This window comes from Mustelus asterias, chromosome 3 (genome assembly GCF_964213995.1).
Source record: "Mustelus asterias chromosome 3, sMusAst1.hap1.1, whole genome shotgun sequence".
Lineage (NCBI taxonomy): Eukaryota > Metazoa > Chordata > Chondrichthyes > Carcharhiniformes > Triakidae > Mustelus > Mustelus asterias.
In genome coordinates, this window is record NC_135803.1 from 11,123,160 (window position 1) to 11,411,517 (window position 288,358).

The following is a 288,358-nucleotide window of genomic DNA, read 5'->3' on the forward strand; positions in this document are numbered from 1 at the left end:
GCAGGAGCATCCGACTCGGATTTTCAAGGTTAAGGGTTTGCACAGCAGCGAACCCAGAATTGGAAACTTCCTCTGGGCAGCTGTTCCCCGCTGGGAATCATCTGCAAATGTGATTTGATTCGCAAACTTTGGACGGTTCTGGCTTTGTCACACAAATATCCAGAAAAAGTTAGAAGAATTAAAACTCTTCCAACTTCTGGATTACTATAGTAAAGGCACACCAGTTTCTCCCCAAGGGAGTCCCATCCTCTCTCTCTCTTCCCCCCACACATGCACACATACACACCAGACCACCTGGGGATTCTCTATCCTTTATCAGTGGCGCTTGCCAATGTTGTGGACCTAATTGGCTCGCTTCAGGTTGGTATGTGACATTCCAATCAGGCAACCTGTGGTGTAGTCAACTGCATTCACCACCCCTGAAACCCTCCCCGCTCCCACCCCACAACCCCAGTCTCTCCAGACCCTGCATCAAGTAACAGAGCACCGACCAAAGTAGTTAAATTAGACTCTGAATCTTTCACAAAAAAAGCAAACATATTACTGGATTGTTAACAAAGCGGTATGGAAAAGTAAGAAGTACTTCCTGGTAATTGAGGCAAGTTTTTTAAAAGTTTATTAGTGTCACAAATAAGCTTACATTAACACAGCAATGAAGTTACTGTGAAAATCCCCCAGTTGCCGCACTCGGGCGCCTGTTCGGGTACACTGAGGGAGAATTTAGCATAGCCAATGCACCTAACCAGCACGTCTTTCGGCCTGTGGGAGGAAGCTCACGCTGACACAGACAGCCAGTGACCCAAGCTGGGAATCAAACCTGGGTCCCTGGTGCTGTGAGGCAGCAGTGCTAACCACTGTGCCAGTCTGCCCAAGAGCTTGAAGGAATAGGAGATGATCTTTTTTACACGACAATTTGTGCTCTGGGATGCAAAGGCTTAAAGGGTGTTGGAAGCAGATTCAATAATAACCTTCAAATGTTGGGATAAGTGTGAGGTTATTCACTTTGGAAGGAAAAGTAAGAAAGTTCATTACCTGAATGCTCGTAAATTGGGAGAGGAGTGTGCAGCTGGACCTGGGTGTCCTTGTGCACCAGTCGCTGAAGGAAGCATGCAGGTGCAGCAGGCCATAAGAACATAAGAAATAGGAGCAGGAGTAGGCCATCTAGCCCCTCAAGCCTGCCCCGCCATTCAATAAGATCATGGCTGATCTGATAGTGGGTTCAGTTTCACTTACCCGCCCGCTCCCCATAACCCTTAATTCCCTTAATCGTTAAAAATCTACCTATCTGTGACTTAAACACATTTAACGAGATAGCCTCTACTGCTTCATTGGGCAGAGAATTCCAAAGTTTCACTACCCTCTGGGAGAAGAAGTTCCTCCTCAACTCTGTTCTAAATTGACTCCCCCGTATTTTGAGGCTATGCCCCCTAGTTCTTGTTTCCATTGTAAGTGGAAATAACCTCGCTGCTTCTACCCTGTCTAGCCCCTTCATTATCTTATGTTTCTATAAGATCTCCCCTCAACCTTCTAAACTCCAATGAGTACAGGCCCAGTCTACTCAATCTCTCCTCATAAGCTAACCCCCTCATCTCCGGTATCAACCTGGTGAACCTTCTCTGTACCCCCTCTTAAATAAGGGGACCGAAATTGTACACAGTACTCTAGGTGCGGCCTCACCAGTACCCTGTACAGTTGCAGCAAGACCTCCCTGCTTTTATATTCCATCCCTCTCGCGATAAAGGCCAACATTCCATTTGCCGCCTTGACCACCGAGGTTTTTGTGATTTATGCACAAGGACCCCCAAAAAGGCAAATAGTATGTTGGCCTTCATTGCGAGGGGTTTTGAGTACAGGAGCTGGGATGTGTTGCTACAATTATACAGGCTCTTAGTGAGGCCACACCTAGAGTATTGTGTGCAGTTTTGGTCTCCTTTTCTGAGGGAGGATGTTCTTGCTCTTGAGGGAGTACAGCAAAGGTTGGTGTATGAGGAGAGATTGACTAGGTTAGGATTGTTTCGCTGGAGTTGAGACGAATGAAGGGGGATCTCACTGAGACTTATAAAATTCTAACTGGACTAGACAGGGTCGATGCAGGGAGCACGTTCCCAATGGTAGGGAACCGGGGGTCACAATCTGAGGATTCAGGGTAGACCATTTAGGACGGAGATGAGGAGACATTTCTTCACCCAAAGAGTGGTGGGCCTGTGGAATTAATTACCACAGGAAGTAGTTGACGTCAAACCATTGAATGTATTCAAGAGGCAGCTAGATATAGCATTTAGAGCGAATGGGAGCAAAGGTTATGGGGAGAATGTAAGATGAGGCTATTGAGTTGGATGATCAGCCATGATAGTGATGAATAGTGGAGCAGGCTCGAAGGGCCAAATGGCCTCCTCCTGCCCCTATCTTCTATGATTCTATGTTTGATGGGGAGAGAGTAGCAGAGTGTGACCAATTGGATAGCTCTCTCGAAGAGCCAGAGCAGACATGATGGGCCGAGTGACCATCTCCAGTGCTGCTAATATAAAATAATCAAACATGTCAGTAGGTGGCAGTAACACTACAATAGTGAAATTATTTTCCCGGATCTGACAGGTGGCCTATTTTACCACTGATCCAGAATAATCATGTGAAGAAAAACACAGCAGTGACATATTTGGTGTTGGCGCAGCCTGGGGCACATGTACCTGAAAGAAATATGAGTGAGGTGTGGTCCCAGCGACAGTGGGCGCTGGAGAGACTGCCCTAGATTCATAGCTGCAGTGTTACTGCCACCTAATGGCAAGTTTTATTCCTTCATTTCTTAAAGAATGATGCCAGCCTGGAGGCCGTTCTGTCACTGCCAACTGTTTGAAACATAGGCCATTCGGCCCTTCAAGCCTGCTCTGCCATTCGTTATGATCATGGCTGGTCATCCAACTCAGTAACCGGTTCTCGCCTTCCCCCATATCCTTTGATTCCTTTAGCCCCAAGAGCTATATCTAATTTCTTCTTGAAAACATACAATGTTTTGGCCTTAACTGCTTTCTTTGGTAGAAAATTCCACAGGTTCACCACTCTCTGGGTGAAGAAATTTCTCCACATCTCAGTCCTAAAAGCTTTATCCCATAGTCTTAGAGTGTGAACCCTGCTCCTGGACTCCCCCGCCAATGGGAACATCCTTCCTGCATCCACCCTGTCTAATCCTGTTAGAATTTTATATGTTTCTGAGATCCCACCTCACTCTTCTAATCTCCAGCGAATACAATCCTAACCGACTTGGTCTCTCCTCATACCTGATTCCCGCCATTCCAGGAATCAGCCTGGTAAACCTTCTCTCCAAAACAAGAACATCCTTCCTGAGGTAAGGAGACCAAAACTGCACACAATATTCTAGGTGTGGCCTCACCAAGGCTCTGTATAATTGCAGCAAGATATCCCTGCTCCTGTACTCGAAACCTCTCGCAATGAGGGCCAACATTTGCCTTCTTTACCGCCTGCTGCACCTTTGATTTGATTTGATTTATTATTGTCACATGTATTTACAGTGAAAAGTATTGTTTCTTGCGCGCTATACAGACAAAACATACCGTTCATAGAGAAGGAAAGGAGACAGTGCAGAATGTAGTGTTACAGTCATAGCTAGGATGTAGAGAAAGATCAACTTAATGCAGGGTAGGTCCATTCAAAAGTCTGACAGCAGCAGGGAAGAAGCTTCGGTGAGTCGGTTGGTACGTGACCTCAGACTTTTGTATCTTTTTCCCGAAGGACGAAGGTGGAAGAGAGAATGTCTGGGATGTGTGGGGTCCTTAATTATGCTGGCTGATTTGCTGAAGCAGCGGGAAGTGTAGACAGAGTCAATGGATGGGAGGCTGGTTTGCATGATGGATTGTGCTACATTCACCTGCATGCTTACCATCAATGACTGATGCACGAGGACACCCAGGTCTCGTTGCACATCCCACTCTCTCAATCTATAGCCGTTCAGATAATCTGCCTTCCTGTTTTTGCTACCAAAGTGGATAACCTCACATCTATCCACATTATATTGTATCTGCCACGCATTTGCCCACTCACTCAACTTGTCCAAATCACACTGAAACATCTCTGCATCCTCCTCACAGCTCACCCTCCCACCCAGCTTTATGACATCTGAAAAAAACATTCCATTAACTCTATTCTGATCTTTCCCCATGGACCTGCCATCTTCTCCCCCTCAAGTATTTATGGTTACTGTTGAGTCTGCTTCCCACACCCTGTCAAGCAGCGCATTCCAGCTCACAAATAACATGCTGCGTTCAAATAAAATTCTCAGTCTCTCCTCATAGAAACCCTACAGTACAGAAAGAGGCCATTCGGCCTATCGAGTCTGCACCGACCACAAACCCACCCAGGCCTTACCCCTATATCCCTACATATTTACCCACTAATCCCTCTAACCTATGCATCTCAGAACACTAAGGGCAATTTTTTTTTAGCATGGCCAATCAACCTAACCCGCACATCTTTGGACTGTGGGAGGAAACCGGAGCACCCGGAGGAAACCCACGCAGACACGAGGAGAATGTGCAAACTCCACACAGACAGTGACCCAAGCCGGGAATCGAACCCAGGTCCCTGCAGCTGTGAAGCAGCAGTGCTAACCACTGTGCTACCGTGCCGCCCAAGTTCTTGTTAATTGTGCTACTGTCCTCACAAGTTCTTGTTAATTGTCTGAAAGTGCTTTGTTTCGTAACACACAGTAAAGGGTTGTTGAATGAACACTTTTTCCACAGTGCGGGAAGTGGATAAAATACCAGCAGTGTGAGGACATCTAAAAGGAAGTAATGGTCTAGAATATTTCTGATGGGGGGGTAGAGGTTTCCTTCCCACTATCTCAAGAGTCCTTGGAGAACACATCCCTGCTGATTCGCCAGCCCCAGGGCCAATCCACACTCAAGCGTGCCCTGATTGGCTACACGGGGGGGGCTTTGCCCTCTCACCCGAGAGAAAGTCCCACCTTACAGAGCTGCCAGCCAATCGGATTGGTCGGCACTCTCTACTCCCTACAGTGACAAGAGCAACAGTGGACAGAAGAGGAACTGCATCAAGAAATGGAACCTAAATTCCTGGGACTGGCTGGATGGAGAGGGAAGTGTTCAGCATCCCAGGTTGGGAACGGCCTGCGGTGAGGGATGCTGGGATGGGACAAGGAGGGGATATGGTGGGGTGGGGGCGCAGGTGTGTGGGAGCAAGGTAGATGTTTAGGGTGTGGGAGGAAGAGGCCACGGGGTGGGGAGGGAGGTCCCTAAGCCAATGGACCATAAGGGCTTAAGGGGAGTGTGCCCAAAGTTAGAAGGGGGCTTCTGATGGAGGCGCCCCCAACCTCCCCCAACCCCTTGCCTGCCTGCCCAACGCACAATGCCCAAAGTGATCTAAGGGTACAGGTCCATAGCTCCTTGGAAATGGAGTCACAGGTGGACAGAGTGGTGAAGAAATCATTCGGCATGCTTGGTTTCATTGGTCAGAACATTGAATACAGGAGTTGGCTCGTCTTGTTGAAGTTTTACAAGACATTGGTAAGGCCACACTTGGAACACTGTGTACAGTTCTGGTCACCCTATTATAGAAAGGCTATTATTAAACTAGAAAGAGTGCAGAAAAGATTTACTAGGATGCTACCGGGACTTGATGGTTTGAGTCATCAGGAGAGGCTGGATGGACTGGGACTTTTTTCCCTGGAGCGTAGGAGGCTTAGGGGTGATCTTTTGGAGGTCTATAAAATAATGAGGGGCATAGATCAGCTAGATAGTTGATATCTATTCCCAAAGGTAGGGGAGTCTAAAATTAGAGGCATAGGTTTAAGGTGAGAGGGGAGAGATACAAAAGGGTCCAGAGGGACAGTTTTTTCACACAGAGGGTGGTGAGTGGCTGGAACAAGCTGCCAGAAGTAGTAGTAGAGGCGAGTACAATTTTGTCTTTTATAAAGCGTTTAGACAGCTACATGGGTACGATGGGTATAGAGGGATATGGGCCAAACACAGGCAATTGGTTTAGGGGTTTAAAAAAGGGGCAGCATGGACAAGTTGGGCCGAAGGGCCTGTTTCCATGCTGTAAACCTCTATGACTCTGTAACTCTAAATGCTTCAGGGTGCCCTGACGTCATTAAAGGTGCAAAATCTTTTTTTTAACCAACTAATGAGGAACGTTGTTAAGTTTTATGGATTTCCAGTGTTACTGTCAATTTTAGTTGGAGGCTGTGGTGTGAGCAGCATGTGATGGCAGAGCTATTAGGTGACTGGACCAGTAATATAGACTAACGATCTCAAGATGTGAGATCAAAAATCCCACTGAAATATTTTGTTCAAACGAAGCATTCAAGAGGGCATTAGATGATTATTTGAATAGAAAAATATAGAATTCCTACAGAGCAGAAGGAGGCCATTCAGCCCATCGAGCCTGCATTGACAACAATCCCACCCATTCCCGTAACCCTATGCATTTACCCTGCTAATTCCCCTGACACTAAGGGGCAATTTAGCATGGCTGATCTACCTAACCCACACATCTTTGGAGTGTGGGAGGAAACCCACGCAGACATAGAATCATAGAATCTCTACAGTGCAGAAGAAGGCCATTTGGCCCATTGAGTCTGCACGGACAACATTCCCACCCAGGCCCTATCCTTGTAACCCCACATAATCCCCCTGACACGAAGGAGCAATCCCACCCAGACCAGCTCCCCATAACCCCAAGTATTTACCCCACCAATCCTCCTAACCTACACATCTAGGGACACCAAGGGGCAATTTAGCATGGCCAATTCACCTAACCTGCCCATCTTTGGAGTGTGGGAGGAAACCGGAGCACCCAGAGGAAACCCACGCAGACACGAAGAGAACGTGCAAACTCCATACAGACAGTGACCTGAAGGTGGAATTGAACCCGGGTCCCTGGCGCTGTGAGGTAGCAGTGCTAACCACTGTGCCACCGTGCCACCCAATGTGCAGGGGTATGGAAGAAAAGGGCAGGGGAATGGCACTAAGTCGTGACGCTCGTTTGGAGACCCGGTACAGACATGATGGAAAATGGCCTCCCTCTGCACCCTAGCAATTCTGTGATTCTCTGTTTTCCTACTCACTTAACGCGATCAATGCTGGAAAGCACAGAAACCTGGAGTGCAAGAGAGTGAAGGATTCCTGAAATATATTCAGTGGTTTGAAAACTAATCTCACTCAAATGGCTTTGCTTGGTTAATTACTGACTGTGTTGTGGCAGAAAGCTGACTTGATGTCTGTGCAGTTGAGAATTTTAAATCATTCAACCTTTTATATAGCAAATCTGAGTGACAAAATAATGTAGGGGAATATTAATGAAATTTGAGAATTTCTGTGGGAAAATCTGAATATTATCACTTGGGTTAATTGTATTCTCAAGTATTCTCTTTTTTGAATCTTTTAAATGGCTAATGGAAAATTTGATGTTAGCATTGGAATTAAGTACATTTCTCCTCCCCTTAGATCATTTCAGCGCCATTATATCATTTCCCGGCTTGGGTCACTCTTGTCTGTGCGGAGTCTGCACGTTCTCCCCATGTCTGCGTGGGTTTCCTCCGGGTGCTCCAGTTTCCTCCCAGCGTCTGAAAGACGTGCTGGTTAGGTGCATTGGCCATGCTAAATTCTCCCTCAGTGTACCCGAACAGGCGCCGGAGTGTGGCGACTAGGGGATTTTCACAGTAACTTCACTGCAGTGTTAATGTAAGCCTACTTGTGACACTAATAAATAAACTAATTTGCAAGTTGTTTACCCTGTAACTAACTGCTTCACTGTCCAATGATGCTGCTGTGCATCTTATCACAGGATGGTGGATCTTCGGAATTCTCTATTCTCTACCCCAGAGGGCTATGAAAGCTCATTCATTGAGCGTCTTCAATATGGGTAGCACGGTGGCACAGTGGTTAGCACTGCTACCTCACAGCGCCAGGGACCTGGGTTCAATTCCAGTCTCAGGTCACTGTCTGTGTGGAGTTTGCACATTCTCCCCATGCCTGCATGGGTTTCCTCCCACAATCCAAAGATGTGTGGGTTAGGTTGATTGGCCATGCTAAATTGACCCTTAGTGTCAGGGGGATTAGCAGGGTAAATATGTGGAGTTACGGAGATGGCGCCTGGATGGAATTGGGGTCGGTGCAGACTCAATGGGCCGAATAGCCTCCTTCTGTACTGCAGAGTTTCTATGATTCATTCTATGAGACAGCTAATCGATAGATTTCTAGATACATCAAGGGATATGGGGATGGTGCAGTGCAGGAAAATGACTAAAATCCCATTGAATGATGGAGCAGACTTGATGGGCTGAATGGCCTACTCCTGCTCCTATGTTCCTTATCATTGAAGTGCTGTTACCTGTTCAATTTGATGATTATGCAATAAGCCACGTGTTGTAAAAGGAAAACTCGGTTACATACCAAAGCACTATAGCTGGATTACTTTCCTTTATACAAGCTTGTACTACCCAGTAACTTAGGGAGCCTATCATTCCCTGTTGCTTTCTGCATGGCAGTGCCACAACCAATTCGGGGCAGCACGGTGGCACAGTGGTTAGCACTGCTGCCTCACTGCACCAGGAACCCGGGTTCAATTCCCAACTTGGATTGGCATGGACAAGTTGGGCCAAAGAGACTGTTTCTGTGCTGTAAACCTCTATGACTCTAATCAGAGTCAACTTACCAACCAATTGGCACCCTTTTCTCCAGTAGTAGAAATTGTTTTGATTGTTTGAAATTTGGCATTCTTGTGTTTGTCCTGATGAGTGCAGGATGAAAAGCTTTGACAGCACCTCTCTCTTTTCCGCAAATTACAAGTTCAGTCTTAGCAAGCAAATATTTCTTTCTATCCAGGTTTGTGTTATAATAAACTTGAGTGTGAAGGAAAGAAATCCTGTGTTAGTGTTTTTCTCTCTCAGATATGAGACAAACACCTTTCCTTGCAGCAATAGACGCAAACATGACCTGGAATATACTTCCTGTGAAAAAGCTGGAACTCAGCCTTGCGCAGCTCTTCAGCTCTCGCGTATCTGCTACCCAAGTAGAATCATAGAATCCCTACAGTGCAGAAGGAGGCCATTCAGCCCATTGAGTCTGCACCGACCACAATCCCACCCAGGCCCTATTCCTGTAACCCCACATATTTACCTTGCTAATCCCCCTGACGCTAGGGTCAATTTAGCGTGGCCAATCCACCTAACCCGCACATCTTTGGACTGTGGGAGGAAACCGGAGCACCGGGAGGAAACCCACGCAGACACGAGGAGAATGCGTAAACTCCACACAGACAGTGACCCAAGCCGGGAATCGAACCCAGGTCCCTGACACTGTGAGGCAGCAGTGCTCATAGAAATCATAGAAACCCTACAGTGCAGAAGGAGGCCATTCGGCCCATCGAGTCTGCACCGACCACAATCCCGCCCAGGCCCTACCCCCACATATTTACCCGCTCATCCCTCTAACCTACGCATCTCAGGACTCTCAGGGGCAATTTTTTTTTTTTAACCTGGCCAATCAACCTAACCCGCACATCTTTGGACTGTGGGAGGAAACCGGAGCACCCGGAGGAAACCCATGCTAACCACTGTGCCGCCGTGCCGCCCCGTCAGTCAGGGGAGCTCGGTGCTGTTGCACTCTCTTTGCTGCCTTGTTGCTGTGTGATATGTCCTCACATGGAAATCCAGGACAAAGCAGCCCCGCATGAGTGGCACCCCTTCCTAAAGTGTTCACTCCCTCCATCATCAAGGTACATTGACAAAGATGCACTGCAGGAACCCGCAAAGATTCCTTAGACAGCAGCTTCCAAACCCACGACCAACACCATCTAGAGTGTGATGGAATATTCTCCAGGATCTGGGTTCTGGAGCTAGCAAGGAATAGATTCAGGTTCGCTGGGTCCATTCTGAGCATTGGCTTCGTCACTTGGAGTAAAAAAATTAACAACAGAAAAATATCCTTCATTCAACCTTTACCATCAAGTCAGGGGACCAGCCAGACTGAAATACTCAGCTCATTTCAAAGGATCAGAACCTGAAGCATTGTAACCGGCGACTGACCAGATACTAGTAAGTGGAATTAAAATGAGCGGCTAGTTTCTTCCCATTGGCTGGCGCAGACACATTGGGCTGAAGGGCCTCTTTGTGTGCTGTAACACCTCTATCGGTGGCACAGTGGTTAGCGCTGCTGCCTCACAGCGCCAGTGACCCGGCTTCGATTCCCAATTTGGGTCATCGTCTGTGCGGAGTTTGCACGTTCTCCCCATGTCTGCGTGGGTTTCCTCCAGGTGCTCCGGTTTGGCAACAAGGGGATATTCACAGTAACTTCATTTCAGTGTTATGTTAGCCTACTTGTGACAATAATAAATAAAATAAAAATAATGGTTCTAACCTTGGTTGTACAAGGAGTGTAGAATTGCAGCAGCACCAGGCATACCAAAAACTGAGGGGCCAAACTGCTGAAGCTGTGACACAGGACTGCATCAAAGCTACACATCGATATCCTACATCATCCAATAAACAAGATAAAATCAGGGTGTCAGACACTTAGACTCAGGAGGGGCTGCACTCTGGCAACCAACTCATGGGTCAATGTCTCTCTCCAGTGTCCATAAGACATAGGAGCAGAATTAGGCCACTCAGCCCATCGAGTCTGCTCCGCCTTTCAATCATGGCTGATATTTTTCTCATCCCCATTCTCCTGCTTTTTCCCCATAACCCCTGATCCCCTTATTAATCAAGAACCTATCTATCTCTGTCTTAAAGACACTCAATGACCTGACCTCCACAGCCTTCTGCAGCAAAGAGTTCCACAGATTCACCACTCTCTAGCTGAAGAAATTCCTCCTCATCTCTGTTTTAAAGGATCGTCCCTTTAGCCTGAGGTTGTGTCCCCTGGTTCTGGTTTTTCCCACTAGCGGAAACATCCTCTCCACGTCCACTCTATCCAGGCCTCGCAGTATCCTGTAAGTTTCAATAAGATCCCCCCTCATCCTTCTGAACTCCAAGGAGTACAGACCCAGAGTCCTCAACCGTTCCTCATACGGCAAGCTCTTAATTCCAGGGATCATTCTTGTGAACTTCCTCTGGACCCTTTCCAAGGCCAGCACATCCTTCCTTGGATACGGGGCCCAAAACTGCTCACAATGCAGGCTGACTCAGTGCAGTACAGAGGGAGTGCTGAGCTGCCTTGGGCGCTGTCTTTCAGATGCAAGGTTAGACCCAAGGCCCCCGTCCGGCCTCTCGGGTGAATGCCAAAGATCCCACGTTGCTAATTTGTCGAAGACTTTTCCCTGTCGTCCTGGCCAACGTTTATCCCGCAAACCATTAAAAAAACGACCAGGGAAATATCAATTTGCTGGAGTTTGCTGTGTGCAAATTGGTTGCCACATTTCCGATATCAACAGTGTTGACACTTCACAAGTAATACACTGGAAGTAAAGGGTGCGATCTGACCGCTACACCCTGTTGGCTGACAGTGCAGGTCGGTAAGATCGCGAGAGAGCCATGAAATCAGTTTGCGCCCGATTTCCCCCCTCTCGCAATCTTACCGGCACCAGATATCCGGTGCAATGGCTGAAAGTATTATTTAAATCTATTTAAATGGTGATTTAAGTAGAATTAGTGAGCCTGGGACGCTATCGTCTGAGCTCACTTGTCTCTGGCCACGATGGGAAAGGTTCTCTCTGGCGAGGATCATATATGGTTCCCTCATCACCGGTGACCAGATGTGATGGCGTCGTCGGTAGAACCGGAGGGCATTAAGGCCCCGTTGGGAGGTCTGGGCCAAGGTTGGCGGGCGGTGGGGGGGGGGGGGGGATCGTGATCGGCTGCGGAGCTCTGCGGTAACAGGAGGGGGTGAGGGTGCTAGGCCATGAAGGCCAGCTGATAGCAGCAGAGGCACTGCCAGATCTCTGTGCTCTCAGAGCACGGAAAACCTGCACATGCACAATGGCGTCCTCTGCTACAATGAGCCGGCTTTTGGGCAATTTAGGCCCCACCCACTTCCCCTGCTGGCGAGAAACAGATTGAGGTTTTTTTTTATTGTACAGATTGTCATAAGATTCAAATGGCGGCCTCACCGTAAAAAACAGATCTGAAACTTCCCGTTTTCATGCTCATTCTGGACTTTTTTTTAGTAAAATCGCCCCCAAAGTGTTTTGTCCTGATTGGATCCAAAGTGTTTTGTCCTGAAGTTGCAAAAAAGCAAAGCAAATTTTTCTTTTTGGAATGGATTTTTGAATTATACAACAGAGTTTGAAAAATATAAAACAAGCCAGCGGGAATGAGCCAAAGCACCTGAAAAGGAGGCACCAAATTCCGAGCTGATTACTGGACTGTTGAGAAAATATCAGTAATCTTCCTCCTCCCTCACCCTCCTTAATAAACCGCATCTTTATTCAGTGCATGGTAATCACATTAACATTACTACAGAGCAACTCGCAGTGGGGTCATCCCTGTAGTTGACTTCATGGCTTAGTGTGTGTTTGATAAACGGTCCAGCAGAAACAGTTTAGTTTTCCTTCAAAGACACCTATTATTTACATGAAGAAATTCCAATACCAGTCCAATTGATTGCTGCTTCTTTCAAGAGTAAAACCCTCAAATTCTGGATTTCCATCCAATGTTCTTGAGGGGAGGGCAGTGGGGGGAGGTGGGGCTTTTCCTTATTTGTCCAGTTAAAACAGAACAACCGCTCCCCAATTTATCTCTGGGCAGCGGCAGAGATGATCTTGTCCGGGTCTAAGTGCCATGTTGGACAGGCCACTCAACCTGGGATTTTCTTGACTGCATTACAATTATACAACCCCATCCCCCCCCCGACCCCACCCCTGCCACGCCTCAATTGTCCTGTCAAAGGAGAATTCTCTCGCACAACTGTCTTCTGAGGCTTGACTCGGACGAGGAAGGTGATGCAAAGGCCTGGACACACCCTCTGTGAGGCCAGGAGAACATCGATCCCCTGGGAATGATGAAGGGGAAATGCAGAGCCTTTCCTAATGGCACCTGCTCTCCCTCTCTCTCTCTCCCTTTCTCGCTCACTCGCTCTGTCTCTTAGACATTTGTTTCCAATCCCAGCAGACGGCCCATACGTTGCATGTTCTTGCTGATTGTAGCTTGACAGGTGATGACCTTGGCACACTCCATCGGAAACCAACCTATCTCAGCGTCTCGCAAACGCTCGCCTTCGTACCAGCCTGTAAAAGGTCAAGAGGTATTTTAGTGCCCAGTTTAACCATTTTCATAGCATCATCGAATCCCTACAGTGCAGAAAGAGCCATTTGGCCCATCGAGTCTGCACCGACCACAATCCCACCAGGCCCTATTCCTATAACCCCACATATTTACCTACTAGTTCCCCTGACACTAAGAGGCAATTTAGCATGGCCAATTAACCTAATCTGCACATCTTTGAATTATGAGAGGAAACCAGAGCACCGGAGGAAACCCACGCAGACACGGGGAGTACGTGTAAATTCCACACAGTCACCCGATACCAGAATTGGCACTGTGAGGATGCAGTGCTAACCACTGTGCCACCGTGCGCCCATGAAAGAATTTTAAAAAGAAAGATTTAACGCTTTTTGAGTAAAGACACCTTTTTCTTCATACTGTTTTTGATTTATTTGGCAATCACCTTAAACCTGTGTCTCCTGGTTCTGGATATTTCTGCCACTCTCCTGCTCTCTCACCACGGCCCTCACTATTTCCCTGTGCACAGTGAAGGCAGCATGGTGACACAGTGGTTAGCACTGCTGCCTCACAGCGCCAGGGACCCAGGTTCAATTTCCAGCTTGGGTTACTGTCTGTGTGGACGTGCTGGTTAGGTCTATTGGCCGTGCTAAAGTCTCCCTCAGTGTACCCGAACAGGCGCTGGAGTGTGGCGACTCGGGGGTTTTCATAGTAACTTCATTGCAATGTGAATGTAAGCCTACTTGTGACACTAATAAATAAACTTAAACTGATATATTTTGTGTTTCGGGGACTTGAAAGATATAGGGATATTCTGGAAGGTGTAGCTAAAATATAATGGTCTTGGTCTTGTTGAATTGCAAGGGCGGCATGGTGGCACAGTGATTAGCACTGCTGCCTCAGAGTGCCAGGGACCTCGGTCCAATTCCCAGCTTGGGTCACTGCCTGTGTGGAATCTGCACGTTCTCCCCGTGTCTGCGTGGGTTTCCTCCGGGTGCTCCGGTTTCCTCCCACAGTCCGAAAGACATGCTGGTTAGATGTGTTGGCCATGCTAAATTTTCCCTCAGTGTACCCAAACAGGCGCCGGAGGGTGGTGACTAGGGGATTTTCACAGTAACTTCTTTGCAGTGTTAATATAAGCCTAATTATGATATTAATAAATAAACTTTAAACATCGGATTTCCCCTGGCACATCCCTGTGGAATCTGATTTCATTCCTCTCTCAGAACATGCAGCCTCTGGGAACAAAACTAAATCTACCAGCATTTAACTTCAATCTGTTCAGCAGACAGGCTATTGAAAGCTCTTTACTTCTCATCAACCACAGGCATCTAACCTAAAACCAGCCTCACAAATTCACATAATTCTCAGACACCATCCCAATAGAAGTTTACAATCAGGAAGTAATTATTGCTGAATTACTGTGGCGTAACGGTGTAGCCTCTGTTCTTTATGTCATCAGCTAACTCCATCTAATAATTATTCTGATAGTCAATGTTTAAATTTCAGAGCAGCTAACCATAATTCGATGGTTAGTAAATAATTGTGAGTTTAGAACTTTGTTGTCTGACTTTGCCCTTTGATAACTGATAAGTAAGAGTTAATATGTATTACTGGGTAATTTGTATATTGGGAGGCAAGGGGAGGGACAGAGACTCTAATCTGAACTAGTTGATGTAATGGTAGATCTCCCAGATTTAAGCATTATTAACACCCTGACACAGACTGGGTGGTACGCTGTAGGAGGTTCCTTGGCATGGAGTTAAGGTTATAGAATCCTGCAGTGCAGAAGGAGGCCATTCGGCCCATCAAGTTTGCACCAACCACAATCCCACCCACGCCCTATCACCATAACCCCATGCACTTACCCTAGCTAGTCCCCCTGACACGAAGGGGCAATTTATCATGGCCAATCCCCTTACCCGCACATCTTTGGATGAAAGATGGAAGTTTATGGTTTTCTCTGGTGCCTTTGGTGAATATTCTTGTCAGCGTATCACCCTCAGATGCATTGGCCATGCTGAATACTCCTTCAGTGTACCCAAGCAGGCGTCGGAGTGTGGCGAGTAGGGGATTTTCACAGCAACTTCATTGCAGTGTTAATGTGAGCCTACTTTTGACGCGACTCTAATTTACTACGTTAATGATGCTATAAGAACATAAGAACTAGGAGCAGGAGTAGACCATCTGGCCCCTCGAGCCTGCTCCGCCATTCAATAAGATCATGGCTAATCTTTTTGTGGACTCAGCTCCACTTACCCGCCCGCTCATCATAATCCTTAATTCTTTTACTGTTCAAAAATGTATCTATCCTTGCCTTAAAAACATTCAATGAGGTAGCCTCAACTGCTTCACTGGGCAGGGAATTCCACAGATTCACAACCCATTGGATGAAGAAGTTCCTCCTCAACTCAGTCCTAAATCTGCTCCCCCTTATTTTGAGGCTATGCCCCCTAGTTCTAGATTCACCCACCAGTGGAAACAACTTCCCTGCTTCTATCTTACCTATTCCTTTCATAATCTTATATGTTTCTATAAGATCTCCCCTCATTCTTCTGAATTCCAATGAGTATCGCCCCAGTCTACTCAGTCTCTCCTCATAAGCCAACCCTCTCAACTCCAGAATCAACCTCGTGAATCTCCCTCTACACCCCCTCCAGTGCCAGTATATCCTTTCTCAAGTAAGGAGGCCAAAACTGTACACAGTACTCCAGGTGTGGCCTCACCAGCACCTTATACAGCTGCAACATAACCTCGCTGTTTTTAAACTCCATCCCTCTGGCAATGAAGGACAAAATTCCATTTGCCTTCTTAATTACCTGCTGCACCTGCAAACCAACTCCTTGTGACTCTTGCACAAGGACACCCAGGTCCCTCTGCACAGCAGCATGCTGCAATTTTTTTACCATTTAAATAATAGCCCATTTTGCTGTTAGTCCGACCAAAATGGATGACCTCACATTTACATATACCACAGCTGCACCATGTACCACCCCCGCCCCCCCCCCCCCAATGGTCCTTGGTCATCAGCTGCATAGTTTAATCACTCTCCTGATCTGTACGCACGGAGTGTAAAATACTCACCATCCTCTATACTCTGGTACAGCAGGACCACATCCGCTACCTGGAGGGACAGCTCATCAGGTTGTTTAGCTGGGTAGGTTCTGATGATTTCCACTTGCGTCAAGGCTGTGATGAAGAGAAAGACCATAGTCAGGTATCGCTTGGCCAGTGAACTGACTTGCGGCTTAACTAAGGTTCTATAAATCCCTCGAATACTCGACAGGCGGTTTGGAGGGAACAGAATCTGGTCAGCCGGGTTAGAATTCAAAAGCAGAGAAGTTGTGTGAAACCTTTTGATTGGATTGTGTTGGCGGGCTGTGCGCAGTTCTGATCTCCTTTAACCAAGCAGGATATAGAAACACTACCACATATTTTACAAGGATATTATGGGGGCGGCATGGTGGCACAGTGGTTAGCACTTGCCTCACAGCGCCAGGGACCCGGGTTCGATTCCCGGCCTTGGGTCACTGTCTGTGCGGAGTTTGCACATTCTCCCCGTGTCTGCGTGGGTTTCCTCCGGGTGCTCCGGTTTCCTCCCACTCTCCGAAAGACGTGCTAGTTAGGTGCATTGACCATGTTAAATTCCCCCTCAGTGTATCCGAACAGTCGCTGAAGTGTGGCGACTAGGGGATTTTTCACAGTAACTTCATTGCAGTGTTAATGTAAGCCTACTTGTGACATTAATAAATAAACTTTAAAACTTTAAACTTATTTAAACTGTGAAGATAGAGTAAGACTGTACAGAGTGGAACTCTTTGTCACAAAGAGAACACTGGGAACAACCTTAAGATTTGGTAGGCTGGATATACGCAGGGGTCAAAAACTATATGCCATAAATATAATAAAATAACCCTAAAGCCTACAAGGCATAAGTCAAGAGTGTGATGGAATATTCTGCACTTGCCTGGGTGGATGCAGCTCCAACAGGACTCAAAATATCCGGCACCATCCAGGACAAAGAACAAAGAAAGTTACACACAGAACAGGCCCTTCGGCCCTCCAAGCCTGCATCAACCGTGCTTCCCGACTGAACTAAAACCCCCTACCATTCCGGGGACCATATCCCTCTATTTCCATCCTATTCATGTATTTGTCCAGATGCCCCTTAAAAGTCACTATCGCACCCGCTTCCACTACCTCCCCTGGCAGCGAGTTCCAGGCACCCACCACCCTCTGTGTAAAAAACTTGCCTCGTACATCTCCTTTAAACCTTGCCCCTCGCACCGTAAACCTATGCCCCCTCGTAATTGACTCTTCCACCCTGGGAAAAAGCTTTTGACTATCCACTCTGTGCATGCCCCTCATAATCTTGAAGACTTCTATCAGGTATCTTAACCTCTGTCGTTCCAGTGAGAACAAACCAAGTTTCTCCAACCTCTCTTCACAGCTAATGCCCTCCATACCAGGCAACATCCTGGTAAATCTTTTCTGTACCCTCTCCAAAGACTCCACATCCTTCCGGTCGTGTGGCGACCAGAATTGGACACTATCTTCCAAGTGCGGCTTAACTAAGGTTCTATAAAGCTGCAACACGACTTGCCAATTTTTAAACTCAGTGCCCCGGCCGAGGAAGAAAATCATGCCGTATGCCTTCTTGACTACCTTCTCCATCTGCATTGCCACTTTCAGTGACCTGTGTACCTGTACACCCAGATCTCTCTGCCTATCAATACTCTTAAGGGTTCTGCCATTTACTGTATATTTCCTCTCTGTATTAGACCTTCCAAAATGCATTACCAAAATGCAGTCCGCTTGATTGGCACCCCATCCACCACCTTCAGCATTTACTCCCTGCACCATTGTGCAAAGCAGCAGCAGAGTGCACCATACGCAGGCTACACTGCAGCAAGATTCCACACGAGCTTTACCGTCTGGAAGGACGAGGGTAACGGATAAATGGGAACACCACCACCTGCACATTCCCTCCGCATCACTCGCCATTCTGACATTGAAATATATCCCTGTTCCTTCCCTGCTGCTGGGTCAAAATCCTGGGACCACCTCCCGAACGATGCTGTGGGTGTCCCTACACCACATGGGATTGCAATGGTTCAAGGAGGTGACGCAATAGCACCTTGTCAAGGGTCATCAGAGATGGCCTAGTGCGTGGTCAGTTCAGATAGAGTTGGTCGCAATCCTGCCTCTGAACCACAAAGTTCTGGGTTCAAGTCTCACTCCAGGGATTGGAATGTTGCATCTTGGCTCACACTCCACTGCTGTCCTGAGGGAGTGCTGCACTGTCAGAAGTTCCATCTTTCAGATGAGATGTTAAACTGAGTGCTTGCTCAGGTGGATTTAAAAAATGCGATATGCCTTGAAGAAATGAATTTTCTTGTGCCGGATCTATTTTAGAAGTCAGTTCTATTAACCGGTGCCGCTTTGTCTATAACCGACAACCCCTGTTAATAGTGTAGAAGAATAATTAATCCTAATTGCTGGAATGTTTGTCTTAATCTGGGTTAATACAGTTCTGTTATTTTAGCATTTTCCCCTGGGGTTTTTCAGTGTGGGGCTTGATCAGGTTAATTGCCAGGAAAAATCATGTGTTTGGGTGGGACTAGGCTTATATAGAGAAATAAAATCAGTTAGTGCTTAGAATTGTTCAAGAAAAGCGTTTCCCTTTCTCCCTCGGGATTTCGAGACTGGGATCTGCCAGGAAATAAGTCTCTTTCTCTGAGGTTCTGCTGTTTGGGGATGGATCTTTCTCTGGAGGCTGCTGTATGGGAGTCAGAGGACAAGTGCCTTTCTGTGTTTGTCCAGAGGGTCAAAAGGCTGAAGAAGGCTGAAGAAGGATGTATGTCAGTGGGGATATTGCTTACATTGGGACGATAGAGATAGTAAGAAGTCTCACAACACCAGGTTAAAGTCCAACAGGTTTATTTGGCAGCACAAGCTGAGTGAGGAGTTGTCTCACTCACTCAACTCCTCACTCACCTGAGGAAGGACCGAGACTCCGAAAGCTTGTGCTGCCAAATAAACCTGTTGGACTTTAACCTGGTGTTGTGAGACTTTCTTACTGTGCTTACCCCAGTCCAACGCCGGCATCTCCACACCACGAAAGAGATAGCCAGCTGTTAAGAATTATACCTTGTCACGTTTAAGTATTTTGAGTTGGTAAAAGTTATGCTAATTCTTTTTGTTATATTTTAACTGTTGTTAAATAAAATTTGTTTTAATAAAAGCTTCCGAGTGGGTCACTTGAATCGTACCTGGAGTGAAACATCTTATGTGCACCCTAATGCCAAAATCAATAAAAGTTGGGTCTAGGCTAACTTCATAATAAACCGTGGAGTTTCTGATCTGGTCCCTAACAAATAGCAATATTTCAAAGGAGAGTAGGGAATTTATCCCCAGTGTCCGGGTCCAAATCCATCCCTCAATCAACATCACAATAAAAGCAGATGATCTCGTCATTGTTGCATTGTTACTGACATTCATTAAAGAAGTTGACTGAATATGGGTTTTAATCTGTGATTCCGTTACAAACAAGCAGAAGCAGCAAGTTACACACCCACCCCCAGAAAGAACTTTTAAAACATTGGCCGTTAATAAATCTAATATGGAATTCAGAGGAAACTTCCCTCCACAGAGCAAGCCTGGAAATCTGAAATAAAAGCAGAAAACTCCTGGAGATACTCAGCATCCATGGAGAAAGAAGCAGAGTTAATGGTTGGAATTTTAGCACGGGTTTCGGGAGCTTATGTTGGATGGGGACGGGAGACCAGTGTCAGAATGGGAATCCGATGTCGGAACGGGAGTCCGATGTCGAAACGGGAGTCCGATGTCGGAACAGGAATCTGATGTCAGAATGGGAGTCAACGGGAGTCCGATGTGGGAACGGGAGTCCGATGTGGGAATGGGAGTCCGATGTGGGAACGGGAGTCCGATGTCGGAACGGGAGTTCGATGTCAGAATGGGAGTCCGATGTCGGAACGGGAGTCTGATGTCAGAACAAGTATCCGATGTCGGAACGCGAGTCCGATGTTGGAACGGGAGTCCGATGTCGGAATGGGAGTCTGATGTCGGAACAGGAATCCAGTGTGGAATGGGAGTCAACAGGAGTCCGATGTGGGAACGGGAGTCCGATGTGGGAATGGGAGACCGATGTGGGAACGGGAGTCCAATGTCGGAACAGGAGTCTGATGTTGGAACGGGAGTCCGATGTCGGAACGAGAGTCCGATGTCGGAACGAGAGTCTGATGTCGGAAAGGGAGTCTGATGTCGGAACGGGAGACCGACGTGGGAACGGGAATCCGATGTGGGAACGGAAGTCTGATGTCGGAATGGGAGTCGGCACTTGCCGGCAGCAGGACCTGCTCAGTGAGTTTCCTGGAGTTGGCCTCCTAATCGGCTGTCCAATGAAGGTTTGGCAGATCTGAAGCCTCAACACTGTCACTGGCCGCCGTGGGAGGTGGGAGACCGAGAGGCCTCAGGGGTGTAAGTTAACTACAAACTAGTGAGGAGCTTGGGCAGGAGGCCCATTGTGACCGGGTAAAGTTAGAGACTTAATGGTTTTTAAAAACTGCATTTTTAAAAACTCATTTGTGGGACATGGGCATCGCTGGCTGGCCAGCATTTATTGCCCATCCCTAGTTGACCAGAAGGCAGTTGAGAATCAACCACACTGCTGTGGCTCTGGAGTCACATGTCGGCCAGACCAGGTAAGGATGACAGATTCCCTTCCCTAAAGGACATTAGTGAATTAGTTGGGTTTTTCCGACAATCGACAACGGTTTCATGGTCATCAGTAGATACTTAATTCCGGATGTTATTTATTGAATTCAAATTCCACCATCTGCCGTGACGGGATTCGAACCCGGGTCCCCAGAACATTAGCTGAGTTCCTGGATTAATAGTCTAGCGATAATACCACTGGGCCATCCCACGGGCTGCGAAAGGAATGGGAAACGACAGACACTGGGCATGATCTCCCTGGCCGTTCACGCCACACTCCCGCTGCAGCGAGCTCGGAGAACTTTGCACCAAACCCAAATGGGAAAATCCTGCAGCCGTGAACGGCCGGAAAATTCCGGCCAGCTCTGTGATAGGGTGGAATGCAGGAGAGATTAACTGACTACTGTCCCACCGTGCCACTGCTGCCAATTGGAACTCCCACTGACATCACCCCATGCTGGTGCAAGGTGAAAGGGAGTGGTGATGAGAACAAGTAACAGAGGCGGGAATGGCAAAATAACAAACACTGCTGCTGCAAATCCCCTAGTCGCCACACTCCGGCGCCTGTTCGGGTACACTGAGGGAGAATTTAGCACGGCCAATGCACCTAACCAGCACCTCTTTCAGACTGTGGGAGGAAATCGGAGCATCCGGAGGAAACCCACACAGACACGGGGAGAACATGCAGACTCCACAGAGACAGTGACCCAAGCCGGGAATCGAACCCGGGTCCCTGGCGTTGTTTTTTGCTAGCCTTTTGGCTTGCCCTCCAGTACGGTGTGGGGTCAGATAGTCCCTTGTGTGCTAATTGATTGCATTCGGTTCCGGTGAAGGAATGTCACCCTTTCTCCGACGGTTTGTGGGGAATGGTAGCAATGCCGATGCTGTTTCCTCGCCAAGTGGCCAGCTGGTGGCAGTACAGCAGCAGCAATCGCTGGCTGCTGGGCTATGATCGTCCTCCCACCCACCTTCCCCCCCCCCCCCCCCCCCCCTCCCCTCACCCTCTCCCCCACCCCACTCTGCTGGCCGCACACTTACTTGTTCTGTCTGGGTGTTGCCTCTCAGCACTCTTCTGTCCCAAGGCCGTGAACCAGCGTGCACAGTCACTCCTGCATAAAAACCGACAGAAACTAATGAGATTCCACTCTTTCCCAAGTGACCTTTCAATAGCTGCATTCTGGGACCTTCTTCTGGGCCTTGAACCAAGCTGTACAATTCTCATGGTTAAATGAAGCTCATTTAACATCCCACAGAATATTTAAACGACAGTTTGACTTCCTCACAGAAAGTTGCTGATCCCCCAGTATTTACACCATGAGCAAGATCTGCCCTTTGCCTCAGTTCCTTTTGAATGGAATTGATGGAATTGATTTATTATTCTCACATATATTGGGACACAGTGAAAAATATCCGGCGAGCTTCTCCGGCCTCCCAGCCGCATGTTTCCCACCAGCGGGAGGTGGTGCGTTGTTTGCCAGCAGCGGGATTCTCTGGTCATAGAATCACTACAGTACAGAGGGAGGCCATTCGGCCCATCGAGCCTGCACTGACAACAATCCCACCCTATCCCCTTAACCCCACATTTTTGGCCTGCTAATCCCCCCAAAACTAGGGTCAATTTAGCATGGCCAATCCACCTAACCCACACATTTTTGGACTGTGGGAAGAAACCAGAGCACCTGGTGGAAACCCACGCAGACATGGGGAGAATGTGTTAACTTCTACGTAGATAGTGCCCCAAGCCGGGAATTGAACCCAGGCCCCTGGCGCTGTGAGGAAGCAGTTCTAACTACTGTCCCACCGTGCCACTGCTGCCAATTGGAATTCCCACTGACATCACCCCATGCTGGTGGGAAACCCTGAGATGGGGGTATGCTGCTGGCGGGACCAGAGAATCCCGCCGGCGTGAACGGCTGGAGAATTCTGGCCATTGCTCCTTGAGCGCTTTAGACAGACAAAGCATACTGTTCATAGAGTATATAGGGGAGAAGGAAAGGAGAGGGTGCGGAATGTAGTGTTGCAGTTACCAATAGGGTGAGGAGAAAGATTGGCTTAATGTGTGATAGGACCATTCAGAAGTCTGATGGCAGCTGGGAGGAAGCTGTTTTTGAGTTGTTTGGTACATGTTTTCAGATTTTTGTATCTTTTTCCAGTGATTCTTTTCCCATTATTCTTCATATTCCTTCTCATAGAGTCATCGAGGTTTACAGCATGGAAACAGGCCCTTTGGCCCAACTTGTCCATGCCGCCCTTTTTTTAAAACCCCAATTGCCCGCATTTGGCCCTGCCCTCTGTTCCCAAATGTATGTTTTCATGGGATGTGAGCATCTTTGGGAAGGTCAGTATTTGTTGCCCACTCCTAATTGCATTTGAACTTGATGTAAATTTCGGTAAGAGTTGAAGGTCAACCATGTTGCTGTGGCTCTGGAGTCACATGTAGGCCAGACCAGGGAAGGACGGCAGACTTCCTTCCCTGAAGGGCATTAGTGAACTGGAAGATTTTGTTTTAAATATGACAATCGATGACCATTGTTATGGTCACCACCCGGGATTCTCCCATCTTGCCGGCAGCTGGGATTCTCCAATCCCGCTACAGTGTATGGAGATCTGACTGAGCGCCGAATTCTCCGTTCTCGCTGGCAGCGGGGTGACCAGAGAATTCGACCACGTTTTCAATTCCCGATTCATTCGCTGAGTTTAAATTCCCTCAGCTGCCGTGGTGGAAATGGAACCCACGTCCCCTGAGAATAAGAACAGCAAATGCAGGAAAAACCCAGCAGGTCTGGCAGTATCTGTGGAGGGAGAAACAGAGTTAATGTTTCAAGTCCATTTGACTCTTCTTTATTTTTATTCCCCAGAGAATGCAGTCTGGCCTCTGGAACACTAGTCCAGTGATACTGTCACCAAAGCACTATCTCCCTATCACTCCTGTAGCCATTGGCTTCAGAATGATGAGGCCACACCTGGAGTACTGTGTGCAGTTTTGGTGTCCTTATCCGAGGAAGGATGTCCTTGATATAGAGGGAATATAGCGAAGGTTTACCATAGGATTCATAGAAACCCTACAGCACAGAAAGAGGCCATTCGGCCCATCAAGTCTGCACCGACCACAATCCCACCCAGGCCCTACCCCCATAACCCTACATATTTACCCACTAATCCCTCTAACCTATGCATCTCAGGACACTAAGGGCAATTTTAGCATGGCCAATCAACCTAACCCGCACATCTTTGGACTGTGGGAGAAAACCGGGGCACCTGGAGGGAACCCACGCAGACACGAGGAGAATGTGCAAACTCCGCACAGACAGGGACACAAGCCGGGAATCGAACCCAGGTCCCTGAAGCTGTGAAGCAGCAGTGCTAACCACTGTGCTACCGTGCCGCCCAGGCTGATTCTTGGGATGGTAGGTCTGCCATATGAGGAGAGACTAAGTCGGTTAGAATTATATTCATTGGGGTTTAGAAGAGTGTGAGGGGATCTCATAGGAACTTAAAAAATCCTAACAGGGTTAAACAGAGTAAGTAGTCTCACAACACCAGGTTAAAGTCCAACAGGTTTATTTGGTAGCACGAACTTTCGGAGCGTTGCCCCTTCATCAGGTGAGTGAAGAGTTCAGTTCACAAACAGGGCATATATAGACACAAACTCAATTACAAGATAATGGTTGGAATGCGAGTCTTAACAGGTAATCAAGTCTTTACAGGTGCAGACAACCCGAGGCATGGTACATTGGCGAGACCATGCAGATGGTATGACAACGAATGAATGGACGCCGCTCGACAATCACCAGGCAGGAGTGTTCCCTTCCTGTCGGGGAACACTTCAGCAGTCAAGGGCATTCAGCCTCTGATCTTCCGGTAAGCGTTCTCCAAGGCGGCCTTCACGACATATGACAACGCAGAATCACCGAGCAGAAACTGACAGCCAAGTTCCGCACATGATGACGGCCTCAACCGGGATCTTGGGTTCGTGTCACACTATCTGTAACCCCCACGACTCGCCTGGACTTGCAAAATCTCACTAACTGTCCTGCCTTGAGACAATACACACCTCTTTAACCTGTGCTTAACCCTCTCTCCACTCACATTGTCTGTACCTGTAAAGACTTAGATTACCTGTTAAGACTCGCATTCCAACTATTATCTTGTAATTGAGTTTGTGTCTATATATGCCCTGTTTGTGAACCGAACTCTTCACTCATCTGATGAAGGGGCAGCGCTCCAAAAGCTCGTGCTACCAAATAAACCTGTTGGACTTTAACCTGGTGTGTTGTGAGACTTCTTACTGTGCCCACCCCAGTCCAACACCGGCATCTCGACATCAGGATTAGACAGGGTAAATTCAGAAAGAATGTTCTCAATGGTGGAAGATTCCAGAGCAAGGGGACATTGAGGATAAGGAGTGAATCTTTTAGGACAGAGGTGAAGAGAAATTTCTTCACCCAGAGGGTGGTGAACGTGTGGAATTCACTACCACAGAAAGTAGTTGAGACCAAAACATTGTGTGATTCCAAGAAGAAATTAGATATAGCTCTTGGGGCTAAAGAGATCAAGGGATATGGGGGGAAGGTGGGATCAGGATATTGAATTTGATGATCAGCCATGATCAAAATGAATGACGGTGCAGGCTTGATGGGCCGAATAGCCTCCTTCAGCAGTGTAATGAAATGCTGGGCCCCTACAGTTTGGGGGCAGTTTATGGAAGACTGGTTACATGTCAGACAGACAAATGTGGGAACAGCAGTGTCGTTAGCTCATTGCCCAAGGTCTGGGCTGCAATATACAATCATTAACACAAAAACAAACAGATAGACGCAGACACTCTCTCGACAGTATCTCTACCACTGCCTCGCACCAGGCAACAGGAAAGGCTAATTCAGTGTTAACGTGTGATTTGATCAGAAATACACTGAGAGGGGGTTGAATGTTCACTGCTCAACAACATAAGAGCTGATTGTGATGCCCAGGGATTGTACTCAGATCGCTGAATGAATGATTTGCGCTCCCCTGTTATGTCTGGGCTCTAAGCCATCTTTTTCATTTACTGATTTCTATAGCAGACTCCCCCTGCTGTGGGACTGAGTGAACATTCTGTCACGCTATGCATCAAAAGGAAAGTGCTTGGTGCTTGGAGCTCACTGGGAAGCTTCAGGCTGCCGTGGCACCTTGACTTCTCCATCTATTAATGAATTATTAACAGCACTGTCACGTCGATGCATTATAAAATGGTTAGCGCTGCTCCCTCACAGTGCCAGGGATCCAGGTTTGATTCCCGCCTTGGGTCTTCCAGTCTGTGAGGAGTTTGCATGTTTTTTCCCAAGTTGGCCACAGCACCTAACCCGCACATCTTTGGACTGTGGGAGGAAACGCGGAGCACCCGGAGGAAACCCACGCAGGCATGGGGAGAATGTGCAAACTCTGCACAGTTAGTCACCCGAGGCTGGCATCGAACCCGGGTCCCTGGCGCTGTGAGGCAGCAGTGCTAACCACTGTGCCGCCGTGCCACCTATTCTCCCCTGGGTTGTGGGTGAATTCCTCTTGCCCATCTACGAAACATGGAGTATTTGACGTCTCCCCAAGTGTTCAGATGGTACGCGGACTTCACGTCTCACTGAGAAGACAGCGTTTCCAACGGTGCGGTGCTCCTTCAGTACCACACTGGATCATGAGGTTAGCTTCCACACACAAGTCTGGGGTTTGATATTACAATTCTCTGACTCACAGGTCAGAGTGCTAGCCATTGTGCCAAGAATTGAACTATCATGTATAATTAATAATTCAATGTCCTTTATCACTTTGGCTCGATTGTGGTTGGGACAGAAACTGGAACTGAAGCCAATGTCAACAGAGCAGTAAATATCATGTAGGATTAGGACACAGGCCCCACATTTAGGTAAAATGTTTTGGGCTACACCCTCTCATTGGTTCTCATCCTCTGATTGAGTTGTTTAGCTTAGTTGGCTGGACGGCTGGTTAGTGATGCAGAGAGTGTGGGTTCAATTCCTGTACTGGCTGAAGTCAATCAATCTTCTCAACCTTACCTCTCACCTGAGATGTGGTGACCCTCAGGTTAAATCACCACCAGTCAGCTCTCCTCCCCCACCCCTCAAAGGGACAGTAGCCTGTGGTCATCTGGAACGATGGTGACTTCACCTTTTATATCACACCCAGAGTATTGTGTGCAGTTGTGGTCTCCTTTTCTGAGGAAGGATGTTCTTGCTCTCGAGGGAGTGCAGCAAACGTTTACCAGGCTGATTCAGAGGATTGTGGGACTGATGTATGAGGAGAGACTGACTAGGTTAGGATTGTTTCCCCTGGAGTTAAGACGAATGAGGGGGGGATCTCGTGAGACTTATAAAATCCTAACAGGACTAGACAGAGTAGATGCAGGGAGGATGTTCCCGATGGTGGGGGAGTCCAGAACCAGGGGTCACAGACTGAGGATTCGGGGTAGACCATTTAGGAAGGATGAGGAGACATTTCTTCACCCAAAGAGTGGTGAGCTTGTGGAATTCATTACCACAGGAAGTAGTTGATGCCAAAACATTGAATGTATTCAAGAGGCGGCTGGATATAGCACTTGGGGCGAAAGGGATCAAAGGTTATGGGGAGGAAGCAGGATTAGGCTATTGAGTTGGACAATCAGCCATGATCGTGATGAATGGCAGAGCAGGCTCGAAGGGCTGAATGGCCTCCTCCTGCTCCTATCTTCTATATTTCTATCATCCACATTATCAGTTATGGAGTAAGAAGGATTTTGATTGCATCAGTGAGGAGAAACTTTCTAACGGAAGGAGGGTTGGCAAGCAGGAGATACTGATTTCAGGGAATCGGCAGGTGATGTGCGGGTTAGGTTGATTGGCCATCTTAAATTGCCCCTTGGTGTCAGGGGGGACTAGCAGGACAAATATGTGAGGTTGCAGGGATACGGCCTGGGTGGGATTGTGGTCGGTATAGACTCGATGGGCTAAATGGGCTCCTTGGGCATTGTAGGGATTTGATGGAAACATTCAATAGGTTGGATGTAGAGAAGATGCTTTCATTTTCAGATGGAGACCAAAACCAGGGCTCATAAATATTAAGATAATCATCAGGAAATCCCACAGAGGATTCAGGGGAAATGTCTTTATCAAGAGCGTGGTTATGATTTAGGATTTGCTACCTCATGAAGTGCTTGAGGCGGACAGCAGTTGAATCATTTAATGGGAAGTTAGATATGCAGATTGGGGAAAAAGGAATTAAAAGATATGTCAATGAAGAGGAGCACGATGGGAAGAGGCATCTATGGAGCATGAATATTAACGTACGACAGGATGGGCCAAATGGCTGTAAATCTGATGGTTTCCGAAGAGAGATTGGGCAGTTTGGGCTTATCTCTCTAGAGTTTAGAAGAATGAGGGGAGATCTAATTGTGGTCGATAAGTTGAGGAACAGGATTGACAAGATAGACGTAGAGAGGATGTTTCCTCTTGCAGGCCAATCTAAAGGCCATAGATTTAGGATAAGAAGTAGCAGATTTAAAACAGAGATGAGGAGAAATTAATTCTCTCAAAGAGTGGTGAATCTGCGGAATTCACTACCCTGGAGTGCGGTGGATGCCGGGACATTGAGTAAATTTGAGGAGATTTTTAATTAGTAATGGATTGAAGGGTTATGGAGAACGGACAGGAAAGTGGAATTGAGGCTGAGATGTGATCAGCCATGAATGTATTGAATGGTGGAGCAGGCTCGAGGGGCTGAATGGCCTACTCCTGTTCCTGGTTCTGGTGTGAATTGTTTTGAATGTGGTGGGATAGAAATTTCTCTTTGGAGCCGGACCATCAGAGCTTGGTGAGATTTGTCACAAAACTGACAGGAATTGGCCAATAACTTGATCATTGCTCCACTGAGCCCCAATCAACAAGAGCGCTTCAAGGTCTTCGCGTGCTAAGTCGAGTGTAGCTCTAATAGTTGCACAGATCCCAGCAGCTAACACCAATAAAGCTGACACATTGTTAGCAGGCTTTTTACTCTTATGTGAGGAATAAAAGAATGACCAGGGTGAGGTTAGGGCCGGTCAAGGACAGTAGTGGGAACTTGTGTATGGAGTCAGTAGAGATAGGCGAGGTGATGAATGAATACTTTTCTTCAGTGTTCACCAAGGAGAGGGGCCATGTTTTTGAGGAAGAGAAGGTGTTACAGGCTAATAGGCTGGAGGAAATAGATGTTCGGAGGGAGGACGTCTTGGCAGTTTTGAATAAACTGAAGGTTGATAAGTCCCCTGGGCCTGATGAAATGTATCCTAGGATTCTGTGGGAGGCAAGGGATGAGATTGCAGAGCCTTTGGCGTTGATCTTTGGGTCCTCGCTGTCCACGGGGATGGTGCCAGAGGACTGGAGAATGGCGAATGTTGTTCCTCTGTTTAAGAAAGGGAATAGAAATGACCCTGGTAATTATAGACCGGTTAGTCTTACTTCGGTGGTTGGTAAATTGATGGAAAGGGTCCTTAGGGATGGGATTTACGACCATTTAGAAAGATGCGGATTAATCCGAGATAGTCAGCACGGATTCGTGAAGGGCAAGTCGTGCCTCACAAATTTGATAGAATTTTTTGAGGAGGTAACTAAGTGTGTTGATGAAGGTAGGGCAGTTGATGTCATATACATGGATTTTAGTAAGGCGTTTGATAAGGTCCCCCATGGTCGGCTTATGATGAAAGTGAGGAGGTGTAGGATAGAGGGAAAGTTGGCCGATTGGATAGGTAACTGGCTGTCTGACCGAAGACAGAGGGTGGTGGTCGATGGAAAATTTTCGGATTGGAGGCAGGTTGCTAGCGGTGTGCCGCAGGGATCAGTGCTTGGTCCTCTGCTCTTTGTGATTTTTATTAATGACTTAGAGGAGGGGGCTGAAGGGTGGATCAGTAAATTTGCTGATGACACCAAGATTGGTGGAGTAGTGGATGAGGTGGAGGGCTGTTGTAGGCTGCAAAGAGACATAGATAGGATGCAAAGCTGGGCTGAAAAATGGCAAATGGAGTTTAACCCTGATAAATGTGAGGTGATTCATTTTGGTAGGACAAATTTAAATGTGGATTACAGGGTCAAAGGTAGGGTTCTGAAGAATGTGGAGGAACAGAGAGATCTTGGGGTCCATATCCACAGATCTCTAAAGGTTGCCAGTCAAGTGGATAGAGCTGTGAAGAAGGCCTATAGTGTGTTAGCTTTTATTAACAGGGGGTTGGAGTTTAAGAGCCGTGGGGTTATGCTGCAACTGTACAGGACCTTGGTGAGACCACATTTGGAATATTGTGTGCAGTTCTGGTCACCTCACTATAAGAAGGATGTGGAAGCGCTGGAAAGAGTGCAGAGGAGATTTACCAGGATGCTGCCTGGTTTGGAGGGTAGGTCATATGAGGAAAGGTTGAGGGAGCTAGGGCTGTTCTCTCTGGAGCGGAGGAGGCTGAGGGGAGACTTAATAGAGGTGTATAAAATGATGAAGGGGATAGATAGAGTGAACGTTCAAAGACTATTTCCTCGGGTGGATGGAGCTATTACAAGGGGGCATAACTATAGGGTTCGTGGTGGGAGATACAGGACGGATATCAGAGGTAGGTTCTTTACGCAGAGAGTGGTTGGGGTGTGGAATGGACTGCCTGCAGTGATAGTGGAGTCAGACACTTTAGAAACATTTAAGCGGTTATTGGATAGGCACATGGAGCACACCAGGATGATAGGGAGTGGGATAGCTTGATCTTGGTTTCAGATAAAGCTCGGCACAACATCGTGGGCCGAAGGGCCTGTTCTGTGCTGTACTGTTCTATGTTCTATGTAAAAATTACTTTGCCAAAGTAACTGCCAACAACAACTCCTTCCTGGGATTGCCAAAGCACAGCTCATTAATTACCTCCCCCCCATGTGTTCCAGCCTCCCCCTATCTCAGTCTGCACTAAGTTTTTGAGTTGATTTGATTTATTATTGTCACATGTATTAACATATAGTGAAAAGTATTGTTTCTTGCGTGCTATACAGACAAAGTATACCATTCATAGAGAAGGAAACGAGAGAGTGCAGAATGTAGTGTTACAGTCATAGCTAGGGTGTAGAGAAAGTTCAACTTAATGCAAGGTAAGTCCATTCAAATGTGTGACAGCAACAGGGAAGAAGCTGTTCTTAAGTCGGTTGGTACGTGACTTCAGACTTTTGTATCTTTTTCCCGACGGAAGAAGGTGGAAGATAGAATGTCCGGAGTGCATGGAATCCTTGATTATGCTGGCTGCTTTTCCAAGGCAGCTGGAAGTGTAGAACAGAGTCAATGGATGTGAGGCTGGTTTGCGTGATGGATTGGGCTACATTCACGACCTATTGTAGTTCCTTGCGGTCTTGGGCAGAGCAGGAGCCATACCACGCTGTGATACAACCAGAAAGAATGCTTTCTGTGGTGCATCTGTAAAAGTTGATGGCCTGTGGGTGTTCATTCCCAAGCAAACCCACAGGGCTGAGCAGGTATCAGCGTCACCAGACGTTTCAGCAGGGCTGTCCTAACTCAGAAGCGAGTGATGCCCATGGTGCTATGTCTGGAAGCTCACTATAGCTGGCAGGCTTGTGTAGACTGGGCGATGCAGAATCCCAGGTGAGACTCACATCTTCCGATGAGTCATACAGCAACAAGCCTGATGTAAAAGCATGCTACTGAAACCCAGGACAAACTGGGAACAAATTATTTGTGTTGCACCTGGTTTTCCAGACACAAAACAGGGCCAGTATGTGCCAATTTTTGGGCTGTGAGGTAATTGGCCAATGTGGGTCGCTGGTGTGGCTATCAGCGTATTGGTCTTTGGCTGTTTTTAGGTCTCCCTGGCGGCCACTGGAGGGCGTGGCAAGGAGAATCCTACACCAGATTTGGGTCTTCTCTACAATATCCATCAGAAACTTCGCAGAGAATGTGTGGGCACTGAGTCTTTTGTTAAGAAGTCTAGTCATACAAAGATCTAACCTTAAAGGGATTGCCAGAGGCCAAGGTAACAGGGAAGTAAATGTAGCGGCACGGCAGCACAGTGGTTAACACTGCTGCCTCACAGCACCAGGGACCTAGGTTTGATTCCCGGCCTTGGGTCACTGTCTGTGTGGAGTTTGTACGTTCTCCTCGTGTCTGCGTGGATTTCCTCCGGAGTTTCCTCCCACTCTCCAAAGATGTGCGGGTTAGGTTGATTGGCCACGTTAAATTGCCCTTTAGTGTCAGGGGGATTAGCTAGGGCAAATAAATGGGGTTATGGGTGAGATTGTGGTTGGTGCAGACTCGATGGGCAAAATGGCTTCCTTCTGCATTGTATGCTTGTATTCTATAACTTACAGTCAGCATGGAAGCTGGGAAGGAGAGTGTGTGAGCCTGTTGCACTGGCAAGCTGCCTCTAAAAATGAGGCACTCCCTGACAACCCGCCACACACTCTGATCATTGAAATGTGGCCTGAGGATCAATTTGCGGAGGGTCCTTGGTCTTATCTCTTCAGATGCTACCCAACCTTGACCCTACTGGTTAATACTTGGAGAACCATTACCAGAAAACCATCAGCTGCCATTATACTAACTATTTCTTAATGAGGGAGCTTCGGGTTCATAGAATCCTACAGTGCAGAAGGAGGCCATTCGGCCCATCGAGTCTGTACCGAACACAATCCTATCCAGGCCCTATCACCATAACCCTATGCACTTTACCGAGCTAGTCCCCCTGACACTAAGGGGCAATTTAGCATGGCCAATCCACCTAACCTGCACCTCTTTGGACTGTGGGAAGAAACCGGAGCACCCGGAGGAAACCCACGCAGACACAGGGAGAATGTGTAGACTCAGCACAGACAGTGACTTGAGGTTGGGAATCGAACCCGGGTCCCTGGCGCTGTGAGGCAGCAGTGCTAACCACTGGGTTCCTTGTGTACTAAATCGAGGGAAGCACTAATTTCCGGTTTGGTGGCATCAAAAGTCAGTTGCAGACAGATCGCAACATGCGCTGCACGCTATTAATAATAAAAACTCAGAAAATTGTTCTGCGCACTGTTTAACAAGGTTGTTTTAAAAGAGGGAAATTCATGCAAACTAAAATTCATTACTAATATCGGCAAGGCTCAACTTCACCCCCAAGGACAGAGTCTAAATTCATCCCTTCATTGCCTCGTAAATGAACCGTTTCATCCAGTGATTAAAAATGAAGGGTTTTCTCTTGTGTCTCAATGAGTCTCCTGTCTTCCAGTGAGGAATAATTAAACAGGATGTCTCGGTTCCATGGCGTGGTGTCAAACTGCTGGATACTGTTGCCTGGTGTTGAAGGCCCCTTTCCAAGCCAGCAAATGGCTGCCCTCAGGAAATTGGGAGCATCCACAACTAAATGTTCATTTCCTCTGCAGATGAAATGATAAGACTCTGAGCTGTTGTGGGAACTGAATACTGGAGTACTGTTCTGCTGGGAGACTGGCCGTTCTCACTGAGTGACTTGTCCAAGGCAGTGACCCAGCTCCCATCCTAAGACGTCTAAAGATCACTCAAATCCTTTGTACCCACGCCCATTGGAACACCAATTGGAACCAAAGGCTTCTTCTGTCTTTCACTGGAGAGGGGCCTTCCAGCTCCAACTAATGGGCTGGTTGAGTGAAGTACCTACCATAGCGAGCCAGCCCAGTGACTGGGTGACAGGATTGGTGGCCACCACTAGCTGGGGGCCATGCTTGCACAGGGTGACTGAGCCCATCCGCATTGCTTTTGTAACAACTCCTATTGCGATGACGTCTTTGCCAACAGTAAAACGTGCCCTGGCCCAGGGTGCTTCACAGAACATAGATGAAATTTGGCGGATCATTCAAAGGTCCATTCACCTCGGACGGGATTTTCTGGTCTTGGGGTGCGCCTGGCCGGAAAATCCCACCCCTGATGTTGAGAAGATACGAGATGGAGCCAATTGAGGAACTATGAGGAAAGGTGACCAAAAGCTTAGTCAAAGAGAAAGTTTAAAAAAGCCCCCAGGGACTGAAGGAGGTAGGTTTGGGGGCAGGGATGGGCGCGGCATGCAGGTGCAGCAGGTGGTAAATAAGGCAAATGGCATGTTGGCCTTCATTGCGAGAGGTTTCGAGTACAGGAGCAGGGATGTGTTGTTGCAATTATACACGGCCTTGGTGAGGCCACACCTAGAGTATTGTGTGCAGTTTTGGGCTCCTTTTCTGAGGAAGGATGTTCTTGCTCTCGAGGGAGTGCAGTGAAGGTTTACCAGGCTGATTCCGGGGATGGCAGGACTGATGTATGAGGAGAGATTGACTAGGTTATGATTGTTTTCACTGGAGTTCGGATGAATGAGGGGGGATCTCAGAGAGACTTATAAAATTCTAACAGGACTAGACACAGTAGATGGGATGAATGTATTGAAGAGGCGGCTGGATATAGCACTTGGGGCGAATGGGATCAAAGGTTATGGGGAGAAAGCAGGATTAAGCTGTTGAGTTGGACAATCAGCCATGATCGTGTTAAATGGCGGAGCAGGTTCGAAGGGCCAAATGGCCTCCTCCTGCTCCTATCTTATATGTTTCTATGAACACTGAGGAAGTTGGAAACTGAAAGGAATTTACTCACGGTGACTCTGCTCCGAAGACCATCACCACCTTCTCTCCGGCGTGGTTACTCAGCATGGTGAGCCGGAAGAGGTGGTTGAAGGAGCTCTGCCGGGAATACAACATGCCAGAAGCTGTCTTCATGGGAGATAGGTTTAGTTCCTCAGCCTCACAGGGTTCCACCTGGAGCAGATCCCTCATGGCGTAGTCTGTCACAATGTAGCTGTCCTCGCTGGAACACCAGAAGATATGAAAAAGAATTCATTAGGGACAAAAAGCAACAACTGAACATAACGTACAATTACTCCTGCCCCTGCCGTCCTCACTGCTGCCTCACAATGCCAGGGTTTGATTGTGGGCTCTCTGTGTGGAGTTTGCAATATCTCCCCGTTTTTGTGTGGGTTTCCTCTGGGTGCTCCGGTTTCCTCCCACAGTCCAAAGATGTGTGCAATGAGGTGGAGATGTTGGCATTGGACTGGGGTGAGCACAGTAAGAAGTTTCACAACACCGGGTCACGTAAACCAGCCTCCCATCCATTGACTCTGTCTACACTTCCCACTGCCTTGGCAAAGCAGCCAGCATAATTAAGAACCTCACGCACCCCGGACATTCTCTCTTCCACCTTCTTCCGTCGGGAAAAAGATACAAAAGTCTGAGGACACGTACCAACTGACTCAAAAACAGCTTCTTCCCTGCTGCCATCAGACTTTTGAATGGACCTACCTCACACTAAGTTGATCTTTCTCTACACCCTAGCTATGACTGTAACACTACATTCTGCACTCTCTCGTTTCCTTCTCTATGAACGGCATGCTTTGTCTGTATAGTGCGCAAGAAACAATACTTTTCACTGTATGTTAATACATATGACAATAATAAATCAAATCAAAATCAAATCAACAGGTTTATTTGGAATCACGAGCTTTTGGTGACTCACCTGATGAAGGAGCGGCGCTCCGAAAGCTCGTGATTCCAAATAAATCTGTTGGACTTTAACCTGGTGTTGTGAGACTTCTTACTGTGCCAAAGATGTGTGGGTTAGGTTGAACGGCTATGTTAAATTGCTCCTTAGTGTCAGGGGGATTAGCAGGGTAAATACCTGGTGTTATGGGTATATGGCCTGGGTGAGACTGTTGTCGGTGCAGGTTAGGTGGATTGGCCAAGCTAAATTGCCCCTTAGTGTCCCAAGAAGTGTAGTTTAGGAAGATTAGCGGAGTAAATATGTTGAGTTACGGGGATAGTGCCTGGGTAAGATGATCTGTTGGAGGGTTGGTGAACACTTAATGGGCTGAAAATATTCTTTCATGGGATAGGGGCATCGCTGGCTGGGCCAGCATTTGTTGCACATCCCTAATTGCCCTAGAACCGAGTGGCTTGCTCGGCCATTTCAGAGGGCAGTTAACTGTAAACCATATTGCTGCGGGTCTGGAGGCACATGTAGGCCAGACCAGGCAAGGACGGCAGATTTCCTTCCCTAAAGGACATTAGTGAACCAAAAGGGTTTTTATGACAATCGACAATGCTTTCATGGTCATCATTATTGAAAAGAGCTTACAATTCCGGAAGTATTTGTTGAATTGCACCAGTTGCCATGGTGGGATTTGAACATTAGCCTGGGTGCCTGTATTACTATTCCAGTGACATTACCACCATCTCTCCATAAAGGCTAATGGAGCTGTTTCCAAAAAAACGTTATTCCTTTCTCAGAGTTACAAAGCCAACGTGCAGAGTAGCTTGGGCAAATTTTTAATCCATCTCCATGCTTACTCCAAAAAGAACAATTCAAATTCAAATTGAATCCAATTCATGGTCCCCACAAGAGAGACAAACAAGATCCAAGCTGACAAGATAAGGCACCGCACCCAACCTTGGCCTTAATCCTAGCGGCCCACCATGTAAAAGTACTACTCCTCTCTCCGACTCAGCTCGTTTCACTCCTTACAGATGCTGTCAGACTTGCTGAGATTTTCCAGCATTTTCTCTTTTGGTTAATCCTATGTTTGATCTGAGCCAAAAGGCCGAGAAGTGATTGGTTTTGTGCACCGCATTTGCCTCTGATGTGCAAATCAAACCACACTCATCAGAAAGAAGGGTCCTTTCTCAAACCCACACATTCTACTCTAAGTAAAGGCCGAGCAGTGAAAAGGGCAGCATAGTGACACAGTGGTTTCCTCCCACACGCCAAAGATGTGCGAGTTAGGCTAAATTACCCCTTAGTATCAGGGGGACGAGCAGGGTAAATACGTGGGCATATCGGGATAAACCATCCCTGGGTGGGATTGTTGGCGGTGTAGCCTTGATGGGCCGAATGGCTTCCTTCTGCACTGTAGGGACTCTATGATTCTCTGACGGCTCCCCCATGCCCCTCATCCTCACCATGAGCTGTCATGGACCATTTCGCAAATAGGCCACCACGGTTCTAAAACAAAATGCGACCTTCACTTAGCTATTTGCCATAAAATTCTAACAGGATTAGAGAGGATCGATGCAGGAAGGATGTTCCTGATGGTGGGGGTGTCCGGAATCAAGGGCCACTGTCTGAGAATACAGGGTAAACCATTTAGGACAGAGATGAGGAGAAATTTCTTCACCCAGAGAGTGGTCAGCCTGTGGAATTTGCCACCACAGAAAGTAGTTGAGACCAAAACATTGAATGCTTTCTAGAGGCGGCTAGATATAGCACCTGAGGCAAAGGGTAGTATTCTGAGAGAGTTTCCCCTGATGTGAGTGTGCGTGTCAGTAAAGTAAACCAACACTCGAAGGATGTGGGGGAAGGCGGGATCAGGATATTGCGCTGTTTGATCAGTCATGATGACACCGAATGGCGGAGCAGGCTCGAAGGACCAAATGGCCTCCTCCTGCTCCTATGTTTCCCACCCCTGCAGAAACTCCCCTGTATGCAAACCATCCGAGTTAATGGATCTGTTGAATGCACAGTAAAAGACAAACATTGCCTCAGTGATAACGAGGTCTCAGCAACATCACTGACTCGTTTTCTGCCCTTGATGTCAGACAGCTGTCAGCACCTCCCAGAGACAAAGACAACTTCCTCGAGTACAATGCAGGCAGACTTATCACCCACCACCCACTCCAACCCCCACTGCAAGCTGTTTTCAATCAACGCGAGTCTAAAGTCCTAACATCATTGTCAATTGGTCAAAGGGGCCCAATTTCGGGTGCCCAAGGATCTGGCAAGGCAGCACTCTCAAAACGAGACATGCATTGAATTAGAACAAATTTCACGGCACTGATTGCACTGTCCTGATGTTTATGTTCCACACAAACCAATCTTACTTCCCACTCTTACTTCATCCCACCCTCTTCGCCACCTCAGCATTTGTGACGACCCTTTTTTAAGCCATTAAGGAGGCCTGTGCAGCCACATCCTTGATTTTAGAAACCTTTTCCACTCTTAAAATTATTTGTATTTTGTTGAAAACAAAACTTTAATACATTGAAAATCAGAAATTCCCCACCTATCACCTGACAGAACGGGGTTCAATTCCCCGATGGGAAGCTTAGAAGTTGCGCAAAAGTACACTGGCAGGTGAAGTGCGTTGGAGCGGCACGGTGGCAGAGTGGTTAGCACGGCTGCCTCAGAGTGCCAGGGACCCAGTTCAATTCCGGCCTTGGGTGACTGTCTGTACGTTCTAACCCGTGTCTGCGTGGGTTTCCTCCGGGTGTTCTGGTTTCCTCCCACAGTCCAAAGATGTGCAGGTTAGGGGGATTGGCTATGATAAATTGCCCCTCACTGTCCCAAGTTGTGTAGGTTATGTGGATTAGCCATGCTAAATTGCCCCTTATTATCCAGGGATCATAGAGTTCATAGAATCCCTACAATGCAGAAAGAGGCCATTTGGCCCATTGAGTCTGCACCGACCCTATACCCATAACCTTACTTATTTACCCTACTAACCCCCTGACAGTAAGGGGCAATTTAGCATGGCCAATCAACCTAACATGCACGTCTTTCAGACTGTGGGAGGAAACTGGAGCATCCGGAGGAAACCCGCACAGACACAGGGAGAATGTGCAAACTCCACACAGACAGTGACCCAAGCCGGGAATCAAACCCGGGTCTCTGGCACTGTGAGGCAGAAGTGCTAACCACTGCGCCGTCTATGTAGGTTAGGTGAATTGGCCATGCTAAATTGCCCCTTACTGTCCAGAAATGTGTAAATTAGGTGGATCAGTGGGGTAAATACGTGGATTTTGGGGATAGGGCGGGGTTGGCCTGGATACGATGCTCTGTCAGAGAGTTGGGGCAAATTTGATAGGCTGAAAACGCCTCCATTTACACACCAACTTTCACATACTTGTGATGTCCAAAAGCACTTTACAGCCATTGAAATACTTTTGTATTGCAATCGCTATTGTAATATAGGAAAATATGGCAGCTAATTTGTACACAGCAAGCTCTCACAAACAGCAATATGACACTCACTAGATAATCAGTGATGATGGTTGCGTGATAAGCTTTGGTCAGGACACTGGGTCAAACTCCTTTGCTCTTTGTTAAAATGGTGCTGAAGAATTTGTATGCCACTTCATAAGGCATTCCTGTTATATCTGCCTCACTTCTGATCCAAAAGACGGCCCTTCCAACAGTGCTGCACTCCCACAGAACTACACTGGGAGTGTAAGCCAAGATTTACGGGTGGTACGGTGGCACAGTGGTTAGCACTGCTGCCCCGCAGCGCCAGGGACCCGGGTTCGATTCCCGGCTTGGGTCACAGTCTGTGCAGAGTTTGCACGTCCTCCTCGTGTCTGCGTGGGTTTCCTCCGGGCGCTCTGGATTCCTCCCACAGTCTGAAAGACGTGCTGGTGAGGTGCCATGCTAAATTCTCCCTCAATGTATCCGAACAGGCGCTGTAGTGTGGCAACTGGAGGATTTTCACAGTAACTTAATTGCAGTGTTAATGTAAGCCTACTTGTGACACCAATAAATAAACTTAAAATGCCCATAAAAAGTTCTGGAGTGGAACTCAAAACCCCAACTGCTTGCCTATCGTTGGGATGGTGAACAACATTATTCCAATGTACAGGTCACCTTCTCAGAGAAATCATTTGATTTTGATTTTATTATTGTCACATATTAGTATACAGTAAAAAGTATTGTTTCATGCGCGCTGTACAGAGCATACCATTCATACAGAAGGAAAGGAGAGAGTGCAGAATGTAGTGTCACAGACATAGCTAGGGTGTAGAGAAAGATCAACTTAACGCAAGGTAAGTCCATTCAAAAGTCAGATGGCAGCAGGGTAGAAGCTGTTTTGAGTCGGTTGGTACGTGGTCTCAGACTTTTCTATCTTTTTCCCGATGGAAGAAGGTGGATGAGAGAGTGTCCGGGGTGCGTGGGGTCCTTGATTATGCTGGCTGCTTTTCCGAGGCAGCAGGAAGTGTAGACAGAACATATGAACACGTGTGATATATTTGTCCATATAGCTGGAGCTACAGACCAATTTTTATGGTACTTTGTTCCAGATACCAGAGCAATCTTTTCCAACATTTTGAAATGGCTTGCGAAGTGTAGCTGGAAATCATTACATGCTAACGTGTAGCTCTGATACAGAGTCCAAAAAAAAATCGACAAGATCTTCCATCACCCTGACTCTGGGATTATTTAGTGCACAATGCAGTTTGCAAGTTTAAAATAACAGAGGCACACCATTCCTCAATGAAATTCCTGGCATCAATTTCCATTCAATTAAATTCTTCCTCTCTGCCTTGTTAACCTCTCTTCTCCACTGTGCCTGGTGCAATTGGGGCGGTTTCACAATGCGCATCTGTTTGGCTAGTGTCATGCTGCACGGACTCCATTATTTTATTTCATACGGCTGCGTATAGAGCAACAACTACAACGTTACATCAAAGTGTCAAGGCGGAATATTGCATCAGGTGCGTATCGCTGGAATAGCTCCTTCGTATTTCTGAGTCGGGCATTGACTTGGTTTGTTCTCACTGGAACGACGGAGGTCGAGGGATGACCAGATAGAGGAAATTACAAGATTATGAGCGGCATGGACAGAGTGGATAGTCAGATGCTTTTTCCCAGGATAGAAAAGTCATGTACTAGGGGACATAGGTTTAAGGTGCGTGGGGAAAGGTTTAGAGGAGATGTGCGAGGCGAGTTTTTTACATAGAGGGTGGTGAATGTCTGGAACGTGCTGCCCGGGGAGGTGGTGGGAGCAGGTACGATAGCGGCATTTAAAGGGCAATTAGACGAATACATGGATAGGATGGGAATGGAAGGATACGGACTCCGTAAGTGCATACAGTTTTAGTTTAGGCAGGCATCATGATCGGCACAGGCTTGGAGGGCCGGAGGGCCTGTTCCTGTGCTGTACTGTTCTTTGTTCTTTGTTACACGTTCCACAGTCTGTTCTGGGTGACCACAGTCACACACAGCAGAGTTAGTAATTTTCCATTGGGTACCTGCCTCTGCCAGGGTTTCTGTGGGTGCGGTTTCGGGATGCCAATGGGCTTCATGGGATGTCGAAACCAGGGATCTTCTGCGTCTGGTCTTGTTTGTGATTTCTTGTGAGGACCATGAATTTTTCCCAAACTTCTTCAGGGTTGAAATCACAGAATTGTTACGGCACAAAAAGAGACCATTTGGCCCATCGAGTCTGCACCGACTCTCCAAACAAGCATCGTAATTTAGTGCCATTCCCCTGCCTTTTCCCCGCACCCCTGCACATTGTTTCGATTCCAGTAACCATCTAATGCCTTCTTGATTGCCTCGATTGGACCTACCTCCACCACACTTCCAGCCAGTGCATTCCAGACCCCAACCACTCGCTGTGTGAAAAAGTTTTTCCTCCCATGGACAAGTTGGGCCGAAGGGCCTGTTTTCATGCTCTAAACCTCTGTGACTCTATCACATTTGCAATTAACATCGCCTGAGGTTGTGTGCATGAATCCAAGAAGCTGACATGCCTTCAAGCGGAGGTGAGGGACGTTGATGAGATCTGGGTGGATGGGGAGGCGCTTGTTTTCCCTTAATTCGCTGAGCTTCGTAGAGGGTCGTTGGGGATGGCGGGCTGTGGGGTCGCCATGTGTGCCAGCACGGGTAGCCAGGGTGTTGGGGTCGACTTGAGGGTTCCAGTGATGCAACTCATTGCGGTGTTCCGTTTAACATCAATCAGTCAAATCCAAATGATGGATCCCATTCACCCACCCCAACCGGCTGATCTAGGCTAGAGTCAGGGCAACTTCCTTCTCCCAATTCCTCCCTTCTTCCTGCTTCAGCGATGGTGTCTGGTGGCAGAAAGCTACGAGTCAGCGGTAGCTCTTGTCTTTTGAGTCAGAAATTGTCCCAACGCAGGCACTTAGTCTAGACGCCAGTACAAAACTGAGTACGACAGGTGCCATCTTTCAGATAGGACGTCAAACTGATGCCCCATCTACCCTCCCAAGTGGACGTATGTCCCATGGCACTATTCGAAGATTAGCAGGGGAGTTCCCCCTAGGGTCCTGGCAAATATTTATCCCTCAATCAACAGATCAAAGGAAATGATTTGGTCACATACTACATTACTGTTTCTGGGATCTTGCCATGTGCTAATTGGCTGCCATATTTTCTACATTTTAACAGTGATGGCAATTCAGAAATAAAGTGTTAAGTTTATTTATTAGTGTCACAAGTAGGCTTCTATTAACACTGCAATGAAGTTACTGTGAAAATCCCCTGGTCGCCACACTCCAGCGCCTGTTCGGGTACACTGAGGGAGAATTTAGCATGGCTAATGCACCTAACCAGCACGTCTTTCAGACTGTGGGAGGAAACCGGAGCACCCGGAGGAAACCCACGCAGACACGGGGAAAATGTGCAAACTTAGCACAGACAGTGACCCAAGCCAGGAATCGAACCCGGGTCCCTGGCGCTGTGAGGCAGCAGTGCTAAACACTGTGCCACCATGAGGAGGAATTTCTTCAGCCAGAGGACGGTGAATCTATGGAACTCATTTCCACAGAGGGCTATGGAGGCCAGGTCACTGAGTGTCTTTAAGGCAGAGATGGATGGGTTCTTGGTCAATAAGAGGGATCAAGGGTAATGGGGGTGAAGGCAGGAAAATGGGGATGAGAATCATATCAGCCATGGTTGAATGGTGGAGCAGATTCGATGGGCCGAATGGCCTAATTCTGTTCCTATATCTTATGCCACCCTACTTCGCTGGGATCAGTGCTTTGGAGTGTTTTTAGGTGAAAGGGGCTATAAAAGTGAACATTCTTTGCAGTGTGCTCCCCCTCATTCCAGGCCTTCATTGATCTAGCTGCCCAAGGTTTCAGCTAAAAAACCTTTTGTCCCTGGGGGGAGGGAATCGAAATGAGGGGACTGAGAGCGAGGAGGTTAGCTCACAAATAGATAAGGAATGTAGACAGGGTAAGAGGGAGGTTAGACGAGTGATGGAGAAGGGAAGTGCTCAGGCTGAAGGTCTGAGATGTGTCTATTTTAATGCCAGGAGTGTAGTGAATAAAGTGGATGAGCTTAGAGCGTGGATTGCTGCTTCGAATTGTGATGTGGTGGCCATTACGGAGACTTGGATGTCTCAGGGACAGGACTGGGTGCTTCAGGTGCCGGGTTTTAGATGTTTCAGGAAGGACAGGGAGGGAGGCAAGAGAGGGGGGGGAGTGGCACTGTTGATCAGGGATAGTGTCATGGCTGTAGAGAAGGTGGACGCCGTGGAGGGATTGACTACGGAGTCTCTGTGGGTGGAGGTTAGGAACAGGAAGGGGTCGGTAACTTTGCTGGGTGTTTTCTATAGGCCGCCCAATAGTAACAGAGATGTTGAGGAGCAGATGGGGAAACAGATCCTGGAGAGATGTAGGAATAACAGAGTTGTCGTGATGGGAGATTTTAATTTCCCAAACATAGATTGGAATATCCCTAGGGCTAGGGGTTTGGATGGAGAGGAGTTTGTTAGGTGTGTCCAGGAGAGTTTCCTGACACAGTATGTGGATAAGCCTACTAGAGGAGAGGCTGTACTTGATCTGGTGCTGGCTAATGAACCTGGACAGGTGGAGGATCTCTCGGTGGGTGAGCATCTTGGGGATAGCGATCATAATTCTATCTCCTTCACGATAGCATTGGAAAGAGATAGGATCAGGCAGGCTAGGAAAGTGTTTCTCTGGAGTAAAGGGAAATACAGTGTCATCAGGGAGGAAATTAGACGGGTAAATTGGAAGGAGGCATTCTTGGGGAAAAGTACCGAAGGAAAGTGTTGGATTTTCAAGGTATGTTTGTCTGGAGCTCTGCATGACAACGTTCCGATGAGACAGGGGGGTGTTGGTAGGGTTCGGGAACCGTGGTGCACGAAGGTTGTGATGAACCTGGTGAATAAGAAAAGAGAGGCGTACAGAAGGTTCAGAGAGCTAGGAGGTGTTAAGGATTTAGAGGAGTATACGGGATGTAGGAAGGAGCTTAAGAAGGAAATTAGGAGAGCGAGAAGGGGTCATGAGAAGACCTTGGCGGGTAAGATTAAGGAGAATCCCAAGGCTTTCTACAAATATGTCAAGAGTAAAAGGATGAGATGTGAAGGCATAGGACCCTTAAAAGGTGAAGGGGGAAAAGTTTGTGCGGAACCGTTAGAAATGGCGGAGGTGCTTAATGAATACTTTACCTCGGTATTCACGGTGGAAAGGGATCTGGGTGGTTGTACTGCTGGTTTGCGGTGGACAGAAAGGATCGAGCATGTGGACATAAAGAAAGAGGATGTGTTGGAACTATTGAATGGCATCAAGGTTGGTAAGTCGCCGGGACCGGATGGGATGTACCCCAGGTTACTGTGGGAGGCGAGGGAGGAGATTGCGGAGCCTTTGGCGATGATCTTTGCATCGTCGATGGAGACGGGAGAGGTTTCGGAGGATTGGAGGATTGCAGATGTGGTCCCTATATTCAAGAAAGGGAACAGGGACAGCCCGGGAAATTACCGACTGGTGAGTCTAACCTCAGTGGTTGGTAAGTTGATGGAGAGGATCCTGAGAGACAGGATTTATGATCATCTAGAGAAGTTTAGTATGATCAAAAGTAGTCAGCACGGCTTTGTCTAGGGCAGGTCGTGCCTTACGAGCCTGGTTGAGTTCTTTGAAAATGTGACCAAACACATTGACGAAGGAAGAGCGGTGGATGTGGTCTATATGGACTTCAGCAAGGCGTTCGATAAGGTCCCCCATGCAAGACTTCTTGAGAAAGTGAGAGGGCATGGGATCCAAGGGGCTGTTGCCTTGTGGATCCAGAACTGGCTTGCCTGCAGAAGGCAGAGAGTGGCTGTGGAGGGGTCTTTCTCTGCATGGAGGTCAGTGACCAGTGGAGTGCCCCAGGGATCTGTTCTGGGACCCTTGCTGTTTGTCATTTTCATAAATGACCTGGATGAGGAAGTGGAGGGATGGGTTGGTAAGTTTGCTGACGACACCAAGGTAGGTGGTGTTGTGGATAGTTTGGAGGGATGTCAGAAGTTGCAGCGAGACATAGATAGAATGCAAGACTGGGCGGAGAAGTGGCAGATGGACTTCAACCCGGATAAGTGTGTAGTGTTCCATTTTGGCAGATCCAATGGGATGAAGCAGCAGTATAATATGAAGGGTACCATTCTTAGCAGTGTAGAGGATCAGAAGGACCTTGGGGTCCGGGTCCATAGGACTCTTAAATCGGCCTCGCAGGTGGAGGATGCGGTCAAGAAGGCGTACGGCGTACTAGCCTTCATTAATCGAGGGATTGAGTTTAGGAGTCGGGAGATAATGCTGCAGCTTTATAGGACCCTGGTTAGACCCCACTTGGAGTACTGCGCGCAGTTCTGGTCACCTCATTACAGGAAAGGTGTTGAAGCCATTGAAAGGGTGCAGAGGAGATTTACAAGGATGTTGCCTGGATTGGGGGGCATGCCTTATGAGGATAGGTTGAGGGAGCTTGGTCTCTTCTCCCTGGAGAGACAAAGGATGAGAGGTGACCTGATAGAGGTTTACAAGATGTTGAGAGGTCTGGATAGGGTAGACTCTCAGAGGCTATTTCCAAGGGCTGAAATGGTTGCTACGAGAGGACACAGGTTTAAGGTGCAGGGGGGTAGGTACAGAGGAGATGTCAGGGGTAAGTTTTTCACTCAGAGGGTGGTGGGTGAGTGGAATCGGCTGACGTCGGTGGTGGTGGAGGCAAACTCGTTGGGGTCTTTTAAGAGACTTCTGGATGAGTACATGGGATTTAATGGGATTGAGGGCTATAGATAGGCCTAGAGGTAGGGATATGATCGGCGCAACTTGTGGGCCGAAGGGCCTGTTTGTGCTGTGGCTTTCTATGTTCTATGTTCTTAACTTTGGTTATTATCTGGTTATTCAGCCCTTTGACTTTCCAGTTCCAATGAACTGGAGCTCGTTCTAAACTCTGCAGCCTATGTACTAACCCACTCACATCACCCGTGTAATCGACCATCGACACTGGCTCCACGCCCAGTTAGACAATAAGGCGGAGGAGCAGATGTAGCCCATTTGGCCCATCGAATCTGATCTGCTGTTTACTGAGAACATGATGGATCTGATGATCCTCAACTCCAATTTCCTGCCTTATCCACATAACCACGGGCGGCACAGTGGCTAGCATTGCTGCCTCACAGCGCCAGGGACCCAGGTTTGATTCTGGCCTTGGGTGATTATCTGTGTGGAGTTTGCACATTCTTCCCATGTCTGTGTGGGTTTCCTCCGGGTGCTTTGGTTTCCTCCCACAGTCCAAAGATGTGTAAGTTAGGTGGATTAGACATGGTAAATGCGGGGGTTTACAGGGATAAGACGGAGGAGAGGGTCTGGGTGGGATGCTTTTTTTCGGAGAGTTATTCCACAGTCGATGGGCCAAATGGCTTCTTTCTGCATTGTAGGGACTGTATTGTTCCAACCCTTGATTCCCTTACTGATTAAAAATTAGTCGACCTCAGCCTTGAACATACTTAACGATCCAGCCTCTACAATCCTCTGCAGTAAAGAATTCCGGATTCACTCCCCTCTGAGAGAAGAAATTCCTCCTTATCTCTGTCTTAAATGGGCAACTCTTTATTCTGGTCCTAGATTCTGCCACAAGAGGAAACAACCTCTCAGCCCTATCCTGTCAAGCCCCCTGAGAATTCTATATGTCTCAATAAGGTCATCTCTTCTAAACTCAGTGAGTACAGGCTCTACCTACTCCACCTCAGTTAATGGTAGGGCGTTGGGTAGAGTTACAGAACAAAGAAATCTAGGGGGACAGGTTCATAGCTCCTTGAAAGTGAAGTCACAGGTGGACAGAGTGGTGAAGAAGGCATTCAGCATACTTGGTTTCATCGGTCAGAACATTGAATACAGGAGTTGGAATGTCTTGTTGAACTTGTACAAGACATTGGTAAGGCCACACTTGGAATACTGTGTGCAATTCTGGTCACCCTACTATAGAAAGGATATTATTAAACTAGAAAGAGTGCAGAAAAGATTTACTAGGATGCTACCAGGACTTGATAGATTGAGTTATATTGCTGTTTGTCATATATATAAATGATTTGGAGGAAAATGCAACTGGATTGATTGGTAAGTTTGCGGACGACACAAAGGTTGGTGGATTTGCGGATAACGATGAGGACCATCAGAGGATACAGCAGGATATAGATCAGTTGGAGACTTGGGTGGAGAGATGGCAGATGGGAGTTTAATCCAGACAAATGTGAGGTAATGCATTTTGGAAGGTCTAATACAGATAGGAAATATACAGTAAATGGCAGAACCCTTAGGAGTATTGATAGGCAAAGGGATCTGGGTGTACAGGTACACAGGTCACTGGAAGTGGCAATGCAGGTGGAGAAGGTAGTCACGAAGGCATACGGCATGCTTGCCTTCATCGGCCGGGGTATTGAGTTTAAATATTGGCAAGTCATGTTGACGTTTTATAGAACCTTAGTGAGGCCGCACTTGGAATATAGTGTTCAATTCTGGTCGCCACACTACCAGAAGGATGTGGAGGCTTTGGAGTGGGTACAGAAAAGATTTACCAGAATGTTGCCTGGTATGGAGGGCATTAGCTATGAGGAGAGGTCGGAGAAACTTGGTTTGTTCGCACTGGAGCGACGGAGGTTGAGGGGAGACCTGATAGAAGTCTACAAGATTATGAGAGGCATGGACAGAGTGAATAGTCAGAAGCTTTTTCCCAGGGTGGAAGAGTCAATTACTAGGGGGCATAGGTTTAAGGTGGGAGGGGCAAGTTTTAAAAGAGATGTACGATGCAGATTTTGTACACAGAGAGTGGTGGGTGCCTGGAACTCGTTGCCGGGGGAGGTTGTGGAAGCGGATACGGTAATGGCTTTTAAGGGGCGGCTTGACAAGTACATGAATGAGATGGGAATAGAGGGATATGGTCCCCCGAAGCGTAGAGGGTTTTAGTTAAGTCAGGCAGCATGGTCGGTGCAGGCTTGGAGGGCCGAAGGGCCTGTTCCTGTGCTGTAATTTTCTTTGTTCTTTGTTATAAAGAGAGGTTGGATAGACTGGGACTTTTTTCCCTGGAGCGAAGGAGGCTGAGAGGTGATCTTATAGAGGTCAATAAAATAATGAAGGGCATAGATCAGATAGTCATTATCTTTTCCCAAAGGTAGGGGAGTCTAAAACTCGAGAGCACAGGGTTAAGGTAAGAGGGGAGAGATACAAAAGTGTCCAGAGGGACAATTTTTTCACACAGAGGGTGGTGAGTGTCTGCAACAAGCTGCCAGAGGTAGTAGTAGAGGCGGGTACAATTTTATCTTTTAAAAAAAGCATTTAGATAGTTACATGGGTAAGATGGGTATAGAGGGATATGGGCCAAATGCGGGAAATTGGGATTAGCTTAGAGGTTTAAAAAAAAAAGGGCGGCATGGACAGGTTGGGTTGAAGGGCCTGTTTCCACATTGTAAACCTCTATGACCTCTCATTAAAAAAACCCTCCATACCCGGGATCAGCCTAGTGAATCTTCTCTGGACTGCCTCCAATACCAAATTTAAATTTAAAATTCCCATCCTTGAAATTTCAATTCTTCCATTGCCTCATCCCTCCCTGTGTCTCTGTAATTCCTGACCTAACAGCCTCCAAGAACTCTATGTTCCTCCAATTTTGGTCTTTTGCGTATCGCCAATTTTTTTGCCCCCATTGCTGGCAAGCCCTGGCTTCAGCTGCCTCAGCGACCGAGACTTGAAATGAACTCCTTCAGCCTTTGCAGAGAATAATACAGCACAGGAACAGGCCATTCAGCCCAACCTGTCCATGTTGGCCTTCGTACTCTCGGTGAGTGCAAACAACCAGTTGCTCTGTTCTAAAATGGAAAAGATTCCATACAAAGTTTTGCAGAAGCTGCTAGGATGCTTTCAAACAGTTTTTGAGTTAGATTGCAGATGGGATCCAGTTTCAGCTGGAATCCAATGTTTCATTCCACCAGTTTTCAGTGTCAACCCCGAGTTACTGACCATTGGAACGGTTTTGCCTTAAGTTAAATGCATGTATAGCAGCACTCCATCATCTCACAGCTTTGCTTTATTACCCAGAGTGTCTCATCTATGTTCCCGAAGAAAGACACGCACCAACATCGTTTAGGAGACAATTGTGCACAGCAAGATCCCACAAATAGCAGTGAGATAAATTACCTGATATCCTGTTTTAGTAAAGTTGGTTGAATGAGAAACAACAGACAATGGGGAGAACTCCCTTGCTTGTCTTTGTGAATAATGCCATGGGATCTTTTGCATCTGCTGTTTGGAGAGGGGCGGGGTGCAGGGAAGGGCGGAGAGCTTTGCTCAACTTCTCATCTGAAAAACAGCACCTCTGACAGCGCAGCACACCCTCAGAGCTAGATTTTGTGGTCAAGTTTCCAGATTGAGATGCACAATCTTCTGACCTAGAGATGATTGCACAGCCAAAGGGGAACATTTTTAGACGGTCCTAGTTTGGCTTAGCTCGCTACTCTTTAATCACTGAGTTAGAAGTTAAACCCAGGATGAGAGTACACACCCTTGACTGACTTTTCAGTGCAGCCCTCAGGCTTTGTCTGGATGTTCAGTGGAGACATTAATTTGATTCGATTTGATTTATTGTCACATGTATTTGTATACAGTGAATAGTATTGTTTTTTGCGCGCTATACAGACAAAGTATAGAGGAGGAAAGGAGAGAATGCAGAATGTAGTGTTACAGTCATAGCTAGGGTGTAGAGAAAGATAACTTAGTGCAAGGTAAGTCCATTCAAAAGTCTGATGGCAGCAGGGAAGAAGCTGTTCTTGAGTCGGTTGGTACGTGACCTCAGACTTTTGTATCTTTTTCCCGACGGAAGGTGGAAGAGAGGATGTCCGGGATACGTGGCATCCTTGATTATGCTGCTGCTTTTCGCAGGCAGCGGGAAGTGTAGACAGAGTCAATGGATGGGCCAAGGTCATTAAGCCGAGGCTCTGTCACAGCTTTCTCACAGGTAGACCTAAAGGATAGGCGTGACACCACATGAAGAGAAGGAAACTCTGGCATGTTGGCTAACATTCCTACCACAACCGGCACTGCCAAAAAAAGAACATCTGTTTCTCCAGAAAAGGCTTATTATATAATCAGAAACTCTTCCTGTTTAAAAGTTTCTCTCAAGTTTAACGATTTCTTCGAGGATTATGGCGCAGTGCCACTCTTTAAAGAGGAGACATGGAGTCCAAGTTGACATTGGTTATAACTGCCCATAACCTTTAAGCAGAAACATGCTATCCAGCTAAGCCATGAGGCCTTATTAAGCACCTCAGCCCAACGCAATAAGAAACAGATGCAAAAACATTCAAACTAATTAAAGGCAACTAATGAGAGTAAAATAATGAATGGAAGTTCTTCACCACTGAGCTAGCTCCTTGCAAGAAGACACAGAGGACTGATGAATGGTTATGTCACATTCCAAACTCTCGCTGAACTTCATTCCGAGACCGAGGTCACAAATGTATAAGAATGCTGGCTTGCCCGCTTCCAATGGGAAATACATGGGAAATGTTCAAGACCTCCTTTACAGAAAGAGACTATATCTAACATTTAACACACACTGAAGTCCCGATACATTGTTTTGCACAGTGGCATGATGGCGATTTATTCACCACACGGTAAAGCCAAGTACGCCACTCTAGTGAGACCAGAATGCACAGGGACAGCAGAAGCTTCCTCTCATTCTACCTTCCTTCTCCATTCCATTGGTGGTCTGTATATCCCTGGTTCCTCATCGCTGCACATTGACTTTTGAAGCCGACCCATTCCATCATGTGACTGAATCACATCCTAGACAGACCATCAGTCATAGAGTCATAGAGGTTTGCAGCATGGGAACAGGCCCTTCGGCCCAACTTATCCATGCTGCCCTTTCTTTTAACCATTAAGCTAGTCCCAATTGTCCACGTTTGGCCCATATCCCTCTATACCCATCTTACCCATGTAACTGTCTAAATGCTTTTTAAAAGACAACATTGTACCCGCCTCTACTACTGCCTCTGGCAGCTCGTTCCAGACACTCACCACTCTCTGTGTGAAAAAATTGCTCCTCTGGGCCCTTTTGTATCTCTCCCCTTAAACCTTTGCCCTCTAGTTTTAGACTCCCCTACTTTTGGGAAAAGATATTGACTATCTTATCCATGCCCCTCATTATTTTATAGACCTCTATAAGATTACCCCTCAGCCTCCTACGCTCCAGGGAAAAAAGTCCCAGTCAATCCAGCCTCTCCTTATAACTCAAACCATCAAGTCCCAGTAGCATCCTAGTCAATCTTTTCAGTCTGCAGTGATATCAGCTGTCACGGTTTTTATCCCTCAACTCTTTCAGCAACTATTCGACCAAGAAAATAGTTGTTCTGTTGGGTGACTCAAATCCATAGGGGATGTCATCTGAAGAATCAGATCATTTGGAAGGGGAATCAGGAAGCACCATTTTCACAGCAAGAGCGGTAAATATCTGGAACACTCAGTCCTTAAATTATCTGTGGAAGCGGGAGGACAATTGGAAGTTTTGAGATTGATATTGGTACATTTGTGTTTGGTCAAGGGATATGGAGTGAGAGTGGCTAAGTGGAGTTAAGGTAGAGATCAGCCACGATCCAACTGCAAGGGGTTATTGAGAGGGTCAGTGGCTTTCTGCTGATGATAATACCCTGGAATTTCCCATCTACCACCATTGCTAAAATACTGAGCAGGTCATAGGCTAGGAATCCTGAGGTGAGTAACTCACCTCCTGACCCCACAAAGCCCATCCACCATCTACAAGTCAGGAGTGTGAAGGAATACTCTCCGCTTGCCTGGATGCCATGATGTGAAGTTGCCGGTGAGTGTTCGCTTCCTGTCAGGGAACACTGCAGCAGTCAAGGGCATTCAGCCTCTGATCTTCGGGTAAGCGGTCTTCACGACACACGACAACGCAGAATCGCTGACCAGAAACTGATAGCCAAGTTCTGCACACATGAGGATGGCCTCAACTGGGATCTTGGCTTCATGTCACACTATCGACATAAGAACATAAGAACATAAGAAATAGGAGCAGGAGTAGGCCATCTGGCCCTTCGAGCCTGCCCCGCCATTCAACAAGATCATGGCTGATCTGAAGCGAATCAGTTCCACTTACCCGCTTGCTCCCTATAACCCCTAATTCCCTTATCGATCAGAAAACTATCTACCTGTGATTTAAACATATTCAACGAGGAAGCCTCCACCACTTCAATGGGCAGAGAATTCCAGAGATTCACTACCCTCTGAGAGAAGAAGTTCCCCCTCAACTCTGTTCTGAACCGGCCCCCCCTTATTTTGAGGCTGTGCCCTCTAGTTCTGGTTTCCCTTCTAAGTGGAAAGAATCTCTCCACCTCTACCCTATCCAGCCCCTTCATTATCTTATATGTCTCTATAAGATCACCCCTCATCCTTCTAAACGCCAACGAGTACAGACCCAATCTGTTTAATCTCTCCTCATAAGCTACACCCCTCATCTCCGGTATCAACCTGGTGAACCTTCTCTGCACTCCCTCCAAGGCCAATATATCCTTTCGCAAATAAGGGGACCAAAACTGCACACAGTACTCCAGTTGCGGCCTCACCAGTGCCCTGTACAGTTGCAGCAAGACCTCCCTGCTTTTATATTCTATCCCCCTCGCGATAAAGGCCAACATTCCATTCGCCTTCTTGATCACCTGCTGCACCTGCAGACTGAGTTTTTGCGATTCGTGCACAAGGACCCCCAGGTCCCTCTGCACAGTCGCACGATGTAATTTTTCTCCATTTAAATAATATTCCAATTTACTATTATTTCTTCCAAAGTGGATAACCTCACATTTGCTAACGTTATATTCCATCTGCCAGATCCTCGCCCACTCGCTCAGCCTATCCAAATCTCTCTGCAGACTTTCCGCGTCCTCCACGCAATTCGCTTTCCCACTCACCTTCGTGTCATCAGCAAACTTGAATACCCTACATTCAGTCCCCTCCTCCAGATCATCTATGTAAATGGTAAACAATTGAGGCCCCAGCACCGATCCCTGCGGCACGCCACTGGTCACCAACTGCCAACCAGAAAAGCACCCATTTATCCCAACTCTCTGCTTCCTGTTAGATAGCCTGTAACCTGTAACCCCCATGACTTGCCTGGGCTTGCAAAATCTCACTAACTGTCCTGGCTTGAGACAATTTACACCTCTTTAACCTGTGCATAACCCTCTCTCCACTTGCATTGTCTGTACCTGTAAAGACTTGATTACCTGTTAAGACTCGCATTCCAACCAGTATCTTGTAATTGAGTTTGTGTCTGTATATGCCCTGTTTGTGAAACAAATCCTGCACTCACCTGATGAAGGAGCAGCGCTCCGAAAGCTCATGCTACCAAATAAACCTGTTGGACTTTAGCCTGATGTTGCGAGACCACTTACGTTGCCTGGATGAGTATGGCTCCAACAATTCTCAAGAAGTTCAATACCATCCAGGACAAAGCAGCCAGAATCACACAATACCACAGTGCAGAAGAAGCCCTTCAGCCCATCGAGACTGCACCAATGCATAGCCAGCTTGATTGCGATCCATTACACAAATTTTCACTCTCTCAACCACCGACGCACAGCGGCAGCAATGTCTATCATCCACAAGATGCACTGCAGGAACTGACCAAGGTCCGTTAGGCAGCACCTTCCAAACCCACGACCACTACCATCTAAAAAGACAAGTGCAGCAGATACATGGGAACACCACCAACTGGAGATTCTCCTCCAAGTCACTCACCATCCTGACTTGGAAATATATCAACCGTTCCTTCACTGTCACTTTGTCAAAATCCTGGATCTCCCTCCCTAACAGCACTATGGGTCTACCTACACTACAGGGATTGCAGCAGTCCAAGAAGGCAGCTCACCCCCACCTTCTGAAGGGCAACAAGAGATGAGCAATAAATGCTGGACTGCAGTGGCAACAAGCAGAAGGCTTGCTGTAGTGTAATAGCTATGAATAGCTATAGAATAGCTATGGTAATGAATGAAGTAGACTTTGATCTAACATAGTAATCAGTAGTCATGTGCTGGACATTTGTGGGAGAGGATGGAACAGTATGTACTCATGAGAGTCACACCTACTCTGTAACCTATCATATATAGTAAATAAAGTAGTATAATAAAGCTGTGTGACGGAACGACCTGATTCAGGCTACAATCTCTCGAGATGAGATAGGCCATGCTACCAACATGTGAGATAGTTCAATATCACCTTCTGAAGGCAACTACAGATGGGTCATCATTACAGCCTCATCAGTGTCACAACGACAACATTTCTGAGTAAATATAGAAACCTGACAGTATAGGAGGCTATTCAGCCCATCGAGCCTGCACCGACAACAATCCCACCCAGTTCCTATACACGTAACCCCACGCATTTACCCTGCTTATCCCCCTGACACTAAGGGGCAATTGATCATATTCAATCCACCCGCACATCTCCGGATTGTGTGAGGAAACCAGAGCACCCGGAGGAAACTTCAGACAGATGGATAAATTTTTGAATAGTAAAGGAATTAAGGGTTATGGTGAGTGGGCGGGTAAGTGGAGCTGAGTCCATGAACAGATCAGCCATGATCTTATTGAATGGCGGAGCAGGCTCGAGGGGCCAGATGGCCTACTCCTGCTCCTAGTTCTTTTGTTCTTGAACCCACAAGGGAGAATGTGCAAACTTACACAAACAGTGACCCAAGCTGGGAATCGAACCCGGGTCCCTGGCACTGTGAGGCAGCAGTGCTAACCACTGTGCCCCCGTGCCGTAGTGAGTAGCCAGCTATTACGAAACCCACTTCTCAGCAACCCAAGGCTGCACTTATGTTTGTTACAGTGTGGGAAGCAACAGTATACAGCAACGAGTGACAATCAGGACACATACATCTGTCAACTTGCGAAACATCTGCTTCTGATCTATGCTGGATGTTTACAGCGTTTTCCTGAAAGCAGGCCAGCAAGTTTTGAGCAGTAACAGCTCTTCCCCCTCAGTGTGTTTGGCTATTTAAAGCTAAAGTGACAAAGGCCCTCCCACCTCCCAGCAGCATTCTCCCTTCTCTCAGACAGAGATGAAGACTTCCAGAAACTATGTCAGCTAGTAAACAATTCCCAATAACTTCCTCAAATGATAGGAGGGCCATGTGCTAAATCCAGGGTGGATGGTTCTTATCCTGCAAGTAGCAGCAATTGAGAAATATTTCTGGGAAATCCGAACTCCAATGATTCTGCTGTGTGGAGATAACAAACACTATCCTGTTTAACCCTTTGTTCTGTGTGATGATGAATAGTGCAATTGTGTGAAAGGATTGGTTTCAGCATTCCTCGATAGCTCAGGAAGTGAACAGCTGGGCGGTCCATTAGGTACAACCTTCCCAGAGAGGGAGACAATGTTGTCGTGGTATAACGTCACTGGACTAGTGAGGCCCCAGGCTAATGCTCTGGGGACACGGGTTCAAATTCCAACCCGGCAGCTGGTGGAATTTAAAATTCATAGAATCGTAGAATCCCTACAGTGCAGAAGGAGGCCATTCAGCCCATCGAGTCTGCACTGACCACAATCCAACCCTTCAATTCAATTAATAAAATCTGGAGTTGAAAGCCAGTCTCAGTAATGGTGAACACGTCAATTGTCGTAAAAATGTAAAAAGCCCACCTGGTTCACTAATGTCCTTTAGGGAAGGAAATCTGGCATCCTTACCTGGTCTGCCCTACATGTGACTCCAGAGCCACAGCAATGTGGTTGACTCATAACTACCTCTCTGACGTAGCTGAGCAAATCACTCAGAGAATCATAAAATCCCTACAGTGCAGAAGGAGGCCATTCAGCCCATTGAGCCTGCACTGACAACAGTCCCACCCAGAACCCATCCCTGTAACCCCAAGCATTTACCCTGCTCGTTCCCCTGAAACTAAGGGGCAATTTAGCATGGCCAATCAACCTAACCCACACATCTTTGGAGTGTGAAAGTCCCCTAGTCGCCACACTCCGGCGCCTGTTTGGGTACACTGAGGAAGAATTTAGCATGGCCAATGCACCTAATCAGCATGTCCTTCGGACTGTGGGAGGAAACTAGAGCACCCGGAGGAAACCCGTGCAGACACGGGGAGAATGTGCAAACTCCACACAGTGACCCAAGGCTAGAATTGAACCCGGGGTCCCTGACACTGTGAGGCAGCAGTGCTAACCACTGTGCCACCGTGCTGCCCTGTTAAGGGGCAATTAGGAATAGGCATTAAATGCTGGCCCAGTCAGCAATACCCACACCTTGTGAAAGAATAAAGAAAAAAAATTTCTACTTGTCCAATTTTTGCCTCCTGTGCATCCCTAATTTTAATCACTCACCATTTACAGTCAGGCCTGCAGCTGCCTAGGCCCTAAGCTCTGAGACTCCTTTCTGAAGTTTCCTCCTTCCTTTGGGTCATTTGGTCACATGCCCCAAGAGCTCTTTAAGTGGCTGGGTGTCACAGTTTGTCTGGTAATGCTCCTGTGAAGACCCATGTGATGATTTACTCTACTAAAGGCACTATATAAATGCAACTGTTATGTTGTGGTACATCTCACATCTAATCTCCTTGAACCTCTGCAGCCATGTGGCGATAATGACTTCACGACAGAGGACATGTGTCCAGGTGTGTAACTCAGAGGGTAGCCCCGGAGGCGCTAATGTTGCCCCGATGCTGTTCTCTTGGGACTGTGCCTGGAACTGGACACAGCGCAAGAGGCCTTGATGACACTTTGGGCGGGATTTCTCTACCTTCGCGCGAGTGAGGCCGGAAATTTCCGCCCGAGGTCCACGGACATTCCCATTGTCCGCCCCTCACCCGCTCCAATTCTGTGGCAGGCGGGGTGGTAGAATTCCGGCATTTGTGTTTGAATAGCCTGATCACACTCACTGTGAAAGGTGCTGGAACAGAACTAAATCCAAGTGAGCCACCCGAGAGGTAGAGAAAGGCCCAGAAGCAGGGATGGTGATTGGAGGACAAAAGATGTGGAAGAGTGATCGAAGGCAAGAGAGGGGGAATGTGAGGAGGGCGGGAAGGTGAGATTTGATTTGATTTATTATTGTCACATGTATTAGTATACAGAGAAAAGTATTGTTTCTTGTGCGCTATACAGACAAAGCATACCGTTCATAGAGAAGGAAAGGAGAGAGTGCAGAATGTAGTGTTACAGTCATAGCTAGGGTGCAGAGAAAGATCAACTTAATGCGAGGTAGGTTCATTCAAAAGTCTGATGGCAGCAGGGAAGAAGCTGAGAGGAGAGAGAGTGGGAAGGGGAGAGGGGAAAGGTGAGAGGGGGAAGGTGAGAGGGGGACGGTGAGAGAGTGGGAAGGGAAGGAGGGAAGGTGATAGGGAGAGGGGGAAGGTGAGAGGGAAGGGAAGGGGGGGAAGGTGAGAGGGAAGGGAAGAGGGGGAAGGTGAGAGGGTGAAGGTGAGAGAGTGGGAAGGGAAGGGGGGGGAAGATGAGAGAGGGAAGGTGAGAGGGGGAAGGTGAGAGAGTGGGAAGGGAAGGGGAGAAGGTGAGGGGGGAAGGTGAGAGGGGGAAGGTGGGGGGGGGGAAAGTGAGAGGGGGAAGGTGAGAGAGTGGGAAGGGAAGGGGGGAAGGTGAGGGGGGAAGGTGAGAGGGGGGAAGGTGGGGGGGAAAGTGAGAGGGGGAAGGTGAGAGAGTGGGAAGGGAAGGGGGGGAAGGTGAAGATGGGAAGGTGAGAGGGGGAGGTGAGGAGGAGGTGGAGGTAGGCGGGGGGGGGGGGGTAATGTGAGGGGGTGAAGGCAAAAATGGGGAAAATGCATAAGAGAAAGGGGAGAAGGGCGGGTGGGGTAGGAAATGCTAACTCACCTTTTTTTCTTGGTGACAATAAGGACATCATTGAACAGGAAGAAATACACTTGTTGCTTTGACATGCGTTTGGAAAATATCCCAGTGTCCTCGACAAACCCCATCAGCTCACCTCGCTTGGATAACCATCGAGAGGAAGACACCAGGGGAAATGGCTGGGAAGAGAAAATACCAGACTGTCAGATCGGAGAGGGTGAAAGGACAGGTCACGGCAGCCAGGGACTGATCCCAACCTGGTCTAAAAACAGAATGTATCGCTAAAATGGCCTCGGTCTGAATGTTCACTCAACCGGATGATAGGGTTCAACAGTGTCTCTTGTCAACTTAATTCACTGGGAGGTCCCTGTGATTCCACTCCAGAAAAAACTCATGATCTGTTCCAAGCAACAATCTTCAGGAGAGTTTATTCTTTTAGGTTTGAAATAATTGCCTCTGGCTGGGAACACTCACAAGTTTTCACATAAATCACACTACCATCTAGAAGGACAAGATCAGTAGATACCTGAGAACACCACCACCTGAAGGTTCCCTCCCAAGCCACTCACTATCCTGACTTGGAAATATATCGCCGTTCCTTCACTGTGGCTGGGTCAAAATCCTGAAACTCCCTCCCTAACAGCACCGTGGGTGTACCTACTCCACAGGGGCTGCAGCGGTTCAAGAGGGCAGCTCATCGCCACCTTCTCAAGTGTGATGGCCTAGTGGTATTATTGCCAGAATATTAATCAGGAATCTCAGCGAATGTTCTGGAGACTCAAGTTCAAATCCGGTCACAGCAGATGGTGGAATTTGAATTCAAATAAAAAAATATCTGGAATTAAGAATCTACTGATGATCATGAAACCATTGCCGATTGTCGGAAAAACCCACTTGGTTCACTAATGTCCTTTAGGGAAGGAAATCTGCCGTCCTCACCCAGTCTGGCCTACATGTGACTCCAGAGCTACGGCAATGTGGTTGACTCTCAACTGCCCTCCAAGGACAACCAGAGATGGGCAGTAAATGCTGGCCAGCCAGCGATGCCCATGTCCCACAAATGAATGTAAAAAAAATTAGGGATGGGCAATAAATGCTAGTGCTGCACACATCCCATGAATGAATAAAATAGAAACCTCCAGCAGTTTGCCACATAACAGGGATATTGCTACAAGAAGTCAGGAGTGTGATGGAGTACTCCCCACTTGCCTGGATCGATGCAGCTCCAAAAAGACTCAAGAAGCTTGACACCATCCAGGACAAAGCAGCCCGCTTGATTGGCACCACATCTACAAACATTCACTCCCTCCACCACCGACGCCCAGTAGCAGCAGTGTGTACTATCTACAAGATGCACTGCAGCAGTTCACCAAAGATCCTTAGACAGCACCTTCCAAACCCACGATCACTTCCATCTGGAAGGACAAGGGCAGCAGATACATGGGAACACCACCACCTGCAAGTTCCCCTCCAAGACACTCACCATCCTGACTTGGAAATATATCGCCATTCCTTCGCAGTCGCTGGGTTCAAATCCTGGAATTCCCTCCCTAATGGCATTGTGGGTCAACCCACAGAACATGGACTGCAGCGATTCAAGAAGGCAGCTCACCACCACCTTCTCAAGGGCAACTAGGGATGGGCAATGAATGCTGGCCAGCCAGCGACACCCATGTCCCACGAATGAATAAAAAAAATCAAACAGTTTCCTCATGCATCAATCCAATTAAACTCAGCAGGAATTTGCAGAGCTTTTCATTAACAATGGACAGAGACAAAGCAGTGTATAATAGATTCTTTCAACGTGCCTGCTGAGATGCAAAAAAAACACTCTGCGTGTATCTGTCTCATAATTAATTAACTTTTTATAAAAATTCATTCTTGGGACATGTAGATGTCACTGGCAAGGCCAGCTGTTACTACCCAGCTCGAGCTGCTCTTGAGAAGGTCGCACTGAGTTACCTACTTTGAACCAGAGTCATCTGTTTGATAAAGGGTAACTCCCACAGTGCTGTTTGGGAGGGAGTTACAGGATTTTGACCAGCGACAGTGAAGGAAGGGTGACTGGAATTTTCCAGCTGTTCAGAGTGGCGGGATCTTCCGGCCCCGTCGTGGGTTTCCCGGCAGCGAGGACTGGAGTCAATGGGGCTGCCTCACTCAGTGAGATATACACCGCAGGGAGCCCAGAAAATAGCCCCCCCCCATGATGTATTGCCAAGTCAGGAGATGAGTGGCTGGAGGGGAACTGGCAAGTGGGGGTGTTTCCATGTGTCTTCTGCCCTTGTCCTCTTCACTGGTCAATGAGTTTGCGAGGTGGAAGTCTTACTTTTACAATTGATTAAAAACTGCTTTGTGTTAACGTTACAACAAAACGTTGCTATTTGCACTATCATGACCTTCGAAAATTTGAATTTCAAAGCCCACAGTGACCTTAGTCTATCCAGACTCAACCACAGCGTCAGGGAAATGTTAACAAAGATCAAAGAACAATACAGCACAGGAACAGGCCCTTTGGCCCTCCAAGCCCGTGCCACTCCCTGGTCCAAACTAGACCATTCTTTTGTATCCCTCCATTCCCACTCCGTTCATGTGGCTATCTAGATAAGTCTTAAACGTTCCCAGTGTGTCCGCCTCCACCACCTTGCCCGGCAGCGCATTCCAGGCCCCCACCACCCTCTGTGTAAAATACGTCCTTCTGATATCCGTGTTAAACTTCCCCACCCTCACCTTGAACCTATGACCCCTCGTGAACGTCACCACCGATCTGGGAAAAAGCTTCCCACCGTTCACCCGATCTATGCCTTTCATAATTTTATACACCTCTATTAGGTCACCCCTCATCCTCCGTCTTTCCAGTGAGAACAACCCCAGTTTACCCAATCTCTCCTCATAACTAAGCCCTTCCATACCAGGCAACATCCTGGTAAACCTCCTCTGCACTCTCTCTAAAGCCTCCACGTCCTTCTGGTAGTGTGGCGACCAGAACTGGGCGCAGTATTCCAAATGCGGCCGAACCAACGTTCTATACAACCGCAACATCAGACCCCAACTTTTATACTCTATGCCCCGTCCTATAAAGGCAAGCATGCCATATGCCTTCTTCACTACCTTCTCCACCTGTGCCGTCACCTTCAAGGATCTGTGGACTTGCACACCCAGGTCCCTCTGCGTATCTACACCCTTTATGGTTCTGCTATTTATCGTATAGCTCCCCTCTACGTTAGTTCTACCAAAATGCATCACTTCGCATTTATCTGGATTGAACTCCATCTGCCATTTCTTTGCCCAGATTTCCAGCTTATCTATATCCTTCTGTAGCCTCTGACAATTCTCATGAAAACATTCACTGGTGATGTCCAGCGGGTGGTATTGGAACGATCGATATATTAACTTGTCTGACTTTTCTTTCCAACCACTTCAGATAAATTGTATTTGTAATTAATGAGACCTCAGACAGCTGAGAAGTTAAATCTGGATCGCACATTGACTCAAAAGCAAGATTGAAAGACACAGATAGGGACATGTTTATGACTGACGCATAGAAACTCTTCTTTGCTTGAATAGTACGCAGCATGTGGATTCTTTTGGAGAAAAGGTTAATGAAGACAAGAACCCTGATAAGGTGGAGGGGGGCAGGAGGGTCATTTTGGAAGCATGAGCTTGGATGGGCTAATTAGATTTTCTTAGCCTAAACCCACAGATAAAAGGACAAGGGCAGCAGGTGCAACAGAAACAGCATCTCCAAGATAATACCCCCATCCCCACTCCCCCCTCAAAGTCAATGGCACGGTGGCACAGTGGTTAGCAGTGTTGCCTCACAGTGCCAGGGACCTGGGTTCGATTCCTAGCCTGGGTCACTATCTGTGTGGAGTTTGCATGTTCTACCCGTGTCTGCGTGGGTTTCCATCGGGTCCTCCGGTTTCCTCCCACAGTCTGAAAGGGGTGCTGGTGAGGTGCATTGGCCATGCTAAATTCTCCCTCAGTGTACCCGAACAGGCGCCGGAGTGTGACAACTAGGGGATTTTCACAGTAACTTCATTGCAGTGTTAATGTAAGCCTACTTGTGACTAATAAATTAACTTAACTTTTAAATGCCATCCCAACTTGTAAATTACATTACCATCCCATCATGAGCCAAAAATTCTGGAATTTTCTAACAGCACTGTGGGAACAGTTTTCACCATCTCAAGGGGAATCAGCGATTGGTAATAAGATCATACCCCCAGAATTAATGAAAAAATATGCATCTCATGATTTTGTAACTCAAACTAGCCACTCTCCATCCCAAAACCTCACTAACTGCTGGTGCTGTACAATAAGGTTGGAGCCGTCACATGAAGCTGTAGGGAAAATTAGCAACATTTTTCATACATACAGTGCCATTTGCATAGTAAATCATCACTAAGTGCTTCACTGGTGTATTGTCAAAGTGAAATTGATACTAAGCTACACAAGGAGATGTTAGGACAGGTGAGTAAAAGGGGGAGGTCAAGGAAGTATATTTCATGGAGCGACTTTATTATTCTATTTTTTATTCATTTGTGGGACATGGCAGTCTGGCCAGCATTTATTGCCCATCCCTAGTTGAGTGTCAACCACATTACTGTGTCTCTGGTATCACATGTAGGTCAGACCAGGTAAAGATGGTAGATTTCCTTCCCCAAAGGATATTAGTGAACCAGATGGGTTTTTCCAACAATTGACAATCGGGTTCGAATCCCGTCATGGCAGATGGCGGAATTTGAATTCAATAAAAAATATCAGGAATTAAGAATCTACTGATGACCATGAAACCATTGTCGATCGTCAGAAAAACCCATCTGGTTCACTGATGTCCTTTAGGGAAGGAAATCTGCCGTCCTTACCTGGTCTGGCCTACATGTGACTCCAGAGCCACAGCAATGTGGTTGACTCTCAAATGCCCTCTGAAATGAGGGCAGTTAGGAACGGACAACAAATGTTGACTCAGCCAGTGACATTTAAGTTTTAAGTTTATTTATTAGTGTCACAAACAGGCTTACATTAATACTGCAATGAAGTTACCGTGAAAACCTCCTAGTTGCCATGTTCCAGCACCTGTTTGGGTATATTGAGGGAGAAATTAGCATGGGCAATGCACCTAACCAGCACGTCTTTCAGACTGTGGGAGGAAACCGGAGCACCCGGAGGAAACCCATGCAGACATGGGGAGAACGTGCAAACTCCAAACAGACAGTGACCCAAGCTGGGAGTCGAATCCAGGTCCCTGGCGCTGGGAGGCAGCAGTGCTAATCACTGTGCCACCGTGCCCTATGCTCCCATTTCCTCTCTCATCCCAGGGAACAATCAGTGGTTGCCCAGAACGCCCCGTGAAATTAATATTTAAAAAAGGTAAAGGGGGTTCCGCATCAAGCTGACACATGACAGCTGAAGATCAACAAACATTGGAGATAGTGAGATAGTGTCTCCTGCGTGTGTAGCTTAGAGTAGTGTTCTATCCAGGAGACTATTTGCTTGTTCCTGTCAAGAACCTCCCCCCCTCCCTGCCCCTCCCACCTCCAGGAACAGCGTAGGCGATGGTTGGACCGACTGATTTTTTGATACCATTGTACAGACTGCAAAGGTCACCATTGTCAATCGCGGTTATTATTTCTTCACACAAACTGATCCAATACCTGCACTCACAAACGTACGCAGTCCTGCAGCAAGGACAACAAAAGATTGGCCAACAGAGGCCCAAGCAAAGCTCTTTGCAAAACAGATCCCCGTCTGCCCCTGAGGGTTTCCCTTACCCGCAATGACATCTTTACTGAATCAAATGCACTCCCTGTGCCAAACATTAAAGAGCTGCTTCCCGGGATTGCAGACTGAATAAATGCAGTGGTGGGAGGCTGAATTCCTTCAAAGAAAATCATGGAACAGGTTAACAGAAATTAAAGTGCTGGCCTCCATCACAGTTCCTGATCTGGAAGGGCTGCGGATAATTGGCTAAGATTGGCTTACTGACAGCGATTACCTTGGCTGCCCAATGTCTGCTGTAATGGAATAAATGTAGAAATGGAGAGAGCTAGTGTGCAAGTCAATATTCCAGTAGGATGGGGCCATTTTAATAGAGCCACATGGATGGCAATGAGAAATGTAAGAAAGATACTTTGAGGACCTCTTATATGTTGGGGGTCATAGATCAGCTAGGTAGTCAACATCTTTTTCCAAAGGTAGGGGAGTCTAAAACTAGAGGGCATAGGTTTAAGGTGAGAGGGGAGAGATACAAAAGATCCAGAGGGGCAGTTTTTTCACACAGAGGGTGGTGAGTGTCTGGAACAAGCTGGCAGAGGTAGTAGTAGAGGCGGGTACAATGTTGTCTTTTAAAAAGCATTTAGACAGTTACATGGGTAAGATGGCTACAGAGGGATATGGGCCAAACGCAGGCAATTGGGACTAGCTTAGTCGTAAATAAAGGGCGGCATGGACAAGCTGGGCAGAAGGGCCTAATTCCATGCTGTAAACCTCTGTGACTCTATGACAGGGTGAAGCAGGAAGTAGTCTGCATACAATGACGAGGAAACAAAGGCAATCTGCACTTATATACCACAACAAACAAATACAGAAAATGCTGGAAAATCTCAGCTATGATGAAGAGTCATCCAGACTTGCTGAGATTTTCCAGCATTTTCAGTTTTTGTTTCAGATTCCAGCATCCACAAAGTAAGTTGCTTTTATCTGTGTTTATATAATATCTTCATTTGTAGAGTATGCTTCACAAACTCCAATGATTTTAAAAGTACGTTACAACTAACGGTGTCAGCATGGTTGTAATTTAGAGGAGTCAGTGTCGTAGCGGTATTGTTGCTGGACTAATAACCCAGAGACCCAGCGCAATGTTCTGGGGACTCGGGTTCGAATCCCACCGCGGCAGACAGTAGAATTTGAATTCAATAGAAATCTGGAATTAAAAGTCTAAATGATGACCATGAAACCATTGCTGATTGTCATAAAAACTCATCTGGTTGACTAATGTCCTTTGGGGAAGGAAATCCCCCATCCTTCCCTGCTCTGGCCTACATGTGATTCCTGACCCACAGCTGTGTGGTTGACTCTCAAATGCCCTCTGGAGTGGACAATTAGGGATGGGGGACAAATTCTGGCTTTGCCATGCCTTCCACATCCCACAAAAGAATTGAAAAAAAAACAAGCAATTTGTGCACAGCACGATCCCAAAACAACAGAATAAATGACCCGATAAATGGTTTGGTAGCATTGGTTGAATGTTGAATATTAAATATTGTTCAGGTCATCAAAGGCCTTTAGATAGTAGCACAGAATGTTTAAATTTTCACCAAAGAGCACAGACAGAGCCAGGGTTTAGTACCCAACGTCAGAGTCCCCTTGGACAGTGAAACCTATGTGGAATGTTCAGCTCTGTGCAGTGGGGATGGAATCCATGCCCCCCTGCATTCCGAGCGGTGCTGACAAACAAAGGTTAACACCATCATTGTCTTCTGCACGATTGTGTGACTGAGACAGACACGGGCTTTTTCAGCCACGTTCAAGGTTAAAGTTTATTTATTGTTGTCACAAGTAGGCTGACATTAACAGTGCAATGAAGTTACTGTGAAAATTCCCTCGTCGCCAACACTTCTGTGTTCAAGTACTCGAGGAAGTGACAACATTTTATAACGAAATGTTTGTTCCATCAGGTTCACCTGCCATATAACTCAAGACAATGATTCTACTCATAACATAGAAACATAGAAAATAGAGCAGGAGTAGGCCATTCGGTCCTTCGAGCCTGCTTCACCATTTAATGTGATCATGGTTGATCCTCTATCTTAACGCCATAGTCCTGCGCTCTCCCCATGCCCCTTAATGCCTTTAGAGTCTAGAGATCTATCTATTTCCTTCTTAATTATCATAAGTAGTCTCGCAACACCGGGTTAAAGTCCAACAGGTTTATTTGGTAGCATGAGCTTTCGGAGCGCCGTTCCTTCATCAGGTGCCTACCCCAGTCCAACTCCGCAACTCTACTTCTTAATTATATTCAGTGACATGGCTTCCACGGCCTCCAGTGATAGAGGATTCCACAGATATTCCACCTTCTGAGTGAAGCCGTTTCTCCTCATCTCAGTCCTAAATGTCCCTATAATCCCTTGTTCCAGACACCCCCAGAAAAGGTTATTTGGCAGCACAAGCTTTCAGAGTCTCGCTCCTTCATCAGGTGAGTGAGGACTTGTGTTCACAAACAGGGCATATACAGACACAAACTCAATTTACAAGATAACGGTTGGAATGCGAGTCTTTACAGGCAATCAAGTCTTAAAGGTACAGACAACGTGAATGGAGAGAGAGCCAAGCACAGGTTAAAGAGATGTGTACTGTCTCCAGCCAGGACAGTTAGTGAGATTTTGCAAGCACTGCTGCCTCACGGTGCCAGGGACTCGGGTTCGATTCCCGGCTTGGGTGACTATCAGTGCCCGTTCTCCCATGTCTGCGTGGGTTTCCTCCGGGTGCTCTGGTTTCCTTCCACAGTCTGAAAGACATGCTGGTTAGATGCATTGGCCATGCAAAATTCTCCCTCAGTGTACCCAAACAGGCGCCGGAGTGTGGCGACTGGGGGATTTTCACAGTAACTTCATTGCAGTGTTAATGTGACACTAATAAAATAAACTTTAAAAACAACATCCAGTCTGTCCAGCTCTGTCAGAATTTTATACCTTTCAATAAGATCTCCACTCATTCTTGTAAACTCCAGTGAACAGCGGCCCAGTCGAACCGATCTCTCCTCAGCGATAATCCCGCCATCCCGGGAATCAGCCACTCTCCTCACTCGCTCATTTACTCAGCTGCATTTTGAGGTACAAATACTGCTGCAAAGAAGTCACTTCCTGCCTCATATTTCCTTCTGCAGCGTGTGTTGTCAAATTTAAGTCAGGCTAAAGCATGAAGAAACAAAGGCTGGAGAACAGGGTGCCCTTTGAATTAGCCTTTTTTTCAACCCGTCTTTGGACTGATGTCAGGAATGTGACCACTTCAATTGAAGTTGTTTACACCAGCAGCAAATCTGAACTTGCTGTCCTTTCCTTTCTCACCAGACTGCCAGCAAGCCACACTCTGGATACAGTGGAAACTTCAGGCCCAGTGACATTCTGATGTGGCAAAGGAAAGGCTTCCTTGTGTGAACGGCAATGCAGTTTGCACCTCACCCGAGAAGATCGCACAGCTCAGCGGAGACAGGAAGGAACCGGCGAACCATCTCCTCCCCATTTTAGCCCGACAAACAAATGGCTCATGAAATTCTGGCCCCCAGTTTCAGGTTTGGAACACTGCTGTCCCTGTGTGAAGCTGTCCCTGTGTGAAGCTGTCCCTGTGTGAAGCTGTCCCTGTGTGAAGCTGTCAGCTGAGGCGATGGTGAGGGGACCAAAGTGCAGACTAAAGCAACAGAGGAGAAATGTCATCTTGGAGGTGAAAGCAGTGAGGACATTGAGGAGTAACATGGACAAAGACAAGAAGCATTAGACAAGAAAACACAAATAGGAAAGAGTTTATAAATTGGCATATTACGGAAGTGAGGCGTGTGTGTGTGTGTGGGTGCATGTGTGGGTGTGTGCGTGTATATGTATGTATGTGTGCGTGTGTGTGCGTGCATGTGCGTGTGTATGTGTGGGAGTGAGTGTGTGTATGTATGTGTGCGTGTGTATGTATGTGTGTGTATGTATGTGTGTGTGTGCATGTGTGTGTGTGTGTGTATGTATGTGCGTGTGTGCATGTATTTGTGCGCATGTGTCCGTATGTGTCCATGTGTATGTGTGTAATTGTTTAGCGCAGCGGGCCAGGAGAATTGCGTGTCGGCCGATTCGTGGGATTACTGCGAGCGTTCGCGCCGCGTTTGCGTCTCCCAGACCCGGAATCCCAGTGGTGTCCGCATGGCGCTGGAAATCGGCTGGGAGGCGGGGCTAGCATTTCAATAGTGTTTAACATACTATTTAAATGCTATTAGTGGACCTGGGACTGAATTCTCCAGGCCCGCTAGCATCTCCCAGCCTGTCAGGAGTATTTCACTCCAGCAGGGTTCAGACTAGCTCCCTCCCTTTCAGGGAACTGGAGTGAAGAGAGGGGACATCAGGATCCCCCAGGGTTTGGGCATCTTGGCAATGCCAGCCGGTGCCCCTGGCACTGCCCAAGGGGCAAAGTGCCCATGCCCAACGGGCACCTTGGCACTGCCCATCGTTGGGGCCTGCTGGGGGTGGAGCCTACTGGGGGCGGCGTCTAGGGGGCGATGGGTGGGGGTGTGGGGTCCCGCTGCCACTCTGCATTGGGATCCGGTCGGGGCAGGAGGGAGGTTGGAGGGGCTGGCCTGGGAATGGTTGGGGGGTGGGCCATGATTGTGCTGTGGGTGGGCGGGGGGGGGGGGGGGGGGGGGGTGGTGCGGGGAAGCACTGTGGAGGGTCCCGGGCTGGCCAGCTCAATCGCTGGCCAGCAAAGAGGGAGGCTGACAGTTCAGGGTCACTGCAGAGCTGTCAGACTCTGGTGTGAATAGGTGCCGTCCCCTGCAATCGAATGATATTCTGATGTTAGTGCTGGTGGCCTCTGCATTGCACAGAGTGTGGGAGATTCTAGTGTGAACTCCCACTGTGAAAACAAGCGTGATTTACTCCAATCTTCCTGCGAACTCGACACTTCGAACCTTTTTGGGAGAATCCCGGCCAATACTTTTCACTGTATTCCAATACATGTGGCAATGATAAATGAAATATTAGTTTAGGAAACCTTGATCAGATCAAAAGGTTCTCAGACGAAACATTTGTTTTTAACTATTCGATCCTTAAGCCTCGTTAATCCATCATCAAATATAACCTGTCAACTGCAGAACATCATTTTGTGAAAAATATGTTTCTATTCGATGCATCTTGCGTTGTTCGAATAGATTGAGTTGCCAAACAAACTAAACAGGTGGGCTAGTGGCAGCATCAAGATTTTAGGAAAATTGGCAACTTTGATCTCCAGTTTTATCGCCAGCCTTGAACTAAACAAAACCTCAATCCAAACACAATGGCCGGGGTCTTACCCCCTCCGCCCACCACGGGAATTGGAGCGGGCGAGGGGCGGAACATGGGATGGTCCGTTGACCTCAGGCGGGATTTTATGGTTTCGGGACAATCAAAGCCATAAAATCCCACCCATTGTTGGATCAGTTATGACCCCACTGAATGGCAGAGCAGGCTCGAGGAGCCGATCGGTCCACTGTTCCTGTTTCTTATGGTTTTATGGTCTAACGCCACAGCCTTCATAATCTCAGGACATTTTACAGCCAATGGAAGGTTTCTCCTTGGCACTGATTGCCTGAGAGTTGAATGTTCAGTTCTTTGGTGGGCGCCTCAGTGTGTCCTCTCAGTCCCCCAGCTCAGCCTGTACAGTAGATGCCGGCAGGTCGGTTCTCCCACTGTAGTTGCCGAGGCTCTGGGACTGATGGCACCGCGTGTCTCCGGCGTCACTACGAACGCAGAAGGTGAACTCGGGCGTGGCCGATCAGAGGGCTGCTCCCTGGGAGATTGCCGAGCTGGTGTGTCTGCTGACAAGCGCGATCCCGGGAGTTAGCAATGCACTTAGCATAGCATGACAAAAGACACAGGAGGCCATTCAGTCCATCATATCTGTGTGAGTCATGCTATCCAATTAGTCCGATTTTCCTGCTTTCTCTCCATAGCGCCACATAGAATCCCTACAGTGCAGAAGGAGGCCATTCAAAGAACAAAGAAAATTACAGCACAGGAACAGGCCCTTCGGCCCTCCAAACCTGCACCGACCACACTGCCCGACTTAACTAAAACCCTCTATCCTTCCAGGGACCATATCCCTCTATTCCCATCCTATTCATGTATTTGTCCAGACGACCCTTAAAACTCACTATCGTATCTGCTTCCACTACCTCCCCGGCAGTGAGTTCCAGGCACCCACCATCCTCTGTGTAAAAACCTTGCCTCGTACATCTCCTTTAAACTTTGCCCCTCGCACCTTAAATCTATGCCTCCTAGTAATTGACTCTTCCACCCTGGGAAAAAGCTTCTGACTATCCACTCTGTCCATGCCCCTCATAATCTTGTAGACTTCTATCAGGCTGCCCCTAAACCTCCGTCGTTCCAGTGAGAACAAACCAACTTTCTCCTGCCTCTCCTCATAGCTACTGCCCTCCATATCAGGCAACATCCTGGTAAATCTTTTCTGTACCCCCTCCGAAGCCGCCACATCTTCTGGTAGTGAGGCGACCAGATTTGAACACTATATTCCAAGTGCAGCCTAACTAAGGTTCTATAAAGCTGCAACATGACTTGCCAATTTTTAAACTCAATGCCCTGGCTGATGATGGCAAGCATGCCGTATGCCTTCTTGACTACCTTCTCCAACTGCGTTGCCACTTTCAGTGACCTGTGTACCTGTACACACAGATCCCTCTGCCTATTAATACTCTTAAGGGTTCTGCCATTTACTGTATGTTTCCCATCTGTATTAGACCTTCCAAAATGCATTACCTCACATTTGTCGGAATTAAACTCCAAATGCCATCTCTCCACCCAAGCCTCTAACTGATCTATATCCTGCTGTATCCTCTGACAGTCCTCATCGCTATTCGCAAATCCACCAACCTTTGTTGCAAACTTAATCAAACCAGTTACATTTTTCTTTGAATTATTTATATATATTACAAACAACAAAGGTCTCAGCACTGACCCTTGAGGAACAGTGCTTGTCACAGCCCTCCATTCAGAAACGCTAAGTGTGTCCCCTCATTGCTGACTCTCCCACTATTGGGGATCATTTATCCTCCCTGATTTTGAACTTTTCTCTCCATTCCCCCTAATTGTCTCTGTTCGAAGGTGAACAACACCATCTTCTCCGAGTGAGCAATTTACTTCATGCCATTGTCTTGCCTTCTCCCCATCAACCTGCACATTCTTCCTTTTCAGATCAGAGTCCAGTCCCCTTTTTCAATGTATCAATCGAACCTGCCTCCATCACACTCTCAGGCAGTGCAGTCCACACTGTAACCACTTGCTGTGGGAACAAGATCTTTCTCATGTCGTTTTTTGCTTCTTTTGCAAATTAATTTAACTCTGTGTCCTCTCGTTCTCAATCCTTTTATGAGCGGGAACAGTTTCTCCCTCTCGACTCTGTCCGAACCCTCGTGATTTTGAATACCTCAGTCAAATCACCTCTCAGCTGGCTATGGGCAGCACGGTGGCACAGTGGTTAGCACTGCTGCCTCACAGCACTAGGACCTGGGTTCAATTCCTGGCTTGGGTCACTGACTATGTGGAGTTTGCATGTTCTCCCCATGTCTGCGTGGGTTTCCTCCAGGTGCTCTGATTTCCTCCCAGAGTCCGAAAGACATGCTGGTTGGGTGCTTTGGCCATGCTAAATTCTCCCTCAGTGTACCCGAACAGGTGCTGGAGTGTGGTGACTAAGGGATTTTCACAGTAACTTCACTGCAGTGTTAATGTAAGTCTACTTGTGATACTAATAAATAAACTTAAAGCTTATTTTCTCCAAGGAAAACAGCTCTAACCTCTCGAATCTATCTTCATAATGTAAATTCCTCATCCCTGGAACCATCATGCTCCTATAACAGCCTCCTTAACTTGCTCTCTCGCCTTTAAAGATCTATTCATGTACCCTGCAGATATCTCTATATTAGTGGTGGATGTGTATTTTTAAAACCCTTTTAATTTTTGTGGAACGAGGACATTTAGAAAGAAAAGTATAATTTATTTTCAGGAGACAGGCATCGAGACAGGAGTTAATGAAATGTGTGCACTGCAATATCGAACAGACACAAATATTCAGCCGAACAGGATGTGAAAATAATCTGCTCCTAATTGGCCTCTGGTCTATCCGTCTGAAAATCCCACCCACTCACTTCCCACCATAGGAAGTTTCCTGGTCACGGACCAATTGGCTGGCTGGTGCCAAAAGCCTTCCCTTGCTAGGCCAGAAAAATTCGCCAAGTGTCAACATTTAATATATTTAACCGTACCTGCTTTTAAGCTGATATTTCCTCACATTCATTTCTCTCGTTACCTATTTAATATTGCTAGCTATTGAAGTGCCCAGCTATCTGAGGTAATTTGGCCCCTTTAAGGGGACTATTGCTTGTGGGCCACGTGATCGGGTCGGACCCTATGGGAGAGGCCACACGGGAAGCCAAAATAATGTGGGCGGCACAGTGGCTAACATTGCTGCCTCAACAGCACCAGGAACTCGGGTTCGATTCCCGGCTTGGGTCACTGTCTGTGTGGAGTTTGCACGTTCTCCCTGTGTCTGCGTGGGTTTCCTCCGAGTGCTCCGGTTTCATCCCTTGGTCTGAAAGACATGCTGGTTAGGTGCATTGACCCGAAAAGGTGCCGGACTGTGGTGACTGGGGGAATTTTACAGTAACTTGATTGAAGTGTTAATATAAGCCTTACTTGTGACTAATCAATAAACTTTAATCGGGCACGAGTCCTGGGATGAGGAGGACATTCAGCTGGAGCCAGGGAAGAGGCCTGTGAATATGTTCTGTCAGACCTTTATCTCTTTTTCCTTCATTCGTGTTGTTTAGAAAACTGCACGCCACAAAAATGCCCAATGTTTTCGCAGTTTGCAGTGAGTTTTCAGCAATAGTCGTGACTCTCTGCGATACTGACAGTTACAATGGGCCCTTGTTGTTTAAACTTACGGTCACTCAGGTTTTGTCAAGCTCCCAGACACGTCCTCCCTATCTCCCACATTCACAATGTTTACTTTCCTCTTTTTTCCCCTCGATTGAGGAATGTGACTCTGCAGTTCACTGAATTCCAGGGCTTCCAGTTCCATTTCAACATCTCACCCAGTTGGACTTCCTTCACGGTTGAGACACATGGGAATGGTGTATTTGACCCAACTGGTGTGGGTTGGAGTTTCTACTCCACGTACTCAAATAGACTATGCCACTTCTCCGCACTCAACTTTTAAAAATTTATTCATGGGATGTGGGCGTCGCTGGCTGGCCAGCATTTACTGCCCATCCCTAGTTACCCTTGGAGAGACATTGCTGTGACTCTGGAGTCACATGTAGGCCAGACCGGGTGAGGTCAAATTTCCTTCCCTAAAGGACATTAGTGAACCAGATGGGTTTTTCTGACAATCGACAATGGTTTTATGGTCATCAATAGATTCTTAATTCTAGACATTCTTTATTGAATTAAAATTCCACCCCTGTGGTGGGATTCGAACCCGGGTCCCAAAAACATTAGCTAAGTTCCTAGATTAATAGTCTAGTGATAATACCACTAGGCCATACTGAGTGTGATGGAATACTCCCCACTTGCCTAGGTGGGTGCAGCTCCAACAACACTCAAGAAGCTTGACACCATCCAGGACAAAGCAGCCGCTTTCTCCCTGCTCCTATCCAATCAAATCCTGAATGGTGACATGGTTCCTGCTTCAATCACTATTCCTGGTAATCAATTCCACACTCCTGTATGAGGAACTTTCTCTCACCCCATGCATTCAAGTCTCAGCCATGGCTTGGTTGGTAGCACCCTGGCCTCTGAGCCACCAGATTGTGGGTTCGAGTCCCCATCCTGGACTTGAGCAAAGATTTTTAGCGGATGTTGTAGTGTGGTCCTGAGGGAGTGTTGCAGGGGAAATCGTTTGACTGAAATATTAAACTAAGACCCCATGTGTCCTCTCAGTTCATAACATCATAAGAAGCAGAGTTGCTTCCTTAGCTGAGTTTCTGGATTAATAGTCTGGCGATAATACCACCGGGCCATCACCTCCTTTTATGTTGCATATAGTTATATCAGATTAATAAACCCTTTGCTGTTGCAGCCACATCGAGTTGCCTCCAGTTATTACAGTATCATATTAATTTCTACCATCTATTTAAGCTTCCCTCCATCTCTCTCTCTCTCTAATCTATCTCAAATATGTGGGACCTGTGGCCAAGGATGATATTTTCAAAGTCAGCTGTGCAATGTTTCTGGCCCGTCCCTCAATGAAACCAAGTGACACGAAGGGAACAAAGTTATTCATCTCGAGTTGTTTATAAACCAAACCACAATTCATTTTTTGCTCAATGAACTGGACTTGCCAGAGTTGGTGTCCATTCTGCCCATCTGGTTAATAAAAGATCCATACAGTAGTAGCAGCATTGTCCTGAGATGATCAAGTTATGGCTGTGTGACACATCACAAATTGAAAAGCCTGAAGGACAGGACCATATACCAAAACCGAGGCAACCCAGTCAGAAAACGAGGCAGGTTCGTAATCGAGTAAAACAAGCTCTTGTATCCCAGGGAGAGAACTATGCAGTTAAGCCTTCTCCGAGACTTGAACACAGAATCCTGGCTGCCAACCCAGTGCAGTACTGAGGGAGCCCTGCACTATTGGAGGTGCTTTCTTTCCGATGAGATGTTGAACCAATGTCCCTTCAGGTCCCATGGCACTATATGAATCATAGAGTCCCTACAGCCCATTGAGTCTGCACCGACAACAATCCCACCCAGGCCCTATCCCTGTAACTCCACATATTTACCCCGCTAATCCCTCTAGCCTATACATCCCAGAACACTAAGGGGGAATGTAGCATGGCCAATGCACCTAATCCGCACATCTTTGGACTGTGGGAGGAAGCCGGAGCACCCGGAGGAAACCCACACAGACATGGGGAGAACGTGCAAACTCCACACAGGCAGTGACCCAAGCCGGGAATCGAACCCTGGTCCCGTGAGGCAGCAGTGCTAACCACTGTGCCACTATGCCGTGTAGGTCCCTGGAGCTGTGAGGCAACAGTACTAACCACTGTGCCACTGTGCCGCCCATGAAGGAGAGCAGGGAAATTCTCCCTGACACCCTGACCAACTCGCTTATCGCTCATCTAATATCACTCAGAAGAGGGTATCTGCTTATGTATTTCATTTGTGGGATCCTGCGAAGTTTAAGTTTAATTATTATTGTCACAAGTCGGATTACATTAACCAATTAATGAAGTTACAGTGAAAAATCCCCTAGTCTCCACACTCCGGCTCCTGTAACTCCTGTTCGGTTACACTGAGGGAGAATTTAGCATGGTCAATGCACCTTACCAGCACATGGGAGGAAACTGGAGGAAACCCATGCAGACACGGGGAGAACGTGCATACTCCGCACAGACAGTGACCCAAGCCGGGCATGGAACCCTGGTCCCGTGAGGCAGCAGTGCTAACCACTGTGCCACCATGCCGTGTAAGTTCTCTGTTGTATTCCCCTGCATGGCAATGGTGACTATACATCGGAACTATTTTGTAATGACTTTAACAAGGCCCACGATGTGATGAAGGCAGTAACGGTTTGTCCAATCAGGGATTCCTGTCTGTGTTTATAATGTGGAGTGTCAGGGTTACTGATACTCTGGGTTTATGCTCTGTACGAGGATGTACCTATCTGACTGTTGCTGACAATGTAAATAAATCAAAATTTGGGGAAATTAACACCAGCCTTGGAGGAGTTATTTCATATTTAATTGAGCGTCAATCATTTTGGAACATCTTGAGATCAGGATGGCGTTATTCAAATTTGATTCTTTCTATCCTGCACCTTTAAAATAAAAATATGTCCCAAGGTGCTTCTACTGGAGAGTCAGGGGTTGGTTTAGCTCAGTTGGCTGGACGGCTGGTTCATGATGCAGAGCGATGCCAACAGCGTGGGTTCAAATCCCGTACTAGCCGAGGTTATTCATAAAGACCCTGCTTTCTCAAACCTGGCCCTCACCTGAGGTGTGGTGATCCTCAGGTTAAACCACCACCAGTCAGCCCTCCCACCACCTCAAAGGGGAAAGTAGCTGGGACTATGGCAACTTTGCTATGAAACAAAAAGGCCGGTTAACATTTCAGGCTCAGACCCTTTATCTAAATATAGAAAAAGGTCTAAGGATGTATGTTATCAATTGGCATTCCTCCTAAGGTCCCATAGTGACAGAACTGGACTCCAAAAGAAGTGGAAAGCATGTGTGCCACCCTGACTCCATGCCAGACTATCTGAGAGGCACACCCATCTGCGGGATATTCTACACTAGAGACTATAAAGTTTACTCAATGGCTAATGATTGATAGATTGTTAATCAAATTTGGCTTAAATAAGTGTGTGAATACCTATTTACCCATCAGCCTTGAGAGGGGAACATGCAAGATGACTGAGGAGGAAGTTCCCTGTTGGAAGGTGGTAGGCGTTCCGGTATGTTCTAGTCATGCACTGGCTCATGTGTCCACTCATTAATCAGCCCCTTCCTTTCAATTGTTCGCTTCTCTGAGTGGTTTGAGTGCGGTTATCCTGTTGATTTTGGACAGAGTTCTAGGTTTGTGATCTGACGCCAAGATTTCAGTGGTAAGAAATGTTCTCCGTGACCTAATACCTAATCCCACCTGATAACGTCCTGTGTCTGCGAAAGCCAGGGTTATAAAACTCTCAGGATGTCTTTTAGGGTCAACTTGGTACTTAGCAAAATGGAAATAAGAACTGAACAAGATTTCATTTTTATAAAGGGCGGCACTGTGGCACAGTGGTTCGCACTGCTGCCTCTCAGCGCCAGGGACCCGGGTTCGATTCCCGGCTTGGGTCACTGTCTGTGTGGAGTTTGTATGTTCTTCCTGTGTCTGCCTGGGTTTCCTCCGGGTGCTCCGGTTTCCTCCCACAGTCTGAAAGACCTGCTGGTTAGGGTGCATTGACCCGAACAGGCGCCGGAATGTGGCAAATAGGGGATTTTCACAGTAACTTCATTGCAGTGTTAATGTAAGCCTCACTTGTGACGAATAAATAAATAAACTTCACTTTAAAGAATGCGTTTTGAGAAACGATGTGGCTGGTTTGGGAAAAGCAATGGGGGAAGTCGTTTTGTGGAGGAGGGACAGGGATGGAATCATAGAATCATTCAATCCCTGTGGAGCAGAAGAGGCTATTTGAGTCCGCACCCACGCCCTGGCAGGTTATTTTACCCAGGGCCTCTCCCCTATCCTATCCTCATCCCCATTATCCCACGCATTTCCCATGGCTAATCCCACCTAGCCGACACATTTTCGGACACTATGGGGCAATTTAGCATAGCCAATTCATCAAACCTACACATATTTGGACTGTGGGAGGAAACCGGAGCACGCGGATGAAACCCATGCAGATATAGGCGGAGTGTGCTAACTCCACATAGTCACCCGAGGCCGGAATTGAACACGGGTCCCTGGCGCTGTGAGGCAGCAGTGCTAACCACTGTGCCACCGCGCTGCCCCCAGAGGGATTTACTTCCCATTGACCCCAAGCTGATCTGCCGATGCTTGGTGCTAACACTGGCTGCAGACAATGGGGGCCATCCACTCCCCATCAATGGCCAGTCAGCAGCGAGCATCGGCCTCAATCAAAGAGAAGGACTTTGAATTTGACCCATTGAGAAAATATGTTTGGATCAAATAATACCCCGTTCAGGAGTGAAGGTACTCGAAGCAGATTCAGCTGAACAACAAGACTGGCTGACCCTTTTAAGGACCCTCTTTCAGTCTTAGCTTGGCTCTCACTTGGTGACAAGCTTGCCTCTGAGTGCTAAATACTGAGGACATATTGCACAGATGAGGTTTGTAATCCTGTGAGGTTAAGAGGTGGTCTAATTGCGGTGTTTAAGATGATTAAAGGAGTTAGTAGGGCAGTGAGAGAAAAATGATTTCCCCAGTGGGTGAGTTCAGAACAATGGGGTCGAGACTGAAAAAATTAGAAATAAAAACTGAAAATGCTGGAAAATCTCAGCAGATCCGGCACCATCTGTGGAGAGAGAGACAGTTAAAGTTCCGAGTCTATGTGACTCTTCAGAGCTAAACAGAGAGGTACAACTGTGCTTGCCTTGGAGGGAGTCCAGAGGGGATTCACAAGAATGATCCCAGGAATGAAGGGTTTGTCAAATGAGGGGCAGTTGAGGTTTCTGGGTCTATACTCGATGGAGTTTAGAAGGATGAGGGGGGATCTAATTGAAACTTACAGAATACGATAGAGTGGATACGGAGATGATCAAAGAATCATAGAATCCTACAGTGCAGAGGGAGGCCATTCAGCCCATCGGGTCTGCACTGACCACAATCCCATCCAGGCCCTATCCCCATAATCCCACGCATTCCCCCTGATACTAAAGGCCAATTTAGCATGGCCAATCCACCTAGCCCGCGCATCTTTGGACTGTGGGAGGAAACCGGAGCACCCGGAGGAAACCCACGCAGACATGCAGAGAATGTGCAAACTCCGCACAGTGACCCAAGCCAGGAATCGAACCTGGGTCCCTGGCGCTGTGAGGCACCAGTGCTAACCCACTGTGCCACCATTCCATCCCACTACTTTCCACTAGTTTCCACTAGTGGGAGAGACTAGAACTCGAGGGCAAACCTCCGCGTGAAAACTGAGATGAGGAGGAATTTCTTTAGCCAGAGGGTGGTGAATCTGTGGAACTCATTGCCACAGATGGCGGCCAGCTCATTGAGTGTCTTTAAGACAGAGATAGATAGATCCTTGATCAATAAGGGGATCAGGGGTTATGGGGAGAAGGCAGGAGAATGGGGATGAGAATCATATCAGCCATGATTGAATGGTGGAGCGACTCGATGGGCTGAATGGCCTAATTCTGTTCCTATGTCTTATGGGTTTTATATTATTGAAGAGAGGGAATAGGACAGATGGAGCAAAATAGGTCAGGGTTAGGTGGGAGCTCAGGAGGGATTTGACAGAGATTTCATGGACACAAGACAATAGAACCATAGAAAATTACAGCTCAGAAACAGGCCTTTTGGCCCTTCTTGTCTGTGCCGAACCATTTTTTGCCTAGTCCCACTGACCTGCACTTGGACCATATCCCTCCACACCCCTCTCATCCATGAACCCGTCCAAGTTTTTCTTAAATGTTAAAAGTGACCCCACATTTACCACTTTATCCGGCAGCTCATTCCACACTCCCACCACTCTCTGCGTGAAGAAGCCCCCCTAATATTCCCTTTAAACTTTTCTCCTTTCACCCTTAACCCATGCCCTCTGGTATTTTTCTCCCCTAGCCTCAGCAGAAAAAGCCTGCTCGCATTCACTCTATCAATACCCATCAAAATCTTATACACCTCTATCAAATCTCCCCTCAATCTTCTACTCTCCAGGGAATAAAGTCCCAACCTATTCAATCTCTCTCTGTAACTCAGCTTCTCAAGTCCCGGCAACATCCTTGTGAACCTTCTCTGCACTCTTTCAACCTTATTTACATCCTTCCTGTAACTAGGTGACCAAAACTGTACACAATACTCCAAATTCGGCCTCACTAATGCCTTATATAACCTTACCATAACACTCCAACTTTTATACTCGATACTCCGATTTATAAAGGTCAATGTACCAAAGGCACTCTTTACGACCCTATCCACCTGTGACGTCACTTTTAGGGAATTCTGTACCTGTATTCCCAGATCCCTCTGTTCAACTGCACTCTTCAGAGTCCTACCATTTACCCTGTACGTTCTACTTTGGTTTGTCCTTCCAGTGTGCAATATCTCACACTTGTCTGCGTTAAATTCCATTTGCCATTTTTCAGTAGTAATTATGGTATTAAAGACAAAGGCAGGTGCTAACAGTGACATAAAGGTAAGATAGCAGAATGTGTTCATCGCAGTACTCTCTGAAAGCAAAGTAGAAGAACAAGTTACAAACTGGTCCTCATGGGGGAAGGGGTTTGGTGAAAAATATACATCAAAATAGAGGACAGAGTTCATGGTCTGAAATTGCTGAATTCAATGTTAAGTCCAGAAGGTTGTAAAATGCCTAATCAGAAGGTGAAGTGCTGTTCCCCTACTATGCATTGGGCTTCACTGGAACATTGTAATTGGCTAAGGACATGAGAGTAAGATTGTGAATTGAAATGGATATGAGAGAGTGGGGGATCGTGCTTGTGGACTGAGCATAGTGTTCCGCAAAGCGGTCAGCTAATCTACATTTACTCTCCTCATTGTAGAGGAGGCTGCATTGTGAGCACCAAATGCAGTAAATTAAATTGAAAAGTGAATCACTGCTTCAACTGGAAGTAGTATTTGGGGCTTTGGACGGCAAGGGGAAGGATGTAAAGGGGCAGGTGTTATAGTCATAGAGGTTTACAGCATGGAAACAGGCCCTTCGGCCCAACTTGTCCATGCCGCCTTTCTTTTAAACCCCTAAGCTAATCCCAATTGCCCACATTTGGCCCATATCCCTCTATACCCATTGTACCCATGTAACGATCGAAATGTTTTTTAAAAGACAAAATTGTACCCGCCTCTACTACTACCCCCGGCAGCTTGTTTCAGACACTCACCACCCTCTGTGTGAAAAAACTGCTCCTCTGGACACTTTTGTATCTCTCCCCTCTCACCTTAAATCTATGCCCTCTCGTTTTAGTCTCCCCTATCTTTGGGAGGTGTTACACTTCCTAAAAGCACAGGTGTTGTGAGAAGAGGTTGAAGTGTTGGGTGTGATGGAGGAATGGACCAGGAAGAAACAGTCCCTATGGAATGCTTGAATGCTGACAGGGGAGGTGAGGAGAAGATGTATTTGGTGGTGGCATCATGCTGGAATTGGCAGAAATGACGGAGGGTGATTTCACCCTCAAGAGATTTCAGCATGTCTGTTCAGAAAGATTCTCTGGCACGAATGAAAGAAGAGCAAGGAATCCTTGTAGTCAATATTCCATAAGACCTTAAGACCATAAGACATAGGAGCAGAATTAGGCCACTCGACCCATCAAATCTGCTCCGCCATTCAATCATGGCTGATACTTTTCTCATCCCCATTCTCCTGCCTTTTCCCCATAACCCCTGATCCCCTTATTAATCAAGAGCCTATCAATCTCTGTCTTAAAGACACTCAATGACTTGGCCTCCACAGCCTTCTGCGGTAAAGAGTTCCACAGATTCACCACTCTCTGGCTGAAGAAATTCCTCCTCATCTCTGTTTTAAAGGATCGTCCCTTTAGTCTGAGGTTGTGCCCTCTGGTTCATTCTGCAAATGCCATCAGGTAAAGAGAGGTTAGCTGATCATTCAGCTTGTGTGTTTTTGAACATGTGCAATGACCAGTCTGAAATGCTTTGCGATGTGCAGACACCAGGGGGTGAAACTGGTCATTGGGAACAGTGAATTGGCAGCTCATCTGCAAGACTGAAGAAAACCAGTTTCAGCCCCAATAATTTAACAGTTTGCCATTACTGATGCCAGGGCGGCATGGTGGCACAGTAGTTAGCACTACTGCCTCACAGCGCCAGGGACCCGGGTTCACTGTCTGTGCGGAGTCTGCACTTTCTCCCCGTGTCTGCGTGGGTTTCCTCCGGGTGCTCCAGTTTCCTCCCGCAGCCCAAAGATGTGCAGGTTATGTGGATTGGCCATGCTAAATTGCCACTTAGTATCCCAAGATCTGTAAATTAGGGAGATTAGCAGGGTAAATACATGGAGTTATGGGGATAGGGCCTGGATAAGATGCTGTGTCGGAGAGTTGGTACAGACTCAATGGGCTGAATAGCCTCCTTCTGCACTGGACCGTGTGGGCGGCACGGTAGCACAGTGGTGAGCACTGCTGCTTCACAGCTCCAGGGTCCCGGGTTCGATTCCCGGCTCGGGTCACTGTCTGTGTGGAGTTTGCACATTCTCCTCGTGTCTGCGTGGGTTTCCTCCGGGTGCTCCGGTTTCCTCCCACAGTCCAAAGATGTGCGGGTTAGGTTGATTGGCCAGGTTAAAAATTGTCCCTTAGAGTCTTGGGATGCGTAGGCTAAAGGGATTAGCGGGTAAAATATGTGGGGGTGGGGCCTGGGTGGGATTGTGGTCGGTGCAGACTCGATGGGCCGAATGGCCTTTTTCTGCACTGTAGGGTTTCTATGGAGGTGAATTTTATTCATTTACAGGATGTGGGCTGGCTGGGCCAGCATTTATTGCCCAACCCTAGTTGCCATTAAGAAGGGATGGTGTGCTGCCTTCTTTAACCGCTGCAATTCCTGAAGTTTGGTACCCCCACGGGGCTCTTAAGGAGGGAGTTCCGGGATTTTGACCCAGTGACAGTGAAGGAACAGCGATATATTTCCAAGTCAGGATGGTGAGTGACTTGGAGGGGAATCTCCAGGTGGTGGTGTTCCCCAGTACTTGCTATCCTCGTACTTCTATATCGTAGTGAGCATGGGTTTGCAAGGTGCTGCTAAAGAACCTTGGTGAGTTCCTGCAGTGCATCTTGTAGATGGCACACATGGCTGCCAATGTGCGTCAATGGTGGAGGGACTGAATGTTTGTGGAGGGATTGAATGTTTGTGGAAGTGGCTATCTTTGTCCTGGTTAGTGTTGACCTTCTTGAGTGTTGGAGCTGCACTCATCCAGGCAAGTGGAGAGTATTCCATCACACTCCTGACTTGTGCCTTGTGGGACAACCTTTGGGGAGTCAGGAGCTGGGTTTCTTGGTCAAAGAGGTCATTTCTAAGGAATATCTTAAAGGAGGAGAAAAGCAGAGTTGGGGAGGATATGGGAGGGAATTCAAGGTGTGGCACTGAGGTGGCTGAAGGCACTGCGACCAATCTGTGTTAGTTTCTATCTTGCACACAAAGCAGCCTTAACCTACACTGTTCCCATTTCCCATTATCCCCCATTCCCTTAGCACATATCCAACATGTTCTTAAATGTCAATATGGTCTCTCCTTCCGTGCTGACCTCTGCTGACAGTGAAATCCAAGCCCCACCACCCTTTGTGCGGAAAGGTTTTTCCATCGACAACACTCATATATAATCTGATATCAATGCCCCTATTGCTTGAATAATGGAATCATCTCCCAGCTATTCAATGGTAATTAATTCCAGTTGGTTGAATCACCCAGAAGGGGAATTGGATACCTGTGAATCAGAGAGCCATGGGTTGAAGGAAGGACAAAGGGGAAATAGAACGTAGGGGTGGCACAGTGATTAGCACTGCTGCCTCACAGTGACAGGGACCCGGGTTCAATTTTGGCCTCGGGTCACTGACTGTATGGAGTTTGTACTTTCCCCTCATGCCTGTGTGGGTTTCCTCTGGGTGCTCCGGTTTCCTCCCACAATCCAAACTTGTGTAGGTTAGATTGATTAGCCGTGATAAATTGACCCTAGTGTCAGGGGGATTGGAAGGGTAAATATGAAGCGTTATGGGAATAGGGCCTGGGTGAGATTGTGGACAGAGCAGACTCGATGGGACAAATGGCCTCCTTCTGCACTGTAGGGATTCTATGAGGTGATTGAATGCTGGATGAAATGATTTGAATCAAAGAAGCCATAGGGCAATCCTCTCTCCTCAATCACACCCTAAGAAAATGCAAAACGCCTACCTTGATTTTAAACTCCAGTTGACTGTTGATGGTGTACATCATCTCTGTCCGCTCCATTCTCCTTGCCCCTTCGTTACACTGACGCACCAGCTAACACAAAGCACAGGAAAAAGGATTATTTCCAGGAAAACATGGTTCATACGTGAACCCTGTTCATGCAATGCAAGATGTCAATTCGTCCCTGGGATAACACTTTAAACAGAGCCTCTGTCGGCCCCTCTCAGGTGAATGTAAAAGATCCTGTGGCACTTTAAAAAAATGTTTTAATTCATTCATGGGACATGGGTGTCGCTGGCTGATCAGCATTTTTTGCCCATCCCTAGTTGCCTGAGGGCAGTTGAGAGTCAACCACATTGCTGGGGCTCCGGAGTCAAATGTAGGCCAGACCAGGTAAGGACAGCAGATTTCCTTCCCGAAAGTACATTAGTGAACCAGTTGGGTTTTTCCGACAATCGATGATGGTTTCATGGTCATCAGTAGATTCTTAATTCCAGATTTTTTTTTATTGATTTCAATTTGGATTCGAACCCAGGTCCCCACGAGCTGAGTTTCTGGATTAATAGTTTAGCGATAATACCTCTCGGCCATCGCCTCCCCGATACTATTCCAAAGGAGAGCAGGAGAGTTATTGCCAGTGTCCTGCCCAGTATTTATCCCTCAGCCAAATCCCCCCCCAAAATACTGCTGGTTATTACTGCGTCGCTGTTTATGGAATCTTGCTGTACACAAATTGGTTACCATGTCCCCCTACATTACAGCACTGATGGGTTGACACCGTGGCACAGTGGTTAGCACTGCTGCATCACAGCGCCAGGGACCCGGGTTCGATTCCCACCTTGGGTCACTGTCTGTGCGAAGTCTGCACGTTCTCCCCGTGTCTGTGTGGGTTTCCTCTGGCTGCTCCAGTTTCCTTCCAAGTTAACCGAAAGATGCGCTGGTTAGGTGCATTGGCCATGCTAAATTCTCCCTCAGTGTACCCAAACAGGCACCAGAGTGTGGCAACTAGGGAATTTTCACAGTAACTAATAAGTAAACTTTAAAACTTTTGGTGATGCTTCAAAAGTATGTCCTAGGCTTTAAAGCACTTTGAGGCAGCAGGTCCTCATGACAGTGCTATGTTAGTTCAACTCTCTTCATTCGTAATGTTGACATGTTTAACTGCCATCCACAGTGCCAAGATGCTGGACTTGGCTCCGGGTCAGACCACTGGATCCAAGCTTGACTCCAGAGGCTTGGACACATAAAATTCCCAATGTGGGAGTAGGTGGTGGATGATGACATATTGTCAGGAAGGGTTGTCTTTAGGGAAAATGTTTAAGTTCGTCCCTCAGGTCTCCTGGTCCTACTCGCAGGGGAATTCTTCCTGCTGTTCTGGTCAATATTTATCCCATTATTACCCTCAATAAAACAAAATCACCCTGCCATCTAACGCTTGCTGATTTTACACCACTGGCTGTCATTACTATCCACTAAGTAACAGTGACTACACTTCAAAAATACTTCAATGGCTACTTAGCCTTTCAGAATGTCAATAAATGGCAATATTTAATTGCATCTTGTCGGCAAATGGCCTTTTATTAATAATGCTTTTATTAAAGACAAATTGGCATAATAGGTTTGTAGTCTCAGAGATCAGTCAACCTCTTCAAAAGAAACAGTTTTCTTTGAATAAGAGAGAAGACTTTATTCGGACGATCCTAGGAAGATCCAGGCGGCACGGTGGCACAATGGTTAGCACTGCTGCCTCACAGCGCTAGGGACCTGGGTTCGATTCCTGGCTTGGGTGACTGTCTGTGTGGAGTTTGCACATTCTCCCCGTGTCTGCATGGGTTTCCTCCAGGTGCTCCGGTTTCCTCCCACAGTCCCAAAGATGTGCGGGTTTGGTGGATTGGCCATGCTTAAATTGCGCCTTACTGTCAGGTAGCTAGGGTAAATGTATGGGGTTATGGGAATAGGGCCTGGGTGGGATTGTGGTCAGTGCAGACTCGATGGGCCAAATGGCCTCCTTCTGCACTGTAGGATTCTATGATACTCTGACAAAAATGGATTTTAGCAAGGTCCTTGACAAGGTACCGCATGGTAGGTTATTGCATAAGGTTAAATCTCACAGGATCCAGGGTGAGTTGGCCAACTGAATACAAAGTTGGCTTGACGACAGAGGGTTGTTTTTCAAACTGGAGGCCTGTGACCAGCGGTATGCCTCAGGGATCGGTTCTGGATCCAATGTTATTTGTCATTTATATTAATGATTTGGATGAGAATTTAGGAAGCATGGTTAGTAAGTTTGCAGATGACACCAAGATTGGTGGCAGAGTGGACAGTGAAGAAGGTTATTGAGGATTGCAAAGGGATCTTGATCAATTGGGCCAGTGGGCTGATGAATGGCAGATGGAGTTTAATTTAGATAAATGTGAGCTAATGCATTTGGTAGATCGAATCGGGGCAGGACTTACTCAGTTAATGGTAGGTCGTTGGGGAGAGTTATAGAACAATACGATCTAAGGGTACAGGCTCATAGCTCCTTGAAAGTAGAGTCGCAGGTGGACAGAGTGGTGAATAAGGCATTCGGCATGTTTGGTTTCATTGGTCAGAACATTGAATACAGGAGTTAGGATGTCTTGTTGAAGTTGTAGAAGACATCGGTAAGGCCACACTTGGAATATTGTGTACAGTTCTGGTCACCCTATTATGGAAAGGATATTATTAAACTAGAAAGAGTGCCGAAAATGTTTACCAGGATGCTACCGGGACTTGATGGATTGAGTTATAAGGAGAGGCTGGATAAACTCGGACTTTGTTCTCTGGAGCGTAGGAGGCTGAGGGGTGATCTTATAGAGGTCTATAAAATAATGAGGGGCACAGATCAGCTGGACAGTTAATATCTTTTCCCAAAGATAGGGGAGTCTAAAACTAGAGGGCAGAGGTTTAAGGTGAGAGGGGAGGGATGCAAAAGTGTCCAGAGGGGCAATTGTTTCACACATGCTGTGAACCTCTGTGAGTCTATAAAAATGTAAAGATTGTAGAAATAGGAATGATCAGTCAGCGGGTTGTGTCAGCTCTCAAACACATCCCAACACCGGCCCCCCCCCCCCCAATATAAGGTATTTATTCTCCAATAGGACACTAAGGGCGGGATTTTCCAGCCGTGTTCATCCCAAAACCAAAAAATCCCACCCGAGGTAAACAGACATGATCCATGTCCCGCCCGCTCCGATTCCCGTGGCGGGCAAGACAGGTACATTCTGCCCGATATGTCTCATCAGAGTCGATGAGCAGGATTCTCTGGTCCTTGCTGCTGGCGGGATCATCTGGTTACACTGAATGTGGGCCCCCCAAACTCCCCCCCCATGCTGCCTCACCCCGCACCACCCCCCCCCCCCCCCCCCCCCAAACCCACGCAGCGGTTGGACAGGCCCTTGAGTAACGAAGCTCTGTGCCCACACTGGAGCTTCTTTAGACCAGCCCTAGTTTGTAAATTTATTTCTTCAAGAGATGAAGGGTGTCGCTGGTTGGGCCACGTTTATTGCCCCTTGAGAAGGTGGTGGTGAGCTGCCTTCTTGAATCGCTGCAGTCCATGTGGTGTAGGTACACCCACAGTGCTGTTAGGGTGGGAATTCCAGTATTTCAACTCAGAGACAGTGAAGGAATGGCGATATATTTCCAAGTCAGGATGGTGAGTGACTTGATGGGGAACCTGCACGTGCTGGTGTTCTCAGGTATCTGCTGCACTTGTCTTTTTAAGTGGCAGAGGTCACAGGTTTGGAAGATGCCTAAGGAACCTCGGTGAGTTGCTGTAGTGCTCCTTGTAGGTGGTGCACACGGCTGCTACTGTATTAATGGTGCACGGAATGAATCTTTAAGGTCATGGAGTTCTGGAGTGTTGTTGGGAGCTGCACCCATCCAGGCAAGTGGAGTGTATTCCATCACCACTTATAGATGGTGGACAGGCTTTGGGAAGCTGGGAGGTGGGATCCACTCCATCGAATTCCCACGCTCTGACCTGCTCCTAGTAGCTTAATATGATGCCTACCTTTTGCAGAGAGAGAGGGGGAGAGAGGGAGAGAGAGCAGCAAGGAGAGACAGTGGGAGGGAGAAGGAGAGTGTGAGAGAGAGAGGGAGGGAGAAGGAGGAAGACACAGGGAGAGAGAGAGGGGGAGATAGAGAGGAGAGAGAGAGAGAGAAAGAGAAAGGGAGGGAGAAGGAGAGTGTGAGAGAGAGAGGGAGAAGGAAGAAGGTACAGGGGGAGAGAGAGAGAGGGGGGAGGTAGAGAGGAGAGAGAGAGAGAAAGAGAAAGGAGAGAGAAGTGAGAGAGAGAGGGAGAGACAGGGAGGGAGAAGGAGGGAGATACAGGGAGAGGGAGAGGTAGAGAAGAGAAAGGGAAAGGGAGAGAGACTCCAGTTGTATATAAAAATGCTACTAGTGGGAGGACAGGATCTTGCCTCAAGTATTTATTTATTTGCAAAATCCTATTTCTCCTGCACAACCCTTTCTCTCTTCCTTCTTTGAACGCTCCTCAGAGTGCCACACTGCAGCAAACATCATGCCAACATGGTTAAGCTCTTTCCATGCCAGCCCTAACCCGCTGTACCAGTCTGCCATTTGCTAACAATGTTTGGGAACACCCTTAACTACAAACGTTTCTTTCCATTTCAAGGCTCAGGTGGATTTACCCCTCACCTATCAGACAGTAACATAAAGCAGATACACTGACATTTAAACTGATGGTCAACTCCCTTTAACACAATCTATTTAAAGAATAAATTCACAGGTGACGTATGACAGCCATTCTGGTTTCACCTCCCACTGAAAGTTGTTTCTCCAGTCCTGCCACATCTCAAATTCTTTCCTACCAGGGCATGTAAGAAGAGACCGCAATTCCTTTCAGAGAAATAATTTCAGAGCACTTATCTCAAAATAGCATCATCACCTCTGGGCAATGAGAACCGTGCACTTGGCAAAATGACAAAATGCTCCTGACGACAGCCCTGCCACATTCCACCATAACTCATCCATTCTGGGAGGGTTAATCACACCTCGAGCAGTCCTTTTCCTGGGTGCCACTTGAGAAATCTAAACAGGCCCTTCAACTGACAGTTCCCCATGTGACCAGTATGCCTACATCGAGTGAAAGATCAGAAGGAGCATCCTGGAGGGTCACCAGCGAGGTGTGTGGAGTCCAACTTGACAGTGGCCATAATTGTCCATAATTCCTTGGAGGTCCCACTGACAACAGGTAATCTGCTTAGTGTTGGCTATGGAATAAATATTGGCCAGGACACCAGGAAGACACACTGCCCCTCTTCAAAATGGCGCCATGGGATCTTTGACGTTTTACCTGAGGGGGCGCAGAGGGACTCAGCTCATCAAAAGACGGCCCCCTCCGACAATGCTCCTTCAGTACTGCACTGGAGTGTCAGCACGAGTCTCGTGCCCACAGCTCTCTTGTGGGACTTGAATCCATGACCCCACTGAGCCACAGCTGTTGCTTAAACTGTATACACAGCTATCAAAACAATATTGTAGGCACATTAGCAGCCCACAGAGTAAGGGTGTGGAAACACCTTCAACAGACCGGGCAGGCAACTCTCTCTCTGTGGATGCTTTCATAGAATCATAGAATCCCTCCAGTACAGAGGGAGGCCATTTGGCCCATCGAGTCTCTCCCGACCACAATCCCACCCAAGCCATATTCATAGAATCCTACAATGCAGAAGGAGGCCAGTTGGCCCATCGAGTCTGCACCGACTACAATCCCACCCAAACCCTATCCCCACAACCCTGTATATTTACCCTAGTTACCCCCCTGACACTCAGGGGCAATTTAGCATGGCCAATCCACCTAACCCGCACATCTTTGGACTGTGGGAGGAAACCGGAGCACCCGGAGGAAACCCACACAGAGACGGGGAGGAAGTGCAAACTCCACAAAGATAGTGACCTATGCCGGGAATTGAACCCGGGTCCCTGGTGCTGTTGAGGCAGCAGTGCGAACCACCGTGCCACAGTGCAGCCCTTTCTATTCCGAATGTTAGATAGATCCAAGCCAGATGGCAAAGTATAAAACTAGACACAGATCCTCGTCTCGATGGTCGGTTTATCCACAGAATGCAGCATTACTCATCACTGCCTCCAACCTATCAACACCATGGGTGGGGTTTACTGGCTGCGTTCGTCTCAAGGCTGGAAAATCTGACATGAGGTCAATGGACCTTTGCATGGTCCAAATCCAGCCCCCCTACAATTCCCGTGGTGGGCGGGACAGGAAAATTCCACCCCCCACCACTGTGTGCCAGCGGCCCCTTTTTATATGTACTCAATATACTTAACCAATCAATACCCTCCGGCTGTATATCCTTAACCTTAACACTACAAGTAGCACAACATTACCACTGAACACAGAAAGTATAAAATACATAGGTCCCCGCTTTGTAATGAAATTGCTTATCTTAAGGCAATTGTTCAATAGGTTCACCATAAAAGGATAAAGCTCCTCACCTTACTGACAGCTTGCAACGCTTTCTTTGCACACTCGTACTCTGGAGATTCTTTTGGCGTTTTCTGGCAGATTGTCTGCAAAGACAACATCAGGGTATGACACACGAGGCAGAATGTTCTCTTTCTGAATGATCGTTGTGTTTCAAAAGTTGAATCTTACAGCAGAAAATCAATAAACAACGTATCCTGAGCTCATTCGGTCTTGAACGAAGCCCAGTCCATCACACAAACCAGCCTCCCATCCATTGACTCTGTCTACACTTCCAGCTGCCTCGGAAAAGCAGCCAGCATAATCAACGACCCCATGCACCCCGGACATTCTCTCTTCCACCTTCTTCCGTCGGGAAAAAGATACAAAAGTCTGAGGACAAACCGACTCAAGAATAGCTTCTTCCCTGCTGCTGTCAAACTTTTGAATGACCTTGTACTAAGTTGATCTTTCTTTATACCCTAGCTATGACTTTAACACGACATTCTGCACTCTCTCCTTTCCTTCTCTATGAACAGTATGCTCTGTCTGTATAGCGCGCAAGGAACAATGCTTTTCACTGTATACTAATACATGTGACAATAATAAATCAAATCAAATCAAATGTTATTTGTTTGGAATGCTATTCAGCCCATCAGAGAAAACTATTGTTCCCCCTCCTCCAACCTGGATCTGCTTTTGGAATTATTCCCAGGTTTTGGTCTCCACTGTTGTATTTGGGAGGCCATATCTTTGTTGACCACTTATCTATTATCAGGAAGAGATTCCTTGTGTAAGATAAAAATTTACTAAATTACTTTTTCAAACCTATATCTCTTTGAAATCATAGAATCGTCAGAACACAGGAGATCGTTCAGCCCTGTCTGTGCTGGCCCTCTGCAAGAGCGAATGAGCTAGTTCCTCTTCCCCACTGCAATAATCTCAACGAGGCTCAGGGGGAGATCTATTGATGATCCCCCGTGGACATCATAAGACCCACCCTTCCCGGTATCCCTGCAAACCGGGGTGGCACAGTGGTTAGCATTGCTGCCTCACAGTGTCAGGGACCCGGGTTCAATTCCAAGCTTGGGTCACTGTCTTTGTGGAGTTTGCATGTTCTCCCCGTGTCTGCGTGGGTTTCCTCCGGGTGCTCTGGTTTCCTCCCACAGTGTAGCCGAACAGGCGCCAGAGTGTGGCGACTAGGGGGATTTCACAGTAACTTCATTGCAGTGTTAATGTAAGCCTTACATGTGACACTAATATGTAAACTTTAACTTAAACTCTCTTGAGATAATGATCCAATTCTCTTTTGAAAGCCATGATTGACTCTGCCTGTGTCACACTCGTGGGCAGTGCATTCCAGATTCTAGCCACATGCTGCCTGCAAAGGTTTCTCTCCAAGTTGTTTTAAGTCCCTTGATCTTTCACCTTAAACTCATCTCCCCTGGTCTTGACCCTTCTATCAACATTTCTGTTCATCCACTTTATCCACACCCCTCATGGTTTTGAACTCATGATCTTGTCCTCCTCGCACAGATTTATCTCTTTCATACATTTACTTATATCTAATTGGTGTGGGCACACCTGGAATATTGTGTGCGGTTTTGGTCTCCTTTTCTGAGGAAAGATGTTCTTGCTCTCGAGGGAGTGTAGCGAAGGTTTACCAGGCTGATCCTGGGGATGGCGGGACTGATGTATGAGGAGAGATTGATGAGGTTAGGATTTGTTTTCCCTGGAGTTCAGACAAATGAGGGGGGAATCTCATAGAGATTTATAAAATTCTAACAGGACTAGACAGGGTAGATGCAGGGAGGATGTCCCCGAGAGTGGGGGAGTCCAGAACCAGGGGTCACAGTCTGAAGATTCGGGGTAGACCATTTAGGACGGAGATGAGGAGACATTTCTTCACCCAAAGAGTGGTGCGCCTGTGGAATTCATTACCACAGGAAGTAGTTGCTGCCAAAACATTGAATGTATTCAAGAGGCGGCTGGATATAGCACTTGGGGCGAATGGGATCAAAGGTTATGGGGAGAAAGCAGGATTAGGCTGTTGAGTTGGACGATCAGCCATGATTGTGATGAATGGCGGAGCAGGCTCGAAGGGCTGAATGGCCTCTTGCTGCTCCTGTCTTCTATGTTTCTGTGTATCATACAATCTATATCTCATATATAAAATGTCAAACCGATTTAAAACCCTGAATGAATCACATTTTTGAGCAAAGAATTTTTTTCCCCTAAAAAGCATGAACCCTCAGGATGTGAGCACCATTGTCCATCTCTTAACTACTCTCGAGAAAGTGATGGCGGGCAACCTTCTTGAACTGCTGCAGTCCGTGTGGTCAAGTTAACTGACTGAATATTTTGGAGAATATGGGAGGGACACGACAACAATGAAGCAACGGAATACAGATGTTTTACTTATTATCAGTGTCACAGGTAGGCTTACATTAACACTGCAATGAAGTTACTGTGAAAATCCCCCAGTCACCACACTCCGACACCTGTTTGGGTACACTGAGGGAGAATTTAGCATGGCCAATGCACCTAACCAGCACGTCTTTCGGACTGTCGGGGGAAACTGAAGCACCTGGAGTAAACCCACGCAGACACGGGGAGAATGTGCAAACTCCACACAGACAGTGACCCAAGCCGGGAATTGAAGCTGGGTCCCTGGCGCTGTGAGGCAGCAGTGCTAATCACTGTGCCACCCTGCCGCCTGTTCTTCATGTTGGTTTGTGTGGGCCCTCGTTTGTGTCAATCATAGTTCCACCCGATTTTGCCTGGAGCTTCCTAAATGTGAATCAATCCAGAATGATGATGAAAACACATTCCTGAGGGTTCGGGGTGGAGGAAGGAAGGTGGCTGGGAATAATGGAGTGGTGGAATGGCATGAACAGGTGAGCCTGGATTCAGGAAAGGAGCAAAAACCATCTGCATTTATATAGCACCTTTAACAGAGTAAAACCTCCCAAGGCACTTCATAGGATCAAGTGGCACGGTGACACAGTGGTTAGCGCTGCTGCCTCACAGCGCCAGGGACCCGGGTTCAATTCCGGCCTCGGGTCACTGTCTGTGTGGAGTTTGCACATTCTCCCCGTGTCTGCGTGGGTTTCCTCCGGGTGCTCCTGTTTCCTCCCACAGACCAAAGATGTGCGAGTTAGGTTGATTGGACATGTTAAGTTGACCCTAGTGTCAGGGGGACTAGCAGGGTAAATGTGTGCGGTTACAGGATAGGGCCTGGGTGGGATTGTGGTCGGTGCAGACTCGATGGGCCAAATGGCCTCCTTCTGTACTGTAGGGATTCTATGATTCTATGAAGAGATTTGATAAGGATGTTCAAAATCATGAGGAGGCTAGACAAAGCAGGTAGGGAGAAACTGTTCCCGCTTGGAAAAGGAGAAACTTTTTCACGTAACAAGTTTTTTACACAGTGGGTGGTGGGCGCCTGGAATTCGCTGCTGGGGGAGGTAGTGGAAGCAGATACGATAGTGACTTTTAAGGGACGTCTGGACAAATACATGAATAGGATGGGAAGAGAGGGATATGGTCCCCGGAAGTGTAGGGGGTTTTAGTTCAGTCGGGCAGCATGATTGGTGCAGGCCTGGAGGGCCAAAGGGCCTGTTCCTGTGCTGTAATTTTCTTTGTTCTTTGTTCTTTAGTTCGGGCCTGGATGTGTGGTGGGGACAGGTCCAATTGAAGAACTCAAGAAGACATTAGATGATTATTTAAATAGAAACAATGTGCAGAGGTATGGGGAAAAGGCAGGAGAATGGCACGAAGCCATGATGCTCATTTGGAGAGCCAATACAGACACAATGGGCCAAATGGCCTTCTTCTGTGCCGTAACAATTCTGTGCAACCAGACAAAGACTGGACAAAAGTTTGGTCAAAAGGATTTAAGGAATTTTTCAAGTGTAAAAGTGTGGTAGAGCAACGGAGAGATTGACAGAGGGAATTTCAGAACTTAAGGCCCAGGCAGCTGAAGATACTGCCACCAATGATGGAGTGAGGAAAATTGGGATGTGGAAAGAGGCCAGGATTGGAGGAGTGCAGAGATCTTGGATAGTTTCATGGCTTGAAGAGAGAAGGATGAAATGACAGAGTGATTAGAAATAAAGGATTACGATTTTCAAATCGAGGTGTAGAATGATAGAATGACAGTGCACAAGGAGGCCATTCGGCCCATCAAGTCTGCACCTACAACAATCCCACCCCATGCCCTAACCCCACAACCCCAGACATTTACTCCACTAATCCACCACATTCCAGGACATGAAGGGACAATTTAGCATGGCCAATCAACCTAACCCACACATCTTGGACTGTGGGAGGAAACCAGGGCACCTGGAGGAAACCCACGTAGACATGGGGAGAACGTGCAGACTCCACACAGACAGTGACCCAAGCCGGGAATCAAACCCAGGTCCCTGGAGCTGTGAGGCAGCCGTGCTAACCACTGTGCCAAAGTGCGTACAGAAGTAGTGTAGTTTATTAGAAAGCCAGTGTCGATTAGTGGGTCGGGGGGTGATGGGTAAACAGGGTGTTTGCTGAGGGTTTAGGATTAGGGCAGCAGAATGCTGCATGAGCTGAAGTTTATGGAGGGCGGAAGCTGAGATTCTGAACAGGGGTGGGAGAAATCCATGAGCTCCTCACACATTTACCATCAGAGTGAAGACGGGGAGTGAGGAGAGGAGGCTCCATGGCAGAGGGGTAAAACGTTGCACTGAATGAGTTAGAGGATACCCTGACCGAAACATAAATCAAACCCTGAGGAGACTTTCCCACTTGCCCAAAATATTCAGTCAGCTGACTTCCATCTTTGAAAATGTTCGCAGGAACAGGAGGAAGCAATTCAGCCTCTGGAGCCGGTTCTGTATTCAAGTAGACCCTAGCTGATCTGTACCTTATCTCCAAACATACCCAACATAACAATCTACCCGGTGAAAGGTTGTTGGCTTTAAATGATAAGGTCGTGTTGCGTTGGCAGAGGTGGCATGCTATTGGCCTGCAGTGGGATCTTCCAGTCCTGCCACCATCAACGTGTTTTAGAAACATAGAAACTAGAAACAGGAGGAGGCCATTTGGCCCTCCGAGCCCGCTCCGACATTCATTTTGATCATGGCTGATCATCAAATTCAATATCCTGATTCCCGCCTTCCTCCCATATCCCTTGATCCCTTTAGCTCCAAGAGCTATAGCTAATTTCTTCTTGAAATCACACAACGTTTTGTTTTGGCCTCAACTACTTTCTGTGATGGTGAATTCCACACATTCACCACCCTCTGGGTGAAGAAATTGCTCCTCACCTCACTTCTAAAAGGTTTACCCCTTAACCTTAAACTAAGACCCATTGGGGGCAGCATGGTGGCACAGTGGTTAGCACTACTGCCTCACAGCGCCAGGGACCCGGGTTCAATACCGGCCTCGGGTCACTGTCTCTGTCGAGTTTGCACATTCTCCCCGTGTCTGCGCGGGTTTCGTCCGGGTGCTCCGGTTTCATCCCACAATCCAAAGATGTGCGGGTTAGGTGGACTGGCCATGCTAAATTGACCCTAGTTTCAGGGGGACTCGCAGGGTAAACATATGGGGTTATGGGAATAGGGCCTGGGTGGGATTGTGGATGGTGCAGACTGATGGGCCGAATGGCCTCCTTCTGCACTGTAGTGGTTTTAGGATCCTATGACTCTAGTTCTGGATTCCCCCACCATTGGGAACATTCTTTCTGAATCTCTCCTGTCTAACCCTGTTAGAATTTTATACGTTTCTGTGAGATCCCCTCTCACTCTTCTAAACTCCAGTGAGTACGATCCTAACCGACTTTTCCTGTTGTTCACACCCTCTGCTGCCAGGACTGGAAGATCCCGTCGACGGGAATGGCTGGAAAACGTCAGCCTAAGTTTGCATCTGGCTCCACAGATGCTGCCAGTCCTTCTTGGTATTTCCAGCATTATTTTGTTTTTATTTCAGATTTCCAGTATCGACTAGATTTTGTTGAGAGAAAAAAATCAATCCTCGTTCTGACATTTTACACTTTGATCTTTAGGCAGCTGAGTGGGGAGTTCCAGACTGCCATTCCACACTATGAAAATCCCCTGGTCACCACACTCTGGCGGCTGTTGGGTACACTGAGGGAGAAATTAGCACGGCCAATGCACCTAACCAGCACGTCTTTTGGACTGTGGGAGTGAACCGGAGCACCCGGAGGAAACCCACTCAGACACGGGGGGAACGTGCAGACTCCACACAGACAGTGACCCAAACCAAGAATCGAACCCGGGTTCCTGGCGCTGTGAGGCAGCAGTGCTAACCACTGTGCCACCGTGACGCCCGTCCACTTCAGACATTTCACATGGCGGGGCAAGACGATACAGAGTCACAATCTGTTACCACCCCCCCCCCCCCCCCCACCTCCCCCCGACCCTCGCAGATTTTCCGCTTAATTAAGACAGAGAATATTTCAGCTGCTTCTTACGTCCATCAGTAGGGGAAGCCTCGTGACTCGCTGCATAGGGAGGATCAGAAATGAAATCATGGGCAGGTTCCTGCACTCAGGGTGAGCCTCAATCTTGGTCAGAATTTCTTTGAAGTTCGGATTGGTATTTCTGGAGAGGTGGGGGCGGGAGGGAGGAAGAGGAATTACTGTTGTGAAAAAATCAGTGTGGCAATGGGCATGAAGACACAATTCAAACTTGAAACATAATTACATTTCAACAATAAAACATTGCTCAAAGCTTCTTCATAACCAAACACATTGCTGGAAGGGTAACTTCCTGCTCTGTAATAGGAGAGTGTTTCTGCATCCAGACTTGCAACTGTGCGTTAGCGTTGTAAACAGGACTGTTCACATGAAGATTATGTCAGGAATGAGATTCATTACGCACAGTCTATAGGGCTGTTTCAACACATGCCATTAGAATTCCCTGGGCTGGAAGTCCCCAACCGCCCCCCCCCCCCAACCAGGTGCGGGATGGCAGCCAAGGCGGCCAATTAGTGACCACTTAAAAGATTCTTCCAACTGTCACCGTGATCTTACTTACAGCGGGGAGGTTAGGGACTGGCACCAACGTCCAGTCCACTGGGTAAAACTCAGTGGACTGGCAGCTAAACGAATGGGAAGGGCATCTGCTTTTTGCATCCCCTGTGTCCATTAGATGCTCAACCGCCAAGCCTCCCCAGTGCTGCGTTCCCCACCCCTTGACCTCTCTCCCCCTCACCCCCCAGCCACACTGCCAAAGTCTGTCAGCCTGGCCCCAGCGAGACCCCGGACTCACCTCTCCGCCTGGGCTGCATCACTGAACAGCTTCCTTGGAGACTGCTATAGTCCCAGCAATGGCCACTGTCTCCCAATGGCACTGCTGGGGGACAGATAGTGTCACTGGCCATTTTGGCTGCCAGAATTCTGCAATGCCAGATTTTTTTCCCAGTGGAGGGCAAATATTCCCACCTCAATGGTTTGATCACGGTTAGATGGGGTGAGCTGGCTAAGGGGAGGTGGGATTTATTCAAACTGATCTGGGACCTGGACATTGTCAGATTGCTTGGTCAGTGAAATCAGGACATTTGGGTGGGATGTGCATACTTATCAAGAAACCTAATTCAATGAATGGCCTGAACATCAGATGGGTTCCCTTCGGGCAGTGTGGCCCCTGCAAACAATGTTCCTATCGGAAATTTCCAGGCGATCCACTCTGATCAGAAAACTCAGTCACTTTCCTGAATGACGCACGCCAAATAGACACATTTGCAGCGCAAATTGATTGCATTATTCCTCATGAAAAAAGTTTGAGGATACATGAATACCTAACCACTCCACCCCTGACATCTCTGGCTAAACTCCAATCAATTTCAGAACATCACCTCAGTCCCAATAGTATCAAACTCCCTCACCTCAATCCCAACAGACTCAAACTCCCTCACCTCAACTCAATCCCAACAGAATCAAACTCCCTCACCTCAATCCCAACAGACTCAAACTCCCTCGCCTCAACTCAATCCCAACAGAATCAAACTCCCTCATCTCAATTCCAACAGAATCAAACTCCCTCATCTCAATTCCACCAGAATCAAACTCCCTCATCTCAATTCCACCAGAATCAAACTCCCTCACCTCAACTCAATCCCAACAGACTCAAACTCCCTCACCTCAATTCCAGTAGACTCAAACTCCTTTACCTCGACTCAATCCCAACAGAATCAAACTCCCTCACCTCAACTCAATCCCAACAGACTCAAACTCCCTCATCTCAATCCCAACAGACTCAAGCTCCCTCACCTCAATCCCAACAGACTCAAACTCCCTCACCTTAATCCCAACAGACTCTAACTCCCTCACCTCAATTCTAATAGACTCAAACTCCTTCACCTCAACTTAATCCCAACAGACTCAAACTCCCTCACCTCAATTCCAATGGACTCAAACTCCCTCACCTCAACTCAATCTCAGCAGAATCAAACTCCCTCAACTCAATCCCAACAGAATCAAACTCCCTCAACTCAATCCCAACAGAATCAAACTCCCTCAACACAATCTCAACAGATTCAAACTCCCTCACCTTGATTCAAGTGGATTAGAGTTCCCTCAAATTAATCCCAAACTCAAGCTCCCTCAACTTGATTCAAGTGGATTAGAGTTCCCTCAAATTAATCCCAAACTCAAGCTCCCTCAACTTGATTCGATAAACACAAACTTCCTCCACCCTATCCCAGTGGATGTGAATTTATCACTTCTGATCCAGTACCAGCCCAGTCTACCCAATAGATCTCAACTCTCACCATAAAATCATAACCGATTCCACCTTCCTCCACTCTTACTCAACAGACCGAAGATTCCTCCACTATTTTGCAGCAACTTCAAGCTCCATGCACTAAATGGTAATTACCCAAATAATAGTAATCTCTCAGACCCACCGACGAGGAAGAAATGATGAACAGCTTTTTTCTTTGCACAACACAGAAGGTTTTTGACGTACTCACAGGAGTTTCTGAAGTGTGCGTTGCTGGTAGACCTCATTTGAGCAGTACGTTACATAGGGGTCAAAGGTGGATGTGGCATGCTTCTCCACAATATCACTGATATCAGGTATCAGAGCATTCTGCTGGTACCTGGCTTCAAGTTCCTTGAAGAATCTGTGAAAGCAACACAGAAAAAGAGCTCAAATCCAGGGATCCAATGGCTTTCTTACCTGATGTAAACTCATTAAATAGTCACTCCTGCATCAGTTTAATCACAATCCCCACCAGCCCATCAAACAATGTTCAATATACAATCGCAGAGGGTCCGTTCCCCTTCTGAACTGGGACAATACAAAATCTTTAGTTGTTGATTCTTATTATTAGCGTATCTTTATATCCATGCCATTTTTATCCTTTGAGGAACAATCATAGAATCTGACAGTGCAAAAGGAGGCCATTCGGCCCATCGAGTCAGCACTAACCACAATCCCACCCAGGCCCCAGCCCTACAACCCCAAGCATTCACCCTAGCTAGTCCCCCTGACACTGAGGGGCAATTTAGCAATAATGACAGGGCGCAGAGGGTTCCCAAGCTCATTGCCAGTCTGTTGAACTGCGTTGAATGCTTCTTCCGTGGTCAACACATCCTGGCCTTGGACTTGAACCTGGAGGTTCTGATCCAGCGGTAGGGACACTACCACAGTGTCACAAGATCCCTAGTTACTGATAATATTTCTGGTTTGGTACTAAATAGGGTTCATAGACTGAAGTCCCTGGCAGCAACAGGGAATAAATCTAAAACTGTGCTTCTTCTCCAAGACATCTCCGAACTATGATTGTAACACGATATTCTGCACTCTCGCGTTTCCTTCTCTATGAACGGTATGCTTTGTACGTATAGCACGCAAGAAACAATACTTTTCACTGTATGTTAATACATGTGACGACAATAAATCAAATCAAATCAAATCAAAGACATCATCGGATGGCTGGGACAGGCATTGAGACAAGACTCATTCAAAGTTAAAATAAGTGTCTAAAGAACCAGAGAGGGAGAGATCAGGATTTTATTTTTAATTCAGTGAGTTGCGGACTGGAACAGATTGCCTGAGAGACGGAAGATTCAATTGTAACTTCCAAAAGGAACTGGATTAATACTGTACTTGAAGGGAAAATTGTGCGGGATTATGGGAAGGAATCACGGATTGGGACTGATTGGGAATTCTTGCAAAGAGCCGACACTGCGACCATGAGCCAAATGGCTTCCATCTGTGCTGTAGCATTCCATAGTTCCAATTAACGGTGACCTTTAACCCAAATGGTCAAATTTCCATCACTTTTTGCAAAGTGTTTAGAATCTTCATAGAATCACAGAATCCCTACAGTGCAGAGGGAGACCATTCATCCCATTGAGCCTGTACTGATAACAATCCCACCCAGGCCCTATCCCCATAACCCCACCCATTTACCCTGCTTATCCACCTGACACTATGGGACAATTTAGCATGGCCAATCAACCTAACCCACACATCTTTGGACTGTGGGAGGAAACCGGAGCGCCCGGAGAAAACCAACGTAGACACGGGGAGAATGTGCAAACTCCACACAGACGGTCACTCGAGTTTCCTTCGGTTGCTCCGGTTTCTGCCCACAGTCCGAAAGACATACTGGTGAGGTGCATTGGCCATGCTAAATTCTCCCTCAGTGTACCCGAACAGGCGCCAGAATGTGGCGACTAGGGGATTTTCACAGTAGTTTCATTGCAGTGTTATTGTAAGCTTACTTGTGACACCAATAAATAAACTTTAAAAACTTTAAGAAAAATGGCAGCAGAATCACGCCCATCTCAATGCAATTATTCTTTATCTGTGACTATAGTCTCTCAGCAACACACATTAACATCCACTCATCCGTCTATTCAGCATGGACAGTAAAGGCGGGCCCTGTCAGCAATGTAAGAAGTCTCACAACACCAGGTTAAAGTCCAACAGGTTTATTTGGTAGCACAAGCCACAAGCGTTCGGAGCGCTGCTCCTTCATCAGGTGATATAACAGGGCATATAAACACAACTCCCACTCACCTGATGAAGGAGCAGTGCTCCGAAAGCTTGTGGCTTGTGCTACCAAATAAACCTGTTGGACTTTAACCTGGTGTTGTGAGACTTCTTACTGTGCTTACCCCAGTCCAACGTCAGCATCTCCACATCCTGATAGCAATGGCCAAATCAACAAGAATTGGCTGAAGTCACACCTTGAAACTTCCTGCAGACCACGTCTTAACGCACTAACTTTACTTTTCTGAACTGGTTACAAAGGGTCCCATTAAATCAAAGTCAATCAGTGCTAGGGAATGGTGGAGAAGGACACTCTGTAACTCTGACTGAATAATGAATTGAAGGGGTTGCTTTTCAAAGGTTATTTATTTAATATTCTTTACGCAACAGTGAAGCCAAATGAAACCTCTTGCACACAGGGCCCCTCATCGAAAAAAAACAAACGCTGTGAGATGAGATCGAGACAGTGTTGTGTTAGTCCTGTCAGTATCAGCCCTGGCTCAGATGATAACATTCACACCTCTGAGACAGCAGGAATCATCTATTTACGACCCACTCCAAAGACTTCAGCACAACATCTCAGCGGACACTCCCAGTGCACTGAGGGGGTGCTGCATTGTTGGAGGTGCTGTGTCTTGGATGGGATGCTAAACAGAGAAACCAACATCCCCCCTCGCTCCCCCCCCCCCCCTCCCCCACTCCCCTCTCAGGGAGTAATCTGAAAAAGAATTGTGGGTGCCACAGTGGTTAGCACTGCACCAGGGATCCAGGTTCAATTCCCAGCTTGGCTGACTGTGTGGAGTTTGCACGTTCTCCCCGTGTCTGCGTGGGTTTCCTCCGGGTGCTCCAGTTTCCTCCCACTCTCTGAAAGACATGCTGGTTAAGTGCATTGGCCATGCTAAATTCTCCCTCAGTGCACCCGAACAGGCACCGGAGAGTGGTGACTGGGGGATTTACATAGTAACTTCATTGCAGTGTTAATGTAAGCTTACTTGTGACACTAATAAAAAAAAATTAAAAACTTAAAACTGGGGAGTTTGCCCAATCTCCTGGTCAACAAATGATCCGGTCATTAACACGTCATTGTTTATTGGCCTTTGGTGTGTGCGTTCCCTACAGTGCACCAGGGATGAGTTAAATTACATTTCAGTGCTGAATGGCTTTAAACTAGTTTGGGACATCGATTGGGGGGGGGTGTTTTACCGTCTTTGAAACTTTTCTGCAAGATCGATTGCAATGAGCCTGGCCACCAAAGGAAATAGTTTCCATCGACCCCAACAAAGCCTTTCATCATTTTAAATGCCTCAATTAAGACACCCTTTACTCCCCCCTTACCAATCTGAAATAAGTTTGAGTTCTCTGTCCCTGAAGGTGCTTGCTGTGCAACAGTTCATGGTTCAATAGCCGAGAACAAAGGCAATCTTGCAACTCTGCACCCCCCCTCCCTCCCCCCACATTGTCTGCTAACTGATGATTGTGATTTTATGTCACTAGTGAACCTAGCTTCTTCCCTGCTGCCATCAGACTTTTGAATGGACCCATCTCACATTAAGTTGATCTTTCTCTACACCCTAGCTATGAATGTAGCACTACATTCTGCACTCTCTCCTTTCCTTCTCTATGAACGGTATGCTTTGTCTGTATAGTGTGCAAGAAACAATACTTTTCACTGTATGTTATTATGTGACAATAATAAATCAAATCAAATCTTAAAAGTATGTGGTTAAACTTTGCCGATCAGTGCACATCGTTATCCGCTGCTTATTCTCCAAAAACGGGCTATAACTTGCAAAGTGTCGACTGGATTCCTTTGTTTGAGGAGCACTACAGAAACAGCGGGTGGTGTGAGTGAAGTCAAAAGCACAGGAAGGTTTCAATCTGATATACAAATACAATTCAGCCTCCAATCAAACACTATGAATTCCTCCCCACATTCACAGCAACCGGCAGATTTCAAGACACTTACAATCCAATAAAACAGGACTGGTAATAAAGAGTTTCGTGAAGGCAGTGCCTTCAACACAGAGGGGTGTCACTATTCAATGGAGGGGCCCGTTCAATCATTAATGTCCTGCCGTTTGCAAACTGTAACTATGGGGTTTAAGGGTGGGAAGTCCTGGGAAACCGAGCAACTCGAATTATACCCACTGTTGGGAGTCACAGACATTGTACGGAAAGGTTCGAATACAGAGTTAAATGCGAGAGAATCTGTGATTAAAAATCTTCTGCTGTGTGGAGTGACAAACTGGAATTATTTACCTCAGAACACAGAACAAGGGAAGATTAGCAAAGGCGGTTGGGGGGGGCGGAGTGTAGTTTGGCAACCAGAGGATGCAGGTTGATTATAACTGACACAAGCCTCAGAGAGATGAGGGGAATGGGTTTATTGCAGAAACTTGTATCAATTTGGAACAAATGCTCTTGATTTTTCCAATCTTCAAATCCCTTCATGTCCTCCACTCTCTCGAACCCCCTCCAGCCCAACAACCTCTAGGTGTCACGGTGGCACCTGGTTAGCACAGTGGTTAGCACTGCTGCCTCACCACGCCAGGGACCCGCGTTCGATTCCCGGCTTGGGTCACTGTCTTTGATTTTTTTAAAATTTGATTTATTATTGCCACATGTATTAAAATACAGTGAAAAGTATTGTTTCTTGTGCGCTATGCAGACAAACCATACCATTCATAGAGAAGGAAAGGAGAGAGTGCAGAATGTAGAGGTACAGTCATAGCTAGGGTGTAGAGAAAGATAAACTTAATGCAAGGTAGGTCCATTCAAAAGTCTGACAGCAGCAGGGACAGTAAGAAGTCTCACAACAAAGAACAAACAAAGAACAAAGAACAATACAGCACAGGAACAGGCCCTTCGGCCCTCCAAGCCCGCGCCGCTCCCCGGTCCAGGATTGAATCCTGAATCCAGGATCCCCGCCCAATTTTCCAGCCTATCTACATACTAATATCCTATCCACCGAGCTGTCCCTCACAGCTACGATGCTTTGTTCATCACCAGGTTAAAGACCAACAGGTTTATTTAGTGGCACAAGCCACTAGCTTTCGGAGTGCTGCCCCTTCATCAGGTGAATGGAGAAGCTGTCCTTGAGTCGGTTGGTACGTGACCTCAGACTTTTGTATCTATTTCCTGATGGAAGAAGGTGGAAGACAGAATGTCCGGGGTGCATGGGGTTCTTGATTATGCTGGCTGCTTTGCCGAGGCAGCGGGACATGTAGGCAGAGTCAATGGATGGGAGGCTGGTTTGCGTGATGGATTGGGCTACATTCACGACCCTTTGTAGTTCCTTGCGGTATTGGGTATTGCGGTACATGTCAAATTACCCCTTAGTGTAAGGGCGATTAGGGGGGTAAATATGTGGGAAAATGGGGATAGGGTCTGGGTGGGATTGTTGTCAGTGCAGGCTCGATGGGCTGAATGGCCTCCTTCTGCACTGTAGATTCTATGAGACCTCTGCGCTCCTCCAATTCCGGATTCATGTGCATCCCCGAATTTGATCACTGCGTCATTGGCTGTGCCTTCAGCTGTGGAATTCCCTCACTGAATCTCTCCACCTTGTCACCTCACCTCTGACACAACACACTCTTTACCCTTCCCCTATGACCAAGCTTTTAGTCCTCCTGTCCTAATATCTCCTATGTGGCTGGATGTCGCATCTTCCATACAATCTGATGCCCTCCCTTGTGGCAAGTATGGTGGTGGTGGCTCAGTGGTTAGCACTGCTGCCTCACAGTGCCAGGGACCCGGGTTCGATTCCAGCCTAACATTTGTCAATTCCTGCCTCGGGTTACTGTCGGTGTGGAATCATAGAATCCTTACAGTGCAGAAAGAGGCCATTCAGCCCATCAAGTCCGCACCAATCACAATCTCACCCAGGCCCTATCCCCCATAAGCCCACTTATTTACCCTGCTAACCCTCTGACACTAAGGGGAAATTTAGCATGGCCAATCAGCCTAACCCGCACATCTTTGGACTGTGGGAGGAAACTGGATCACCCGGACGAAACCCACGCAGACACGGGGAGAACGTGCAAACTCCACACAGACAGCAACCCAAGCTAGGAATCGAAGCCGGGTCCCTGGTGCTGTGAGGCAGCAGTGCTAGTCTCTGTGTCGCTCTAAAACCTTGCCTGAGTTAGCACATTCTCCCCATATCTGCACGGGTTTCCTTTGAGTGCTCCAGTTTCCTCCCACAGTCCAAAGGTGTGCGGGTTAGTTGATTGGCCATGCTAAATTGTCCCTTTATGTCAGGGGGGTCAGCAGGGTAAATCCACTGGAATGAAGAGCTGGTCGTATGAGGAACGTTGAGGACGCTGGGTCTGTACTCTTTGGAGTTTAGAAGGATGGGGGGGGATCTTATTGAAACTTACAGGATACTGCGAGGCCTGGATAGAGTGGATGGGGAGAGGATGTTTCCACTAGTAGGAAAAACTAGAACCAGAGGGCACAACCTCAGGCTAAAGGGACGATCCTTTAAAACAGAGATGAGGAGGAATTTCTTCAGCCAGAGAATAAAGAACAAAGAACAAAGAAAATTACAGCACAGGAACAGGCCCTTCGGCCATCCAAGCCTGCACCGACCATGCTGCCCGACTTAACTAAAACCCCCTACCCTTCCGGGGACCATATCCCACTATTCCCATCTCATTCATGTACTTGTCAAAATGCCCCTTTAAAGTCACCACCGTATCCACTTCCTCTACCTCCCCGGCAATGAGTTCCAGGCAACCACCACGTTCTGTGTAAAAAATCTGCCTCGAACATCTCTTTTAAACCTTGCCCCTCGCATCTTAAACCTATGTCCGCTAGTAATTAACTCTTCCACCCTGGGAAAAAGCTTCTGACTATCCACTCTGTCCATGCCTCTCATAATCTTGTAGACTTCTATCAGGTCTCCCCTCAACCTCCGTTGCTCCAGTGAGAACAAACCAAGTTTCTCCAACCTCTCCTCATAGCTAATGCCCTCCATACTAGGCAACATCCTGGTAAACCTTTTCTGTATCCTCTCCAAAGCCTCCACATCCTTCTGGTAGTGTGGCGACCAGAATTGAACACTATATTCCAAGTGCGGCCGAACTAAGGTTCTATAAAGCTGCAACATGACTTGCCAATTTTTAAACTCAATACCCCGGCCAATGATCTTGACTACCTTCTCCACCTGCATTGCCACTTTCAGTGACCTATGTACCTGTACACCCAAATCCCTTTGCCTATCAATACTCTTAAGGGTTCTGCCATTTATTGTATAATGGTGAATCTGTGGAACTCTTTGCCGCACAAGGCTGTGGAGGCCAGGTCATTGAGTGTCTTTAAGAAAGAGATAGATAGGTTCTTGATTAATAAGGGGATTAGGGATTATGGGGAAAAGGCAGGAGAATGGGGAAGAGAAAAATATCAGCCATGATTGAATGGCGGAGCAGACTCGATGGGCCGAGTGGCCTAATTCTGCTCCTATGTCTTATGGTCTAAATGTGTGGGGTTATGGGAATAGGGCCTGGGTGGGATTGTGATCTGTGCAGACTCGATGGGCTGAATGGCCTCCTTCTGCACTATAGAGATTCTATGATCCTATGAGAGTGGTGATCCCACTGCGACCTGATTAGGTTCAAGTTGTGAAGGCTTGTGGACAGCCTGCTGCCCAGATGTTGATTGAGGCCTTTAAATGGGGTCAATAATGTCCGCTTACGGGTCTCACCGTTCCTGGTATTCAACCAGTGGCAGGCGGGGAACTCGCTATGCGGCAGCCTAACATTTGTCAGTCTATGGGGGAAGAGCACAAAACCACTTGCCTGGAGAAGCAGAGACTGACCGACCTTCGAGAGGGGGAGCAGCTGTAAGGGTCGCCCCTTTTACAGCACATGAGTGAAAGATTTGAGCACAGTGGGGGGCAGGAGTTGGAATTTGATGCTTGTGGGCTGCGTCCAGCTGTCCCCACTTATTAAGGTGAACGGCATCCAGTCAGAGCCCAGTTCAAGTATTTTATATACATTTTAAATGTATACACTGAGTTCTCTGTTACAGCGGCAGTCGGAGGCTGTGGCATGTAACACAGCACGAATAAATTCCAAGTCAAAGTCCAAGAATTCTTGAAAAAAGCATGTGGAAAGGGTGGGACATCTTTCGGAGGTAGAGAGAGAGACAAATGACAAAGGAGGGATGTGTCTAAGAGATATAGATAAGATAGGAATTTTTAAATCGGAAGAGATTAAAACAGTGACAGTTCCCCTAATCATAATCACGTTTAGCTTTTAAACTGCCACTGGGGTTTGGCATCTTTTACAATTGAATTTGACGGCGGAGATTTTATTGGTTTCATTTTGCAAGTTGCGAAGTACTGGTAAAAGTGGCTGCCGCAGTATTTCTGACTAATCCTCACCCTGTTCTGCTGGCTGTTTCTGGGACCCAAAGACCCTTCGGCCCTCCAAGCCTGCACCGACCATGCTGCCCCGACTTAACTAAAACCCCCCTACCCTTCCGGGGACCATGTCCCTCTATTCCCATCCTATTCATGTATTTGTCAAGATGCCCCTTAAAAGGCCCAGCTGAAGTAATCTTGTACAAAGACAGTTTTGAAATGTGGAGTTGTAAAGTATGCTCTTCTTTTCTCTCTCGGAAGTGGAGCTGTTTACTGATTAAGCTTCAAATTGAGACAAATCTCGGGGAATTATCTGTCAACCTCCCAGGAAACATGCCTGGAATCTCCCAGAATAAACAGTTAAACTCCAGGCCACAGCTGTGAGAAATCAGCAGGGACTGCAAAATATTTTGTTCCTCTTATTTTCTTGGAATATTTTCAGCTTTTCCATAAAATGATTGGGAATGGAGACAAAATGCTCTTGAGCACATTAGCTGAAGGTGTGGCCTCATGTGATCCAACCTTCTGGAGAACCTCCAACTGGAGTTGCTTATCTGAACTCAGCTGGATCCACAATAGAGTCCGGAGTTCAAAGCAACTGAAACTCCTCTCTGAACTTCTCCACTTCTCAAACACGTTCAATTTCTTCAACCAACCCTTTTTAAGGAGAGGTGACGGCCTAGTGGTAATAATCCAGAAACTCAGCTAATGTTCTGGGGACCCCGGTTTGAATCCCGCCAAAGCAGATGGCGGAATTTGAATTCAATAAAAATATCTGGAATTAAGAATCTACTGATGACTGTGAAACCATTGTCGATTGTTGGAAAAACCTATCTAGTTGACCAATGTCCTCCAGGGAAGGAAATCTGCCGTCCTTACCTGGTCTGGCCTACATGTGATTCCAGAGCCACAGCAATGTGGTTGACTCTCAACTGCCCTCCAAGGGCAGCTAGGGATGCGCAATAAGTGCTGGGCAGCCAGCGACGCCCATGTCCCACAAATGAATACAAATAATCTCTCCAAACCTGGCTTGTTATCCATTTTCCTTCTGGTGATCTGCAAAACATCTTTGGATGTGTTTTTACCTGAAGGCTGCTGTACAAATTTACACTGCTGAAAGATGCCAGACTCAGGGGGCATAACTATAAGGTTCGTGGTGGAAGATATAGGAGGGATGTACGAGGTAGGTTCTTTACTCAGAGAGTGGTTTGGGTGTGGAATGGACTGCCTGCTGTGATAGTGGAGTCGGACACTTTAGGAACTTTCAAGCGGTTATTGGATAGGCACATGGAGCACACCAGGATAGGGAGTGGGATAGCTTGATCTTGGTTTCGAAAAGGTTCTGCACAACATTGTGGGCCGAAGGGCCTGTACTGTGCTCTACTGTTCTATGTTCTATGTTCAAAAGGAGTGGCATGTGAATCTAAAGTTTGTTCAAAGGGTTACATTACTGTACTGTAGAAAATTAACAGCACAAGAATAGGCCGTTCAGCCTAATAGCCACATGCCACTGTTTATGCTTCAGAAGAGCCTCCTCTCACTCCCTCCTTCATATGCCAGCCTATCCTGCTTTCTCCCTCATGTTTCTCCATAAAAGCCTCCGTGATCCACATGGCTCTCGGTGTCACTCACTCTTCCCACCCTCCCAATGCTCCCCCATTCCTTTCTCTCAAAGTCAACATCAGACTGCTACAGTATTCCACAACCACCAGCTGTCTCCCTCATCCCAGCTACTGTTCATGTATCAGCCAGTGTATTGGCAGTGACAGGAAGCCATCCAACAGCAGGGTTTAATCATAGCTAATATACACAGTTACACAGTGAGTTACAAGGTGCTGTCAGCTTTATAGAAAGGATGGTGAGCAACGTTCTTTGTGGATTCGAGAACAAGTGGATCAGGAAGCTGCAAGCTAAATCTGCATTCCGAGCTAAGCAGCGGGATGGTGGTGAGGGAATTCCAATTGGCCTCAGTATCCTGAACTTTCGGAAGGGGATAGGCAACAGACAGGATTCCCTGATCCTGACCCAGTGATTCCTGCTGCTAAGGGTATGATAGAAATATAGAAACTAGAAGCAGGAGTAGGCCATTCGGCCCTACGAGCCTGCTCTGCCATTCACTATGATCATGGCTGATCATCAAATTCAATATCCTGACCCCACCTTCCCCCCATATCCCGTGATCCCTTTAGCCTCAAGAGCTATATCTAATTTCTGCTTGAAATCAGTTAACGTTTTGGCCTCAAATACTTTCTAATTCCACACATTCACCACCCTCTGGGTGAAGAAATTTCTCCTCCCCTCAGTTCTAAAGAGTTTACCTTGTTCAAGGAGAACATGCTTGAGTTTGGCCAGGGCGGCACGGTAGCACAGTGGTTAGCACTGCTGCTTCACAGCTCCAGGGGCCTGGGTTCGATTCCCGGGTTGGGTCACTGTCTGTGTGGAGTTTGCACATTCTCCTCGTGTCTGCGTGGGTTTTTTCCGGGTGCTCCGGTTTCCTCCCACAGTCCAAAGATGTGCGGGTTAGGTTGATTGGCCATGCTAAAATTGCCCGTTAGTGTCCTGAGATGCATAGGTTAGAGGGGTTAGCGGGTAAATATGTAGGGATATGGGGGTAGGGCCTGGGTGGGATTGTGGTCGGTGCAGACTCGATGGGCCAAATGGCCTCTTTCTGCACTGTACGGTTTCTATGATTCTATGATCCCGTCAACGTTCATTATCAGGGCCATCGGCAATGCATTATGGTTACCATAATTTCTGGCTCATTGGATGGGATACTGGAGGGTGATTGGAATCAGTGGCTGGAAGTTTACGGGAATCGGAGCGAGCGAGGGGCAGAAAAATTGGAAAGGTCTGTTGACCTTGGACGGGTTTTAGGGTTTCAGGATGAGCAAGGCTGTAAAATCCTGCCCAATGTCTCCAAGACATGGGTTGGAGAGAAAATTAAAACAGAGGAGGGAAAGAACAAATGCAAAGAGGACGTATACCCAGTGAGTTAAATCCGGATGAGTTCAGCTTTCCAGGCTTGGCTTGGAACTCAAGGCAATGAAAACGCAACAGCTGCCAAAAATATCCCAGGAACTGAGGGGAAGCACCAGTTGATCTCAAGTGTGAAGGAACACGAGCTGCCCGTATCAGCTCAGGGCCAAGTGGATTGTACACTGATCCCTCAAGAATCTCCCAGCTCCACTTAAGTCAATGGGACATTGTTCAACAGATAGGCGGAAAATACCCTGGCAAAGCTCCAAGCCACAACTTGCCACAAGCTGGCACCTTGAACAGCGTGACCCGAGAGCCATCTTTATGAAAGGGACTGATAGGGTTAACATAAACAAGAGGTTTTCACTTATAGAAGGTGCCAGGGGTGCAAAACTAGAGACAATTATTATAAGGTGCTCACTAATAAATCCAATAGGCAAGTCAAGAAAAACTCTTTAACTTAGGGAATATCTAGGATGTGGAACTCGCTACCACACAGAGCAGTTGAGGCAAACAGTACAGATTCATTTAACAGGAAGCCAGATAGGTACATAATGGGGAATGGAATGAGAATATATACTGATTGGGTGAGGTGAAGTAGGAGGGTCATGTGGAGCATGAGCACTGGCATGGACTAGCTGGGTGATTTGATTTGATTTGATTTGGTTTATTATTGTCACATGTATTAGTATACAGTGAAAAGTATTATTTCTTGCGCACTATACAGACAAAGCATACCGTTCATAGAGGAGAATGTAGTGTTACAGTCAGAGCTAGGCTGTGGAGAAAGATCAACTTAGTGAGAGGTAGGTCTATTCAAAAGTCTGATGGCAGCAGGGAAGAAGCTGTTCTTGAGTCGGTTGGTACATGTCCTCAGGCTTTTTCCCGATGGAAGAAGTGGAAAGAGAATGTCCGGGGTGCCTGGGGTCCTTAATTATGCTGGCTGCTTTGTCGAGGCAGCAGGAAGTGTAGACAAGAGTCAATGGCGTTGGTTTGAGTGATGGATTGAGGTTCATTCATGACCTTTTGTACTTTCTTGCGGTCTTGGGCAGAGCAGGAGCCATACCAAGCTGTGATACAATCAGAAAGAATGCTTTCCATGGTGCATCTGTAAAAGTTGGTGAGCGTCGTAGCTGACATGCCAAATTTCCTTAGTCTTCCGAGAAAGTAGAGGTATTGGTGGGCTTTCTTAACGATAGTGTCGGTAATTATAATGTGGAGTGAAGTGAAGTAGGTGATGAGGAGGATCATGTGGAGCACGAACATTGGCGTGGACCAGCTGGGTGAATGGGGTTATGGGGATAGGGCCTGGGTGGGATTGTTGTCGGTGTAGTCTCAATGGGTCAAATGGCCTCCTTCTGCACTGTAGGGATTCTATGATTCCATGTGATGTTCTTTGGATGTTTTACTATGTGAATGACTCTTTATAAATGTTGTTGTCATGATACAGTTGTCTTTGTTAAATCCCAATATCAAATTGCCAGCAAAGCACAGACACTCACACCATGGTTTCATCAACCTGTTGTTTAGAAAACTGCACGCCACAAAAATGCCCAATGTTTTCGCAGTTTGCAGTGAGTTTTCAGCAATAGTCGTGACTCTCTGCGATACTGACAGTTACAATGGGCCCTTGTTATTTAAACTTACGGTCACTCAGGTTTTGTCAAGCTCCCAGATACGTCCTCCCTATTTCCCACATTCACAATGTTTACTTTCCTCTTTTTTCCCCCTCGATTGAGGAATGTGACTCTGCAGTGGACTGAATTCCAGGGCTTCCAGTTCCATTTCAGCATCTCACCCAGTTGGACTTCCTTCACGGTTCAGGCACATTGAAGTTAACACATGGGACTGGTGGATTGAACCCAACTGGTGTGGGTTGAGGTTTCTACTTCATGCACGCAAATAGCCTACGCCACTTCTCCAAACTCAACTTGTTTTTATTTATTCATGGGACATGGTCATCACTAGCTGACCAACATTTATTGCCCATTCCCAGTTACCCTTGAACTGAGCGGCTTGCTTGGATATTTCAGAGGCCAGTTGAGAGTCAATCACATTGCTGTGGCTCCGGTGCCACACCGGGTAAGGACACCAGATTTCCTTCCCTAAAGGTCATTCGTGAACCAGACCAGTTTTTCCAACAATCAACAGGACAAAGCAGCCCACTTTCTCCCTGCTCCTATCCAATCAAATCCTGAATGGTGACATGGTTCCTGCTCCAATCACTATTTCCGGTAATCAATTCCACACTCCTGTATGAGGAACTTCCTCTCACCCCATGCACTCAAGTCTCAGCCATGGCTTGGTTGGTAGCACTCCGGACTCTGAGTCACCAGATTGTGGGTTCAAGTCCCCATCCACGACTTGAGCAAAGAAAATTTAGCGGATGTTGCAGTGTGATCCTGAGGGACTGTTGCGGGGAAATCGTTTCACTGAAATATTAAACTGAGGCCTCATGTGTCTTCCCAGTCCATAGCATCATAAGAAGGAGCAGTTTTGATTTGACTTATTATTGTCACATTTACGTTTTGTTTAACGTTTATTTATTAGTGTCACAAATAGGCTTACATTAACACTGCAATGAAGTTACTGTGAAAATCCCAGAGTTGCCACACTCTGGCGCCTGTTCGGGTACACTGAGGGAGAATTTAGCACGGCCAATGCACCTAACCAGCACATCTTTCGGACTGTGGGAGGAAATTGGAGCACCCGGAGGAAACCCACGCAGACACGGGGAGAACGCGCAGACTCCGCACAAATAGTCATCCGAGGTCAGGAATTGAACCCATGTCCCTGGCGCTGTGGGCGGCATGATAGCACAGTGGTTAGCACTGCTGCCTCACAGTGCCAGGGACCCGGGTTCAATTCGCGGATTGGGTCACTGTCTGTATGGAGTTTGCCCGTGTCTGCGTGGATTTTCTCCGGGTGCTCCGGTTTCCTCTCACATTCAGAAAGATGTGCTGGTTAGATGCATTGACCTGAACAGGCACCAGATTGTGGTGACTAGGGGGATTTCACAGTAACTTCATTGCAGTGTTAATGTAAGCCTAATTTGTGACTAATAAATAAACTTTAACCACCGTGCCATATGTATTGGGATACAGTGAAAAGTATTTTCTTTCACGTTATACAAAGCATACCGTTCATAGAGTACATGGTGGAGAAGGAAAGGAGAGAGTGCAGAATGTAGTGTTACAGCCATAGCTGGGGTGTAGAGAAAGATCAATTTAATGCAAGGTAGGTTCATTCAAAAGTCTGATGGCAGCAGGGAAGAAGCTGTTCTTGAGTCAGTTATTCGGTCCATCAAGCCTGCTCTGCTAGCCAGTAGGTTTATGGCAAACCTGATTGTGGCCTTAACTCCACTGTCCCGCCTGACCCCATAACCCTTTGAATCCCTTGTTGATCAAAGTAATCCGCTGAGCTCAGCCTTGAATATATTCGATGACCCAGCCTCCAATGGCAGGCTAGGGGATGTAAAATTGGGTAGCATATCAGTGTCAGTTGCCTGCTTGCCCGTGGGCCAACTGAAGACTTTAGATGGACAGTTACCAGAGACTTATGGGACTCCTTCCGCCGACACTGGTGTTTTCTCTCTATTTTCTCAGGAGACTAAGGAAATATGGCATGCTCACTACGACTCATCAATTTTTACAGATGCACCATAGACAGCATTCTTTCTGGTTTATGACAGCTGGGTATAGCTCCTGTTCTGCCCAGGACCACAAGAAAGTACAAAAGGTCGTAACTGTAGCCCAATCCATCACGCAAACCAGCCTCCCATCCATTGACTCTGTCTACACTTCCCGCTGCCTTGGAAAAGCAGCCGGCATAATTAAGGACCCCACGCACCCCGGACATTCTCACTTCCACCTTCTTCTGGCAGGAAAAAGATACAAAAGACTGAAGTCACGTACCAACCGACTCAAGAGCAGCTTTGTCCCTGCTGCCATCAGACTTTTGAGTGAACCTACCTTGCATTAAGCTAATCTTTCTCCACACCCTAGCTATGACTGTAACACTGCATTCTGCACTCTTGCTTTTCCTTCGCTATGAACGGTATGCTTTGTCCGTATAGCGTGCGGGAAACAATACTTTTCACTGTATACTAATACATGTGACAATAATGAATCAAATCAAATCAAATCATTTTTCCGGTGACAGGATAGGCCCAGCGTCAATAACAGCTGCCATTCTGATAAAAAGATTGGAGATGCGTCTAGTTCCGAGCCCCTTACAGGACGTGAAATCCCCCTGATATTTCCCTCCAGGGTGAATATGCTCCTCCATTCTGAACACTTGAACATTCTGAATTTTAATCCCTCTACGACTGGCAGCCACGCCTTCAGATGACTGGGCCCAAACTCCAGAGTTACCTCCATCTATCTCTCTACCTTGTTTTTATCCTTTAAGATATCCCTTAAAACCTATTGCTTTGAGCAAGCTTTTGCTCACCTAAGACCTAAGGCACAGTGGTTAGCACTGCTGCCTCACAGCTCCAGGGACCCAGGTTCGATTCCCGGCTTGGGTCACTGCCTGTGTGGAGTTTGCACGTTCTCCCCGTGTCTGCGTGGGTTTCCTCCGGGTGCTCCGTTTCCTCCCACAGTCCAAAGATGTGCAGGTTAGGTTGATTGGCCATGCTAAATTGCTCCTTAGTGGTTCCGGGATATGTGTGTTAGAGGGATTAGCGGGGCATTGTGGCATTGTGGTCGGTGCAGACTCGATGGGCCGAATGGCCTTCTTCTGCACTGTAGGGGTTCTTTGATAACTTTCCATGATAACTCTTTATCTGACTTGGTGTCATACGGTTGTTTCATAATGCTCCAGTGAAGAGCCTCGGGATGTTCCATTACATTAAAGCCCGCTACATAAATATAAGTTGTTGTTATATTACATCATTGACTGCATTTCAAGAAGTACCTCAAAGCTGTAAAGCACTTTGGGAAGTCCTGTAAAAGGTGCCACACGACTTGCAAGTCTTTCTTCACGTGTGTTTGTATTGTTGGTATGAAACAAGTGAATTCTCTGTTGAACTGGCTCAACCTTGAATTTTGTTGAGTAACGTCAAAAAATTACACAAGTTACTGCAGTTAAACAGATTTACATCATCAGCCGCTCTTATTTAAAAATACTTAGCACCAAGGCACGATTCTCCTTTCCTTCAATTCCTCCCATTCCTTTCTGTCGCACTCTGTGATTAGTAACTCATACGCAGGGAACCTGCCCCTCCCCCAACACCAAACAAGACATCAATAGGTTTCTCGGGGCCCCATCTCTCTGTGATGCTAATGAGACTAACACTTGGGAATTTTGCTGTGAAACTGAAACTCTGGGCAGTCCCGTACTGCCCAGGAGAGGGAAAATGTGTGTGATTGCATGTGTGCATGTGAGTATGTGTCTGTGTGTGTGTATGTGTGTGTGTGTGTATGTGTATGTGTGTGCACGTGTGTGTATATGTGTGTGTGTGTATGTATGTGTGTGTGTATGTGTTTGTGTGTGAGTGCACGTGTGTGTGTGTGTGTGTGTGCGCGTGTGTGAACCCAACTTTCATATACAATGTAATCTATTTTGTCTACTCAAAAACTGGCTAAATGAAACTTTCAGATTTTTAGATTGAAATCAAAAAGTAAGCACAATGGAATCGAGGCTGGAGTTACAATGCAGATCAGTATGATCAGATTGGATACGGCCAAATGGTATCCTTCCTGAAGAACATTGTAAATAGCTCCTCTGTGACAGGAGAGATCCTACACAGGAAAGAGTTAATAATGTACCAAAGACACTTTGTGTAGTAAACTGGCCATGTGCCAGGCTCCCCCTTTACCGTAAAATCCTAATAGCTTTTCACCATCTGAACAGGTGGTTCACATAGTCTGGATTCAAGTTTAAACCCAACATGTACAATGCGCTGAAACTGCAGCAACACAATCCAATGTAACCAAAAGATTAAGGTGATCAGGTGTTGCTGAGAGCGTTCCAGTTGATATTTTGATTTGATTTATTATCACATGGATTGGGATACAGTGAAAAGTATTGTTTCTTGCGCGCTACACAGACAAAACATACCGTTCATAGAGTACATAAAGGAGAAGGAAAGTCGAGGGTGCAGAATGTAGTAGAATCATAGAACCCTTATAGTGCAAGAGGTGGCCATTCGACCCATCGAGCCTGCATTGACAACAATCCCACCCAGCCCCTATCCCCGCAACCCCATGTATTTACCCTGCAAGTCACCCTGACGCTAAGGGACAATTTAGCATGGCCAATCCACCCTAACACCTTTGGACTGTGGGAGGAAACCAGAGCACCCGGAGGAAACCCACGCAGACATGGGGAGAACGCGCAAACTCCACACAGACAGTGACCCGAGTCGGGAATTGAACTGGGTCCCTGGCGCTGTGAGGCAACAGTGCTAACCACTGTGCTGCCTTAGTGTTGCATAATGTCCCAGCGTCCAGCTTTCCCCTTTATTCTGCAGGAGTGGAATGAGTCTGAATTGAATTTAGGTTTGCACATGCCCCCTATCTGCGACTTTGCCCAACAGCGCATCCGGATAAAGTGTGGATAGCACTTCCAGGTGAGACGGACAGAAAACGGGCAGCGTGGGGACGCTTGCCTGAGTTCTGTTTACACCTGCAGAAACATGCTTCCCTCGAAACTTGCCGCATCAACTTTAAAAGGTAGAAAAGCATCAATTGATGGCCGCCTGATCTGTTTCCAGCCTGACAATGATTGAAAACGGGAAAGGTGCTACACCTCGGGGGCTGCAAAGGAAAAACAGTTTGTGTTGGGTGGGAACATTGCCTCAGGCGGTTTTGGAAATTTGGTCACCCTAAACGCAAGAGCTCACTGTGTGAAAGCAGCCACTTGGATTCCACATTAATGAAAGGCTCAAGCCACATAGCTTGAAGAGATATACAAATAAAAACACCAAGAGCTTTAAATCACAAATGACCACCCCTCCCTTTTGGGGTACTCCTCCTCTCTTCCACAGCACTAACTGTGGATAGCATGCTCACCTCTCGAGTCAGAAGGTCATGCTTTGAAGTCGAACTCCAGGTACAGCAAGGCAAAATTCAAGGTGGGCTTTCCATTATCGTGCAGCACTGAGTGAGTGCTGCACTGTCAGAGCTGCTGTCATGGAATCATATAAACCCGACCATGCAAAAGCAGGCCATTCAGCCCATCGAGTCTGCACTGACTCTTCAATGGAGCATCCCATCAAGATCCTATCCCCGTAACCCCACGTATTTACCCTGCTGATCTCCCCTAAGGTACACGTCTTTGGACACTAACGGACAATTTATCATGGCCAATCCATTTAACCCGCACATCTTTCGACTGTGGGAGGAAACTGGAGCACCCATGCCACTGTGTCTTTCGGATGAGATGTTAAACTAGGCCCTCGCAGCTCGATGTAAAGAAAAACCCGGGGCACTATTTTGAAGAAGGAAATGTCCTCAGTACCCTGGTCACAACTGATCCCTCAAAACAAACCTCACTAAAAAAAAGAGACTGGTCATTGTCACATTGCTCTTTGTGGGAGCTTACTCTATTACAACACTAATTAAAGCTCAGATACACTTCACTGGCTGTGGTGGGCTTTTCCTGTGGTCATGCTGCTACACTGAGTGGCACGGTGGCACAGTGGTTAGCATTGCTGCCTCACAATGCCAGGGACCTGGGTTTGATTCCCGGCTTGGGTCACTGTCTGTGCAACAATAATCTCTCCCTCAATGTCAACAAAACGAAGGAGATTTAATCAACTTCAGGAAGCGTAAAGGAGAACATGCCCCTGTCTACATCGACGGGGGCGAAGTAGAAAGAGTCGAGAGCTTTAAGTTTTTAGGTGTCCAGATCACCATCAACCTGTCCTGGTCCCCCCATGCCGACACTATAGTTAAGAATGCCCACCAACGCCTCTACTTTCTCAGAAGACTAAGGAAATTTGGCATGTCCGCTACGACTCTCACCAACTTTTACAGATGCACCATAGAAAGCATTCTTTCTGGTTGTATCACAGCTTGGTATGGCTCCTGCTCTGCCCAAGACCACAAGGAACTACAAAAGGTTGTGAATGTAGCCCAATCCATCACGTAAACCATCCATTGACTCTGTCTACACTTCCTGCCGCCTCGGCAAAGCAACCAACATAATCAAGGACCCCACGCACCCCGGACATTCTCTCTTCCACCTTCTTCCGTCGGGAAAAAGATACAAAAGTCTGAGGTCACGTACCAACCGACTCAAGAACAGCTTCTTCCCTATTTACACTATTTCCTCCCAGTTTAAAATTTTTTTATTTATTATTGTCACAAGTAGGCTTACATTAACACTGCAATGAAATAGTGTAAATACTTAAATAATAAAATGTCAGCTGAGGGTTTATTTTCTAGCTCTTATCCAGTGGGGTGATGGTATTATCGCTTGACTATTAATCCAGAAACTCAGCTAATGTTCTGGGGACCCGGGTTCGAATCCTGCCATGGCAGGTGGTGGAATTTGAATTCAATAATAAAATATCTGGAATTGAGAATCTACTGATGAGTATGAAACCATTGTCGATTGTCAGAAAAACCCATGTGGTTCGCTGATGTCCTTTAGGGAAGGAAATCTGCTGTCCTTACCTGGTCTGTCCTACATGTGACCCCAGAGCCACAGCAATGTGGCTGATTCTCAACTGTCCTCAGGCAACTAGGGATGGGCAATAAATGCTGGCCAGCCAGTGACGCCCATGTCCCACAAATGAATAAAAAACAAACTACTGGTTAGCACTGCTGCCTCACAGCGCCAGGGACCCGGGTTCGATTCCCGGCTTGGGTCACTGTTTGTGTGGAGTTTGCACATTCTCCCTGTATCTGCATGGGTTTCCTCTGGGTGCTCAGGGTTCCTCCCACAGTCAGAAAGACGTGCTAGTTAGGTGCATTGTCTATGCTGAATTCTCCCTCAGTGTACCCGAACAGGTGCCGGAGTGTGGTGAACCAGGGGATTTTCACAGTAACTTCATTGCAGTGTTAATGTAAGCCGACTTGTGACAATAATAAATACATTTTTTAAAAACTGTAACCTTTCTGGCACCACTACCTTCTGAGAAGACTGTACCTCCAATTAGGCCTCTTATGCAAGTTCCTCTTCCCTTGCACCATCATTGATGGCCATCTCTTTAGCTGCCCAGGCTCAGAAAGTCCTTCTTGTGTCTTTCTTCCTTTACAATCGTCTCTAAAAATTAATTACTTGGCCGGACACCCATCCTGATGTCTCCCATGGTCTTGGGTTTAATGTTTGTCTGATAATGTTTTCTACTGTAGCTGAAAGGTGGTATGCTGGTGCAAGCTGTTCCATTGGCACAGGTCTTCAGAGTAGGCCATTCAGCCCTTTGTGCTTGCTCTGCCATTTGATAAGATCATAGTTGATCTGACTGTCGTCTCTACACCACCTCCCTGCCGCCCCCTGATAACCCTTGTCGATCAGAATAACTATTGTTCATTCACGCCCTGAGGAAGATGATGTAGGAGGGTGAAATAGAACCAGCCTAAGGACGGGTAAGTGCTCTGAAGCAAATCCTTTCATAAAATATTCAAGTATACCTCTTGGCTGCCAAACTAGTGCAGCCTAGAGTTCAGCCAAACTTGTAAACTGAATGGAACGATGTATTCTGAAACCTTGGCTGACTTTCTTGATTCCTAACAGTTGAATTGAGTCAAATGTAGGCCAGATTGGGCAGGAGCCCGGGATTCAGAGCTCAGGCTGCTTGAATTCTATGCAGGCCTTTGCAGAATTCATATCACAGAGGCAGGAGGCTAATTTTATCATCGAGTCATAGAATCCCTTCAATGCAGAAGGAGGCCATTCAGCCCATAGAGCCCGCACCGACAGTAATCCCACACAGGCTCTATCCCTATCACCACACGTATTTACCCTGCTAATCCCCCTGATGTAAAAGGGGCAATTTAGCGTGGCCAATCAACCTAACCCGCAGATCTTTGGACTGTGAGAGGAAACTGGAGCACCCGGAGGAAACCCACGCAGACATGGGGAGAACGTGCAAACTCCACACAGACAGCGACCTGAGACTGGAATTGAACCCGGGTCCCTGGCGCTGTGAGACAGCAGTGCCAACCACTGTGCCACCATGCTGTTTTGACTGTTTCTTCTCCCCTAGTTATAAAGCCACAAATGTGCACTTATATAGCATCCTGAAAATGCTGAAAGGTCACAAGGTGCTCTACAGCAGTGTTACCCAGCAAACAGTTGGCAGAGCCGTGTCATTAAATATTATGATGTGGAGATGCTGGCGTTGGACTGGGGTGGGCACAGTAAGAAGTCTCACAACACCAGATTAAAGTCCAACGGGTTTATTTGGTAGCACGAGCTTTCGGAGTGCTGCTCCTTCATCAGGTGACTCACCTGATGAAGGAGCAGTGCTCCGAAAGCTCGTGCTACCAAATAAACCCATTGGACTTTAATCTGGTGTTGTGAGACTTCTTACAATGAAATATTATGGTAGATGACCAAACGTTTAGTCAAAGAAGACAGTTTAAAGAACCATCTTATAGAAGGAGAAAGAGAGAATGTGAAAGTTTTGGGAGGGAATTCCAAGGTGGGATCCTCCCCCGGCACATATTAGTATACAGTGAAAAGTTTTGTTTTGTGCTTGCTATACAGACAAAGCATACCACTCATGGAGGAGGGAACGAGAGAGTGCAGAATGTAGTGTTACAGTCATAGCTAGGGTATAGAGAAAGATCAATTTAGAGATAGGTCCATTCAAAAGTCTGATTTGATTTGATTTGATTTATTATTGTCACATGTATTAGCATACAGTGAAAAGTATTGTTTCTTGCGCGCGATACAGAGCATACCGTTCATAGAGAAGGAAAGGAGAGAGTGCAGAATGTAGTGTTACAGTCATAGCTAGGGTGTAGAGAAAGATCAACAGGGGAGAAGCTGTTCTTGAGTCGGTTGGTACGTGACCTCAGACTTTTGTATCTTTTTCCCGGCGGAAGAAGATGGAAGAGAGAATGTCCGAGGTGCGTAGGGTCCTTAATTATGCTGGCTGCTTTTCCGAGGCAGCGAGAAGTGTAGACAGAGTCAATGGATGGGAGGCTGGTTTGCGTGATGGATTGGGCTACATTCACGACCTTTTGTAGGTTCTTGCGGTCTTGGTTGGAGCAGGAGCCATACCAAGCTGTGATACAACCAGAAAGAATGCTTTCTATGGTGCATCTGTAAAAGTTGGAGAGACTCGTCGCAGGCATGTCCAATTCTGACATGCCAATGTTCTGCAGATGGTGTGTTACCCAGAATGCTGTTACTACTGAATTGGAGGAGCGCCGAGATTTTGTAGGGAAGGGTTGGAGGAGCAGGTGCAGTAAGGTTACAGAGGGATTTGAACGGAAGGGCAAGAGTTTTATACTTAGGTATTGTCAGACCTGAGGGTCTGTGTGGGTGTGCGAGGTCAGGGGTAATGGATGAATGGGACTTGGTCAAATTCGGGGAGTAGAACGATCAACACTTGGACTCAGTTGCTGCTCCCCTTCCCCAGTCAGTTGTCCTATTTATCTCTTGATGTTGTGTCATCTTTGTACCATTCCCAAAGTGAAACAACGACCTCTTTGTCCCTGCAGTGATTCACATGATTGACTCCTTCCATGACAACCTGGAAAGGTTACAATGGAAATTACTTTGGCACAACGTCAACACGTCACAGCACTGAGGGCGACTTGTTCACTTCATTGGATCAATCGAGTTCAGGGATAGTGCAGTCGGCGGAGATTAGGTACAAGGGCTGTTCATTCAGGCCTGCAGATATCTTCCACTGTGATACCGTCAAAGAACAAGCACTTTCCACAGAACAACGTGGATGTTGCACTTCACACAGGGAAGTCCCAGTAGCTGTGGTTACATGAATTTTGCCATGCATGTTGCTTGGATAGTGATGATAGAGACTCCAATTTTTTTTCCATGGAACATGCATTGGTCCTAATGGATCAGGAATCTCTCCCACTCCACCTGCCAATGGCGTATGCTGGAAGTAGATACTTAACCTGTTTGACCACATTACAAATGCACCTGCCATGGACATCAAATCCTGGGGTGGGATTTGAACCTGGAGTTCTGGTTCAGAGGCAGGGATGTTACCCATTGTGCCACAACTGGGATAGAGCAGCGGGCATTTATTACCTTGGCCGATATCTGTTTCCAGTTCTGACCTCATCTGGACTATACATTTTCAAGATAGGTAATGTGCCAAAGTAATTTCCATTGTAACCTTTCTGTAAAGGTTTCAGTTGACAGCTCTGATTTAAGCCCTGATTTCACCCCGGGAATCGGAAGGCTGCAGGGGTTGGGGCTGGGATGCACCAGCGGAGTCCCTGTGGTTTTGATCAGGCTCTTGGGAGCGTGAAAGCTACCACTCAATGACAGACAGGAGACCCAAAGTCTGACACTGAGACACAAGGGGAGAGCAGGACTGAAAACCCATGGAAGCAAAGTTTAAGAATTGACTTGAAGGTAGAAAGGGAAAGAGATGGAGGGGTTTAGGGAGGGAATCCCACAACCTTGGCAGCTGAAGGCAAGGCCACCAATGGTGAGAAGAACAAAATCAGGGATGTTGAGGATGAATTGGAGAAATGCGGAGGCCTCGTGTTGTAGGGCTGGAGGAGCTTACAGAAATAAGTTTCTTTATTCGTCATGAGTAGACTTACATTAACACTGCAATGAAGTGACTGCGAAAATCCCCTAGTCACCACACTCCAGCAGCTGTTCGGGTACACTGAGGGAGGATTTAGCATGGCCAATGCACCTAACCAGCACGTCTTTGGACTGTGGGAGGAAACCGGAGCACCCGGTGGAAACCCATGCAGACATGAGGAGAACGTGCAAACTCCACACAGACAGTAACCAAGCCAGGAATTGAACCTGGGTCCCTGGAGCTGTGAGGCAGCAGTGCTAACCACTGTGCCACCGTGCCGGGTATCAAAGATCCATAATGGGGGCTTTTCAGCAGCAGATGAGCTGAGGCACTTGCACACTGAAAGGCCGTGGCCTGATGTACTGCAGCTCCCTCTTCTTGACCTGATTATGAGGTGTGTGAATCATGCACACGCAATTTTGGCTGAGCGCCAAATTCTCTGTTCTCGCTGGCAGTGGGGCGGGCACGGGTGAGATCGGAGAATCCCGCTCAATGTCTCCATGCCACCTCTAACTACTTCCAGGTAAGCCCAGCCTTACCGGGATAGAATGAAAGGACTTTCACTTACATGTTTATTAGTGTCACAAGCAGGCTTTCATTAACATGGAGGGAGAGGAGGAACATTTACAAGAACCTTGCCAACTCTCGCGCTCATTGTTATTTTATTCACGAGAAGAAGGCATTAGCTCCTTTCTCGTCATGCTGTGCAACTCAATATTCCAATACGTCAGCTGTATCTCAGGTACTAACTGGGGGTTTCCAGTGAAATGTGACACACAAACAGGCAGGGATGCTGCCCTGGGCAGCAGCTAAACTTCAAATCAGACTGAGAGATTCCTGGCTCTGACTCCTGTTGTTGTTTGAACAGTGAGATAAAAAGACTGTTACCAAAAAAAATGTCCAGCTCATTTGTTCCAGCAGTTTGACACTGTGCCAAGGTGAATGAACAGTTCTGTACAATGTGATAGAAAAAAGAAACAAAGCATTCATTATCAATTTGTTCTACCGCAAGCAGCAAAAAATAAACTTTGGGTTCGTTCCCCCAGCCATACCAGGATAGAATGAAAGGACTTTCATTTACATAGCACCTTTCAACACCTCCGGACATCCCAAAGGTGGCACGGTGGTACAGTGGTCGGCACTGCTGCCTCACAGCGCCAGGGACCCAGGTTCGATTCCCAGCTTCGGTCACTGACTATGCAGAGTCTGCCCGTTCTCCCCGTCCCTGCGTGGGTATCCTCCGGGTGCTCCGGTTTCCTCCCACAGTCTGAAAGATGTGCTGGTTAGGCGCATTGACCATGCTAAATTCTCCCTCAGTGTTTCCGAACAGGCAGGGAGGGGGGGGGGGAGATTTGCACAGTTACTGCATTGCGGTGTTAATGAAAGCGTGCTTGTGACACTAATAAACAAACAAAGAGTTTTATAGCCAATGAAATACTTTGTGAAGCATGGTCACCATTATGGGATACATTACAATCTCATTACACATATCAAGTTTGCAAAAACAGTAATGCGATCATGACCTGATTTAAGAAGTGATGTTGTTTGAGGCATAAACATTGGCCAGGACACCAGTGAGAATTCCACTGCTCTTTGTCAAATAGTCTCAGGGGATCTTTTAGAATCATAGGATCCCTACAGTGCAGAAGGAGGCCATACAGCCCATTGGGTCTGCACCAAGCACAATTCAACCTAGGCCCTTTCCTAACCTCACGCATTTATCTGCTAATCCCCCTGACACTAAGGGGCAATTTAGCATGGCCAATCACCTAACCCGCACATCTTTGGACTTGAGGGGCTTCGGTTGAAAACCTCAGCCCAAAAGGCAGCACGTTCAACAATGCAGCATTCTCTCAATCTTGCGCGGAAGTTTAGTATAAAGTTTATTTATTAGTGTCACAAATCGACTTACATTGACACTGCAATGAAATTACTGTGAAAATCCCCTAGTTGCCACACTCCGGTGCCTGTTCAGGTACACTGAGGGAGAATTCAGCATGGCCAATCCATCTAACCAGCACACAGAATCAGAGAATTCCTACAGTGCAGAAGGAGGCCATTCGACCCATTGAGTTTGCACCGATCACAATCCCGCCCAGTTCCTATTCCCGTAACCCTACATATTGAACCTGATAGTCCCCCTACACTAAGTGACAATTTAGCATGGCCAATCCACCTAACCTGCACATCTTTCGGATTGTGGGAGGAAATTGGAGCACCCGGAGGAAACCAAAGCAGACACGGGAAGAACATGCAGACTCCACACAGACAGTGACCCAAGCCGGGAATCGAACCCAGGTCCCTGGCGCAGTGAGGCAGCAGTGCTAACCACTGTGCCGCCCCATGTGTCATAGAAATCATAGAAACCCTACAGTGCAGAAGGAGGCCATTCGGCCCATCGAGTCTGCACCGACCACAATCCCACCCAGGCCCTACCCCCACATATATTTTACCCGCTAATCCCTCTAACCTTCACATCCCAGGACTCTAAGGGGCAATTTTTTTAACCTGGCCAATCAACCTAACCCGCACATCTTTGGACTTGTCGGTTTAGAAGCTGCTGGAATTCAACGTGAACCCATGCCCAACTCAGAGGCGAGTGCGCTTAGCACACGGCAGAAGTCACTAAAGCAAGGGGCAGCAGAACAGCCCACATCCGAAATACCACACCCAGAAACCAGGGCACACAACATCCTTTAACAGCAGCCAGGATTGCAGTGCCTCAGTTAGCAGCTTGTGCCAATGCTGCGCACAGCTAATAAACCGAGCTGTCCTGCACTTTGTCATTTGGGTTGATTGAGGATTTAGCCAGAGCTGGAACTCTGCCAACAGCAAACTCAACCATGACAGGAACAGACATTATTCCAGAGACTATCGCTTCCAAAATGCACACGAAGAGTTCCTCAGGGCTGAAAGCCGTACCGTATTCCTGCAACAAGCAGTCAGCTATTGGATGGTTCCTTATTTTGTACTGTCAATTTAATAAGCCAAAAAGCTAAACTTAACAGAGAGCATGCAGAGATCCTACAGAACGCTGGCTGATGGGGCGACTTCTGGTTCACACTCGTGAGACTTGCTGTGAGGAACTTGAGTGCTCACCATTCAGTTGTCGTGGCAACCAAGTGTTTCTCGGGGTGATGAAACCTGCTGTCTCTCCTTCTTCCCCTCCCTCTCCCTTCCCTGCCCTGCCACCTGTGAGGCTCGGGAAGCCCTGTGCATTCTTTAACCTTTTCAATGCTGGAAAGACATCAGCAAACTTGGCCCTGAAGAGTCCTCCTACCTAACGTCTGGGGGATGGTGCCAAAATTGGGAGAGCTGTCTCACAGGCTAGTCAAGCAAGAGCTTGACGTAGTCATATCTACAGGACCATATTGTACAGATGATGGGCTGAATTCTCCAACCCCGCCCGCAGTTGGGGTTCTCCAGTCCCGCTGCAGTGAATGGAGATTTGGCTGAGCGTCAAATTCTCATTTTGCGCTGGCAGCAGCAGTGGGGCGTGAACAGCCAGAGGATTCCGGCCAATGTCCCAAACACCACCATCATTATTCCTTAGGTATGTCCTGTCTCATCAGCACGATAGATCCAGTAGAGGTGGTGGCAGCACAGTGGTATAAAGTTTGGAGGACGTTGCCCTGGGAGTCCTCAACATTGACCCTGTGTGGTGATATAAACAGGGCCTAGTTTTAAGGCTGATAAAATTGGATATCCTAAATTAAAGAATTGGGCATTTTGAAATCAAACACAGTCAAACCTCAGGCAGGCCAATTGTACAATACACAAATGTGTCTGGGCCTGACCCATCAACCACCCATCAAAGGTCGTTACACTCTACTTGAGACTTGGCAGGAGATCATGGCACCTCATTGAAATGCTTCGGCCTATTGTTAGAAGCGCAGATCGAGCCAGACTTTCTGTCACCAAGAGTTCCTGTAGAAACCTTATCTGATAACAAGTTCAACAACATGCAGATGGACACCTGGGGGGCGGACCCTGGTGTCCTGTCAGGCAGACATCAAGAAACCCACTGGGTATTGGAACCCCCTCCTGGGACCTCATTGGCCGGCAGCCAGAGAAGTTTCTGGAAAGGCAAGTAGGCTGGGGGATAAAAGGACACACTTCGAGTCACACAGGAGCGAAGACTCGACGAAGGAGGTGACCTTGACCATTCAGAAGACTGGCCTTTTGGCTGAGATCAAGTGTAGCATGGAGAGGATGCTGCACTTGGTTGAGGTCATTAGGTTACATTGAAGCTTCATATGTTTCATATGAAGCAATTTTTAAAAGCGGCATCTCGGCCTTTTGGCTAAGATGCAAATGAGCCCAAGTCTTGGAGGAGGAACCTCCCCCTTCTCCAATCAGCTTGGCTCATGTAGATCGGGCCCAGGACAGGGTGGTTTGGTCGCTTGCCCTGTCTGTCAGCCTGGATCGGAAATGTCTCAACTTGTTGAGACTCTGAATTGGATTTGATTTGATTGAATTGGAAAAGTATTAAAAAAAAGACTGACCAGAGAAGGAAGGAAGGAAGAAGCTGCCATCGAGACTCGCCTTCGTGACGACAGACCAGAGGGATTCAGAGAATCGGACCTGCAGTTCAACCAAACCATCTTTACGGGTAGTATACTTGAATCTGCTGGGGTATCTTCTTGTTTTATGTGGGTAATTTAAGGGTTAATAGTGTTATTATAAATAAACTTGTTGAACCTTTACTTGTGTTTGTCCTTTGTCCATCTTGCAAATAAGGGCACCGGGGTAAAACCTTGGAGTAAGTAAACTGGTTGAAAGTATCTGAGAATTAACAGGTACAACACCTGAGTCCCATGAAGTCACATGGCGTCAGGTCAAACATGGGCAAGGAAACCAACCGCCTGCCGATTACCATGTACCATCCCCCCTCATAAAAGGTTTAAAGGTTTTAAAGGTTTATTTATTAGTGTCACAAGTAGGCTTATATTAACACTGCAATGAAATTACTGTGAAAATCTCCTAGTCGCCACACTCTGACGCCTGTTTGGGTACACTGAGGGAGAATTTAGCATAGCCAATAGACCTAACCAGCACATCTTTCAGACTGTGGGAGAAAACCAGAGCACCCGCAGGAAACTCATGCAGACACAGGGAGAACATGCAGACACCACACAGACAGTGACCCAAGCCGGAAATCGAACACGAGTCCCTGGTGCTGTGAGGCAGCAATGCTAAACACTGTGGCACCATGTTGTGTGTGTGTACAGTTTTGGTCTCCTTGTTTGAGAAAGGATATTCTGGCACTGGAGGGGGTACAGAGGAGATTCACTAGGTTGATTCCGGAGTTGAGAGGGTTGGCTTATGAGAGTCTGGGGCTATACTCATTGGAATTCAGAAGAATGAGAGGAGATCTTATAGAAACATATAAGATTATGAAAGGAATAGATAAGATAGAAGCAGGGAAGTTGTTTCCACTGGCAGGTGAAACCAGAACTAGGGGGCATGGCCTCAACATAAGGTTTGGACTGAGTTGAGGAGGAACTTCTTCACACAAAGGATTGTGAATCTGTGGAATTCCCTGCCCAGTGAAGCGATTGAGGCTACCTCATTGAATGTTTTTAAGGCAAGAATAGATAAATCTTTGAACAGTAAAGGAATTAAGGGTTATGGGGAGCGGGCGGGTAAGTGGAGCTGAGTCCACAAAAAGATCAGTTGAATGGCGGAGCAGGCTCGAGAGGCCAGACGGCCTACTCCTGCTCCGAGTTCTTATGTTCTTATGTGCCACCCGCAAATTACTGCGGATGCTGGAATCTGAAACCAAAAGTAAAAATGCTGGAAAATCTCAGCAGGTCTGGCAGCATCTGTGAGGAGAGAAAAGAGCTGACGTTTCAAGTCCAGACGGCCCTTTGTCAAAGCTAAAAGGCATAGAAAGTGGGAGATATTTATACTGCAGAGTGAGGGAATGAAAGATGAGTCATAGCCACAAAAACAAGGGAAAAGACTAATGGCAGTCCATAGAGAGAATAAAAAGTGTGAATGGTCAAAGAGGGAGAAAAGGTAAAGAAAGTGGGGATAAAATAGGGGGAAAGAGTGGGGGGTGGGGGGGGGGGAAGAAAATGAAGAAAGACAATAAAGAAATAAAAGATAGAGAACAGTTAAAAACTAAATAAAATAAAAACAAAGGGGGTCGAGGTGGGATGGAGCTAATTATCTGAAGTTGCTGAATTCGATGTTGAGACCGGAAGGCTGTAATGTGCCCAGCCAGAAGATGAGATGCTGTTCCTCCAGTTTGCGTTGAGCTTCACTGGAACATTGCATCAAGCCAAGGGCAGACATGTGGGCATGGGAGCAGGATCATGTGTTAAAATGGCAAGCAATGAGAAGGTCAGGGTCCTAGTTACTGACCCTCCCCCCCGCTCCCCACAGCTGATGAATCGGTGCTCCTCCATGTAGAACACCACTTGGGGAAGCACTGAGGTTGGCAAGGGTGCAGAATGTACTCTGGGTGGGGCACTTCAATCTCCATCACCAAGAGTGGCTCGATGGTATCACCACAGACCAGGCTGGCTAAAGGACACAGCTGCCAGACCGGGACTGCGACAGGTAGTAAGGAAACCAACAAAAGGAAAAACATATTTGACTTCATCTTCACCGTCCTGCCTGCTGCAGATACATCTGTTTCCAGACAAGGTAGTTCCACAGCATTCAGAAACTAATTGCCATCTCTGGTGGAGACAATGGTACATAATGGGAGGTGAGTATCACCTCATCCAAGAAATATCCTGTGAGTAATGTCCAGACGGATTTGTGGATTCCATCTTCCAGGAATATACAATGACTGGGATAAGAGCCACCTGAAAAAGCGGAGAAAGGGAAGCTTCTCCGCCGAACTGAAGAATACGGGGATCTCGAAACTGACTATTCGCCTGTTGAAGTCAGCATGGCTGGAATCTCAAATTGCAATGACCGCAATACTCAATCATCTACTCTTCACACGTTCTGGACTTTCTTGTCTACCCTTTTTTCAATTTACTTACTTTGGACTCAGTTCTCACTTGTACTCTGTATGAATGTATATACACGTGTTTCATCATTTCCTTCCCTGTAGTATTTAATAATTTCACTCTATCTTTAACTCAAGAAAGCCTGGTTAAATTGCCTCCTCTGAAACATGGCCAGACCGGGTAAGGACGGCAAATTTTATTCTCTAAAGCACATTCGTGAACCAGATGGGTTTTTACAGCAGTTGACAATGGTTTCATGGTCATCATTAGACTTTTACTGAATTCAAATTTCACCATCTGCTGTGGTGGGATTAGAATCCAGTTCATTCAAACCTAGAGCATTGGCACGGTGGCATGGTGGTGAGCACTGCTGCCTCACAGTGCCACGGACCTGGGTTCAATTCCCGGCTTGGGTCACTATTTGTGCAGAGTCTGCATGTTGTCTGCATGGGTTTCCTCCGGGTGCCCCGGTTTTCCCCCACAGTCCGAAAGACATGCTGGTTAGGTGCATTGGCCGTGCTGAATTCTCCCTCAGTGTACCCGAACAGGCGCCGGAGTTTGGCAACTAGGGGGTTTTCACAGTAACTTCATTGCAATATTAATGTAAGCCTACTTGTGACACTAATAAATAAACTTATAAATAAACCCTGGGTCCCTGGATTAATAGTCCAGTGATGATGCCACTATGCCACCGCTTCCACTTAAAGTATCGAGATACCAGAGGGAATTTGGAATAAGGAACTGGAGCCAAACTATCATTTGTTAAGCCTGTTGGCCTCTGTGGGTCTGATGGACTGGCAGCTGTTTTACTGCAGGCAGGATAGAGGACGTAATTCCTTACAGCAGGCAGTTGTGTTAGAGATCTTTTGTCACCTGTTCTGTAAGTCCCTAACTAATTTCAAGATTAAATTTTTTCCCTTACTTTACAACATGCTTCAGCCCCCCACCTCCAGACCCAGGGGAGGAGGCTTTTCCAGAAAGAGTCATATCCGAGAAGATTCGGGACTTCAATCAGAGACAAACAAAGCGTTCAACAAGTCAATGCTAAAGTTTAGTATTTTTGATTAACTGCTGCAAATGAACATTTCTGCGCTCCAACCGTGTTCAGGTTCCCGTTCTGCTTATTGGTTTTTACATCATTTTGGGTGATTTTCTGGCCTGGCCGCTCCTGGCACAGATCGGGCAGATCCCAGAAAATTGCGTGGGGGCCTAAAAATCGGTTTCGTGCCCGACGCTAAACAGTTTGCAATCGTCCCGGTCCCTTTCTACTGGCACAAACCAGATCACGCCCAGAAAGGGCGTAAGACCGATTAGCATATTTAAAGTCGTATTTAAATATCCATAGTCCGTTTGTCGCCGGATTCTCCCAGCTCCCAGGACCTTCCAAACTTTGGGCACGGCGTGAGACTGGTGAGAATAAGCCATGAGGGGAGACCGGGTGTGATGGCTATGCCGGAGGGACTCGGAGGCCATTGATGCTCCTGGGTGGTTGGGGACAAAATACAAAAGCAGGGATGCACTGCTGAGGCTTTATAACACTCTGGTGAGACCACATTTCGAACATTGTGAGTAATTTTGGGCCCCGTATCTAAGGAAGGATGTGCTGGCCTTGGAGAGGGTCCAGAGGAGGTTCACAAGAATGATCCCAGGAATGAAGTGTTTGATGCATGAGGAGCATCTGAGGACTCTGGGTCTGCACTCAAGGATGGGGGGGGGGGGATCTCATTGAAACTTACGGAATACTGAAAAGCCGAGATAAAGTGGATGTGGAGAAGAAGTTCCCATTAACAGGGGAGACTAGGATCCGAGGGAACAGCCTCAAAATAAAGGGATGACCCTTTAGAACCAAGATGAGGAGGAATTTCTTCAGCCAAAGGAGGTGCTGAATCTATGGAATTCATTGCCACAGAAGGTTGTGGAGGCTAGGTCATTGAATACATTTAAGACAGAGAGAGACAGTTTCTTGATTGGTACGGGGATCAAGGGTTATGAGGAAAAAGCGGGAGAATGGGATTGAGAAACTTATCAGCCATAATTGAATGGCAGAGCAGACCCAATGGGCTGAATGGCCTAATTCTGCTCCTATGTCTTATGGTCTTATGGACATGGCTGGGCAGTGCCCACCTGGTACACTAGCAGTGTCTACCTGGCATCCACTAAAACCATCAGCGTTGTGCCTCCCAGTTTTGATACTTTTACACAATGTGCGCATGGAAAGAACTCCCCCAGCTCCTTGAAAACGAGACCATTGTATAAAGTGGAGATGGGGAATAGGGAGGTATGCCACGATCCATTATCATAAACTTTCATTCAATGTTTTTCACTGTTCTTCCTCCTCAATGCATTCACTCATCTACCTACTCAAATGCACACACTCAGTCCATTGCCATGTCACTCTTTCTATAGCAAAGAAAGAAAAAGACTGAATATGAAACCTGTTCTCATGATATTGATTGAGGGATAAATATTGTCAAGGACACCAGGGAGAACTCCCTGCTGTTCTTCGAAATGATATGGAGATACCGGCGTTGGACTGGGGTAAGCACAGTAAGAAGTCTCACAACACCAGGCTAAAGTCCAACAGGTTTATTTGGCAGCACAAGCTTTTGGAGCCTCAAGCTCCTTCATCAGGTGAGTGAGGACTTGGGTTCTCAAACAGGCCATATACAGACACAAACTCAATTTACAAGATAATGGTTGGAGTGCGAGTCTTTACAGGTAATCAAGTCTTAAAGGTACAGAAAATGAGTGGAGAGAGGGCCAAGCACAGGTTAAAGAGGTGAGAATTGTCTCCAGCCAGGACAGTTAGTGAGTTTATTCTTCGAAATAGGACATAGAAACATAAGAATTAGGAGCAGAAGCAGGCAAATTCAGCCCTTCGAGCCTGCTCCGCCATTCAATCAGATCATGGCTGATCTCCCCCTGGTCTCAAATCCACCTCCCCATCTGTTCCCCATACCCCCTTACCCCTTTTTTATTAGAAATATGTCTATCTCCTTCTTGAAACCATTCAACGATTCAGACTCCACCGCGCTATGGGGCAGCGAGTTCCACAAACCCACCACCCTCTGCGAGAAGTAGTTCCTCCTCATCTCAGTTTTAAATCTACCGCCTCTCAACCTATTCCCGTGACCTCTTGTTCTAGGTTGTCCCATAAGAGGAAACATCTGGTCTACATTTACTATATCAATCTCTTTTTAAATTTTATATACTTCGATCAGATCCCCTCTCATCTTCTAAACTCCAGCGAGTACAAGCCCAAACTGTTTAAGCTCTCCTCATACGTCAACCCTTTCATCTCCAAAATCAATCTGGCGAACCTCCTCTGAATTGCCTCCAATGCCACCACATCCTTCCTCAAATAAGGAGACTAAAACTGGACACAATACTCCAGATGTGGTCTCACCAACACCTTATACAATTGCAACAACGCTTCTCTACTTTTATGCTCCAGTCCCTTTGCAATAAATGCCAACATCCTTTTTTATTACATGCTGCACCTGCATACCGACTTTCTGCGACTCATGAACAAAGACACCCAGATCCCTCTGCCCGGACACATTTTGAATCTGCCTTCCATTTAGGTAATAATTTGCCTTTCTATTTTTTCTGCCAAAATGGATAACCTCACACTTATCCATATTAAACTCCATCTGCCAAACTTTGATCCAATGCTGAACAGAATCAGCCACCCTCTTTCGCGGCTGGGATTTTCCAATGCCATTGAGAATTTTGGCTGGAAGGCCAAATTCTTGCTCGCAACGGTGTCATAGGTGATACCAGAGAACCAGGGCGGCACGGTGGCACAGTGGTTAGCACTGCTGCCTCACAGCGCCAGGATCCAGGTTCGATTCCCAGCTTGGGTCACAGCCTGTGTGGAGTCTACACGTTCTCCCCGTGTCTGTGTGAGTTTCTCCAGGTGCTCCGGTTTCCTCCCACAATCCAAAGATGTGCAGGTTAGGTGGATTCGCCATGCTAAATTGACGCTCAGTGTGGGTTAGGGGGATTAGTGGAGTACATACATGGGGTTACGGGGATAGGGCCTGGGTTTGATGCTCTGTCGGAGGGTTGGTACAGATGTGATTGGCTGAATGGCCTCCTTCTGCACTGTAACGATTCTATGAAAAATTGGATAGAGATATGCAAGCAAACATAGGGGACTAGCTCATCATTTATTACCCATTCGCGCCTTAGGAATACTAGTCATCAGTAAGAGACAAATTAATTAATTGTTTGAAAGATCATAAGTTGTCCACGATCTCTGGTTTCCAACTGATCAACCCAAAGGTGGAGAGAATAGAGCCAATGTTTCGGGTCTGGATCGAAATGTTGGCTCATTTCTCTCTCCACAGACGCTGTCAGACCTGCTGAGATTTTCCAGCATTTTCTGTTTTTGTTTCAGATTCCAGCATCTGCAGTATTTTGCTTTTAACCCATGTGTGGAGTTGTCCCAAACGAAAAAGCAGCTTAAATCAGAAAATGAATTTTCCAATTGCTATGTTTCAGTGCCCAGAAATCCCTGGAGTGAGTGACAAGAGTTATTTTCCTCACTTACTCCCAGGACATCGGGAAATTTCAATCAAACCAGCCTCCCATCATTGACTCTGTCTAGACTTCTCGCTGCCTCGCAAAAGCAGCCAGCATAATTAAGGATCCCACGCACCCCAGACATTCTCTCTCCTAACTTCCTCCTTTGGGAAAAAGATACAAAAGTCTGAGATCACATACCAACCGACTCAAGAACAGCTTCTTCCCTGCTGCCGTCAGACTTTTGAATGGACCTACCTCGCACTAAGTTGATCTTTCGCTACACCCTAGCTATGACTGTAACGCGACATTCTGACCATTTCCTTTCCTCCTCTATGAATGGTATGCTTTGTCTGTATAGCGCGCAAGAAACAACACTTTTCACTGTATACTAAAAGTTTTTTAAAAGTTTTTTTTATTAGTCACAAGTAGGCTTACATTCACACTGCAGTGAAGTTACTGTTAAAATCCCCTAGTCGCCACACTCGGGCACCTGTTCGGGTACGCTGAGGGAGCATTTAGCATGGCCAATGCACCTAACCAGTACGTCTTTCGGACTGTGGGAGGAAAACGGAGCACCCGGCAGAAACCCACGCAGACGCAGGGAGAACGTGCAGACTCTGCACAGACAGTGACTCAAGCCGGGAATTGAACCCGGGTTCCTGGTACTGTGAAACAGCAGTGCTAACCACTGTGCCACATATGACAATAATAAATCAAATCAAATCAAAATTTCACACGAGAGGATCTAACATTCTGATTATCTAGCATTCTGACGCTCCCAGACAGAGGGACTCTGCATCAGAACTGTGCAGTCGGAGAATTTCCCCTCTGATATTTAAGCACTAAAATGGCAATGTTAATGGTGGCTCTGTCTGAGATGAACCGAGTATTTCTTACGAATGTCGGCTGACCTTCCCCGAGCTAGGACAATGTAACTGGGCAACGCAGCGATCACATTATTCAGATTTCTTTCCATCGCTGACAAGACAGACAATCCTGCTCCTATGTCAATGCCTGGGTGGAATGTGTTTGCCTGAACTCTACACAAGACAGTGGAGGCTTTGTAGGGAATCTGCATAAACGGCCTAAACTGTTTGGAGATGCAACTTCTGACCTTTCTGGGGATATTTCTGAGCACCCCCCTGCTCCCCACTCCCCCCACCCTCCCCACTCCCCCACCTCCAAACAAATAAACTCGCAGTCAAATCCTTACATTAACAGCAGGAGCAAGGCATCAACCAATAGTCAAAGGCCGTCATATTATGACAAATTGCTCACTGCGGATAGCAAAGAGCACTGTCGGGCAATACAGCAGGATATAGATAGGCTGGAAAATTGGGCGGAGAGGTGGCAGATGGAGTTTAATCCGGATAAATGCGAAGTGATGCATTTTGGAAGAAATAATGTAGGGAGGAGTTATACAATAAATGGCAGAGTCATCAGGAGTATAGAAACACAGAGGGACCTAGGTATGCAAGTCCACAAATCCTTGAAGGTGGCAACACAGGTGGAGAAGGTGGTGAAGAAGGCATATGGTATGCTTGCCTTTATACGACGGGGTATAGAGTATAAAAGCTGGAGTCTGATGATGCAGCTGTATAGAACGCTGGTTAGGCCACATTTGGAGTACTGCGTCCAGTTCTGGTCGCCGCACTACCAGAAGGACGTGGAGGCGTTAGAGAGAGTGCAGAGAAGGTTTACCAGGATGTTGCCTGGTATGGAGGGTCTTAGCTATGAGGAGAGATTGGGTAGACTGGGGTTGTTCTCCCTGGAAAGACGGAGAATGAGGGGAGATCTAATAGAGGTGTACAAGATTATGAAGGGTATAGATAGGGTGAACAGTGGGAAGCTTTTTCCCAGGTCGGAGGTGACGATCACGAGGGGTCACGGGCTCAAGGTGAGAGGGGCGAAGTATAACTCAGATATCAGAGGGACACTTTTTACACAGAGGGTGGTGGGGGCCTGGAATGCGCTGCCAAGTAGGGTGGTGGAGGCAGGCACGCTGACATTGTTTAAGACTTACCTGGATAGTCACATGAGCAGCCTGGGAATGGAGGGATACAAACAATTGGTCTAGTTGGACCAAGGAGCGGCACAGGCTTGGAGGGCCGAAGGGCCTGTTTCCTGTGCTGTACTGTTCTTTGTTCTTTGGACCAATGAGTCTTTAGCAAGGGCAATATCTCTTGAGCAAAGGGTTTTTGTAAAGTTTATTTATTAGTGTCACAAGTAGGCTTAAATTAACACTGTAATGAAGTTATTGTGAAAATCCCCTAGTTGCCACACTCCGGCGCCTGTTTGGGTACACTGAGGGAGCATTTAGCATGGACAATCCACCTAGCCTGCACATCTTTGGACTGTGTGAGGAAACCTGAGCACCCGGAGGAAACCCACACAGACACAGGGAGAATGTGCAAACTCCACACAGACAGTGACCCAAGCTGGGAATTGAACCTGGGTCCATGGCACTGTGAGGCAGCAATGCTAAACCTCTGTGTCACCGTGCCGCCCTAAGTCCATTGTTACAACCTCAGCGCGTCCCCAATGCTCTTTGCAGCAGCAATTCCACCTCACTGACTGTAAATGTTGAAAATGCGGCAGCCAATTTGTGCATAACAAATTCCCAGCAGCAGCAATGAAATAATGACTAAGGCCGGAATCTTCTCAAAAATACACAATGCGTTGGCTCAGATGGGAAAACCAATGTGAAGCTCGCAGGCTGCCCAGCCAGGCTTTCTAGCTGGATCGAACAGAATTCTATGCAATTTCAAAGGGGAAGTGAGATTCACACAGCCAACTGGAGGGGCAAGGCCTCAGAAAGCCAGCAATGTCGGGAATCTTGAGACGATGGCGCCAATTTAAATAAAGGCATCACCCAGCCCCACAGACATCGAGACACCCATAGACACAGGGGACCTCCCTGTCCACACGCAGAGCCCCCCCCCCCCAGGATAAGAGGAACCCCAGCAATGGAAGTCCCCAGAGAGCTGCCTGGCAGTGCCCCTGGAAATGCCAGGGTGCAGTTCCATGGAACCATAGAATCCTACAATGCAGAAGGAGGCCATTTGGCCCAATGAGTCTGTGCCAACCATAATCCCACCCAGGCCCTATCCCCATATCCCCATGCATTTTACCCTAGCTAGTCTCCCTGACACTAAGTGGCAATTTAGCATGGCCAATCAACCTAACTCGCACATTGTTGGCATGTGGAAGGAAACCGGAGCATCCGTAGGAAACCCACGCAGACACGGGGAGAAGGTGCACAGACAGTTACCCGAGGCCAGAATTGAACCCAGGTCCCTGGTGCTGTGAGGCAGCAGTGCTAACCTCTGTGCCACCGTGCCAATCCCCAAGGCATGTTCCTCACCACCCAGGAGCTTTACTTACCAATACCCCATCTCTACCCTACCCCAGCATGGTCATCTGAATAGGCTTTCAGTTTGGAAAATCAGTAGTGATTCGCTCCTGGATGGGAAGAAACAATGAGGCTGGATGCTGCATCGTCACACCTGCTAATGAGATGATAATGCATGCAAATCGGCTCACGCCCTTCCATGACTTGAATACCATTGCCACACCTGAGAAGTTCTGTCACTCCTGGAGGGATACAAGAGGAGCTCATTGTCAGGCAGGCAATACTCCTGGTATGCTGCCTCACAAACCCTTCTCTACCACAACTAGACAGCATGGTAGCACAGTGGTTAGCACTGCTGCCTCAAAGCGACAGGGACCGGGTTCAATTTCGGCCTTGGGTCACTTTGTGTGTGGAGTCTGCACGTTCTTCCCATGTCCGCATGGCTTTCCTCTGGGTGCTCGGGTTTACTCCCACAGTCCAACAATGTGCAGGTTAGGTGGATTGGCCATGCTAAGTTGCCCCTTAGTTTCAGCGAGATTAGCAGGGTAAATACGTGGGGTACAGGGATAATGCCTGGTTGGGATTGTTGTTGGTGCAGGCTTGATGGGCCAAATGGTCTCCTTCTGCACTGTATGATTCTATGATTCTATGAACTGTCTTATCTTTCTCTGATACATATACTCGATACAACCAAAAATCCAAAGCCAGGCTATCTTCTGCAAATGTATAAAACGAAAAAGAGTGGCTAAAGTAAATATTGGTCCTTTAGAGGATGAGAAGGGGAATGTAATAACTGGAAATGAGAAAATGGCTGAGGCATTGAACAGGTATTTTGTGTCTCTCTTCACAATGGAAGACACAAATAACAAGCCAAAAATTGATGACGAGAAGGCTATGGCAGGTGAGGACCGAGAAGCTATATTATCACTAAAGAAGTAATGTTGGGCAAGCTAATGGGGCTAAAGGTAGACAAGTCTCCTGGCCCTGATGGAATGCATCCCAGGGTACTAAAAGAGATGGCAGGGGAAATAGCGAATGCACTAGCGGTAATTTACCAAAATTCGCTGGGCTCTGGGGTGGTTCCTGCAGATTGGAAAACAGCAAATGTGATGACACTGTGTAAAAAAGGAGGTAGACAAAAGGCAGGAAAATATAGGCCAGTTAGCTTAACGTCTGTAGTAGGGAAAATGCTTGAATCTATCATCAAGGAAGAAATAGCGAGGACATCTGGAAACAAATTGTCCCATTGAGAAGATGCAGCATGGGTTCATGAAGAGCAGGTCACGTTTGACTAATTTGGTGGAATGCCTTGAGAACATTACATGCGCAGTGGACAATGGGGAACCTGTGGATGTGGTGTATCTGGATTTCCAGAATGCATTTGACAAGGTGCCGCACCAAAGACTGCTACATAAGATAAAGATGCACGGTGTTGCGGGTAATGTATTAGCATGGATAGAGGATTGGTTAACGAACAGAAAGCAAAGAGTCGGGGTAAATAGGTGTTTTTCTGGTTGGTGATCAGTGACTAATGGTGTGCCTCAGGGATCAGTGTTAGGACTGCAGTTGTTTACAATTTATATAGATGATTTGGAGTTGGGGACCAAGTGTAGTGTGTCAAAATTCACAGATGACACTAAGATGAGTGATAGGGCAAAGTGTGCAGAGGACGCTGAAAGTCTGCAAAGGGATATAGATAGTCTAAGAAAGTGGGCGAGGGTCTGGCAGATGGAGTACAATGTTGGCAAATGTGAGGTCATTCATTTTGGTAAGAATAGCAGCAAAATGGACTATTATTTAAATGTAACAAATTGCAGCATGCTGCTGTGCAGAGGGACGTGGGTGTCCTTGTGTATGAATCACAAAAAGTTGGTTTGAAAGTGCAGCAGGTAATTAAGAAGGCAAATGAAATTTTGTCCTTCATTGCGTGAGAGATGGAGTTTTAAGACAGCGAGGTTATGTTGCAGCTGTGTAAAATGCTGGTGAGGCCACACCTGTGTACAGTTTTAGGATATACTGGCACAAGAAGGGGATACAGAGGAGATACACAAGGTTGATTCTGGAGTTGAGAGGGTTGGCTGATGAGGATAGACTGAGTAGACTGGGATTATACTCCTTGGAATTCAGAAGAATGAGGGAGATCTTGTGGAAACATATAAGATTATGAAGGGACTAGATAAGATAGAAGCAGGGAGGTTGTTTCCACTGGCGGGTGAAAGTAGAACTTGGGGGCATGGCCTCAAAATAAGGGGGAGCAGATTTAGGTCTGAGTTGAGGAGGAACTTCTTCATCCAAAGAGTTGTGAATCTGTGGAATTCCCTGCCCAATGAAGCAGTTGAGGCTACCTCAGTAAATGTTTTTAAGGCAGGGATAGATAAATTTTTGAACAGTAAAGGAATTATGGGTTATGGTGAGCGGGCGGGTAAGTGGAGCTCAGTCCATGAAAAGATCAACATGATTTTATTGAATGGCAGATCAGGCTTGAGTGGCAAGGTAGCCTAATCTTGCTCCTCACTCTTATGTTCTTATGTCCTGCCTCTGATATCCTTTGCAATGTTTACTTGTGTAGCACCGATGTAACTCCTTCCTTCATTACATTGTCCCTTCCTGACTGAATGGTCAGCTGTCTATCTGCCTTTTCTCTTCACACTTGGTGATGTTGTGTACACGTTGGCCTTGGCCCTGGATGTTATGTCTTCAGTTGATAAAGAAAAGGTTACAATTTTCAATATCATGGGCATCACATTCACTGAGAATTTATGGGAGAATGGGACTGAGTGCAAGAATCACAAAAGGCCAGTGTGCAGGAGCAGCAAGTAATTAAGAAAAAATAATAGAATGCTATTGTTTATTCGAATAGAATCTCATAGAATCCCTACAGTGCAGAAAGAGGCCATTCGAGTCTGCACCGACCCTCTGAAAGAACATCCCACACAAGCCCTCCGCTCCACCCTATCCCCCTAACACAGTGCACCTTTATCTTATGCAGCAGCCTTTGGTGCGGCACCTTGTCAAATGCCCTCTGGAAATCCAGATACACCACATCCACAGGTTCCCCATTGTCCACCCTACACGTAATGTCCTCAAAGATTTCCACCAAATCAGTCAAACATGATCTGACCTTCATGAACCCGTGCTGCGTCTTCCCAATCGGATAATTTCTGTCCAGATGTCTCGCTATTTCTTCCTTGATGATAGATTCAAGCATTTTCCCCACTGTGGAAGTCAAGCTAACCGGCCTATACTTACCCACCTTTTGTCTACCTCCTTTTTATTTAAACAGTGGCGTCACATTTGCTGTTTTCCAATCTTCGGGAACCACCCCAGAGTCCAGCGAATTTTGGTAAATTACCACTAGTGCATTTGCTGTTTCCCCTGCCATCTCTTTTAGTGCCCTGGGATGCATTCCATCAGGGCCAGGGGCAACTTAGCATGGCCAACCCACCTAACCGGCACATCTTTGGAGTGTGGGAGGAAACCGGAGCACCCGGAGGAAACCCACGGAGACATGGGGAGAACGTGCAAACTTCACAGAGACAGTCACCCAAGGTCGAAATTTTGGATTACAATCGGAGGTAAGTCACACAGTAAGAGCTGAGATTCCACCAACTAGTTGATTCCACAAGGCCTCAAAGAACATAAATGATAAAAATAGGAAATTCTAAATGGGGAGAATGTTAAATCTTCAAACCATAAAACTGTTCTTTTCCATCATTTTCATCGTCAATGGTTCCCGACCCAGAATCAGCTGAGATTCACACTACCAGAGGGAAGAGAATGCAACACACAGTTTCGTCAGTTGCTTAGGTAAAGAATCCACTCTCTTTTTAATAATCAACAAGCGTTCTTCATGTCTAGTGTGAGTGTGTCTTCTTTCTTAATGCTCTCACTCGCTGCACAATCTTCCAAGAGCGAGTGAGGGCAACAGAAATGGGATTTCAGAATCCAGTCAACGAATACTTCAAACAATGCTTCAAACTGACATGTTGAATGCCTGATGTGAGAGACAGCTCCCTGGGCAGTAAGTGAACTTGGCTACTGTCACGCTCAGGAACTGGTGCTGAGCAGCACTCAAAGAGCAAAGAACAAAGAACAGTACAGCACAGGAACAGGCCCCTTGGCCCATTAACCCTGCGCTGAACATGTTGTCCTATCTCGACCAACTGCCTGTATCCCTCTATTCCCCACCTGTTCATGTGTCTATCCAGATAAGTCTTAAATGTCGCTAACGTGTCTGCCTCAACCACCTCACTTGGCACACTGGTTAGCACTGCTGCCTCAAAGCACCAAGGACCCAGTTTCAATTCCCAGCTTGGGTCACTGTCTGTGCAGAGTCCGCGCATTCTCCCTGTGTCTGTGTGGGTTTCCTCCCACAGTCCAAAGATGTGTGAGTTAGGTGGATTGGCCATGCTAAATTGTCCATTAGTATCAGGGGGATTAGCAGGGTAAATATATGGGGTTAAAGGGATAGGGCCTGGGTGGGATTGTTGTCTTGGTGCAGGCTCGATAGGCCGAATGGCCTCCTTCTGCACTATAGGGATTCTATAAAATTTCTATGAAATTCTCAGGGACTATTAGGGATGGGTAATAAATGTTGATTTTAGCAGGGGATAATGAAAACAATGGATTTTTTAATTGGAACATGCCTGAAGGACAGTTAAAAAGAAACATATACAACTTTTCTTCTGATTAAAGGTCACTGGCCCAAAACGTTAACAACATCCTGAATTTATAATTAACTCTGTTTCTTTTACAAATGCTAACTTGCTGATTGGTTCCAACATTTTCGATTTTCATTTCAGCAATTGGAAACTGTTAAGAGAAGGTTGGCAAGGTGGCACAGTGGTTAGCACTGCTGCCTCACAGCGCCAGGGACCCGGGTTCAATTCCCGGCTTGGGTCACTGTCTGTGTGGAGTTTGCATGTTCTCCCCGTGTCTGCGTGAGTTTCCTCCGGGTGCTCCGGTTTCCTCCCACTGTCCGAAAGACGTGCTGGTGAGGTGCATTGGCCATGCTAAATGCTCCCTCAGTGTCCCAAGATGTCCCATCCTCAGCAATGAAACATTCACAACCATCTGAGGAAGAGAATTCCAAAGATATGCAAGCCTTTGAGCGAAGAAATTTCTCCTCATCTCCTTCCTAAATAATGGACGGCACGTTGGCACAGGGACCCGGGTTCAATTCCAGCCACGGGCCACTGTCTGTGTGGAGTTTGCACGTCTCCCCATGTCTGCGTGGGTTTCCTCTGGGTGCTCCGGTTTCCTCCCACAGGTTGGGAGAATTAGTGGGGTAAAAGCGTGGGGCTTTGGGGATAGGGCCTGGGTAGGATGCTCTGTCAAAGAGTCAGTGCAGATGTGATGGGCTGAATGGTCTCTTTCTATACAGGGATTCTCTGACTCTATAATAATTTGTATTTATGAAGCGTCTTGAACATGGTAAATTCTCCCAGGACCGTTCTCAGGAGCATTGTCAAAAATATTGAACACCAAGCCGCAAAAGGAGTTAAGATCAAGATTATTATCTATATTGTTAGTTTATAGGAATAATCTACCAACGCATTTTAGTGGCAGTTTAAAAGTCAATTCCATTCTTGTGAAACTGGAGTCACAGCGTACCAGAGTGGGTAAGGACTGAAGATTCTGTTCCCCAATAGGACAGTCTGGTAGCTACGCGGTTAACCTTACCAATGAATTTATCTATCAACTGAATTTAAATTTCTCTGCCGCCGTGGGATTTGAACACCGTTTCCAGATCATTTAGCCTGAGGCACTGGGTAACAAATCCAGTAACATAACCGCTATGTTGCTGCTCTGCAAACCAGAAATTCAGCCACGTAAGTAGATATTAGGGAGTGCTTCTTAAAATCAGACAACGTTTTGGCCTCAACTACTTTCTGTGGTAGTAAATTCCACACATTCACCATCCTCCGGGTGAAGAAATTTCTCCTCACCTCAGTTCTAAAAGGTTTACCCCTTATTGTCAAACTATGACCCTAATTCTGGACTCCCCCACCATCGGGAACATTCTTTCTGAATCTACCCTGTCTAATCCTGTTAGAATTTTATACATTTTTATGAGATCCCCTCTCACTCTTCTAAACTCCAGTGAATATAATCCTAACCGACTTAGTCTCTCCTCATATGACAGACCTGCCCTCCCAGGAATCAGCCTGATTTGAAAACGGGAGAATTTTAAAATTAAAGTGTCACTGATCTATTTGTTGTACGCAGATCAAATTTCAGTTCCAAATTAATTAACTGATGTCGATGAACACTAAAAAAGATTGGAAACCAATGTCCCATGCTCTATCAAGCCCCAATATCATCATCAGATCAGTGATCAACATCATTCCGATCATCTCTTCAGCCAACTTTAAAACATCCTTTTCCAGTGTACCTCTCTGGGAACATACTTCACAATTCTCATGCCCCTTGATACAAAACAAATTTCCAGATGCCATTGTATTGAACTATATAAGATTCTGAGTGGGCTTGACAGGAGAGAGATGGGGGGGATCTTTCTCCTCGCTGGGAAGTCTAGAATTAAGAGGCACTATTCAAAAATAAGAGGACACACATTTAAGACAGACCTGAGGAGTATTTTCTTTTCTCTCGGAGGGTAGTTGGCCTTTGGAATTCTGTTCCTCCGTGAGTGGAGGCTGAGGTGGACAGATTTTTGATTGCCAAGGGAGTCAATGTTATGGACAGGAAAGTGGAGTTAAGGCCACATTCAGATCAGCCATCATCTTGCTGAATGGTGGAATTGTTTGAGGGGCCAAATGGTCTACTCCTGCTCCTACTTATTATGATCTTATTACATGACACCCTTCCTACCCTTACCTTCCTAAGTTTAATCTACGATTCTTAATTTTAAACCCCATTCATCAGTTCCCTCCCCAGTTTCTATGTATGTGTAGGCTTTCATAGAACAGAATCATAGAATCACTACAGTGCAGAAGTAGGCCATTCAGCCGATCGAGCCTGCATCGACCACAATCCCACATAGGCCCTATCCCCATAACATAGAACATAGAACATAGAAAGCCACAGCACAAACAGGCCCTTCGGCCCACAAGTTGCGCCGATCACATCCCCACCTCTAGGCCTATCTATAGCCCTCAATCCCATTAAATCCCATGTACTCATCCAGAAGTCTCTTAAAAGACCCCAACGAGTTTGCCTCCACCACTTAATAACCCTACTTATTTACCCTACTAACCCCCTGACACTAAGGGGCAATTCAGCATGGCCAGTCCACATAACCCACACATCATTGGACTTTTGTTGGATTAAGTTTGTCTCCACAGCAAGCTTACCCTATCTTCCATTTTGATATAATTCACCAGGATGTTGCCTGGGATGGAGCATCTGAGCTATAAGGAGAGACTGGATAGGCTTGGATTGTTTTCTCAAGAGCAGAGAAGGCTGAGGGGGGACATGATTGAGATTATGAGGGGAATGGACAGGTGAATAGAAAGCAGTCCTTTTTGAAGGGTCAATCGGGAGGGGGCGTAGTTTAGGGTAAGGGACAGGAGATCCAGAGGGGATTTGAGAAAACATTTTTTCACACACAGTGTGGTGGGAATCTGGAATGCACTGCCTGGGAAGGTAATGGAGGCTGGAAACCTTACAACCTTTTAAAAATATTTGGAAAACTCTCTGGAATTTAGAAAAATGAGGGGAGATCAAATTGAGGTATATAAGATGATAAAAGATATGGATAAAGTAGATGTGCAGTGGATGCTTCCTCTTGTGGGGCATTCTAGGACAAGAGGTCACAGTCTGAGGATAAGGGGTAGCAAATTTAAAACAGAGTTGAGGAGAAACTAATTCTCCCAAAGGGTTGTGAATCTGTGGAATTCACTACCCCAAAGTGCAGTGGATGCTGGGACAGTGAGTAAATTTAAGGAGGAGTTAGACAGATTTTTAGTTGGCAATGGGTTGAAGGGTTATGGGGAGAAGGCAGGAAAATGGGGATGAGGAGCATATCAGCCATGATCGAATGGTGGAGCGGAATCGATGGTCTGGATGGCCTAATTCTGTTCCTATATCTTATGAACTTATGATCTTATGAGCACTTGAAATATCATAACCTTCAAGGGTATGGGACAAGTGGTGGAAAATGGGATTAGCGTGACTTTAATGGTAGTTAAATGCAGACTCGATGGGCCAAATGGCCTTTTCCGCTCTGTATGACTCCATGGCTATCAACTCTGACATTCTACTTATCAATCATTAATAAATATCTGTACTTTACTCCCTTCCTAACTCAAAGTTACAGAAACCAAACGTTGTGCCCCAGCTTTCCTGCTGGCCAGATGCCACATTCACCAGGAATGGTATCTTGGGGTCAGTGTGTGGGGGTTCAGAAGAGGTGAGTTGAATTGCATTCCATGTTTTGTTGTCCCTTCCCTGTATGCTGCCCTTCAAACCACAAACATACAAATCACTAAAAGTGATCACAAAAAATAAAAGCAATCAAAGCCCACTGGGGTTTCTGAAAGATAAGAGTTGGAAAAAAAATCAGGGTGGTTACGAGGCAGAGTCCAAAAAAAGGAACCATAAAACTATAACATCGTCACCCATAAATCCAATAAGAAACTTCCTTTTGTGGCTCATTCTCTAGGACATTTATAACCATCTGAATCTCAGAGCTCTGCAATCTCCCACCGTTTAGATAATACGTTTCCTTTATCTTTTTCCTGCCCAAATGGACCGTTGCATGTTTTCCCACATTATTCTCCATTTTCCTGACCTTTGTCCATCCATTTAACTAATCTATGTCCCCTTGTAGCTTCTTTATGACCTGTTCACAATTTACTTTCCTATCTATCTTTGCGTCATCAGCAAATTTTGTAGCTCTACATTCAGTCCCTTCATCCAAGTAATTTCTATAAATTTCAGAAAGCTGAGGTCTCAGTACTGATTCCTGTGGCACACCATTCTTCACATCCAGCCAACCAGAAACAAAACATTTATTCCTATTCTCTGTTTTCTGTTAGTTACAGTAAGAGTTTTAACAACACCAGGTTAAAGTCCAACAGGTTTATTTGGTAGCAAATAAGCTTTGGGGCTACCAAATAAGCTACCTGTTGTTAAAACTCTTACTCTGTTTACCCCAGTCCAACGCCGGCATCTCCACATTCTGTTAGTTAGCCAATCATCTATCTATCTTACCTCCTACACCTTTTATTTTCCACAATAACCTCTGACTTGGCACTTTATCAAATGCCTTCTGCAAATCTAAGTACAATACATCTACCGGTTCTCCTTTATCCACAGCACGTGTGACTCCTGCAAAAAAAACAATGCTAATAAACTGGTTAAACATGATTTCCCTTTCACACAGCCAAGTTGTTTCTGATGGATTGCCTTGAATTTTTTCTAAGTGCCCGGCTAAAACACCTTTAACAATGGAATCTAAAATTTTCCCTGTGATAGGGTGACACTGTGGCACAGTGGTTAGCACTGCGACTTCACAGTGCCAAGGAACCGGGTTCAATTCCAGCCTCAGGTGATTGTCTGTGAGGAGTTTGCACTTTCTCCCTGTGTCTGAGTGGGTTTCCTCCAGGTGCTCCGGTTTCCTCCCACAGTCCAAAGATATGCAGGTTAGTTGGATTGGTAATGCTAAATTGTCCCTGTCACTTTTAGCATTGGGAATGCTAAAGTGACTGGGAGATTTGCAGGGTAAATATATGGGGTTGTGGGGATAGGGTGGGATGGCTGTCAGTGCAGACTTGATGGGCCAAATGACTTCCTTCTGCACTGTAGCGATTCTATGATAGACATTAGGCTAATTGGCTTGTAACTTTTTGCTCTCTATCTCCCTCCCTTTTTGAATAAGGGAGTTACATTTCCTATTTTCCACTGAGTGCAAGGATAATAGGAGAATGGGACACAGTGCGAGTTAATGGCAGCAGAGCTTTGGACTACCTCGAGGTTACGCTGATTGGATGAGCTGAAAGGTGTGGGAGGAGCCTCCAGTAAAAAGAATTGGGCCAAATGGACTATTTCTGGCATGTATGTTCCACCCAGTTCTTCTCTGGAATTAGAAAGAGGAATGGGTTTGGAAACAGGGTCCTGGGAGGGGGAGGGGGAAGGGCGTGGACCAGGCAAGAATGCATAACAGCTGCTTCCAGCTGTCCAATTAGCACATTCCCATTGCTATCTTCCCTCAGTTTTCCATAATCCATGGAGTTTCACCTCACTCGCCCATTTTGGGCTGAAGGTTCTTTCCAAAGCACAACAAGTAAAAACCTTCCAAGATGTGCAGATTAGATGGATTAGCCATTGTATATGGGTCGGCTTATGGGGATAGGGCAGGGGGAGAGGGCCTGTGTAAGATATTCTGTCAGAGAGTCGGCACTAACTGAATGGGCTGAATGGCTTCCTTCTGCACTGTAGAGATTCTATGATTTCCTTCCCTGAAGGACATTAGTGAACCAAAATGGGCTTTTACAACAATTGACAATGGTTTCATAGTTCTGGTGTGATTTGAATGCATGTCCCTGAAGAGTTAGCCATGACCTGTGGCGTTAATGTCTAGTGATATTATCACAATGCCGCTGTCTCACCCAGCTTGCTGTTCACAAATGCTGCTGCATTTGCTATGTTTCAACAGTGACTACACTTGATTGAATGTAAAGTGCTTTGGGATGTCCAGGAGTTGTGAGGTTTACAAATGTAAGTCTTTCTTGACGCAATCAAGATGATTAGACTTTGGACCACTGCACCCAAGCCTGATTATTGTCGTCACGTGAAGTCCAAACACAAACAGTACAGATCTTTCTTCTCGAAATCACTGCCCAAAGGCAGGACTGTGGCAATTATTTGCCCAACTATGGCAAAGGGGTGGCAGTGGTCTAGTGATCTTGTCACTGGACTAGTAATCCAGAAACCCAACGTAATGCTCTGGGGACCTGGGTTCAAATTCCACCACGGCAGATTGTGAAATTTTAATTCAGTAAAATATCTGGAATTAAAAGTCTAATGGAACCATTGTTGATTGTTGTAAAGACCCATCTGGTTCACTAATTTCCCTTTAGGGAAGGAAATCTGTCATCCTGATCTTGGCTGGCCTACAAGTGACTCCAGAGCCACAGCAATGTGGCTGCTGTTAAGGATGAACAATAAATGTTGGCTCAGCCAGCGACGCCCACATCCCATGAACGAATAAAAAAAACTTTTTACTGCGGGTAGAGTGGGGAGACAGGCCTCACGGCTACCTCAGCTGGAAAGGGGGATGAATCCTGCGCTGTTAGTCTTAATCGGAGCCACACGCTAGATGTCTTGCCGACTGAGCAATGTCTTGCCCCTCGAAGGGCACAGCAGAGATCGCCAAGTGGCAAATTAGGTCCAGTAACCATGATCTCAGAAAACAATGGTAATATTCCCAAACAATTAAATTCAATTAATTGAATAAAATCTGGAAGAGAGAACTCCAAGTCATTCAACAGTGAACACAAAACTACCATATTATTGTTAAAAACCAATCCGGTTCATTAATGACCATCAGGGAATAGAATTTGACACCAATATCTGGCCTGACCTAAACCCGACTCCAGATTTATGTCACGAACAAAAAGAGAAAATGCTAGAAAATCTCAGCAGGTCTGACAACATCTGTGGAGAGAGATAGAGCCAACGTTTCGAGTCTGTCGGACCCTCCATGCCTGAAGGGTCATCCAGACTTGAAACCTTGGCTCTACTCTCTCTCCACAGATGCTGTCAGACCTGTTGAGATTTGTTTTTATTTGATTTGATTTATTATTGTCACATGTATTAGTATATAGTGAAAAGTATTGTTTCTTGCGCGCTATACAAAGCATACCGTTCATAGAGTACATAGGCGAGAAAGAAAGGAGAGGGTGTTAAATGTAATGTTACAGTCATAGCTAGGGTGTAGAGAAAGATCAACTTAATATATGGTAGTCCATTCAAAAGTCTGATGGCAGCAGGAAAGAAGCTGTTCTTGAGTTTGCTGCTACATGATCTCAGACATCACAGATCCTGGACATACTCTCTTCCACCTTCTTCTCAACAGAATAAGGTGGAAGAGAGTATGTCCATTAGACCGTAAGACCATAAGATAGAGGAGCAGAATTGGGCCATTCGGCCCATCGAGTCTGCTCCACCATTCAATCAGGGCTGATATCATAGAATCATAGAAACCCTACAGTGCAGAAGGAGGCCATTCGGCCCTTCAAGTCTGCACCGACCACAATCCCACCCAGGCCCTACCCCCACATATTTACCCACTAATCCACACACTTTAGGAATCTAAGGGGCAATTTTTAACCTGGCCAATCAACCTAACCCGCACATCTTTGGACTGTGGGAGGAAACCGGAGCACCCAGAGGAAACCCACGCAGACACGAGGAGAATGTGCAAACTCCACACAGACAGTGACCCGAGCCGGGAATCGAACCCAGGACCCTGGAGCTGTGAAGCAGCAGTGCTAACCACTGCGCTACCGTGCCGCCCAATTCTCATCCCCATTCTCCTGCCTTATCCCCGTAACACTTGATCCCCTTATTGATCTATCTATCTATCTCTGTCTTAAAGACTCTCAATGACCTGGCCTCCATAGTTCTCTGTGGCAATGAGTTCCACAGATTCACCACCCTCTGGCTGAAGAAATTCCTCCTCATCTCAGTTTTAAAGGAGTGTCCCTTCACTCTGAGGTTGTGCCCTCGAGTTCTACTCTTTCTCACTTGTGGAAACACCCCCTCCATGTCCACTCTATCTAGGCCCCTCAGTATTCTGTATGTTTCAATTAGATGCCCTCCCATCCTTCTAAACTCCATCGAGTACAGACCCAGACTCCTCAATCGCTCCTCATAGCGCAAACCTTTGATTCCTGGGATCATTCTTTTGAATCTCCTCTGGACCCCCTCCAAGAGTCCAGGATCTGTGAGGTCCTTGATTACACTGGTTGCTTTCCCGAGGCAGAGGGAAATGTAGACGGAGTCAGCGAATGAGAGGTTGGTTTGCGTGAAGGACAGGGCTATATTCATAACCCTTGGCTTTCATAATCCTAGCATCCAACATTTTCAGCTCTTGTTTCAGATTTCAACATCAGGAGTATTTTGCTTTTATCAAAAATATGGGCGGCATGGTAGCACAGTGGTTAGCACTGCTGCTTCACAGCTCCAGGGATCTGGGTTCGATTCTCGGCTCGGGTCACTGTCTGTGTGGAGTTTGCACATTCTCCTCGTGTCTGCGTGGGTTTCCTCCGGGTGTCCCGGTTTCCTTCCAGAGTCCAAAGATGTGCGGATTAGGTTGATTGGCCATGCTAAAATTGCACCTTAGTGTCCTGAGATGCGTAGGTTAGAGGGATTAGTGGGTAAAATATGTAGGGATATGGGGGTAGGGCCTGGGTGGGATTGTGGTCGGTGCAGACTCGATGGGCCGAATGCCTTCTTTCTGTACTGATTCTATGAAGACTTATATCAATGTGGTTGACTCTTACCTACACTCTGAAATGGGTAGAGAGAGCATGCAAACCTCCAAACAGCTCTGCTGACTTTCCAAGCTCCACACCCCCCCCCCCCCTCCCCCCCCCCCCCGCCCAGCACATGGCAGAGTCTGCAGATTGCCTATTGGGCCGAGCGGCCCTCCCAGAACCTGTCAAACCGGAGTGGGAACCAGTCATCGACCACCCTGAACAACTGCCTGAGAAACAGCAGCACAGGCTGCTGTTTTTTAACAGTGGCTGATATAATGGGGGCAGCATTAATAAAATTAGAGATCCAAAAACTGCCCGTCATAGATTCCTTCTCAGGATTTAAAGATCTGCTGGTTGGGTGGATTGGCCAAGCTAACTTGCCCCTTAGTGTCCCAAGGTTAGGGGGATTAGCCGGGTAAATAGAATCCAGTAATCATAGAATCCATACAGTACAGAAGGATGCCATTTGGCCCATCAAGACTGCACTGACCACAATCCCACCCAGGCCAAATCCCCCTATCCCCATGTACTTACCCTGCTAGTCCCCCTGTCACTAAAGGGCAATTTAGCATGGCCAATCCACCCTATCCAGCAGGTCTGTTGACTGTGGGAGGAAACCGGAGCTCCCGGAGGAAACCCACGCAAACACAGGGGGAGAGATGTTACACCTCTCTCGAGCGAGACCGGAAACTCCCGCCCAAGGTCAATGGAGATTTCCATTGTCAGACCCTCACCTGCACTGATTCCGTGGCAAATGGGGCGGTAGAGTTCCGTCCAAGGAGAATGTGCAAACTCCACACAGTCACCAGAATTGAACCCGGGTCCCTGGCGCTGTGAGGCAGCAGTGTTAACCACTGTGCCACCCAATACATGGGGTTGCGGGGGTTGGGTCTGGGTGGGTTATCCTGTCGGAGAGTCAGTGCAGTCTTGATGGGCCAAATTGCCTCCTTCTGCACTGTAGAGATTCTATGATTCAAAATGGTCTTATTCAAGACCAGGCAGGTCCCAGATTGGATCCCTGACCTGATCCCATTCAACCTTTGTTTCTATTCTTGGGGCTAAAGGGACCAAGGGATGGGGGGGAAGGGGGTATCAAGATATTGAATTCAATGATCAGCCATGACCAAAATGAATGGCGGAGCAGGCTCGAAGAGCCGAATTGCCTATTCCTGCTTCTAGTTTCTATGTTAATTCTGTGTTAGGGATTCTACAATCGGACTCCTCTTACATATAGCCTCAACCTGTCGAAATCAAAATCTTCATTCAGTTAAAGGAAGCACTTTAGTCCATTTAGAAAGCAACTTTATCTCCTCTCCGTTAAAGAATCTCCCAGTTTTCTAAATAAATCTAGTCCACTGGGCCTTAATCTCTGCTGCCAGTGACTTATCCCAGTTGTCAATAAACCTCTGTGTTACGAAGCAATGCCAGACAACTTTGGCAGCTGTGACCAGGTTGGTAACACTTGCCTTTCAACCAGAAGGCTGAGAGTTCAAATCCCACACAGGATCTGACCACAGGAATCAAGGCCACTGTGGTGTGAGGGGGTGCATTGTTGGAGGTCCTATCTTGAGACATTAAGCTGAGGCTGCACATGCTCTCTCAGGCGGATGTAAAAGATCCTGTGCCACTCTTTTGAAGAAGAATCCTGGCGTCCTGGCTAACATTTATCCTCCATCCACATCACAAAAACAGATGATCACATTACTGTCTGCAGTGTTAAAATTAGCTATCACACCACCTACATTAAAACGTTGGCTGTAAAGTGCTTTGCGGCACTCTGTGACCATAATTGGTGCTATATAAATGCAAGTCTTTCTTTGAACTTGTTTTTTGCAAATTTGATTTTTGACCTTTGTCTTTTCTGACATAATGGCTGGAATTCTCCAGCCTCGTTCGCCCCACTACCGCTGCCAGTCAGAACGGAGAATTTGGCGCTCAGCCAAATCTCTGTTCACAGCAGCTGGACCGGCGGCACGGTGGCACAGTGGTCAGCACTGCTGCCTCACAGCGCCCAGCACTGCTGCCTCACAGCGTCCAGCACTGCTGCCTCACAGCGTCCAGCACTGCTGCCTCACAGCGTCCAGCACTGCTGCCTCACAGCGTCCAGCACTGCTGCCTCACAGCGTCCAGCACTGCTGCCTCACAGCGTCCAGCACTGCTGCCTCACAGCGTCCAGCACTGCTGCCTCACAGCGTCCAGCACTGCTGCCTCACAGCGTCCAGCACTGCTGCCTCACAGCGTCCAGCACTGCTGCCTCACAGCGTCCAGCACTGCTGCCTCACAGCGTCCAGCACTGCTGCCTCACAGCGTCCAGCACTGCTGCCTCACAGCGTCCAGCACTGCTGCCTCACAGCGTCCAGCACTGCTGCCTCACAGCGTCCAGCACTGCTGCCTCACAGCGTCCAGCACTGCTGCCTCACAGCGTCCAGCACTGCTGCCTCACAGCGTCCAGCACTGCTGCCTCACAGCGTCCAGCACTGCTGCCTCACAGCGTCCAGCACTGCTGCCTCACAGCGTCAGGGACTTGGGTTCGATTGAGTCACTGTCTGTGTGGAGTTTGCTCATTCTCCCTGTGTCTGCGTGGGTTCCCTCCGGGTGCTCCGTTTTCTTACCACACTCCAAAGATTTGATTTGATTTATTATTGTCACATGTATTAACATAGTGAAAAGTATTGTTTCTTGCGCGCTATACAGACAAAGCATACCGTTCATAGAGAAGGAGAGAGTGCAGAATGTAGTGTTACAGTCATAGCTAGGGTGTAGAGAAAGATCAACTTCATGCAAGATAGGTCCATTCAAAAGTCTGACAGCAGCAGGGAAGAAGCTGTTCTTGACTCGGTTGTTACGTGACCTCAGACTTTTGTATCTTTTTCCCGACGGAAGAAGGTGGAAGAGAGAATGTCCGAGGTGCGGGGGATCCTTAATTCTGCTGGCTGTTTTGCCGAGGCAGCGGGAAGTGTAGAGTCAATGGATGGAAGGCTGGTTTTATGCAGATATGTTTGAAAGGAGATATGCAGTTTAGGTGGATTGACCATGGGAAATGTGTCGGGGTTGCAGGGATTGGTGGGGCTGGGTAAGATGCTCTTTCAGAGAGTCAGTACAGACTTGATGGGCTGAAAGGCCTCCTTTTGCACTGCAGGGATTCTATGCCATGGGTGAGGTCAGGGAATTATTCACTTTCTTTAACCTGTTATTTAAGTATTTTTTTCCTCTGAGGTTTTCTTTGAAGCTTCTCTTTTTGAAGAGCCCCACAGGGTCAAAATGTATATTTCATCATGTCTCTTAGGTTTAAAAGTGACAGCAACTAAAGTTTATTTATTAGTGTCACAAGCAGGCTTACATTAATACTGCAATGAAGTTACTGTGAAAATCCCTGAGTTGCCACACTCCGGCCCCTGTTCGGGTACACCGAGGGAGAACTTATCATGGCCAATGCACCCTAACCAGCACGTCTTTCAGACTGTGGGAGGAAACCGGAGCACCCGGAGGAAACCCACGCAGACACAGGCAGAACAGGCAGACTCTGCACAGACAGTGACCCAAGCCGGGAATTGAACCCTGATCCCTGGCGTTGTGAGGCAGCAGTGCTAACCACTGTGTCACCGTGCTGCCGTACTCAGTCTTTTAAAATGGCAACTGTGTCCATTGATCTCAAAATGGCAGCTGGTGTCAATCTGGCTGTGGACATGGTGCTGCTCACCTTTTGTTTATTCTTTCATGGGATGTGGGCGTCGCTGACTGGGCCTGGCATTTGTTGCCCATCCCCAATTGCCCGTGAACTGAGTGGCTTGCTGGACCATTTCAAAGGGCAGTTGCGAGTCAACCACATTGCTGTGGGTCTGGAGTCACATGTAGGCCAGACCAGATATAGACGGCAGATTTCCTTCCCTAAAGTTTATTTATTAGTGTCACAAGTAGGCTTACATTAATATTGCAATGAAGTTACTCTGAAAATCCCCTAGTTGCCACACTCCGGTGCCTAATCGGGTACACTGAGGGAGGGGGAATTTAGCATGGTCAATGTACCTAACCAGCACGTCTTTCGGACTGCGGGAGGAAACTGGCGTACCCAGAGGAAACCCACGCAGACATGGAGAGAATGTGCAAACTCCACACTGACAGTGTCCCAAGCCAGGAATCGAACCTGGGGCCTTTGCATTGTGAGGCAACAGTGCTAACCACTGTGCCACCGTGCTGCCCAAAGGACATTAATGAATTAGATGGGTTTTTACAACAATCAACAATGGTTTCATGGTCATTGTTAGAATTTTAATTCCAGATTTTCTATTGAATTCAAATTTCACCGTCAGCCGCGGTGGGATTTTAACCCGGGTCCCCAGAGCATTACCCTGGGTCCACTGGATTACTAGCCCAGCGACAATTCCACTGCACCATTGCCTCCCCTTTGACCAGTAACCAGTAAGTACAGTAAATGTTGCTGGGAAATAACACATTTATGATGCTGCTACACACAGTGACAGTAGCAATACTTCTCTCCGACCCCAACAGGACACTGAAACATCGTTGGAATGAAAGAGTGAGTGCTCCCAGTTCATAGCTAGAACTTGCCCTTTTAAAGAGCATTCTCCTTTCAAACAGTCTCACGCAAACTCCCCGCGATGTAACAATAACTTGTCCTAAAGCAATGACAAGGAGACCCAAATAAGCGCCGTGCAGTAGCTTTGCTGTTATGGTCTTTGAGCCAGATTGTTCCAATTTATAGAACAAACTGTTACATCAAACACAAAGCCACAAAGATACGATGTGAAGGCTACATCATTTTCAACGATGATATGAAAATCTTCAGTGATTCTGCTGCACCCACTTTTAATCAATTCAAACCACAGTGAGTGAGAACGCGAGGAACATTAGAAGTGGAAATCTCTTCAGATGGGAAAATGATTTGACAGGTAGAAAGAGAGAGAGAGAAAGAGAGAGAAAAACTATTTCCTCTGCTCGGAGATTTCAGGACAATGGCAGCAAGATTTTATAATTGGAGCTGTTAAAAAATTAGGCCGTTCAGGTGTGATGCCAAGAAGCACTTCTTCATACAAAGGGCGGTGGAAATCTGGAACTCCCCCGCCGCCCTCCCACCCTTCCCCTCACTGCTCCAGAAAGCTGCTGGGACTTGGGGTCAACTTAAAGTTTCAAAATTAAGAACATTAGAATTCTGTTAGCCAAGGGTTGCAGATCAAGATGGGGGTAGATGGAGTTAATGGCACAGATCAGCTAGGATCTCGGTTAACAATGGAAGAGTTTCAATGGGCTGAATGGTCTCCTCCTGTTCATATGGGAAGAATTCATAGACTCATAGAATCCCTACCATGCAGAAGAGACCATTCGGCCCATCAAGTCTGCACCGACCCTCTGATAGAGTATCTTATGCTGGCCCTATCCCCCACCCTATCCTGGTAACCCCACACATGTATCATGGCTAATCCATCTAACCTACACTTCTTTGGAAACTAAGGGACAATTTAGCGTGGCCAATCCACCTAACCCTCACATCTTTAGACTATGGGAGGAAATCGGAGCACCCAGAGAAAACCAACGCTGACACAGGGAGAATGTGCAAACTCCACACAGACAGTCACCCAAGGCTGGAATCGAAACCCAGTCCCTGGCGCTGTGAGGCAGCAGTGCTAACTACTGTGCCACCGTGCCACCCATAGAAATAAAAATGAGGAGAGATGCAAATATAGGAGGTACAGCGAAGATTTGCCAGGCTGATTCTGGGGACGGCAGGTTTGTCATATGAGGAGAGACGAAGCTGTTTAGGATTATGTTCACTGGAGTTTAGAAGAGTGAGAGGGGATCTCAGAAAAACTTATAAAATTCTAACAGGATTAAACAGGGTAGATTCAGAAAGAATGTTCCCAATGGTGGGAGAGTCCAAAACTAGGGGTCATAGTCTGAGGATAAGGGGTAAACCTTTCAGAACTGAGGTGAGAAGAAATATCTTCACCCAGAGGGTGGTGAATGTGTGGAATTCACTACCACAGAATGTAGTTGAGACCAAAATGTTGTCTGATTTCAAGAAGAAATTAGATATGACTCTTGGGACTAAAGGGATCAAGGGATTTGGGAGAAAGGGGGGGGAATCAGGATATTGAATTCAATGATCAGCCATTATCAAAATGAATGGCGGAGCAGGCTCAACGGGCCGAATGGCCTACTCATGCTTCTAGTTTCTATGTTTCTAAATGGATCTGCTGCCTCACAATCATCCATTTGCTAAAGTGCAAAGGGACTTGGGAGTCCTTGTCCAGGATTCTCTAAAGGTAAACTTGCAGGTTGAGTCCGTAATTAAGAAAGAAAATGTAATGTTGTCATTTATCTCAAGAGGCTTGGAATACAAAAGCAGGGATGTACTTCTGAGGCTTTATAAAGCACTGGTTAGGCCCCATTTGGAGTACTGTGAGCAATTTTGGGCCCCACACCTCAGGAAGGACATACTGGCACTGGAGCGGGTCCAGCGGAGATTCACACGGATGATCCCAGGAATGGTAGGCCTGACATACGATGAACGTCTGAGGATCGTGGGATTATATTCATTGGAGTTTAGGAGGTTGAGGGGAGATCTAATAGAAACTTACAAGATAATGAACGGCTTAGATAGGATGGACGTAGGGAAGTTGTTTCCATTAACAGGGGAGACTAGGGCGCGGGGGCACAGCCTTAGAATAAAAGGGAGTCACTTTAGAACAGAGATGAGGAGAAATTTCTTCAGCCAGAGAGTGGTAGGTCTGTGGAATTCATTGCCACAGAAGGCTGTGGAGGCCGAGACGTTGAGCGTCTTCAAGACAGAAATTGATAAATTCTTGATTTCTCGAGGAATTAAGGGCTATGGGGAGAGAGCGGGTAAATGGAGTTGAAATCAACCATGATTGAATGGTGGAGTGGACTCGATGGGCCGAATGGCCTTACTTCCGCTCCTATGTCTTATGGTCTTATTTTGCTATCACTCTGTGAACATAAAGTCTCCGCTAGGGAAATGTGAAGTCATAAAATCAACCCAATAATACATTCTCCATGTGCGACCAAATCTATAGGGGTAGGGGAAGGTTCACTGATGTGAATTGGAAGCTGAATTTTATGAGGAATCTTGACGAAAAGTTTTCCCTTTTTAACCTATTGAAGGAAGAAGTTTTTTCCCACACTCATCATGGAGGATATTTCCGATGACCTCATTGTCATTCCTCACCCATGGTCACGGGCACAAGTACAAGGGAAACATTGTAAGACCCACACTAGAATGTTAATGACCGCTACTCACACCAGTGTCGCAGCCAGAAGGATTATTGATGAGTGCAATGAGCAAATAGGAGGCAAATAAATCCCAGCTATATTCCAGGGCTGAGTCTTTTTGGATTTTATACTTGCCATGAGGGCAAATTGTTGAGAGTAACTCTCTCAGGCTTAAAGACACACTTTCACACATGCTGCCACAGTTACCAAGAATCAGTTACAAAGAATTACAGTTAATTTTGACATTGTTTTAGTTTTTTTCCTGTCAAGCGTGGCTAATTCTTTCCTCCCCGCTCCATAATGTGTGACAATGAAAATATAACTGGCAATCTGCGGGGAATTCAAACCCAAAGTAAAATAGCACTGCCTGAACCAACATAGGAAATTACAAAGGCACCTCATGCCCCTGTCCTCAGAACCACAGCACATCACAGTTGCTCAACGTAAGCATGCAAGTACAGCACATGGTAAAGACAAAATCCATCACGCAAACCAGCCTCCCATCCATTGACTCTGTCTACACTTCCCGCTGCCTTGGCAAAGCAGCCAGCATAATCAAGGGCCCCATACACCCCGGACATTCTCTCTTCCACCTTCTTCCGTCGGGAAAAAGATACAAAGGTCTGAGGTCACGTACCAACCGACTCAAGAACAGCTTCTTCCCTGCTGCTGTCAGACTTCTGAATGGACCTACCTCGCATTAAGTTGATCTTTCTCTGCACCCTAGCTATGACTGTAACACTACATTCTGCACTCTCTCCTTTCCTTCTCTACATACGGTATGCTTTGTCTGTAGAGCGTGCAAGAAACAATACTTTCCACTGTATACTAATACATGTGACAATAAATCAAATCAAATCAAACAAATGGTATGTTGGCTTCATAGTGAGAGGATTCGAGTATAGGAATAGGGATATTTTACTGCAATAGTCCTTTAGGGAAGGAAATCTGCTGTCCTTACCTGGTCTGGCCTCCAGAGCCACAGCAATGTGGTTGATTCTCAACTACCCGCGGGCAACTAGGGATGGACAATAAATGCTGGCCAGCCAGCGATGCCCATGTCCCCGAATGAATTTAAGAAAAATTGTACAGGGTGTTGGTGAGACCACACCTGGAGTATTGTGTGCAGTTTTGGTGTCCTTATCTGAGGAAGGATGTTCTTGCTATAGAAGGAGTACAGTGAAGGTTTACCAGGCTGATTCCTAGGATGGCAGGTCTGTCATATGAGGAGAGACTAAGTCAGTTAGGATTATATTCAATGGAGTTTAGAATAATGAGAGGGGATCTCATAGAAATTCTAACAGTATTAGACAGAGTAGATTCAGAAAGAATGTTCCTGATGGTGGGGGAGTCCAGAACTCAGAGGCTATAGTTTGCGGACTGAGGTGAGAAGAAATTTCTTCACCCAGAGGGTGGTGAATGAGTGGAATTCACGATCACAGAATGTAGTTGAGGTCAAAACATTGTGTGATTTTAGAAGGAATTAGATATAGCTCTGGGGCTGAAGGGATTAAGGGATATGGGGGGAAGGGAGGGATCAGGATATTGAATTTGATGATCAGCCATAATCAAAATGAATGGCGGAGTAGCCTCAAAGGGCCAAATGGCCTAGTCCTGCTTCTAATTTCTATGTATGTTTCTATATATCACACACGAGAAGATGGATACCAGAAGTTGCCTGAGGAACCCATGGGTTAAAATTTCAAAATGGAGAGTGATAGAGGTCCATTAGCCAAGTGCTAATGGAACCCATGTGCATCTTAAGGTCAGGTAGAGAGTGGCTGCCAAATACCCCACTTAACGAACCACCGCCATTGCGAACACTGAAAAATAGACACTCCCTCACACTGGAGTAACATTACTGGAACATTCACAACAATGACAACTTGGTTGATCAATGTATGAATCATCACAGCGCAGAAGGAGGCAATTCGGCCCACCAAGTCTTCACTGACCACAATCCCACCCAGGCCCCATCCCCACAACCCCACACATCCACCCCACTAACCCTTGACACTAAGGGGCAATTTAGCATGGCCATTCAACCTAACCCGCGCATCTTTGGAGTGAGGGAGGAAACCGGAGCACCCGGAGGAAACCCACGCAGACACGAGGAGAATGTGCGAACTCCACACAGGCAGTGACCCAAGCCGGGAATTGAACCCGGGTCCCTGGCACTGTGAGGCAGCAGTGCTAACCACTGTGCCACCGTGCCGTCCCAAGACAACATATTGGCTGTTTGCAGTAGCACATATTGGGCAATAGATTCCACCCTGCCCAACTTTCTAAGGTGCAACACCGTCAGAACCTGGGGCTCCGGTGCAATGATAATAGGATACAAAACATTCTGCTCCTCCGTCACCCTATTGGAGAGATAGCTCTCTTTTCATATAGGCCTCCACGAGCAGGTACGTATTAAATCTTTCATGGGATGCTGCTGGTACTTTTGCAATCCCAGCATAAGGTTGGGTATCTGTCTGAACAGCACTATATAACACTGCAGCAAATACTGTAGCAATGACAAAATGGGAATGTCAAGTTCTTCCTTGACCATGCACGGTCAAAATTGTAATTTTTTTGTCTCCAGAACACTGTCCACCTGTGTCACCACTCGTCACCCTGCCAAAACCTTCATTCCTGATCTCACGAAATGGTACGAGGAACTATTCCCCATTCCAACATAGAAACACAGGTAGTCACCCAAGCCAGGAATCGAACCCAGGTCCCTGGCTCTGTGAGCAGCAGTGCTAAACACTGTGCTACCGTGCCGCCATTTTTGTTAACCATGGCAGTTCTATCTCTTCTAATCCCACTTTCTTTTCTCAATCCCCTCTGCTCGAATTCCAGTGCGCCCGGAATCACTCCGCAGACACTGAAGCGACAGACTATTTCATCAGCTGCACAGTTTACCCCCTCACCCATCATGTGGGCAGATGATGGACCGACATTCCTGCAGCTTGGGAAAGGCCCAGCAAAAAAGGAGAAAAACATGGTGGCACAGTGGTTAGCACTGCTTCCTCAGAGCTTCATGGGCCTGGGTTCGATTCCCGGCTTGGGGCACTGTCTGTGCAGAGTTTGCACATGCTCCCTGTGTTTGTGTGGGTTTCCTCTGGGTGCTCCGGTTTCCTCCCACAGTCCAAAGATGAGCGGGCTAGGTGCATTGGCCATGCTAAATTGCCCCTTAGTGTCTCAGGATGCATAGGTTAAGGGGATTAATGGGGTTAATATGTGGGACTGAGGGGATAGGGCTTGGGTGGGATTGTTGTCAGTGCAGACTCGATGGGCCAAATGGCCTCCTTCTGCACTGTAGGGTTTCTATGTTTCTATGTTAGAAAAAAGCACAACCAAACGACAGGTAATTGAGCGACAGAGGCTGGAATCAGTGCCACTCACTTGTTGCTGGATTTGTAGACATCGCCGATGTTGGAAAAGAGATGATGCCTCTCAGTTTTGGTCATGGTTAGGTTCAGTGCCTCGGAGCTCTTGAACATGCGGATCAGAATCTCCAGGCTGAGCATGTAGGAGTGTTCCGATGAAATCACTTCAAAAATAGCCTGTTGACAAAGACAGAGTGCACACTTCAGAGAAACACAGCCAGGGCTCCCATCCTCCCAACATCTCCCTTGCCATCAGCCTATCCTTTGCCCTCCATATGAAGACAGGAACAGGAAGAGACCACTCAGTCCCTCAAGCCTCTTCTGCCATTCAGTTAGATCATGGGTGACATGTATCTTGAGTCAATTTAGCCGCCTTGGTTCCCTAACCCTCGATACCCCGTGCCGAACAAAAGTCTATAGGTCTCAGAAATTGTCAATTGACCGAGCCCTCACCAACAACAGCCTTTTGAGAGAGAAAGTTCCGGATTTCCACTACTCATTCTGGAAAGAATTGTTCCTGATATCAATGAAGGATGGTCCAGCTCGAATTTTAAGGTTATGGCTCCTTCTCTGGACTCCATTAACAGTTTCTCTCGATCTGTCTTACAACTAATTTTAAAAACTGGCTTTAAGCAGGTGTCCATTTTACACCGGGTCCAGCAATGGGCCTTTTTCTGTGCTGTATATCTCTATGACTCCATGGCATATGGTGCACTTGCCTTTATTAGCTGAGGCACAGTGTTTAAGAGCAGGGAGGTTATGCTGGAACTATATTAAACACTGATTAGGCCACAGCTAGAGTATTGTGTGCTGTTCTGGAATCCACATTATCGGAGGGATGTGATAGCACTGGAAAGGGTGCAGAGGAGATTTACCAGTGTTTCGCCTGGTCTGGAGAATTTTACTTACGAAGAGAGATTGGACAGACTGGGATTGTTTCCTGGGAGCAGAGGAGGCTGAGGGGGGAGATGATTGAGATGCATAAAATTAGGAAGGGCATAGATAGAGTAGACAAGAATAAACTGTTCCCCTTGGTGGGGGAATCAATGACCGGAGGGATTAGATTTAAGGTAAGGGGCAGGCGGTTTAGAGGGGATTTGAGAAAAACCTTTTTAACACAAAAAGTGGTGATACTCTGCTTGAAAGGATGGTGAAGGCAGAGACCCTCATAACATTTAAGAAGTATTTAGATGTGCGCTTGCAATGCGAAAGCACATAAGGCTGTGTATGGGCCAAGTGCTGGAAAATGGGATTAGAATAGTTGGGTGGTTTGTCTTTGACTGGCGCAGATGTGATGGACCGAAGGGTCTTTTCGGTTCTGTGCACCTCTATGGCTCTACTACTGCCTAGTTACCAATTCCCGTTGGATGTATTCGGTTAAAATCTCATGGTGGGCAATAGTTTGACAACGGCCTGTGCTGGATAAATACAAGAGCTTTACTCTTTACATTGAACCATTCACTTGGTCCGACTCCTTTATCCTCAGGCAGATGTGTTCTCCTCACTGTAACCAAGGGCCACCAAGGATGGTGACGGTCTGGAATGCGCTGCCTGGGAGGGTGGTGGGGGCGGGATGCCTCACATCCTTTAAAAGGTACCTGGATGGGCACTTGGCACGACATAACATTCAGGGCTATAGGCCAAGTGCTGGTGGATGGGATTAAGTGGGAGTTCAGGCGTTTCTCACATGTCAGTGCAGACTCGATGGGCCAAAGGGCCTCTTCTGCACTGTTTAACCCGATGGACTCATGACTTGATCAGAGTGGCCCTCAGACACCAAAATATTCTCTCTCAGAGAAATGCAAAACACTGCGGATGCTGGAATCTGAAACAAAAACAGAAAAATGCTGGAAAATCTCAGCAGATCTGACAGCACCTGTGGAGAGAGAATAGAAAGAAGTCTCACAACACCAGGTTAAAGTCCAACAGGTTTATTTGGTAGCAAATACCATAAGCTTTCGGAGCGCTGGCCCTTCGTCAGATGGAGTGAAAATCTGTTCTCCAACAGTGCACAGAGACACAACATCAAGTTACAGAATACTAATTAGAATGCAAATCTCTACAGCCAGCCAGGTCTTGAAGGTACAGATAATGTGGGTGGAGGGAACATTAAACACAGGTTAAAGAGATGTGTATTTTCTCCAGACAGAACAGCTAGTAAGATTCTGCAAGATCAGGAGGCAAGCTGTGGGGGTTACTGATAATGTGACATAAATCCAACATCCCGGTTTACTTTCACATAGTCCATCTCTGACACTTCTCTTCCCTTCCTTGACCTCTCTGTCTCCATTCCCGGTGCTCTGACGAAGGATCATCTTGACTCGATTTATGTCACATTATCAGTAACCCCCACAGCTTGCCTCCTGATCTTGCAGAATCTTACTAGCTGTTCTGTCTGGAGACAATACACATCTCTTTAACCTGTGTTTAATGTTCCCTCCACCCACATTATCTGTACCTTCAAGACCTGGCTGGCTGTAGAGATTTGCATTCTAATTAGTATTCTGTAACTTGATGTTGTGTCTCTGTGCACTGTTGGAGAACAGATTTTCACTCCATCTGACGAAGGGGCAGCGCTCCGAAAGCTTATGGTATTTGCTACCAAATAAACCTGTTGGACTTTAACCTGGTGTTGTGAGACTTCTTACTGTGCTTACCCCAGTCCAACGCCGGCATCTCCACATCAGAGCGAATAGAGCCAACGTTTCAAGTCTAGATGATCCTTCGTCAGAGCACCGGAAATGGAAACAGAGAGGTCAAGGAAGGGAAGAGAAGTGTCAGAGATGGACTATGTGAAAGTAATAGAGGGTGGAAATTGGTCATTTTTTCCAGGTCCAGACAAAAGCATGAAGTGGTACCAAAACAGTCGTCGATGTACCGATAAAGGAGTTGTGCCGGACTGGGACAGGGAATGCTCCACATAACCCATAAAGAGACAGGCATAACTGGGACCCACATGGGTGCCCGTGGCCACACCTTTTATTTGGAGGAAGTGAGCCGAGTTAAAGGAGAAATTATTGAGTGAGAGAACTAGTTCAGCCAGACGGAGGAAAGTGGTGGTGGATGGGGATTGTTCAGGCCTCTGCCGAAGGGTCATCGAGGCTTGAAACGTTGCCTCTATTCTCTCTCCACCGTTGCTGTCAAACCTGCTGAAATTTTCCAGCATTTTCTCTGAAAATATTTTCTCTCCTTTGGTTGCGGTGGTGAGGGGTGGGGATGGTGGGAGGTGGGGCGGGGCAGGAGGAGGAGGAGGTGGTTGTGGAAGTGAGAGCGTCTTCCACTGAAACGACTTTCTCCAGAGTAACATTTCCCTTTTTAGTTGCAGGCAAAATAAGGGGAATTCGTTCTGGGCCCAGAATCATAAAGTATAAAAGGCACAGAGCACTGTCGCCAAATGTTATGTTTTATGATCCTGGCTGCTCCAGTTTAACAAGTAGTTTGCAGCACAGAGTGATGATAAGATGTCACTGTGAATCTGTGCATGAGGAAAGAAAATAGTTCTGTCAGATTGTTGACACAAAGCATTATTGGGAGTTAAGCTCGATGAACAGATCCATCTGGTTCACCTTCCTGGTCATCACGTAAGCACACTGATAATGAGAATGGAGATTTTGTCTCTTCATGATGATCGATTTCTATCAATGAATCTGCAGAAGACCCAGAGCTGAGGTGAGAAAGCCCCTGGAGGAGAGCTTTGGGAACGGTAGGCCCAAAGTCATCCATTTCCTTCCAAGCACATTACACTTATCATGTGTCATGTCTTTAATTACTCATGAACTGCATCACAGAATGTAACTTTCCAAAATCCAACTTGTAATTGAATGGATCAGCACCATTTGTTACTGGCTAGGAGATCAGTTCCATGGACGGATCACTCACTCACTGAAATATTGTTTCATAGAAACATAAAAAACGACAGCACAAAACAGGCCCTTCGGCCCCACAAGTTGTGCTGAACATAACCCTACCTTTTAGGCCTACCTATCACCCTCCATCCTATTAAGTCCCATGTACTCATCCAGGAGTCTCTTAAAAGACCCTATTGAGTTTGCCTCCACCACCACTGATGGCAGCCGATTATTTTTTAAAATTTCATTTATTAGTGTCACAAGTAGACTTACATTAACACTGCAATGAAGTTACTGTGAAAATCCCCCAGTCGCCACACTCCGGCGCCTGTTCAGGTACACCGAGGGAGAATTTAGCATGGCCAATTCACCTTAACCTGCACATCTTTGGACTGTGGGAGGAAACCGGAACACCCGGAGGAAACCCACGCAGACGTGGGGAGAACGTGCAGACTCCACAAAGACAGTCACCCAAGTTGGGAATTGAATCCAGGTCCCTGGCGCTGTGAGGCAGTGGTGCTAACCACTGTGCCACCCTTTATTATTATTTGAATTCTTTCCATTCAAGTACAGACCAAACCTCAGGCTCTACTCTTGTGATAACATGAAATAACTTCTATTGCCCATATTATACAGACCCTTAAGCAGCCTAAAAACAGCAATCACAACATCTCACAACCTTCCCTTTTCCAGTTATCTCAGAGGATGTGAATGTAAGTGCGCAGGTACAGCAGGCAGTAAAGAAGGCAAATGGTATGTTGACCTTCATAGCGAGAGGATTTGAGTATAGGGATACGGATGTTTTGGTGCAATTGTATAGGGCATTGGCGAGGCCACACCTGGAGTATTGTGTGCAGTTTTGGTGTCCTTATCTGAGGAAGGATGTCCTTGCTAGTGAGGGAGTACAGCAAAGGTTTACCAGGCTGATTCCTGGAATGGCAGGTCTGTCATATGAGAAGAGACTAAGTCGGTTAGGATTATATTCACTGAGTTCAGAAGAGTGAGAGGGGAAACTTATAAAATTCTAACAGGGTGGATTCAGAAAGATTGTTCCCAATGGTGAGGGAGTCCAGAACAAGGGGTCATAGTTTGGGGATAAGGGGTAAAACTTTTTGAACTAAGGCGAGAAGAAATTTCTTCACCCAGAAGGTGGTGAATGTGTGGAATGCAGTTGAAGCCAAAACATTGTGTGATTTCAAGAGGGAATTAGATTTAGCTCTTGGGGATAAAGGATAAACTGGGATGAACTGGGATGCGTAGATTAGAGGGATTAGCGGGTAAAGTGTGTAGGGATATGGGGGTAGGGCCTGGGTGGGATTGTGGTCGGTGCAGACTCGATGGGCCGAATGGCCTCCTTCTGTACTGTAGGGTTTCTGTGATTCTGTGAGGATCAAGGGATATTGGGGGAAGGTGGGATCAAAATATTGAACACAATGATCAGCCATGATCAAGATGAATCATAGAATCCCTACAGCGCAGAAAGAGGCCATTTGGCCCATCGGGTCTGCATGAACCACAATTGCACCCAGGCCCTATTATCCTGCTAACACCCCCCTGACACCAGGGTTAATTTATCATGGCCAATCAACCTACACATTTCCACACATCTTTGGACTGTGGGAGGAAACCGGAGATGGTGGAGCAGGTTCGAAGGGACGAATGGCCCTAGTTTCTATGTTTCTATTTCAGAATCTGACCATGGTTACATTTAAGCAAGGGAAGTAGTGTACCTCCTGCCGCTTTTTTTCCTCCTGGCTAACAGTCTGCAATATTCCACTTTTCTTCACCTGAAAGGCAAAAGGACATTATTTTTAAACAATGCATTGGTCAGAAAAGGAAAAGAGAAAACTTCACAAAAAACCTGTTCAGTCAATATCCAGTTGCCACGGTGAGTAGATCCAACAACACGCAAGAAGCTGAGCACCATCAAGGACAAAGCAGCCCACTTGACCATCACTCCATCCACCCACTGCCTCCACCACCAGTGCACAGTGTGTGCCATTGCTGTAAGCGCGCAGGGACAGCAGGCAGTAAAGAAGGAAAATGGGATGTTGGCCTCATAGCGAAAAGATTTGGCTCTAGGAATAGGGATGTTTTGCTACGACTCTCTCCAACTTTTACAGATGCACCATAGAAAGCATTCTTTTGGTTGTATCACAGCTTGGTATGGCTCCTGCTCTGCCCAAGACCTCAAGAAACTACAAAGGGTTGTGAATGTAGCCCAATCCATCACGCAACATGTCTTCAACATGTCATGGATGAAGACGAACATCTCACCAAGGCCATCCCCACACCTCCATTACTTGCCTTCAAACAACCGTGCAACCTCAAACAGACCATTTTACCAGCAAACTACTCAGCCTTCAGGAGAACAGTGACCACGACACCACACAACCCTGCCACAGTAACCTCTGCAAGACGTGCCGGATCATCAACGCAGATGCCATCATCTCACGTGAGAACACCATCTACCAGGTACACGGTATATACACTTGCAACTCGGCCAACATTGTCTACGTGATACTTTGCAGGAAAGGATGTCCCTAGGCACGGTACATTGGCGAGACCATGCAGACGTTACGACAACGGATGAATGGACACCGTTCAACACTTCAGTGGTCAAGGGCATTCGACCTCTGATCTTCGAGCAAGCGTTCTCCAAGGCGGCCTTCACAACATACGACAACGCAGAATCGCTGAGCAGAAACTGATAGCCAAGATCCGCACACATGAGGACGGCCTCAACCGGGATTTTGGGTTCGTGTCACACTATCTGTAACCCCCATGACTTGCCTGGGTTTGCAAAATCTCACTAACTGTCCTGGCTGGAGACAATTCAAACCTCTTTAACCTGTGCTTAACCCTCTCTCTGCTCACATTGTCTGCACCTGTAAGGACTTGATTACCTGTTAAGACTCGCATTCCAACCATCATCTTGTAATTGAGTTTGTGTCTATATATGCCCTGTTTGTGAACCGAACTCTTCACTCACCTGATGAAGGGGGAAATGCTCCAAAAACTTGTGCTACTAAATAAACCTGTTGGACTTTAACCCTGGTGCTGTGAGACTTCTTACTGTGCTTACCCCAGTCCAACGCCGACATCTCCACATCACGCAAACCGGCCTCCCATCCATTGACTCTGTCTACACTTCCCGCAGCCTCGGAAGTGCAGCTAGCATAATTAATGATCCCACGCAGCCCGGGCATACTCTCTTCCACTTTCTTCCATTGGGAATAAGATCCAAAAGTCTGAGGTCACGTACCAACCGACTCAAGAACAGCTCCTTCCCTTTGAATGGACCTACCTCGCATTAAGTTGATCTTTCTCTACACCCTAGCTATGACTATAACACTACATTCTGCACTCTCATGTTTCCTTCCCTATGAATGGCATGCTTTGTCTGTACAGCGCGCAAGAAACAATACTTTTCACTGTGTACTAATACATGTGACAATAATAGCTTTACAGCTCCAGGGACCTGGGTTCGACTCCCGGCTCGGGTCACTGTCTGTGTGGAGTTTGCACATTCTCCTCGTGTCTGCGTGGGTTTCCTCCGGATGCTCCGGTTTCCTCCCACAGTCCAAAGATGTGCGGGTTAGGTTGATTGGCCATGCTAAAATTGCCCCTTAGTGTCCTGAGATGCGTAGGTTAGAGGGGTTAGTGGGTAAAATATCTAGGGATATGGGGGTAGGGCCTGAGTGGGATTGTGGTCAGTGCAGACTCAATGGGCCGAATGGTCTCTTTCTGCACTGTAGGGTTTCTATGATTCTACGAATAAATCAAATCAAATTGTATAGTGCATTGATGAGGTCACACCTGGAGTATTGTGTGGAGTTTTGGTGACCTTATCTGAGGAAGGATGTCCTTGCTGTAGAGGGAGTGCCACATCCCTGGACAGCTGCCCACTTTGCTGGGTAGATGCTGTGTTGTAGATGGACTGGAGCAGCTTGGCTAGAGATGTAGCATGTTCTGGAGCACAGGTCTTCAGTACCATTGCCAGAATATAGTCAGGGCCCAAAGCCTTTGCAGCATTCAGTGCTTCAGACATCTCTCAATATCACGTGGAGTGGATGAGGAGAGGCTGCAGAACACTGCGAAAGGGAGCTGGGTTTTCTTGGACATGGATCACAAAAAGTTGACATGCAGATTAGGAAAGTAAATTAAACAATGGCATTTATTGCAATGAGGATGCAGTGTTAAAGTACGGGTGTCTTGCTATAACTGTACCAGACACTTGAGATTGTAGCTGTGTACAGTGGTTTTAAGTATTGAATGTGGTTCACGAGGCTGATTCCTAGGATGAGGGGTTGTCTTCATAGAATCCCTGGAGTGCAGAAGGAGGCCATTTGGCCCATCGAGTCTGCACCAACCACAATCCCACCCAGGCCCTATACCTGTAACCCCACATATTTACCCTGCTAATCCCCTGACACTAAGGGACAATTTAGCATGGCCAATCAAGCTAATCCGCACATCTTTGGACTATGGGAGGAAACCCACGCAAACATGGGGAGAATGTGCAAACTCCACTCAGACAGTGACCCGAGGCCAGAATTGATCCTGGGTCCCTGGCGCTGGTGAGGCAGCAGTGCTAACCACTGTGCCACCTTGCTGCCCGGAGGAAAGGGTGGGCAGTTTGGGCCTACATTAATTGGCCTTTAGAAGAATATGAGTGATCTGAAGGAGACATTCTGAGGAGCCTGAGAGGGTAGCCTGTGAGGATGATTCGACTTGTGAGGAATATAGAATTAAGAAGCATAGTTTACGACTGACATCAGGAGAATTTTTTTTCTCAGGGGGCCGTTCGTCTTTGGAATTCACTTCCACAGAGGGCAGGGGAGGCTGGATTATTGAATATATTCAAGGCTGCTTTTCTGAGGCAGACAGAGTCAATGGATGGGAGGCTGGTTTGCGTGATGGACTGGGCTTCGTTCACAACCCTTTGCTGTTTCTTGCAGTCTTGGACGGAACAGGAGCCATACCAAGCTGTGATACATCCGGAAATTATGCTTTCTATGGTGCATGTATAAAAATTGATTGGGTGACACGGTGGCACAGTGGTTAGCACTGCCGTCTCACAGCTTCAGGGATCTGGGTTCAATTCCCGGCTTGGGTCACTGTCTGTGTGGAGTTTGCACATTCTCTGCGTGGGTTTCCTCCGGGTGTTCCGGTTTCTCCCACAGTCCAAAGATGTGCGGGTTAGGTTGATTTGCCATGCTAAATTGTCCCTTAGCGCCAGGGGGTTAGCAGTGTAAATGGGTGGGATTTGGGGATTGGGCCTGGATGGGATTGTGGTTGGTGCAAGCTTGATGGGCTGAATGGCCTCCTTCTGCACTGTAGGGATTCTATGATTCTTATCGGTTCTTATGTAGGGTTGCAGGGGTCGAATAGCAAGTGGGGTGGGAGTGGGTGTGGAGAGTGCGGATGTTGGGGGTTATCTGGTAAAATGGAGGTCTGGGGAGGTAGCCTGGAGTCAGAGGAGTGGAGGATGGGAACTAGATCACAGGGTTGGAGCAGCTGCATGACCAGGCCAGAGAGAGGCCACGGAAGGATCTGTGAAGCACGAGCTTAAAAATATGTTCTGGACAGTGCACACACAAACATGCAAGTTGCCTGCTGGAAGATTCACCGAGGCTCAAGTATTACGTCCACCCCAGAGAATTTGAGGCAGTCCCAATGGCCTGATTAAGAAGTATGTCTGGAATGTTCCTAATCTGTAACACACTGCAGCTGTAAACAGCAAAGCAACCATTAGTATGCATTCGAGCAACTGTTACAGCATGGTCAACACCAGCAGTGACAGTGATGGATGCAGTCTTCTGTCTGAAGGCTGGAGGGTCCCTACCACTGTTTTAGAATCCTGGTCATTCTTTCTACTGTTAAGGCACTTCGGACTACATTCATTGTCCTTTTACACTATTGCAGCATTTCAAGAGCGATCCGCCAGTGTCTGACATATTCCACAGCTGGGATGAGGGATAATCATAGAATTCCTACAGGGCAGACGGAGGCCATTCGACCCATCGAGTCTGCACCTACCACAATCACACCCAGGCCCTATCCCCATAACCCCATGCATTTACCCTAGCTAGTCCCCCTGAGACTAAGGGGCAATTTAGCATTGACCAATCCACCTAACCCGCACATCTTTGGCCTGTGGGAGGAAACCGGAGCACCCGGAGGAAACCCACAGGGAGAACGTGCAAACTCCACACAGACAGTGACCCAAGCCGGTAGTCGTACCTGGGGCCCTGGCGCTGGGAGGCAGCAGTGCCAACCACTGTGCCACCGTGCCACCCCATCGGAGAATCGTACAAGGCCACTTGACCCATTGTACTTGGGCCAGCTGTTTGTAAGCTCTCAAATAGTCCCACTTCCTCTGCTCTCTCCCCATACCTCACAATTTATAAATACTTAAGTATTTATCAAATTCCTTCATCAATCTGCTCCCACTCTCCTTCCACTCCATTCTAGATCATAACAGCACACTGTGTAAAAAGAATCTCCTTATCTCCCCTTTGGTTCTTTTGTCAATTGAATGTAAAGTGCTTTGGGTTGACATGAAAGGCGCTATATAAGTGCAAATATTCCTTTCTTTAATAAAAACTGAAAATGCTGGATAAACTCAGCAGGTCTGGCAGCATCTGTGGAGAGAGAAGCAGAGTTAACGTTTCGGGTCTGTGTGACCGTATCAAAACAGATGCTCTCTACTGAGCTGATCCAGCATTTCCTCTCAGCTTTCCAGCACCCACAGTATTTTCATAGAATCATCGAATCCCTGCAGTGCAGAAGGAAGCCATTCGTCCCATCTAGTCTGTACTGACTCTTCCTCAGGCCCTATCCCCGTATCCCCACATGTATTTACGCTGCTAATTCCCCTAACCTACACATCTTAAGTTTAAGTTTATTTATTAGTGTCACAAGTAGGCTTACATTAACACTGCAATGAAGTTACTGTGAAAATCCCCTAGTCGCCACACTCCGGCGCCTGTTCGGGTACACTGAGGGAGAATTTAGCATGGCCATTGCACCTAACCAGCACGTCTTTCAGACTGTGGCAGGAAACCGGAGCACCCAGAGGAAACCCATGCAGACACGGGGAGAACGTGCAAACTCCGCACAGACAGTGACCCAAGCCAGGAACCGAACCCGGATCCCTGGCGCTGTGAGGCAGCAGCGTTAAATCACTATGCCAGGGGCGCTAAGGGTTAATTTAGCATGGCCAATCAACCTAACCTGCATATCTTTGGACCGTGGGACGAAACCGGAGCACCTGGAGAAACCCACGCAGACACAGGGAGAACGTGCAAACTCCACACAGACAGTGACCCGAGGCAGGAATCGAACCCGGATCCCTTGCGCTGTGAGGCAGCAGTGCTAACCACTGTGCCACCGTGCCGCCCTTGCTTTCTTTTGTTAATTCGCTACCTAGAATTGGCCACAATGCTCAAGATGAGGTCTAATGTGTGCTTTATAAATGCTCACCACCACTTCTTTGCTTTCTTAATCTATATTAATTCATATTATTAATCTATAAAACTAAAAATCCCTTATAATTTTTTACAGCCTCACCAACTCACACTGCCACCTTCACAGATTTCTTTAAGCAAACCACTCCTATTCTGAAATAAAACTTCAACCAATCTAACTAAATCAAATGAACTGAGGGACAAATTAAAGGGGCAGTCCCTTAAAGGGATACTGCACCAAAGAGAAACCAAATGAAACCGAAAGCACTGAACCAAAATGTGATTATGGGGGTCGATAAGGCACCCCAGCCCCCGTGGTGCCCACCAGGCACGAGAGGCCTCAATGCCGGCAGACATTGCACACACCCTCTTCAGGGTCACCAGGCTGTGAATGGAGCCACGACAGAGGGGCAGACAGTCGGGTCAGACAACCCACTTGGTCGACCTTGGTCTGGACCTGTTGATTGCACTTATCTCTGCTCCTGCACCTGCTTATTGATTAGACCACATCTTTTTTTTATTCGGTCGTGGGACATGGGTGCCACTGGCTGGCCAGCATTTATTGTAAGAAGTTTAACAACACCAGGTTAAAGTCCAACAGGTTTATTTGGTAGCAAAAGCCACAAATATTATTAAAGGTGTGGCATTTGCTACCAAATAAACCTGTTGGACTTTAACCCAATGTTGTTAAACTTCTTACTGTGTTTACCCCAGTCCAACGCCGGCATCTCCACATCAGCATTTATTGCCCATCCCTAGTTACCCGAGGGCAGTTGAGTGTCAACCACATTGCTGTGGCTCTGGAGTCGCATGTAGGCCAGACCAGGTAAGGACGGCAGATTTCCTTCCCTAAAGGATATTAGTGAACCAGATGGGCTTTTCTGGCAATCGACAATGGTTTCATGGTCATCAGTAGACATATTTAATTCCAGATATTTTAAATTGAATTCAAATTCCACCATCTGTCGTGGTGGGATTCGAACCCAGGTCCCCAGAATATTAGCTGAGTTTCTGGATTAATAATCTAATGATAATACCACTAGGCCACCGCCTTCCCATTGCAATGGGAGACCTGTGCCCAATTTTGTTTTAAAAAGGAATAGTTGTCTTTGGTTCAATTGGTACTTCAATCACACCTTCAGGAGTTCCCAAGTGTGATAAATGCATAGACACAAGTTGGCCATTTAGCTCCTTGAGCCTGTTCCACCATTTGATAAGATCACAGCTGTAGCCACACAGCCACATAGCTGTAGCAAATCCATTCTCCTCCTCTTCCTCCATTCCCCCTTGGCTAATAAAATGTTTTCAAACTGCAGCCAGCATTCATAAACAGACAGACTCAGCAGCTAATTTGTGCACAGCAAGATCCAACATTCCAAATCAGTTCATTCCGCACTCGAGGGCATGGACAGATAATATCCCAGAACATTCCGGTGTAATGTTGAGGAAGTCCTGCTTCGTTGGAGGTGCTGGAATTCTTATAGGTGGGAACCGATGAGCCAGAAATCAGAGAATCCCGACAGTGCGGAGGGAGGCCATTCAGCCCAACGAGGTTGCACCGACTCCCCGACAGAGCATCTCACCCAGGCCGTATCCCCACATATTTACCTCACGGCACGGTGGCACAGTGGTTAGCACTGCTGCTTTACAGTACCAGGGACCCGGGTTCGATTCCCGGCTCGGGTCACTGTCTGTGTGTAGTTTGCATGTTCTACCCGTGTCTGTGTGGGTTTCCTCCGGATGCTCCGGTGTCCTCCCACTTTCTGAAAGACGTGCTGGTTAGGTGCATTGATCCGAACAGGCACTGGACTGTGGCGACTCGGGGAATTTCACAGTAACGTCATTGCAGTGTTAATATAAGGCTTCCTTGTGACTAATAAATAAACATTAATGGCCAATCCACCTGACCTGCACATCTTTGGAGTGTAGGAGGAAACCTGAACGCCCGGAGAAAACCCACGCAGACAGTGAACCAAAGCCAGAATTGAACCCGGCTCCCTGGCACTGTGAGGCGGCAGTGCTAAGCGCTGTGCCACCATGCAAATTCGTAAACATTATACCATGCAGATTGTCTGGGAATGAGGTCTGGCTGCGCGTATAAGGCACTTCAATATAGAACCCAAACAGAGAAACTCAGCTCCAGCGCAATAACCAACAATGCAAGAAATACATCTAGACGGAATGCAACCTTGTAACTGATGTCTCCAATTCCAGGGGCAGCACGGTGGCAAGCACTGCTGCCTCACAGCGCCAGGGACCCGGGTTCAACTCCGGCCTCGAGTCACTGTCTGTGTGGAGTCTGCACATTCTCCCCGTGTCTGCGTCCAAAGATGTGCGGGTCAGGTTGATTGGCCATGATAAATTGCCCCTTAGTTTCAAGGGGATTAGCAGGGTTAATATGTGGGATTACAGGAATAGGGCCTGGGTGGGATTGTGGTCGGTACAGGCTTGATGGGCTGAATGGCCTCCTTCTGCATTGTAGGGATTCTATGATTTTATGATTTCCTAGCATGCAAAAGGACATCCATAAACCCAAATCTGCAATACCTAAATTGATAACAGCAGTGCCAGCACTGAGCTCACGTTAATATGCCATGACTGTGGTACACCAGGCACGTGCCACTTTGATGGAATATTCCGGACTGTTCTCTCTTACCAATAGACTGAACTGCCACTGCAACACAGACAGAGGAATGCAGGGACACGGAGCTATTGGATTCCCAGGAAAACACAGGACCAAAGCAAAGCGGTAAACTCATGTGGAATAATGATTTTCCCGTCCCAGCCTTTGGGCTGGGGGTGGGGGGGCGGGGGTGGCACGGAAAGGTTTGCCGCAGCTTTCTAAATGGCATCAAGCATGTGGTGGGGCATTAGATTATCCAGGAGTAAAGCATGAACGGGAATTGCATCTTTATAATGAGGCCTCCCTCAGTTCTGACTCGCCCCCATCAGGGAGAGACGCGAGATAAAATGGCTGTTTGGAAGATGACACCACACTAGAAAGAGTAAAATAGGTGCTTATTCGACACCTGCAACTCCGTCTGCTTTTACATTTCAATCCCAAAGTCCTTCACAAACAATGCATTGCTTTCAAACGTCATCACTCCTGTCACAAAGATAAAGGTGTCAGCCATTTTCACACAGCAAGATCCCACAAGCAGCATTGAAATGATCACCCACTGCTGACATTTCTATTATTACCCCTCCCCCCCACCATCCACTGTGATCCATCCAGCCCCGTCCTGCATCCACTCTGCCCCTCCCTCACCCTCACCCCACAATCCACCCCCACCCCCCCATCCACCCACACCCCCACCCCCACCCCACGCTCCCATCCACCCCCACCCTGTCAACCCTGCCCACAATCCACCCCCGCCAATTGACCCCGCCCCTATCCAGCCCCCGACCTTTCCATCCACTCCACCCCCAATACACCCCCCCCCATCCAGTCTGTCCATCTACTCTCACCCGCCTCCCCTCCCCTGCACACCCCCTCCCCTAGTAAATGAGGAAGAGCAACTCAAAAGACCCCTTTTCCCTTGCCGATAACAGAAGCGCTGCGCCTCAAATCCGGACACTGCTCCCATCTGGACTGTACCCAACTACACAACATCTTCCGGGAAGGCAGCTGAAACTCCTTGGGAGCGTCTCCATTGAACAGCCCCATACAGCAGAGACGCTCGGTTGCTGATACAGATTAGTGCAGGCACGGAGGCCCCCACTGCTCTGCTTAAATCAAAGAAGATGACTGAAGGATCGTACCCCCCCCTCTTCACCCCATCCCGTACACATCTATGTCCCTGCCCTGACCAACAGCAGCACATTCAGCAGAAACACAGAATCATTAAAACCATTACCTTCTTTGCTGCCTTCATCTTGAGCAGCCTCAGAACTGTCAGTGGGTCTATCTATCAAGGCAACTAGACAGTGCTTAGAAAATGCATGAGTACAGAGGGGCCAGCTGTCTAGTCTCTCTTTCACATGTTCCCTCTCCTCCTTGCTCTCTCTCTCTCTCGCTCGCTCTCGCTCTCCAAATTCCAGTTCACATTAACACGCAGAGTCCCAAACGCACCGACTCCATCCACCGGACTGTTTATTTTTCTTTCTCTCTCTCAGAGATGGTGCGACAGAAGAAACATTCAACCTTCAAGTTATCTGCCGGATCACCACAAATGTTAAAAAGCTGACCCTAATCTCGCTTTGCTGCTTGTTTTCCAACTCACTAGCCTGCTCTGAGGGAAGAAGGAGCAACGATATCGGAGTGGTTGTCCATTGTAACATCCCATTAGCATTTTACAGCTGTTTTGTAAACTGTTTGCATCCACAGCGCTATCGGAAACTACTCTTTCTGGCATTTACACAGGCTCCTGATTAACAAGCTTTTTAAGCGTCTTGAAATTGTACAAGCCCCTCCGGCATCAGCCAGCTCTCGCTTGACACTGCTTCACTTTCGCCATGGTTCCTCGCTACTCGTCCCCTCTATGTTGCCGTGGCGACCTTAATGCCCGCTAACATACGGCAGCCTGACTAACAGCCAAGACAAATACAACAACTGGATCCTGAACCTCCTAACTCACAGACCACAATCAGTAAGGATAGGCAACAACACCGCCTCCACGATCATCCTTAACACCGGTGCCCCACAAGGCTGTGTTCTCAGCCCCCTACTATACTCCTTATACTCCTTAGACTGTGCGGCCAAATTCCCCTCCAATTCGATTTTCAAGTTTGCTGATGACACCACCGTAGTGGGTCAGATCTCAAACAATGACGAGACAGAGTACAGGAATGAGATGGAGAATCTGGTGAACTGGTGCGGCAACAATAATCTCTCCCTCAATGTCAACAAAATGAAGGAGATAGTTATCAACTTCAGGAGAGTGGGGGAGAACATGCCCCTGTCTACATCAATGGGGATGAAGTAGAAATGGTCAAGAGCTTCAAGTTTCTAGGTGTCCAGATCACCAACAACCTGTCCTGGTCCCCCGAGTGCCATTGCTATAGTTAAGAAAGCCCACCACCCTATTTTATCGGGAGGCTAATGAAATTCAGCATGTCAGCTACGACTCTCACCAACTTTTACAGATACACCATAGAAAGCATCCTTTCTGGTTGTATCACAGCTTGGTATGGCTCCTGCTCTATCCATGACCGCAAGAAACTACAAAGTGTCGTGAGCAAAGCCCAATCCACTACGCAAACCAGCCTCCCATCCATTGACTCTGTCTACATTTCCCACTGCCTCGGCAAAGCAGCCAGCATAATTAAGGACCCCACGCACCCCGGATATTCTCTCTTCCACCTTCTTTCCTTGGGAAAAAGATACAAAAGTCTGAGGTCATCTACCAACCAACTCAAGAATAGATTTTTCCCTACTGCCTTCAGACTTTTGGGATATTAAAGTGAGACCCCAGTCTTGCACCCGGTAAAGGATTCCATGGCACAATTTCGAAGATGAGCAGGGCCTGGCCAATATGTAGTCCTCAATCACAAAACCAGATTAATAAGGCCACAGATATCGGAACAGAATTAGACCATTCGGCCCATCAAGTCCGCTCCATCATTCGATCAATGCTGATATGTTTCTCAAACCCAATCTCCCACATTTTCCCCATACCCTTTGATCCCCTTACCATTCAAGAACCTATCTATCGCTGTCTTAAATACAATGACCTGGCCTCCACAGCCTTCTGTGGCAATGAATTCCACAGATTCACCACCCTCTGGCTGAAGAAATTCCTCCTTACCTCAGTTCTCAAGGGTCGTCCTTTCACTCAGGCTGTGCCCTCGGATCATATTCTCTCCTACAAATGGACACATCCTCTCCACGTCCATCCTATCTAGGCCTCTCAGTTTTCTGTAAGTTTCAATGAGGTCCCCCCCCCCTCATCCTTCTAAACACCATCGAGTACAGACCCATCGCTGTTTGTTGTGGTTTGCTTTGTGCAAGTTGGTTGGTGTGGCTCCCATGTTACCACAGTGCCTACACTTCAAAAGTACACTTTATTGGCATCAGCGCATTGAGATGGCCCAAGATTGCGAGGTCTTCCCTTCATTCTTTAGCTATAATAACATGGCCGCACTTGCTGCTGGACAAACGCTATGAGATGGTGCAAACACTCTCTTTCCTCTTCTAGCCCAGAAGTAGGGAAACCAAGGGCAAATAAAATGGGCAATAAATGCTGACCTTGCCACAAGAAAGAATCAAGAAAAATTGCGGTAGCTTCGCAGCAATTGAACTAAAAATAGTCAATTCAGCACAAAGAATTCTACCAGACTAGTTACACCAGTGGCCTCCAGAAACAACAAAAATAACAAATTGTATTAACGTCCTGCCTTTAACAGAGAAAAACATCCTAAAGCTTTTCACAGGATGGTTATTCAATATGTTTTGACAGAATCACACGGGAAGATATCAAAACAGATGGTCAAAAAGAGTTGGTCAAAGGGGTAGGTTTTAAAGAAATTATTTAAGAAGGAGAGGTTGAAGAGTTTAAGGGGGACATTCCAGCGCACTTTCTAAAGCACATACACACACTAAGTCACTGCAGTTATTTTTTTATTTGTTCATGGCATGCAGATGTCAATGCCTAGGCTGACATTTATTGTCCATTCCCAATTGCCCTCGAGAAGGTGATGAGCTACCTTCTTGGACCGCCGCAGTCCCTTGACGTTGGGAGGGATTTCCAGGATTTTGACCCGGCAACAGTGAAGGAACGGCGATATATTCCCAAGCCAGGGTCAGGAGTGGCTGGAGGGGCCACACCTGACCCTGGTGGTGATGTTCCCATGTGTCCTTGCCATTCTAGATGGTAGCGGTTGTGGGTTTGGAAGATGCTGTGTACGCAGCCTTGGTGAGTTCCTATTGTGTCTTGTAGATGGTACACACTGCTGCTACTGTGCATCGGAGGGGGGTGGAGTGAATTAGTGGATTAGGGTGCCAATCAAGTGGGTTGCTTTGTCCTGGATGGGGTTGAGCTTCTTGAGGGTCGTTGGAGTGTTGTTAAACATACTGGTTTTCATAGATTCCTTTTGCTCATGTTATAGTGTTTGGATAGTTCCACTACCCTCACAAAGGGAGACATTAGGACAGGGTGGACAAGGGGTTGGTTAAAGGTCCTGTTAGGTTTTAAAGAGCATGCTAAAGGAGGGGAGAAAAGTGGAGAACTGGGGAGTTCTTTTTGTTCTTTCATGTGGCATCTTTGGCTATGCCAGCATTTACTGGCCACCCTCAACTTTGAGATGATGGAAAGTTAGAGTCTCGGGCCTAGGCAGTGGAAAACACGGCCAGCAACAAACCATGAAAACTGGGATGTGGAAAAGGCCAGAACTGGTAGAATGCAGGAATCACAGATGGACGCAGAGCTGAAAGAGATTACAGAGACGGGAAGGGTGAGGCTGTGGAGAGATTGGAAACATCACACGACCACGAGCCAATTTACATTGGCAAGGAAGAGATTATGGATGGAAATTTCCCATCCTGCTCACCACGGGAATCTCAGAGGGTGGGATACGGACCACATGCAGGATTTTCCAGCCCTGGGGCGTGCGTGGCCAGAAAATCCTACCCTAAAGGTGAACGGGACTCGGTGCAAGTTAGGTCACGGGCAGTGGATGTGCTCCACTTCCTGCAGGGAACAATGTGGAAGACTAATGGGGGTAGTGTTAGAGTGGCCATGTCTAGAGTAACAGAGTCATGGACTAGTGTGCATAATTGTGCCAATTCTCAGAGAAAGCACACAACTTCTTATGTATCACGGGTTAAACTCAAAAGATCTTCTCTTACCACAGACAGCTGGCTCCATGAGGATCTGATTGGTTTGAACTGAACGATGATTCTATCGTCCGACTTCTGCTCCTCTGCCTGCACGATCGGATCCGTCTCGTCATCAGAGTCACCATTATTCAGCGTCAGACCCTTCTCTTTGTAGTTCTGATAGAGAACCGCATTCTCTGCAAATAATAAACCTTTTGTAAATAGAAAGACTTGCATTTCCACAGCACCTTAGGATGTCCCCAATGAGCTTCATAACCAATGAGGTACTTTTTGAAATGTAGTCACTGTCACTACGTTGCAAGCTTAAGTTTTAAGTTTATGCTTTCAGTTCATTTTCTAGTGTTTTACATTGGGGGGCTTCAGTTAAAAATCTCACCCCAAAAGGCAGCGCATCCAACAATGCAGCAAGCTCTCAATATTACGCTGACGTTTAGTTTAGTTTATTTCACAATGTCACAAGTAAGGTTTACACTAACACTGCAATGAAGTTACTGTGAAATTCCCCTAGTCACCACACTCCGGCGCCTGTTTGGGTACACTGTTCGGGGTGGATTTTCACAGTAACTTCAGTGTTAATGTAACCCTACTTGTAACACTAATAAATAAACTTTAAACTGAGGGAGAATTTAGCATGGCCAATGCACTTAATCATCACGTCTTTCAGATCGTGGGAGGAAACTGGAGCACCCGGAGGAAACCCACACAGACACGGGGAGAATGTGCAGATTCCACATAGACAGTGACCCAAGCTGGGAATCGAACCCGGGTGTCTGGCGCTGTGAGGCAGCAGTGCTAACCACTGTGTCACTTTGCAGCCAATTTACTCACAGCAAGACCTACAAACAGCAAAGTGACGATGACCAGCTTTTCTGCTTCCAGGGATGATGGTTGAGACATAAACATTGGCCAGGACACCCGAGAGAACGCCCCTGCACTCCTCATGCTGGAGGATCTTTACATCCAGCTGAAAGTGTGGAGAAGGCCTCAGACTGACAGTTCTGATGACGAGTCAGACAAACTCGAAATATCAACTCTATTTTTCTCTTCCTCCAGATGCTGTCAGACCTGCTGAGTTTTTCCAGCATCCCCTGTTCTGGCCTAATTTTGACATCTCGACGAGGAGACGGCAGCTCTGGAGGCAACAACCTGCAGTAGCTCAAATCTCTGGAGGAGGATTGAACCCAGTAAGAGTTTTAACAACACCAGGTTAAAAACTCTTACTGTGTTCACCCCAGTCCAACGCCGGCATCTCCACATCAGGAGGATTGAACCCACAACCCTGTTACTGACAGGGAGCAAGCGCTACCCACAGCTGAGGTCCATAAATCACTCAACATTAATGCCCTTCCTTCCTCGCTGTATGATAGGGACACCCCAACATTCAATGCTTGACGGGAATGGAGAAAAAGCCACTTCCCACCAAGGTGTAGCCCAGGGAATTGTTATCGTTGCTTTGTTAGCCAGTAATTTTTGGCTGATATTTCCAATCTCTCCCAGCTATTGCACTCTGTCTCTTTGGAGGCTTTAACTCATCTGAAGTAAAAGGTTTGGCACCATGGAGCTATTCTTAACCACATCAAGTCTCCACTCTGTTCGGGTGTGTTTCTGGAGATTTCATCACAAACCTCCCACCTCCAACTAACATTCCTCCCACACCCGACACAGTGCCTCCCCATACTCAGTCAGAGAGCAAAAGGACTCTGCAATATCTGACTGGATGATTCCTGCCTGTTAGGCAAACAACCTCCTCCCCCCCCCCCGCCCCTCCCCCCACCCCTATTCAATGGCAACTAACAAAACAAAGTACTCAAAGAAAACTTTACAAACACATTTTTTCTCCAAGGTTCCAAGCTATGAGGAGAGGTTGGAGAAACTTGGTTTGTTCTCACTGGAGCGACGGAGGTTTAGGTGCGACCTGATAGAAGTCTACAAGATTATGAGAGGCATGGACAGAGTGGATAGTCAGAAGCTTTTTCCCAGGGTGGAAGCGTCAGTTACTAGGGGGCAGAGGTTTAAGGTGCGAGGGGCAAGGTTTAAAGGAAAGGTACGAGGCAAGTTTTTTTTACACAGAGGGTGGTGGGTGCCTGGAACTCACTGCCGGGGGAGGTAGTGGAAGCAGATACGATAGTAACTTTTAAGGGGCGTCTTGACAAATACATGAATAGGGTAGGAATAGAGGGATATGGTCCCCGGAAGGGTAAAGGATTTTAATTCACACGGGCAGCATGGAGGGCGGAAGGCCTGTTCCTGTGCTGTAATTTTCTTTGTTCTTCTTTGTACTGGTAATTAATCTTCAGCAGAGACCAGTCCAGGAGCGTGGGTTTACCCAAATCCACCAACATTGGTAGTCACAATTCTCTACACAATGCAACTGACTTGTGAGAAAAATTACAGCTCATGGAATAAAGGGGAGAGTGAATACAAAATTGCCCGAATAATAGAAACCAGAGATTAAAGGTCATGGATATTTTTCGGGCTGGAGGAAGGTTTGTACTGATGTGTCCCAGGTATTGGCACCTTTGCTTTTCCTGTTATATATTAATGATCAACTCCATCCTCCCTCATAAGACAGACCGTCCAATGCAGTAATCAAACTAGTTAACCTTCTAAGGACAGCATAGTGGCAGAGTGGTTAGCTGCCTCACAACGTCAGACCTGGGTTCAATTCCAGTCTCGGTTCACTGTCTGTCTGTGTGGAGTTTTTACATTCTCCCCATGTCTGTGTGGGTTTCCTCTGGGTGCTCCTGTTTCCTCCCACAGTCCAAAGGTGTGCGGGTTAGGTGGTTCGGTCATGATAAATTGCCCCTTAATGTCAGGGGGATTAGCAGGGTAAATACATGGGGTTACGGGGATAGGGCCTGGGTAGGATTGTCGGTGCAGGCTCAATGGGCTGAATGGCCTCTTTCTGCATTTTATGGATTCTATGATTCTATCACCTCTCATTCTTCTAAACTCCAGGCGTATCAGCCTAACCTGCTCAATCTTTCCCCGTCAGACAGCCCCTTCAGCCTAGGAATCAAACAGGTTAATCTTCTCTGCAATAAATCCAATGTACCCTTCCTTAAATAAGGAGACTAATATTCTAGGTGTGGTCTCACCAATGCTCTGTACTGTTGGAGCAAGACTTGTCAGCTTTTATACTCCAACCCCCTTACAATAAAGGCCAACATTCCATTTGCCTTCCCAATTACTCGCTGTACCTGCAATGCTAGCTTTTAGCATTTGTTTTCTCTGTGTTAGACAGCAATAAGCCAATAAGGTACAGCATTGCTGAATGACAAAGGACTCTGTTCCCTGCAAGAGGGAACTATTTAAAACCTGTACCACTAGAACGATAACAAATGAACTTGATTGCTGGCACTAGCCTCGGTGGCGTACGCTGTGTGCTGCATATCAATAACACGGATCACTGAGGTTCCTTTGCAAAACAGAAAGTAACTCCAGAGAGAATGTGGTGTACCTAATGCTGGACTAGGCCCAGGTAGCCATTACTTACACTAAGTGACTCATGCAGTTTGGCCACAGGGTTGCATTATGGAGAGCAGAACCTCTCGGTTAAAAGGGTCACAGCCCTCCAAAACAAATCAGCACAAAATCTTCCTTTTTCTTTTCCTCATGAGGAAAGCGAGGCACAAAAGTCACGTCAACATCATCGCCACCACGTCACCTCGGGGTGAGGGACTGACACACTTCGAAACAATGCTATTTAGTTTCATTTTGTCTTGGCCAACTTCCCATTGTGCACTGTACTATTCTAAAGCAACAGTTAATCCCGTTGGAACTCCCTTTGCAGACACATGAGGGGAAAGAAAAGAGCACAAGATCAGGAACAGGCCATTCAGCCCTTCACACTGGTTCTACCAGGAACAGGCAGCAAAGAGGGCAAATGGTATGTTGGTCTTCATAGCGAGAAGATCTGAGTTTAGGGATAGGGATGTTTTGCTGCAATTGTTTAGGGCATTGGTGAGGCCACACCTGGAGTATTGTGTGCAGTTTTGGTGTCCTTACCTGAGGAAGGATATTCTTGCTATAGAGGGAGCGCAGCGAAGGTTTACCAGGCTGATTCCTGGGATGGCAGGTCTGTCATATGAGGAGAGACTAAGTCGGTTAGGATTATATTCCTTGGAGTTTAGAAGAGTGAGAGGGGATCTCATAGAAACTTATAAAATTTTAATAAGATTAGACAGAGTAGATACAGAATGTTCCTGATGGTGGGGGAGTACAGAACTCAAGGTCATAGTTTGAGGAAAAGGGGTAAACCTTTTAGGATTGAGGTGAGGAGAAATTTCTGCCACCCTACATGTGACCCTACACCCACAGCAATGCGGCTCACTCTTAACTGCCCCGCTGAAATGTCCCAGCAAGCTCCTCGGTTCAAGGGGCAATTAAGGATGGGCAACAAATGGCGTCGTCAGCAACGCTCATGTGAAGGATTAAATAAACATTTAAAAATGGGCGTCACTGACTGGCCAGCGTTTATTGTCCATCCCTAGCTGCCCGAGGGCAGTTGAGAGTCAACCACATTGTCATAGTCCTGGAGTCACATGTAGGTCCGACCAGGCAAGGATGGCAAATTTCCTTCCCTAAAGGATCTTGGGTTTTTCCGACAATCGACAATGGTTTCATGGTCATCAGTAGATTCTTAATTCCAGATATTTTTTATTGAATTTAAATTCCACCAACTGCCATGGCGGGATTCAAACCTGGGTCCCCAAAACATTAGCTGAGTTTCTGAATTAATAGTCTCGTGATAATACCACTGGGCCACTGCCTCCCTGAGGCATCTTCGATTCAGGCCCAAACAGCATCGTGTATATAGATGGATTATCTGGATGTTTCCAATGCTGCGATGATACAGATGGTGGATGGGTGTACCTGGCAAAGTCCAGTCTGCCGCGGTTGGGCAGGTTCCCTTGTTTAGTTCTGGGCCCCCCCCCGTGTTGTGGGCTGAGATCGTTCAGACTGTTCAGTGACGGTTGTGCCTCTGCAGGGCCGCACGGTGATTTGGGTTGTCCAGAACGGTGATGCTCGTGGAGAATGCGTCCGAGCAGCCTGATAACAGAGCTTTCCTGCGCTCTAATCATACTAATGCTCTGGGGACCCGGGTTCGAATTCCGTCATGGCAGATGGTGGAATTTGAATTCCAATATAAAAAATTAAGAATCTACTGATGACCATGAAACCATTGTTGATTGTTGGAAAAACCCAAAACCCATCTGGTTCACTAATGTCCTTTAGGGAAGGAAATCTGCTGTCCTTATCCCGGTCTGCCCGACATGTGACTCCAGAGCCACGGCAATGTGGTCAACTCTCAACTGTCCTCAGGCAACCAGGGATGGGCAATAAATGCTGGCCAGCCAGCGACACATCTCACGATTGAATAAAAAAAAGGTTGAGAAGGTGAGGCCTTTATGAATAACCTCAGCCAGTACAGGAATTGAACCCGTGCTGATGTTGCCATGCTGCAGTCTCGCTAACTGAGCTAAACTGACCCCAGTCAGTTCCCTACAAGTATGGACATCCTGAGGCAATATCATCCCAGAAATATCAGGTTTCAAAGTTTGTTGAGTGTCATGTGTTTGGGCCAAAGATCAGCTTGGGGAGTATCCATCAGCTTTCTCTTGTACAGATGATGGAAAATCACCGTTGACATCTTTTCCAGGGCTTTTGGTCTGACCATCCTTGTGGCTCCTGCTCTGCCCAAGACCGCAAGGAACTACAAAAGGTCGTGGATGTAGCCCAGTCCATCACGCAAACCAACCTCCCATCCATTGACTCTGTCTACACTTCCCGCTGCCTCGGCAAAGCAGCCAACATAATTAAGGAGCCCACACACCCCGGACATTCTCTCTTCCACCTTCTTCCGTCGGGAAAAAGATACAAAAGTCTGAGGTCACGTACCAACCGACTCAAGAACAGCTTCTTCCCTGCTGCTGTCAGACTTTTGAATGGACTTACCTTGCATTAAGTTGATCTTTCTCTACACCTTAGCTATGACTGTAACACTACATTCTGCACTCTCTCGTTTCCTTCTCTATGAATGGTATGTTTTGTCTGTATAGCGCGCAAGAAACAATACTTTTCCCTGTATGTTAATATATGTGACAATAATAAATGAAAACAAAATCAAAAATGGTTGGGGAAAAACTTTGAAACAAGATGGGGGAAAATCACCGTTGACATCTTTTCCAGGGTTTTTGTTCTGACCATCCTTGTGTGCTAATCTAACGATTTTGGAGTTTATCAACACCTTTCCTTCAAGTGAATTTAAGTGAGTGCTGCACACTGGCTCCTCCAGAGGTGATATAGTGTTGCCTCTGAAAGTTGGCATTGTGAGCAGCCACTTTGTACGCGTTAAGCTCGGTCACAAACACTTGCAGCATGATGAACAATACACCATTAACAAAGATACACAAAGACAATGGTTACCTTCCCCATCGAACGGGCCCTGCGCAGGAAGCTGCTTCTTCTCATATTCCTTGCCGCAGGAGGAAAGAAAAAGAAAGGCGAGTTAGTGTCGGCAATCACTTTTCTACCTGTAATAGTTCACTGCACTTCAGAGGAAACATAGGAAGAGGAGAGAGAGGAAGAAGTCATGAGGAATAGAAAAAAGACAAACAGAGAGAGAGCATAGTGGAAAAACAATTAAACAACCTGCATCTATGAGGCACCTGTCACAACCTGAGGATATCTGAAGGCAGGTTTCACAGTCAATGAAATACACTCCAAGGTGTAATCACTGTTGTAATGTGGGAAATTAAGCAATCCCTTTGCAAACCACAAACTCCCACAGACAACAATGTGATAATCAGCAGACATTAGTTTTTATTATTCCATCCTCTGCCCTCCACCATGGCAAGCTTGTTTGCGGGGGACATTTAATCAGGTGGGGGGTGGTAAGTGGAGACCCCCTACCTCCATCTTCCTGCCTCCACCCTATTCAATCCATGGAAGGCCTGTGAATGGCCTTCCAGCTCTGCCGTCAAATTGAGGTCCATACTTGACAAATGAAGGCCCATTTAAGAGCTGCATTCTGCTGACGCCTGTGGGGGAGAATATGGAGGTCGACAGATGGGGCTGTCTGGCAGGAGGCTTCTCAAGCAAGCCCATGCGGGGTTGCTTATGGACATCAGGGGGTAGGAGAAGGGGGTGGTCTCGTTCAGTGCCTGACCAAGGGATCTAGCATCAGGAAGGTTAACCGCCCCGGACCTTGCTGTTAACCGCCCTGGACCTTGCTGTTAACCGCCCTCCCTTGTAACCCCATATTGGTAAAATATTGGATTGTTGAATTTATCATTTTTATATGTCTTTATTACGTTATACACGTTTGTAAGGAGAAAGCAGAGATTTAAAGTGATTTTCAAAAGAAGCAAATATGATTTGTGAAAAGACTTTTTCCAGACAGGAAGACAGACAGACAGACTTTTTCACACAGCGAGCGGTTGGGGTCTGGAATGCACTGCCTGGAAGTTTGGTGGAGGCAGGTTCAATCTAGGCATTCAAGAGGGCATTGGATGATTATTTGAATAGAAACAATGTGCAGGGGTATGGGGGGAAAGGCAGGAGAATGGCACTGAGCCCTCATGCTCATTTGGTGAGCTAGTGCAGACACAATGGGCCAAATGGCCTCCTTCTGTGCTGCAACAATTCAGTGATTCCATGATTTAGTATGGGACTCATAGTTGGGAGAGGACCATATGACTATTTGAACCAATCAAATATACATGATCAGACTTTATGCCACTTGGCACTTGTACATTAAATTGGAATATCCAAACAAATTTGTTTACTGATTTTTTATTTCTTCATTCATGGGATCTGGGTGTTGGCTAGTCCAGTATTTATGCAAGATAGTGAATTTATTGTCAAAAACAAGGGAAAGACAAGGCAAAAATAAATAAACAAATAGAGTGATAGATAAATAGATAGATAGACAGACAGACGGACGGATAAATAGTCAGACAGACAGACAGACAGGTAGATAGATAGAGAGACGGATGGATAGACAGACAGACAGACACAGACAGACAGACAGATAGATAGATAGACAGACAGACAGATAGCTAGATAGACAGACAGATAGCTAGATAGACAGACAGACAGACAGACAGATAGAAAGGCAGATCCAGAGCAGAAAGATAAATGGACAGGCAGATAGAAAGAGCAATACTTTGATTGATAATTTCCTCATCTTTCGCCAAGTTGGTTTCTCTGATAGATGTAACATCCAACGTCACACTGTCTTATGATATGAATCATAGAATCATAGAACCACTACAGTGCAGGAGAGGCTATTCAGCCCATCGAATCTGCACTGACTCTCTGACAGAGTACCTTGCCCAGGCCCTCTCCCCTGCCCTATCCCTGTAACCCCACACATTTACCCCACTAATCCCTCTAACCTACACATCTTGGGACACTAAGGGCCTGATTTTACCAAAACTTCACGCCCGAAATTACGGTAAAGTTGGGCGTCGGGCCTATACCTCGATCTGTACCCGATTCCGAGCAGATCGCGGCTTTACCGACACCCGACTCGGGCGCGGGTCTGGCAAATCGGGCGGCCCGACGATTTAAATGCATTTGCATGCATTTAAATCGACTTAATGAACCGCGCGCCCAACTCTACCGCCAAATCCCACTTTACCGTCTTCTGGCCCGATCCGCGTCCGCGCTGTTACCGACCTGCAAAATAAAAGTCTGAAGTCGCCGCTGCAGCCTCCGAAGAGCGGGGTCAGAGACTGCAACGGCTCCCTGACCCAGGTCATCCTCTGGTCGGGGCGGGAGGAGGAGAGGGGGTGTGACGTCTCATCCCCGGGGGGGGGGGGGGTGGGGGGTGACGTCTCATCCCCTTGGTGGGGGGAGGGGTTGGGAGGGGAAGGGGTGAGACATCACACCCCCTCTCTTCCCACCCCTCACCCCCAGGGGATGAGACGTCCAGCCGCGGATCTATCTGATGTCCAGATCCGGCACTTAGACACAAAATGGTAAAATTCCCCCCAAGATTCAATTTAGTGTGACCAATCCACCTAACCCGCACATCTCCGTGGTATGGGAGGAAATGGAGCACCCGGAGGAAATCCACACAGACACGGGGAGAACGTGCAGACTCCACACATACAGACCGGAATCGAACCTGGATCCCTAGTGCTGTGAGGCAGCAGTGCTAACCACTGCGCCACCCTATGCTCAATGTTGTAATGGTAAAATGAAATTGAGGTGCTGATCAACCACAAACAGACTGAAGGGCAGAACAGGCTCGAGGGGCTGAATGGCCTCCCTCTGTTCCAGGAGCTTTAACCATTTTATACCAACTCTTTGTTTCTGGAGCCCTCCCCGAGGCAGCACAGCTTTGGATTAAAAACCAAACCCATTCTCATGATCTGCCCTCTCTCCGTTTCATTCAGTCTGACCCCAAGAGGCAGAAGGACCAGGACTCAAGGATTTCCTTTCAACACAGCTTCTCAAATAAAAAACACTTAACTGAAAAGTCAACAAAGAGAAACACAAGCAGTTTCAGCAGTCATTCTCGCTATCCCTGTTATAAATATTCATGGCTTTGCTGCTTTAGACGATACCTCAGTACGTTCGGTATAAACGGCGGAATTGATTTTCAAGAACGTGAAGAAAGTAAAAATGTGGAGAGATAAGAGAAGCTGGCATTATTCTCTCCACAGCATGGAAGGTTAACGGAAGATTTAAGAGAGGTGCCCCAGATTGAGGCAGTAGGGTTGGTGAGCAGTGCGTGCAGATTTAAGATAATTAATGAAAAGGAGAGGGGAATGAGGAGAATTTGTTTTTTTGTAATAACGCGCTCTCAAATGCGATGCCTGAACAGGTGACAGAAGCAGGATAAATAATAACTTTCGAAGAGGGAATTGGAAAAATAGGAAACATTGGAGGGCTGTGCAGCAAGGGCAAATGAAATGGGACTAATTGTGACATTCTCAAAGAGCTGCCTGAGGCACGATAGGCTGTATTCGGAACGTCATCCAGTGGGAGTGCAATGTGGGAGATGGTGTGAGATGGCGAGTGGATCTGATTTGCGCTGCGTCCAATCTTCAGGCAATTCAAAGCAAAAAATCAGGAGGATCCCAAATCCGCTGCTCGGTTTGGTGTCCTGCTCAAGAAAGGGGGGGGGGGAGCCTCATAAAAACTGCTCTCTGAAGTAAAATAAAAGGCTACAAGGTCGGCCTGATGACTAGTGTAGCAGAGACATAAGGAGCAGATTAATTTTAGTATCAATCCTATAGTTAATTGCAGGAGTTCATACGGATCAAGCGATTGAGGCGTTCAACCTAACTCATTGATCCATAGAATGCCTACAGTGCAGAAAGAGGCCATTCGGCCCATCGAGCCAGCACTGACCACAATCCAACCCAGGCCTTATTCCCATAACCTCACGTATTAACCTTCCTAATCCCCCTGACACTAAGGGGCAATTGAGCATGGCCAATAAACCTAACCTGCACATCTTTGGACTGTGGGAAGAAACCGGAGCACCCGGAGGAAACCCACGCAGACACGGAGAGAAGGTGCACACAGACAGTGACCCAAGGCCAGAATTGAACCCGGGTCCCTGGCGCTGTGAGGCAGCAGTGCTAACCACTGTACCACCATCACAGACTATCACCTCAGAGTCAAGATGTTGTCAGTTCAGGTCTCACTCCAGCACCTCAGACATCTAATCCAGGCTGACACTCCCCGTTGCGGCACTGAGGGAGTGCTACACTGTTGAAGATGCTATCTTTTGGATGAGGCGCTAAACAAAGGCTTGTTTAGGTGGCACCAGTTCAAAGAAGGAGTGGTGCTTTATCCCCAATGTCCTGGACAGTGTCTGTTGCTCAACCAGCATTGTGAGAAAACATAATGAGTGGAATTTTCCATCCTCGCAGGCATGTGACGCCACTATGCCTTCAAGAAATATATTTTAATGATATTCTCTGCAGTTTTTTTTTAAACAAGCCTCGCCTTTTTGTTATTGGAGCCCTGCTGTCTGTACCAATGTCCTCTAATTGTTGCTGAAGCAATATAACGGGAATCTTGTTCATTTTTAATCTGGGCCTAATGCAGTGTCCTGGAATTTTATGACCCTTTTGGGAATTGTCAATTTGCGACTGATCAGATGCCTTGGGATAATGTTTTTCTCAAAGGAGAGATCCTAAGGAGAAATCCTCAGGTCTTTACTTTTGTTTTGTCAGAAACTGTGTGGACTGCAGCTGAAAGCAGTGTTTTTGTCTCTCTCCCTGCTACTGGAAATTCTGCTGTTGGTGGCTGGCTAACTCGAAGCAAGTAGTGTCTCTGTCTCTCGAGAGGTGTGCTGAAAGTTCTAAGGCCGGAAAGCCTCAGCGTTTCAATTCCAGATCCAAAGGACTAATTCACAGCAGGTGTTGCAAAGCTGCAAACTCCAGCATCACGTGAGCATACTTACTTTCTGTGCCAAGCCTAGAACGGGGTGTATATTTGTGGGTTTTGTTTGATTTGGAATAGTATATTCAGCTGATAAGGTTTATACCATATCACTGGTAAGTTATTGCTGACTTTTCTCACTAAATGTTAAAACTTCTGGTCTAGGCTGACTTCACAAAATACCTTGGAGTTTCTGACCTGGATTAGAATAGGCCCGAAGGCTGGAAATTCCCGCCTGAGGTCAGCGGACCTTTAAATGGCCCGTTGAAATCTCTGTCCCAGCCCATTACGATTCCTGCAGCTGGTGGGAAGGGAAATTCTTGGCCATTATCTGGTCTTCATCTGCTTACAGGATCCTGCTGTGCACAAACTTGGCTGCCATGTTTCCTGCAGTATAGAATGTTGACACTTCAAAAGGTACTTCATTGGCTGAGAAGTGCTTTGGGACATCCCAAGGTGGCGAAAGGCGCTATAACAATGCAAGATCTTCCTCCTTCCTATTATTAATGCAACCAGATTGCAAAACGGAGCTGAGGCCTGAACAGGAGCAGGGGGTTAGAATGATCACAGAAAAATTAAAAAAAAACAGAGAGGGCTCCCACCCCTAATCATGAGCCCGGGACACAAGTACACAAAAATATCAGCAGGAGAAGACCACTCGGCCCATCGAGCCTGCTGCAACATTCAATACCATCATGGCTGATCTTGGGCTTCAATTCCACTTTCTTGCCCGCTCCCCATGCCCCTTAGTTCCCCCAAAGACCAAGGATCTGTCTATCCCAGTCTTAAATGTATTGAATGACAGGACCATCCACAACTCTCCGGGCTAGAGAATTCCAAAGATTCACAACCCTTCTACTGAAGTAATTCCTCCTCATCTCAGTCCTAAATAATCCGCCCCATTTCCTGAGACTGTGCCACCCCACCACCAATTCCCCGACCATAAAAACAATCTCACAGCGTCCACCCTATGGAGGCCTGTCAGAGTTATGTTGGTTTCAGTGAGATCTCCTCTCATTGAGAACATAGGCCCCAATTTATTCCGCTTCTATATCACCTGCCAACACCTTCAATCCAGACACCAATTTAGCGAACCTTTGCAGTAGCCCCTCCAATGCACCTGAGGAGTGGTGTGAGGGCAAGTGACCTCACCCAACAAGGCTTTTCAGCCATGGAAACCATCACAATTGATCCTGTTGTCACCCATTTACAAATACAGATGATCACAATTGTTTTTAGAGGAGATTCTGGTGCACAGATCTGATGCTGCATATCCTGTAGTATAACACAAACTGCATATCAAAAATACACCACTGGCCATAAAGCACTTTGGGACATCCTGCGATCACAAGAGGCACTGTAGAAATGTGAATTATTTCGTAGCTCTGGAGCGGCATGGTGACACAGTGGTTAGCACTGCTGCCTCACAGTTCCAGAGACCCAGTTCCATTCCCGCCTTGTGTGGAATTTGCACCTTCTCCCTGTGTCTGCATGGGTTTCCTTCGGGTGCTCCAGTTTCCTCCCAAAGATCATAGAATCGTAGAGTCATAGAAAGCATACAGTGCAGAAGGAGCCCATTTGGCCCATCGAGTCTGCATCGAAAACAATCCCACCCAGGCCTTATCCCCATGATCCCACATAGTTACCCTGCTAATCCCCCTGACACTATGGGGCAATTTAGCATGGTCAATCCACCTAACCTGCACATCTTTGGACTGTGGGAGGAAACCGGAGCACCCAACAGAAATCCACACATACACGGGGAGAACTTGCAAACTCCACACAGTCACTCAAGGCCGGAATTGAACCCCGGTCCCTGGTGCTGTGAGGCAGCAGTGCTAATCACTGTGATGTGCAGGTTAGGTCGATTGGCCATGCTAAATTGCCCCTTTGTGACCAAAGATGTGCAGGTTAGGTGGATTGGCCTTGCTAAATAGCTCCTTAGCGTCCGAAGAAGTGCAGATTAGGGGGAAAATTAGTGGGGTAAATATGTGGCGTTTCGGGGATAGGGCCTAGATGCGATGCTCTGTCAGAGAGTCAGTGTGGACCCGATGGGCTGAATGGCCTCCTTCTGCACTGGAGGGATTCTATGATTCTCTGCACCTCAGACTTTGCCTCCCAGAAGCCTCTCAGCGTGATGGTGATAATGGCAGCAACCTTGACCTCTGAACCCTTCCTTTTCAGTGAAAAACATTGATTGGAGCACAATACTGCAACAGAAAGGGGCCGACAATTTGCCAGCAGCGCAGATTTCCCACACTGGCCAGGCACGACTGAGCACAGGAGGCTAAATTTGGCAACGGACTGCAGTCCCAGAGAGAATACTGGGAGTTGGCAAAGTCTCAGCAGAATGCCTCCTCAGCGTGCTACCCTGCGATGGTTTTGAACACTGTGCTGGGCAAAGTGCCCAGGGGGCGGAGGAAAAACTGCCAGCTTCCTGGGAATCCTTCAAACTTGTAAAAGCCACAGCCCGTCTGTTAAATTCACAGTCAGCAGCACTTGTTAAAGTAGTACGGTTCTTTAAAGGAATCATTAAAGTATTTTGGCTTTGTTTAGATGCATACATGTGCTTTTGATGGCTGATAACATAAGTGCCCGAACAGTTTTGCATTTTTGCACACGGCATTAGTTTAACGTTTATTTATTAGTGTCACAAGTAGGCTTACGTTAACACTGCAATGAAGTTGCCACACTCCGGCGCTTGTTCTGATACACTGAGGGAGAATTTAGCATGGCCAATGCACCTAACCAGCACGTCTTTCGGACTGTGGGAGGAAACCAGAGCACCCGGAGGAAACCCACGCAGACACGGGGAGAACGTACAGACTCTGCACAGACAGTGACCCAAGCCGGGAATCAAACCCGGGTCCCTGGAACCACTGTGCCGCCCAGTAGAGCCAGGGGTTGAATGTCCTACGCCTATGCTTAATGTCCTCTTTCCGGTGTTTAAAATCATGGAAAGATGAAGTACAGAAGGATGCCATTTGGCCCATGGAGGAACATGTCCATACACTGCACCTTTTATAACTAAAATCACAAAATGGCCAGCCATTCGCTGGTACACTCCCCGTGACTATCCCTTGACCAATCAAAATCCACCTGCCTATTTTGAACTTAAACAAAAGCTTGGCAATTAACTGTACCCTGGTGCATTCTCCATGGCAACGCCATGACCAATCAGAGTCCACTTGCCTGATTTGCACTTCAACAGAAGTTTGGCAATTAATTGTTCTCTGCATTCTCCATGGCAACGCGTCTACAAATCCGAGTCCATTTGCCAATCAATCTGCACCCCCTTCTTATACAGTATAAATTGATGTTTCTTTTACAACTACTATTCTTATGTATCTGTCCTGATAAATGAAAGATGAAAAACTTTGACAGCAAGAGTCTTTTTCAGCAATACTCAAGACCTTCTTTAAAACTGACTTCTTTGACCGTTATCTCTTTATTTGGTGGTTCTATGTCACATTTTATTTGGTAAGGCTCTTATGAGGGTAAGATTTATTTGGTTAAATTTGCAAAATGTTATGTTCAATAAATGCAAGTTATTGCTGTTGTTGAATATTCTATATTAACCATTACCAATGTGCCTGAGCTCAGCTTTAAGTTTAAGTTTATTTATTAATGTCACAAGCAAGGTTTACATTAACACTGCAATGAAGCTACGGTGAAAATCCCCTTGTCGCCACACTCCGGCGGCTGTTTGGGTCCACTGAGGGAGAATTTAGCGTGGCCAATGCACCTAACCAGCACATCTTTCGGACTGTGGGAGGAAACCAGAGCACCCGGAGGAAACCGTACAAACTCCGCACAGACAGTGACCCAAGCCAGGAATCGAACCCGGGTCCCTAGCACTGTGAGGCAGCTGTGCTAACCACTGTGTCACTGTGCCACCCGTCAGTGCTCTCATATCTGTGCCAAAATGATGTCTTTACAGGTAATCAAGTCTTAAAGGTACAGACAATGTGAGTGGAGAGAGGGTTAAGCACAGGTTAAAGAGATGTGTATTGTCTCGAGTTAGTAAGTTCTGCACACTTGAGGAGGGCCTCAACTGAGATCTTGGGTTCATGTCACACTATCTGTAACCCACGATTTGCCTGGGCTTGCAAAATCTCACTAACTCACATTGTCTGTACCTTTAAGACTTGATTACCTGTAAAAACTCGCATTCCAACCATTATTTTGTAAATTGAGTTTGTGTCCTTATATGCCCATTTTGTGAACAGAACTCCCACTTACCTGATGAAGGAGCAGCGCTCCAAAAGCTAGTGGGTTTTGCTACCAAATAAACCTGTTGGACTTTAACCTGGTGTTGTGAGAATTCTCACTGTGTTTACTCCAGTCCAACGCCGGCATCTCCACACAAATGTCGGAAACAGAGCAGCCATTTTGAACACAGCAAGCTCCCACTAGCAGAAATGAAATAAATGACCAGAGAATGGTTTGGGTGAGGGATAAATGATGGCTTTGACATGAGGAGAATTCCCCTACTCTTCTTCAAGTCTTGCTGAGAGATCAGTTACATCCATCTGAGAGGGCAGACAAAGCCTTGGTTGATTCCTCTTTCGAAAGATAGAATCTTAGAATCCCTATAGTGCAGAAGGAGGCCATTCGGCCCATCGGGCCTTCACTGACAATAATCCCACCCAGGTCCTTATCCCCATAATTGACCCTGCTAATTCCCCCGACACTAAGGGGCAATTCAGCATAGCCAATCAACCTATCCCACACATCTTTGGAGTGTGGAAGGAAACCGGAGCACCCGGAGGAAACCCACGCAGAAACGGGGAGAACATGCAGACTCCGCACAGACAGTCACCCGAGGCCGGAATTGAACCTGGCTCCTTGGTGCTGTGAGGCAGCGCTCCCTCAGTGTTTGTGGCAGATTAGAATATTCAATTCAAGCCTTGCAAATCCACAACTGTCTGAGTAAGAGGCATGGATGGCACCCACAAAGCCATGCACAGATGCTAAAACATGAACTAGATGGGGAGAGGATGTAGCCCCTTGTGGGAGAATCTGTAACTGGGGTCACTGTTTAAAAATAAGGGGTTGTCCATTTAAAACGGAGATGAGGCTAAATGTTTTCTCTCAGTGGGTCGAGAGTCTTTGGAACTCTCTTCCTGAAAAGGCAGTGAAAGCAGAACCTTTGATTATTTTTAAGGCAGAAGGAGGATAGATTTGTGGTAAGTGAGGGGGGTGATAGATTATCGGGGGTAGGCAGGATGCAGATCTGAGGTTACAATCAGATCAGCCCTGGTCTTATTAAATGGAGAGCAGGCTCAAGGGGCTAAATGGCCTACTCTTGCTCCTTGTTCATATGAACTAAACTTCTGTTTCTCCCAATGGTGGGGGAGTCCAAAACTCGGGGTCATAGTTTGAGGATCAGGAGTGAACCTTTTAGAACTGAGGTGAGGAGGGCGGTGAATGTGTGGAATTCACTACCGCAGAATATAGTTGAGGCCAAAACATTGTGTGATTTCAAGAAGAAATTAGATATAGCTCTTGAGCCTAAAGGGATCAAGGGACATAGAAGGACAGGAGTATCAGGATATTGAATTAGATGATCAGCCAAGATCAAAATGAATGGCGGAGGAGGCTCGAAGGGCCGAATATTATAGAATCATAGAATCCTACAGTGCAGAAGGAAGTCATTCATAGAGTCACAGACCCAACCTGTCCATACCGCCCTTTTTTTTTAAAACCCCTAAGCTAATCCCAATTGCCTGCATTTGGCCCATATCCCTCTATACCCATCGTATCCATGTAACTATCTAAATGCTTTTTAAAAGATAAAATTGTACCCGCCTCTACTACCTCTGGCAGCTTGTTCCAGACACTCACCAACCTCTGTGTGAAAAAATTGCCCCTCTGGACACTTTTGTATCTCTTCCCTCTCACCTTAAACCTTACACCTTAATCAGAAGGGGACCAATATCCTGGGGGGTAAATTTGCTAAGGCCATGCAGGGAGGTTTAAACTGATTCGGGGGGGGGGAGGGATCCTGAGTAGTGGGGCTGAAAGTGAGGGATGCATGGATGGGGACTGCAATGCACGGCATTGCAGAGGTGGGGTGGAGCAGGGTTTGAAATGTGTATACTTCAATGCCAGGAGTATTCGCAATAAAGTGGGTGAACTTGCAGCGTGGATCAGTACCTGGGACTTCGATGTTGTGGCTATTTCAGAGACATGGATAGAGCAGGGGCAGGAATGGATGCTGCAGGTCCCGGGGTTCAAATGTTTTAGTCGAAGTAGGGAAGGAGGTAGAAGAGGGGGAGGGGTAGCATTATTGGTCAGAGATTGTATCACAGTGTCAGAGAGGAGGTTTGATGAGGACTTATCTGTTGAGGTAGTATGGGCGGAGATTAGAAATAGGAGAGGAGAGGTCACCCTGTTGGGAGTCTTTTATAGACCTCCTAAAAGTTCTAGAGAGGTTGAGGAAAGGATTGCGGAGTCAATCCTGCTTAGGAGTGAAAGTAATAGGGCAATTGTTATGGGGGATTTTAACTTGACTAATATTGACTGGAATTGTTATAGCTCTAGCTCGTTAGAGGGGTCAGTTTTTGTTCAAAGCGTGCAGGAAGGTTTTTTGACTCAGTATGTAGACAGGCCAACTAGAGGTGAGGCTATATTGGATCTGGTGCTGGGAAATGAGCCAGACCAGGTGCTAGACTTGGAAGTTGGTGTGCATTTTGGTGATAGTGACCACAATTCGGTTACGTTCACCTTAGTGATGGAAAGGGATAGGCATGAACCTCGGGCCAGTGGTTTTAGCTGGGGGAAGGGTAATTATGAGGCTATTAGGAGAGAATTAGGAAACATAGGTTGGACTAGGAGATTACAGGGACTGGGAACGTCCGACATGTGGAGTTTTTTCAAGGAGCAGCTACTGCGAGTCTGTGATAGGTATGTCCCTGTCAGGCAAGGAGGAATTGGTAGGGCTAGGGAACCGTGGTGCACCAAAAAAGTTTCTTTGTTGGTTAAAAAGAAAAAGGAGGCTTATGTTCGGATGAGACGTGAGCACTCGGGTAGTGCACTAGAAAGCTTTAGATTGGCTAAGAGGGAGTTGAAGAGCGAGCTTAGAAGGGCTAAAAGGGGACATGAGAAGACTTTGGCGGATAGGGTTAAAGAGAATCCTAAGGCGTTCTATAGGTATGTCAAGAACAGAAGGTTGGTTAGGGCAAGTTTAGGGCCAGTTATAGATGGCAGAGGGAAGTTATGTGTGGAACCGGAGGAGATTGGTGAAGCATTGAACCAATATTTCTCTTCGGTGTTCACGCAAGGGGACATGAATATAGCTGAGGAGGACACTGGGTTGCAAGGGAGTAGAATAGACAGTATTACAGTTGATAAGGAGGATGTGCAGGATATTCTGGAGGGTCTGAAAATAGATAAATCCCCTGGTCCGAATGGGATTTATCCAAGGATTCTCTGGGAGGCAAGAGAAGTGATTGCAGAGCCTCTGGCTCTGATCTTCAGGTCGTCGTTGGCCTCTGGTATAGTACCAGAAGATTGGAGGTTAGCGAATGTTGTCCCATTGTTTAAGAAGGGGAACAGAGACTTCCCCGGGAATTATAGACCGGTGAGTCTCACTTCTGTTGTCGGCAAGATGTTGGAAAAAATTATAAGGGATAGGATTTATAGTTATTTGGAGAGTAATGAATTGATAGGTGATAGTCAGCATGGTTTTGTGGCAGGTAGGTCGTGCCTTACTAACCTTATTGAGTTTTTTGAGAAAGTGACCAAGGAGGTGGATGGGGGCAAGGCAGTGGACGTGGTATATATGGATTTTAGTAAGGCGTTTGATAAGGTTCACCATGGTAGGCTTCTGCAGAAAATGCAGATGTATGGGATTGGGGGTGATCTAGGAAATTGGATCAGGAATTGGCTAGCGGATAGGAAACAGAGGGTGGTGGTTGATAGTAAATATTCATCATGGAGTGCGGTTACAAGTGGTGTACCTCAGGGATCTGTTTTGGGGCCACTGCTGTTTGTAATATTTATTAATGATCTGGATGAGGGTATAGTTGGGTGGATTAGCAAATTTGCTGATGACACCAAAGTCGGTGGTGTGGTAGACAGTGAGGAAGGGTGTCGTAGTTTGCAGGAAGACTTAGACAGGTTGCAAAGTTGGGCCGAGAGGTGGCGGATGGAGTTTAATGCGGAGAAGTGTGAGGTAATTCACTTTGGTAGGAATAACAGATGTGTTGAGTATAGGGCTAACGGGAGGACTTTGAATAGTGTGGAGGAGCAGAGGGATCTAGGTGTATGTGTGCATAGATCCCTGAAAGTTGGGAATCAAGTAGATAAGGTTGTTAAGAAGGCATATGGTGTCTTAGCGTTTATTGGTAGGGGGATTGAATTTAGGAGTCGTAGCGTTATGTTGCAACTGTACACAACTCTGGTGCGGCCGCACTTGGAGTACTGTGTGCAGTTCTGGTCCCCACATTACAGGAAGGATGTGGAGGCTTTGGAGAGGGTGCAGAGGAGGTTTACCAGGATGTTGCCTGGTATGGAGGGGAGATCCTATGAGGAGAGGCTGAGGGATTTGGGATTGTTTTCGCTGGAAAGGCGGCGGCTAAGAGGGGATCTTATTGAAACATATAAGATGATTAGAGGTTTAGATAGGGTGGATAGTGATAGCCTTTTTCCTCTGATGGAGAAATCCAGCACGAGGGGGCATGGCTTTAAATTGAGGGGGGGTAGTTATAGAACCGATGTCAGGGGTAGGTTCTTTACCCAGAGGGTGGTGAGGGATTGGAATGCCCTGCCAGCATCAGTAGTAAATGCGCCTAGTTTGGGGGCGTTTAAGAGATCCGTAGATAGGTTCATGGACGAAAAGAAATTGGTTTAGGTTGGAGGGTCACAGTTTTTTTTTAACTGGTCGGTGCAACATCGTGGGCCGAAGGGCCTGTTCTGCGCTGTAATGTTCTATGTTCTATGTTCTATGCCCTCTAGTTTTAGACTCCCCTACCTTTGGGAAAAGATATTGACTTCTACCTTGTCTATGCCCCTCATTATTTTATAGACCTCTATAAGGTCACCCCTCAGCCTCCTACGCTCCAGAGAAAAAAGTCCCAGTCTATTCAGCCTCTCCTTATAACTCAATCCATCAAGTCCCGGTCGCATCCTAGTAAATCTTTTCTGCACTCTTTCTAGTTTAATAATATCCTTTCTATAATAGGGTGACCAGAATTGCACACAGTATTCTAAGTGTGGCCTTATCAATGTCTTGTACAACTTCAACAAGACGTCCCAACTCCTGTATTCAATGTTCTGACCGATGAAACCAAGCATCGGATGTTATAAGGATGATATATTGAATGCCTTCTTCACCACTCTGTCCACCTGTGACTCCACTTTCAAGGAGCGATGAACCTGTACCCCTAGATCTCTTTGTTCTGTAACTCTCCCCAACGCCCTACCATTAACTGAGTAAGTCCTGCCCTGGTTCAATCTTCCAAAATGCATCACCTCGCATTTGTCTAAATTAAACTCCATCTGCCATTCGTCAGCCCATTGGCCCAATTGATACAGCCCATTAAATCTGACCAACCACAATCCCACCCAGGCCCTATCCCCATAACCCCATGCATTTCCCGTAGCTAGTTCCCCTGGCACGAAGGGGCAATTTAGCATTCACCTGACCTGCACTTCTTTGGACTGTGGAAGGAAACCAGAGCACCCGAAGGAAACCCACACAGACACGGTGAGAATGTGCAAACTCCACACAGACAGTGACCCAAGCCGGGAATCAAACCCAGGGTCCCTGGCACTGTGAAGCAGCAGTGCTAACCACTGTGCCACCCCATGTCCTACTCCTACTTCTAGTTTCTATGTTTCTCAGAAGTCAATTCACCATTTGTCAGTGAACGCCCTATGATGCAGGCTCCTTCCATCCTTCTAACATCCTACATGTCGTCTGCAACACCTCGGAACCTCCCCATCAAACAATGTTGCCGCTGGTCACAGCCTCCACTTCTGCTGCATTTTATACGTCGGATGATGCCAGTGCATGACACCATATCAAGAAACGCTTCCTCCTACAGTCATCGCCTGTTCCAGCAGTGAAACAACCCCAAGCAGAAGGTCAAGAGGGTCTCGTTACAGAGAGAGACAATAGGAGACAGAGAAAAAAGTGAAACAGAGAGAGACAAGTCACTGTTTCTTTCTCCTAGTTTCTCAAAGAGAGAAAGACGAAAAGGGAGCGACGGAAAGAGAGAAAGAGAGTCAGAGGGAGACGGAGAAAAAGGGACAGAAATGGAACAGAAAGAGAGAGAGAGAGCGCTCAGCAAGAACAAGAAATGTGTTGTCCTGTGCAACATAATGAAACATGATGAAAAGAGTTGCAAGTTTCAGCGTCCCCACACCTGCAGCAAGCTTCATTTGCCAATGCAGGAGCCGGCTACGGCCCCAGCTGTTCCAGCAACTCAGCATGTCTCGAAAACATAGCCAAAGGCCAGCGCATACCACATAACTACTCAGCATTATGAAAAATTAAACCAACATAACCCCCCTACAAAAACTCTTGTCTCCCTGTCCCGCCCACTCTAGTTTGCTCCCCCACCACCCCCCCCACCCGCTGTCCCGTCTAGTTCAACAGGCAATGAGAGGCTGAGAAAGAGAGAGAAACACAGGGAAGGGGGGAAAGAGAGAGAGAGAGACTGTTCTGTGGCAATGTTCAAGGTTCATTCGAACTCCCTCTCCAATGTCAGCCCTCTGCAGTGAGTATCAGTGAAGTGTAAACTCGCAGGCAATGCCCAGAGCTGTGGCCAACTGTACTTCATCTGTCAACTGCACATTTGCACTCTGGAAAGGAAGTGGGAACAGGAACCCAGGCTGATTATTCCCATTCTCAGCTTCTCTGGGAAGACAAATAAATTCCACATCAGCAAAGGCTGAAGGATTGCACCTGGGATCTTCCTGATCCACTATTACACAGTGTTTTTCAGCCAATGTGTCATTAGGTTGCACAATAAAACTTAATTCAGAGCAGAGAGAGGCTGATTGGTGAACCAGTTCCCCTGATAAATATCTTTGAGCTGCCATTTCGGGCTGCATTCCAGTAGTGCCTTTCACAACCTGAGCATGTGGCATAGAGCCATTGCAGTACTTCCGAAGTCTAGTTACTGTTGTAATGCAGGAAATGTGGCAACCAGTTTGTGCACAGCAAGCTCCCATAAACAGCAGTGTGACAGTGTTAAGATAATCTGCTTTCTTATTGGTGACGTTGAATGAGAGTTAAATGCTGGCCAGAGTCACAGGGAGAGACCACCATCAAAATATTGTTCACTGTGTGTGTGTGTGTGTGTGTGTGTGCATGTGCGCGTGTGTGACAGTGTGTGTGTGTGCGTGTGTCTGTGCGTGTGTGTGTGCGCGCGCGTTAATGGGCATGTGTTTGTGTATGTTTGCGTGTGCATGCGTGTGTGATAATAGACGTGTATATGTGTGTGTGTGCATGATAGTGGATGCGTGTGTGTGCCTGTTTGTGCGCATGTGTGTGTGGGTATATGTGTGTTTGTGTGTATGTGTGTGTGTGTGCTTGTTAGTGGACAAGCGTTTGTGTATGTGTGTGTGTGTACATGTGCATATGTGTGTATGATAATGTAATTAGCGGGCCAGGACTGAATTGCACATCTCGTTTAAAAGGTGGCACCTCTGACGATGCAGCGCTCCCTTAGTACCACACGGGGAGTGTGGTACTTGCTATAGGGCTGCAACATATTGATGTCAAATCTCCACAAGGTGATTTTCTTGAGTAAGGGTCTTTATTGGGAGTAAATCATAGAATCATAGAAACCCTACAGTGCAGGAAGAGGCCATTCGGCCCATCGAATCTGCACCGACCACAATCCCACCCAGTCCCTACCCCCATATCCCTACATATCCCTAAAGTGCTAATGAATTTACACTGACATCTACACAGTAATGCTACAAACAGGAGACTAGAAGGATTCTGACCAACATTTGTCAGATTGTTGTCAGCACGATGTTCTGACTGCGTCTATTCACATCATGGTGGTCACCGGGCCTAATGGCACTGGGGGAAACTGAACTTCACTCAGTACAAAGGAGCCACGCATTCCAACCATTTCATTACCAAGGCAGTAATTACAGAGTAAAGTCGGCATTCTCTTGTTTTACATTAAAGGGTTGGGGTATGATTCACTGCTTTAGAGCAGCAATCTGTAATAGTGAGGATTATTCAGTCCAGACCTTCAATTAGTAGCACTGTTGCCATAGGCGACAGTCCAGATATAGAGAGCACTGTGGAACAGAAGGACCAACATAGTGACACAATCATGCCCTCTACCCTGGTTGGCGAGTTTGGGTTTGTGCTGGTGGATGCTCGTAGAATCATAGAAACCCTACAGTGCAGAAGGAGGTCATTCAGTCCATTGAGACAACAATCCTGCCTAGGCCCTATCCTAGCTGTATCACAGCTTGGTATGATTCCTGCTCTGCCCAAGACCGCAAGGAACTACAAAAGGTCGTGAATGTAGCCCAATCCATCACGCAAACCAGCCTCCCATCCATTGACTCTGTCTATACTTCCCGCTGCCTCGGCAAAGCAGGCAGCATAATTAAGGACCCCATGCACCCCGGACTTCTCTCCTCCACCTACTTCCTTCGGGAAAAAGATACAAAAGTCTGAGGTCACGTATCAACCGACTCAAAAACAGCTTCTTCCCTGCTGCTGTCAGACTTTTGAATGGACTTACCTTGCATTAAGTGGATCTTTCTCTACACCCTAGCTGTGACTGTAACACTACATTCTGCACTCTCTCGTTTCCTTCTCTATGAACGGTATGTTTTGTCTGTATAGCATGCAAAAAACAATACTTTTCACTGTATGTTAATACATGTGACAATAATAAATCAAATCAAATCCCCATAACGCCACATATTTACCCACTAATCCCTCTAACTTACGGATCCTAGGACACTAAGGGGCAAATGAGCATGGCCAATCAACCTAACCTGCATATCTTTGGACTGTGGGAGGAAACCGGAGCACCTGGAGGAAACCCACGCAGACACGGGGAGAATGTGCAGACGCCACACAGACAGTGACCCAAGCCAGGAATCGAACCCGGTTCGCTGGCGCTGTGACGCAGTGGTGCTAACAACAGTGCCGCCGTGCTGCCCCTGTTAGTAGGACCAGCACTGACGTATAGATAACAACTTAGTCAATCCTTGATTAAAAAGGGGCAGAGTAACTTCAAAGGACAGCTTTCAGTCTGGTCAGACTTAGAATTATAGAATCATATTGCATCAAGGGTGGCCATTCAGTCCATTGTGCCTGTGCCAGCTCTTTGAAAGAACGATCCAATTAGTTCCATTCTTTTCAAGTACTGATCCTATTCATGTTTGGAAAGTTACTATTGAATCTGCTTCCACCACCCTTTCAAGGAGCATACGACAGAGCATCAAATCCTGTTGCGTAAAAGAATAAAAATCTCATCTCCCCTTCAGGTCCTTTTGCCAGTTAATTTCAAGCGTCTATGATCATAGAACATAGAACATAGAACATAGAACAGTACAGCACAGAACAGGCCCTTCGGCCCACGATGTTGTGCCGACCTTCATCTGAAACCAAGATCAAGCTATCCCACTCCCTACCATCCTGGTGTGCTCCATGTGCCTATCCAATAACCGCTTAAATGTTCCTAAAGTGTCTGACTCCACTATCACTGCAGGCAGTCCATTCCACACCCCAACCACTCTCTGCGTGAAGAACCTACCTCTGATATCCTTCCTATATCTCCCACCATGAACCCTATAGTTATGCCCCCTTGTAATAGCTCCATCCACCCGAGGAAATAGTCTTTGAACGTTCACTCGATCTATCCCCTTCATCATTTTATAAACCTCTATTAAGTCTCCCCTCAATCTCCTCCGCTCCAGAGAGAACAGCCCCAGCTCCCTCAACCTTTCCTCATAAGACCGACACTCCAAACCAGGCAGCATCCTGGTAAATCTCCTCTGCACTCTTTCCAGTGCTTCCACATCCTTCTTATAGTGAGGTGACCAGAACTGCACGCAATATTCCAAATGCGGTCTCACCAAGGTCCTGTACAGTTGCAGCATAACCCCACGGCTCTTAAACTCCAACCCCCTGTTAATAAAAGCTAACACACTATATGCCTTCTTCACAGCTCTATCCACTTGAGTGGCAACCTTTAGAGATCTGTGGATATGGACCCCAAGATCTCTCTGTTCCTCCACAGTCTTCAGAACCCTACCTTTGACCCTGTAATCCACATTTAAATTTGTCCTACCAAAATGAATCACCTCACATTTATCAGGGTTAAACTCCATTTGCCATTTTTCAGCCCAGCTTTGCATCCTATCTATGTCTCTTTGCAGCCTACAACAGCCCTCCACCTCATCCACTACTCCACCAATCTTGGTGTCATCAGCAAATTTAATGATCCACCCTTCAGCCCCCTCCTCTAAGTCATTAATAAAAATCACAAAGAGCAGAGGACCAAGCACCGATCCCTGCGGCACTCCGCTAGCAACCTGCCTCCAGTCCGAAAATTTTCCATCCACCTGATGGGCCTGATGAAATGATCAGATAGTCTGAAGACTGCACTGGTGCATGGCAGCACATGACAACTTTCACCTCCTGAAACATCAGCCCTTAGTCTGCTGGCAGGGCTATTGTACAGGGCGTTGGTGAGGCCACACCTGGAATACTTGTGCAGTTTTGATGTCCTTATCTGAGGCAGGATGTCCTTGTTACAGAGGGAGTACAGCGAAGGTTTACCAGGTTGATTCCCGAGATGGCATGTCTGTCATATGAGGAGAGACTAAGTCGGCTAGGGTTATATCCATTGGAGTTTAGAAGAATGAGAGGGGATTTCATAGAAACTTATAAAATTCTAACAGGGTTAGACATAGTAGATTCAGAAAGAATGTTCCCGATGGTGGGGGGAGTCCAGAACTAGGGATCATAGTTTGAGGAAAAGGGGAAAACCTTTTCGGACTGAGGTGAGGAGAAATTTCTTCACCTAGAGAGTGATGAATGTGTGGAATTCATTACCACAGAAAGTAGTTGAGGCCAAAACATTGTGTGATTTCAAGAAGAAATTAGATATAACTCTTGGGGCTAAAGGGATTGATGGATGTTGGGGGGAAGGCGGGATCAGCAAATTGAGTTTGATGATCAACCAGGATCAAAATGAATGCAGAGCAGGTTTGAAGGGCCAAATGGCCTATTCCTGGTTCTAGTATATATTTTTATAAAATTGAGGGAAGTGGTGGACAGGTAAAGCTAATAGTAGATAGAATCATGGAGTAGTACAAGTCTTCTGTGGCAGGCTAGTCTCATGACAGTCAGGGAAAGGGAGTTTGCTGCAGGGACACTTTCGGGGGGCTTCGCTTGGGTGTTTCGATACTGACTCCGGGTTGTGGAAGACGCTCGCCCAGGATTGCCGCACTCGGAGCAGCCAAACAAGAAGGGGTGTAACCTCCTTAAGGCTAAATGTTTGTCCAGAAGCAGGGAGTTGATGCCGAAAGAGGAAATTCCAAGCTAGCAGGGGAAACTGAACTTGACCTGCAGGATGTGGGTGTCACTATCCCTAGTTGCCCTTGGGAAGGTGGTGGTGAGCAGCTTGTGATGTCTGTTCAGGAGGATATTAAGAAAACCCATGTTATAAAGTTAAAGTTTATTTATTAGTCACAAGTAAGGCTTACATTAACACTGCAATGAAGTTACTGTGAAATTCCCCTAGTCGCCACAGTCCAGCGCCTGTTCAGGTCAATGCACCTAACCAGCACGTCTTTCAGAATGTGGGAAGAAACCAGAGCACCCGGAGGAAACCCACGCAGACAGAGGGAGAATGTGCAAACTCCACACAGACAGTGACCCAAGCCAGGAATCAAACCCAGGTCCCCAGTGCTGTAAAGCAGCAGTGCTAACCACTGTGCTACCGTGCCGCCCAAATCAAAGCAGTATAGAACAGAGAGTTCTCCCAAGTGTTCTCTCTCAAACATCAGCAGTAAAATAGAGGAACTGGCTTCTCACTTGGCAAAACCTGGCTGCGTGTAAATTAACTTGTTTATGTAACAGTGGTTAGCACTGCTGCCTCACAGCGTCAGGGGCACAGGTTCAATTCCGGCCTTGGGTCACTATCTGTGTGGAATTTGCACATTCTCCCCGTATCTGCGTGGGTTTCCTCCGGGTGCTCCGATTTCCTCCCACTGTTCAAAGAAGTAGGTGTGAGGTGGATTGGCCATGATAAATTGTCCCTCACTCTCCAAAGATGTGTGGATTAGTGGGATAAATGCGTGGGGTAACGGGTATTGGGCAGGATAAAGAAGCTCTGTTGGAGAGTAAGACACACTCCATGGGCCAAATGGCCTCCTTCTGAACTGTAGGGATTCTAGGATTCTATGATTTCATAAACCGCTCTGGGGCAGCCTCAAAGATGTGAATGTAACAGGGCTGGAACTTAATGCACTGCACTGTCCCAGCGAAGAGAGAGCGATGTTGAAGGAGGCCATCATTTTTAAGTTTAATTTTATTTATTAGTGTCACGAGTTGGCTTACATTAACACTGCAATGAAGTTACTGTGAGAATCCCCGAGTCACCATATTCTGACGCCTGTCCGGGTTACACTGAGGGAGAATTTAGCATTGCCAAGCAGCACGTCTTTTGGACTGTGGAAGGAAACTCATGCAGACATGGGGAGAACGTGCAGACTCTGCACAGACAGTGACCCAAGCTGGGAATCGGACCCGGGTCCCTGGCGCTGTGAGGCAGCAGTGCTAACCACTGTGCCACCATGCCACCCAATGGACCAATATATTGAACAAACCAATTGTTGATTCAACGAGACCAGCACCAAAGTCAATACAAAATGCACCTGAATTAACCTGAGTATGGACATGGATTAAATACTGAAGCCATAACTGGGAGTTATATTTACAAACAGTTCACTCCTGACCTGACCTACCCAGGTAATGAACTGCACGCGTGGAATTTCTCCAACATCCCAGCGGGTGAAGCATTTCCCCTGGGGCAGTCAGTTAATTTGCCAGGAAGAAACACTCATGGAAAAATAAAGTGCACTGACCCCCATTCCAACAGTAATCCACCTTGCCCAGCCAAACACTCAAATGCAATTTGAACCAAGTGCTGCCCCAAGTGGTTCAAGTGGGGCAGCACAGTGGCACAGTGGTTAGCATTGCTGCCTCACAGCGCCAGCAATCCAGATTCGATTCCAACCTTGGTCACTATCTGTGCGGAGTTTGCACGTTCTCCCCGTGTCTGCCTGGTTTTCCTCCGGGTGCTCCGGTTTCCTCCCACAGTCTAAAGATTCACGGGTTAGGTGCACTGGCCCTGATAAATTGCCCCTTAGTATCAGGGGGATTAGCAGGGTAAATATTATGGGAATGGGGACTGGGTGGGATTGTGGTCGGTGCAGGCTCGATGGACCAAAGGCCTCCTTTTGCACTGGAGGGATTCTATGATTCTAAGGTGGATAAAACAGGAGGAGGCCATTCAGCCCTCAAGCCTGTTCTGCCATTCAAATAGATCATGGCACTTTGTGGGTGGGATTTTACAACTTCGCTCATCCCGAAATTGTAAAATCCCGCCGGCAGGTCGGCAGGCCTATCCATTGTCCGCCCCTATCCCACACCGATTCCCGTGGTGGGCAGGACGGTAATATTCCAGCCTCTCTATCTAAAACAGCCTGTTCACAGCAGCTAATGACCAGACTCTAAGCTTACACAACCAAAAGAGAAAACGCTGGAAAATCTCAGCAGGTCTGGCAGCATCTGTAAGGAGAGAAAAGAGCTGACGTTTCGAGTCCAGATGACCCTTTGAGATTTTCCAGCATTTTCTCTTTTGGTTTCAGATTCCAGCATCCGCAGTAATTTGCTTTTATTGAAGCTTACACAGCCCTGCTCTCCTCACATCTTAGCCTGATTAATGTGCCTTGGTTCTACATGCCTTCAAGATCTCTGGTTTAAAAAACTCAACTGATTTCAGTTTTAACATTTCGATTCCACCTCCAGCCTCAACAGCTTGTCTGAGACCAGGAGATTTGAAAATTTCCGCTATCCTTACTGTGTAGGTTCTTTAACAAGGGTAACTCGCTCTTTGATCCAACACACACTTACTTTTCCTCTGCCCAAGCTGGAAAACTTCTCCTTATCCTCCAAGACGGTCCTGAGATTGGGCTGGGACCGGCGGTTGTTATTCTTCACACTCGACGTGTTGTCAAAGTGAATCCCACTGACCACCGCTCTTCGATACGACGTGGATCTGAGCCCTCGCCGGAGCTGTCCGGGGCTTTCCAGCTCAGAGTCCATGTCTCCATCCAGCTCCAGTTTGGGTATAAGCGGGGCGCTAAGGGTCTCTACCATGCTCTGAACCCGCCGACTTCTCGGCGCAGCCTCCGGAACCTGGCTGTTTTGATGGTGGTTCTTGATTTTAATTCCTGATGCTAAATCTTTGGGAATGATCTGCTGCGTCCCGTTCTTCAGTGAAACGGCACTGTTGGTGCTCAGGACGAGGGGCTGCTTGTCGGGTGTCGGAAGCGAATGGGTGGAGGATTGCCTCTGGAGCAAGAGCCGGCCATCTGGAGAAGGGGGAACATTCCCGTTCCGGGCAGGGACATTTCCGTCCATTGGGAAGTCCGTCACCAGGACGCCGTCGATTTGGTATGAGGACGGCCTGGGCCTGTGGCGATTCAAAGACCTGGCATTGGGCGATTTGGGAGTTGATCTTCGCTTCCTCCACAGTGGAGTTATGGCAAGATTAGACAGGTCAACCTCACTTTCCTGATCCATCCTGTCCGTCTCCTTCCACATCAGCTTAACATAAGCGACCTTCCACACACCGCCATCTCCTTAGCTCCTTCAGGACTTCATGTGTGGGGCTGGAGTCACGTGTACTGTCTGATAATGAAAGCAGTTATGTTTAAAACAGTTTATCAAACTCAAATCCAGGGAATATTACAGCAACAGGGAGGGCAAAAGAAACCAGTGATTTCAAAACTGCACCAAATGCAACATATTCTTGTGATCCAAACCAAATAGGGTGGAGAAAGGTGCGATTAGTTGAAATCACAGAATCATAGAATCCCTACAGTGCAGAAGGAGGCCATTTGGCCCATCAAGTCTGCACCGATCACAATCCCACCCAGGCCCTATTCCAGTAACCCCACATATTTACCCTGCTAATCCCCCTGCTGACACTAGGATCAATTTAGCATGGCCAATCAACCCAACCTGCATATTTTTAGGGTGTGGGAGGAAACCGGAGCACCCAGAGGAAATTCACGCAGACACGGGGAGAACGTGCAAACTCCACACAGACAGTGACCTGAGGCCGGAATTGAACCCGGGTCCCTGGCGCTGTGAGGCTGCAGTGCTAACCATTGTGGCACCCCATAAATAGTAACAGCATCTCATTTATTTCCAATTCATAAAATCACAGAATCCCTACAATGCAAAAGGAGGCCATTCAGCCCATTGAGTCTGCATCAACTCTCTGACAGTCCCCCGTCCTCCCGGAACCGTACCCATTTACCATGGCGAATCCCCTTAACTTCCAAATCTTTGTACACTAAGGGGCAATTTAGCATGGCCAATCCATCTAACCTCCATATCTTTGGAGTGTGGGAGGAAACTGGAGCATCCGGAGGAAATCCACACAGACATGGGGAGAACGTGCAAACTCCATGCAGACAGTCACCAGAGTCCGGAATCGAACCCAGGTCCCTGTTGCTGTGAGGCAGCAGTGCTAACCACTGTGGCACCTACAATCACAAACTCAGAAAGGCTGGAGAAAAGGGAAAGATGTAGTTAGCTTGAGGAATATTGGTGCAACAGCATTCCATTTATTTTTCCATCCTTCTTGTTTCAAAATTAATCTAAAAAAATATTTTTTTTTAAAATGGCAAACCTGTTACAAAATCTGAAAACATTACCAATGCATGTCTGTGGTCATGGAACAGAGATCCAAAAGTTAGCAGTTCAAAAATCACTGTGGCAAGTTGTGAAAATGAATTTGCTAAATACACTAACCAGTGCGCTGGCAGAACTAAACCATGCTGAAAGCCACAAAACCCCAAAGGGCTCACTAAGGAAGTAGTTGATGCCAAAATGTTGAATGTATTCAAGAAGCGGCTAGATATAGCACTTGGGGTGAACGGGATCAAAGGTTATGGGGAGAAAGCAGGATTCGACTATTGAGTTGGACGATCAGCCATGATCGTAATGAATGGCGGAGCAGGCTCGAAGGGCCAAATGGCCTCCTCCTGCTCCTGTCTTCTATGTTTCTATGTAATGCCCTTTGAGCAGAAGAATCTGCCTATTCCACCCATTCTGGTGCACACGCCACTCCAGCCTTACACTACAGCCCAATTCACTGGGTGGGATTTCGCGGCCTCGTTTGTTCCGAAACCGTAAAATCCCACCCGAGGTCAGCGGACCTTTCCATTGTCCGCCCCTTGCCTGTTCCAATTCCCGTGGCGGGCAGGGTGATAAAATTCCAGCCATTATCTATTAAATTAGTAATATTTTGGGTCTAAGCCTTTCAGAACAGTTTTATTTGTATGGGAAACATTAACTTGTCTCTTATGTTTTAGAAATAGTTCTCTTTCCATCATCCAAAATTTGGATCTGTATGGTTCAGCTTTTTTGTTTTTGTGCACATCCCTTTTCATTCATCCTCGGAGTGGAGCATCAACGGCAGTCCCAGACATTTACAGTCCATCATTAACAGTCAGCCATGATCTTGAATACAAGTGAGTGACTTGCAAGTTTAAGTTTATTTATTAGTGTCACAAGTAGACTTACATTAACACTGCAATGATGTTACTGTGAAAATCCCCTAGTCATCACACTCCGATGCCTGTTCGGGTACACTGACAAAGAATTTAGCACGGCCAATGCACCTAACCAGTGCATCTTTTGGAATGTGGGAGGAAACTGGAGCACCCGGAGGAAACCCACGTAGACACAGGCAGAATGTGCAGCCTTCGCACAAGCAGCGACCCAAGCCGGGAATCGAACCCGGATCCCTGGCGCTGCGAGGCAGCAGTTGCTAACCATTGTGCCAACATGCCGCCAGTGCAGCGGCCTGTCAACCACACAGCTGTGAGTTTGGGGTCACTGTAGACCAGACCAGGTATTGATGGCAGGATTCCTTCCTGAAAAGATACCCCATGAGTGCGCCAAGTGGCTTTCATGGCTATACTTTCACCATTATTGTTAGCAGGTTTTAATCCCAGATTTATTTAATTAACTCAATTGAAATTCCCCAGCTACCATGGTGGGATCTGAATTCGCGACTACATTTGCTACCTTTGGATTATTAGTCCAGGTACATAAATACTCTCTATCGGTGCCTCCTTGTTACATTCTTGTCTCAAATTAACTTTGGATGGATGCCAGCTATTTACATCTCAGTTTGATTTCTCTCCCAGTTAACAGGACATGCAGTACTCTGAACTAACAGAAATAGAGCCTTTCATTAAAACAACAAAAAAAAGCAGTCAATAGGATATTACACTGAATCAGGAAATAACCCTCTCAGTCTCCTCTTTCCTGAATGCCAACGCTATTGCCACCCTGTTTGTCTAATCAGAGCCTGGCACAAAACCCTACCTATAGGATAGCACCTCAAGCAACCCCTCAGTGCTGCACCTGGGAATCCCACCCTCTGTAATGCTTTCAACCCCTGGCAAGGAGCTCAAATCAACAGCCAATATTTATTCACTGAGAGTGAGTGTTCCTCCCCTCAGCAACGCTGACACATTGAATTATAGAATCCCTGCAGTGCAGAAGGAGGCCGTTCGGCCCATCTAGTCTGCACCGACTCTCTGACAGAGCATCTCACCCACGTCCTGTCCCTGTAACCCCACCTAGGTGTCCCATTAATCCCCCCTAACCTACACATCTTTGGATGCTAAGGGGAAATTTAACATGGCCAATCCAACTGTGTGGAGTTTGCACATTCTCCTCGTGTCTGCGTGGGTTTCCTCCGGGTGCTCCGGTTTCCTCCCACAGTCCAAAGATGTGCAGGTTAGGTTGATTGGCCAGGTTAAAAATTGCCCCTTAGAGTCCTGAGATGCGTAGGTTAGAGGGATTAGCGGGTAAATATGTGGGGGTAGGGCCTGGGTGGGATTGTGGTCGGTGCAGACTCGATGGGCCGAATGGCCTCCTTCTGCACTGTAGGGTTTCTATGATTTCTATGAACTAACCTGCATACCTTTGGACTGTGGGAGGAAACCGGAGCACCCGGAGGAAATCTACACAGACATGGGGAGAATGTGCAAACTCTGTACATACAGTCCCCTGAAGCTGGAATTGAACGTGGGTCCCTGGAGCTGTGAGGCAGCAGTGCTAACCACCGTGCCACCCGACCAAATGAGATTTTAAAGAAAGCTCTGGGCAAATAGCTCAGATCTCATTATCACCCCATCTCCTAACAACCTTCCTTGTTAATAAAAAATTACATTCTCGGATTGGGGGTGGCATTGGCAAGGCTGCAATTCATTGCCTAATCTTGGTTGACCCCAGATGGTATTCATAGAATAGAATCCCTACAGTGCAGAAGGCCATTCAGCCCATCGACTCTACACCAACCACAATCTCACCCAGCACCTATCCCCATAACCCCATGCATTTACCTTAGCTAGTCCCCCTGACACTAAGGGGCAGTTTAGCATGGCCAATCCACCTAACCCGCACGTCTTTGGACTGTGGGAGGAAACCGGAGCACCCGGGGGAAACCCACGCAGACACGGGGAGAATGTGCAAACACCACACCAAACACCAAGCCAGGAATCGAACCCGTGTCCCTGTGCTGTGAGGCAGCTGTGCCACCGTGCCGCCCAATCATATTCATAGACCTTCTTCCTGAACTGCTGGATATTCTTTGGCGTTGTTTGGTTAAAATGCGTGGCTTGCTCGGCCACTTGGGAGGCAGCTAAGGGTCAACCACACCCAATGCCTTAAGACATTTTAGTATTCACTTCTGAGCTCAAGATGTATGCAGGCAACTTGCAACAGAGGGCCTGTTCAACAATCAAGAGACCTTACTTCCCATCATAACCTGTAACAGGGAGAAGGGGCACTGAACACTGGAGCTTTAAATCCACTTTACAATCAAGCAATCCTATCTCACACAAAATAGGACATTCTGTTTTTTTTTGCTAACTTGTTTACTGTACTTTGCCACAGTCAGACCTTGGGAGTGCAGACAGAAAATGTAACGTGGATAATATACATAGTGTTCCTGCAAGCCATTACCACTTAATCTGATAGGAACAGCCTCTTTGCATTAAGTATGGGCGAGAAAGGGTTAAATTTGTTCCAGCCTTCGTTAAATTAGAATCGTCTCTTCAAGTGTCCCAGATAAGACATTATAAAATAAATTCCCAAAATCTGCCAGAGAAAATTTAGGGAGCAAGAATCCCTCTCATGAGAATTTGGACAAAAACCAATCGGTTAGTGACTAACCAGTGATTAGTTTTTGCGGCAAGATATTGATTCGACAGAAAGTCAGATTACAGTGTCAAATTAAGAGAGTATAGAAAATGCTGGATGTTCCAGATATCCAGCAGCCGCGGTATATTGAGAATACAGAGCTGGAGGTGCGCAAAATTAAGTATTTTTTTAAAACAGGAGGAATATCTGAGCTGCAGGCGAAAGTTTAGAAACTTTGTAATCTGCTACATGTCACCTGAAATCCGGAACTGAGAGGTGAAATCTACAGCGAATAAAGAAGCGATCAGTTTCTGGGATTTGAAGCAGGGGAGAGAGGGAAGGAGAGCGAGAATTAAGAATCCGCTCTCCTCCCCCACCTCTCCCAGAAGCATTAAGAAAGCAGCTCACCCTCTTGTCTTACTGTGCCGCTGTTGCGATGGGAGTCAGTGTCCCGCAGTTCTTGCGCCAGGTTCCCATTGTACAAACTTCAGGCGCATACATTTGGGGAGGGGATTAATCTCCCCCCAACATCCACACACACACACTCTCTCTCTCTCCTTCTGTTTCACCTCCTTTCCCCAAACCCCGCACCGATCCGCACTGTAATCCTCGGTGATCTCAGTGAGGCTGAGCTTGCCCTGTCGCTGGCACGCTGAGCCTGGAGTGAGCTTTCAGAGCCAGTTCCACCAGACTGACTCAATGTTGGTCCAAGTTCAATGTGACGCAATGTGAATCCTGACCCCTGCATCTCAGTGCCAGCAGCCGGCACCAAAGAACATCCTCCCTCTCCCCCGTTTAACAACTTACTCCTCTCTTTCCAAAAGTTGCTGAACTTTTTGTCAGTCCCCCGCCTCCGCCTCCCCTTGCTGAATTGAAAACCTTGGAAATATTCACTGAGATAGCGCACCTCCTTGTGGCCTTTTTCCGAATAGGTTTTCCCAAAATCCACTCATTCATTACTTCCTTTTTTACTCCATTCTTAAAGTTATAAAACCAATGCTCAGACTGGACTGGGCAAACCCAAACCCAATCCTTGCTTGTTCCAAAAAAACAAATTCAAATTGAATTTGGAGTTGGGGACCAAGTGTAGTGTGTCAAAATTCACAGATGACACTAAGATGGGTGGCAGAGCAAAGTGTGCAGAGGACGCTGAAAGTCTGCAAAGGGATATAGATAATCTAAATGGGTGTGCGAGGGTCTGGCAGATGGAGTACAATGTTGGTAAATGTAAGGTCATCCATTTTGGTAGGAATAACAACAAAATGGACTATTATTTAAATGGTAAAAAAACTGCAGAATCCTGCTGTGCAGAGGGATCTGGCTGACCTTGTGCAAGAATCACAAGGAGTTGGTTTGCAGATAATTAAGAAGTCAAATGGAATCACAAGGAGTTGGTGCAGCAGATAATTAAGAAGGCAAATGGAATTTTGTCCTTCATTGCCAGAGGGATGGAGTTTAAAAACAGGGAGGTTATTGTTGCAGCTGTATAAGGTGCTGGTGAGGCCACACCTCGAGTACTGTGTACAGTTTTGGTCTCCTTACTTGAGAAAGGATATACTGGCACTGGAGGGGGTGCAGAGGAGATTCACTAGGTTGATTCTGGAGTTGAGAGGGTTGGCTTATGAGGAGAGATTGAGTAGACTGGGGCTATACTCATTGGAATTTAGAAAAATGAGGAGAGATCTTAGAGAGACATATAAGATTATGAAGGGAATAGAAAAGATAGAAGCAGGGAGGTTGTTTCCACTGGCAGGTGAAACTAGAACTAAGGGGCATGGCCTCAAAATAAGGGGAAGCAGATTTAGGACTGAGTTGAGGAGGAACTTCTTCACCCAATGAGTTGTGAATCTGTGGAATTCCCTGCCCAGTGAAGCAGTTGAGGCTACCTCATTGACTGTTTTTAAGGTAAGGATAGGTAAATTTTTGAAGTAAAGGAATTAAGGGTTATGGTGAGCGGGCGGGTAAGTGTAGCTGAGTCCACGAAAAGATCAGCCATGGTCTTATTGAATGGCGGAGCAGGCTCGAGGGCCCAGATGGCCCACTCCTGCTTCTCGTTCTTATGTTCTTATATTCTTATTAATACAATTCATGGTCCTCACAAGAGCTACACTCTTCTCTGCACCTAGCTATGACTGTAACACTATAGTTTGCACCTTCTCCTTTCCTTCTCCCCTATGTACTCTATGAACAATATGTTTTATTTGTACAGCACACAAGAAACAATAACTTTTGCAGTATCCCAATACATGTAATTTGATTTGATTTATTATTGTCACATGGATTAGTATGCAGTGAAAAGTATTGTAGCAGGTTAAATGTATGGGGTTACGGGAATAGGGCCTGGGTGGGATTGTGGTTGGTGCAGACTCGATGGGCCAAATGGCCTCCTTCTGCACTTCAGGGATTCTCTGATTCTATGATTCTTGCGCACTATCGGGGGAAAGCATACCATTCATAGAGAAGGAAAGGAGAGGGTGCAGAACGTGGTATTACAGTCATAGCTAGCGTGTAGAGAAAGATCAACTTAATGCAAGGTAAGTCCATTCAAAAGTTTGACGGCAGCAGGGAAGAAGTGGTTCTTGAGTCGGTTGGTACGTGACCTCAGACTTTTGTATCTTTTTCCCGACGGAGGAAGGTGGAAGCGAGAATGTCCGGGGCGCGTGGGGTCCTTAATTATGCTGGCTGCTTTTCCGAGGCAGCGGGAAGTGTAGACAGAGTCAATGGATGGGAGGCTGTTGAGGCTGACATACAGCTGCCGCACCATGAAGCAATTTGTAAGGAATATTGTAAAACGTCTGTAACCTTTCTTTGACTACACTGAAGCATCTCATGGCATTACTTGATGTACGTAAAGATTCTGAATATTATCGTACTTTGTGTGATGGCCATTTTGGAATGTTTGTAATGGTCTTGCAGATATTTTTTGAATAAGGTATATTTTTGCAAAAAATGGTTTTAAAGCCTTTGGCTGGATTGTTATCACCATTCAAGCCGGTGGAATTATCCCATCCCGATCCAATGAACGGAGATTTGGCTGGACGGCAAATTCTCCGACCTCGCTGCGGCAGGAGCGTGGTGTGAACGGCCGGTAAGATTAACTTCCAATGACGGACCAAAGGTCTTGTTCATGGTCCTTTAATCAATCCTGTGATTGCCTCTGCGCAATATTTTGAGTTATCTGCTACTCTGTTGCTTTCTTCGTTGAGCGGAATTTACAACACCACCTGAAGCTTCCTGTCTTTCCACGTTGGAGGCACCCTGCACCCCCTGCTGGGGAAAGGTGACATTGGTGCTGCTTTATTTGTGCCTCAGTCTGAGCAACTCAGGATGGCTGCTGGCAGTCCTTGGCAAGATACTGAGTGGATGGGGCTGCCGCCTTTTGACCTAAGCTAATAGCGGACTTGGCCGAAATCGCGGTATTTTAGCAGACGAAAGAGAGGCCTATCCCACTCCATAAGTTCAGCCGGCCTCAGGTGTTGACATGCTCGATTGCCCGTGAGGTTGTCTCTTGTCTGTAAATATTCTGTCAGCGCTATGTTGCGAAATCTGACAACAACAGTCACGAACAAGTTCGTCTTTCACTGCCCCATATCGGCAACAATTAGTTAACTTGTACATAGAATCATTGAAACATAGAAACTAGAAGCAGGAGTAGGCCATTTGGCCCTTCAAACTTACTCTGCCATTCATTACGATCCTGGCTGATCATCAAATTCAATATCCTGATCCTGCCTCCCCCCCAAATCCCTTGATCCCTTTAGCCCCAAGAGTTATATCTAATTTCTTCTTGAAATCACACAATATTTTGGCCTCAACTACTTTCTGTGGTAATGAATTCCACACATTCACCACTCTCTGGGTGAAGAAATTTCTCCTCACCTCAGTCCTAAAAGGTTCACCCTCTACCCCACAGTTCAGTAAGAAATTATTTGACAATTTTCCGAGTTTTTTAATTCATTTATGGGATGTGGACGTCGCTGGCTGGTCAGCATTTATTGCCCATCCCTAATTGTCCTTGAGAAGGTGGTAATGAGATGCCTTCTTGGACTGCTGCAGTCCATGTTTTGTAGGTACGCCCACAGTGCTGTTAGGGAAGGAATTCCAGGATTCTGACCTCGCGACAGTGAAGGAATGGCGATATGATTCCAAGTCAGGATGGAATAACTTGGAGGGAAAGGTCCAGGTGGTGGAGTTCCCATGTTACTGCTGCCTTGTCTATCTAGGTGTTCTGTATGGAGACTTAGTGAGTTAGTTCCTAATGACACACTACATGACAAGATATTCAAGAACTACCACCTGGTCAGTGGTGTGGGAATGGGAAGACTGAAAGGAGCCGGATACTGATGCTGAAGAAAGACTGTCACATCCAGCCACCAGCTCTGTTGATGATGTTGCGTACCCTTTAGAGAGCAGCATGGAGGCAGAATTGGCCCATAGTAAGACAGTCGATGCAAGTGGACTGCAGTCCGGGAAGGAGGAGAGGATGGTATAGGTCAGGATCCATGGAGGCAGGGTCAAATGTGCTTGGAATGTATTGTTTCGGGTTTGGAGGTATAAAATCCTTCAAATTAAAAAAAAAAACCTCATAGAGTGGGATTTTACAACCTCACTCGTCCCGAAACTATAGAATCCCACCTGAGGTCAACGGGCATTTCCATTGTCTGCCCCTCGCCCGCTCTGATTGCTGTGGTGGGCAAGGCAGTTAAATTCTGGCCTTAAGGTCTGAATTCTTAACGTTCTCAGTTGTGCTTGACCCACAAGGTACAAGGAACTAGTAGATATGAGGCTTGAGTGCTGCCTGCCCCGTTTTAAACCAGTGTAAGTAAATGACACATCGTGATCCCTGTGCCATCTTCTTTATTTATTCTTTCATGGGATGTGGGTGTCATAGAATCCCTACAGTGCAGAAGGAGGCCATTCAGCCCATCGAGTCTGCACCGACCACAATCCCACCCAGGCCCTATTCCCAAAACCCCTCATATTTACCCTGCTAATCCCCCTGATACTAGGGTTAATTTAGCATGGCCAATCAACCTAACCCGCACATCTTTGGACTGTGGGAGGAAACCAGAGCACCCGGAGGAAACCCTCGCAGCCATGAGGAGAACGTGCAAACTCCACACAGACAGTCACCCGAGGGCGGAATCTAACCTGGGTCCCTGGCGCTGTGAGGCAGCAGAGCTAACCACTGTGCCACCGTGCTGCCCATACCAGTGTCGCTGGTAAGGCCAGCATTGTTTGCACATCCCTTATTGCTCTTGAAGTGAGTGGCTTGCTTGGCCATTTCAGAGGGCAGTCAAGAGTCAATCTCATCACTGTGGGCCAGACCAGGGTGAGGATTGCTTGCTTCTCTCCCAAAAGAACATTGGGAACCCGATGGGTTTTTACAGCAAGCAATGCTAGTTTCACTGCTGGGACCAGTGTTGTATTACAGATTTATTAATTGAATTGAGTTTCTACAAGCTGCGGTGGTGACATTTGAACCAATGTTCCAAGAACATTGAGCTTTGGTGGTTTGGCAGCATCTGTAAGGAGAGAAAAGAGCTGACAGATGACCCTATGTTAAAGCTAAAAGGCACAGAAAGTGGGAGATATTTATACTGCAGAGTGAGGGAATGAAAGATGAGTCATAGCCATAAAATCTGGGGGAAAAGACTGCTAACGGCAGCCCGTAGAGAGAATAGAAGGTGTGAATGGCCAAACGGCAGAGAAGAAGTCGGGGGGCACGGTAGCACAGTGGTTAGCACTGCTGCTTCACAGCTCCAGGGTCCCGGGTTCAATTCCTGGCTCGGGTCACTGTCTGTGTGGAGTTTGCACATTCTCCTCGTGTCTGCGTGGGTTTCCTCCGGGTGCTCCGGTTTCCTCCTACAGTCCAAAGATGTGCGGGTTAGGTTGATTGGCCAGGTTAAAAATTGCCCCTTAGAGTCCTGAGATGCGTAGATTAGCGGGTAAATATGTGGGGGTAGGGCCTGGGTGGGATTGTGGTCGGTGCAGACTCGATGGGCCGAATGGCCTCCTTCTGCACTGTAGGGATTCTATGATTCTATAAGAAATCAGAGGGCAAACTGTGACAGATGAAGATGTGTGGGGAGGGGGGAGATGGGTGGGAGAGAGGTAAAATTTAGAAAAAGGGGGAGAGAAGAAGCAAAGGCGGAGAGAAGGTAAGGTAAAGGGGGATAAAATAGGGGAAAAGAGTGGGGGGGAGGAAAAATGAAGAAAGTCAATAAAGAAATAGAAGGTAGAGAAAAGTTAAACATTAAATAAAATAAAATGAAAAGAAAGGGGTTGAGGTGGGATGGAGCGAATCATCTGCAGTTGTTAAATTCGATGTTGAGACCGGAAGGCTGTAAAGTGCGGAGCCGGAAGATGAGATGCTGTTTCTCCAGTTTGCGTTGAGCTTCACTGGAACATTGCAGCAGGCCCAGGACAGACATGTGGGCATGGGGGCAGGATCGTGTGTTAAAATGGTAAGCAACGGGATGGTCAGGGTCCTGATTGCACACAGACTGAAGGTGCTCAGCAAAGCGATCATGCAGTCTTCGCTTGGTTTCTCCGATATAGAGGAGACCACATTGGGAGCAGCGAATGCAATAGACCAAATTGAAAGAGGTGCAAGTGAAACACTGCTTAACCTGGAATGAGTGTTTTGGGCCTTGGATGGTGAGCATGGAAGAGGTAAAGGGGCAGGTGTGACACCTTCTGTGATTGCATGGGAAGGGGCCATGAGTGACGGGAGAGGTGTTGGGTATAGTGGAGGAGTGGACTAGGTTATCCCGGAGGAAACAGTCTCTGCGGAATGCTGACAGAGGGAGTGAAGGGAAGATGTGTTTGGTGGTGGCATCACGCTGGAATTGGCGAAAATGGCGGAGGATTGTGCTTTGCATGCGGAGGCTGGAGGGGTGAAATGTGAGAACAAAGGACTCTATCCTTGTTCTGGGAGGGGAGTGGGTGAGGGTTGTGGCGCGGGAGATGGACCGCACGCTGTTGAGGGCCCTGTCAACAACTGTACATGGGAATCCATGGTTGAGGAAAAAGGAGCACATATTAGAAGCACCACTTTGGAAAGTGGCATCATCGGAACAAATGCGACGGAGGTGAAGGAGCTGAGAGAAAGGGATGGAGTCTTTATAGGATGTAGGGTGCGAAGAGCTATAGTCCAGATAGCTGTGGGAGTCAGTGGGCTTGTATTGGATATTGGTAGATAGTCTATTGCCGAAAATGGAGACAGAAAGGTCAAGGAAGGGAAAGGAAATATCTGAGATGGACTAGGTGAAGGCGATGGAGTGGTGGAAACTGGAAGTGAAGTTGATGAGTTTTTCCAGGTACAAGTGAGAGCATGAATTGGCACCAAAATACTCATCTTTGTACCGGTAAAGGAGTTGTGGGAGGGGACCCAGGAATGTTCCACATACCCCATAAAAAGACAAGCGTAGCTTGTCTTTTAGTTTTGACAAAGGGTCATCTGGACTCGAAACGTCAGCTCTTCTCTCCCCTTACAGATGCTGCCAGACCTGCTGAGATTTTCCAGCATTTTCTCTTTTGGTTTCAGATTCCAGCATCCGCAGTAATTTGATTTTATTGAACTTTGGTGCCTGTGCGTTGGGCTGGTGAACATTTTGCATTCTTCTCTTTAGCGATGCTGGTTGAGGGATGAATGTTGGCCAGGAAACTGAAGAAAAAATCCCTGCCTTTCTTCAAAATCATCTCAAAGATTCTGGCAGGGTGTCTACTGTCCCATCTGAAAAACCAGATCTCCAACAGTGCAGTGTACCCTCGATATGGATGGCACGGTAGCACAGTGGTTAGTATTGCTGCCTCAACACCAGGGACCCGGGTTCGATTCCTGGCTTGGGTCACTGTCTGTGTGGAGTTTGCACGTTCTCCCTGTGTCTGCGTGGTTTTCCTCTGGGTGCTCCGGTTTCCTCCCACAGTCCAAAGATGTGCGAGTTAGGTTGATTGACCATGCTAAATTCTCCCTTTTGTACCCGAACAGGTGCTGGAGTGTGGGGATATTTACAGTAACTTCATTGCAGTGTTAATGTAAGCCTGCTTGTGACACTAATAAATAAACTTTAAAAACTTTAAACTGCACTGGGGCTGTAAAACCCGAACCTTCTGCCTCGGGGCAAGAGTGTTACCATTGAATCACTGATATTAACTCAACTGATAAAGTTCAGACAAACTCCCCATTGGTGTGAACTCTTGTTACTCAAATCAGAACAAACGAGAAAGAAATTAGACTCATTGTTGGGACCTGTGAATGCTGTAGATCCAAAGCATTTGGACTGAATGTTTATGAGGAATAAAATCCATAGGCTTGGATTCATCTCTACTCCCCCCAACGTGGTGAGTTTTCCGATGGCAGTGACAGCTTACCATTGGCCGCTGGTGGGATTTTCCAGTCCCGCCGAGGTCTATGGCATTTTGTATGGCTTGCCCGCTGAGGGGACCCATCGCAGAGAATCGCCTCTGGCAGGACAGAAGATCCCGCTGACGGGAAGGGCTGGATATTCCCACCCATAGAATTTTAACGGAGGACACCTTTATCGACCAATGCACAGTAAGGTTGCGACATGAACCTAAAATGCCAATTTGATTTTACATTGCTGGAGTAATGACCACCTTTTTAATAATTTAACACAGTAACTTCCGACAAAGAAATGGATCTCCAAATGAAATGAGAAAGGTTTGGCAGGGCTATGGGGAATGAGCTCAGGGTGGGGAGAACTAATTGCATAGTACATTCAATAAACCAGCCTAGCCATGAAGGGTCAAGAGGCCTCATTCTGTGATGTATGATTCAATGAAGGGTTGGAGTTTTGGATTGTGAAATCGGTGGTTCTGGAGAGGATTATTCTCTGACATTTCTCCTGGCACTGAGCCACAGCCACTGGGAGTTCTCAAGGGAAATTTGGGGGTTTGTTGTGCCATGATTTTCCAACCACTTCAATTAATGAGACTGCGAAAGCCAAAAATGACTCCTTCAGAATTGGCACTGCACCCTTTCTGGAAATGGTAAGTCCCATGTGAGGAGAACGATTAAATAAACAGTTTAATAAATCAAGTTGAGCTGTCATTTTACAACCAGTTGCATATTGACAATATAGACCAACTTAAAGGGACAATGAGTGTATTTAACATGCGAAAGGTTCAATCTAAGGTTCAGATAAACATTTCTAGAGGGCTAGAATGCAAGAGCAGGAGTGTACTGCTGAGGCTATATCAGGCTCTGGTCAAACCCATTTGGAATACTGTGAGCAGTTTTGGGCCCCGTATCTAAGGAAGGGTGCGCTGGACTTGGAGGGGATCCAGAGGAGGTTCACAAGAATGATTCCAGGAATAGAGGGTGTGACATATGAGGAGCAGTTGAGGAATCTGGGTATCAACTCGATGGAATTTAGAAGGATGAGGAGGGATCTAATGAAATTTATAGAATACTGAGAGGCTGAGACAGAGTGGACGTGGAGAGGATGTTTCCACTAGTGGGAGAGACTAGAACTCGAGGGCACAACCTCAGGGTGAAGGGACGCTCCTTTAAAACTGAGATGAGGAGGAATTTCTTCAGCCAGAGAGGGGTGAATCTGTGGAATTCATTGCCACAGAGGGCTGTGGAGGCCAAGTCATTGGGTGTCTTTAAAGCAGAGCTAGATAGGTTCTTGATCAATAAGGGGATCAAGGATTACGAGGTGAAGGCAGGAGAATGGGGATGAGAATCATATCAGCCATGATTGAATGGCAGAGCAGACTCGATTGGCCAAATGGCCTAATTCTGCTCCTATATCTTGAGGTCTTACATTGTTGTGACTACTATCATCGCAGGTTTAGCTGGTCATATGATCCAATTATTCAAAAATATAATTTTTTAAAATTTTATTTCTTTTAATTAATTATTAGTGTCACAAATAGGCTTGTATTAAAACTGCAATGAAGTTACTGTGAAAATTCCCTGAAATAATCCCTGTGAAATGAGTTTAGCTAAAGTGTCCATTCAGCCCATCAACTCTAACTTGCGCAGATAGATGGAGTTTAGGTGCAGATCAGCCATGCTCCAATTGAAAAGCACAACACACTCAAGAGGCTGAATGTCCTCCCCTTTGAGTCCCTTTAACTCTCTGACAGTAATTCTGTGTCAACATGGTTCTATTGGTAGAGGCAGTGGGAAGGATTTTCACCGGAAGTTGGAGGTGGGTTTGGAGGTGGTCGGGTTGGGGGAAAATTGGATAGTCTCGTGGAGATGCTGACGTTGAACTGGGGTACTGTGTCCTACTATCTCTCCCAGAGGAGGGCTGGTGAATCAGTCAGGAACCCGTGCAACTGAGGAAAGAAGGACATCCAACCCATTAAGGATAGGAATAAGCGCAAAAACCTGAGTGAAATTCTCTTTCCCAATGATGTCTGAAACTTGGCTAGGTTCTAGCTAAGGCTCAGCAGATAGTGCATCCTTGTCTCTGACTCAGAACCGCAGGCATTCAAGTCCTGCTTCAGCACAGGATCTCGGTTGAGGAGTCCCTTTCAGTACTGAGGGAGTGCTGCACTGTCAGAGGTGCTGTCTTTCAGATGAGAAGTTGAACCAACACCCTTTGGCAGTGAGCAGAAGGTGTGAGCGCAGCGGGAGGCACTGTCTCCTGGAAACTGACAAAATGTGAATGCTTTGATCAGTTACACTGAAGAGCTGCAGACATGGCCAGGCCTGGGAGGCAGCATTAATTCTCTCATCTGACACTTCTGGCACAGGACTGACGGAGTGCTGCACTCAGAGGCGCTGTCTTTCAGATGAGAAGTTGAACCAACACCCTCTTGCAGCTGGAATGGGCTGCATGGGAAGGTAGTGGAGGCCAGAAACATTACAACCTTTATAAAGTATTTGGATGAGCACTTGAAATATCGTAACATTCAAGGACAAGTGCAGGAAAATGGGATTAGTGCAACTTTCGTGGTAGTTATTGTCAGTGCAGTCTCGATGGGTCGAAGAGCCTTTTCTGCGCTGTACAACTCCATGGCTCTATAGCTATCAGTGCATAGTTCTAGCTAAGGCTCAGTAAATAGTGCATCCTTGTCTCTGACTCAGAGCAGCCGGCATTCAAGTCCTGCTTCAGCACAGGATCTCTTTTGAGAATTCCCGTTCAGTACTGAGGGAGTGCTGCACTGTCAGAGGTGCTGTCTTTCAGGTGAGATGTTGAACCAACACCCTCTTGCAGGCGGATGCGTACGACCCCACAGCACATTTCTGAATCAGAGTTGGTTGGATGAAGTTGATCTGACTGTGACTGAGTGCCCATGTGACTTCCTTTGGCCACTCGGCTGATCTTGGCTTACGCTGCGCGTTGCTGCTGAGACATTCTTGAATAGATATCCTTTATTACTCTCTCGTTGTGGTGCCAGCAACAGGCGTTTTATCATTTAACAGTTGGGAAGTTGCAGAGACGAATCGAGTAACTGTGATTGATGTTTGAGACTGCAGCTTGGAAAATTCGCTGCAAAGTCCTTTCAGCAGTGAGTGCTCTTCATTATGACAAAATGTCACAATTTCTAAAGATATGTATTGTTGATTATGTAACAATTTCCACACATGGAAATCTTGGCATTATCCTCTTATTAATCCTGTACGAGCTTGACAAATGTTTTTTTTTGTTTCTTTGTCTTTGGACCACTGGTGTTTAATTAGACGGAGAGAGAGAGAGAGGAAATTGCCAGCACTCTGCCCTCAGTTTGTGCTGAGCTAGCTGATCACTGCTGAAGGGTTCGTCAGATGCTAAAATTGGCCTCAGCATCTCTCATGGTTGGATCAGGAATAAAAAAATCAAGCAGGGTTCTTGATCCTGGAAGAACTATCTAATTCATCCAATCCATTTTTTTTCCTTTTTAAGTGGAGATCCAGTTTCCTATTGAAAGTTACTGTTGATTTTGCTTCCAACCCCCTTTCCGACTGTTATAGCTTGCTGGCTAAGGGGTGGAAAATTTAAGTTTCGCTGGCATCTCCACATCATGGAAAATTTAAAACAGAGTTGAGGAGAAACTATTTCTCCCAAAGGGTTGTGAATCTGTGGAATTTGCTACCCCAAAGTGCGGTGGATGCTGGGACAGTGAGTAAAGTTAAGGAGGAGTTAGAGAGATTTTTAATTGGTAATGAGCTGAAGGTTATGCGAAGAAGGCAGGAAAATGAGGATGAGGAACATATCATAGAAACATAGAAGATAGGAGCAGGAGGAAGCCATTTGGCCCTTTGAACCTGCTCCACCATTCATCATGATCATGGCTGATCTTCCAACTCAATAGCCTAATCCTGCTTTCTCCCCATAACCTTTGATCCCATTCACCCCAAGTGCTATATCCAGCCGCCTCTTGAATACATTCAATGTTTTGGCATCAACTACTTCCTGTGGTAATGAATTCCACAGGCCCACCACTCTTTGGGTAAAGAAATGTTTCCTCATCTTCATCCTAAATGGTCTACCCTGAATCCTCAGATCGACAATCCTCAGTCATATCAGCTGTGATGGAATGGCAGAGCAGACCCGATGGGCTGAATGGCCTAATTCTGCTCCTATATCTTATGAACTTATGTAAATAAAATTCTCCTCCTCATCCATGGTTTCTTTACCAATTATTTTAAATCTGAAAACAAATAATCTCTCCTCATCCACTCTATCAATACCTGTGCTCAATTTGACCCTACTCTTTACTGGGGAAGAACAGTCAGTCTCTCTACAAAGTCAAGTCCGCCCGTTCCAGGCACCACTCTAGCAACCCTGTCCCTTCTCTTCAGGTTCTTTCTGGACTGTGGCGTCCTGGAATCTTTTCCTTTATTCTTCCATGGGGGCATCACTGACAAAGCCAGTTAGTGGGAAGCTGGGTCTGATCAGACAAATCAGAAGTCCTTCTTTTTCTAAATGGAGGTTGGTCACCAGTGGTGTGCCCCAGGGATCTGTTCTGGGACCCTTGCTGTTTGTCATTTTCATAAATGACCTGGATGAGGAAGCGGAGGGATGGGTTGGTAAGTTTGCCGATGACACGAAGGTTGGTGGGGTTGTGGATAGTCTGGAGGGATGTCAGAAGTTACAGAGGGACATAGATAGGATGCAAGACTGGGCGGACAAGTGGCAGATGGACTTCAACCCAGATAAATGCGTCGTGGTCCATTTTGGTAGGTCAAATGGGATGAAGGAGTACAATATTAAGGGAAAAACTCTTAGTACTGTAGAGGATCACAAGGACCTTGGGGTCCGGGTCCATAGAACATAGAAAAACTACAGCACAAACAGGCCCTTCAGTCCACAAGTTGTGCCGAACACATCCCTACCTTCTAAACCTACCTATAACCCTCCATCCTATTCAGCTCCATGTACTCATCCAGGAGTCTCTTAAAAGACCCTATTGAGTTCGCCTCCACCACCACTGACGGCAGCCGATTCCACTCGCCCACCACCCTCTGTGTGAAAAACTTACCCCTAACATCTCCCCTGTACCTACCCCCCAGCACCTTAAACCCGTGTCCTCTCGTAGCAGACATTTCCACCCTGGGAAAAAGCCTCTGAGAGTCCACCCGATCTATGCCTCTCAACGTCTTATACACCTCTATTAGGTCTCCTCTCATCCTTCGTCTCTCCAAGGAGAAAAGACCGAGCTCCCTCAGCCTATCCTCATAAGGCATGCCACTCAATCCAGGCAACATCCTTGTAAATCTCCTCTGCATCCTTTCAATCTTTTCCACATCTTTCCTATAGTGAGGCGACCAGAACTGAGCACAGTACTCCAAGTGGGGTCTGACGAGGGTCTTATATAGCTGCATCATTATCCCCGGACTCCTAAACTCAATCCCTCGATTGATAAAGGCCAGCACACCATACGCCTTCTTAACCACCTCCTCCACCTGGGGGCCGATTTCAGAGTCCTATGGACCCGGACCCCAAGGTCTTTCTGATCCTCTACAGTACTAAGAGTCTTTCCCTTTATATTGTACTCCGATTTTAGAGTCCATAGTGGTTAGCACTGCTGCTTCACAGCTCCAGGGTCCCGGGTTCGATTCCCGGCTCGGGTCACTGTCTGTGTGGAGTTTGCACATTTTCCTCATGTCTGCATGGGTTTCCTCAGAGAGCTCGGTCTTTTCTCCTTGGAGAGACGAAGGATGAGAGGAGACCTAATAGAGGTGTATAAGATGTTGAGAGGCATAGATCGGGTGGACTCTCAGAGGCTTTTTCCCAGGGTGGAAATGTCTGCTACGAGAGGACACAGGTTTAGGGTGCTGGGAGGTAGGTACAGGGGAGATGTTACGGGTAAGTTTTTCACAGAGGGTGGTGGGCGAGTGGAATCGGCTGCCGTCAGTGGTGGTGGAGGCGAACTCAATAGGGTCTTTTAAGAGACTCCTGGATGAGTACATGGAGCTTAATAGGATGGAGGGTTATAGGTAGGTCTAGAAGGTAGGGATGTGTTCAGCACAACTTGTGGGCCGAAGGGCCTGTTTGTGCTGTAGTTTTTCTATGTTTCTATGTTTCTAATTATTCTTTCATAGGAGGAGGACGTTACTGGCTCGACCAATCTACATTGCCCATCCATAATCGAGAAGGTGGTAGATACCGGCTTCTTGAATCGTTACAGTCCATGTGGTGTAGGAACACCCAAAAGGTGCTGTTAGGGAAGCGAGTTCCAAGATTTTGATCCAGCAGCAGCGAAGGAATGGTGATATAGTTCCAAGTCAGGACGGTGTGTCGTTTGGTTTCATTTGGTGCTGTTTCTGCTCCCTTGTCCTTCTGGTGGTCGAGGACATGGGTTTAGAAGTTGCTGTTGAAGCTGGGTTGGTGAGTTACTGCAGTGCATCTTGTAGATGGTGCACATTGCTGCCACTGTGTGCAGTGACTGAGGGAGTGAATGTTTATTGTGGTGGATGGGGTGCAATCAAGCGGGCATCTTGAGTGCTGAGTGCTGTTGGAGTTATACTTAGCTAGGTGAGCGGAGAGTATTCCATCACACTCCATACATCATATGACAGAGGAGCCGAAGTAGGTTATTTGGCGCATTGAGTCTACTTTGCCACTCAATGAGATCATGGCTGATCTGATAATCATCAACTCCACTTTCCCCATAACCCTTGATTCCCTTCCTGATTAAAAATCTGTCTATCTCAGCCTTGAACATATTTAGCAACCCAGCCTCTACAGCCCTCTGTGGTAAACTATTCCACAATTCACTGCCCTCTGAAAGAAGAAATTCCTCTTCATCTCTGTTTTAAGTGGGTGTCCCATTACCCTGAGAGGGACCCCTTACACTCCTGCCTTGTAGATAGTGCTTCGTGGAGTTAAGAGATGAGTTACTCAGGTCAGAATTCCCAACCTCTGACCTTTTCTTTTAACCACAGTATTTATAAGGCTGGTCCAATTCAGTTTCTGGTCAATGATAACATCCCAGGATGATGATATTGGGAGAGTCAGTGATGGTAATGCCATTGAATGTCAAAGCAAGTTGGTTAGATTCTCTCTTGTTGAAGATGGTCATTGCCTGGCACTTGTGCGGCGCAAATGTTACTTGCCAATTATCAGCCCATGTTTGACTGTTGTCCAACTCTTGCTGCATCTGGACTGCTTCAATATCTGAGGAGTTGCGAATGGTGCTGAACATTGTGCAATCACCAGCGAACATCCCCACTTCTGATGTTATAATGGAAGGAAGGTCCTTGATGAAGCAGCTGAAGATGATTGGGCCTCAGACACTACCTGAAAAACCTCCTGCAGTGATGTCCTGGAACTGAGATGATGGACCTCCAAACACCACAACCATCTTCCTCTGTGCCAAGTGGCACAGTGGTTAGTGCTGCTGCCTCACAGCGCCAGGGACCTTGGTTCGATTCCTGGCTTGGGTCACTGTCTGTGTGGAGTTTGCACATTCTCCTGGTATCTGTGTGGGTTTCCTCCGGGTGCTCCGGTTTCTTCCCATAGTCCAAAGATATGCGGGTTAGGTGAATTGTCCATGCTAAATTGCCCCTTAGTGTCAGGGGAACTAGCCAGGATAAATGCATGGGATTATGGGGATAGGACCTGGGTGGGATTGTGGTCAGTGCAGACTCAATGGTCTGAATGGCCTCCTTCTGCACTGTAGGATTCTATGATTCTAGGTATGACTTCAACCAGAGTTTTCCCCTAGATTAACATTGACTCCAGTTTTGCCAGGGCCCCTTGATGCCACACTTGTTCAAATGCAGCTTTGATGTCAAGCACAGACACTCTTACCTCATCTCTGGAGTTCAGCTCTTTTGTCCATGTTTGAACCAAGGCTGTAATGAGGTCAGGAGCTGAGTGGCCTTGGCAGACCCCAAACTAAGAAGTCTCACAACACCAGGTTAAAGTCCAACAGGTTTATTTGGTAGCACAAGCCACAAGCTTTCGGAGCGCTGCCCCACTGAGCATCAATGTGGAGGTTATTGCTGAACCAGGAGAAGGCATTGGTGTAATGTTAGTGTAATTGGACTCGTAATCCAGAGACCCAGGGTAATGCTCTGGGGACCCCGGTTCGAATCCCACCATGGCAGATGATGAAATCTGAATTGAATAAAAATCTGGAATTAAAAGTCTATTGATGACCGTGAAGCCATTGTCGTAAAAACCCATTTGCTTCACTAACGCCCTTTAGGGAAGAAAATCTGCCATCCTTACCTGGTCTAGCCTACATGTGACTTCAGACCCACAGCAGTGTAGTTGACTCTTAAATGCCCCCTGCAATAGCCCAGCAAACCACTCAGTTCAAGGGCAATTAGGGATAGATAATAAGTGCTGGCCCAACAAATGATACCCACACCCCATGAATGAATGAAATAAATGCTACTTGATAACACTGTTGATAACCCATTCCATCATTTATCCTGCTTTTTGTGAATGGGACAGTCACACAGACAGCCACCCAAGGCCAGAATTGAACCCAGGTCCCTGGTGATGTGAGGCAGCAGTGCTAACCACTGTGCTGCTCAGGCTGCCTCACAGCGCCAGGGGCCCAGGTTCTATTCCCGGCTTTGGTCACTGCCTGTGTGGAGTTTGCACATTCTCCCCGTGTCTGCATGGGTTTCCTCCGGGTGCTCCGGTTTCCTCTCAGTCCAAAGATGTGCGGGTTGGGTTGATTGGCCATGGTAAATTGCCCCTAGTGTCAGGGGGATTAGCAGGGTAAATGAGGTTTACAGGGAATAGGGCCTGGATGGGATTGTGATTGGTACAGACTAGCAGGGTAAATATGTGGGCTATAGGCATAGGTGATGGGTGGGATGGATTAAATCCAATTACACTAACATTACACCAATGCCTTCTCCTGATTCAGCAATAACCTCCACATTGATGCTCAGTGGGCCGAATGGCCTCCTTCTGCACTGTAGGGATTCTATGTTTCTATGATTCTATGAGATAAACTGGAGCCAGCAAAAAATAGCCCTTTTATTGGAGATATTATTTTTCCAGAATGATATTTACTGCAACTTCACCATAATCCCCTTTCCTGTTTAGATATGTCAGATACCAAGTACAAAACGCCACTGTTCAGCCTCACAACGGAGATGACGGTAATGATGTCTGCTCTCCACATGATGGCAGTGTGGCATGAGTCAGCAGAACATAAGATATGGCTGATTTTAGCAACAGCTTCAGTGAATGAAATGTGAATGAATCATCTTCAATTAGTCTTTTAAATGTCAGATCATTCCGGGGAACAAAAAAACCTGTTTGAACTGTGATGAAATGCCCAGGTTGCGCACAGCCAGTGAAACCAAAGCTTTGTGTGTTTGGCTGTGTGCAGTCCAACGCTGGCATCTCCACATGTAGAATGATTGGTCAGAAGATGAAGCATTTCCTAAAAAAGCCCAGTTGGAACATGGGTACAGTATCAATCATAGAATCATAAAGTGTAGAAAGAGGCCATTTGGCCCATTGAGTCTGTACCAACCACAATCCCACCCAGGCCCTATCCCCATAACCCACTTTTTTACCCTGACACTGAGGGCAATTTAGCATGGCCAATCAACCTGACCCACATGTCTTTAGACTGTGGGAGGAAACCAGAGCACCCGGAGGAAACTCACGCAGACACGGGGAGAATGTGCAAACTCCATGCAGACAGTCACCTGAGGCTGGAATTGAACCCGGGTCTCTGGCGCTGTGAGGCTAACCACTGCTAACCATTGTGCCACCGTGCCACCCTTTAGAAGGAGGCCATTTGGCCCATCAAGTCTGCATTGACTATAATCCCACCCATCACCTATGCCTATAGCCCACATATTTACCCTGCTAGTCCCTCTGACAGTAAGGGGCAATTTAGCATGGCCAATCTATCTAACCTGCACAGCTTTGGACTGTGAGAGGAAACCAGAGCACCCGGAGGAAACCCATACAGGGAGAACGTGCAAACTCCGCACAGACCCGAGGCCAGAATTGAACCTGGGTCCCTGGCGCTGTGAGGCAGCAGTGCTGACCACTGTGCCACTGTGCCACCCAAGGAACGGAGCAATACAAGGAAAGGAGGAATAAGTTATAGAGTGCAACACAGAACAAGGTTAGCTAAAGGCAATTTGGAATGAAAAGGACTGCAATACATGGTTTTGATAGAGATTCAGTGCTGTCCCAATGCTCTCCTCACCCTGACATCTTGCACCCTTTGTAAAATTTCATCTCATCCTAACTCACACACAGTCCAGTTCACCCAACACTGCTGGTGCTGACACTGGATCTCAAGCTGACAACTTCCAGGTTTTATCATTCCCATCCATGGGTTCAACTCCCTCCGTAGCCTTCCCCCCCCATTCTCTGTGGCCTCCCCATATCTTACAACGCTCCAACTACACTGACCCCTCTTGTTCTGGCCTCTCGCTCATCCCTGCTTTTCATATCTTCACCACTGGTGGGCTTGCCTTGAGCTGCCTAGGCCCTACTCTCTGAAATTCCCTCCCTAAACCTCTCCAACTCTCACTCCTCCTTAAAAATGTGCCTTATAATCGAGCTCTTTGCTTACCTGTTCTAAAATCTCCTTTTGTCACTCAGTATCAAATTTTGTTTTCTAATGCTCCGGCGAGGCACCTTATTATTATGTTAAATGAACGTTGTAGTTATTGTTCAATAGCTGGATGATGTTAAAACCTACATTAGGTTATTAGGGGAGATAATGGCCTAGTGGCATCATCACTATACTATTAATCCAGAAACTCAGCTAATGCTCTGGGTTCGAATCCCACCACGGCAGATTCAATAAAAATATCTGGAATTAAGAAACTACTCATATGTCGATTGTCAGAAAAACTCACATCCTTTAGAGTCGGAAATCTGCTGTCCTTACCTGGTCTGGCCTGCATGTGACCCCAGAAACCCAGCTAATGTTCTGGGGACCTTGGACCCCACCATGGCAGATGGTGGAATTTGAATTCCATAGAAAAATATCTGGAATTAAGAATCTACTGATGACCATGAAACCATTGTCGATTGTCGGAAAAACCCCATCTGGCTCACTAATATCCTATAGGGAAGGAAATCTGCTGTCCTTACCTGGTCTGGCCTACATGTGACTCCAGACCCGCAGCAATGTGGTTGACTCTCAACTGGCCTCCAAGGGCAACTAGGAATGGGCAATAAATGCTGGCCAGCCAGCGACGTACATGTCCCATGAATGAATTTTTTAAAAAGTCTGCTCAGTTTGGGCCCAGCAAGGTACCTTACTTGAGGGAGTTCCTTAACTCAGCACTGTAGGGAGGTATCCAACAAACTCATTTGGACATAGGGGAACTCTATGAGTGTGGAGGGCATGGCTGGAGGACGCTTCAAATTGCCTTCAATGTAGATTTTCTGACACTCAATAATGCCACCGCCATTATATAAAACTAAAGTCAGATCCTTGATGATCCAGTCAGGAGAAAAGATGCTTATAGTGCCATGCAGATTCCAAACTGCAATTTTTAAATGAAGCCCCAATTTGGGAACCCACTGAAGTGTCAGCTGTGCTCAGTGTGTAACCTCCTGCGCCAGGAGGGCTGTGGGTTCAAATCCTACTCTGCAGACTTGAGCAGATAATCCAGGATGAAACTCTCAGTGTTGTGCTGAGGGAGTGCTGCACTGTCAGAGGCGCAGAGTACAGGGTGAGACAACAAATCAAGACTCAGTCAGTCTGAACTGACAGGTTGATGTCGCGTATGGGCGACATGAAGTCGCGTATGATGTGTATGGGTGGCACGGTGGCACAATGGTTAGCACTGCTGCCTCAAGGCACCAAGAACCCGGGTTCAATTCCCGGCTTGGGCCACTGTCTGTGTGGAGTTTGCACGTTCTCCCCGTGTCTGCGTGGGTTTCCTCCGGGTGCTCCGGTTTCCTCCCACAGTCCAAAGATGTGTGGGTTAGGTGGGTTGGCCATGCTAAATTGCCCCTTAGTGTCAGGGAGGTTAGCTAGGGTAAATACATGGGGTTGTGGGGATAGGGCCTGGGTGGGATTGTGGTCGGTCCAGACTCGATGGGCACTTTTTGCTTCCTTTTGCACTGTAGGGATTCTATGAAATGTTGCTATTGAACCTGCCTCAATCACTTTCTCTGGCAGCTCACTCCATATACGCGCCACCCTTTGCGTGAGGAAGTTGCCCCTTGGGTCCCTTTGAAATCCTTCCCCTACGTGTTACATGTCCTCCACTGAAACAGTGACAAAACATCAAAAGAATTAATTAAACCATGATGGACTTTGGGACATGCTGAGATTGTGAAAGGGCTCGAGATACACTAATTGCAACTCCTTCCTTTTCTTACTACTTATCCAGCTAGCAAATCCTCGAGTTTTCTCCTGCCAACTCCTTCAAGAAAGCTGGAATTACCGTTCATTTGTTGAAGGGCCCTGCTGCGCCAGTTGTAGTCAACCTCCTGGCTGTTGTATCCTGAGCCCGCCTCCTCTTCCCCAGCCAGCAAGAAGTGGGTTGAAATGTGGCACTGTTCCATTTTCTCGTACTTTTAATAGATTCTTTCCAGTTTTTTTCCTACCACATAATTAGCTTCCCCAAAGGTTGAGAGACACGTTTAAAATTTTCGAATCACTTACAAGGCCAACCATTAAAGAAAACTGCTCTGATGTACAGCTTTTTCAGTGGTTGCATCCCTTTAATTTTACCAGGCACCCTTGATTATACATAATTTACCCCCTCCTCCCCCACCACTCAACTCACATCCCAGTACACAAACCGGGAAGACGCTCGCATTATGCAGATGAATCTCACTCCACAAAATCAAGCACTAATGATTGAGTGGATGCTAATAATGGGCTATCTGATTGCTGCTTAATCAAGAAGACTATTTCGGAATAGTCACCTGCATCTGTTAATCCGCATACGCACTTATCCCGTCACGTCGCTGGTTGACATATTTCGTGTGACTCAGGCTTAATGAGGGAGCTTTGCCAGGCCTCAAGATCCAAATCAGCCGCAGATTCACCTCAGACATTTAGTATTTGGCGGAATCTGCTTCTTCCTTTTGTTCATCCGTTCTGAGGATAACGCTTCTCTCTTTAATTCCCAAATTTCTGAAAGTAAGCTACTGGTGGGATGTGTTCTCAGCCCCCTACTATACTCCTTATACACCTACAGTGCGGCCCAATTCCCCTCCAACTCAATTTTCAAGTTTGCTGATGACACCACCATAGTGGGTCTGATCTCAAACAATGATGAGACGGAGTATGGGAAAGAGATAGAGAATCTGGTGAACTATTGTGATGACCATAATCTCTCCCTCAATGTCAACAAAATGAAGGAGATTGTCATTGACTTCAGGAAGTATAGTGGAGGGCATGCCCCTGTCTACATCAACGGGGAAAAAGTAGAACTGGTCGAGAGCTTCAGGTTTTTAGGTGTCCAGATCACCAACAACCTGTCATGGTCCCTGCATGCCAGCACTATAGTTAAGAAAGCCCACCAATGCCTCTACTTTCTCAGAAAACTAAGGAAATTTGGTATGTCAGCCAAGCCGCTCACCAACTTTTACAGATGCACCATAGAAAGCATTCTTTCTGGTTGTATCTTGGTATGGCTCCTGCTCTGCCCAAGATCGCAAGGAACTGCAAAAGGTCGTGAATGTAGCCCAATCCATCATGCAAACCAGCCTCCCAGACTCTGTCTACACTTCCCGCTGCCTCGGCAAAGCAGCCAGCATAATTAAGGACCCCACGCACCCCAGACATTCTCTCTTCCACCTTCTTCCTTCGAGAAAAAGTCTGAGGTCACGTACCAACCGACTCAAGAACAGCTTCTTCCCTGCTGCCATCAGACTTTTGAATGGACCTACCTCGCACTAAGTTGATCTTTCTCTACACCCTAGCCATGACTGTAACACTACATTCTGCACCCTCTCATTTCCTTCTCTATGAACGGTATGCTTTGTCTGTATAGCGTGCAAGAAACAATACTTTTCACTGTATGTTAATACATGTGACAATAATAAATCAAATCAAAGTGTTGTTGCCCAGCCGCTGGGAATGCCGTTGGGAAAGCAGTGGACACAACACCTATGATTTCTGGGCAAAAGTGCACCCAATATTCCAAATATCCAAAAATGTGCAGGTTAGGTGGATTGGTCATGTTAAATTGCCCCTTAGTGTCCCAAGATGTGCAGGTTAAGGGGATTAGTGGGATAATTAAGTGGGATTATGCGGATCGGACCTGGGTGAGATGCTCTGTTGGAGGGTTGGTGCAGACTCAGTTGGCTGAAATTGGCCTGATTCCGCACTGTGATCCTATGAATGTTCTATGAATATTCTGTCTGAAGTCAGCTGTTGTTGAGGTCCTCTGTCTCAACGGTTACGATTCTTGAGAAATTGATCCTCATGTTTAAAATCGACGAAGTCCTGTAAAGGGGTTGGTGTGACTCTGTGGTAGTGCTGCTGCTTTGGATCCAGATGGTCGTGTGTTCAAATCCCACTCCAGGGTCTGAATCCTCCATCCTGAAGTCCATGTCTGGTGGCAGGTGTGGAAGTGGCAGTGATTCCTTGGCAGGAGCAGGAGGGTGGGGGTTGCGGGGTGGCTGACCACGTGTGTTGCTCCTGCACTGGTCATCTCATTAAATGTACATTCACGAGAAGCTCCCCGATTCTCACAGGGTGGAGGGAGCAAGGCAGGAAGTCATCGTCCCTGCCGTTACTTCATGGTATGGAATGTCTAGGCCCATATTGAAAGGGCACTCAAACAGTCTGCACTATCCCTTCCACTTTTGCCCAGCCACTATTCCCTTCCTCCCTCCCTTGGTGATCCTTCCTTTTTTTTTCCCTTTGTAATTATTTATCTGATTCCCTTTCAATAGTTGTTAAATCTGCTTCCTTTTCAGGCAGGACCACAACACATAAACACAAAAATAAAAACCCATTTTGTCTCCTCCATGATTCTTTCTGGGGCGAATGGGATCAAAGTTTATGGAGAGAAAGCAGGATTAGGCTATTGAGGGATGGTCAGCCATGATTGTGATGAATGGTGGAGCAGGCTCGAAGGGCCGAATGGCCTCCTCCTGCTCCTATCTTCTATGTTTCTATGTTTCTCCCAATTATATTAAGTGGTCTCTGAACTCTCCTGCCATTGAAAACCGTTTCTCCTTATTTATTCTATCAAAAACATTCATGGTTTTGTATACCTCTATTAAATCTCCCTTCAATCTTCTCTGCTCCAATGGAAGCAATACCAGCTTCCCTTGTCTCTCTACAGATTTGAGCACATCATCTCAGCTTACAATGTGACACTGTCAAAATGCTATTTTTTGGATGAGACATTAAACCAAGGTCCGTCCAATGTGGATGCGAAAGCCCCCGCTGTAATTTTTTCTGAAGAAGATCGGAAGGATTAAGCATTCTCCCAGTGTCATGGTCAGCATTTATCTTTCAAGTAACACCACGTTAAACGGGTCACTCATCTTATTGCTGTTGCTGAGACCTTGCTGGTTGTTGATCCACCAGAAGGAACTCTTTAGTTGTGGGCCATAAAATAAAACAAGACTTACTCCAACTCATAACTGAAAGAAAAAGGTTTAATGAAGACAATTCATTACTCCAACACTCGCAGCCTCACCCTGGGCCATTCCAAGCTCCCCCCAGTTCCCAACAGGTCCTTATTTATACTGAGTCAGCTGACCACCACATTATTTTGTCACTGGTTACATAGTTTATTGGGTCAGCTGACCCTTACAGCTTGCTACCATTGGTCACACTACAACAGATCCAAGGGTTAATATTCTAACAGCTGTACGCAAGTGACAGTCACAATGCTGGTTGTGAAGTCCTTTGGGATTTCTTCAGCTTTTGAAAAAAATATTCTCTTCAAATTTTTTAATGTATTTCCAGAAAGTAGCAAATTATTAAGTGGCTCTTTCACTTGGTAAACATTTGAACGGGAAGAAAGCATTAGCTATGAGGAGAGATTGGAGAAATTGGGTTGTTTTCACTGGTTGAGGGGCGACCTGATGGAAGTCTACAAGATTATGAGAGGCATGGACAGAGTGGATAGTCAGAAGCCTTTTCCCAGGGTGGAAGAGTCAATTACTAGGGGGCATAGTTTAAGGTGCGAGGGGCAAGGTTTAAAAGAGACATACAAGGCATGTTTTTTATACCGAGGGTGGTGGGTGCCTGGAACTCACTGCCGGGGGAGGTAGTGGAAGCAGAGACGATAGTGACTTTTAAGGGGCTTCTGGATAAATACATGAATAAGATGGGAATAGAGGGATATGATCCCTGGAAGGGTGAGGGGTTTTAGTCCAGTCGGGTAGCATGGTCGGTGCAGGCTCGGAGGGCTGAAGGGCCTGTTCCTGTGCTGTAATTTTCTTTGATCTTTGTTCTCTTTGTTCTTTGAAAGCCCTGGACAATAATATCTCCATTCCATTATATTGTGGTTTTCACGCAGTGTGCACAAAATATGGTTCTCAAAGTGACAATGAGGGAACTGGAGAAAACAGAGGCCAGTAAATTATTCAAAGTTAATCATGATTATTAGATTTTAGAGGCTTTTTAAAAAATGGTAAAGGCACAAGCTAAGCAGAATGCGAATAAGGACCTAAATCTTTCATGAAGTAAGTTAAGTTGTTCCTGAGCAAATCCATCGTGATAGAGTCATTTATCACATTGAAGAGGCCACTCTTCTCATAGATCTATGCTGGCTCCATAGAATCCCTACAGTGCCAAAGGAGGCCATTCAGCCCATTGAGTCTGCACCGACCCAAATCTCACCCAGGCCCTATCCCCGTAACCTCACATATTTATCCTGCTAATCCCTCTGACACGAAGGGGAAATTTATCATGGCCAATCAACCTAACCCGCGCATCTTTGGACTGTGGGAGGAAACCGGAGCACCTGGAGGAAACACATACAGACAAGGGTGACTAATAAATAGACTTTACTTTCAATTGGACATTGGCCCTCTTATTCCAGAAGGGATTCCCGGTTTGGACCACTGTCTGTGCGGAGTCTGCATGTTCTCCCTGTGTCTGCGTGGGTTTCCTCCGGATGCTCCGGTTTCCTCCCACAATCCGAAAGACATGCTGGTTAGAGGTGCATTGGCCATGCTAATTTCTTCCTCAGTGTACCCGAACAGGCGCCGGAGTATGGCGACTAGGGGATTTCCACACTAACTTCATTGCAGTGTTAATATACGCCTACTCAAAGCAATAATAAATAAATAAACTTAAACTTAATTTTGTTAAGGAGACTTTTATGTGTTACCTTTTCAAACACTTTCTTCAAATCCACAAATCCACTGCATTGCCTTCATCAACCTTCGTTGTTACGTAGTCAAAAAATTAAACTAGATTAAACAAGCAGAATCTACCTGTTCCAAACCCATCCTGGCTCTCCTTCCAATTCTTCAGTGTTCCTGGAACAAGAAGAGGAACGTTGGATTATAAATTGCTTTGGGGTTTTACAGCAGCTAATGTACAATAGCAAATGAGGAGGCTTTTCCAATCAATTTTGTATTGATTTCAGGCCAATTTATACGCAAATGTCTCTTAATTGCTGACCGCTGCAATAAGCATCATGTTTATGATCACATCACCTCCTTCAACAATAGTGTAATTAGCAAAGTAAATCGTTGTGAAACACTTTAGGACTTCCTGTGGATACGGGAGGACAGTATATTTTCTCCTGCAGCCAATAGTTACGCCTCAACCAATTTCACTAAAATAAGGGGGATTTTCTACGGACGGCACAGTGGTTAGCACCACTGCTTCACAGCGCCAGCAACCTGGGTTCGTTTCCCGGCTTGGGTCACTCACTGTCTGTGTGGAGTTTGCACGTTCTCCCCGTGTCTGCATGGGTTTCCTCCGGGTGCACTGGTTTCCTCCCACTGTCCAAAAATGTGCAGGTTAGGTGGATTAAATTTGCTGAATTGCCCCTGAGTGTCAGGGGGACTAGCAGGATAAATGTTACAGGGATAGGGCCTGGGTGGGATTGTTGTTGGTGTAGGCTCGATGGACCAAATTCCTTTAAGAGAAGGCAATGGCCTAGTGGTATTATCGCTAGAGTTATTAATCCAGAAACTCAACTAATGTTCCAGGGACCTGGTTTCGAATCCTGCCACGGCGGATGGTGGAATTTGAATTCAATAAAAAAAATCTGGAATTAAGAATCTAATGATGACCATGAAACCATTGTCAATTGTTGGAAAAACCCATCTGGTTCACTAATGTCCTTTACAGAAGGAAATCTGCTGTCTTTACCTGGTCTGGCCAATATGTGACTCCAGAGCCACAGCAATGTGGTTGACTCTCACCTGCCCTCCAAGGGCAGCTAGAGATGGCAATAAATGCTGGCCAGCCAGCAACACCCATGTCCTATGAATGAATTTTTTAAAAAAATTTAAAATGGCCTCCTTCTGTGCTCTATGATCCTATGACCTCAATGGTCATGACCTCAATGCCATTGTGGGAGCTTGCTGCCAGTAACTTGGTCGCTTCCCTATTTTACAAAAGTGACTCCACTTCATTGGTTGTGAAATGCTTTGCGACCTTTGAGGTCATGAAAGGTACTGTATCAAGGCTGGTTATTTCTTTATAACCACAAAGATCTTTTCATGCATCCTGTGTGGTTCTCAGTGCTTTACCATTGTTTTTTTAAAGTATGCCAGCCAGTCCCTTGTGATGAGACTGTTAAATTTGCCTTCAGTAGTTGAGTGATGGACTTGTCGGTCCAGTTTGACTCCTGCTGGAAGACAGGTCCTTGGGTGACAAAAGTCCCTTCAAAAGATTGCCTGCATAGCTCGTGATACGATCATTATCTTACAGACAGCAAGCAGCAATCATAAGAACATAAGAACATAAGAATTAGGAGCAGGAGTAGGCCATCTGGCCCCTCGAGCCTGCTCCGCCATTCAATAAGATAATGGCTGATCTTCTTGTGGACTCAGCTCCACTTACCCACCCGCTCACCATAACCCTTAATTCCTTTACTGTTCAAAAATTTATCTATTCTTGCCTTAAAAACATTCAATGAGGTAGCCTCAACTGCTTCATTGGGCAGGGAATTCCACAGATTCACAACCCTTTGTGAAGAAGTTCCTCTTCAACTCAGTTCTAAATCTGCTTCCCCTTATTTTGAGGCTATGCCCCCTAGTTCTAGTTTCAGCCACCAGTGGAAACAACTTCTCTGCTTCTATCTTATCTATTCCCTTCATAATCTTATAAGTTTCTATAAGATCTCCCCTCATTCTTCTGAATTCCAATGAGTATAGCCCCAGTCTACTCAATCTCTCCTCATAAGCCAACACTTCTCAACTCCAGAATCAACCTAGTGAATCTCCTCTGCATCCCCTGCCATGCCAGTATATCCTTTCTCAAGTAAGGAGACCAAAACTGTACACAGTACTCCAGGTGTGGCCTCACCAGCACCTTGTACAGCTGCAACATAACCTCACTGTTTTTAAACACCATGCCTCTTGCAATGAAGGACAAAATTCCATTTGCCTCCTTAATTACCTGCTGCACCTGCAAACCAACTCCTTGAAATTCCTGCATAAGGACACCCAGGTCCCTCTGCACAGCAGCATGCTGCAATTTTTTACCATTTAAATAATAGTCCACTTTGCTGTTATTCTTACCAAAATGGATGACCTCACATTTACCAACATTGTACTCCATCTGCCAGACCCTTGCCCACTCACTTAGATTATCTATATCCCTTTGTAGACTTTCAGCGTCCTCTGCACACTTTGCTCTGCCACCCATCTTAGTGTCATCTGCGAATTTTGACACACTACACTTGGTCCCCAACTCAAATCATCTATGTGAATTGTAAACAATTGCGGTCCCAACACTGATCTCTGAGGCACACCACTAGTCACTGATCGCCAACCAGAAAAACACCCATTTACCCCCACTCTTTGCTTTCTGTTCGTTAACCAATCCTCTATCCATGCTAATACATTACCTGTAACATTGTGCACCTTTATCTTATGTAGCAGTCTTTGGTGCAGCACCTTATCAAATGCCTTCTGGAAATCCAGGTACCCCACATCCACAAGTTCCCCATTGTCCACTGCACATGTAATGTTCTCAAAGTATTCCACCAAATTAGTCAAACATGACCTTCCCTTCATGAACCCATGCTGCATCTTAGTAATGGGACAATTTATATCCAGATGTCTCGCTATTTCTTCCTTGATGATAGATTCAAGCATTTCCCCAACTACAGAAGTTAAGCTAACCGGCCTATTGTTACCCGCCTTTTGTCTACCTCCTTTTTTAAACAGTGGCGTCACTGCATCATCATGGTAATGAAACCGAATCATTTCCAGTTGGTTTTCATTTTGAGGACGGCATGGTGGCACAGTTAGCACGGCTGCCTCACAGCGCAGGGACCCGGGTTCGATTCTGACCTTGGGTCACTGACTGTGGAGAGTGCACATTCTCCTCGTGTCTGCATGGGTTTCCTCTGGGTGCTCCGATTTCCTCCCAAAGTCCACAGATGTGCAGGATAGGTGGATTGGCCATGCTAAATTTCCCCTTAGCATCCATAGTTGTGCAGTTAGATGGATTAGGGAGGTAGACATATGGGGTTATGGGGATAAGGTGGGGGGAGAGGGCATCTCTATCAGAGAGTCAGCGCAGACCCGATGGGCCGAATGGCTTCTTCAGCACTGTGGGGATTCTATAAAAAATTATTCCCGATCCAACCATGAGAGGTGTTGAGGCCAATTTTAGCATCTGACGAACCCTTCAGCAGTGATCAGCTGACTCAGCACAAACTGAGTGCCGGCAATTTCCTCTCTCTCTCTCTCTACGTCTAATTAAACACCAGTGGTCCAAAGACAAAGAAACAAAAAAAAAACATTTGTCAAGCTCGTACAGGATTAATAAGAGGATAATGCCAAGATTTCCATGTGTGGAAATTGTTACATAATCAACAACACAAATCTTTAGAAATTGTGACATTTTGTCATAATGAAGAGCACTCACTGCTGAAAGGACTTTGCAGCGAATTTTCCAAGCTGCAGTCTCAAATATCAATCACAGTTACTCGATTCGTCTCTGCAACTTCCCAACTGTTAAATGATAAAACGCCTGTTGCTGGCACCACAACGAGAGAGTAATAAAGGATATCTATTCAAGAATGTCTCAGCAGCAACACGCAGCATAAGCCAAGATCAGCCGAGTGGCCAAAGGAAGTCACATGGGCACTCAGTCACAGTCAGCTCAACTTCATCCGACCAACTCTGATTCAGAAATGTGCTGTGGGTCGTACGCATCCGCCTGCAAGAGGGTGTTGGTTCAACATCTCACCTGAAAGACAGCGCCTCTGACAGTGCAGCACTCCCTCAGTACTGAACGGGAATTCTCAAAAGAGATCCTGTGCTGAAGCAGGGCTTGAATGCCTGCTGCTCTGAGTCAGAGACAAGGATGCAATATTTACTGAGTCTTAGAAACATAGAAGATAGGAGTAGGAGGAAGCCATGTGGCTCTTTGAGCCTGCTCAACTATGCATTATGATCATGGCTGATCGTCCAACTCAATAAGCCTAATCCTGCTTTCTCCCCATAAACTTTGATCCCATTTGCCCCGCTAGCTAGAACTATGCACTGATAGTTATGGAGTTAATAGAGGCATACAGTGCAGAAACGGCCATTCGGCCCATCGAATCTGCACTGACAATAACTACCACTAAAAGTGACAAAAATGGTTGATGAAGGAAGGGATGTCGTCTATATGGATTTCAGTAAGGCATTTGACAAAGTCCCACATGGTAGGTTGGTTAAGAAGGTTAAGGCTCATGGGATACAAGGAGAAGTGGCTAGATGGGTGGAGAACTGGCTTGGCCATAGGAGACAGAGGGTAGTGGTCGAAGGGTCTTTTTCCGGCTGGAGGTCTGTGACCAGTGGTGTTCCGCAGGGCTCTGTACTGGGACCTCTGCTATTTGTGATATATATAAATGATTTGGAAGAAGGTGTAACTGGTGTAATCAGCAAGTTTGCGGATGACACGAAGATGGCTGGACTTGCGGATAGCGAAGAGCATTGTCGGGCAATACAGCAGGATATAAATAGGCTGGAAAATTGGGCGGAGAGGTGGCAGATGGAGTTTAATCCGGATAAATGTGAAGTGATGCATTTTGGAAGAAATAATGTAGGGAGGAGTTATACAATAAATGGCAGAGTCATCAGGAGTATAGAAACACAGAGGGACCTTGGTGTGCAAGTCCACAAATCCTTGAAGGTGGCAACACAGGTGGAGAAGGTGGTGAAGAAGGCATATGGTATGCTTGCCTTTATAGGACAGGGTATAGAGTATAAAAGCTGGAGTCTGATGATGCAGCTGTATAGAACGCTGGTTAGGCCACATTTGGAGTACTGCGTCCAGTTCTGGTCACCGCACTACCAGAAGGATGTGGAGGCGTTAGAGAGAGTGCAGAGAAGGTTTACCAGGATGTTGCCTGGTATGGAGGGTCTTAGCTATGAGGAGAGATTGGGTAGACTGGGGTTGTTCTCCTTGGAAAGACGGAGAATGAGGGGAGATCTAATAGAGGTGTACAAGATTATGAAGGGTATAGATAAGGTGAACAGTGGGAAGCTTTTTCCCAGGTCGGAGGTGACGATCACGAGGGGTCACGGGCTCAAGGTGAGAGGGGCGAAGTATAACTCAGATATCAGAGGGACGTTTTTTACACAGAGGGTGGTGGGGGCCTGGAATGCGCTGCCAAGTAGGGTGGTGGAGGCAGGCACGCTGACATCGTTTAAGACTTACCTGGATAGTCACATGAGCAGCCTGGGAATGGAGGGATACAAACGATTGGTCTAGTTGGACCAAGGAGTGGCACAGGCTTGGAGGGCCGAAGGGCCTGTTTCCTGTGCTGTACTGTTCTTTGTTCTTTGTTTGTTCTTTGTACTAATCCCATTTTCCAGCACTTGTCCCGTATCCTTGAATGTTATGATGTTTCAAGTGTTCGTCCAAATATTTTTTAAAGGTTGTGCGGTTTCCAGCCTCCACCACCTTCCCAGGCAGCGCATTCCAGGTTCCTACCACCCTCTGAGTGAAGTTTTTTCTCAAATCCCCTCTGAATCTCCTGTCCCTTACCCTAAAATTATGCCCCCTCATGATATACCCCTCAACTAAAGGGAACAGCTGCAGCCTATTCACTCTGCCCATACTCCTCATAATATCATACACCTTAATCATGTCCCCCCCTCAGCCTTCTCTGCTCTGAAGAAAACAATCCAAGCCTATCCAGTCTCTCCTCATAGCTCAAATGCTCCATCCCAGGCAACATCCTGGTGAATCGTCTCTGCAATCCCTCTAATGCATTCACATTCTTCCTATAGTGAGGTGACCAGAACTGCACAGCTGTGGCCTAACCATCGCTCTGTACAACTCCAACATTACCTCCTTGCTCTTATGCCCAATGCCATGACTGATAAAAACAAGTGTCCCATATATCTTCTTGACGACCTTATTCACCTGCTCTGCCAGCTTCAGGGATTTGTGAATAAGTACCCCAAGATCCATCTGTTCCTCTGAGCTTCCTAGTGTTCTGCCATTCATTAAATACTCCCTTGTCTTTTTAGATTTTACAAAGTGCAACACCTCATTCTTATCAGGGATAAATGCCATCTGCCACTGCTCTGCCCATCTGATCAACACATCTATAACTTCCTGTAATCTATGACCTTCTTCACTATTCACCACCCTATCAATCTTGGTGTCATCTGCAAACTTGCTTATCATTCCCCCTACATTTTCATCGATATCATTTATGTATATAACAAACAATAAGGGACCCAGCACTTGAAGGTTGTGGTACGCCATTGGACACCAGCCTCCAGTCACTCAAGCAGCCTTCAACCACCACCCTCTGTGTCCAATTACTAAGTAACAGTTTTAACAACACCAGGTTAAAGTCCAACAGGTTTATTTGGTAGCAAATACCATAAACCTGTTGGACTTTAACCTGGTGTTGTTAAAACTGTTACTGTGTTCACCCCAGTCCAACGCCGGCATCTCCACATCCAATTACTAAGCCAGTTTTGGATTCATCTCACCAAATTTCCCTGAATTTCACGTGCTTCAACCTTCTCAATCAGTCTCCCATGTGGGACCTTGTCAAAGGCTTTGCTGAAATCCATATAAACAAAGAACAAACAAAGAACAATACAGCACAGGAACAGGCCCTTCGGCCCTCCTAGCCCGCGCCGCTCCCCGGTCCAGGATTGAATCCTGAATCCAGGATCCCCACCCAATTTTCCAGCCTATCTACATCCTAATATCCTATCCACCGAGCTGTCCCTCACAGCTACGATGCTTTGTTCATCACAACCTATTAACTCACCCCCACCCCCCCTACATCAAACTACATCAACTGTACTCCTCTTATCCACACACTCAATCACTTTTTTGAAAAATTCTAACAAGTTTGTTAAGTGCGACCTCACTTTGACAAAGCCATGCTGACTATCCCTAATTAACCCATATCTTTCCAAGTGGAGGTTAACTCTCTCCTGTAGAATGTTCTCCAATAGTTTCCCAACCACTGATGTGAGACTGGTCTGTAATTCCCTTATTTATCTTTAGCACCCTTCTTGAAAAGTGGAATCACAATAGCCGTCCTCCAGTCTTCCGGCACTTCTCTCCCCCCCCCCCCCCCCCCCCCCCACCACCACCCGTGGCCAGAGAGGAATTAAACATTTGTGTCAGAGCCCCTGCAATTTCCTGTCTTGCCTCCCACAGCAGCCTGGGATGTAATTAATCTGGGCCATGGAATCTGTCCACTTTTAAGCCCAGTAAGGAGTCTAACAACACCAGGTTAAAGTCCAACAGGTTCATTTGGTAGCAAACGCCACTAGCTTTTGGAGCGCTGCTCCTTCGTCAGGTGAGTGGGAGATCTGCTCATAAACAGCAAACAGGGCATATAAAGACACAAACTCAAGTTGAGTTTGTGACTTTATATGCCCTGTTTGCTGTTTATGAGCAGATCTTCCACTCACCTGACGAAGGGGCAGCGCTCCGAAAGCTAGTGGCGTTTGCTACCAAATAAACCTGTTGGACTTTAACCTGGTGTTGTTAGACTCCTTACTGTGTTTACCCCAGTCCAAAGCCGGCATCTCCACATCATTTTTAGCCCGTCAGAGACTCCAATATCTCCTCACTTCCGATGTCAAACTGCTCAAGGTCCTCAGAGCCCCATTTCCTGAATTCTTTACCTACCTCCACCTTCTCCTGAGTGAAGAATAATGTGAAGTATTTATTTAAAATCCTTCCAATGTCCTGAGGCCTCAGACACAAATTGCCCCTTTGATCTCAAATGGGCCCTACTCTATTCCTGGTTAACAAATTGCCCATAATGTATTTATAGAATATCTTAGGACTCTCCCTAATCTTGTTTGCAACTCTTTTCTCATGCCTTCTTTTTGCTCTTCTAATTGCTTTCTTAAGTTCCCTCATGCACTCCCTCTATTCCTCTAGGGCTGCAGCTGAATTGCTCCTTTCGGTCTTGCTAAAAGCCATTCTCTTCTTCCTTATCCAGTCCTGAATTGTCCTGGACATCCCAGGTTCTCTGAACTTATTGCTCCAACATTTCCCCCTCTCGGGAACATGTTGGACCTGTACTCTCCCCATTTCCTTTTTGGATGTCTCCCACTGCTCCGCTGTAGATTCTCCTGTCAGGAGCTATCCCCAGTCAACTTTGGCCAGATCCTGCCATATGGTCAAAAGTGAGGCTCCATCTTCGGATCTTCTGACAGAGCGAGGTCACAGTACTCGCTGTTTGGAGCTGAAAACTCACTGAGGACATGAACCCAGCTGGTGAAACGTCTAACAAACATTCCACTGGTACAAGCTAATATCCCATCACTCAAAAGAAAAGACACACTATTCTGATGTGCGCCTGGCACCTTTAAATGATCTCCCACTCCACCTGACGAAGGAGCAGCACTCCAAAAGCTAGTGGCGTTTGCTACCAAATAAACCTGTTGGACTTTAACCTGGTGTTAGAAATCTTAGAAACCCTACAGCACAGAAAGAGGCCATTCGGCCCATCGAGTCTGCACCGACCACAATCCCACCCAGGCCCTACCCCCATATATTTACCAACTAATCCCTCTAACCTACGCATCCCAGGACACTAAGGGCAATTTTAGCATAGCCAATCAACCTAACCTGCACATCTTTGGACTGTGGGAGGAAACCGGAGCACCCGGAGGAAACCCACGCAGACGCGAAGAGAATGTGCAAACTCCACACAGACAGTGACCCAAGCCGGGAATCGAACCCAGGTCCCTGGAGCTGTGAGGCAGCAGTGCTAACCACTGTGCTACCGTGCCGCCCCATTGTTGTTAGACTTCTTACTACCTTTAAATGCCACAGATTCAAACCAATTTAACTGAATGATCTTTTGAAAGAGAGAAATGCATAATTTTATTTTCCCAAAACGCTGGAACTTTCAATAACCAGTATACAAGCAGTTCTGATTTTTATTTACAGGGTACTGATTGCCTCGGAACGATTTGCAAACAAGGGAAATATTCATTATTCCGATTGGAATAAACACATTCTGCTTCCATCTGGAGTGATGTCATAGAGTCACTTATGGCTGGGAATCATAAACCATAGAACCGTAGATTCAATACAGTGCAGAAAGAGGCCATTCAGTCTCACGAGTCTGCACCAACTCCGCCCTATCCTCACAATCTAGTGAATTTACCATGGCTAATCCCCCTAACCGACATATCTTTGGACACTAAGGGGCAATTTACCAGGGCCAATCCACCTAACCTGCACATCTTTGGACTGTGAATCATAGAATCCCTACAATGCAGCAGGAGGCCATTCAGTCCATCGAGTCTGCGCTGCCTCTCTGACAGAATATCTTACTCAGGCCTGCCTTTCCACCCTACCCCACGGCTAATCCATCTAACCTACACATCTTGAGAAACTAAGGGGCAATTTGCCATGGCCAATCAACCCACCCTCCACAGCTTTGGACTGTGGGAGGAAACCGGAGCGCCCAGAGGAAACCCACGCAGACACGGGGAGAATGTGCAAACTTCACACAAACAGTCAACCAAAGGAAGCTATTTGGCCCATCGAGGATATGCCGGCTCACCACGGAACAATCCAGTCAGTCCTGCTCCCTCTCTTGGTCCCCAATGCCTTGCTGCTTTACTTCCTGTGAGTTCCCATCTTACCTCCTTTTGACATCATTGATTGTCCCCACTTCCAGCATCCTCGAGGGGAATGAGTTCCAGATCATTACCACTCGCTGTGTCAACAAATTCTTCCTCACATTCTGACCCCGCCCTCCCCTCCACATCGCTTGGCCAACATTCTAAACCCTGCATCCCCTTGCACCATCAGCTAATGGGAAGAGTTTTTCCTTGATCCTTTAGGGGCAGCACGGTGGTACAGTGGTTAGCACTGCTGCCTCATAGCACCAGGGACCCGGGTTCAATTCCCAGCTTGGGTCACTCTCTGTTTGGAATCTGCACATTCTCTCCGAGTCTGCGTGGGTTTCCTTTGGGTGCTCCGGTTTCCTCCCACAGTCCAAAGATGTGCGGGTTAGGTTGATTGGCCAGGCTAAATTGCCCCTTACTGTCAGGGGGAGTAGCCAAGGTAAATGCATGGGGTTGTAGGGATAGGGCCTGGGTGGGATTGTGGTTGGTGCAGACTCAATGGGCTGAATGGCCTCCTTCTGCACTGTAGGATTCTATGATATTTTATCTAATGGTGTCCTAATCCTGTACATCTCAAGCGAATCTTCCCTTTGCTCCAAGAAGAACAACCACAGCCTCTCTGAACCTAGCCTTGTGACGAAACCCATTCCCGGAACCACCCTGGTCAATCTCCTCTGCGCCATCTCAATGACCAGAACTGTACATGATACTCTAGTTGGATCTTAACCAGAGTTTTATATAGATTCAGCATAGTGCCCCTGCTTGCTCCTCTATTGATGATCCTCTCTGGATCCTTTCTCCATGTGTTAAAGATGGATGATAATTTCATAAACACTGGTGCAAGCAGATTTGATAGTAACTCCATTTGAAAAGGAAAAGATTTCTGGGGCAGCTTGGTGGCACAGTGGTTGGCACTGATGCCTCACAGCTCCAGGGATCCGGGTTCGATTCCTTGCTTGGGTCACTGTCCGTGCGGAGTCTGCACATTCTCCCCGTGTCTGCGTGGGTTTCGTCCGCATGCTCCGGTTTCCTCCCACAGTCTAAAGATGTGTGGGTTAGGTGCATTGGCCATGCTAAATTGCCCCTTAGTGTCCCTGGATGCATAGATTAGAGGGATTAGTGGGGCAAATATGTGGGGGAGGTGGTTACGGGAATAGGACCTAAGTGGGATTCATAGAATAAAATAGAATCGCTACAGTGCAGAAGGAGGCCATTCGGCCCATCGAGTTTGCACTGACCACAACCCCACCCAGGCCCTATTCCAGTAACCCCGCATATTTACCTTGCTAACCCACGCAGTCACGGGGAGAATGTGCAAACTCCACACAGGCAGTGACCCAAGCTGGGAATTGAACCCGGGTCCCTGGCGCGTGAGGCAACAGTGCTAACCACTGTGTCACTGTGCCGCCATTTTTGTTAACCATGACAGCTCCATTGCTGTCGGCGCAGACTCGATGGGTTGAATGGCCTCTTCTGCACTGTAGGGATTCTATGATTCTATGACTATGGGGGGAGAGGAGGGGAGTAGGACAGTTTGGATAGTTCTTTCAACGTGCAGGCTTTGGTGAATGGGCTGAATGGCCTCCTTCTGCGCTGTATGATACTATAATTCTAAAGCTGCATATTGAAGGGTAGCAGGTACGTGCAAATCTCCTCCAGACTCTTGAGTCAGTGTTCATGGCTTTGGACAAGATGAGAATACTGGAACACAATCATTGCTTTTGATCATGTACACAGCACACGTTGTTCTATAGATTATTCAAGCTGGGATCTCAGTCCAGAGGAAATCTATGTCTGTATCCCAGACATACACAATGTGCCATCACATAATTTATTGAGAATTCTACAACTTATCTTGTTCCTGCAACCCTTAACCTCCCAATATATTATTTGTTGCTTTATATATGATGCGGGCATCGCTCAAAGGCGACACGGTGGCATTGTGGTTAGCGCTGCTACCTCATAGCGCCAGGGACCCGGGTTTAATTCTGGCCTTGGGTGACTGTCTGTGTGGAGCTTGCACATTCTCCCTGTGCCTGCTTGTGTTTTCTCCGGGTGCTCTGGTTTCCTCCCACAGTCCAAACATGTGCAGGTCAGGCGGATTGGCCATGCTAAATTCCCCCTTCGTGTCCCAAGATGTGTAGGTGGGAACTCTGTGGAGTTATGGGGATAGTGGGGGAGGGAGTGCCTGGGTAAGATACTCTGTCAGAGTCTCGGTGCCGACTCGATAATTGATAGGCCAGCAATTATTGCACATCCCTAATTGCCCTTGAGAAGGTGGTGGTGAGCTGTCTTCTTGAACCACTACTGTCCATGCTGTGTAGGTACACCCACAGTGCTGTTAGGGAGGGAGTTTGACCCAGCAACAGTGAAGGGACGGTGATACAGTTCCAAATGAGGATGGTGAGTGACTTGAAGGGCAATCTGCTGATGTTCCCATGTTTCCAAAGAACACTTGGGGCAAGGTGGGATTGATATAAATCATCACAATAGCAACCTGCATTTATGTAAAGCTTCTAACAGTGTAAACCATTCCAAGATGTTTTACAGGAATGGGCGGCACGGTGGCACAGTGGTTAGCACTGCTGTCTCACAGCGCCAGGGACCCGGGTTCAATTCCTGGCTTGGGTCACATTCTGCTCGTGTCTGCGTGGGTTTCCTCCGGGTGCTCCGGTTTCCTCCCACAGTCCGAAAGACTGGTTAGGGTGCCATGCTAAATTCTCCCTCAGTGTACCCGAACAGGCGCCGGAGTGTGGCGACTAGGAGATTTTCACAGTAACTTCATTGCAGTGTTAACGTAAGTGTACTTGTCACACTAATAAATATGAAAGCTTCAAACTTCAGGAGTGTTATGGAACAGCATTTCTCACCAAGCCACATAAAGAGATATCAGGTCTGATGCTCAGAAGCTTGGATACAGGGGCAGGTTGTGAGGAGTGTCACAAAGTAGAGCAGAGACAGGGTGATGCGCTATCAATAAGGCGAAAGACTACCGATATGCCAATATAAGTGTAGGCTTTTATTCACAACAGAATCAGGAGCAGATCCCAACAATTAACCGACCTGGACTGAACAAGGGGGAGGAGACAGCCACCTTTATACTAGGTGCTGAGGGGAGGAACCAAACTGGAAGGGGATGTGTCCAGGTATGACAAACACACACAACGGTGGTCCGTATAGGACAAAGGCACAACTGAGGTCCACCACACAGGGCAGGGGCCGTAAATATTTAAGGAGGGAATTCCAGAGCATTAGGACGTAGGCAGCTGAAGACTCACTAATCATGGAATGAAGGAAATGGGGGACACACAAGAGGTCGGTAATGGAGGGCACTGACATTACACAGAATATTGATACCCTTAAGAGAATTGATAGGCAAAGGGATCTGGGTGTACAGGTACACAGGTCACTGAAAGTGGCAATTCAGGTGGAGAAGGTAGTCAAGAAGGCATACGGCATGCTTGCCTTCATCGGCCGGAGCATTGAGTTTAAAAATTGGCAAGTCATGTTGCAGCTTTATAGAACCTTAGTTAGGCTGCACTTGGAATAGTGTTCAATTCTGGTCGCCACACTACCACAAGGATGTGGAGGCTTTGGAGAGGGTACAGAAAAGATTTACCAGGATGTTGCCTGGTATGGAATGCATTAGCTATGAGGAGAGGTTGGAGAAACTTGGTTTGTTCTCACTGGAGCGAAGGAGGTTGAGGGGCGACCTGATAGAAGTCTACAAGATTATGAGAGGCATGGACAGAGTGGATAGTCAGAAGCTTTTTCCCCGGGTGGAAGAATCAATTACTAGGGGGCACAGGATTAAGGTGCGAGGGGCAAGGTTTAAAGGAGATGTACGAGGCAGATTCTTTACACAGAGAGTAGTGGGTGCCTGGAACTTGTTGCCGGGAGAGGTAGTGGAAGCGGATATGGTAGTGACTTTTAAGGAGCGTCTTGACAAATGCATGAATAGGATGGGAATAGAGGGATCTGGTCCCTGGAGGGGTAGGGGGTTTTAGTTCAGTCGGGCGGCATGTTCGGTGCAGGTTTGGAGGGCCGAAGGGCCTGTTCCTGTGCTATAATTTTCTTTGTTCTTTCTTTGTTAATAACACTGCACAGAAGGAGGCTACTCAACCCAACTGTTAAATGATAGAAACATAGAAAATAATTGCAGAGGGAGGTCATTCGCCCCTTCGAGTTTGGTCCGCCATTCATTACGATCATGGCTTATCATCCAACTCAATAGCCTGGTTCCGGCTTCCCCCCATATCCTTTGATCCTCTTCGCCCCAGGTGCTATATCTAACTGCCTCTTGAAAACATTCAATGTTTTGGCCTCAACTACTTTCTGTGGTAGTGAATCCCAGAGGCTGGGAGAAGACATTTTTCCTCATCTCTGTCCTTAACCACCTACCCTGTATCCTCAGACTGTGACCCCTGGTTCTGGACACTCCTGATGTGGAGATGCCGGCGTTGGACTGGGGTAAGCACAGTAAGAAGTCTCACAACGCCAGGTTAAAGTCCTGACTCACCTGAAGAAGGAGCGAGACTCCGAAAGCTTGTGTTACCAGATAAATCTGTTGGATTTTAACTTGGTGTTGTGAGACTTCTTTCTGGACACTCCCATCATCAGGAACATTCTTCTTGCGTCTACCCTGTCTAGTCCTGTTCAAATTTTATTGTTTCTACGAGACCCTCCCTCATTCTTTTGAACTCCAGCAAATACAATCCCATCCAATTTATTACTCCTCATATGTCAGTCCTGCCCTCCCAGGAATCAGGCTAGTAGACCTTCTCTGCACTCCCTGCAGAGCAAGAACATCCTTCTACAGCTAAAACGTCTGTTGCAGGCACTAAAATGGCCTTACAGCTCAGCAAAAGAGTCGGTTGTAGGACTTTTAAAACATTAACTGATCATAGAATCCTACAGTGCAGAAGAAGGCCATTCGGCCCATTGCACCTGCACCGACAACAATCCCACCCAAGCCCTAACCCCATAACCCCACGAATGTACCCTGCTAATCTCCCTGACACTAAGGAGCAATTTAGCATGACAAATCTACCTAATCTTTCGGACTGTGGGAGGAATCCAGAGCATCCAGAGGAAACCCACGCAGACACGGAGAGAATGCGCAGACAACACATAAACAGTGACCCGGGGCCAGAATTGAACCCGGGTCCCTGGCAGCACAGTGACACAGGGCTTAGCACTGCTGTCTCACAGCGCCAGGACCCTGGTTCGATTCCCGACTTGGGTCATTGTCTGCGTGGAGTTTGCATGTTCTCCCTGTGTCTGCGTGGATTTCCTCCGGGTGCTCCGGTTTCCTCCCACAGTCTGAAAGACGTGCTGGTTAGGTGCATTGGCCATGCTAAATTCTCCCTCAGTGTACCCGAACAGGCGCCGGAGTGTGGCAACTCGGGGATTTTCACAGTAACTTCATGGCAGCGTTAATGTAAGGCTATTTGTGGCACTAATAAATAAACTTTAAACCTTAAAAACTTTGGCGCTGTGAGGCAGCAGTGCCAACCACACTGCCACCATGCCGCCCATGATGTTTAAGGGTCTCACTCTACCATCCTCTCTGTGTGAGCAGGAACCCTGTCCCTTCAGGGTTGGCATGATAAAGGTCAGCTTGCTTCGGAGTCGAGTGTGAGCAGTCCAACATTGACAATCGACCTCTCTCCAGTAGGTGGCAGGCTTGCCATTATCTCAAGTGGTCTTGTTGGCCGCTTCTGATTGCCTCTGAGAAGTGAGCGCACTCAGATCATTTCTATGGAAATGAAAATAGTCAGAACAATACAGAGGAAGTTATTATTATTTAAATGCCAGATTTCATGTTCCTTTTCCAATCTCGGCAGAGCAGATTCAATGACGCTGCCTAACGGCTGACATTTTCCATGTTAATGCTGAATTGCACATTAAAGGTTTATTTATAGATTTTTGAAATCCGTTTTACTCCTTTCCTCCCATTCTTCCCCCTCGCCTTCGCTCTGCAGTTATCTCCCTCCATCGGAAAGGCAGACTGGCTGGCCAGAGAACGGCAAATCTCCGAAGCCAGTGCTGTTTGGGTTTGCAGCTGACAGGAACCACACTTGCTGCTGGCTTCCTCCAGAAAGTTTCGCTTGGGAAGCGCCAAGAGGTAAAAATAACATGGTACAATCAGCATGGCAGCCAGTCAGAGCTGGCACGCAGGGTCATGTTTAACCCCACTCTAACCCTCTCCCTGAACAGCCGGAATAGAACCGCCCCCATCGCACCAAATCCTCCAAAGGGGTGGCACGCTGGCACAACGGTTAGCGCTGCTGCCTCACAGCGCCAGGGATCCATGTGCGATTCCCAGCTTGGGTCACATTCTGTGCGGAGGCCGCATGTTCTCCCCGTGTCTGCGTGGGTTTCCTCCGGGTGCTCCGGTTTCCTCCCACAGTCTGAAAGATGTGCTGGTTAGGTGCATTGGCCGTGCTAAATTCTCCCTCAGTGTAGCCGAACAGGCGCCGGAGTGTGGTGACTAGGGGATTTTCACAGTAACTTCATTGCAGTGTTAATATAAGCCTACTTGTGACACTAATACTTAAACTTAATCTCCTCTGTCGCTTCACCGTCACAGCGTCCCTGGTGACACCAACTAGATGAAAAACATGTGAAGCAAAAGTAAGTCTTTGAAAAACACTTCTCTCTATATCAGAAAGAACTTGTCTTTTACAATCTCAGAATGGAAGAGCAAGTCACGGGGCTAGGAATCCTGCGGCGAGTAACTCACCTCCTGACTCCCCAAAGCCTGTGCACCATCTATAATGCACAAGTGTGATGGAATACTCCCCACTCACCTGGATGAATGCAGCTAAAACAACACTCAAGAAGCTCGATACCGTCCTGGGCAAAGCAGCCCCGCTTGATTGGCACCACATCCACAAACATTCACTTCCTCCACCACCAATGCTCAGTAGCAGCAGCGTCTACCATCTGCAAGATGCACTGCAGGAACTCACCAAAGTTCCTTTGGCAGCAACTTCCAAACCCACAACCATTACCAGCTTGAAGGACAAGGGCAGCGGATACATGGGAACACCACCTCCTGGAAGGTCCCCATCAAGCCACCCACCATCCTGACCTGGAAATATATCGCTGCTCCTTCACTGTCGCTGGGTCAAAATCTTGGAAGTCGTAGAATCATAGAATCCTGACAGGACAGAAGGAGATGATGTGGAGATGCCGGCGTTGGACTGGGGTAAACACAGTAAGAAGTCTAACAACACCAGGTTAAAGTCCAACAGGTTTATTTGGTAGCAAAAGCCACTAGCTTTCGGAACAGGCTGTTCCTTCGTCAGGTGGGTGGGAGTTCTGATCACAAACATGTCACAAAGACACAAACTCAATTTACATGAATAATGATTGGAATGTGAGTCTTTACAGCTAATCAAGTCTTAAAGGTACAGACAATGTGAGTGGACGGAGCATTAAGCACAGGTTAAAGAGATGTGTATTGTCTCCAGGCAGGGCAGCTAGTGAGATTTTGCACGTCCAGGTAAGTTGTGGGGGTTACAGATAGTGTGACATGAGCCCAATATCCCGGTTGAGGCCGTCCTCATGTGTGCGGAACCAGGCTAACCTAAAGACTCACATTCCAATCATTATTCATGTTAATTGAGTTTGTGTCTTTGTGCTCTGTTTGTGATCAGAACTCCCACCCACCTGATGAAGGAACAGCCTGTTCCGAAAGCTAGTGGCTTTTGCTACCAAATAAACCTGTAGTACAGAAGGAGGCCATTTGGCCCATTGAGTCTGTACTGACCACAATCCCACCCAGGCACTATTAGTCATAGAGTCATAGAGGTTTACAGCATGGAAACAGGACCTTCGGCCCAACTTGTCCATGCTGCCCTTTTTTTTAAACTGCTCAGCTAATCCCAATTGCCTGCATTTGGCCCATATCCCTCTATACCCATCTTACCCATGTAACAATCTAAATGCTTTTTAAAAGACAATATTGTACCCGCCTCTACCACCACCTCCTGGCAGCTTGTTCCAGACACTCACCACCCTCTGTGTGAAACAATTGCCCCTCTGGACACTTTTGTATCTCTCCCCTCTCACCTTAAACCTATGCCCTCTAGTTTTGGACTCCCCCACTTTTGGGAAAAGTTATTGACTATCGAGCTGATCTGAGCCCCTCATTATTTTATAGACCTTTATAAGATCACCCCTCAGCCTCCTACGCTCCAGAGAAAAAAGTCCCAGTTTACCCAGCCTCTCCCTATAACCCAAACCATCAAGTCCCAGTAGCACCCTAGTAAATATTTATTTCATTCTTTCTAGTTTAATAATATCCTTTCTATAATAGGGCAATCAGAACTGCACACAGTATTCCAAGTGTGGCCTTACCAATGTCTTGTACAACTTCAACAAGATGTCCCAATTCCTGTATTCAATGTTCTGACCGATGAAACTAAGCATGCCGAATGCCTTCTTCACCACTCTGTCCACCTGTGACTCCACTTTCAAGGAGCTATGAACATGTACCCCTAGATCTCTTTGTTCTGTAACTCTCCCCAATGCCCGACCATTAACTGAGTAAGTCCTGCCCTGGTTCAATCTACCAAAATGCATCAGCTCGCATTTGTCTAAATTAAACTCCATCTGCCATTCGTCAGCCCACTGGCCCAATTGATCAAGATCCCATTGCAATCGAAGATAACTTTCTTCATTGTCTACTATGCCACCAATCTTGGTGTCATCTGCAAACTTACTAACCATGCCTCCTATATTCTCATCCAAATCATTAATATAAATGACAAATAACATTGGACCCAGCACTGATCCCTGAGGCATACTGCTGGTCACAGGCCTCCAGTTTGAAGAACAACCCTCTACAACCATCCTCTTTGTATCCATTTGGCTACCCCTGGATCCCGTGAGATTTAACCTTATGCAACAACCTACCATGCGGTACCTTGTCAAAGGCCTTGCTAAAGTTCATGTAGACAACATCAACTGCACTGCCCTCATCGATCCTCTTGGTTACCCCTTCAAAAAAACTCAATCAAATTTGTGAGACATGATTTTCCACTCACAAAGCCATGCTGACTGTCCCTAATCAGTCCTTGCGTCTCTAAATGCCTGTAGATCCTGTCTCACAAAATACCTTCCAACAATTTACCCACCATAGATGTGAGGCTCACTGGCCTGTAGTTCCCAGGCTTTTCCCTGCAGCCCTTTTTAAACAAAGGCACAACATTTGCCACTCTCCAATCTTCAGGCACCTCACCCGTGGCTATCGATGATTCAAATATCTCAGCTTGGGGATCCGCAATTTCCTCCCTAGCCTCCCACAATGTCCTGGGATACACGTCATCAGGTCCCGGGGATTTATCTACCTTGATGCGCTTTAAGACTTCTGGCACCTCCTTCTCTGTAATATGTACACTCCTCAATACATCACTATTTATTTCCCCAAGTTCCCTAACATCCATGCTTTTCTCAACAGTAAATACTGATGAGAAATATTCATTTCGGATCTCACCCATCTCTTGTGGATCTGCACATAGATGACCTTGTTGATCCTTAAGAGGCCCTACTCTCTCCCTTGTTGCTCTTTTGATTTTTATGTATTTGTAGAAGCTCTTTGGATTCTCCTTCGCCTTATCTGCCAAAACAATCTCGTGTCCCCTTTTTGCCCGCCTGATTTCTCTCTTAACTCTACTTCTACACCCCCTATACTCTTCAATACTATTCTCACAACCCCGCACATTTATCCTGCTAGTCCTCCTGACATTAAGGTTCAATTTAGCATGGCCAATCCACCTAACTCGCATATCTTTCCTGGTAGCCTTGGCAACGCACCAAGTATTTCACTGACCAGCCTTTATCTTTATCTTTATGAGGAGGTGGATTAGAAAGGTAGATTAGAGAGGTAGATTAGTGCTCAATTGTGCTGTTGCTGATTATGTGAGTCTGTTTACTATTGATGTTCATTGTGATGGATTGAGTAAGACTGGGTGTGGACTCAGAGCAAAGTAAACAAAACTGTAGAAAGAGCTGGAAACCAGAGCTGAAGTGTGGAGCAGACATTCTAAATCATTGTGAATAAATACTGTTATGCACATTGAAACCAGTGTTATCTCAGCTTAGCTCCGAAATATGAAATACACAACAGGAACATTCTGGTATCTTTGCTGCTTTCAGTCTCACTGCTGGCCATGGCCTCACTCACGATGGTGAGTACTGTCCCCTTCATGGTGATAAGGACATGAAACACTGCCTGGCCACAATTAGTTAACTGCTGCCTGTAGTTGGCCACAAGCTTGTCCTGCAAGAGGGTGGGAAGCATATCAGTGAATGCAAAGCGTTTGGGCAATATGTCTGATACAATCGAATAGCTGGCAGTGTGCGCAAGCCAGCAGTTGTGCGTGAAGCCTGCAACAGTGCTCGATGTGTAAGGGTGGGGTGAGAGTGTAAATGTTGGGCATGAGTTGTGCTTGAAAATGTTGGTAGATGAGTGAAGCAGGATTGGTGAATTATGGAGTGTGTTTGCGTGTGTGTGTCTGAGTGGGCGTATGTGTGTGTGCATCTGTGTGTGTGTGTCTATGTGAGCGTATGTGTGTGTGTGCCTGTGTGTGCATATGTGTGTATATGTGTACATATACGTGTATGTGTGTCTGTTGTGGGCCCAATTTTGCCATTGCGTTGTGCCCGTTTTCGGGCACAAAAACGTGGTAAAGTCGGGTGTGAGGCCATTAACATGATCCGCGCCCACGTCCGTGCAGATGACCACTTTACCAAAACCTGGGAATGGCGTCGATCTGATTCGCACCCGAAACGGCAGGGGGGGGGAGGCCTGATCGCTCACTGGTGGGGGGGAGGGGGGCATGGGGGGTCCGCTGCCACTCTGTGGGTGATGGGTGGGGGGGAAGGGGGCAGGGGCTCGCAATCGGTCTGGGTAGCAGGGGTTGGGTGGCTCAGGGAGCAGTGATGTCTGTGGGAGCCATCGCTGCCGCTTTTCGCTCCCGAGCCGCTTTCTCCACTTTCTGCGGCCCGGGAGCGATCTGACACGGGCGCGCATTTTCAAATGTTTTTCCAACTGCGCATGCGCAATTCAGAGCTCCGATCGTTTCGGGCACGATAAGCCCCACCCACAGTGCAAATGGGACTGGTGATTTTTTTTTCAGGCTGAGTGCGTATGGGGGCGCCTGAAAGCAGATTTCCAAGTCAGATGTGAATTACGCCCAGATTCAGCACTTAGAATGAAAATGGTAAAATCAGGCCCTGTGTGTGTGTGCGTATGTGTGAGTCTATGTGTATATGTTTGTGTGTGTGTATGTGAGTGTGTGTGTGCGCGCATGTGTGTGCATGTGCTTATTCATGTATCTGTGTGTGAGTGTGCGCTAGTGTGTGTGCTTATTCATGTCTGTGTGTGTGTATTTGTGTATCTGTGTGTGTGTGTGTGTGTATGTGTGTATCTGTGTGTGTGTGTATGTGTGTGTGTGTTTGTGTATGTGTGTATCTGTGTGTGTGTGTGTGTATGTGTGTGTATGTGTGTGCGTGGGGGGGGGGGGTTTGAGGTTCATTTGTAAGGATATGGAGCAGAATTCTCCAGCTGTTCACACTGATCCAGCTGATTCTCCACTTCCGCCGGCAGCGCCCCCCTCTCCGCCCACCAGCGGGTTTCCCACTGGCATGGGGTGGCCTCAGTGAGAATTCCCATTGACTGTGGCGAGACCAGAGAATCCCACTGCTAGCAAATAACCCGCCACCTCCCGCCAGTGGGAAACACGGGGCTGGGAGGCTGGGGTATCTCGCCCTATGGTATTTAAAGATGCATTCACTGACCAGGTAATTCTAACCATTCCGAACCTCTCGGGATGGACAACAGCATTCCTCTCACTTTGTCCTTGGGTATTCCGCACAGCCTATATAAAAAAAACAGGGATCAAAGCAGATAGACACCACTGCTAATGTACAGGCAGAACTGAGCACGATGAGGCGGTTAACAAGCAATGATTTTCTCTCAGTTTATGAGGTTTCTTGTGATGTGTCAAACAACCAAATGGGCTTTTCAGATTCTGCTTCATTCTCAGCACGATATAAATGATGACACTTGACAGTTACTTGCTCTCCAAAGAGTTTCTTTCGCTTGTGTCTACAGCTTCTTGTTGTGATGGCAGGGAATGGAAAACATGTCGTTTTTAAACAAAGTATGTAAGAGACTGTGTGGGAGTGGGGAAGGGGCTGTTGATTTTCTGGTCTCCCCGTGATGTGTTACTGGCAGCGGGAGGTGGCGCGCCGTTCACGGGATATTCTGATCCTGCTGCTGTCAACACTTAAGAAGCATTTACATGAACACTTGAAATGCCAAACCAATGCCTTTACTTTCTCAGGTGGGGTAAGGAAATTCAGCATGTCCGCTACAACTCTCACCAATTTTTACAGATGCACCATAGGAAGCATTCTTTTGGGTTGTATCACAGCTTGGTATGGGTCCTGCTCTGCCCAAGACCGCAAGGAACTACAAAGAGTTGTGAACGTAGCCCAGTCCATCACACAAACCAGCCTCCATCAATTGACACTGTCTACACTTCCCACTGCCTCGGGAAAGCAGTCAGCATAATCAAGGACCCCAGGCATCCTGGACATACTGTCTTCCACCTTCTTCCGTCAGGAAAAAGGTACAAAAATCTGAGAACACGCACCAACCAACTCAAGAGCAGTTTCTTTCCTGCTGTCATCCGACTTTTGAATGGACCAACCATGTATTAAGTTGATCTTTCTCTACACCCTACCTATGATTGTAACACTACATTCCGCATCCTCTCATTTCCTTCTCCCCCATGTACTCTATAAATGGCATGGTGACACATTGATTAGCACTGCTGCCTCACAGCGCCAGGGACTCGGGTTCAATTCCAGCCTCCGATCACTATCTGTGCGGAGTTTGCACATTTGCCGTGTTTCTGTGTGGGTTTCCTCTGGGTGCTCCAGTTTTCTCCCAAAGTCCAAAGATGTACAGGTTTTGTGGATTGGCCATGCTAAATTGACCCTTGGTGTCAAGATGTGGAGAGTGGCAAATGTTGTGTCTTTGTTTAAAAAGGGCTGCAGGGAAAAGCCTGGGAACGACAGGTCAGTGAGCCTCACATCTGTGGTGGGTAAATTGTTGGAAGGTATTTTGAGAGAAAGGATCTACAGGCATTTAGAGATGCAAGTACTGATTAGGGACAGTCAGCATGGCTTTGTGAGTGGAAAATCATGTCTCACAAATTTGATTGAGTTTTTTGAAGGGATAACAAAGAAGGTAGATGAGGGCAGTGCAGTTGATGTTGTCCACATGGACTTTAGCAAGGCCTTTGACAAGGTACCGCATGGTAGGTTGTTGCATAAGGTTAAATCTCACGGGATCCAGGGTGAGGTATCTAAATGGAAACAAAATTGGCTTCTTAACAGAAGCCAGAGTGTGGTTGTAGAGAATTGTTTTTCAAACTGGAGGCCTGTGACCAGCGGTGTGCCTCAGGGATCAGTGCTGGGTCCACTGTTATTTGTCATTTATATTAATGATTTGGATGAGAATATAGGAGGCATGGTCAGTAAGTTTGCAGATGACACCAAGATTGGTGGCATAGTGGACAGTGAAGAAAGTTATCTTCGATTGCAATGGGATCTTGATCAATTGGGCCAGTGGGCTGACGAATGGCAGATGGAGTTTAATTTAATCAAATGCGAGGTGATGCATTTTGGTAGATTGAACCAGGGTAGGACTTACTCAGTTAATGGTAGGGCGTTGGGAAGAGTTACAGAACAAAGAGATCTCGGGGTACATGTTCATAGCTCCTTGAAAGTGGAGTCACAGGTGGACAGAGTGGTGAAGAAGGCATTCGGCATGCTTCGTTTCATCGGTCAGAACATTGAATACAGGAGTTGGAATGTCTTGCTGAAGTTGTACAAGACATTGGTAAGGCCACACTTGGAATACTGTGTGCAGTTCTGGTCACCCTATTATAGAAAGGATATTATTAAACTAGAAAGAGTGCAGAAAAGATTTACTAGGATGCCACCAGGACTTGATGGACTGAGTATAAGGAGAGGCTGGATAGACTGGGACTTTTTTCTCTGGAGCGTAGGAGGTTGAGGGGTGATCTTATAGAGGTCTATAAAATAATGAGGGGCACAGATCAGCTAGATAGTCACTATCTTTTCCCAAAGATAGGGGAGTCTAAAACTAGAGGGCGTATGCTTAAGGTGAGAGGGGAGAGATACAAAAGTGTCCAGAGGGGCAATTTTTTCACACAGAGGGTGGTGAGTGTCTGGAACAAGCTGCCAGAGGTAGTAGCAGAGGCGGGTACAATTTTGCCTTTTAAAAAGCATTTAGATACTTACATGGGTAAGATGGGTATAGAGGGATATGGGCCAAATACGGGCAATTGGGATTAGCTTCGGGGTTTAAAAAAAAAGGGCGGCATGGACAAGTTGGGCTGAAGGGCCTGTTTCCATGCTGTAAACCTCTATGACTCTATGTGTAAATTAGGGGGATTAGAGTGGTAAATACGTGGGCTTTCGGGGATAGGACAAGGGTGGGCCTGGGTCTGTCAGAGAGTCGCTGCAAACTTGATGGGCCGAATGGCCTCTTTCTGTAGGGATTCTATGATTCTGTGGCTCATATACTCTCACTCATAGTGACACGCACACAAGTTTTCATACTCAGGAACCTGTTCTCTGCCCGCGAAAAGCCTTGCGAATATTTGAATTAATTTAGAGCTTGGAGTTCCCGATCAAATAATCTGTTTTCGTCATATTGACCGAGGGACAAATATTGGCCAAAGCACCAGGAATAATTCCCCCGTTCTACTTTGAAATAGATCCATGGAGTCTCTGATCACATTCACCCTGAGGCAGACAGAACATCAGTGCAACATCTAAGCAGTGCACACTCCCTCATACTGCACCATCCTGAGCCGAGGACTTTGTGTTCAAGTCTCTGGGGTGGATGGTGATTGGAAATCCCAGCTCAGCAATGAGCAATCTGCAGTGATATTTCCTGTTGTGGCTCAGACACTCGTATTTGAGTCAAGAGACAGTCGGTCCAAGTCCCTCTGCTGATAATTGTTAGGTATGGGTTAACAGACCTTCCAATTAAGTCCTAATTTGATGTCAATTATTCAATAGAAGTCACTGATATATAAAGGGGCTGCAGGTGGCACTGGGTGTTGGTGGGGAATTGTATGTGGAGTTGGATCAGAAAAAAATATAAAGGTAGTTTATGAAGATGCAGAACTTGTGTCTCTTTTACTGAACTGCAATTGGGAGGTTAAAACAACAATCGCTGATGTCCTTTAGGGAAGGAAATCTGCCGTCCTTACCTGGTTTGGCCTACCTGTGACTCCAGAGCGAGAGCAATGTGGTTGACGCTCAACTGCCCTCTGAAATGGCTTAACAAACCATTTAGTTCAAGGGCAACTAGGGATGGGCAATAAATGCTGGCCAGCCAGTGACGCCCATGCCCTATGAATGAGTAAAAATTTTAAAAAATGAATAAAAATTAAAAAAAATCCAAGGGAGGGCTGCACTTTCACAATTTTTTTTTGTACCAGATATTAAACTGAGAACAACTCTCAGCTGAACATTAAACATCGCTAGACACATGTCAAAGAAAGGCATGGAATATGTCTCGGCCAACACTCACCCCTCAACCATCGCCTAAAACAGTGGTGGTCAAAATCAGATAGCAGTGTGTGGAGTAGGTCACTGCTGTATTGTGTGCAATGCTGTGGCCAATCTTTTTGATTTCATTTGATTTATTGTTGTCACATGTACTGGGACACAATGAAAAGTATTGTCTCTTGCAGACTATGCAGACAAAACATACAGTTCATAGAGTACATAGGGGAGAAGGAAAGGAGAGGGTGCAGAATGTGATGTTACAGTCACAGCTGGTGTGTAGAGGAAGATCAACTTAATATGAGGCAGGTCCATTCAAAAGGCTGATTGCAGCAGCGAAGAAGCTGTTATTGAGTCGGTTGGTATGTGATCTCAGACTTCTGCATTTTTTTCCTGACAAAAGAAGGTGGAAGAGAGAATGTCCAGGGTGCGTGGGGTCCTTGATTATGTTGGCTGTTTTGATGCGGCAGTGGGAAGTGTAGATGGAGTCAATGGGTGAGAGACTGGTTTGGTGATGGACTGGGCTATGTTCACAATCGTTTGTAGTTTCTTGTGGTCTTGGATAGAGCAGGAGCTATCCCAAGCTGTGATGCATCCATCTGCCCACCCCCCACCAGTGAGCGATCGGGGCTCCCCTCCCCCACCGCCCCCCGCCCCCCTCCCCCCCACCAGAGATACATCTTAACTGCCTCCCTCCTCCCCCCTCCCCAAACCAGAGAACGGTCTGGCCTCACTCCCCCCCCCACCACCACCCACCCCCCCGCCCCCCCCCACCCCGCAGAGACCGATCTGGCCTCCCTCCCCCCCGCCCAGAGAACGATCTGGCCTCCCTTCCTCCCCCCTCCCGCCCCGTCCCCCGTCCCCAGAGGTACATCTGACCTGCCTCCTCCTCCCTCCCCGCCTCCAGACCAGAGAATGATCTGGCCCGCCTCCCTCCCCCCCCCCCCCCCCCCCAACAACCAGACAACGATCTGCCCTCCTCCACCCCCCCCTCCTCCCAACCAGACAACGATCGGGCCTCCCTCCTCCCTTACCTCCCTCACCCCCCTCACCAGAAAGTGATCTGGCCCGCCTCCACCCCCCTCCCCCCCACCCCGCCCACCGCCCCCCCCCCCCCCCCCCCCCCCGCCCCCACCCTCCATCCACCCCTCCCCACCACCGATCTGAGTCAGAGAACTGTTGGAAACTCTGAACTTACCTCTTCAGCAGCTGGATCGCCCGAAACAGACTTTTATTCAGCATGTCCATTTCGGCGCGAATCCAGATCGGCAAACGCGATGGTAAAGGGGGAAATGCTGATAAAGTTGGGCGTGCAGTTCATTAATTTAATTTAATTTAAATGCATGCAAATGCAGGCGCAGATCGCATTAATGGCCTCACGCCTGACTTTACCACATTTTCACGCCCGTCTTCGGGCACGACAAAGTGGTAAAATGGGGCCCTATGTTACAGAGATCAGAGATGAAGTGGAAAAGGCTGAGGTTTGGTTTAGGAATTGCCCTGTATCTGGCCTCAGTGTGAAAGCCAGTGTAAATCTCAGCCCAGTCAGGGTTTGATTGAAGGTGACATAGATTTAACATTCAAGCCAGTGTAACTTGGCACTAGGTTCATTGTTAAATTGTCTCCATTGGGCTTGCCAAATACTCTCATTATATCTCGCTGAACCTTGAACCATAGGCCTCTGCCTCGTCCTGTCTGCCACCAACAGGGACCTGAATTTCAAAACAAACAAGTTCATAGAAGCAGAGAATTCCGATAGTGTGGATTGGCCATCCAGCAAATCAGGTCTGCACTGACTCTCTCTGAAAGACCATCCCAGCCAACCCCCCTGTCACCCTTCGCCCTTATCACCATAACCCCATGCATTTACCATGGCCAATGCACCTAACCTGTGCGCCTTTGAAGCGTGGGAGGAAACCGGAGCACCCGGAGGAAACCCACACAGACATGGGGAGAATGTGCAGACTCCACACAGACAGTGACTTAAGGCCAGAATTGAACCCGGGTCCCTGGCGCTGTGAGGCAGTAGTGCTAATCCCTGTGCCACTCGTGACACTAATAAATAAACTTAAACCTTGCCAATTTACCTTAAATTTGGATCGAATTGCTGACCTCCCCCCCCCCCCCCCCCCCCGCTCCCCCCACCCCACCTCCCCCCACCCCACCTCCCCTGCCCACCCTGTGGCGGAACCAGTTTCGAACCGTTACCCTATTCGTGCCCTTGAGTGGGAAGGCCTCTGTTCAATATCATGCCAGTCATGGCTCAGTTGGGTGACCACTCTCGCTTCTGAATGGCCAGGTTCTGGGTTCATTTCCCACCCCGCTGCACCGCTGGGGGAGTGCTGCACTGTGAGAGATGCTGATTTTCCAGGTGGGATGTTAAACCAAGGCCTCATCCACCTGCTCGGGTGAATGTGAAAGATTCCATGGCACTCGTTTGGAAGAAGAGCTGGGATGGGACGGCGGGGTGGGGGGCGGGGGGGGGGGGGGGGGGGAGGGGTGGTTATCCTTGATTTAATAAAAACAGAAAATGCTGGAAATGCACAGACGGCCTAGTAGATTCCGTGGAGAGAGAAACAGAATTAATGGAGTTGGATTCACCAACCTCGCCCACGGCTAGGATTCTCCAGTCCCGCTGCAGTGAGCGGAGATTTGGCTGAGTGCCAAATTCTCCATTCCCGCTGGCACCAGCAGCAGGCTGTGAACTGCGGAAGAATTCCAGCCAATGTTTTCATAACAAACGGATTCAAGTTTCCAGCGTCCACAGTATATTTATTTATTTTAGTTACCCTTGGTGCCCTGGCTGATATTTATCCGTCAATCAACATCTTAAAAATACAAATTTTCCGGTCTTTATTGCACACATTGTTGTTTGTGAGAAATGCACCCAATGCATTAATTGGCTGCATTGCATTTTCTGCTGTACAATAGTGGCCAGACCTCACAAATTACTTCATTGGCTGTAAAGCACTTTGAGATGTCGGGTAAAGGTAAGTCTTTCTTTTCTCCCTTTAAGGCAAACGCTCCCAGCTTCTCCATGCCCCCTTCCTTAATAATCTAACATTTTCAGCAGCACTATTCCATGAACTTCACTTAGAACTTCATGTCATGGAATCATAGAATCCCTACAGTGCAGAAGGAGGCCATTTGGCCCATCGAGTCTGCATCAACAACAATCCCACCCAGATCCTATCCCCGTAACCCAACATATTACCACGCTAATCCCTCTAATCTACGCATCCCAGGACACTAAGGGGCAATTTACCACGGCCAGTCAACCTAACCCACACATCTTTAGATTGTGGGAGGAAACCCACGCAGACACGGGGAGAACGTGCAGACTCAACACAGACAGTGACCCAAGCTGGGAATCGAACCTGGATCCTTGAAGCTGTGGAGGCAACAGTGCTAACCACTGTGCCACCGTGTCGCATGAGAGTTTTCTCACTTCTGGCGCCTCCTCGTGAGTGGAATTTTGTCCATCCCTCAGTTGTGCCGTCCATTTGCCTTAGAGGCCATAGGCCATGTCCCCCTCAGAGATAAAGAGGAGGGGTGGTGGTGGGGTGGGGGACTCATAATCCTTCAGTTATTGGCTTCGCCTCTCCAGAAAAATCTTTGCTGAAATGACAAGATCAGTGGTGGCGAGGGAGGAAGAGAAGATGGATGGCAGGGGAGGGGGACTTAAAGAGGAAATGGTAGAAACTTGCTGCAAAGCCCAACGCCATCATTGTTTGCACTGAGGGACTGACTTGGCCCCACGAAGGAAAAGACAACAATACATGATGGATGAGACAAATTGCCCTTCCTTTAAGCGCTCTTTTTGTTTGACGTGCAGACGAGCTCTGGGGGTTGGTTCGTCAAAAGCCGATAGAATTAATATGGGGTCGGAGGCCCCCTGCTTGTATTCGAGATTGTTAATGACCGTCTGGACTGCTTAATTGATTTGACAGATTGTCAAGCCAGGCTCACGTTACACAGCAGGTTTCGGGTTTAGCCAGTTCCTGCCTCCGATTGTTGTCCTGGGCTGTGTTTTGTTGACACTTGTACTGTGTTTAAAAGAAAGGAATGGGGACAAAGGAATGTCATCCCCTCACGGAGGTAACCCAATGCTGCTGTTTGGCCAAGGGAGCCATCACAGTAAAGCCTGGGGATTTACCACATGATGTGGAGCTGCCAGCATTGGACTGGGGTAAACACAGTAAGAGTTTTAACAACACCAGGTTAAAGTCCAACAGGTTTATTTGGTAGCAAATGCCATCAGCTTTCGGAGCACTGCCCCTTCGTCAGACGGAGTGGATATCTGCTCTCAAATAAGGCATGATGTGGAAATGTCGGCGTTGGACTGGGGTAAACACAGTAAGGAGTCTAACAACACCAGGTTAAAGGCCAACAGGTTTATTTGGTAGCAAACGCCACTCGCTTTCTACAGCGAATTTCTACAGCCAACCAGGTCTTTGTCCTGGTCCAGACCTGGTTGGCTGTAGAAATTCGCATTCTAATCAGTATTCTGTAACTTGATTTTGTGTCTCTGTGCCCTGTTTGAGAGAAGATTTCCACTCCATCTGACAAAGGAGCAGCGCTCCGAAAGCTAGTGGCGTTTGCTACCAAATGAACCTGTTGGACTTTAACCTGGTGTTGTTAGACTCCTTACAAATAAGGCATACAGAGACACAAACTCAAGTTACAGAATACTGATTAGAATGCAAATTTTTACAGCTAATCAAGTCTTAAAGATACAGACAATGTGAGTGGAGAGAGCATGAGGCACAGGTTAAAGAAATGTGTATTGTCTCCAGACAGGACAGCCAGTGAGATTCTGCAGGTCCAGGCAAGCTGTGGGGGTTACCGATAATGTGACATGAACCCAAGATCCCGGTTGAGGCCGTCCTCATGTGTGCGGAACTTGGAACTTGGCCAAGTTCCGCAAGACTTGTTTGTGAGCAGATAACCACTCCATCTGACGGAGGAGCAGCGCTCCGAAAGCTAATGGCATTTGCTACCACATAAACCTGTTGGACTTTAACCTGGTGTTGTTAAAACTCTTACTGGATTTACCACATTCCAGCTGTTCAGGGCAACTTGAGAGAAATTTACAGCTGAGATCCATTTTATTTCAAGCTTATTTTTTAAAGTTTATTTATTAGTGTCATGTGTAGGCTTACATGAACACTGCAATGAAGGTACTGTGAAAATACCTTGGTCGCCATTCTCCGATGCCTGTTCAGGTACACAGAGTGAATTTAGTATGGCCAATGCACCTAACCAGCACATCTTTTGGACTGTGGGAGGAAACCGGAGCACCCGGAGGAAGCCCGCACAGACATGGTGAGAACGTGCAGACTCCACACAGATAGTGACCCAAGATGGGAATCAAACCTGGGTCCCTGGCACTGTGAGGCAGCAGTGCTAACCACTGTGCTACCGTGCTGCCCATAGAATCAGAGTGGGGGATGAAGAGAATTATGTTTAGGTGTTATGATCTAGAATGCACTGCTTGACAGGATAGAGGAAATTAATTCGATGGTAATTTCTAAAGGGAATTAGATACGTTTTTGAAAAGAAGACATGTGCAGGGCCAAGGGGAAAGAGGAGGGAAGGAGTCCTAAGTAGGAAGGAGTCCTCTGCAGAGAGCTAGCAGAGGCCCGACGGGCTGAGAGGCTTTCATTGTGTGTTGTGAGATTCTGTGGTTACAAGATCAAAGCTTGGAGTGGGATTTAAGACCATAATTATCAGGCTCAGAAGGATTAATTACAAGGTTGCAAGCTCATTGAGAGGTTAAGACGGCTTGCATATAGAACAGTGAATAATTGATAATGATTACAAAGCAAGAATCTCTTTAAAAGGTTTGGATGATTTGTGCTTAAAATATTTCAGAGATGTTCAAGTGATTACAAGGCGGTCACTCAGTCTGCATTACCCGACATGCCCTGGCCAATATTTACCCTGTTCCAATATCTCCCTATTTAGCTGAGTGTCAAATCCTGTTTGATAATGCTACTGTGAAGCACTTCAGGATGTCTTATTATGCTAATGGTGCAATATAAATGCGGCAGGTTGTTGTTTAGCTTATTTTTATTGTTTAGCTTATGAGGAGAGATTAAACAGATTGGGTCTGTACTCGTTGGAGTTTAGAAGGATGAGGGGTGATCTTATAAAGATATATAAGATAATGAAGGGGCTGGATAGGGTAGAGGTGGAGAGATTCTTTCCACTTAGAAGGGAAACCAGAACTAGAGGGCACAGCCTCAAAATAAGGGGGGGCCGGTTCAGAACAGAGTTGAGGGGGAACTTCTTCTCTCAGAGGGTAGTGAATCTCTGGAATTCTCTGCTCATTGAAGTGGTGGAGGCTTCCTCGTTGAATATGTTTAGATCACGGGTAGATAGTTTTCTGATCGATAAGGGAATTAGGGGATATGGGGAGCAGGCGGGTAAGTGGAACTGATTCGATTCAGATCAGCCATGATCTTGTTGAATGGCGGGGCAGGCTCGAAGGGCCAGATGGCCTACTCCTGCTCCTATTTCTTATGTTCTTATGTTCTTATGTTTGTGATATAGCCCTGTTTGCCTGCTGCATATGAAAATGTTACGATGTACAGAGATGCAGTGGCATTTGTCGAGGTTCATCCCAAGCAGCTCTGTGATGCAGGATTCTGTGCTCGACGGGCTGTTCCCAGGGACACACTCTGAGACAAATGTCAACTGCTGCTGGAGGGTCATCAACTCAGTGAAAGACACTCTTCAGGTCTGCCCGAAACTTGTTGATCTCCAATGCAAAGAATCGTCCTGGACAGAGTTGTGGACTGACACATTCCAATATCTACGACTACGTGCTGAGGGATGCACTCAAACTTAGGCCAGTGCCGATGAGGTGCAATGGGGAAAGGAAGTGTGTCAGGCCTTTCAGCCAATGTACACCAAGGGGTTGGTAACTGGGTAAAACCCTCAGCCTGTGTATTTAATTCTAATAGTATGTAAATTTATTGAAGATTGCGGAGTGGAACGTGACCGATTAGTTTTGAAAATAATTATACTCTGTGGTGTTAGTGTACCTTTAGGAGTTTAAAAAAAAATCATGATCACCGCCCTAGGTGATGTCATTGTGGAAGGATAGAAAAACCATGGGCAGGTCAGGTGATGGAGGTTTTCCAGCTCTCAGTTTAGTTTTGGCTGCAGGGTTAGAAGCATCGCTGAAATAAGTCTCTCTGTTTTTATTTTACCAGTTAGCAGAAAGCACATCTTGTTTGCCATCCGACAGTAAAGAGTCTATGCTATGGTATTTTGGGAAGCTGTCTTGTCTTCAAACTATTCTGAGCCTCAAGAGCATTTGACTACAGAATTCAACTAATGGCCTCGATCCCAGTATCACGTGAACATTAGTCTGTGCTGTGTTGAACCTGTGAAAAGGGTCTTTTGTCCATGGAGGTTGGTTTTGATTGGGACAGCTTATATATATTCACCAAGGGCTACACATTACATTAGTTGTTTTGTTTCTTGTTTGTAATTGGTAAGTATTCTTGCTAATTTTCTTACTATACATGTTAACTATATTCTTAAATAACATTTGTTTGATAAAAGCTCCCTAGTAGGTCATTTGAATCATGCCTGAAGTGCAACGTATGCTTATTGTAGCCAAATTCAAGATGCAAAAATCATTAATCAGACGGGCGTCATAAAATACTTTGGAGTTTCTAACCTGAACCATAACAACTCCCTGTAATGAAAATATTGAAATATATGTAATGTTTCCATTACTAAACTGAAGCACCTCAGAGCGCATTAGATCTCTGGAGAAAATGTAAATATCATCGTACTTTAGTTATAATAACTGGAAATGTTTTTTTTATTCATTCGTGGGACATGGACATGGGCATTGCTGGCTGGCCAGCATCCATTGTCCATCCCCACTTACCCTTAGAGGGCTTTTGAGTCAACCACATTGCTGTGGCTATGCCAGACCACGTAAGGACGGCAGATACTCTTCCTTAAAGGACATTAGTGAACCAGATAGTTTTTTTCTGACAATTGACAATGGTTTCATGGTCATCAGTAGATTCTTAATTCCAGGTATTTCATTATTGAATTCAAATTCCACCATCTGCCATGGCTGGATTCGAACCCGGGTCCCCAGAACATTAGCTGAGTTTCTGGATTAATAGTCTAGTGGTAATACTATTAGGCCATCAGCTCCCCTTTGTAACGGGGAATTGATATGAATAAAGTCTATTCTTGCAACAAAATAAAACCAGCCCTGAAAGCGTGTTGGTGACTATAGACTTCTGTGATTGGTCTATGGTTATGCTTAGCAAGGTACTGCAATCAGTCTCTTTGGTCATGTTTTGAACACAGCTCCCATGGCCAACACGTCCTGGTGGGAACTTCATTGAATCAAAGAGTCATAGAATCCCGACAGTGCAGAAGGAGGACATTCGGCCCATCAAGCCTGCACCGACTACAATCTCACCCAGGCCATTTCCCAATAACTCCACGTATTTACCCTGCCAATCCTCCTAACACTAAGGGCAATTTATCATGGCCAATCCACCTAACCCGCACATCTTTGGAGTGTGGGAGGAAACTGGAGCACCCGAAGGAAATCCATGCAGACACGGGGAAAATGTGCAAACTCTACAGAGACAATGACCCAAGCCGGAAATCGAACCCGGGTCCCTGGTGCTGTGAGGCAGCAGTGCTAAAACCACTGTGCCACCACTTGAACCTGAAGCTTTTAGCCCAGAGGTAGCTACCACTGCATCAGAAAGACCTCCACAACTGAGACTTCACTTCAAGATACTTCAATGGGCGTAAAGCACTTTGAGACAACCTGCGGTTGTGAAAGGTGCCACATAAATGCATGTTTTTAAAAAGTTATATGGACAAAGACAGAGATTGATTATGGCTGTGATGGTCCCATGATGAAATAGCCCTGCAGGTACAGAATTTATATTAACGCATGAAGATTAGCTACTTGTATAAGGCACTGGAGGGATAAGGACCTCAGTGTAAGTCAGCACCTAGTGGTCTTGTATTTGAGTCAGCAGGTAGTAAGTTCAGATCCCAGTCCAGGGACATGACCCCAGAATATAAGCTGACACTCCCAGGGCTGCACTGAGCGAGTGCTGCAATGTTGAAGGTGCTGTCTCTCAGACGCGCTGTCAAGCTGAAGCCCTGTAGAGAAAGATCTCGTACATTATTGAAAGAAGAGCAGAGGAGTTTGCTTTGGTGTCCTGGTCTTTATAATCCATCAACCAAAGTCACCAAAACCAATAGCCTGGTTGTTAAGTTTAAGTTTATTTATTAGTCACAAGTAGGCTTACATTAGCACTGCAATGAAGTTACTGCGAAAATCCCTGAGTTGCCACACTCCGGCGCCTGTTTGGGTACACTGAGGGAGAAGTTAGCATGGCCAACCCACCTAACCAGCTCGTCTTTCAGACTGTGGGAGGAAACCGGAGCACCTGGAGGAAACCCACGCAGACACAGGGAGAACGTGCAAACTCCACACAGACAATGACCCAAACCGGGAATTGAACCCGGGTCCCTGGCGCTGTGAGGCAGCAGTGCACCACCGTGCCATCCTATTACCAGATTGGTGTTTGTGGGAGGCCCTGCTAATAGTAACTGCCCTTCAAAAAATAATTCATTGTCTGCAAATGGTGGTGAAAGATACGAGCGAAATCCAGGACTTTCTTATTCTTATGCGTGGGAATGGAAGAAACTTGGGGAAATTACATATTTATTTTGCATCAATGAATCTCATTGAATAGATACAGCTCTTCATTACTGCTGCGTTGAGTTTCTCTGCAGCGGGTTTTATCTCTGTGATGAGATGCTGCTGTGAGGTAACCCATGTGATGCACTTACTGGTCTTAAATGTATTCACGTAATTATCAGGTGGTTCGTCTTGTCGGAGGCAAATATAAAAATCATTACCATGAAGTGCAATTTGCCTTTATATAATATCTGACACAAACCCTCAATCCGCTGCAGCTACCTTGTAAAGGTTGTGGTCATGATTTTCACGGGGATTGTAATAATCTCTGAATTCACAGAGTGACACCAAGACAAAACCTGCAAGACCCCAGGGACCACATATTGCAGATCTCCATTATCAGTCATCACAGCCATCCCTAATGAAACCCCAGTGCTCTGCACATCATAACAGGGGATGGCCCATGCAGCGGCTATATTACAAACAATAACAACTTCATAGAATCATAGAAACCCTACAGCACAGAAAGAGACCATTCGGCCCATCGAGTCTGCACCGACCACAATCCCACCCAGGTCCTACCCCCCTCCATACCCCTATTTTACCCACTAATCCCTCTAACCTACGCATCTCAGGACACTAAGAGCAATTTTAGCATGGCCAATCAACCTAACCCTTTGGACTCTGGGAGGAAACCGGAGCACCCGGAGGAAACCCACGCAGACACGGGCATAATGCGCAAACTCCACACAGACAGTGACCCAAGCCGGGAATCGAACCCAGGTCCCTGGAGCTGTGAAGCAGCAGTGCTAACTACTGTGCTACCGTGCCGCCCCAAACTTGCTGCATTTATATAGAATGCCTACACTGAAGAAGAGGTCATGGTCAACTAATGTCCTCTGGGGAAGGAAATCTGCCATCCTTACTTGGTCTGGCCTACACCTGACTCCAGACCCATGGCAATGTGGTTGACTCTTAAGTTCCCTTAGAGATGGGCAATAATGCTGGCCCAGCCTGTGATTCCCACATCCCAAGAATGAATAAATAAAAAAATTCAGCCTGTTGAGTCTGCACCAAACCTCTGACAGACTATTTTACCCAGGCCCTCTTTCCCACCCTATCCCCGCAACCATACGCATTTCCAATGGCAAATTCATCCCAGCTACACATTTTGGGACACTGATGGGAAATTTAGCATGGCCAATCCACCTAAGCTGCACATCTTTGGACTGTGAGAGTGTGATGTTCGTGTACCTTTAAGAAATTTAATAAAAAACATGATTTCTCACAGCTCACAGTTCCAGTGATGTCATTGTTGCTGGCTTGACTGGAAATGTCCTTTTATTGCAATTTATGTGGCTTAAATAGGGTTGTTTGTGTTTACTCTGGGATTAGTTTTATGATCCTGTATTCTTAGGAGTATGGTCATGTGTTTTTGGACAGTTTTCTTTCATTTTCAATTTGGAGCTGCAGGTTTGAGTTTTAAGTTTTAGAAGGGACAGCAACCCAGAAATAAGTGTTTTCCCTCTCTCCCTGTTGTTTTGAAAGTTCTGTTGGTTAGCTGAAAACAAGATCTTGTGTTCCTGAAGGGTGAAAATCTGCTGGTGTCTCTCTGATATTTTAGGGAAGTTGCCTTGTCTTCAAACTGTTTGGAGTGAATCCAGAGAACTGCAGATTTCAACCAAAGGACTCAATTTCCATTATCACGTGAGCATTAGTCTTTGCTGTGTTGAACCTGTTTAAAGGGTTTTGTCTAAAGGAAAATTGGGTTTTGATTAGAACATCTTAGAAATATTTGTTAAGGGTTATACATTATAGTGGTTGTTCTGCTTCTTGTTTGTAATTAATAAAAGTTCTTGCTATGTTTCTTACTATACATGTTAACTATATTCTTAAATAAACTTTATTTGACACCTGAAGTGAAATATATCATGCTTATCCTAGCCAAATTCAAGATGCAAAACTTACGATTCAGGTGGGCTCCATAAAACACTTTGGAGTTTCTGACCTGAACCATAACAGGGAGGAAACCAGAGTACCCAAAGGGAACCCACACAGACACGGGGAGAACGTGCAAACTCCACACAGACAGTGACCCGAGGCTGGAATTGAACCCAGGTCCCTGGCGCAGTGAGGCAGCAGCGCTAACCATGTGCCGCATGCTGTCGCACAATAAGGCACCCTGAGATGCTTCACAGGTGTATTACCAAACAGGATTTGGCATCCAGTTACATAAGGAAATATTGGAATGGGTGGAGGAGGGAGCTATAGTAGTGTCATAGGAGAGGAGAGAGTGGAGGGGTTCAGGGCTAGAATCCCAGAGTTGAGAGCTTAGAGAACTGACAGCATAGTGGGACAGCAATTTAAACCAGGAATGCACCAGAGGCCGGAATTGGAGCTGGGAAGATATCTTGGAAGGTTTTAGGGCTGAAGGAGATTATACAGTTAGGAAATGGGGGAGATAGAGCAGGGATGAGGTCATTGAGGGGTTTGAAAACAAGGAAAAGTGTTTTAAAGTCAAGATGTCACTGGACTAGGCCTCAGTGTAGGTCAGCAAGGGCAGGGGTAGAACATAGAACATAGAACAGTACAGCACAGAAAAGGCCCTTCGGCCCACGATGTTGCGCCGAGCTTTATCTGAAACCAAGATCAAGCTATCCCACTCCCTATCATCCTGGTGTGCTCCATGTGCCTATCCAGAACTGCACACAATATTCCAAATGTGGTCTCACCAAGGTCCCGTACAGTTGCAGCATAACCCCACGGCTCTTAAACTCCAACCCCCTGTTAATAAAAGCTAACACACTATAGGCCTTCTTCACAGCTCTATCCACTTGAGTGGCAACCTTTAGAGATCTGTGGATATGAACCCCAAGATCTCTCTGTTCCTCCACAGTCTTCAGAACCCTACCTTTGACCCTGTAATCCACATTTAAATTAGTCCTACCAAAATGAATCACCTCACATTTATCAGGGTTAAACTCCATTTGCCATTTTTCAGCCCAGCTTTGTATCCTATCTATGTCTCTTTGCAGCCTACAACAGCCCTCCACCTCATCCACTACTCCACCAATCTTGGTGTCATCCGAAAATTTTCCATCCACCACCACCCTCTGTCTTCGATCAGACAGCCAGTTACCTATCCAATCGGCCAACTTTCCCTCTATCCCACACCTCCTCACTTTCATCATAAGCTGACCATGGGGGACCTTATCAAACGCCTTACTAAAATCCATGTATATGACATCAACTGCCCTACCTTCATCAACACACTTAGTTACCTCCTCAAAAGATTCTATCAAATTTGTGAGGCACGACTTGCCCTTCACGAATCCGTGCTGACTATCCCGGATTAATCCGCATCTTTCTAAATGGTCGTAAATCCCATCCCTAAGGACCTTTTCCATCAATTTACCAACCACCGAAGTAAGACTAACCAGTCTATAATTACCAGGGTCATTTCTATTCCCTTTCTTAAACAGAGGAACAACATTCGCCATTCTCCAGTCCTCTGGCACCATCCCTGTGGACAGCGAGAACCCAAAGATCAAAGCCAAAGGCTCTGCAATCTCATCCCTTGCCTCCCAAAGAATCCTAGGATATATTTCATCAGGCCCAGGGGACTTATCGACCTTCAGTTTATTCAAAACTGCCAGGACATCCTCCCTCCGAACATCTATTTCCTCCAGCCTATTAGCCTGTAACACCTTCTCTTCCTCAAAAACATGGCCCCTCTCCTTGGTGAACACTGAAGAAAAGTATTCATTCATCACCTCGCCTATCTCTACTGACGCAAAAGCCCAGTCTGCAGGTACAACAGGTGATCAAGAAGGCAAATGGGATGTTGGCCTATATTGCGAAGGGGATAGAATATAAAAGCAGGGATGTCTTGATGCACCTGTACAGGGCATTGGTGAGGCCGCAGCTGGAATACTGTGTGCAGTATTGGTCCCCTTATATGAGGAAGGATATATTGGCATTGGAGGGAGTGCAGAGAAGGTTCACCAGGTTGATACCGGAGATGAGGGGTTTGGATTATGAGGAGAGGCTGAGGAGATTGGGTTTGTACTCGTTGGAGTTTAGAAGGATGAGGGGGGATCTTATGGAGACTTATAAGATAATGCGGGGGCTGGATAGGGTGGAGGCGGAGAGATTCTTTCCACTTAGTAAGGAAGTTAAAACTAGAGGACACAGCCTCAAAATAAAGGGGGGTCGGTTTAAGACAGAGTTGAGGAGGAACTTCTTCTCCCAGAGGGTGGTGAATCTCTGGAATTCTCTGCCCACTGAGGTGGTGGAGGCTACCTCGCTGAATATGTTTAAAGCGCGGATGGATGGATTCCTGATCGGTAAGGGAATTAAGGGTTATGGGGATCAGGCGGGTAAGTGGTACTGATCCACGTCAGATCAGCCATGATCTTATTGAATGGCGGGGCAGGCTCGAGGGGCTAGATGGCCTACTCCTGCTCCTATTTCTTATGTTCTTATGTTCCTACTGACTCCATACACAAGTTCCCACTACTGTCCTTGACCGGCCCTAACCTCACCCTGGTCATTCTTTTATTCCTCACATAAGAGTTAAAAGCCTTGGCGTTTTCCTTGATCCGACCCGCCAAGGACTTCTCGTGTCCCCTCCTAGCTCTCCTAAGCCCCTTTTTCAGCTCATTCCTTGCTAACTTGTAACCCTCAATCGAGCCATCTGAACCTTGTTTCCTCAAGGTGATGGGTAATTTGATGCAAGCTACTCAATTAGAGAGGGATAATAAATGTTGGCTTTACCAGAGACACGCACACCTTGGAATGAATTTCAACCAAGATCCTACCGCAAATATATCTGGATTTTAAAATAAGAATAGCAGCTTGCAATTGAAGACAACATCATTATTGAGCTTAATTGTAATGAGTTAATTATTGGTTTAATTGGTTATTTTCTACTTGGGTGATAATATCAATGGCTGCAATTAATTTGGTGTGAATATAAAATTCAGGAATAATAACTGGGCTGAATTTCACCAGCCCTTCGAAGTCTTCCTGCCACGACAGCATATTGCCTCATTGAGTTTATTTATTCATTCCTGGGACATGGGCATCACTGGCTAGATCAGCATTTATTGCCCATCTCTAGTTGCCCTTGAGAAGGAGGTGTTGAGCTGCCTTCTTGAATCGCTGCAGTCCACGTGCTGTGGGTTGACCCACAATGTCAATTAGGTGCCCGATTAAAGATCACCTCCTGCCAATACCAATGTGGGAAGACTACCATGTAAATCCTGGTGCCCTCTCAGCCTGTTCATGGGAGTGTGGGTTGGGGCTGCTTTATAGCTACTTCATGGGGGAGACCCTAGTTGTGTCCATGAGGACATGGTGCTGCCAATGGAAGTTCCCCCCTCCTCCCCGCACACCCTCCAGCCTGCCTGCCTCCAGCACACTAAAAACATAACTCGCCTTAGCTTTGAGGCATTTCACCGTACAGGGACCCTCTTGTTCATCCTAGTGCTTCAACATTGTGGCGTCACCTCCAATTGTGATACTGTGGAGCTGCCAGTCTTCTGATTGGACAGCTGTGTGTTGTAATGGCACAAATCACTCATCAGGAATTCTGTATGCATGGGGTGGGTTCATTTATTAAGGACAGGCACATGTGAACCAATATCCATGGACAGAAAGCTTGAAGCCATCATCAGCAGCTCTCAAAACAGCAAATGCTGGAAAATCTCAGCAGGTCAGACAGTGAATAGGGGCAGCACATTGACACAGTAGTTAGCGCTGCTGCCTCACAGCGCCAGGGACCCGGGTTCAATTCCAGCCTCGGGACGCTGTCTGTGCGGAGTTTGTACGTTCTCCCTGTGTCTGCATGGGTTTCCTCATGGGTGCTCCGGTTTCAGGATGGCTGGTGCTCACTGCCCATCGAGAGGGCTGACAGGAACCCATTCCCACTCCAACTCTGACAGGCCCACTGCCATTTGATGCTCTAATGACCATTGATTGGTCCAAGAGGCAGACTCCGTGGAACATCATAAGGAGGAGGATGAGGCAGCGACAGTTAGGGAAAGCATTCCACAACAGGTTTAGGCCGAGACAGCTGAACAATTAAAATCAGGGATGTGTCAGAGGCCAGAATTGGAGGAATTCCAATGTCCAAAAATCAACAACTAGCTCAGAATTAAAGCAAGTAGCACACAAGTTAATCAGGTGCTGAAAAGGTCCAGAGTACCACTTGACGAACAATACTGCTATTTAATATGATTTGATTTATTATTGTCACATGTATTTGTGTTACGAGGCGGAGGTTGATCCCCTTTTGAGAAGTAACACTGAATTCCTCAAAGAGGAATCCCTCGCTTCGTAATCTGTTAAAAGTGTGTGGGAAGGTGTGAAGTATTCTTCAGTAAAGTTTAGTGGGTAACTGACAGAAATATCTGACGCTCACTTTAAGATGAACACTTAACAATTTATTTATTTAAATAACCGGGAACTTTAACTAAACAAGTAACATCCCGAATAAAATAAGGTTCTGCTGGAATGCTGTTCAAGTAAACATAATGTCCGTTCATTCACAAAAAAGATGGAATTTTGTCACTCTCAAAAAATATACAACCAGGTTTTGTGTCTTTCGGAACCTTGTGGAGTTCCTCGGTTGATTTCTCTGTCTGTGAGTTCTTTTCGATTTGGCACCTTTTGTTTGTTCGATGGTGTGTTCTCTTAGGAGATACATCAAGCTAGCAGGGTGGAGAGCTGTTTTCTCCCACTTGAGACTTGAGGGCTGGCAGTTGCTAACTATCTGTTCTTCCCCCTTGCACTTTCTTTTATACCTGTGATGACCTATCATTTTTCCTACAATAGGATTGGTCTGCTGTTGTCAACATCAAATTCAAATCTTATAGGTTCTTGGTAGCTGAGTGCCTGCTTTAAATTGATTGGGTGAAATTCAAACATGAATGGGTTGCCTTGTCAAGACTACTGCTTGACTCTTTGATACAAATGTTTCAGTCTGGGACTCTGGAGGTACTTTGCATCTTAAACCTCCAAACACTGAAACAAAACACCAGCTTTGAAAAGGACCACACTAGCAGTTTTTTTACATTCTTTACATCTTTACAAACTCAACTTCACTGCATTAGAGTACATTGAAAAGTATTGTTTCTTGCACGCTGTACAGACAAAGCATACTATACATAGAGAAGGAAAGGAGAGAGCGCTGAATGTAGTGTTACAGTCATAGCTAGGGTGTAGAGAAAGATCAACTTAATGGGAAGTAGGTGGAAGAAGATGGAAAAGAGAATATCTAAGGTGCGTGGGATCCTTAATTATGCTGGCTGCTTTGCTGAGGCAGCGGGAAGTGTAGACAGTGTCAATGGGTGGGAGGCTGGTTTGTGTGATGGATTGGGCTATGTTCACAAGTCTTTGTAGTTCCTTGCAGTCTTGAACAGAGCAGGAGACATACAAGCTGTGATACAGTCAGAAAGGATGCTTTCTACGGTGATCTATGATGCATCTGGTGAGAATCGTAGCGGACGTGCTGAATTTCCTTCACCCCCTGAGAAAGTAGAGGCGTGTTGAAGTCCTTCACTGCATCCTCTTGTTTCCAAAGCTCTTCATTCTTTGTAAAAATCTCATGGTCCCAGTAAAGCTGAGTCTTTCAGATCTTATTAGCACTGTGACAAAGACAAGGCTACATCTGTGAGCTTTTCAGATCTGAGACAGATTCAGCTTTCATGCTGAGGAGTTGCTATTGTGTGAGTGCGCGTGTGAGTGCGCGTGTGAGTGCGTGTGTGAGTGTGCACGTGAGTGCGCTTGTATGTGAGTGAGTGTGCATGTGAGTGAGTGTGCGTGTGAGTGAGTGCGTGTGTGAGTGCATATGTGAGTGCGCGCGTGAGTGAGCTTGTATGTGAGTGAGTGTGCGTGTGAGTGAGTGCGCACGTGAGTGAGTGCGCGCGTGAGTGAGTGCGCGCGTGTGTGTGCAGATCTAGAAACAGACCAGAACAAGACTGGACTTCACTGTGATGCTGCCCAGAGTCAAACAGCTGGCTAATACTCAATATCAGTGCTCATATGTGAAGGGGTTTTGTGAGCTGAACCTAAGGCAAAATACATTGACTTAAAAAGGGTTCTGTACAGATTCCCCTGATGATATAGGAGCTTAAAAGGGTTAAAAGATGAGGAGTGATTGCTTAAACTTGGCTGCAATCCCTTGAGTTTGGATGGTGGAGAGTGAAACTAATTGTAGTGTTTAAAATTTTAGAGTTAAATCAGGGGGATTTGACACAAAGGACGTGGGAATCTGGAGTTCTCTCCTCCAAAAGGTCTGGGATGCTGAGGGTAAACTGAAAGTTTCAAGACTGAAGTCGATTGAGTTTTAAGTTTATTGATTAGTGTCACAAGTGGGCTTCCATTAACACTGCAATGCAGTTACTGTGAAAATCCCCTAGTAGCCACACTCTGGTGCCTGTTCGGGTACACTGAGGGAGAATTTAACATGGCCAATGCACCTAACCAGCACGTCTTTCAGACTGTGAGACTACGGTTTCCTCCCACAGTCCAAAGATGTGCAGGTTAGGTGCATTGGCCATGCTCAATTGCCCCTTAGTATCCTGGGATGCACTGGTTAGAGGGATTAACAGGGTAAATATGTGGGGTTACAGGGATAGGGTCTGGGTAAGGTTGTTGTGAGTGCAGACTCGATGGGTCGAATGGCCTCTTTCTGCACTGTTGGGATTCTATGATTTAATGAAACCACAGCACCCTGAGGAAAACAACGCAGGCATGGGGAGAACGTGCAGACTTCACACAGACAGTTAACCCAAGCCAGGAATCGAACCTGGGTCCCTGGTGCTGTGAGACAGTAGTGCTAACCACTGTGCCACCGTGCCTCCCCCGACCTATAGCTGAGAGGAAAAATGGGGTTAATTGGCGACACTGAGTCTTAAGGTGCCCCTGCCCATATTGACAATGTCTGAACAGGTATATTCACAAACCACAGATGTTACAGGTGGAGCCAGTGCAAGAGTTAACACACAGGCCTCAGCTGGTAATCTGTGCTGCTCACACTAATGATAGCAAGCAACGGGGGTGACTATGAGAGCAGAAGCAGCTGATATATTCACCATATGGCACAACTAAAAAAAGATTGAATTGATGTACCAGTGCCAGGGTTATTGAAAAGGACAATCTTCCAATTCACTGCATTATCTTGTTCATGATAAGTTACGTAGGAGGTTTCCTATTACAAATGAGGACACATTCTAATTATAATAAAGATGCAGCAGGCAAATTTTGTGAACATTACGATCAAAAATAAGTTGGCAGCACTAAAGGTTGTGTGCCAGGCAAACAAAACATTTCTTGAAATCTGACATGAGAAAGCCTGTCAAAGAGGTTCTAGCCAATCAACTCATGTGCCTTCCCGAAACTCATGAAGGATCATGGGAACACACTTAAGTTGTGTTCTTGCCCAGGAATATTTCACTCTCGTATCTAATTAGCAAATAGCACCAGCCATTCTGGTGGCACAGAGACGTTGCGCATTAGGATGCCAACATCAAACGAGGACATATGTTATTTAGAGTCATGATCACCTGGAATTCTAATCTAAGTCATGTCAAGTGAGGAAAGGCAGAGCAAAGTCTCGGCGTCTCACAGCAAGAAGGCGAAAGTCAGCTCTTAAGTATTGCTTAATGGATAAAAACGGGAAGCAATGCCAACGGGCCCATCTCAGATTGTGTGTTATATTTTATATTTCAGATCTCCGCAGAAATGACAATAGTTTCAAATATTTTGTTTGCAGCGTTTTATACATGGCTCTAAAGTGGCTACAGTTAGCGTGTTTCAACTCTTCCAGGAGCCTCTGTGTATCCATTTCCTTTTCTCTGAATCATACAGTCATAGAGGTTTACAGCATGGAAACAGGCCCTTCGGCCCAACTTGTCCATGCCGCCCTTTTTTTTAAAACCCCTAAGCTAATCCCAATTGCCCGCATTTGGCCCATATCCCTCTATACCCATCTTACCCATGTAACTGTCTAAATGCTTTTTAAAACACACAATTGTACCCGCCTCTACTACCTCTGGCAGCTTGTTCCAGACACTCACCACCCTCTGTGTGAAACAATTGCCCCTCTGGACACTTTTGTATCTCTCCCCTCTCACCTTAAACCTATGCCCTCTAGTTTTAGACTCCCCTACCTTTGGGAAAAGATATTGACTATCTCGCTGATCTATGCCCCTCATTATTTTATAGACCTCTATAAGGTCACCCCTCAGCTTCCTACGCTCCAGAGAAAAAAGTCCCAGTCTATCCAGCCTCTCCTTATAACTCAATCCATCAAGTCCCGGTAGCATCCTAGTAAATCTTTTCTGCACTCTTTCTAGTTTAATAATATCCTTTCTATAATAGAGTGACCAGAATTGCACACAGTATTCCAAGTGTGGCCTTACCAATGTCTTGTACAACTTCAACAAGACATTCCAACTCCTGTACTCAATGTTCTGACCGATGAAACCAAGCATGCTGAATGCCTTCTTCACCACTCTGTCCACCTGTGACTCCACTTTCAAGGAGCTATGAACACGTACTCCTAGATTTCTTTGTTCTGTAACTCTCCCCAACGCCCTACCATTAACTGAGTAAGTCCTGCACTGGTTCAATCTACCAAAATACATCACCTCGCATTTGTCTAAATTAAACTCCATCTGCCATTCGTCAGCCCACTGGCCCAATTGATCAAGATCCCGTTGCAATTGGAGATATATTTCTTCACTGTCCACTATGCCACCAATCTTAGTGTCATCTGCAAACTTACTAACCATGAGTCAACACCCAGGCTTAACTGATCAGTGAGCGTGGATAAGTTACCAGACTCACATAATCATATTTTGAAGCTAAGGGGTAAACCTTTTAGAACTGAGGTGAGGAGAAATTTCTTCAATGGGGCATAGATCAGCTAGATAGTCAATATCTTTTCCCAAAGGTAGGGGAGTCTAAAACTAGAGGGAATAGGTTTAAAGTGAGGGGAGAGATACAATAGGGTCCAGAGGGGCAATTTTTTCACACAGAAGGTGGTGATTGTCTGGAACGAGCTGCCAGAGGTAGTAGTAGAGGCGGGTACAATTTTGTCTTTTAAAAAGCGTTAGACAGTTACATGGGTAAGATGGGTATAGAGGGATATGGGCCAAATTCAGACAATTGGGACTAGCTTAGGAGTTTAAAAAAAAGGGCAGCATGGACAAGTTGGGCTGAAGGGCCTGTTTCCATGCTGTAAACCCCTATGACTCTATGACTCTATAACTCACCCAGAGGGTGGTGAATGTGTGGAATTCACTACCATAGAAAATAGTTGAGGCCAAAGCGTGTGATTTCAAGAAGAAATTAGATACAGCTCTTGGGGTTAAAGGGATCAAGGGATATGGGGCGAAAGTGGGGGATCAGGATATTGAATTTGATGATCAACCATGATCATAATGAATGGCAGAGCAGGCTCGAAGGGCTGAATGTCCTACTCCTGCTTCTAGTTTCTCTGTTTTGATGTTTCTATCAAACACAGGGCAATCAAACAATGAAAACTGTTGATGCCAGCCTTCATTTTGTGTTCAAATCGCTGAAATAGGGATTGGAGCCACAATGTTCTCATTCAGAAATAAGAGTGGCATCCACTATGACACGGTAGAAAACCTTGGCAAATCGGGGATTCAATGCCCATCAAAGAGCTGGAGTGATGGCATGTTACTCATGTTAAGCTGTGGGAATGGAAGGGAGACATCTAAAAGAGACGTCATCAATTAAAGTTGCTGTTCCAATTTCAAGTTTCAGAGATTTCCATCAGTTCCACTGTGTGAAAGTATTAATTCAGCTACTGCGTCATAAATTTAGGAATTAAGTAGTTATTGACGTTATTTCTTTGTAGATTATGAGAGCAC

At 46.8% G+C, this 288,358-nt stretch overlaps 1 protein-coding gene across 3 annotated transcripts; it reads right to left on the reverse strand.

Annotated features, from left to right (window-relative positions):
• Window positions 1-12,226: 12,226 nt before the first annotated feature.
• On the reverse strand, window positions 12,227-216,354 carry LOC144486746 (rho guanine nucleotide exchange factor 26-like). 3 transcript variants are annotated; one of them, XM_078204785.1, is made up of 15 exons: window positions 215,922-216,354; window positions 210,195-210,974; window positions 187,076-187,124; window positions 180,656-180,822; window positions 167,128-167,184; window positions 161,566-161,726; window positions 98,566-98,718; window positions 96,065-96,194; window positions 89,625-89,699; window positions 83,130-83,219; window positions 57,823-57,977; window positions 34,523-34,732; window positions 21,968-22,038; window positions 16,277-16,381; window positions 12,227-13,197 (listed from the first exon to the last, which is right to left on the reverse strand). In XM_078204785.1, the coding sequence occupies exons 2-15, from the start codon at window positions 210,885-210,887 to the stop codon at window positions 13,055-13,057; spliced, it is 2,259 nt and encodes a 752-aa protein (XP_078060911.1). In that variant the 5' UTR covers window positions 210,888-210,974; window positions 215,922-216,354; the 3' UTR covers window positions 12,227-13,054. The 3 variants fall into 3 exon arrangements, with proteins under 3 accessions (XP_078060911.1, XP_078060903.1, XP_078060921.1); XM_078204777.1 differs by lacking the exon at window positions 215,922-216,354 and adding an exon at window positions 212,651-212,691 and having other exon boundaries at window positions 210,195-210,970; XM_078204795.1 differs by lacking the exon at window positions 98,566-98,718 and having other exon boundaries at window positions 215,922-216,290.
• Between the last annotated feature and the right edge of the window lie 72,004 nt (window positions 216,355-288,358).

Bases quoted from the DNA above. Each gene is read 5' to 3' on its own strand.
- LOC144486746 (XM_078204785.1), bottom strand. From the start codon at position 210,887: ATGTGGAAGGAGACGGACAGGATGGATCAGGAAAGTGAGGTTGACCTG. The intron at 89,700-96,064 runs GTAAGAAGCAGC...TTGTCTTTGCAG, and splicing joins GGCTTCCCCTACTGATGGAC to ACAATCTGCCAGAAAACGCC. The intron at 83,220-89,624 runs GTGAGGAGCTTT...GCTTTGTGTTAG, and splicing joins CGTTGCAAGCTGTCAGTAAG to CTGGTGCGTCAGTGTAACGA.